The 227,794-nt window shown below is 39.7% G+C and overlaps 3 protein-coding genes and 1 long non-coding RNA gene across 10 annotated transcripts; 2 read left to right on the forward strand and 2 right to left on the reverse strand.

The window, feature by feature from the left end:
• The first annotated feature begins 20,864 nt into the window (after positions 1-20,864).
• On the forward strand, positions 20,865-104,550 carry LOC124118799. 3 transcript variants are annotated; one of them, XM_048386413.1, is made up of 32 exons: positions 20,865-20,985; positions 21,101-21,177; positions 52,137-52,194; positions 57,908-57,979; positions 62,569-62,643; positions 67,096-67,168; positions 67,888-67,963; positions 68,961-69,061; positions 69,858-69,967; positions 71,013-72,808; positions 72,860-73,356; positions 73,539-73,791; positions 74,121-74,531; positions 76,982-77,082; positions 78,187-78,282; positions 78,624-78,748; positions 79,779-79,875; positions 80,284-80,385; positions 81,091-81,225; positions 81,752-81,832; positions 83,082-83,231; positions 83,664-83,771; positions 84,492-84,657; positions 86,350-86,633; positions 87,585-87,693; positions 89,035-89,136; positions 89,748-89,803; positions 91,241-91,831; positions 93,008-93,094; positions 93,733-93,866; positions 95,885-96,033; positions 96,552-104,550. In XM_048386413.1, exons 1-32 carry the CDS (start codon positions 20,900-20,902, stop codon positions 96,674-96,676), a joined length of 6,483 nt encoding a protein of 2,160 aa, XP_048242370.1. In that variant the 5' UTR covers positions 20,865-20,899; the 3' UTR covers positions 96,677-104,550. The 3 variants fall into 3 exon arrangements, with proteins under 3 accessions (XP_048242370.1, XP_046337053.2, XP_046337054.2); XM_046481097.2 differs by having other exon boundaries at positions 71,013-73,356; XM_046481098.2 differs by lacking the exon at positions 74,121-74,531 and having other exon boundaries at positions 71,013-73,356.
• A 545-nt stretch (positions 104,551-105,095) lies between these two features.
• Positions 105,096-111,124, reverse strand: LOC124118803. The gene is made up of 2 exons (XR_006858537.2): positions 106,338-111,124; positions 105,096-106,299 (listed from the first exon to the last, which is right to left on the reverse strand). It is a non-coding gene; the product is annotated as an uncharacterized LOC124118803 (long non-coding RNA).
• Positions 111,125-116,294: 5,170 nt separating this feature from the next.
• Positions 116,295-213,482, reverse strand: LOC124118805 (DENN domain-containing protein 2A-like). Of its 5 annotated transcripts, none has more exons than XM_046481105.2 (19): positions 213,369-213,482; positions 199,865-201,790; positions 198,150-198,158; positions 163,651-163,800; positions 161,443-161,557; positions 152,842-152,915; positions 141,035-141,172; positions 138,820-138,870; positions 131,737-131,816; positions 126,315-126,384; positions 125,640-125,711; positions 124,159-124,278; positions 123,005-123,067; positions 122,518-122,624; positions 121,923-122,106; positions 121,298-121,421; positions 120,857-120,975; positions 119,888-120,014; positions 116,295-117,932 (listed from the first exon to the last, which is right to left on the reverse strand). In XM_046481105.2, the coding sequence occupies exons 2-19, from the start codon at positions 201,653-201,655 to the stop codon at positions 117,811-117,813; spliced, it is 3,516 nt and encodes a 1,171-aa protein (XP_046337061.2). In that variant the 5' UTR covers positions 201,656-201,790; positions 213,369-213,482; the 3' UTR covers positions 116,295-117,810. The 5 variants fall into 5 exon arrangements, with proteins under 5 accessions (XP_046337061.2, XP_046337063.2, XP_046337062.2 ...); XM_046481107.2 differs by lacking the exon at positions 138,820-138,870 and adding an exon at positions 139,326-139,337; XM_046481106.2 differs by lacking the exon at positions 198,150-198,158.
• Positions 213,483-215,859: 2,377 nt separating this feature from the next.
• Positions 215,860-223,491, forward strand: LOC124118802 (60S ribosomal protein L27a-like). Its single transcript, XM_046481102.2, has 5 exons — positions 215,860-215,929; positions 217,434-217,497; positions 218,043-218,118; positions 222,083-222,254; positions 223,318-223,491. The coding sequence occupies exons 1-5, from the start codon at positions 215,927-215,929 to the stop codon at positions 223,444-223,446; spliced, it is 444 nt and encodes a 147-aa protein (XP_046337058.1). The 5' UTR covers positions 215,860-215,926; the 3' UTR covers positions 223,447-223,491.
• Positions 223,492-227,794: the final 4,303 nt, after the last annotated feature.

A 227,794-nucleotide genomic window follows, 5' to 3' on the forward strand; every position in this document is an offset into this window, starting at 1 on the left:
TCACTATCATCACTATGTCACTATTTGTTAGAGATTCATGAACACATGACTTTACTTTCATGATTTCTTATTATTATGGAAAGGATTTTGTCGTTTGAATTACTTGACTTCTGTGAGTTACATTTCAGTTGCTGACTTAAAATATACGTACTGCACCGGGCGTCACGGGTGATGGGGGATCGATTGCATAGATGCCCATGTAGTCTTCACGATGACCTGATAACCAAAGGTTGCACGGTCCATCAACTCGGGGACGCATGAGTGACTGCAGTCGATATACTGCTTTCTGACAGAGATATAATATTAACAGTTGTGTGAAAGGACGTTGGACATGCATGAATACGATGGATGTGACCGCATCAATGATGCACCAGAACAGCCATGATTGTTGCGGGGTGCAGGTGCCCGGACACATCTGTACATCTGTAACCACTATAGCGTGTAGAGATAGACGGAACGTAAATGCTTGGGACAATGGGTGTATGAACGACTGGGACACCCGTGCCACCTAATCGTTAAAGTTTTTCGGTGCTCATCATTTGGTAGTTATTACTTATCATTCCATTGTATTATCCAGACATAATGAAATAGGGACGGTCGGGTAGTCTACAGGTTAAAGCGTTCGCTCCCGACATTGGTAAAATGTGTGAAGCCAATTTCTGCCGTGGTATTGCTGGAATATTGCTAAAAGCGGCGTAAAACCATACTCACTCACTCACATAATGTAATAGTTAATATTAGATAGTCATTATAACAGTAATTAATGTGTTCTTAAACTGTCTAATAATATAGGCAACAAGACCTTTCCATTTCATAAGAAATCTCGGCCAAGAACAGAGTCGATTGTACGATTCCGACTTTATCACGAGCATGTGTTCACAATACAATATATACAAAAAAGAAAAGTATAAGTACGTTTTGTCATTAATATTTCCAGTTCATGCTGGGGGGCACGGGTGGCTCAGTCGTCTAAGGCGCCGCGATTCGCTGTGCAGAGTTGCGTCCCTTGGGCACGCCAGAAACCTATGATTGTGGGTTCGAATCCCGGTTCGCCCCGATTATGTTTCTAGGTTTGTCAGCACCATACCCGTGCTCGTGGGTTTCACCGAAGTGGTAAACGTCTGAGACCTGCATCACTCCGGGCTTTCCTCCCACATTAAGCTGACACGCCGCGATATAACTGGAATATTGTTAAAAGCGGCGTAAAACCCAACTCACTCACTCACTCCAGTTCATGCTGCATGAAAGTTGTGTATACATATTTCTATACATGTGTTCACAAAGAATGAAAAGGGATCAGTCGTTCTGAATTTACACACTGAACTTGTCACACATACATAAAGTTCTAAGACTTTAGGTAAAAACGTCAGAGACGATTCTTCCAGGATAATGTGGTGTCAATGAATCGTTTATGTTTTTGTTGAACATGAACATATGTTCACGTCAAAAGTAAAAGAAACAATACGTGCTTTTTTTTTATGTGTATATATACTCAGCAACAAAAGTTCCTGTGACACGATATAAAACAAGAACCTGATCAAAGTAGACGCACACCTGAAAGAATTATTATTTTCAAACAGATAACGGACCATTAAACAAGTTACACATTATATGACACATGTCTAGCAGAGAAACGACGTTATGACAAGAGAAAGATGCAAGAACGGAAATGTCAATTTACACGTCAGAAGCGTGTGTGTCCCCCTCTTGCTTATATGCATGCAATGCATCTCCTTCGCACTGAACGGGTCAAACGTCCAATACAGTATTGTGGAATGGCATCCCATATTTCCACCAGCCTGTCTCGTAGTTCCTGGACTGTAGTCGGAGCACGTGGTAAACGTCGGTCCATTGCGTCCCAAATGTCTTCCTCCACAACACAGTTCTGAGCGTAACGTTCACCGCTACGTCGGTATACTCGAATTCGGCCATCGCTGTGGGAGAGGTGAAAACGAGACGTGTCGGTGAACAGCACCTATCTCAACTGAACGGCCACCCAACCTTTCGCTGTCTATACCACTACAGACACAATCGGCGGTGACTGTTGATCAGAACTGAGCGTCTGGCTGGTCTCCTCGCAACAATCCCGTAACGTCTAAGACGGTGACGTACAGTCTGTGCCGATATTCGACAAAAGCAAGGTATGGTTCTCGCAGTGACTTTGCAGGCTGGAACCGATTTCGCAGATGGGTGGTTCGAATCCAACGATCCTTGGTCGGTCTCTGACAGTGTTTGTTTGCTGCCACCGCTGCCATAACGTCCAAATGGTGTTTCTCTACACGTCCAATCGCCTAGCAACTTCACGATGCGACGTTTGTGACTGGAGCGTACCAATGGCTCTCAAGCGGTCATTTTCAGATAGGCGTGGCATCTCCAACCTTCAAATAGTGATTGAAATTTGATGTTTTTCCGTGTTGCAGTTGTCAAGACAAGCAGAAACAATGCATACTGAATCCCTGCACCACTTTGATACCCTGGTATACATCATCAGTTGCATGATTGCTGCAGGAAAGACACTTCTTGCCATCAAATCATGCTTTGCGGGGGTTTCGTTTGTGCTACATGTTTTCATATTTTCGTAATCGATTGCTAACCAGAAAGGTTTTTCGTGTATGCAACCGATTGGAAACGAACTTTTGTTGCTGAGTATATGTACATTCTGAAACAGAAAACCTTCGTAAATTGAATTTTGAAACACCAATCTCAATTTTATGTTTTTAAATCACCTGTTACACAAATATTTCCAGTTACCTTATCTTGTATTTCTTCCCTATCATTGCATTTTACTAGATATTATATAATACGTTTATGTTAAAAGCTTCATTATAAAGAAGTTATGTAAATTAGCTTGTGTTAAATGCGAAAACTAAGGAATTATTAATTAGACATAAGAAGAACCTGTCACCATCAATCTCGAGTCTGCGGTAGTTGTTTCGGAATATTATATTCAGATACATTTGCAGCTGACAAGTTAAAATGGAATATCAACCCTGGTCCTGTTTTTAGAAATGTCAACAAAATTCTTTTTGCGTAAATTACGATCTTTTAATGTTAACAAGTGTGTATTGTCTCTTTCCGTTGTTTCGTTGAAAATGTTTCAACGTCTTCGATCCTGTGCTGGAACGGAGATCTTTCTGTTCAAAACAAATCACGCCTTGGTTATTTTCGTAGCTTGTAAGATATCTGGTTTCCAGTTTAACGGTTTATCATGGGTGAATTATTTTAATAACGCTATAAATTAGTTGAATTAAGTTTAAAATGTATTGAACTAGTGTCATGATACTTGTAGAAACATCTTTAAGTTTTTGAGCAAAGGAAAATATTGTCGACCATGGGCCAAACTTTTTCGACCATAGGGCGACATACATTAAATTTTGAGTTTTCGAAACATTTTTTTTTCTTTCTTTCTTAGTATTACCCATGAAAACAGCATGTTCAATTTTGAAAATACATTCGACTGGCCACAGCATGGAGAGTTTCTGGACAAATGGGTTTCCAGAATTAAAATGGGACGTGTTCTGTATATTTTATACGAAAGGCGTTGTTTTTTAAATGATCACTTCATTTTTTTAAAGAGTATGCACTTCTACCTTCTGGCCGGTGATATTATTGTCAGGTCTAAAAACAAATCGAGCTTTAAGATCTTCTATCCCATCATGTATCCGTCTCTTTAATGATCGTTCATTTCTGTACTGTTTTAGTCTCTTTGTATGTTTACAATCTGTTAGCACCTTACTATTTACAAAGAATTGCCTTGCGGGTAATAAAGTGTTATCATTGTCAGAACTAGCGGGAAAATGATCAGTCATTTAAAGGGGCAACTGGGTGCTCCTCGAGGATGACGACCTCCAAGACAATACGCTGCTTATTCAACTGTGTGGCGAGAGAATGTCCAGTCGTTTCAGAGGATATAGGAAGTGGATATTAACTACAATTTATCACATGATGGGTAGGTTTCTCGGCAGGATAAAGTCAACGGATAAAAGCAATATCCGTTGGGGTCATATGCGGATAGAGATGCAAATATCAAAGGTCAAGCAGGGACTACTTTCAGCGTTTAAAGACAAACATGGCGTCACCCTTGTCATTCGGCGATCGGGTCAGAATTTACCATCGGGAATTTCGAGAAACTTCTGGGATAATCATTATCAAAAGAATAGTCTAATATACTGAAAACCAGTGTCTAACTGTGACGTAGCTAAGGCATTTTACAACTTTTATGACATAAATTGCGAAACAATTAAGCGAGGACACTAGCCTAGCGGGATCAGTTTCAATAGCTGTGCTTGTAGACCTCTGGCTCGCGTCGAATAGCTGGAAAATTGCTGGTGTGGCGTAAAACAATATTCATTTACTCATTGTAGACCGCTGCGGTTTGGAACCTTTTCCCCAAATTAAAACAGCTGGATTTGTTCGAAAAATATCGGAATCTGACTGCACTCCGTAACGTTATGAAAGGACAGACTGACTCTAAACAAACGTAACGTCTTATAGAGTAGGGTGAGAGTAGCTTCCCTTTTTGAAAGGGCGGTAAAAATGGATTGCCGCGAAAGGCAAGTAGAAACAATTTGTGTAGGCAATTGTTGTTTTATATGGGTGGAATATTGAAAATAAGCTGAAAAGATAGATAGTACCCTCAACCCAGAAAGCTGAAGGCCAGAACCAATACTAAGAGAGGTTATTCTGGATCCAAAAACTGGATTTTGTAGCTTGAATGGTGAACACCTGTATACATGACAACGAATGATTATGACCATGTAACATTATAATTATATAAAACCAACAAAACCCTTTATATATTCAGGGCGGCGGGGTAGCTTTGTGGTTAAAGCGTTTGCTCGTCACGCCGAAGGCCTGTCTTTGATTCTCCACATGGGCACAATGTGTGAAGCCCATTTCTGGTGCTCCTAGCCGTGATATTGCTGGAATATTGCTAAAAGCGGCGTTAAACCATACTCACTTTAGCGTATCCTGCCCCACAGGCGGCATCCGTCACACACTCCTGCAAAGGCAAGTCAATTAACTGAAAGGACATCAGTTTTCTCCCTGATGCGTCAAATTTGGATATTTGTCTGCAACATGTCTACATTAAAACGAGTCGTATGATCCTCTTTGAAATCTTCGCAGAAAAAGCATGCTCGATTGTATATATAGGCTGGATCTGCTGGAATATTGTTCGACTAGCAATGGAAATTTGACTATTGTAAAGGGCCCCTCTTGTCATACTGTCTTTTGAAGAGCTTTTTTTTAAAAGTACATTTTTCGTACCTAGAATCTTTTTACACGCATAAAGATTAACTATTTCAGTCGATTTAAATTCACATGAAGATAAAAGGGCTTAACACATTGCCTTGTTGTACTCTAGACTCACAACTAATCAATTCTGAATATAGATTCTTGTTTTTCTAACACAGGATTTTACATCTCGATAGATATTATATAGTAATTTACCCATTCTGTTACGTATCCTTTCAGAACGCATAAAAAATCTAGTTTACTTCTACATACTGAATGTAATGTGTAAGTGAAGTCCACAAAAATGCACACAAGTTTTCACGTTTACCCTCTATATCTATCTATTGTAGCACGTATGATAAAGTAGTCGCGTCTAAGGCCCGCCCGTTCTTCGCCAATCTTCTCAAGACCTTCAGATAAAAAATACCATTCTCTTATAATTCAAATAAAGACATTGCCGAATACGCTAGAGAGTGCTATGCCTCTGTAATTATTCACATCATCTGATGGTCTTCTGTGTGTATAGGAATTCTTACCTGAGTATCACATCCATCGACCCAAAGATGAAATATTGATAATAGTTTTCTTCTACCCGCGAGTGATTCTAACTAGTTAAGCAATGAAAACTTTAAAGTAGGAATCAGACCGACAATTTTTGTCAATGAGATCACTTAAAAACATAATTCTTACATTTCATTTCTATTTCTGCCGCATTTGAAAATAGAACTGTGGGCAAAGGTGAGAATTTAAAATCCCTAAATCGTTTTGGGATGACGACTTTCGTTCGATGACACTTTAAGAGTTACTGCAAACAGTGACTGTAATCATAAAGACAAACTGTGCTGTACCATTTGTTTCATCGTTATGATGACAAACAAGTGCAAAAAAGAATTATATCAAATTTTGCCTTAAGCATTATGGTCGATTGAAAGTGCACAGCGATGAAATACCAAGTCTGTGTATAGTTGTAACGTTTTGCGACATAATATCGACTTATACCAAACAAACGGGACTATTTGGGTAATATTCGACATGGCAACCATTCTTCCATTCCCCTTACAGAACCAGTCATCTGTAACATTCCAACGGAATGAGAACAAAATACTTTGACCCGACAGTAGGGACATAATTGGAAAGTGGAAAAACAAGCCTGGTTCTAATTGAAGTATCGCCCGTTCAGGCAGGTAATGTGTCACGGGCCATTAAAACATAGCGAACTATACTTGGGTTTTTTATCCCACATGGACGGGGGATACTTCATTTTCTGAATTCTCTGAAGAATGAATAAGTGAGTGGTTTAACGCCAATTCGAACAATACTACAGTAACATAACGATTTGTCAGCTTAGGCCAACAGGTTTTTAAAACTTGGTTTACGAATCGGCCGACTTAAAACAAATCGAAATGTGAACAAACAAATAACTGAAAAGCAGTGGGGGTTTTCCTCAGACCAGAACTAATTAAAATGTTTTTTAAAAACTAATTTACAGTTGCTATTAATATATATGAATTATTTAAAATTATACACCATTATTAAAACATGTTTAAAGCATGTTGAAAATGTATCTTAAAAACATAATGACTTATGACGAATTTGAAACATTTCGTCCTTCCGACCAGAATTTTTTGGGCCAACATCCGAAACCCCCCAAAATTGTATGGCATTAAATAGGAGGAAAGCCCGACGTGATTGCAATTCCAGTATAAAGGTATGTATTACTAAGCCATTTGTTTGGTATTCATTATAACTCGTCTTCGTTTGATCAATTGATGAGTCATGTTACCTTCGACGAAATACGAAACCAGCCATGATCGGAAAACGCTGAAATCAGTTCAGCTGCAGGTCCTTCCCTAAGGTGCCATAGTGATTTTTTTGTTGTTTTTTTTGTTGTTTTTTTGTTTCATTAATTAGACCCATGGAGATCCGGGTTATAACAGGTCTTCAGCAACCCATGCTTGCTGTAAAAGGCGACTACGGGATCGGGTGGTCAGGCTCGCTGACGTGGTTGATGCATGTTATCTTATCCCATTTGCGTGGATTGGTGCTCACAATATCACTCACTGGATTGTCTGGTCCAGACTCGATTATTTTCAGACCCCTGTCATGTGGCTGTAATTTCACTGAGTGCGGCGTTAAACAACAAACAAACAAACAAACATCAAGCTGAGACAGTGTGATATGACCGAAATACTGTTCAAAGTGGCTTTAAACCCAAACTCACTCACTCACTCTGATAAGATCCAATTCCAGGTGATATTAAGGGCCATTGCCGCCACTGTGGTTGATTCGGACATTATGCATAGCATTCCTATTACTATTTGATTTGGGCTGAAAACAACAGCGCATCCATAAGCATTAATCGATAAACGGTATTTATGTAAATGTTTATTCTTGACAACACTTCCCCCACTCTTTCGATGCCAGGTGTTTACAGATGAGTAGGCAAATAAATAATTGAGGACTGTAAATCCCAAAGGGGATCGCTAGTGTCAAAACACGAGGAGATAGGAAGAACTGCATGAATGGTGTATTCACTGCTGAGTTAATGTGCTTTTCATGATTTTGGCATTTTTTTGTTGGGTAGTCGTGAAATATCACCAAACGAAACGGTTTAAATGTGGTTGAGATGTGGAGATACAGGTAGGCTGGGGGTTGGTTCCCAAGTGATACAAAATGAAGGGGTGGGAGGGGGTAAGGAGGCAGATCATAAAGATTATACAGGTAGGGTGGGGTGGGTAGGGTGTATGGGAGGCACAACGAAGGGCAGGAGGGGGTAAGGAGGCAGATCATGAAGACTATGGAGATACAGGTAGGGTGTATGGGAGGCACAACGAAGGGCAGGAGGGGGTAAGGAGGCAGATCATGAAGACTATGGAGATACAGGTAGGGTGGGGTGGGTAGGGTGTATGGGAGGCACAACGAAGGGCAGGAGGGGGTAAGGAGGCAGATCATGAAGACTATGGAGATACAGGTAGGGTGGGGTGGGTAGGGTGTATGGGAGGCACAACGAAGGGCAGGAGGGGGTAAGGAGGCAGATCATGAAGACTATGGAGATACAGGTAGGGTGGGGTGGGTAGGGTGTATGGGAGGCACAACGAAGGGCGGGAGGGGGTAAGGAGGCAGATCATAAAGACTATGGAGATACAGGTAGGGTGGGATGGGGTGGGTAGGGTGTATGGGAGGCACAACGAAGGGCGGGAGGGGGTAAGGAAGCAGATAATAAGGGCGATGGAGATACAGAAAAAGGGTAAATCAGTGAGGTGACCTTTCATCCGGCCAATTAGAGTGTCGCTTACCGAATCAGGAAAGTGACAGTCGGAACGTGTTTTCTAATTATGCAACCATGAAAAGGTTAACACGAGGTATTCCGAAGGACAGTTACGGCCTGTACGACTGATTCCTCGCTTTAATGGGATAAACATTTGAACGGAAGAGACGTTGCACAGTTCGTGGGAAGCACTACCATAGAACCTCGACCATAAATCAGACATCTCAGAATGTTCTTTTGTTCAGTTTTCAAAATTTTAGTCAAGAACTTTGTCAACGTATTTATCAAGCGTAGTCTGAAATGGAAGTCAGTTTAAAACTAGTGTCGTAAAGCTCTAGAGAGCTGCTTTCTGATTGGCTAAGGTCGATTTCTTGTTAGTCATTTGATTGGTCGGTCAAAATTCGCGAAAGCTCGTTCTGATGTGACCTGTAATGGGAAACTTTGTTCAGCGGTAGGGAGGACTCAGCTCTGATTTTAATGAGATTGGGTGTTGAGTCACCGGTCTGTTGGTTTGGGCCTCGTTCGCCCTTAGTGGAATATTTCGAAAGAAGACATTCTCATTATGCATGATTGTATCATTTTGATGAGCGTGTAAAGAGATTTTAAGTCCGCTTCTACGAATGAAGACACGTTGACACGATAAGAGGTCTTGTGTAGCTGTAACATCTGAATGGAAGATGTCCTCTATATATGAAAGAAATCTTCTCAGTATACAACAGGTTTCATGTAAACGCGGCTTTTTTGAATAAATGGCACGTGCCTTATAATGTGTTATACATGCCCTGGTGTATGGTTTACGTCACAGTTGTAAATAAATAAATGTTATATGTGTGTGTCTGTGTGTGTGTGTGTGTGTGTGTGTGTGTGTGTGTGTGTGTGTGTGTGAGAGAGAGAGAGAGAGGAGAGAGGTTACTGGTACGGCTTCATATTTTTAAGAGAATTGTCATGATGCTCTAAAAAAATATTCTGTCTCAAACACGCGCACGCACGCACATACGCGCACACACGCGCACACGCTTGATCTCAAGACTGCAAAACCGCACAACTCGCTTAACCTAGAGACGCTCTTTATTTAGGTGTTCAAACCTGGCTTGCTTGTCACGTGTCCTGAGATTCCATTTTGGTGTTTTTTTTAAAACATATGAAACTATAGCAATCACACGTTTTGTACGTTTTGTACGGGTCGTTGTCCTTGGGCCATCAACTCTGCACCCAGTGTCTCCAGTGATTCAGTAACACAGTACAGAAGACCGAACGCAACAATGACTCGAGAAGATAGCCGCCATTTTGTATGAACTTCCTAAGGTTTGGGGAATGCCTTTTTACCTTATAAAAATACTAGATGGATATTCAGGCAGAAATGTGGCCATGTCGTCAATTATGGCCGAATAAAATCTCCATTTGCGGAGAACCTTCAAACAGAAGACTATAGTATCATAACAAATGTTCATTTTGGAATTACAACTTTTAAGTGAAGGCCTCGGTGGCTGAGTGGGTTAGATCGCCGACTTTGTGTGCTGGGGATTAGGTGCCTCACGCTATGAGTGTGGGTTCGAATCCCGAAATGTACTAAAGTTTGTACTTTACTAAGAAACTGTAATCCCAAATAAAACAATTGTTACATTTGACAACTTTCCAAAAGGTATTGTCTATTCATGACTATAGTAGTTTTAGGATCGATGAGTGTTTACATAAAACCATGTTACGATCAAACAGAAAAAAAGAAGGCTAGGAATGAGGCCCAGTCGTCGAAAGCGTCGCAATGCGATGAGTTGCGCCCCTTAGGAGTGCCAGACATATATAACTGGGGGTTCGATTCCCGGTTCCCCCAAAACTGTGCTCGTGAGTTTCTGCAAGAGCAGCAAATGTCTAAGACGTCCATCACTTCTAGCTTTCCTCCAACATTAAGAGGAAACGCCGGGATATTGCTGAAATATTGTTCGTTAAAACCAAAGTCACTCACTTACTCATAATTGTGAGAATGGCGGTGGGGTAAAATTACTTAAATAGTTTGCTCGTCGCGCTAAAGGCCCGGGTTCGATTCCCACATAGGTGCAATGTGTGAAGCCTATTTCTGGTGATATTGCTGGAATATTTTTTTATAATGACGGCGAAAGATCATACTCACTCACTCACCCTATAACATACGTCTCGGCTGTACAGTTAAATCACCCACCCTACAGCCCAGACTTCGCCCCCAGTGACTTTTTTCTGTTCCGGCAAATGAAATCTGCCCTACGTGGAAGACGTTTCCAGGATGACGAGGACATAAAGGCTGCCACAGAGGCGTGGTTAGAGGGCCAATCTGCGGATTTCTATAAAAGTGGTATTAAAAGCTTGAAGGACAAATGGAATTAGTGTATTGAGGTGAATGGAGATTATATTGAAAAATAAAAGTGCAAAAGATATTCTGCGACTTGGTCTTATATTGAAGTTGCAAAACTTATTGAAAGCCCCTCGTAAATTCTAAATATTCAATAAGGAAACTACTGAACTATATCATAACTGTTTACTTCTGCGAGTCACCCGTGAAGATCCGGGTTAAAGTAGGTCTTTGGCAACGCAGTGTGTTGTAAGAGGCGACTAACGGGATCGGGTGGTCAGTCTTGGCTGATGCATGTAATCGTATCCCAAATACGTGAATCGATCACTGGATTGTCTGATCAAAACTCGATTTTTTCAGACAGCCATCATCTGACTGGAATATTGCTGCATAAGTGTGGCGTTCAACAACAAACAAACAAAAACATCTGCACTGCAGTCCTTCCTGTCATGCCCGATGATCTTAAATGCCCTTACTGTATTCATTAGTTTGCCCCCTGGTCTGGGTTAGAAGTGATCGGGTGGTCAGGCTCGGTGACTTGGCCGATTGCGTGCTCGCAGTATCAAACACTGGTCCAGACTCGATTATTTACAAGCCACCGCCATACAGCTGGAATCCTGCTGACTGCGACGTTAAACAACAAACACTAACAACCATCTGCAGGATATAAACTGTGACAGTCAGGAATATCTATACTGAACAACAAAAGTTCCTGTGACATTGAATAAGATTTAATGCAAAGTTATGCTGTTTTACCAAATCTGAAACAATTTCGGTTGGCAACAGAATAAAGACTCCTATAAGTGTTCAAATGGTTGATTTTGCCATACTGACTTCAGAAAATGCGTGATATCATAAAAAAAACATGAACATGCCTAAATGTCAATTTACAAATCAATAGCGTGTGTGTCACCTCTGGCTGCGATGCGAGCAACACATCTTCGTCTCATGGAATGGAGTAGGCGTCGCACAAAGTCCTGTGGGATATCTGTCCATATCTGTTCCTGGAGTGTCTGTGGAACACGTGGTTGGCGTCGAAGGCGCCGATCCATCTCATCCCACATTTGCTCGATTGGTGAGAGATCAGGGGGGCGAGCCGGCCAGTTGATGACATTCACGTTGTTTTGTTGAAGGGAATCCTGAACAAGTCGAGCAATATGAGGCCGGGCGTTGTCATGTTGAAAGGTAATGCCTGGGCCATGACGACGCAAAAACGGTAGAACAACAGGGCCGATGATCTCGTCGGGGTAGCGCTGTCCATTGAGAATTCCCTCTACCACTATCAAACGGGTTCATCGGTCTTGCTGTAATCCCATCCCCTACCATAACGCTGCCGCCCCCGAACCGATCTTCTTCCATGACACAATAATTGACGTACTGTGCACCTCGACGTCGGTACACTCGAATACGTCCATCGCTGTGGCTGAGGTGAAAACGAGACTCGTCAGTGAATAGAGCGTGTCTCCACTGCATGGCCGTCCAGCGTAGACGCTGTCTGCACCACTGTAGACGGGCTTGACGGTGGTTTCCTGTCAAAATAGGACGTATGGCGGGTCTTCTGCCGATAATCCCTGCACATCTGAGGCGACGACGTACGGTTTGGGAAGATATTCGTCGAAGGCCAGAGATGCTTCTTGCAGTCACTGTTGCTGGCTGGAATCGATTTCGTAGGTGTGTTGTTCGAATGCAGTTGTCTTGTCGCTTATTGGTTACGCGTGGCCTGCCACTCCGAGGATGGTCTCTGGCTGCATTCGTCTGTTGCCAACGTTGCCATAAACACAGCTGGTGTTTCTGTGGACGTTAAATTGTCTTGCAACATCACGTTGACTCGATCCTGCTTCAAGTATACCCATGGCTCGCAGACGCTCATTTTCGGACAGGCGTGGCATTTCGTAATGTTGATTAATTGCGTAATTTTGTTGTTTTTATGAGTGGTTGATGTCAGCACGATACTAAACAATGCACGTGGAATCCCGTTAACGCACATGTTTTTATACCCATTCTTGGGTAGTGAAATGCATGGGGCTTACATAAAAGTCAACTTTTGCATGGAATGCATGCTTTTCTGTAGCAGTTGCGTTTTTGTGACTTGATTCCATACATGTACTACAATATTGAAAACCAAACTTTACTAATACACTAAAATATTGGTGTCACATGAACTTTTGTTGTTGAGTATACATGCCATGTTATCCACAGCTGGATAGCACAGGTGTCAATTCTCTTTGCAAATATCTTTAAATGGCATTTTCGAAGCTGAAGTGGGTGAATGAGTATGGTTTTACGCGGCTTTTAGCAATATTCCGGCAATATCACGGCGGGGGACACCAGAAATGGGCTTCACACATTGTACCCATGTCGGGAATCGAACCCGGGTCTTCGGCGTGACGAGCGAACGCTTTAACCACTAGGCTACCCGAACGCCCATCGAAGCTAAAGAAACACCGAAGACAGACTTTGACTTATGGCTATACACTTATACACTTATTCTTTCAATGCGGTGGTTCTGTACAGATGCGAGTGCAGATGTGTGATATACAGAGATGAACAAAAACAACAAACAAACAAAAGTATAATTTGTTTGTTGGTACGTTGTTTAACGCTGCACTCAATATTCCAGCGACGGCCAATCCATGCAATCGACACGATCCGTTAGTCATCTCTCCCGACAAGTATAGTCGTCTCTTACGGACAGCATGGGCTGCTGAAGACCGATTCTAACCCGGATCTTCACGAGCACCTTGAAGAGGAATCACACAGATCTGTCAATAACATGCTGTAGCTCGACGCCGATCTGAGGACGCCAGGCGTCTGATGAGGAGCGCTGGAGTACAGCGCCATTTGTCTTGTGAGTAGAGGAACTGATCGTTATCTGATCTGGTGATCAAGAAAGTCCCACAGTTGTTCTAAAGGAGACATGTCGGAAGATCTTGCCGTCAAGGACAAGACGTTGACCTGTTTGGCGTTCAAAAGTTGGTCGCAATCGTTGCCGTGTGCGGTCTGGCACCGTCTTCTTGAAACTGTTTGGGTTCTATGGCAGAAATGGCAGGACAACGAGACCAAGAACCTGGTCGATATAGCGTTGGAGAATCAGATTGACAGAGAAAACGACGTGGGCCCACTTGAACAAAGCGATCTTAGCGCTAAGATGATTGTAACTGCCATATTTTAAAATAGGCTTGAAATAGTCGTAGCGCTAATACTGCTTTGTACAAGTGGACCCAGATCTGATTTGACCGCGTATTCCTTCCAGCCGCGTGGTGCTACTTCCAGCATACGGCTCGACCTCCTGAACCCAAACTCCTTCTGTTTCTGGTCTGGCAGTGACGTACGGCGCGTGCCCAATTTAATCTCTGACGTCAATGTTGGCGTCTTGTGGCTACTCCACGGACCAAGTCACCATCAAGAATCTGTTCCCGAGGTGCGAAACCCGAAGGTAGCGGTCATCGTTGAGTCAGCAAGGGTTGCCCCTAGTACTGCCAGTTTGGCGGAAACGCGTCATCATTCTAGTGATTGCGATGCGCGCGTCGCCTGAGGTCGTTGCCACATGCATCTGTATATTACCAATGGCCCTTTCTCTCTGCTAAGGTGATTTCTTTGTAATTTCCGATGCTAAATGTGGAGGTTACTCGATTATTTACAAGCCGCCGACATACAGCTGGAATATTGCTGAGTGCGGCGGTAAACAACAAACAAAACAAATATTACCACCATGGACAGCAGGGATGATTGGGGGATTTTACGTCCGCATTGTGTGTTCAAATTTTCAAGAACGCGATCCACCCAAAGAATGTTACAATTGGACCAACATTCATCTTATATTTCGCCTTATAAATAATTGTGTTAGGGTCAGGCAATCCAAAAGATGCCAGCAAGAGCAACGACACACTCCATTAAGTCGACGCCTAGTGGGTACTTTATTTTCAGTCTCGGAAGCCCCAAGGATTTAAGTCAATCTTGAGCATATAATGGTTGGTTTGTTTGTTTGTTTGTTTGTTTGTTTGTTTTTATAACGCCGCACTCAGCAATTATCCAGCTATATGACGGCGGTTTGCAAATAATCGATTGACATCATAAGCATCCATCCACGCAATTGGGATACTATGACATGCATCAACCAAGTCAGCGAGCTTGACCACGCGATCCCATTAGTCGCCTCTTACAACAAGCATGGATTGCTGAAGACCTATTCTACCCTAGATCTTCACGGGTTGCATATAATGTAAGTCTACATACCCTGTTATATAACTGGTATAAAAGCAGCGTTAAATCCACCCACATTAGTTAAAGGACGTTATTACGGCAATGCAATTGCGGTGGGTTTCGTTGTGTTGCAATAAGATACAATGCGATGTGAAGTATCCCTTTCGCTTTGGAGTAAACAAATCCGTTTTTGGAAGTAAACAAAACCAAGACAGTGAGCCAGACCACCCGATCCCGTTAGTCGCTCTCACGACAAGAATGGGTTGCTGGGGACCAATTCTAAGTCGGGTCATCACAGGGGTAAGCGAATGCCAATTTAACGGAAGTTTCAAAGAACAATATAGGCTAGATTTAATTGAGAGCCGGATCCTCTCATCCATCCCCTTTTACCTTACATATGAAATAAAATTTGAGAAAAAGTCTAACCCCCGAAATATTATGCAGATGCATACATGTTCCTATTCATCTTCCCGGGGCAAGAGAGTTAACTGACTACAAAAGTCCAGAGTTAACTGACTTCAAAAGTCCAGTTTCCACTGGACTTTTATAGTCAGTTAACCTTCTTGCCTCGGGAAGATATTTCCTATTAGATACCATTGGTGAATAAATGCTTCTCCGGGATATAAAGCACCGGGTTAAACAACCGACTCGGGGCATTTATAACGACCATCATATTCCAATGCCTGGAAGAGGTACATTCAGTTATCAGTAATAGCAAGTATGATCGCAATGATTCGAAACCCCACTTAATGGACAAGATATGTTATGCGCATAGGATGAGAAAAGATGAAAACTTTCACTATAAAAGTTATCAGATGCATTCATGTGAATGAGAATTAGACTGTTCACGCGCGCCAATTTGGGCAAAAAACAACACCAATTTCATCGTTAAAGGCTAAAATGTGTCCAAAATAAATTTGAAGGGTTTTGTTTTTGTTTTGTTTTTAATTTGAATATGAGAAAGTCTTTGACGCAAGCGGGGCGGTCGGGTAGCCTAGTGGTTAAAGCGTTCGCTCGTCACGCCGAAGACCCGGGTTCGATTCCCGACATGGGTACAATGTGTGAAGCCAATTTCCGGTGTCCCCTGCTGTGATATTGCTGGAATATTGCTAAAAGCGGCGTAAAACCATACGTACCCAGGCAAACCTCCTTCAGGGACATAGAGAAAAAGAGTTCAAACATCATAACTTTATCTTGGGTGACGTTAGAAAAAATATCCTTTATCCATACGTTTTAAACCATACTTTTGTATTTGATAATGTCAGAAGTCCAAAACATGCATGTGTAAAAAGGATTTGGGGGAAAAAGTAGTGTGCAGCATTTGAACATGTCTCATAATTTCCATGTCAACCTTTCATCGACTTTATATTTTCTGTAGGCCCAAAAGAGTCGTTATCCTATATCTACCTCTCCTTTTCTGACATCTGTCAAGTCGGTAATGATCTCCCTACACACAGAGAGAACATGTTTCAGTTTCACACAGGTCACTGACTGCAAAGGTCCCTTCTAGCGAGACCAGTGCATTTGATGTCTTGCAAATATTGGCTCATATTGAATGAAGTGTCGTAAAATATTCATAAGCGCTATTCTTTCATTAAATAAATGGTCTCTCATGCACAAACGTTTGTATTTCAATTTTTGTGAAGCTGGAGTGCTGGAGAATTTCACATTTTTTAGATGAATAAGTCAGGCGCGACATTACGATTTAACAAAAACTGTGGGGTTTTATTATTTTTGTGTCCTGGCTTCTGCAGATAGTGTCCTATGTTTCTTACCATAACGCTTCTCTTCAAACATTTTACTTTCGTGTTCAGCCAGAAAAAGTTCAAAATGTAGATGATTATTAATATTAAGACGTGTTTTTCTTTTTCTATGTACTCAAGTTAAATTATCAGTACCAATGAGAAGGTTGTCTCTCAATACAATAGCAAACACACGCTCATAAGTTAAATTATCAGTACCAATGAGAAGGTTGTCTCTCAATGCAATAGCAAACACACGCTCATAAGTTAAATTATCAGTAACAATGAGAAGGTTGTCTCTCAATACAATAGCAAACACACGCTCATAAGTTAAATTATCAGTAACAATGAGAAGGTTGTCCCTCGATACAATAGCAAACACACGCTCATAAGTTAAATTATCAGTAACAATGAGAAGGTTGTCTCTCAATACAATAGCAAACACACGCTCATAAGTTAAATTATCAGTAACAATGAGAAGGTTGTCTCTCAATACAATAGCAAACACACGCTCATAAGTTAAATTATCAGTGAATAAAACTACATGTGGATGCCATGTAACGTACGCTAATATATTACGTGTGGGATACAATATACCCCGTTTTCTCTGAACATGGTACATACTGTTTGTACAAATTTCACAGTTAGATGAATGCATATCTAAGCTTGGCCAGAACAGCTTAAATGAGCCTCTCCATACACTTTTATTTCGGCTGTCATTGTCACACGTCTGTTGCCCAGTGTTAAAATAGTGTACATATACATTATATATTATTAATAAATGTGAAAATAGCATTTCTCTTTATTAAGGAATAGGTAAGCGATGTGTCGTACAATACCCATTTTACAGATTCTGTCACTTGGAGACCTTCCCAAAACACTCTGTCGGGTCTTATTTCAGTCAATATTTATACAGTTGTTCATTTTACAAAATTAATATTTCTATTGCATAGAAAAAAATTATTTCATATTTCAGGAGTGCCCCTGTTGGTAACAAATGCGTGGGTAGCTTACCAGATGTCTGAAGCACCGTACCGTACTGAAATGTAGGTGAGTGAGTGAGTGTCATTTTATGCCGCAGTCATATCAACATTCCAATATTATATGACGTAGGTCTGTGATAAAACGAGTCTGCATCTATTACGACAAATACGGTAAGCATGTGGAGTGTAACTCAGCTTTGTCTTTGGCGAATGGCGCCAATGCGTTTCTTTAATACAAAAAGTTAATGCCACATGTGTGTATATTGTTTGAGTGAGTGAGTATGGTTTTACGCAGCTTTTAGCTATATTCCAGCAATATCACGATGGGGACACCAGAAATGGGCTTCACACATTGTACCCATGTCGGGAATCGAACCCCGGGCTTCGGCGTGACGAGCGAACGCTTTATAACCACTAGGCTACCCGACCGCCCCTCTATATCGTTTAAACATTCGTTCAGGGGTAACAATCAATCGCATTAAAATCAGATCTTAGTTCTTCCTTTTAATTGTTTGGCGAGATCCGATTTCAATGAGATTTGGGTTAGAAAAATAGTGAATGTTGTTCAACACCGCAATCAGCAATATCCAATCTATTTCATGGCGGCCTGTTAAATAGAGTCTGGGCCAGACAACCAGTGGTTAATATTTTAAGCAACGTCGCACGCAGTCGGGGTGGGATTACATGCAGTCCAGCAAGTCACCGAGAATAACCCGATCCAATTCATTCTCAGGAAATGCAATACTGCAGTTTGGGCCATTTTGTCATCACTCGGATGTTTCCGTAACCTGCAACAAGCACGAGTTGGTCACGAATGAACGTAGGCTTTTAATAATTCATTTCCTGTTCCTTGGAGTCCATGACTACCTTTAACAAGAAGAATTATTATTTGGGATTTCATATACAATATTTATCGTCATTTCCCCCCAAGGTCAGTTGAGCACTCAAAATAAATACCTAGCAAACATTAGTCATTTTCTTGTCAAATAAAATATTTATCTCATTGAGCGGCCGGACAATGTTGACATTTTCACGCTCGTCTGTGGCACTTATGACAATATCAACTTTGTCATGCCACTCAATCAGTAAGATCAATGAGAAAAATACATAATAAATAAAATGTTAATGTGTGTTTCTTGCTCTGTAAAACATTGCTTCCTTAAGACAGATTTGAAAGTAGATCCAGCATTAAGTGTTTGTTTTCTTCGTTTAAGTGAAATGACGTATCATTTCAGGGTTATTATATTTTCTAGTTTACAGAACAACCCGTCAGCAGGGTATTTTCCCAGCCCAAAGCATATACCCTTGCAAGTAATTATTTACTTGGACCTTTCGTTCACGTTTTCGCACGGTCTTGACTTAAAAAAAACATAACGTAGTCTGCTTCACGGGTTACACACGTCGTGTGGATACCTTGGTAGAGCTGTTCAGGTTATCCCATTTATTTCCATAACAGAGGTCACGCTGCTCATGCTATCAATCACTGGTTTGTCTGGTTCGTACTGGATTGTCATCCAGCTGATTGCGGCGTTAATCAACAAACAAAACAAAAAAACAAGTGTAGGTTTGACACAAATTGACAATCGGCCAGGTACAGCTATGAGACCGTCGTCTCTTATTACTACCAAGCACAATGCCCCTACTATTAACCCAGGCAGTTTCCCATCCGAGACCCGTTTAATTACCATGCAACAAAGGAGTATACTGTGACACCGTCCTGCCTCCGTATCCCCAGGTTAAACAGGTTAAGTTGTAGGTTGATCTCCGTCTGCACCGTCATATAATGCCGTACACTGAACAAAACTGTCAAATCTTTTCAGGAGTACGATTGATCGGCTTAATTTAAAAATCGATAATCAATAAGAACGTTTCCGTCTCCTTATGAAGCACAGCATGACTGATCATGGTATGGACTGAACTTTAGTCCCTCCACAGCAACTACTATCACAGCGCTGATGGCAACAGCGACTTCTACAAGTAACCTCACGACTTGAACTCCCTTGACTTTCAGTAAGGCGAGCTATGAAACGGGATTACTTAATCGTAACAGTCATTTATTTGATGTTACCAGACAGTCTATTAACTTGCAGTTATTAATTAATTTACTTTTCTGCTATTATATAACCGCTCCTATCACAATACCATACACATCTTCAAAACAAAACAAAACAAAACGGGATTATAAATAATATTAATAAAAAAGTCATTTATTTGATCTGTTGATGTAACCAGACATTCTATTAACGTGCAGTTATTAATTAATTTACTTCTTCTGCTATGATATAACCGCTCTTATCACAATACCATACACATCTTAAAATATATAAAAAACGGGATTATAAATAATATTAATAATAAAGTTATTTATTTGATGTAACCAGACATTCTATTAACTTGCAGTTATTAATTAAATTACTTTTTCTGCTATTATATAACCGCTCCTATCACAATACCATACACATCTTAAATATATAAAAAACGGGATTATAAATAATATTAATAATAAAGTTATTTATTTGATGTAACCAGACATTCTATTAACTTGCGGTTATTAATTAAATTACTGTTTCTGCTATTATATAACCGCTCCTATCACAATACCATACACATCTGATACCATACACAACATATAATAAAAAAGGGATTAACATCTCTGAAAAGTCATTTATTTAATGTAACCAAATATACTATGAACTTTCAGTTATTAATGAATACATTTCCTGCTATTATGTAACGGATCCTATACCATACACATCTTATGATAAAATCATGATGTATGGGATCTATACTCTCTCACACACACACACATACTACAATTTAGCATAAATCAATTGACAATGAGCTGCATTTACAACATAGTAACGAACACAACCATGTCTAACTTGTGTGTATGTTATTCTTCATTGACCTAATTAGGATATAAAGACAACTGGGCTGTTCCGAATCTCATGTCCACATTACATATTTCCTTCAATGACATTCCGATCCGCCCTCTCCATTCGCCGTTATTGAGTACACGGTGGAATGCAAGACTTGACGCACCTGTGCGAGCGTCCCAGGTAAACGCACCTGAAATGTCATCAGCCATTGTCCTCGCCAGGGGAGGGAACTGGAACAGCTAGGTGTGCAGTTTATAAGTTTCAAAATGGCGGCCGATGTCCCAAAAGGGGACAGGCTTCCCCCAGATTGGAATTATTCAGTGACAAGGGATGGTAGAGTGTTTTTTATCAAGTAGGTATTAGTTGACAATCGTCACCTGCCATGCGCGTTAGTTATTGAGCATCAAAGTCGTGTGGCGACAGGTAAATTCATCATGAATTTTTGTCATACTTTCTCTTTTTTGCAGCGAGCGATCACAGACTACGACATGGCTTCACCCATTAAATGGGCGTCCAGTGCAGACCGGCAACAGTCCCGCTCAAGGTAATACACACCTGTAATTAGTCGTGTTGACGCACATGCATACCTGTCTACCCATACAGTGTATTTTACGCGTGTTTCAATGCCGAGTGCAGTGCTGTATGTTGAAGTCGATAAACATAGTATAACAGTCAACTGTCAGAGTGAAATCGCGACCGTGACCCCGTTTTGTTGAACATTAGAAAGGTTAGGTCACATTAACCCGAGGACGGACCACCTGTTTAAACTATAAACCTTATTAGATGTACTGATGGACAAATAGCAAAGTTTGTATAAACAGAAATTCACACGCACTTGTGTGAGATTGACATTAAAAAAAATCGTCAGAAAGTTCACCAAGTTTGTAATCAGCCATTGCCTATCTATGCAGGGGCTGGAGATGTTAATATGATGCTATTTTAAATTAAATATAACTTATAATATGTTTAAAGGTGGTTGTATGTTCCATATTTTACCTTGAGTGAAACTGTTACTTATTTCGTTTAGGTAGGTAAACTTTGATTGTGATTAATGTGATAATCACCAATAATGACAGTGACATTTTTGACAGGGTTTATATTTTTAAGGATTCTACGTGTATTTGACTTCTTCAGGCATATCAACATATACCATATTTGATGTAATAAGCGCCCAGGGTGCTCTCAAAATTAGAAATAGGGGGCTCTTATTAGAATGTTATTTTTGTGATTAATTAAGGGTGCATATAACATGTATAACACACGAACACGTATAATACGGGAATAAACATGTCTTGTGTACATTGATCAATGATGAATCAGAAGGGGTGCTGATTGGGATTGTTCACTAGCCAATATATTAGCAAATATCGCTGTGGGTGCTTATTACGTCGAATATGGCATGCAATTTATTTTATCTTATGAGATCGTCATTCAGATAGAAAATGTGGACATATGAACTGTATAGTACAGGTATTTACTCTACCAGCAGAAAACCTGCAGATTACATGCAATCATCGTAATAGATTTTGCAAATTGCTCAAATCATTTTCCTTTGTGATAAACAAAACAAATAACTTATAAAGATCCTATGATGCATATAAACAAAGAGGACATTTCTTTACACAGTTAATGTATACATGGTAGGTAAGCATATGGACATATATTGATAAAATAAATTATATATTTACCTGGGTATATCATATATATACTAGTATATAGCTTGTACAGTGTAAATGTTTCAGGAAACTTGTAATGTAATATACACGTACAATGGACAGTGGTGAAAGTAATCACTAGGGCTGGGACGGGTAACTCGGGTACTCGGGTCGGGTGGGTCCTGAGAAGGACCCGGGTACCCACAGTACTACCCGGACCCGTGGTTAGTCACGAGACATATTGTTTAATGACAAAAACTCATTGGAGCTCAGTGGTTACACTACAAGTCGCTAATGTTCCCATTTCTTTCTGATGATGCACACATTCCTTTTGACTTGTATATGTTTGAGTAAAGATAAAGCTTCAGTCAACTTCAGTGTACGCATGATTTTATCGTTTCATAAGAGACCATATACCTATTATATGGTCTCTGGTTTCATACATGTATCTAAACAGTTTTTGCAAGGGCAACAGTTAAACTATTCCCAGTTAGACATTGTGTTCACAACGCTTGAGACCTACAGTGGGTACCCGGGTAGGGTCCGGTAATAGGGGGTTGGGTACCAGGGTAGTAAATTTGGACTCGTCCCAGCCCTAGTAATCACTATATTATACTTGCTTAGATCATGTTTATATATAGATATGTTATATCAGTGTTATATGCCTGTTTATTACACATATGGTTAGAAATAACAGAGTCCATAAAAATTGTATGAACACTTGTGCAAATATCACTTCTCGCGCACCAGTGTAGGGTTTCTGTTATCCGGGCGGCATTGTTGATGTCGTCTGAGTCTTAATGTGCCGTTTGGTCGGAATGAAGTCACACACAATGATGTCATTTGACAAATTGTGTTTCTGGACAGTGGTGGTGATCGCTGCATTATTTTAAAGGGGAGCTGGAAAGGATTAGGAAAAATGATTGGTAGTAAAGAAATTACTACGCTCACGTGTGTCGTACTAATTTTACAAAACTGTAAGAATTCCATGTTTACCCTCGCGCTCACTGAGGAAATACAAGAATTCCGACACTTGTTTCATTAAATCAGCATGACACACATGCTTGTATGATAATCTCTATATTTCAAACTTGCAATGATGACAATGCAGACCATTGTTTCCTGACCGTTGTCGAGAACAGTTCCCCGAAAACATCCCTTTCATGATAACTATATTGCTATTTCTGTTTATTTTCTGAGCAAATATGTGGGGCAGTAGGGAAGCCTAGTGTTTAAAGTGTTTGGTCATCTCCCCGAAGGCTGTATTAGATTCCTCACATGGTACAATGTGGGAAGCCTCTTTCTAGTGTCGCCACCATGATATTGCTGAAATATTGGTAAAGGTGGCATAAAACCCTACTCACTCACTCACTAAGCAAATATGTACAGATACTGGAAACATAATGTATATTGAATTATTAGAAACTACAAATATTCAATGTTTTTTCATCTCTTGTGATCTGATGGGAATAGTAGGACATACAATAACTTGAATCAGGGTATTGTGTCAAGTTGTGGACGGGGATGTCTTGACACACAGATCAATCCATATTCATGAGATATTTGATGCGATAGTATTGTGGAACTACAGGACCTTGTGTTAGTACATGTGGTATATTGATTCCACTGACTCACTGAAAGTGTTTACAATAGTAGTGTACACATGTGCACAGTATTTTCAACATCAATTGAAGGCTCCTTCAATGCATGTAAGTATGTCATAATGGTTTGCCATCTGACGTCTCTGACTTTAGGTATAATGGAAAATTATTTTCAGAATCAGACAGGGATCAAACATTTTTTTTTTCTTGTAAAATTCAGGTGTTTATGATACCATGCACAAAGGCCGTGATGCAGTGCACATAAATGAATTGGGACACACTATATTTGTTTCTAGATGACAAACTATCGCAATATAAATATTTGTTTCATCTCATTTGTCTGTCAATTATTACAAAAGCAATAAAAAATATTTTTTTAGTGCATTTTGTGCTTGCCCATCTGCTTCATCGACACAATGCTAAAATGGGTTAGAAATAAGAAATACAAGCAAATAATATATTGTAAATTGAGGCATTATCTCAATTAAAGTTAAATGGCAAACTGTAAAACCTCGTGTTGTATGATACTCTATCTTGTCTAAGTGTTAAGATGCATCACAGATTCCACATTTTGACCAAGAAATGACAGTGGTAGCAGGGTCAGATAACAAGGAAAGCAGTGTATTGTTGTACTCAGTGAGTTAATGGATCCATGAAGATCCGGGGTAGAATAGGTCTTCAGCAACCCATGCTTGCCATAAAAGGCGACTTTGCTTGTCATAAGAGGCAACTAAAGGGATCGGGTGGTCAGGCTCGCTGACTTGGTGGATGCATGTCATCGTGTCCCAAATGCGTGGATCGATGCTTATGATATCAATCACCGGATCGAGTCAGACTCGATTATTTACAGACCACCATCATATAGCTGGAATATTGCTGAGTGCCGCATTAAACAACAAACAAGCAAGCAGTGAGTTAATGATGAGCCTAGGATGACAAGTACAGTTCATGTAACAGATCTTGTTGATTAAACCCATAACCGGATTAGCTGTATCAGGTGGCATGTGGTCCTGTACACGGTGCACAACTCTGAAATCAGGTGCAGTTAAGCAACGTCAGTCGCAAAGAGAAGCTGAAGTTAAGCGACGTCAGTCGCAAAGAGAAGTTGGATGGGTGACCACTGACCATATTCAGCAGCTTGTTTTCTGAGAGTTTCTCCACACATGTAGCACATGTGTCTCCTTAGGCAAGTGACTCAGTTCAAAATGTGCTCTGTCCACCAAGCAGTAAGAATGGTAGCTGGTAGGACGAGATGGTAATGTGACCATTAACTTCCTAGTGCGTGACAAGGCAGCTTGGGTTGTATACTGGGCAGGGAGCTGAGAATGAAATTCAAGTGGACATTGATCCATTGGTTATAATGTTAGCGCTTTGAGCATGCATCGAGTGTATGGATGCTTGCAGATTATAAGTATGCACACTATTTATTATCTGCCTACTAATCTATTAATGATGGTAATGCCAGTGTGTTCTGATTACACGTCTGAAAGATCAACAGTGATGCTCTGGTAGATACTCAGATGATAGAGCCAGTGCTCTGCACACCAGTGTGCAAATATTGATTATTATAATAGTCAGTTAATTAATTTAAAGAAGTGTATATATTAAGGGATCAGCTAATTAACTTAACTGAAATTTCCTCCTGAAGGGTTGAAGGGGCAATGGTTTTGGCAAGTGGCAACTTAGGGTAGCATGGTAAACATGTTAAAGAGGTTGGAGCCACGACCATAACAATGGCTGATGAGCTGGGAGTAGGGTTAGGAAAATATTTCTATTACTTCTATCAATATTTTGCAAGCTATCTCATTAAAATCAGGTCTTTGTTCCGATACCTCTTCATGTGAAGATCTGAGGACATCTCCATTATTATAAGTAGGACACATCTGGTCAGCTTTCTGATCAGTCTTCAGGTCAATCAGCGGCTTTTATAGTGTTTAGTTTGAGTGAGTGAACACAGCTGAATTCTGTATATCCGAAATAGGATTAGTGCATGATATAAAGCCATGCTAATATATCACATGGACATTTTTTACACCCTAGCTTTTCACTGGTAATAGGACTAATAAAGACAAAATGTTTTTTTACATGGTTTATGCTCAGCTTTACAATAAAAAAACATAGGATCTTTTAGAAAAAAATCATGTTTTTAAGCATTTAGTGATTACCGGCTGAACGATTACAAAAAAAGGTAGCCATTACAAAAGTATTTACATGATAAATGCCAAGCTTCTGGTAATCAATCAGCCAAAATAATCATTATAAAGTTCATGCACTAAGACAGAGGAAGTACGGTAATAGTGTTAATTTGAGGTTTCGGATGTTTTATTAAGCTTATTTTGCAATATGAGTACAATGAATTCTATCAACAGCTATTACCATGATTAGTTGTTGACCTAACAGGTGCTTATGCAATAGAAACATGTTATGGATTTTGGTTTTGTATAGGCTATGATGTAAATTATGGACCTATTATCCCAATCACATGTTGAAAATATCATCAATGCCATCTTGGTTTTTGTGCAGCATGTACAACAGTTATATGAAATGATAAATTGAATATTGCCTAGCGCTAATGTGATCTGTGAAATAATGAATCAGCCAGAGATGTTGTATGTCAATATCATGCTACATACTCTCCGTGTCAGCAGGCTTTCAGTCTTGCTTCTGCCTCGAGACATTGAGCGTCTTCGCAGGATGTACACATGGTGTATTGATGTCACAGTGCTGAATGCTGCTTTCAGTCTTCACAAGAATAAACTTTATTGACTGGGGATATTTTCGCGATCTTCTTTGCTTTCTGTTTGTAATAGAGCGTTGTAGAATTCATTAAGAATTGATATAGTAGAGGAATATTGACAGTGCTAATGGTTGAGTAGCAAAGTGAAGACATTGTGGTATTGAACATGTCTTGTCACAACATGATAAAGCTCTTTGCTCAATAAATTAGTTACCATTTTTTTCAATTTACACCAATTCTTGATGAATGAATTTTTTTAAATGTCTTTTGAACATGGTAAAGATCATTTTGGTCGGTAAGCAATCATTCTCTTATATTGATCACATGTTGATGATGGTAGGAATGAAAGCATCTGATTGATAAGAGTGACCGTGTTTGTTGGTTTGGTGTTTAACGCCGCACTCAGCAATATTCCATCTACATGACGGTGGTCTGTAAATAATCGAGTCTGGACCAGATAATCCAGTGATTGACATGAGCATCGATCCATGCAAATCGGGTTGCCATAACATGTATGAACCAAGTCACCGAGTCTGACCACCCGATTCCATTAGTCATCTCTTACGACAAGCATAGTTTGCTGAAGATCTATTCTACCCAGGATCTTCACGAGTGAAAAGTGAACATGAGTATTGTACATGTAATATATATGTTTAGAGTTGGGAATTCATGGGGAAGGGTCACCAAAATAGACTGAAGTCTTTAGTCTTTACATGCTTTAAGCATTGAGGAGTGGCATGGAAAATATTAACAGTTTTGGGGAGATTAAGAAACAAATTCTTATTCATTTTGCTGTTAGAATATGATAATGATGAGCATAATATTTGTTATCAAATAAAGAACAGCTGCCATGGCAATTCAATGTCACTAGGATGGTATCTCCAGGGCTCACATTTCGGTAAATCTACACTAACTGAAACATTATCTAATCTTGATACAAAATACTAGTCCCCCATCCTCCCGAATAAGTCTGTTCCTTACGACGTGTCAAGTAGATCATGAAGATGAGAGACAAGACATCCCCTCTGGCTCACAGTCAGCATATGGATTACCTTTCCAGTTCATGCTCGATTCTGCGATTCCGCAGTCACAGAATATTTTGCAGAAATGCCCACTCGGTGCAGAAATGTACTTATCTTGCAGAAAATCACATTTTGCGCAGAACTTGGGCAGATTTTTGTTAATTTTTCCACAGAATTTGTCAAATACACTGCATAATTTTAACATGTGAGTCAAAAGCTGGATGTAAATGTGTAAGCGGATATTTGTGTCGTTTTGAAGTGAAGTTGACTTTTGCATGCTAGTATATTTTACAGTTGTCCAGATTCACTTCAATAAGCTATTCTAACCATAGATACGTTTATCATAAAAATGCCTACCACAAGTCAAACCGGAGTAAACATATTAAATTTATAAAGACTAAGCTTTAACATTTGCAGAATTGTTTGCAGAATTGTTTGCAGAATTATCATTATTTGCTTGCATAATTTACAAAAACCGACTGCAGAACTTTGATCTTTTTGTCACTGAATACAGCAGGGACTGACTTTCACATGGCCTTGTCAGTGTCAATATCAAGCTTTCATTCAGCCTGCAGCACCTACAATCTCAGTGTTAATTTCTTCTGCTGCTTGTTTGAAATACATCACTATAAGTCTCTATCATAAGGGGGACGATGGGGTAGCCTAGTGGTTAATGCATTTGCTTATCATGCTGAAGACCTGGGTTCGATTCCCCACAAGGGTAATATATGTGAAACTCACTCACTCAAGATAAAGAATTATTACCATGATTACATAAGCTTTTAGTTTGGAAAGATTTGTGTATTATGTGCTCTCAAACTTTGTTCTGTGGTACATCATTTGTCATGTTATGAGTTATTAATGTAGGAATTAATGGAAGATGTGCAATTAAAATGCATTGATCAAATGTAGAACAATTCCAACCTAGCATAATAACTTATTTATAGATAGTGTTGACAGAAATGTGAACTGTTGTATAGTAATTCTGCCCTTGAGATCAATAAATAGCCATTGTGTCTTTGTAGCCAGTCAACCGTTAAAAAGTCCCAAGATGCCAATTAACTCTGAAAAACTCCAGTCATGGTTATCATAGAAATTGCAATGATTACAATCTAGAAAGCCCTATGGTGTGGGTTGTAAAGAGGCAGTTGGTTCCCACGATCACAGCAGCACTGACTGGTGGGAGGAGGATGGAGATGTACTGTGGTGATATTGAACACTCCTGTAGCTATACAATACTGGTTTCAGGCTCAGCAGTTGATGGGACAATCAGTTCAGTACATCTTCAATAGCTGTGTGTTGTACCATGGTGATAGCCCTTCATTAAGATGGTTGATCCACATGAAATGGCAGAGTAAACAGGAAATTGTCGTGAACACCTTGTGTCATTACTGATTTTGAGTGATCCATTCATATAATCTTCACCTCTATTTTTGCCTTTTTACCAAATGGAATCCATTTTGATGGATGATTGAGACTTGTTCTCTGGCGTTGACATTTATATTTATGTTTTATTTTATATAGATGTGCATTTTGTTGAACTGTAAAGATGGCTAGACAATACAGTGGCATTCTGTGTTATCCAGTGTAGATCGCCATTGTATTATGATAAATAACCTTGGCCCTTTCGTCATCATAGTTTCAGAAGTTTGATTTTTTGTTGTTTAATGGCGCATTTTACATTATTCCAGCTATATGATAGTGGCCTGTAAATAATCAAGCTTAGACCAGACAATCCAGTGATTGATATTGTTAGTAATGATCCACACCATCGGGGTACCCTGACACGCCATCAACCAAGTCACTGAATCTGACCACCTGATCCATTAACTTGATTGACAAGCTCCATGAGGCAGCTACTTAGCAGTACTGACTGGACTTCCACATAGGGTCATTTCAGAAGTGCTGTCACAATCTCTAATTCTCCTATCACTAACTTAGCAACGAACTTCTCTCATTCATTTCAGTTGCAGTAAACAACATTTATTATGAACACACTTATAATGAACTGATGGCTATAACCATGATAACGCACAATTTTTTCAGTCCTGGCCATTGACGGTATATTTATCATATGAAATTAATGGATATAACAAACAACGGATATAGCGAACTCACTATGCCGACTTGGTCCCACATGTACTCTGTTAATGACAATGTATATGTTTATCATGTTTATAACAAACTGTTAATCCCTGAGCTGCTCTGGTGTCACCAATCAGACTATCAACAGTCGCAGACATAACGTGTAATATGATCAAAACGGTAATAAACAATTGAAGGCAAGTGATTATCTGGTTTAAGTACTGACATCTTGGCCCCAATTTACACCCTCAATTAACAATCGGAAAACAGTGATTGGGCTACACCTTTAAAGTCGATAAATTCTCTCTTTGATAGACGACTTGGAGAGGAAATTCAGCATGTTCAGTCGAAATGCTTGTGGCGAACTACGGTTATAACGAACTAAAGTTAGTGGTTTCTTTGACTGGATGGTTATTTTTAGCTTTGTGCAATTTGAATCAGGCTCAAATCATCCAGGGTATTTAGCATAAAAGAATGGAGATAAAATACCCTGTTTAATCGAGGATGATACCATGGTTGATCCACATGAAATTGCCGAGTGTGCATGTTACGTTTATTCGAGCAGTGTTCAAGAGTCATTGGTGATAACCAGAGAAAAATGGAAGGTTTTGACAGCACCTTCAACAGTTGGTGAACACAATAAAACTAGAAATACCAGCAAAGAGAACAATATCTGGTTAACTGGTTGCTGCAAATGAAATAGTTAACCAATATTGTAATGTGTTGATATCTCAGAACCTGCTCCAGACATATAGAGAATCTCACCCTCATGTCTTTTGATATCAAATATATCAACACGAGTTGATAAAAGTGGAAAAATTCCAAGGCTTGCCGAGGATTTTTGCCACTTTTATCAACGAGTGTTGATATATTTGATATCAAAAGACATGAGGGTGAGATTTTATTTATCATCCAACATCATTCTTCCAACTTTTTCAATTTGTAGACAGTAATTAGAAGGGTCTTCAGTGTAAAAAGTACTGCTAACAGCTTCAGTAGCAGAGCCATTAGTGATGTCATTTGATTGTGACGTCATGGTAACCAGTGACGTCACAATGGTCTGCAAAGCATTGTGATGTCATTTCATTGCAGCGATATCTACAGTGTAGATATCGCTTGATCTAATCCAAGCCATATCTCCTGTGGGAGCCAGTTTTGGATGATAAATGACTGACTGTGTCCTTTGCCATGTTTGCCGCTTATCATGTTTCCCTGACATAAATATTAGTGTGTAATCATAAAGATTCTCTTGTAGCTATGTTTTTAATGCTTATGACATGTGCAGGACATGTTAAATGAGAAATAGAGATTAATACACAAGTGCCTGTATATGACAAGCACGAGTGCAGTAATCTGTTTCTTACACCTAAAAGTGCACCATTTCAGCATCAAATCGATGCATATTTTGCCTATTCTTGTGATCGCAGTGCAGCAGTAATACATAACACCGTGGTCATGAGAGAAGTCATCCAACATACTGCTTACTACTTACTCATTACTAATGTGACCCTACACAAAAAGATTCCAACATATCTATGGATTATCAAGGCGATGATGATAATGCACACTTGATAAGGTCAAAGAACATGTATTAAAACTCTGAAACCATTATGTTCAACACAGTCGTAGGTGAACTTCATAGAAGCATGAGTAACTTATCAATGACTTGCAATCAAGAAAGGAGTCCGTCATAATCTGACCTTAGGTCATCACCTTGGAATAGCCAATCAGGAGGCAGGGGGGGGCTGAAATTCGATCACACATATGTTTGATACCATACTCCAGTGTAGTGGTGACTTAGCATAACACCTATGCCACAGGCTAACTTGCATATAACTTGACCAGACTTTTCTCTTGTTTGTAAACAAACACGCTTTTTCAGAAATCAGAATAGAATGGACTAATGCAAGTATTTGGAGGCACTTTACATATTGTTTTGCATAATTATATAACTGCTCCTACAATTGCGACAGTGAGTTGCATGACAATACATATTTACACATCAAAGTGACCATATCGATAGCTCTCCGTAGGGCCTATGTAAAACATAGGATAACTACGCAAATGGAAATAGTTTTTCACGATTTAGGATATTTTCTCAATGAAAGTTAACCATTCTATGACATATGTTTATCTAGACATGTAGACTTGTCAAAAATGAAACAGATGAAAACATATGCAATATCTTGCATGGACTGTGTAAGATGTGACAAATCGTCACATGGCGCTGGTCTGTGGCAGAGGTATTATGCTGGTCGCATGGAACTCCGGGTAGGAGAGTGGTTTGATACCAGTTATCTCAAATGGGTTTATAACCTACAGGAGTGTAAGAAATAAATAGAGACTAAAGTGTGATTGGATGCATTATGATGATTTTATGATAAACATGATGGTGGAGTGAAACCACTTGTTCCATTTTATGACTTCAGGATCTCTTTGATGGAAATTTTGGTTTCAAAGTCTAAGGCTGCTTCACAAACTGGAATGAGATATTAAATGGTTATCATGAAGAAAGAAAGAAAAAACAATAACGGCCATCCCGATTGTTGGTCTCATTTTAAAGCTTGGTCTCATTTTACAGTTTATCATTTTTGTCAATTGACATTAGACTTATTTTTTAAATCCTGGCTTGTAAGTTAAAAGATTTAATATCTTTCAGCAGATGTAAGCATTGTCAAAATAGGACATGAATGCATTGCAAATGTTTTTGGTATTAAAGTGATTTTTTGTTTGTTTTTGCTTCACCATGTTGACCATTGTTGACCACAGATATTCATTGGGGTATAATCTCCTTTTTCTCTCTTGCTCTCTTGTCACATATTGGTCAAGAGAGATGTTTTAAACAAGAACCAGAAACTGTTTGTCTACAGAAGACAGTAAACATGGTATTCATGTTGTGTGTACACATGAAATAAGGACCTATTCTATTTGCACACATTTGCTCGACACTACTGGCAAACAGCAGTTCATTATACTGTATCACATGAAAACATCTGTGTACTGTTTGAGTAAAAAATTGTTTAACATAATGTGTTATTCACATTAATTCCCAGGTGTAGGTTTGAAATGATGCTAATTGTCATAAGTACCAAGGTATGACTCAACACGATAGCAAACAGGTGTTGAATCAAATATCCATGATCAAGGGGGATAACTCTGTATTTGCAAGCTGAAGCCTGATGACAAATACTTACCTGTCTGACATTTAGCAACAAGATTCTCATGCTGTCGTCTGAAAAGTCTGCCAAACATTTTTACATCAACCCATGATACTGAAACAATCATTTTATAGCTTTTCATTTGTACGATGGTAACCTTGGTTGTTCATCCAATGTGTCATCATGACCCTTCTCAGTGGTGAGCAATGTTACCATCAATGACTGATGTCTGGTCAAGATTAAATTCCAGTTTTGGGGGCACGGGTGACCCAGTCGTCTAAGGCGCCGCGATTCGCTGGACACGTCAGAAACCTATGATTGTGGGTTCGAATCCACAGGTAAACGTCTGAGACCTGCATCACTTGGGGCTTTCCTCCCACATTAAGCTGACACGCCGTGATATAACTGGAATAATGTTAAAAGCAGCGTTAAACCCAACTCACTCACTCACTCACTCACTCACTCACTCACTCACTCACTCACTCACTCACTCACTCACTCACTCATTTCCAGTTTGCTAAGCAGAGATATAAAAGTAATATTGCTGATTGTAGTGTGCAATGGTGAAAAACAACATTTAATAGCAAGAGGTCTTTCTGGTATCTTTTTAGTTATTCAGGTGTTAATCAGTATTGTTTATATGATGATATATGTAGATAAAATACTTCCTAAGATAATAGTTTTTTGGTTTGATATTTGTTAAATGCCACACTCAGCAATATTCCAGTTATATGTCGGCGTTCTGTAAATAATCGAGTCTGGACCAGACATTTCAGTGATTAATATCATGAGTATCGAACTACGCAATTGGGATTGATGACATGCTTCAACGAAGTCAGCGAGTCTGATCACCTGATCCCGTTAGTCGCCTCTTACAACAAGCATAGTCGCCTTTTACAGTAAGTATGGGTTGCTGAAGACCTTAGTAAATTCTACCCCGGATCTTCACAGGTCTCCTAAGATGATAAATGATTCTTAGATGTGCATTTTAGTCTCATGCAGACCTGAAACAAATATATCCCATACAGTCCGTGCAAGTCTATAATAGTGGGCAAGTCTAGATTACTGCAGTATCAGCCCTCTAAACTGACCACTGCTGGCTGTGGGAGGGGTGTGTTTGGGGAGAAGTGGTGGGGGCAATAAATATTCCTGTCACACGAGCTTTCATTGACATGTCAGTGATGGTACAGTGATGTCAGTACACATGTTGTAAAATTCCTAGCAATTATAGCTCTGCAGATTTGTTTATACTCTGAAAATGAAGAGAGTCTCTGAGCTCCCTTTTATTATATTTTTTGGAGACAATTGAACAACTGCTTTTTTCTGAAAAAATATGTTCATTACAGAGACAGATGTTAGTCTAATATGCATATCTTTGGCTTGTATTCTTCAGAGATCAATTTAACTAAAGGACCTTTGCCCATGGCAAGCAGAAATGGGAGTTCTAGAATCTGCTGTTATTTATAATCAGTTGTATTTGAATTAGGAAAAAAGATCAGATACAAAAGCAATATATAGAATGCAAAGCACAATATTAAATGCAATCGCAATCCAGGCATTGCAGTCTCTAGCCTGTATGCAGTTGAATTACGTGTATGGAGTCAACTGCCACCAGTGTCTCATGCCTTACAGTGCTGGCATAGCTCCCTGTGTCATACATAAACATAATAAAGGCTGTACCCAGAGCTATTCTCACTACGCTCTATGTCTGCTCATCAGTGTGTTGGCTTTTAACACTGTTCAGTCAAGGTAATACTAAACTTCACATAGCCTACGCAGATAGTTAACGGTCGTCAAAGATACTGCAGTGATAACCTATGTGCTTTGCCAAGGTAGCGTGATATGACTTTTTGCTTTGTAATTCAACCTTAATACCTTTGACTGTCAGGCATGTCGTCTCCGTGTGTTTTTCCTTGTGGTTCTGCATGAGGGCTTTGCCCATAGGAATTTGGGAGTAGGTCAAGTGGAAACTTTTTGAATAGCGGCCACTGGCAACATCACCAGAGTCTCGCTCAGTAGTATGCAGGGAGTAAACTTTGATGTCAGTCGGGGATGTAACTTGAGTACAGTCATTATGGAATTGTTTACCACATAATCAATCAAATTTAATGGGACTGACAGCATCTGTCAATATTCCTTGTCATATGTATATGTTTTGTTGCAGGTGTGTAACGCTTTTGAATAGGTTTCTTTTTCTTGCGAGAATACGTTGTTGTTGTTGTTTTTGTTTACAGGTATTTTTGCTTGTTTATCATCATGATCATGTCCAGGAACTTTTCATAAATATTTGAAAACTTTATTTTAGACCTTAAGGGGGATTGGGGTTCCGGTTACAGGTCTGATATTGCCTGTGCAGAGTTTTGTCCCTTAGCCACTCAAGGATCTGGTAATCATGGGTTCAGATTCCAGATTCTCCTCAATTATCACTGATCTGTCTGCACCATATACCAGTGCTCATAGTTCACCATAGTGGTTAACGTCTTATGACCTGCATCACTGTAGCATATTTGGACTTTTCCCCCCACATTCAGGTGACGTGTTGTGATACTACTTGAATCATGCTGAACATGTTGAAAGAGACATTAAACACTCTTACTCACTTGACCTGACATCCTAAATCAGTATTTGTATTATGAAACTAAGCCAACCGAACATGCAGTGATCATAATGATGTTTTGAAGATAATAAACAGTGTTTTGGAATGGTGTGAATGGTAAACGAACATTTACATGTTTACAGACAACCCAAGCAAATTTGAAAAAATCAAATTGTCAAACAAACCATTATATAAAGTCATATGATCAAAACTCTTTATATTTTTTGCCACTTTTCTAGAACAACGTATACAGTGTTTTGTGTAAGTCTTTTAATGACATCTTGACAAAGAATATTCTCACATGCATATATCTAAATACTCCAGATGTTTGCCTTATGTGGATACCATATCTCAGTAATGGCCAGCTAGCTGGGGGATTGGTGGCTAAATCAGCCCTTCTCCCTAAGTGATGCATTCATTCTCACCCCCAGATGTGTTTGTAAGCAGATATTACCACACTTACAAGACTCTGCCCACACTGCACTACACCACACTCCCCCACACTCCCCATGGAGATTCCAGAACAGAACTGGTGCCTGTTCCACAAAGCAATCTTTCAGCTACAACTACCGTAGCCCTATGTTAAAGTATGGGAGTTAAGATGGTCTTAGCACTACTTAGCTGGTCCCTATAACTTAGCAGCCTCTGCTTGTCAAAATTTAGGATGAAAGTCTGCAATGGTCAATCGGTCCTTGTCAGAACAGAACTGGTGCCCGTTCCACAAAGCAATCTTTGGGCTACGACTACCGTAAGCCTATGTTAAAGTATGGGAGTTAAGATCGTCTTAGAACTACTTAGCTGGTCCCTATAACTTAGCAGCCTCTGCTTGTCAAAATTTAGTATAAAAGTCTGCAATGGTCAATGGGTTCTTGTCAGAATACTAATATTGAAAATAAAAAATTAAGTGTCCCTAGATTCAAACCCAGCAACCTCCAAGGACCCTTTCACTTTGGGATACTGCTGTAGTTTTGTACACTCTAGTGTTGACTGCCGTTTAAAACTGTGTTTGCCTATTTCGTCTTGTTAGCATCCAGTGTTGAAGTGTAGGATAAAACTGTGTTTACTTATCTTGTCCTGTTGACATCCTATGTGTCTTACACTTTAATTCTATATCACATTGTCCATGGCCCATTGTTGTTACCCAGGTTATTTGATCAGTACATTTGCTTCACAGATTGTTGGCCAAAATTCACATCAGTAGATCGAGACACACAAATTTGAAAACTCTGATTTGAAATATTTCTATTTTATTTCCTCTCATGATTTATTTTAATTCATTCTGTTTTAAGATACATATTTAACCGGTTTTGATTAGTGTTTTAAATAATTTATATTTATAGTGACTGTAAAGGATTTTTTTAATCATTTTACTTATTTCTGTTCGGTAGAAAAATAACCCCACTGCTTTTCAATTTTAAAAAACAACATAATTCACATATGAATTTTTGGGAGTCGGCAGATTTGTAAATGACGATGATAACATTTAGAAAACAGTCTGGTCTTAGTCATCATAGTGCATGCATAAAATCAGTTGCCTTAACACTGAGACATCAATAAATAACAGGAATGTTTAATGTTTATAAAGCTACAACATGTTAACCATCAAAGGACCCTGAAGATGCAAAGTACACGGCATTATTTGCTTCGTGTACATTCATTTCCTTGTTTCACGCCATACCTCCACATTTCCTCAAAGCTGACCGTGATGTACGCTTCAATTAATGGTTTAGAGATTAAATTTTACCTCTTACATCAAGGAAGATGGGGTTACCATGCATTGGTTGGTGATACCTGTAAAGGAATTATTATCCACTTTCCCCCCAAAATTGCATAAGATTATTTTTATGAAAAGTAAATGTCTGTGAATATATCTATTAGGGGTGTCACGATAAATCGAAATATCGATATAATGCTATTGGTAAGCACTTCAAGAAATCGATTGTTAAATCAGTTTCTGTTCAATAGTATCGATTTCAGTTAGGAATATCGATAGTTTCGATTGTATTTACCATATCAGTAAAATACATGCAATGCTGTTCAAATTTGTTTTTTGTGTTTTTTATCATGAATTGTAGTAACTTACACATTGTAATGTGCAAGTGTCTTTTTCTTAAATTCTTAGGGTAAAGAAAAAGAAAATCAGTCATATCTCAAACTTTACTTTTTATTTGTTGTTATGGTTATCACATTCAAAGGAAACTTCAGTTCCAAGGTTTAATTCAACTCTAAAATCCATCTAAAATGATACACTGAAAACTATCGATATTTATCGCAATAGTTGCTTGCAATATCAATTGTTATGGCAATAATTTCTTTCAATATCAATAGTTATCGTAATAGTGATTTCCAGACCAATAGTCACCCCGAATATCTATCACAGTGTGTAGAAAATTGCACTCTCACATTCTATTCTCACATTTTTTTACACATATGCGATAATTCAATTAAAAAGAAGTTACAAATGTTTGATTATGTAAATTTATATTACTGTGATTTAGAATCCGATCTTCATAATGTGAAATTATCAGGTGAACTGCAGAGCCTTTAAATATGCTATAGCTTGACTTTATATTTTGATATGCACAACCTCCCTTATGCTTTAAACATGTTGAAGTGTATACACCATACCTGAGAAACATGCTAACCTGTAAGAAATGTTTGAAAAACACACAAATATTTGCTTTGTGGGGAAAGTTTTGGAAAGAACACCAGTTGGCCAGTGACACAGTTAGGCCCAGGCAGATACACAAGCCAGGTAGAGGGGGTAATGTTGCTACTTACCTTGTTATCTAGAACAATGAACAACACAGATAAAGCCCAGCTCTGTTTACAATGCAATGTGGCTTGAGGGTCAACATGTTCAAGGGGGGAGGTGAAGTATGGTGAGGGAGGCTTGTGAGGGAGGCTAGGCTGGTGGGGAGGAAAGCTAGGCTGTTTGTAAGGGAGGCTAGGCTGGTGGTGAGGGAGGCTAGGCTGGTGGGGAGGGAGGCTAGGCTGGTGGTGAGGGAGGCTAGGCTGGTGGTGAGGGAGGCTAGGCTGTTTGTGAGGGAGGCTAGGCTGGTGGTGAGGGAGGCTAGGCTGGTGGTGAGGGTGGTGAGGGAGGCTAGGCTGGTGGTGAGGGAGGCTAGGCTGGTGGTGAGGGAGGCTAGGCTGGTGGTGAGGGAGGCTAGGCTGTTTGTGAGGGAGGCTAGGCTGGTGGTGAGGGAGGCTAGGCTGGTGGTGAGGGAGGCTAGGCTGGTGGTGAGGGAGGCTAGGCTGGTGTTGAGGTAAGGCTAGGCTGGTGGTGAGGGAGGCTAGGCTGTTTGTGAGGGAGGCTAGGCTGGTGGTGAGGGAGGCTAGGCTGGTGGTGAGGGAGGCTAGGCTGGTGGTGAGGGAGGCTAGGCTGGTGTTGAGGTAAGGCTAGGCTGGTGGTGAGGGAGGCTAGGCTGGTGTTGAGGTAAGGCTAGGCTGGTGGTGAGGGAGGCTAGGCTGTTTGTGAGGGAGGCTAGGCTGGTGGTGAGGGAGGCTAGGCTGGTGGTGAGGGAGGCTAGGCTGGTGGTGAGGGAGGCTAGGCTGGTGGTGAGGGAGGCTAGGCTAGGCTGGTGGTGAGGGAGGCTAGGCTGGTGGTGAGGGAGGCTAGGCTGTTTGTGAGGGGGAGGTATAAGATGGTATGGTACTAATTTCTTTTTCGCCCCACTCTTATAAACGTCAACGGCGATATTTGCTAATATGTTGGCTAGTGAACAATCCCAATTAGCACCCATTCCGATTGATCAGTGTACACAAGACTTATTTATTCGTGTATAATATGCACCCTTAATTACGGGCAATTAAATTCTGGAAAAATATATCTGTCGTGTATAATACTCACAGACTACTCTTTCAGGCTGTCAGCATAAACCACAATATTTACAATCTTTCAACTCTTTACACCAAGATTGTATTCTTATAAGAGCCACCTATTTCTAATTTTGAGAGCGCCCTGGGCGCTTATTACTTCAAATATGGTATATATTGTATTAATCCAGACGAATTCTGCAAGAAAATTATCAGACTTCTGAGGTAATATTACCAACTTTCTGCAGCTTAAATTACATAACTCTGAGGTAAAAACAACTATCTCCCCCTCAAAAATCAATACAAACTCATATGCATAGCGCCACTGATATTTATTTCATGATTTATGGTTAGATGTAGTCATAAATACCATAATAAGTGAGAATTATGTATTTCAAAGTTTGTTTCATTGTAGAATTCATATTTTGCTTCAGTTCCATGTTAAATGCCTTGGCATCATTCATGCCCAAATTTTATAGAAAAGTTTGAAAATAATGCATTATAGTGTATTGAAGTACACAAATGGCAAATTCCACAATTCTTCTGCAATTCTGCTTTAAGTTACATCATGGAATTGCAGAATTTGTCTTGGACTCATTAATGTGGGTGACTTACTGACTATTGTGGTAGTTTATCCTTTCCGTAGACTGACCAGACTATAAGTATCATGATCATATTCTACAAAATAATTTGCTAAATAACACCCACAATTGGAAGGCTGTGTGTTGCCATACCCACCATGATGACATGTAACTAGAATCATATAGGAAAATCAGGGGGTACTGGTGGCCCAGTCGTCTTAGGCGCTGCGATTCACAGTGCAGAGTTGCGTCCCTTGGGCACACCAGAAACCTATGATTCTTGGTTCGAATCCCGGTTTGCCCAGATTATGTTTCTCAGCACCATACCCGTGCTCGTGGGTTTCACTGAAGTGGTAAACGTCTGAGACCTGCATCACTTTCCTCCCACATTAAGCTGACATGCCATGATGTGACTGGAATACTGTTAAAAATTCACTCACTCACTCACTCGCTCATATGTGAAATCGGGTATTCTTTAACTTCCTTTGAGTAGTACATGTCAACATGTCATATTGATTAATGGTTATCAATTAGACTTACAAAAATGCACTTACTTCTCAAACAAATTCACCTAAAATGCATTTGGTAATCATTCATCCAACGTAGCCTATCCTACTTCATGTGATTCTGAAACTTGATCATGTTGATGTCCAAGAATTTGTACCTCAACTATACGTGATGGAGAGGGTGATTGTAGTCTGAGGTCACAGTGACACTGAATCCTCCCCTTCTAGTAATGCCCTGTGTTTCAAGGAGTGTTAATACTGTAACAGAGTATTTGATCATTCGACACATTCTTCTGAGATGGAGGAAGCCGCACTATCAGCAAGGACCATCATGGTAAAGAAATATAGTAGTTTAATTTAATATAAAGCTGCTGCTGTGACCTTTAGTTCATCATGCTATGTACTGAGGGGTTCACACTGCCTATTATGGCTCCCGTTTGAGAGCAGACAGCGTTACTACACGAAAAGTGAAAAAGTCGTATAACTATGCTCAATGATCTGGAATGTCCTATCATTGTCTGCACGCAGTTGTATACAATCAAGTCCTGTTAATCTGACGTTGGTAACATATGTTTATGTCAGATTAACGAGTATGTCGGATAAACAAAATTAAGTAATATCAACGTTTGTGATTGAAAATCGGGACAACTACACGATAGATAACAATACAACATGTACAAACACGTAATAAAAAAATAAAAATGAAATATTCATATTGTTCTATTACATTGTTAGAGAAATATATTTTCTATTCATGCAACCTCTATTGCTCAGGGTGGTCGGGTAGCCTAGTGGTTAAAGCGTTTGCTCGTCACGCTGAAAACCCGGGTATGATTCCCGACATGGGTACAATGTGTGAAGCCCATTTCTGGTGTCCCCACCGTGAAGTTGCTGGAATATTGCTAAAGGCGGCGTAAAACCATACTCACTCACTCACTCACTCACTCACTCACTCACTCACTCACTCACTCACTCACTCACTCACTCACTCTATAGCTCAACAAAAACAACTGTTATGGAATGTATGACTTATTCAAAATACTTTGAAAAGCATAGTCTGGAATGGAAGTCGCAAGTTTGAAACTGGTACCACAAAGCTTAAGAAAGCTGTTTTCTAAGTGGCTAACGTTGACTTCCTGTTAGTCATTTCATCGGTCAGTCATAGTTCGCGAAAGGTTGTTCTGACGTGACCTGTAATGGGCGATAGCGAGAACTTGTATCTGATTTTAATGAGATTGAGGTAATCTAAGTGGGGAGTAATCCTGTTTTCTTTATTTAAAGCATTAATTGTTTATTGTTAAGCAAGTGTATCTCTGCAGCTGTTGTAATATGCAGCTTCCAGACAACTCGTCTCGCATCAAAACATGGGCTGTGTCCACATGGGCAGTTGACCACGGAGTACGCTGATCACTGTGTCGGGTTAACGAGACTGATTAATGAGTGATTTCGGTACTTCGTTGCAAATTAGGTGTGTCGGAGTCGGAGTGCGAGACTGTCGGATTTACATGTCTAAATAGCATCGATTTTTATCGGTTCCCATCATTAGTGTCGGATACAGGCAATTGTCGGATTAACAAGACTTGACTGTACATTCCTAACAGAGTCTTACAGCTCAGGAAAGGTCCAGAGAGTTCGGCCAAGCACTCCCAAAGGTGCATCCCATAACATTCGGGAAACTCGGCCGATTTTGTCTCGTCGGATTACAGTCGTGACTATGTCGTGACAGATTCTGCTATATCAGATCAAAATCATAACAATGTCCTGTGCTGTCTGGACAGTGTCCTGTTGATCAGGACGCTGTCGTATATATAGATGATATAATTTAAATGGAGACAATCTGCAAATTACTGACGGCGATGTTCCTCGTAGAACTGCTCAGACTGGAGTGAGAATACGCCATTTCGCACGATTCTTTTAGGACCGGACAATCACGTGACTAACGGATGTCTTACATCAGCGTCTGTTCAATGTCCGGTCACTGTCTGATCACATTCGGGAGAATCAGGACGCTGTCGGGACAGATACGGTTGTTTTTTACCATGCGGAAGATACAAATCGGATCAGATTCGGATTTAAAACAAGAGAATCGGGACGAATTCGGCTGGAAATATCTGATTGTTGTCGTGATTAAATAAATGATTTTACAAATTTGTGAATTCCCCACCACGAATCACAGGCACTTGATCAGACTTCTGACATATTTTAATCGGGAATGGTCCTATCAAGGACGGCAGTAAATATCCTGAATGTGTGACTGAGCACTAAATGAGAACATATAGAATTCATTAAAAACATTGTGAATACATGATAAAATTTAAATAATACTGTGCACAAATAAGTCCATTATGAGTTACATGGGATGCAAAACATATGGCTGTTTGCATCATTAAAACCTGTGTAATTGCTATGATGGTAGCATGTTCATTAATTTTACTGTCCATTTAGTCATTTGATTCACTTAATCATGAAGGAAATCCCATCTATAGTAAGCGTAAGGCTTCACAAATGCTTTTTTTTTTGTTTTCATCGTTGTTGTTGTACAGCCATCATAGAGCTCCCATTTACAAATGGAATTTTTAACTGAAAATATGTCCGTTTTGAAAGATGCAAAATGATCATTGATAGACATAATAAGGGTACAGGCAAAGCTTGACCTTGTCTGAGGTCATGAGGTCAGTGGCTTAACTGGTGGTTAAAGTGTTCCCTTCTCACACCCAAAACCAGGGCGTTCTTCCCTCCCTCAATAGGTCCAATGTATGAAGTCTATTAATCCAGTGTCCCTGGCATTATGTTGCTATAATCAATGTAAAACCCCCATTCATTCACTGAAGGTCACGATGACTCACAAGCAGACGTCATAAAGGCAAACATCATGCCCGTGATCACAGTTAATGTGACCTTGAAGAAATAAATAATTTTTTTCATGTTTTGTTAAGGGACACTCCTTTTTCTCATGGTAATCCTCATGAATAATTACCCAGACGCTAATAGATCAAGAATTTGTGAAATATCAGTGTATAAATTCCCAAAAGTTTCAGTCAGACAAACGGACTGGCAGCATTGCAAAGTTACCAGATCAAATGTTTCCAGTCCTGAATTTCCAGACTAACAAACAAAAGGAACAAAAGGATAGACGTAAGAAAAGTACTGTTTAATGTTAGTTTTCAGAAAATAACAATAAACTGGTGGATTGACAACTTTGTAACTTTAACTTCCAACCATCGAGCATGCATGTGATTAAAACTGACCGTCCGCCAGCAAAATAGACCATCTTAGACTGTTGGGCAGGTGGTATTTTAGCACTGGCAAAATCCTTTCCTGAATATTGTGTACTTGATACTGAGGATATGTTTTTACAATTACATGTAAGGGCAGAGCTCAAGATGAGCTGCATATATTTTATAAAATATGCATTAAATACACTGAAATACACAGACAAATCAAATCCTTATGTATCAAATACGCAACAAAAACTACTAATATGCTGTTGAAATAAGACTGATATGTGTATTACAACTATTTAAGCATGTTAATAAGATGATTGTGTATATTACAACTGTTAGATGAAATGATTGTGTATCAGCCGATCGCCAAATTCGCTTACAGACAGTTGCATTTGGAAAAACAAACAACCTCGATTAGTGATTTACTGGGATTCTTACAAACCAGGTTTTCAAGTTAAAATACCCAAATGTTAAGAAACAGGTGGGTAAAAAATATTCAGTACCCTCTAAAAATTGTGGATACCCAATCAAAATCACACTCCTGGTTAAAATACCCAAATAACCAAAAGCTTATCTAGAGCTCTGTAAGAGTGCATGTAACACAACTTGGCCCCATTCCACAAAGGAACCTTACCACTAGGGCGGTTGTAATGCCAATACTTCAGCATTGACTTCACAGTCGAAGTGCTCCATATCCTCACTATGAGGTACATTATGTTCAGATAAAGACTTCTCAAATTCTTAGCGTCTGGGTAATAATTTTTCAGGAATTCATGGTAGAGCATCTGCCCGGAGAGTGGAAGGTTCGGGATTCGATTCCCGGCCGCGTCATACCGAAAGATGTTAAAAGATGGTACTTGTTGGTACCCTGTCTGGCGCTCAGCATTAAGGGGCTAAAACAAGGAGTTGTCGGCTCGGAGTCAGTATACTGTGTCTGAGTGGGGTATTCATGTTAAACTGCCGCTATTTATGTGCAATAATCTTGGACGCGACGTTAAACCCCATTTCACGTCACCTCCCCTACAATAAGATGATGTGAGTCCCTTGGACTACCAATCTAAGCAGCCCAGATAAAATGTGATCATTAATATCACTATGACTTTTTGTACAACTTAGACTTTCAATAGTTAGCTACAGCCACTTTGAACATGTTGCCCCAGGTCTAGAATAGAACATTCTTAATTAAAGCATGAACTATGGCTATACAATGCTGGAGTACCCATTGCTTGAAATAAATACTGCCTTAAAATGGAGATACAGTGGGTGGGTACAGTGACGGCTTACAAAGTGTTTGCAATGTCACAGTTGACTGATTTAGTGTCTCAGGGTATCGTTTATCAGCTGACCCGTGAAGACCCAAGAAGAGAATAGGTTTCAGCAACCCATGCTTGTTGTAAAAGGAGACTTATATAATGCTTTTTGTAAGAGGTGACCAACAGGATTGGATGGTCAGGGTCCCTGACTTGGTTGATGCATATCATTGTATCCCAATTGCATGGATCGATGCTCATGATATCAATCACTGGATTTTGGGAGAGACCGCCATCACATAACTGAAATATTGCTGAGTGCAGTGTTAAACAACAAACAAATGAAAAAAACCATTTATCAGCTCTAGACTTGAACACACTGGTATCCCATTTGGGTGGGTAAATTCCAAGAGTAAGCTGATTGTGATCCTTGCTCTGCCAATGGAATCCACAAAAGACTAACATCTTCTCTCTGAAATGAAAATATCTTTCAGAAAAAAACAGTTGTTAAAAAAAACAGATATCTCAATGAAAAAGGTAAAAAGGAGCCCAGATACGTTCTTCAGTAAAATGTAGACTTGCCAACTGTTATAGACTTGTATGGGCAGTGTTAGATATGTTTGTATGATATCTGCATAACAGACTTATTCCACCAGTGAAATGTGTCACTCTGAACATTCCTCTTTCATTAAGCCGACACTCTGTGACATAACATGATAGAACAGAAATGCTGTTCAACGCTGCATTAAAACTTACATCACTCACTCACTCACTTGTCTCCACTTGACAGTCAGCTGTAATGGCTGAGATATTGATGACAGTGTGTATACAGTCCCTCACTCACCCTCTCCCAGCATAGGCATGAGTGGAATGTGTAAACCCTGCCTCGGAGAGGGGCATTTAACCTGGCATTTATATAGAGACCAAGGAGTCTGTATGCAAGGATAATATAGTGGTAATGATTGTGGTATTTATCTTGTGTCCAGTTGGCCAGGGTAAAGCCTGCAGTGTTGGAGGCTTAGCCAAACCAACAGAGGCAGCAGTATCTTCTGGCAGTTAATACCTGTTGCATGAGATTATAATGGATTGATTGGGATTTATGATGGATACCGGTAGTTGAAAATGAGATTTGCCTTCAGGATTTGTTTTCTTAAAGGTTTCGTTTGTGTCTAATCGGAACATTGTGTTGCACAAATATTGACGTTCAAGAAATATTGATGAATTTGAATGTGAATACTTGAGTATTTCTTTGAAGAAGACATTGTTGTCTCTGAAAATTGATTGGGATCTGTGACACTTCCCCTTCTTGTTTCTCTGAAGTGTTTGGAGATATCGACGGTTGACTTTTTGGTGTAAATGCTAAGTTGCTAACTCCCACCAGCATTCATCGATTCCCTCCTGCAGCCAGTCTCGGACCAGACACAAGATGGTTGACTCTGTCCCAGGTATTTCTGAGTTGTTTGTGGAAGGATGTTCCTGTCTTAGAGATTTAGCATGTTTCTGCATAGAGTTTGCTGCAGGATTATTTAGAATCCACTGCAATGTAAATTGGCCTGACAGGAGGTAAGTCACCTCGGTTGTCGTCTGTTTAGTATAAGTAGATTTGGCTGAAGCAGACGTCAGTTGTTGGAATGTTTCCTCTGAGTGTAAGAATGACTTGCTAAAGATTTGATACAGGTAATGCACAACTGCCTATTTTTGTATGCTTCTGGATTTATAGAAGATTTTTCAAATATTTATATGTTTTTATCTTTGAAGTCAATAACCATGGCAACTGAGGTAGGATCGTAAAGAAATGTCAGCATGGCCAAAGAACTGTTTATTTCTATAACTGTTTTGACATTGTCATTTGTCTTAAGAATCAAAATATAATAGTTGTTGTCTAAGGTTTGTTCATGTTCTTATCTGATGTTTGCAATGTTAAAATTGTCATTTGTTATATTGTATAGGCTTTTACAACAAAGTGTCTATGTGATTTTCAGATGTTATCAATGTCTATAGTTATTTATAATGGTTATGATTATCACCATATCAGTATTTGTTGTCTGTGTGCCTATGAGATATTAGCAATAATGTCAGGAACATGATGAATGTTTGTATTCTAAATATGATTGAATTATTGTACATTTGCCATAATTTGTTTGTAGGGGATTGGGATAGCCCAGGGATTAAAGTGTTTGTGGTCATGCTGAAAAGTTCCGTTCCATGCAAGTGTGTTATGTTTGCAGTTATTTTTTTGTTTAGAGGCTAGCAGGGCTGATAAATTATTATTTGTGACGTACCCTTGGAAGAAAAACCACTAGAAATATAAAAATGATTAAACTGATAAAATGCATACAACTCGAAAGAAGTTAGAGACCACCCGATTATTTCATGTTACTGTACATGCCGTAGTTAAACTGTTAGGCATGGCAGATCAACTATAGTAATTGGATGAAAGATTCATGTAGTCCTTAACTTCTTTTGAGTAGTAAATGTAGCCTGCTTTTGGTATCATTTTTCTTGTAAATTTGTTGAGCACTATTAACTAAATGCAGATGGTTTCTGGCGTCTTTAATCTAAACATCATAATGCTGAATGATAAATATTCCATATGATGATAAACTTCCCACAAAAAGATATTAATCATTCTGATAATATCTGATTAGTTCCCCCGCCCACAGGTGTTTTACTAATCAACAGGTAACTGACCAGGTAAATGTTACAACACCGGAATGTAAATCCCACTCACACAGGATCCCTTAAGACGTTGTGAGGACAAAGTCAGGGTAAATCCCTCGTGGCTGAATCTCATCACATGTCAACCGTAACGTCTTGCACCACACAAGCCAGTGTTTGTACACGCAGTACGCTTAATTAGAAAGTAAACAAGGAAGACACTGGTGAAGGTGACAGTGTCATAGTCGGTGCAGGTACAGGGCTCAAGGGAGAAGGCCTTCACAGTTTTGAGCATTTGGTGGTATGTAAGGGTAGACTGGTCTAGGGTATATCAGGCTGGTCTAGGGTATATCAGTCTGGTCTAGGGTATATCAGGCTTGTCTAGGGTATATCAGGCTTGTCTAGGGTATATCAGACTGGTCTAGGGTATATCAGGCTGGTCTAGGGTATAACAGGCTGGTCTAGGGTATATCAGGCTGATCTAGGGTATATCAGACTGATCTAGGGAATATCAGACTGGTCTAGGGTATATCAGGATGGTCTAGGGTATATCAGGCTGGTCTAGGGTATATCAGGCTGGTCTAGGGTATATCAGGCTGGTCTAGGGTATATCAGGCTTGTCTAGGGTATATCAGGCTTGTCTAGGGTATATCAGACTGATCTAGGGTATATCAGGCTGGTCTAGGGTATAACAGGCTGGTCTAGGGTATATCAGGCTGATCTAGGGTATATCAGACTGATCTAGGGAATATCAGGCTGGTCTAGGGTATATCAGGCTGGTCTAGGGTATATCAGGCTGGTCTAGGGTATATCAGGCTGGTCTAGGGTATATCAGGCTGGTCTAGGGTATATCAGGCTGGTCTAGGGTATAACAGGCTGGTCTAGGGTATATCAGGCTGATCTAGGGTATATCAGACTGATCTAGGGAATATCAGACTGGTCTAGGGTATATCAGGATGGTCTAGGGTATATCAGGCTGGTCTAGGGTATATCAGGCTGGTCTAGGGTATATCAGGCTGGTCTAGGGTATATCAGACTGATCTAGGGAATATCAGACTGGTCTAGGGTATATCAGGCTGGTCTAGGGTATAACAGGCTGGTCTAGGGTATATAAGGCTGATCTAGGGTATATCAGACTGATCTAGGGAATATCAGACTGGTCTAGGGTATATCAGGCTGGTCTAGGGTTTATCAGGCTGGTCTAGGGTATATCAGGCTGATCTAGGGTATATCAGACTGGTCTAGGGTATATCAGGCTGGTCTAGGGTATATCAGGCTGGTCTAGGGTATATCAGGCTGATCTAGGGTATATCAGACTGATCTAGGGTATATCAGACTGGTCTAGGGTATATCAGGATGGTCTAGGGTATATCAGGCTGGTCTAGGGTGTATCAGGCTGGTCTAGGGTATATCAGGCTGGTCTAGGGTATATCAGGCTGGCCTAGGGTATATCAGACTGATCTATGGTATATCAGACTGGTCTAGGGTATATCAGGCTGGTCTAGGGTATATCAGGCTGGTCTAGGGTGTATCAGGCTGGTATAGGGTATATCAGGCTGGTCTAGGGTATATCAGGCTGGCCTAGGATATATCAGGCTGGTCTAGGGTATATAAGGCTGATCTAGGGTATATCAGACTGGTCTAGTGTATATCAGGCTGGTCTAGGGTATATCAGACTGGTCTAGTGTATATCAGGCTGGTCTAGGGTTTATCAGGCTGGTCTAGGATATATCAGGCTGGTCTAGGGTATATCAGACTGGTCTAGGGTATGTCAGGCTGGTCTAGGGTATGTCAGGCTGGTAAAACGGGAAACAGAATGAGTGAAACGAGCAGAATACAGTTACTGTTAGGAGACAACCATTTTATGCTGGGGACCCGTGAAGATCCGGGATTGAATACGTCTTCAGCAACCCATGCTTGTCGTAAAAGGCAACTATGCTTGTCGTAAGAGGCGACTATCAGGATCGGGTGGTCAGTCTCGCTGACTTGGTTGATGCATACCATCATATCCCAAATGCGTGGATCGATGCGCATGATATCAATCACTGGATTGTCTGGTCCAGACTTGATTATTTACAGACCGCCCTCATATAGCTGGAATATTGCTGAGTGTGGCGTGAAACAAAAAAACAAAAATTATTTTGGGGTAGGGGTGAGGGAGGTTCAGGTGGGTGTGGTTCAAAGTAATCTGTTCTTGAAAAAGCTCTAAAAAAAAAAATTGTCCTCAGGTTAAATAAAAGAATGTTCACTTGACATGCATATGTTCCCGAATGTTGCAAGTTTTTTTTGTTTTTTTATATATATATAGTTTGATATTGAAACTTTTGGTCTGTAGGTGAAAAAAAAGAAGAAATAAAATGCATTGTACAGGATTGTTTTAATCATCTTAAAGTTTGATTTAAATTGGTAATGTGATAATGACAATTTATTGTTCGACAAAATTCTGTTTAGGTCATATAAAAGACCCTTGTTTTATTTTTGGGTCAAAACGATCGTTTCAATGTTTTCTGTCAGCAGTATAAATATAGCCTTGTCATTCTGATTATATTTTTTCCTAACTTTTGGATTTGTAGTGTTGGAGAATTCATACACCAAGCAAACAAACATAAGGCCTTTTCCCAGCTTGCCAACCCCCTACCCGCCCACAAGAATATTCTATTAAAGTAGTCATGGAAATGAAAAAAAACTGTTTTGCTGGATTTAATAATCGACACAAAGCATAACGTAGATGTAAATACGAAATAAAAAAACAAATGGAAACGTACTAGTCTGGATTTGCTAGTTTTATCTCAGTGCTCAATACAAAATGTACTTTACAGGAGGTAATTTGTAGGCACTTTCAACATTCAAAAATAAAACTAAGTCCAAATTGACATGGCAGAAACAGGCTATAGGCACTATGCAAATTAGCCTGGAAAAAAGTTATCGAAACAACAATAAAAATAACAGCTATGTTTATGTACATAATAATAATGACATGTAAGTTGTTGTTTGAGAAGGGAATATGTTACTTTTACGTTCTGATATTTTGACGATGATTCACCATCCCACAATGCAACTCACAAATCACTAACCACTGACAAATCCCATGCACGTGGGTTTCAAACACCTGTTTTCACCTGTCGTCAAGGTGTCATAGGTCATGGACATTCACCTTGATCTACTAACACCTGGTTATGCTCAGTTTCACAATAGTCTGTTTTGTTCATATTTTTACACACTTTTACGTGTAAAAAGACCTAAAAACCTTTGATACGCTGTATTTGTGCCAAGGCCCAATTAGTACTAATTGAGTTGTTTGAATATTTATATATTTTGTATATTAACTGCATTCATTTAAAATCTGAGATCGAAAAAAAACCCTGTTTTTTCATTTCCGTGAGTACTTTAATATCCCTGATCACTGATTCTGGTGTGTTAGCATGGTTAGGGTATAAGACTTGGGAGAGTAGTTAGAAACCTCACATAAACTGAAGGCTATAATACCCTGTATGGGAATAACGGTATGGGAATAACAATTTGTTATTGACTACTCCTTTATATTCAGCATGTTCAGTGAAGTAGGGTAAAGTGCTGATCACAAATACTCTTGCTGTAGGTTCTTAGAATCTGTTGTGGGTTCTTAGAATCTGGTGTGATGTTCAGGTTATTAGTTTGAGGGTGAGTGCAAATAACCATAGTGACTGGGATATTATGATCCTGTTAGTTCAAACATTTTACGGGAAACCTTAGTAAGTATTAATTTTGTAAAGGTGTGGACTAATCCTGACTGCCAAATGTGGCTGAAATAATGCTGAAATGGTGTCCAAATTTGAACTCACACACTTGTCTCACTCTCAAGGTGTGCTGCCCCCCCCCCTCCCCCAACACGCACATGCCACCTCATAACAATTGACCGGTTCGTAAGCTAATTTGGTAGTACTTGTACATTGGTAGAAACATGGTAACATTTCATGTGTCATGATATTGAGTATATCCAAGTGAATTATTTTAACAAAATTATGTTTCATGCCTCATTGATTCCATTCTTCAACAATTTCAGTATTTTTAACTTTGTTCAATAAGTATTTGAAAATGAAAATAAAAATGTACATGTCATGTTTTTTAATATTTTTTAGTTGTGACTCTACACAAAATAAATAAAGTATTACCATAATTGCAAATATACAGAGAACATTTAACACTGAAGTACAGTGTGTAATTAATTGTTGCCTGCAAGTAACAGGTGGCTAATATAATGTAATAGCTATGGCAGAGTTTGATGTGAGTGACTACCCAGTACTATAACGAAAACAGGTTAACTGAAAACATTTATAATCAGAACAACAATGTGTACAATGGATAATCATACAAGAGATTAATCATCAAGTTGAAATGTGTGCAGGGCATCTTTCTATCATCATAATTCAGGAATAATTAATTACTTTTTTATTAAAAAAATATTATTGTATTTTCTTGTCAACTCCCTTGTTTATTTTTCTTCACTGTTTATATATGTTATATGTTTTCTTTCATTGATAGCTTGATTATACTTATGATGTTTGTGTTCTGTATCATTACAATGTTATTAATCATTTCAGCACAGAAGTAATTGTCCTTCTCTTCCTTGTTTAGACCTCCCCCCTGGCTGGGAACAAGCTGTCACACTGGATGGATCTTTATATTTTCTTGAGTAAGTAGTTGTATTTCAATATTTTTTATCTGTCTTTGCCGGCGTTGTTGAAGCATGTATTGTATCCCAATTGTGTAGATTGATGCTCATGATAAAACTCACTGGATTGTCTGGTCCAGACTCAATTATTTACAGATCACCATCATATAGCTGACTTTGGTCAGAGCTCCAGATCACCTGCATAATTGCGTAAAATATGCAAAATAAATTGCCATACCAAGTTAATTTTAAGTTGGGTGTGTACAGGTATGCATGAATTCACTCACTCACTCACTCACTCACTCACTCACTCACTCACTCACTCACTCACTCACTCACTCACTCACTCACTCACTCACTCACTCACTCACTCAGCAATCCAGGCAAGTTCCACATGTACATTTCTCAAGCTTCATCTCCAAATTCGGACAGCATGTCTTCATTTCTGTTTGGTAGAAATGTATTGGTCCAGTTTCCTAACAGCCTAAGTATCATTCCTCTATTTTCAGTTTACAATATATCTATTCTGTTGTGACTAAGACAAAATTGTTATGGATGAGCAACTTCTTTATTACAATTGGGACGACGTTTCGGTGTAGATTCTAACACCATTATCAAGCAAATGATGTACAAACTAGGTATGAGCATGATATATATACATAACAATAGATAGATGTTTATATAACAGATAAGGTTGATGTACACTGATTGATAGGTAGTTATGATAAGACAAATTTATACAAGAGATGGAGTTGATGTACAGTAATTGATGGGTATGGGATTAACACAAGGATTACTAAGAAGGAATGTATGGAAAGCCAGTGGGGAGATAATAGTTCAGTGTTGTTTTGGCAAACTGATGAGATCATGATAAGCTGGAGGGATGTGGTATCCTTGATCTCTCCGAAACGTCGCCCAATTGTCATGAAGAAGTTGCTCATCCATAACAATTTTGTCTTAGTTACCATTCCAACTTCTAAATGCCACTCAAAGAAGTTATTCTGTTATGATAAATACATTGTGCCTAAATAACTGCCATAGCTTCATTTTGAGCCTGATTTCAATAGCAATGTGTTACAAATGGCCATCCAATCAAATTACTTGTGTGAGTGTTGATTTCTGGATCATAAATCAATAAAGTGATGTACTTTATGTATCATATACATAATCAACAGATGGCAATTGATTGTTCAAAATTGGCACACATCATTGTCATTGACCCAGGTTCCATATGGCAGACATGGAACAGTAAATTTTCAAGAGGATGGTCATCTCTTCTCCATATCTTGTATGGACACCATTAGACTTAAAGCTTTAGAGATTAAAACTGACTGGCATCATCGTCCCATGGAAGCAGTCAGATCCTGAATTGTGGCCTGGGGAATGTTCACCCACTCTGCCTGCAGTTATTAAGTTAATGCCAATGGTCAGAGGTTCTGTGGTTGTTACTGACATCCTCGCAGCTGTTGATCCAGTGCGTCCCGGAAATGTTTGATTGAGATTAAATCTGGAGACACGGAGGGCCCTGGCAGACCTGGATGTTGTGATTCCTGAAAAAAGGTTTTGCAGTGTGAGGTTGGGCGTTGTCTTGTTAGAAAATGACGTTCACTTGTTGCATAATGGGAAGGACATGTGGCTGTAGAATCTCATCCATGTAAAGTTGTGTCGTTAATTCCACAGAACTTGCACCAAGTGTGTTCTGCAACAGTAGGAGATTTCCGCCCACATCATCACACCACCACCACCAAATCTGTCCATGTCCTGTATGCAGTTTCGTGCAGTGAAAAAACCCTCAGCAGTCTGTCCTAGAGTCTGTTGTTGGCACTGCACTAGGTGTTTCATTATACAGAAAGGAAACAACCATTACAAGTAGCTGATCTTACTTTTAATGTCATGGAGAGCCTCAAAGCAAAATCTTAATGTGTCTCTTTTATCATCTCTACCTTCAAACAATGCTTGTGGCAAAAATATTTTCTGAGGCTGGTGTCAATTTGCTAATGACAACCTATTAAAAATACAATCATTGTTAATGTGTGCTGTAGTACATTTAGCAGTGTTACCCTTTGTGTTCTGTTATTCCATTAGAGTTATGTACCTGTGGGCACGAAAAAGAGTGACAAATGAACTTCATCGAAACAATAGCACATGATTCCTCTGACCTTTAATGGCTTACCCTTATTCAGATATCTGCTAGTGTCACTAAAGCCAAAATGGATGGAAATATTATTAGGCATAGTAACGGACTCCGTCACTGTCATTTTGAGAATTTTTTCTTGCACTATATATCAGCCAGCTTGAGTGGTCAGACAAATGTGAGGTTATGTTTTGGTTAATCTGTGCAAACTTCTCCTTCATGTCAACACTTGTGGTCAAGATTGTCCATCATGCTTGATTTGTGGTGTGTTTTGGCCTTGGTGAAGCTTTCAATAAGATTGATAGTAGACAAGAGTTAAATGACTTCAACTTTTCAAAAGTCAGCATGATGAGCAATATTCCAGCTGCTAATTTTGTTTCTACATTTCACAACTTTTGAGGTACAAGGGAGTATGCTCTTTCTATGACTTATAATTGTACATTGTACACACTTTTTGTGCAAATTTCACATACACTTTATACCCCCATACATTTTTTTGGGATGCCATTGTCACACAGTTGTGGCCTCAGTATTAAAATGTTACAGATGTTTAACTTTGTCAGGAGAGGATCATTGCTCATGCTGTCAGCCTCTAGCTTGACTGACCAAGACTCAATGAATCCTTTACTGAATGTTTGTTTGTTTGTTGTTAATGCTGCACTCAGCAGTATTCCAGCTATATGACAGCGGTCTGCAAATAAACTAGACTGGACCAGACAATCCAGTGACTGACATGCAACTAAGTCAGCGAGCCTGACCACCCGACCCTGTTAGTCGCCTTTTACAACAAGCATAGTCGCCTTTTACAGCAAGCATGGGTTGCTGAAGACCTATTCTACCCCGGATCTTCATGGCTCCCATTTCTGAATGTGGTGTGAAACTATGTGTTCTCACTCACTCTTTATCAAGCAGACCAAAGTGAATTGTTAACAAGGTGTATGGCCACTAATCTACAGAATTCAAAATAACACATTGCTGCCACGTACATTGTTGTAGTTTTGAAAATAAACATGAAGAAAAACATTCCACTGATATCTGGCCTTGCAGCAGTGTTCCTAATAATTGTTGATCCGTAAAGTAATCCACAGGGGTGAAAACAAGCCCTGGGGTCATGCTGATCGTACTGGAAGGGTTGTGATCACAACCTGGCCGCGAGTGGACGACAGGTAATGGTGGCCACACATGACCATTAGCTGGACCCACTTGTGTCCAGGCCACTCCTTATAATAAGTCCAACAGCTGAATATTTTCCTAGTGTTCATCATGGATACAGTAATGGATTCAAATTCTGCACTCATAAGTGGCATTTATTGGGTAAGATAATTTTATTAAGATTTTACGCAAATGATTATTTATGATCTTTTAAAACTTTTAAGATTGTTGTAATTGTTATTAAATTTTGTATTTTATTGACACTCAATTTTGGGGCTCCCACATATTTTGACATGTTTAGGTCAGTATACATGGTCAAAGTTTGTTGATTAATAAAATCTGAAAAAGTATGAAAGAAGTAAACCAAATGCATGTTTGAAATGTATTATGTCTTCCCATGCATGATGTAGGCAATTCCAGATAAAGGTGTGCAAGTGTTTGTCATGGTTAATTGGCCCCGCGAAGATCCAGCTTAGAATTAGTCTTTAGTAACCCATGCTTGTCATAAGAGGCGACTAACAGGGCCAGGTGGTCAGGCTCGCTGACTTGGTTGATGCATATCATCCTATCCCAATCACATGGATTGATGATCATGATGTCAATCACTGGATTGTCTGTTACAGACTAGATTAATTACAGACCTCCGTCATGTATCTGGAATATTTCTGAGTGTGGCGATAAACAACATGGTTAATTGCTACCAGTATATTTGTAAGAAATGTTAACATTCCACACTCATCTGCCTCCATCTCGTTCATGTTTGACTGAGATGACGTGATCATCAGACATTCCTAACATGTTTATAACCAAAATAATTTTGAGGCCTTTGAAAGACATTTAGAAGACCTCTGTGTTTTTAATAGTAGTTTGACATCTGCTTAACATGCTCAAAATAGTATTTCAGGAAATGTCACTATTACTCCATATTTAATGAAATATTACGTAATAAAACAAAAGATGTCACTCTCTCAACAAGGAAGTTAAGATCGTATAATAACTGAGAAAGTTGAGATTTTCCATGTTGAGGGGTACAAGTTGGTCATGTGAGGTCAAGCTAGATTGTTGAGTGACATGCATGGAGCTGTTTCACTGCGGTTTCACTGCTGTATCACCACCGCAGTGTTGAGCTAGCTGTCACATGCCAACACACCCATCTGTGCCATCCTGTCATGCCTTATATACAAGAGGCAATTCAGGGGATTATGCATCGTATGTGTCTGGGTTTTAGTTTGTGGAGAGACTGTTGTATCTCTTAGTGTTGTCTGATATATTGATAGATATGTTGCATGGTTATAAAACAATCTGTATTTTGTTTCCAGAGCATAACCTAAAAACTGAAAGATTTTTCACCCAAACTTGCTACATGTATTAACGAGGGGCTGAAGTGGTGCCTTTTCCTATATAGGGATTTATTAAAGTTACATTTTTCCCTGTTTCCATGGAAGAAAGTTAGCCTTAGCTGAAACGGAGGTATGTGTCGTTTCCAGAGAAGAACTAAAAAACTATTCAAGCTGTTTCATCCAACTTGCTACTGTATTAATAAAGGTCTGAAGTGCCTTTTGCTATTTAGGAATTTTTATTTTTTTTATTATTTCCTGTTTCCATGGCAACAAGTTTGGCTTTGACTCTGTTCATTATGAGTAGTGTGTTTGTCCTGACCCTACATCTAAAACTAATAGGTACTCTTTCTTGATACTGTGCACACACAAAGACCAGGTTGTCAACTGGTGCCTTTTGCTATTTAAGGATTTTTAAAATTTATATATTTTCCATTTCCATGACAACAACTTTGAATTTGACCCTATTCATATTGGTGTGTATGTGACATAGAAATACAAAGTTCTGAATCCCAATTCCATGGTATTGTTTTGATACCACAATAACTACTCTTGCATACGGACAGACAGATAAGATAGAAATTATCTCATCAAGTTGGAATTAAACATGTTAAATTAACAGTCAAATGATTTGTTCTGTCGAATTTGTGGGGCCAGGGGGATTTGTCATCTTTTGATGACTTTTGTTTTTTAAGGATGTACCCATTATGATGTAACATCTTTCGGAAATAATCAATATTTTGCTTGAAAATGTCAAATTACTCATTGCTAATCATGCTAATAACCTTCAATGTTTAATGTACATGTAATCGTTTAGATTATGTTCTTGACAGAGACATTTGCCTGAAATATGCATGCAAATAATTCTAAGAATTTGCAATCTTCTATTGATGTTCTTACCCCAGCACTGGCATTCCTTGATAGCATATTTTAGTACAAAACAATATTTAAAATGTAATTTTCATTAGCTTTTCATATGTCAATTCCACTTACCTTTTGCTTTGATTACCATGGATACCAGAACCAGTTATTGGTAAATCATATACTAGTATGTCATGACAGATGTCAGAACATCTGACAAGCTTTCAAACTGTCTTTATTTCTATTGCAGTCATAACAGTGGCACGACCACATTCGACCATCCACTAAGTGCCCGGCCTTCCCTCTATGACACAACTTCCAGGTAAAGATGATCTTATTGTCCTTGTTAAAAAACATATCCATTTGAGTTGTATATGATGTCTGTTGTTTACAACAAAAGAAATTATTCTGTTTACATGTTGAAATCCTGTATTAAGTGTATGCTGCCAAACAACAAGATGGATCTCAATCGTCACACAACAAATATGTCCTTGTTTCACATGATAATGGGTCCCGTGAAGATCTGAGTTAGAATTGGTCTTCAGCAACCCAAGCTTGTCATAAGAAGCGACTAACGGGATCGGGAGGTTAGGCTTGCTGACTTGGTTGATGCATTTTATCATATCCCAGATGTGTAGACCGATGCTCATGATGGCAATCACTGGATTGTCTGGTCCAGATTTGATTATTTATAGACTGCCATCATATAGCTTGAATTTTGCGGCGTAAAAAAACAAACTAAACAAAACTCATGTCTTAGGTTCTGCAATTCACTGTGAAGAGGTTTTCATTCTAGGTTTGTCAGCACCTTATGCATGCTCATGGGTGTCACCAAAGTGGTAAACTTGTAAGACCTAGAACATGGCAGACCTTCCTCCCACATCAAACTGGCACAATATGATATAAACGAAATACTGTTCGAAGCAGCGATAACCTAGTGTAACTCACTCACTCACCAACAGATGTGCAGGTTTAGTCAAGTGGTTGATGTGTTAACTTGCATATGGTTCAATTCTTTACATGGGTACAGTAGGAAAAGCACTTTTTTGTGTCCCCATTCATACTATGTTTACTTTATCATACACCATTCGATAGATGTAAATGTTTTGGGATATTCTTCATAAATGGGTTCTGACTTCATTTGTTGTATTGTCTCATATACAACCAGTTAATAATCAGAAAGGTTCACAGATTTTGAGGTGTTTGTTTTAAAGATATTTTATAAAAATGATTACTATTGTTTTTGTTTGTTTTAATTAGTAGTGTTAGAGGGGTGGTCGGGTAGTCTAGTGGTTAAAGCGTTCACTTGTCACGCCGAAGACCCGGGTTCGATTCCCGACACGGGTACAATGTGTGAAGCCCATTCCTGGTGTCCCCTGCCGTGATATTGCTGGAATATTGCTAAAATCGTCGTAAAACCTCACTCACTAGTAGATCTAGTGTTAGACACAAATTATCCCAGATATTCCTAACTGCCACACTTTAGGGTTGGCATCTTTAGATTTGATCTCATAAAATATCTTTTTGGTGTAGATTCTAGACATTTGTCATTGGAAGAAACAGATGTTAGTAATAACCATTAATACTGTGTTAATTACTTGAAAATGTAATGTGAAAAATGCCAGATTGAAGAGGGATGTTCCAATCCTATTTCCCCTTAAGTAAAGGATAACTGTCTCTGTTAAACAGAAATCAAGTTAAGCCCTAAAATATGGGACACACTGTTGCATATTCTAGATCATTGATTCCACTATCAAAAAGATGATAAAGAAATTTTGCTGATCCAATCATTTTTTTTATCGTTGGGATATTGACAGAAACAGTTGTTGATTGTCAATAATACGAGCATGATGAGGAAGAATTGTTGACACGGAAACTTCGGTTCCACGATGGCAGCATGTCAATAGCCAAGCCAGACAATAGGTGCCCCCCCAACAACGATCGGTCACAGGTTCTGCCCCCTGAATAAAACAATCAAATATTTGTGTTTTGCTTCAGCAAAAAAGTGTTTGGAATATTTCAGATAAAAAATGCCTCTGGATGAGAATAGCTTCATGTGGTGCAAAGGATATTTTGAAATCCTGTACAACAATGGCGTACAATTATTTAATGATAAACATTTCTTGGTTCTTGTTCAATTCTTTTTCTAAATCATCAATACAGACTTTTCAAATACGTTTAGGGTCAGGATGCAGTCTTGACACTTCCACCTCCAAATGTGACAGCCTGCAAAACAAGGGCTCGTCTGTGCCAGTAGCTTTTTCATGCTTCATTCACTGGTTGTAAAACGCACTCCTACACAAGCAGAGAAAAAGGCATGGCTCTGCTTCACAAAGTGTTCACATATTTAGTGAGGGCACGGATGGCCCAGTCTGAGGCACCACAATTCACTCTGCAGAGTTGCTCCCCTTTGACATACCTGAAACCTATCATTGTGGGATCAATACCAGTTTCAACCTAATTTTGCTTCCAGGTTTGTCAAGACAAGTGTTAAATATTTTATTACAGTTTTGAATACACTACTAAAGGATGGTTAAATACATCCTTAAAGACTTAAAAAAAATTAGAAGGGAAAAATATAAATATTGCAATGAGAAAATGTTGTGAACATGGTGAATATTTTATGCAGAAATCTTTTTTATAATCCAAAACTTTTGACCTTCATCTTTGTAAATAGTAACTTACATTTCAGGCAAAGTGTGACACCCATTTGCTCAGCTTTTTATAAATATTACAAATCTGGAACTCCACATTCTTTTACCATTTGAACCATTGATATAACTTACCATTTGCAATATACTCCTAAACTTGTGCAAACCTTTGATTACACAGTCCTATGGAGGATAGTTACCTGTGAAAGCAATGATCTTTGTGTTTGAAATGACCCTCCAGTGACTTAATGTTAACCATCTGTACACAATATAATAACAAACGTTTGAATAAGAAAAATGTATGTTGGTCCATCATATTAATTTAGACCTTCTCTTTCATGAACCGTGTTCTTCTGTACAAACAACTTTCATTTGTAGGAAATTGTTAACCTGTACAAATATGTTTATTGAATCCACATGCTACACTGTAAGAAAGAGCATGGTCTATTACATGTATTCCAGTCTCATTGGTTGATCAGGTTACTGGATGCTGCTCTCCACTGGGAAGGGAGTTATATAATATAACAAAGATTGCCGTGGGCATGTTGGGCATACACTACTCCGTGGGATCCTGGGTTGGAGTAGGTCCCCATCAACCTGTGCTGAGAAGTCAGGCTCGTTGACTTGCTGGATCGTCTGGTCCAGACTCGATTATTTACAAACCGCCATCATATCACTCAAATATTGTTAAGTGTGGCATTGAGTACCAACCATATAAAAAGAAAGTGGGGCAGACGTTTGAGTTCTTATGTTTTTCTATCATTGAGGTAGATTTTAGAAATCACCTGTATGCTGTTTCCACCTTGTTTGTAATGGAGCACAAGATTGACTGTGTATGTTCATGGTTCAGTAATGTCTCTCACACTGGATACACCAAAAACACATTTGAAAGTTTTATAGGTGACCGTGTATGCCATTGTAAACATGATGCAATACTATTACTCATTGGTGAGACCCGTGAAGATCCGGGGTGGAATAGGTCTTCAGCAACCCATGCTTACCGTAAAAGGTGACTATCCTTGTCGTAAGGGGCGACTAACGGGATCGGATGTTCAGGCTCGCTGACTTGGTTGATGCATGTCATCATATCCCAGTTGCGTGGATCAATGCTCATGATGTCAATCACTGGATTGTCTCGTCCAGACTTGATTATTTACAGACGGCCGTCATATGGCTGAAATATTGCTGAGTGCGGTGTTAAACAACAAACAAACAAAACTCATTGGTGAGATTTATTCAACATAATAACTATGTTTAACATGTTTATGGAATATGCTGTGTGTGTATTATATCTTTGGTCAGCAGATGTAATTCGAATCCAGTAATACTGTTATAAAATTTGCCTGTCTGATATAGTTTAGTTATGTTAACTTTTGATAACAAAATGCATCTCTCCCCTTGGGTAGAATAGGTCCCCATTATCCTATGATTGTCCTAAGATATGATTAAAGAGCATTGTATGTCATCATGACCCGAGGCTGTGGATTGTTGCATGCTTTCAATCATGTGTTTGCCTGTGAGCAGTATTTGAAATAAAAAAAATGCCAGGCCGCCATCTGGGCCCACTTGCACAAAGTGATCTTAGTGCTAAGATGATCATAACTCCCATGCTTTAATATTGCCTGGTCCAAAGCAGGCACAATTTATGGAAAACAACTTCTTTGTTTTACTGTAATGGTCACGATTCAGTATAGATCCTTATGCCGTTGTCAAGCTGGATTTTTACCGAAATGTAGCCATTACAGTTAAATGAAGAAGTTGTTATCCATAAACTGTGTGTACTTTGTCATCTGTCAACTTCTATGAAATGCCTATCAAACACGACATCATATAGCAGGGATAATGCTGACTGGCTTAAAGCAACACTCACTCACTCACTCACTCACTCACTCACTCACTCACTCACTCACTCACTCACTCACTCACTCACTCACTCACTCACTCACTCACTCACTCACTCACTCACTCACTCACTCACTCACTCACTCACTCACTCACTCACTCACTCACTCACTCACTCACTCACTCACTCACTCACTCACTCACTCACTCACTCACTCACTCACTCACTCACTCACTCACTCACTCACTCACTCACTCACTCACTCACTCACCCACCCACCCACCCACCCACCCACCCACCCACCCACCCACCCACCCACCCACCCACCCACCCACCCACCCACCCACCCACCCACCCACCCACTCACTCACCCACTAAGAGTTTTAAAGAACCCCGTGCTATGGTTTGTCTTTGCAGGTCACCACCACATAGTCCACAGGCGCCACTCAGTCCCACAGACAGAAACTCCAAGAAGTTCCTGGCCAAACAAAGGTGGGGAGCACTTACAATCCTCTAATAAATTGTGTTTGTGAGCAGTGTTTGAAATATAAAAAAATGCCAGGCCGCCATATTGGCCCACTTGCACAAAGTGATCTTAGCGCTAAGATGATCGTAACTCCCATGCTTTAATATAGGCTTACAATAGCCGTAGTGCTAAGATCACTTTGTGCAAGTGGGCCCTGGACCCACAGACTTCAGCAGCTGCTGGCCTTGACTAAACACTTCAGGGCCCCATTCCACAAAGGGTCCGGAGCGCTAAGATTATCGTCACTCCCATACTTTAACATAGACTTATGACTGTTGTAGAGCTACGATCCTAATGTGGAATGGAGCTCAGGCCCTCATTTGAAAAACTGCAGCTTATTATGCACCTAAATCGACACACAAATTTACTGGAGGCCGTAAGGACCCATACAAATTTGAAATTGTGGGCCCAACACGAGATCTGCCATGGGCCTGTGGGCAGGCACAGGCGCGATCAGGTCACCCAGACTATGGTTATTTGATCAGATTTTTCGAGAAAACTACTCGTCCTAAAAGTTTTCCATGTTCCCCAGGAGACCAGTGGCTAATGTCTCACCCTTGTGCTGTGCGAATCAGTAGCAGGACCACATCTCAGTAGTACATGCCTGTTTGGTGACCAAAGTGGGGATTTGCTGGTCGCTTTGGGGGCTATGTATGGATGATAGTACTTGGATGGGTGGTGACCAAGACCAACTCTCAGCTGTGATATTGATAATATGTGTTATTGGCTAGTATCTGTGTGTGATAGTGTCTATATGTGATATTGACTATATGTGTTATTGACCATTGACCATTTACTGTTGACTATAGTTGTATTGGCGCCAAAGATGGCTTCTGACACTCTCTGTCTCAATAGTTGGCCTCCTCTTTGCCACATTGTACCTTGTAGATTTTTTTTACACATTTCAATACCTCAATATTTGGTATTGTGTAAGTAGAAAAAATGTAAGTTTTAGAAGAATAAAACACTAAATTTAAGCCTTATTGTTTAATAAATTTATATTTAAAATTAGCAAATTGTATCAGCAGTTTATGAATCTATGTCTGCGTATTTAAATCCTTAATGATTCAAAGCTTTTGATATGCATTGCTAACATTTTGCTGTTATTTACAAAGGATTTAATAATGTTGTTTTTATATATAGTTATACCAAGGTTCCGTCCGTCCATCCGTCTGTCCATCCGAAAACTTTGTCAGCGCGATTTCTCTTAAACTATTCAGTGGATTCATCTCAAACTTAGTACATATAATCTGTGTCATATGGAGGGATGCAGTGAAAAGACAAAAAATGTTTTATTAATTTTCCATTTTTTTATGAATTTTTCAAACCCTAACCCTATCCTAGCTATTTAATTTGAAACTACTGACACACTAGGCGGGTCGGGGGTATTAGTGAGCCACGCTCACTTTTGCTCTTGTTTTCTTTCTTAAATTATGCAAATCTGTTGAGCAAAAAATATCGCCTATCACATCTTCCTTTAGAATTGTCCTTATCCATTGAGCAAGCATATAGCAAACTAGCCATAGTACAAGATTTGATGTATCAAGGTGTGGCCTCTTTTATCAGCAGTAATCAGATCCTTTGAAATTGTTACCGGCATCATTAGTGGATTTAGTTACAAATAACATGATAATTCCTGTTAAATTTCACATGTTAGCTGTCACAGAGAACCCTTTGTTTTCTCTCTCTGAGGTTTATTACAGTAAATTTATTATTCATAACCCATTGTGTTGAGAATAGTATCAGCAGTTTGTTATGGCTTTAAGAGAATTGTTCATGACATGGGGTTAGTTTATGCAATTGAATATCTAAATCCTTAATAATGTTCAAAGGTTATGATATGGCATTGTAATGTCTTTCTAACTGCCGTTTAGAAGCTAGTAAACATGAAACCTTTGAACGATACTATATGCCTTACAACTCTTTGTTAACAATTCATGCCGACAGGTAATTCATTATGTAAGTTACGTGAACATAGTGACAAGGTTAGGCTTATCAGTTCATATCCGGTATATATCTACCAGTATTTCAGGCTGAAACTCCATTTACCCTTTCTATAGCCTTATATTTATTTTTATCCCCCGCCGCGCGAAAGCGATATAGTATTCACGACCGTCCGTACATCCGTCCGTACGTCCGTCCGTACGTACGTCCCACCTGTTTGTTGCCGCGATATCTCAAGAACTAAACACTGGATTGTCTTCATATTTGGAACTATGGTGTATATACAGACTCCGCAGACACCAGTCGGTTTTGGTGACCTTGACCCCATTTTCAAGGTCACAGCAGGCATATCTGCTTTTGGAGTTGGAAAACGGTGTTGCCGCAATATCTCAAGAACTAATCTCTGGAATGTCTTCATATTTGGAACTATGGTGTATATACAGACTCCGCAGACACCAGTCGGTTTTGGTGACCTTGACCCCATTTTCAAGGTCACAGCAGGCATATCTGCTTTTGGAGTTGGAAAACGGTGTTGCCGCAATATCTCAAGAACTAATCTCTGGATTGTCTTCATATTTGGAACTATGGTGTATATACAGACTCCGCAGACACCAGTTGGTTTTAGTGACCTTGACCCCATTTTCAAGGTCACAGCAGGCAAATCTGTTTTTGGAGTTGGAAAACGGTGTTGCCACAATATCTCAAGAACTAATCGCTGGATTGTCCTCATATTTGGTACTATGGTGTACAGGCGGGGGATATTTCGTCACTCTCTGACAAATACTTGTTTGTTTTGTTTTTAGAGTGACCAATTATCACAAAACCTGAAATTTAAAGGGGAAAAAATTTAAAAATTTAAATAAATCAGCCAACTCCATATAATTAGGTGAAATAGAAAGCACATGAGATTTTATCACTTCTGATTGTAAGAAATGGTGAATATTACATATATAAATTGTATAAATTCTGTCATCAACAAAACAATCAAATTGTTTTCGTATCTTGCCATGTTAGAACATGTTTGTTTTTCATTCATTGGCAGCAGTACTTATCTGGAAGTTGAAATTTTATATATATTTTTTTCAACCACCTTGAATTTTAAACTAAAGTTCTTGTAAACCAACTATTAAAAAAGGGTCCTTTTTTCCTTTCCTATAAATATGATATCAGTAACTTGTATTGATGATAAGTCTTATAAGATAAAAATGTATTATACACAAGATCAACAGAAGGGTTATAAAAGAGGTAATAGGTACACATAGATTTACACAGATTAATCAGCCCTCTGTTGTATTCATGTGGTTTGTTTGGATTTAAATAAGTGGTATGTCAGTATTGCATATGCTCTATTCATCATATTAAGTGCCTTGCTCTAGGGAGTGCCCCAACTTCTGGACCAGTTTGTATTTGATGTAATAAGCAGCCCGCTCTAATAAGCGCAAACGGCGATATTTGCTAATATATTGGCAAGTGAACAATCCCAATTAGCCCACCTTCCGATTTATCAATGTACACAAGACAAATTTATTTGTGTATAATACGCACTCGTGTGTTATATGCACCCTTAATTATGGGCAATTAAATTCTGGAAAAATATATCTGTCGTATATAAACAGTTCAGACTGTCAGCATAAACCACGTAATGTATCTTTCAACTCGTTTTTTTCCACTAAAGTAATAATCTAACAAGAGCCCCCTATTTCTAATTTTGAGAGCGCCCCGGGCGCTTATTTCGTCGAATACCGTAATCTTTATAAGCGTCCACTACGTCCAATATGCCTATCAAACAATTCATCCACTATGGAGACTGAAACTGTACATGACCATATTTTTTGTGTATATTACAGATATTTTACATTAGCAGCAGTGTCGGAGTATATTATCTTAAAAGTTTTAGTTTCATGCATGTTTTAAATTTGTTATTTAAGTATTATCTGAGCAATGTAACACATGTATTACTATGAGTTGTCTTGTATGTTTGTTTACATATATCCCCTTGGGGAATCCAGTAGAGTATAGGTCCCAAGCAGCCTATGCTGGTTGTATGAGGTGACTAAAAAGCATTGTGTGCTCAGGCTCGGTGATTGTGTCCCTTGGGCACGCCAGAAACCTATGATTGTGGGTTCGAATCCCGGTTCGCCCCGATTATGTTTCTAGGTTTGTCAGCACCATACCCGTGCTCGTGGGTTTTACCGAAGTGGTAAACGTCTGAGACCTGCATCACTTCGGGCTTTCCGAAGTTGACTCATGGGTAGGGATCAGTTTCGTCACTAATTATTTACACTACCAGTAAATATTTGAACATTTTGGTTGATTGTCATGTCCAAGAAACTTAACTGATTTGAAACCTGGATCTGCAGATAATCATTTAAAACTTAATCTCTGAAAGCCAAATGAATGGTAGACTGTTTAAAGACTAGTATTATTTCAATATATAATCCAAATATTTTCAGCACTGTCTGTTTCTTTTTCAGAAGTATCAAAGCCCCATCTGCCAAGCGAAATCCTGCTTCAACAGTGATGAGGAAGGGCTGGCTGTACAGATTTGTAAGTCAATGTTCACGTTTGCTGGATGAAGAATTTGTTTTGAATTGCATATTCTATATTAATTGTCCCTTTAGCATGTTGTGTTATTTTGTCAAAGATTCTTGGAAATCAGGTATTTTGCAATTGTTTTAGCTCCAATTGAAATGTTTGCTCATAAGCAAGAAAATAACATTAAAGCCTACTCAATATGATGATTGTGTTTAAGACAATGTCATAAGATAACCATTTTATGTACCGTAATCGACGTAATAGGCGCCCTGCACTAATAAGCGCCAATGGCAATATTTGCTAATAATGTGAACAATCCCAATTAGCACCCCCTTCCGATTGATCAATGTACACAAGACTTATTTATTTGTGTATAATACGCACTCGTGTGTTATATGCACCCTTAATTATGGGCAATTAAATTCTGGAAAATATATCTGTCATGTATAATACGCACAGACTTTGTCATTTCAGGCTGTCAGCATAAACCACGAAATTTACGATCTTTCAACTCTGTTTTTATTACTCAAATTTGTATTCTAATAAGAGCCCCCTATTTCTAATTTTGAGAGCGCCCTGGGCGCTTATTACGTCAAATACAGTAAATGTTTTTCACATTTTATTCTATATAGCTTGCTAGCACTATCAATATCCATTTGCCAGGATATTATTACTTGTTGACTGGTTTAAGTATTCTGATTCTTCTTCTGAAATGAGTGTATCTATCATAGGAAAGTGGTGCCATAGGCAAAACATGGAAGAAGAGGTGGTGTGTTATAGCTGACTTTGCACTTTTTGTCTACAAAGGTGAGTAGTGTAAATAACATCTTTTCTTAGAATTTCAGATCATGTTGATGACGAGGAATATGATTTTTTTCTAAACCAAACTCTTTCAAATGCCATGGTAACATGTCTTGTCCAATAAAACTGTGTAAGAGAATATGGCCACGGTGTCCCAGTGGTGTCAGTTGCTCATTAGCTGTACATGTTCAGTATGGGTTTAAATCTCAGATTTGCCATGATACCAGTAACCCTGGCAGCACCATACCCAGGTTCATGAGTTGCACCAAAGTGGTTAACATCTACAGTCTACATTGGGGGCATGGGTTGCCCAGTCGTCAGAGGCCCTGCAATTCGCTGTGAAAAGTTGCGTCCCTTGGACACACCAGAAACTGATGATTGTTGGTTTGAATCTCAGTTCGCCAAAATTATGTTTCTTGGATTATCAGCACCATTAGTGGTAAATGTCTGCAACCTGCATCACTTCAGGGTTTCCTCCCACAACAAGTTGACATGCCGTGATATAACTGGAATATTGTTCAAGGTGGCATTATACCCAACTCACTCATTCAAGCACTTCAGTCTATATCACTTGGGACTCCATAACTGAAATACTGTTAAAAGCAATATTTATCCCATCCCTTTCACAAGGAACAAAGAAAATAATTGCTGCTGTAATATTAACATTATTATTGCTGCCGGCATAAGGCACTAAAGACACTAAACTGTAGTGACTGAATGAGATCAAACAGTGACACTTCCACTGTATTGTGGTGTGGAGAGCAGCATTTGGCATGGAAGAACCCGAAAGGCACATCTTAAGTTTAAAGAGTTATTTATTGAATACATAGTTTAATTTATTTATTAAGTTTTATTGGTTTCCCTAAAAAAATTCTTGTATGAAAATGAAAGTTCTTGTAAATTCTTTAAAAAAAATATTATATAATGATGTATACTTTCCTTAAAATGAGGAAAAAATGACAGAAAGTGGCTAGTTGTCATTCCTATTTATCGTGTTTGACAGATGGGGACGAAACGAGTGTGGTGACGTCGGTGCTGCTGCCCAGCTACAGGATCAACATCATGACAACCGCGGACCAGGTCTACAGGGACTATGGCTTCAAGGTGAGTAGAGACAGCCAGGGCTCTCACGTGTAACTAGTGACAGACTGCAGTGTTTGGCGTCATACCACTCTTGCTCAGAAGTTGTTTGATCAAGGTAACAACATTCAAGGCCCTAGTAAAGCTTTCAAAAGTCTTATGGAAGGCATGTGGAGGTTATTTCCGCATCAGTGACAAAAATGATGTCCAATGCAATTCCCTTTTTTGACTTGTACTGTATGTACCTGTGTCTTTATGGTGAACAATTGACTTGCCTTTGCATGTGTTTTTGATGGGTGTCATGGTGGGGCAGGATACGCTCACCTTCCTCACGAACACCTAGTATCATCACTATTTGATAATGATTCATAAACACATGCTTAATATATACCGGTAGTTGGAATCATACAATCGACTCATTTCTTTACAGAGATTGATGGAAAGATTTTTTCATTTTTATCTATACGCCATTGTCATATATTGTCTATGACCTTGTTCAACTTGGTTCAAGAGGTGTCCTTCCCATCCAGGTTCACATGTAATGGTTTAAGAGTTGTCCCCCTTACCAGCCAGGATCGTGAGTCATGGATTCAACTCCCCTGAAATTCTCCATCATGGATTTCACCAAAATGAAAAGAGTCAGTGTTAATTTAGACAGTACCAAATGAAGGACTTGGTATCATAAGCTTAACTATTGATCTGTTGTGTATACAGTTTTCTTTTGAAAATAGTCTAAGAAAATGTTGAGCAATAAGCCTATACAGGACAAGGGATGTTGGAAATGCTTAAGGAAATTGTCTTTCATTTGTTTCTCTCACAGCTGGAGCATGAAAACACAAAGACCCTGTACTTTGCCACCGATAACCAAGGTGACCTTGACCGGTGGCTAGCTCTGCTGACCCAGGCCGCCATGATGAAGGGCCAGCAGGGGTATGTGTGTCTGTCACTGCTGAATTGTTTGTATAATCCACATTTTGTTTGTTTCTTTGCTTGTTGTTTAACACCACACTCAGCAATATTCCAGCTATTCGATGGTGGTCTATATATAATCGATCTGGACAAGACAACCCAGTGATTGATATCATGAGCATCAATCTATGCAACTCTTGATACTATGATACGCATTAGCCAATTCAGCAAGTCTGACCATCCAGTCCCGTTGATCACTTCTTACTACAAGCATGGATGCTGAAGACAAATTCATGGGGAATAATCCACATCCATCAGTAAACATTTAGAAGGCAGCAGTTACACAATTCTTTTATCAGATATCCTTTATCAGTTCTATAAACCTCAGTGAAGACCCGTGAAGATCTGGGGTAGAATAGGTCCTCAGCAACCCATGCTCACTGTAAAAGGTGACCGCTTGTCGTAAGACGCGACTAACGGGATCGGGTGGTCAGAATCGCTGACTTGGTTGATGCATGTCATTGTATCCCAAATGCATGGATCTATGCTCATGATATCAATCACTGGATTGTCTGGTCCAGACTTGATTATTTACAGACCACCGTCATATAGCTGGAATATTGCTGAGTGCGGCGTTAAACAACAAACCAAACCAGTTTAAGGAAATTTGAATATTTTGATAGATTTGGCATATGAAAGATATTTACCCACATCATTGAGATGGGTTTCTATTGATTTACTTGCCAACACCCAAATGTAAATGTAGAGCAGCTTCAACCTTTATTATAAACCAATGTTGGAGGGACAAAGAAATTCACATTAGATTACTGATATCTTTTTAGATGAGCCCGATTGATTTTATTTTGTCAACATATATTTTAAAATGTAATTGTAAAAGTGTTTCACATTTTAATGATAAACATATATTGGGTATGTTGACAAAGAAATTTCTTATCAGCTGATATTTTCTTAATCATTTTTAGTTTTTTAACATAATTCAAATTTTATTGTACAGCAGCAAATGTTTTCTGCCTTCCTTCATTCCTTGTCATCTGTTTTCCTCAAGGTTTGTTAGAGAGACAAACAACAACCGTGTTGGTGGACCTCGCCATCGGTCCCACTCCCGGGGTGAGGAGGACGAAACCGACTACCCCCCAAACCCAGAGCTACAGAGGTCTTGGAAGGACCCCGGGAGTTACCGCAAGATGCATCGCGAAGAGGACATGGAGCCTCCAGACCCAAGAGACTTCAGCCAAGAGTACCCAGCACCCCATGAGGGAGGCCCTTACGATGACCGCAGGAGAGATGATGGCCACTATCAGGAGCATCACGACCCCAGGGATCCCAGGTCTGGGTACCCCCCAAGTAACCGGAGTAGTCATGCTGGAAGCATGGTGGAAAATCCTTCAAATCGGAACTCAAGAGACTTTAGATCACATCCTGATGACTTTGGCCCAGAAGATGGCCACCATCCAGATAGGTTGGGGGATGCTCATGACAGGAATAGCATGTCAAGGAATAGTGACAGAAACAGTATGTCAAGGCCGTATCAGCAGGATAGCTTATCCAGGCCTCATATGAAGGATAACAATTCGCGGCCATATGAGAGGGATAGTTTTTCAAGGCCTCATGAAAGAGACAGCTTATCACAGCCTCATGAAAGGGATAGCTTGTCAAGGCCTTATGAGAGGGATAGCTTATCTAGACCCTATGAGAGGGATAGCTTGTCAAGACCTCATGAGAGAGATAGTCTTTCAAGGCCTCATGAAAGGGATAGCTTATCTAGGCCCTATGAGAGGGAAAGCTTGTCAAGGCCTCACGAGAGAGATAGCTATGCAAGGCAAAGTGATCGAAATAGTATGTCCCGCATGAATGATAGAAATAGTATGTCCCGCATGAATGATCGAAATAGTATGTCTCGTATGAGTGATCGGAACAGTATGTCTCGTATGAGTGATCGGAACAGTATGTCTCGGATGAGTGATCGGAACAGTTTGTCAAGAGCCAGTGATCCTAACATGATGAGACCTCATGACCGAAACAGTATGTCGACAGTGTCGAGAGCTAGTGTTGATGGCAGATACAATGTCAATGATCCATATAATAGGGAGAACATGGAGAGAAATAGGATGACTGAGGAGAGGGATAGGAGCTTAAGTCAAAATAGAGGCAGTATGAGTGATCCAAGACACAGTTTTACTGATCCCAGGGGAAGTTACTCCAGGGCAGATCTTCAAGAACATCATTTGGAAGGGGAAGACCCATATGCTCGCATACGTGACATGCAAAGGTCAGGGTCACATGGGTTTAATCCTTATGACCAGAGAGACTCACAAGGTCTGCCTGAGTCATATGGGCAAGAAACAGATCCAAGATTTGGGCACCCACAAGAACCTGACCAGCGAAGGTATGGCAGCAGAGACCAAGAAGATCCACACAGTGGGGACCATTATGGCCAAGATTCAAGGGATGTGGATCCTCGGGTTGTGGATCCTCGACTTGTGGATCCACGGGGCAATCCTGCCGAAAGTTGGGGTTACCAAGGTACTCCAAATGAGAGAGATACTCAGAGGGATTCCTATTCCAGAGGTCCTTACAGTCAGGATAGATATCCAGCAGAGGATGAAGATCCTGGCTTCAGAGAACAAAGGATTCCTCAAGATGATGTTGTACTTGGTAGTCATGGTGCTTTGTATCCAGACGAAAATTATCAACCAACAGAGCATCGCCAAATACAATCAGGTAATAATGGGCCCCAAAGGGACAGATTATCCAGAGCATCCGAGTTCTCAGGCATGGGCAGTAACCATGGAGACAGAGCTTCCAGAGCATCAGACTATCCTGAACATGATGGTCACCATGGTGACAGGTCTTCCAGAGCTTCTGATTACCCTAATGCTAACGGCTACCATGGTGACAGGTCTTCCAGAGCTTCTGATTACCCAAATGCTAATGGTTACCAAGGAGAGAGATCATCTAGGGCTATGGACCAACCTCCATCAGATGATAGGGATGGATCCTTCCAACGTTCAGATATGCCAGGTTTGAGGCCGTCATCGTCTGGCAGCAATCTAGCTGGACCACATGACATGAGATACGGTGGCTATCCCACTGAGGGATCCCCGCATGGTTCCGACTCCCCGAGGAGGCACCAATCCCTCACTGTAAACATCCCACCAACCTATGTGAACTTGTCTGCAGACCCTCAAGGTCAGGGAAATGAGGAGTCCCCGGGCAGACCTCCATATCCCACTCAGATACGCAAGGAAATGGCCAGAGAGCTTGCCCAGACAAAGACGCCCCGAACATCGCATGATTTAGTTGTATCTGTTGAGAATGAAGCACGCAGGAGGCAGGAGGCACCCTTCTTCCAGTACCCATCTCCACGGAATGGAGAACCTGCACAACAGGTTAGAGTTTAGTCATGGTCAGAATAATTATTTTATTTTGACCAGATTACTTTTTATCTATATCTTTATGTAGGGAATTGTAAGTTTTGGAAAATATATAGCATATTTTTACAGTCGTAAAGCTTTTATGTCATTGATATGGAAAGTTGAATAATATTTTGATAAGTGAACTTTTTATTCAGCGTGATCCAAGGGAGGTAATTCAAGAAGGCAGGGAAAGAGACAGTGTCGGACAAGGCTCAGATGAACAACAGTTATCAATGTCAAACAGGTATGAGATCCCAGTTGGCTATGGGCGAATTGAACCTCAGAAGCAAACCAGAGACGTCGACAGAGGTGAAGGTCGTCCTCAAAGTGGGGGAGGGGCACAGGAACTGAGAAGTGCATACGAAAGAGTCCAACAGCTGCGACAGAGCCAGCGAGACCTTACAGCAGGTAGGAACCAACTGTCTAAATGTATTTTCATGTTATTATATGTTGTCCATGTATTGTATTTCTTCAATCTGAGGGAGATTCCTTGTGATGACCATTGTAAGGGAATTGTCATCCTGTTGTTTCTGTCAATCTGATAGATGTTGTTTTGAGTTGGTCACAAGTCTCTCTAACTCATCTCTCATGATTATCGTTTAATATCTGTGCATTGTAGATGTTAATACTCATTGTAGCTGTTCCTTATATGCCACGATCTATTATCAGCTCATCTTGTAGAAAACTTTAAAATGTTATCCAATTGAAAATACTTTAAACCATAAATTTTTGATCAGCAAGGAAAAGTTTGGACACAATTCAACCTCCTGTTCAACTCAAGGATACCAAGCGGGAAGACCCCATTTACTCAGACACCGAAACTAGAGTACCCAGCCCTATAGTATATAGTCCTGGGGGCTCGTATGTTAAGAACCTAGATGAACCGGAAGACTTGTATGAACGAGGATCAGCATTCCGTCCTCCATCGTCCTGCACTAGCAGTATCAAGGGAGATAACTCCACCTTGGAACGGAAACCCACCGAGAACTCCCCATTTCAGGCTAGCAATGATTTGAGGTCACACTTTTACCAAAGTCCAGTAGATACAGGACAGAGGGAGGCTGAGGACCATGACGGAAATTACATTCAAATGACAAGAGAAATTGCAAGAGAGATCGGCAAAAGTTATATTCAGGACAAATGGACAGGTACCCTAGTGTTCCCTGCTGCCAACATTTCAGATCTATACCACCACTGACTCTAATGACAAGTTCAACTCTGTTCTAACAGTTCATAGCCCTGATGTTTGCCATTATTCAGTTCAGCTAACCTCATCCCGGGTGTGCATGGCCAGTCAGCTGACTACAACTAATAATGCACCTGATCATGCATGAGGCACCGTTTCCAAACTCACACAAGTTTGTTACACATATTGCAGTAGCAACACTATGATGCTGATATATTGTAGTATTTATGACGACTTTCTTTCAGCTATGATATTGATATTAACTAATTGTTTTCCTTGTTTCACTTATCAAGGGGTGTTGCATTGTCAAAATCTTATCTTTAAACTACTGCAGAACCCTGTAACCTTGTACCATTATGTCGAACATATTCTCCAGGTCTGACCACCTTATGATATAAAAAGGTACAAATGTGCTTGCTTTTCTTGAATTTGAGAAAAATATTCTCAACGCTGTCTCTAACCTAGGACTTGGTCCCAACTTTGACATTACTATAGAATTGTGTACCTTTATATCAATGTTGTCATTTGCAACTTTAACAGTTTTGAGAAGCCAAATAGGCATCTCATATAGCTGTGAGCAATTCTAGATACATGTTTATCTCGTACCATTCCTCACACATCTAACATCACTGTAAAAGTACAGTGGAATTTCAACTGATTGTTCAACCAGTGATTTACTTATCTTTTAATCCAATTGTACTGATAATCTTTATTGATAAATATTACATCATGAGTAGACATGATTAAAAACAAGGCGGCATGTCCTTGTTACATCAAGAAGTGGTAATCAACTTATATGTAAAAACTTATTTACGAACAAATGGTTTTTGATAAAAGGGATTGTGCTGCATGTTTTGGAGGGGAGATGTTTGAAATTTAAGATACCTGTTTGAGAAAGAAATTCTTGAAAGTTTGAATTTTATGTTTTTTGTCTTGATCATTAACAAAATGATATTTTGTTATTTTATTTTACACTTGACAACTGACATTTGGTGATGGATAATAGCAGTTTGCAAATAGCTCTCACCTGTAGCGAGCTTGTCCCTGTATAGTAGCAAGCTTGATGACTGTCTGTGTGGCAGGCCAATCACTAGTGCTTGCTGGTTACTCAATGCTATGGTGGAGAGCATCATCTATACAGGAGGAATGCATCATCCAGGCCTCAAAGTTGCGACTAAAACGGTCACCAATTCGACATAAATTTCAGTTTGTCCACTGTCTAAAACTCAGAGGTAGCCAAATGACTACCTTGAAAATATCTTGTGGCGACTAAACTTTATTGCTTCACATTTGAAGACACAAAAATAAATAACTGCTGATTGTGGAAAACACGTCTGCTAATAATTGTACTTGCATATAAGTCCTCCCAAAGTCAACAATGAACAGAAATACATAAATATTAATGAAATTAGTATTTTATTTCAGTTGACAATGCTCATTAGATTAGTAAGGATATATCTAAATTGCATAAATTGCTTCATTGTTTGAGTCACAAATAACAAAAATCAAGTACAGTTTCCACTAAAATACAATTTCAAGACTAGTGCTATGACTTGTACATATTATGATAGTTATTTGATAAAAGATAATTTCAAATGCTTTTGGCTACCTACAATATTGGCTTGACTGCTTGATTTTACCACCGACTACCTGGAACAAAATGCTTGTAGCATATGGCTACATGGTAATAATTTAAACTTTGAGGCCTGTCATCAACAATGTTTAAGTCTGTCTAAACTTTATCAAGCTTTATCAAACTTTCACCTAATGGTGCTTCCATGGCAGAATAGACCCCTAAGACCTGTTGCAAGAGCAGACTAATGAAGGTCAAGTCACGATTAAGTCATGTGAACCGGTTGATTGCGGTCGGATGGGTTGTGTTGTTGTTCATGCATTCCGTTATTATGCTTCTGTGGGCACGGGTGGCAATGTAGTCTGAGTCACTGCAATTTGCTGCATCCCTTGGTCACACCAGAAACCTAGGATTGTGGGTTCAAGTCCCGGTTAAACCCCAAATATGTTTCTAGATTGTCAGCATGTCTCTGACCTGCTTCACTTTGGGCTTACCTCCCACATTAAACGAACACTGGAATACTGTTTAAAGCAGCATTAAGCCCAACTCACTCATTCACTTATTATGCTTTTATTCAACAAAATTATAAATTAACTCGCTGTTTGGCATATTCAGGCAATATCATTTGAAAAGATTTAGTTTAGATTGTCCTTAGACAGTACTGTATATTTTTTTTTTTTTTTTTTTTTTTTTTGGGGGGGGGGATGTTATACTGCGCTAACCGAAACATCTAAGTTTGTGTACCCTTGCAGTAACCCCCCCCTGGTGTGTGCCTATTCCTCTGGGGAATTGTGTCCACCAACTGCACCTGTGTCTGACTGTAAGGAGTCATGTTTCAGGTCCCAGAGAGGAGACATATGCCAGACCACAGAAGAAGAAACTGCCCAGAGCCATGTCAACAGTGAAGGAGGATCCCAACATGTCCGACGGAGATGTGCTGGTGAGGAGGGTGTGGGGCTGTTGTTGAGGTGGGGTGGGGCTGTTGTGAGGAGAGGGTAGGGCTGGTGCAGAGGGGGTGGGGCTGTTCAGGTGGGGTGGGGTGGGGCTGTTGTGAGGAGAGGGTAGGGCTGGTGCAGAGGGGGTGGGGCTGTTCAGGTGGGGTGGGGCTGGTGCGGAGGGGGTGGGGCTGTTGTTGAGGTGGGGCGGGGCTGGTGAGGAAGGGTGGGGCTGTGAGGATGTGGTGGGGCTGTGAGGAAGGGTGGAGCTGTTGTTGAGGTAGGGTGGGGCTGTTGTGAGGAGAGGGTCGGGCTGGTGCAGAGGGGGTGGGGCTGTTCAGGTGGGGTGGGGCTGGTGCACAGGGGGTGGGGCTGGTAGGAAGGCAGTGGGGCTGTGAGAAGGGGTTGGGGCTGTGAAGAGGGGATGGGGCTGTGAAGAGGGAGTGGGGCTGGTGAGAAGGTGGTGGGGCTGTGAGGAGGGCGTGGGGCTGTTGTTGAGGTTGGCTGGGGCTGGTGCAGAGGGGGTGGGGCTGTGAGGAGAGGGTGGGTGTACGAGGAGTGGGGTGGGTCTGTTGTTGAGGTGAGTTCGGGCTGGTAAGGAACGGGTGGGGCTGTGAAGAGGGATGGGTCTGTTGTTGAGGTGGGGTGGGGCTGGTGAGGAATGGATGGGGCTGTGAGGAAGGGTGGGGCTGTTTGGAAGGGTGGGGCTGATCTAGAGGGTCCTTGGGCTGTGTTTAGATGTTGGTACTGTGAGATGGGTTTTTCATTAGGCTATTGTTTGGTGATGAGGCTGTTGGGTTGGTTGCTGGCGGTTTGTGCCCGTGATGAGGTTGATGCTTTTGTTTAGCAGTTGGGCTGATTTTGGTTAGTGTTTGGGGTGGTGTTTTTAGGTTGGCAGTTGGGTAGATGGTTGTTGTTTGGGCTATGTTGAGCAGTGGGCTGAATAATTGGGGGACTGGGCTGTTGTTGTGAAATGGTGCTGTTATTATTTGGTGGTGGGATTGCATTTAGTTTGTTGGGGATGATGAGATCATGCACCTTTGTATTTAAATAGCATGTAAATCTCAAGAAAGTAGTCATAACAAAAAGGATGATGTCTTTTTTTTCAGACCACAAGAGAAATAAAGAATCTCAACAAGAAATACCCAATCAATGGCAGCCGAGTCAGGATGAGCATATCTGCTGGGGACCTCATTGGCAAAACTGTAAGTACAATGTCTAGTAATGTACCCTTATGATATTTTGTGGGGAGAGTGTGAGACACATGCTGTCCAGGGAGCTGACAATGCAATTGAAACTCTGATGAGTTGACAAGGGTAATAATGTTATGAGATTTGATCATAATCCTCTTGGGTGAAGAGCCTTGCCTTCTATGAGTGACACATAATCATCATGAGGACATCACTATTATTATTATTATTATTATTATTATTATTATTATTATCATCATCATCATAATCATCATTATCATCTCATCAATATAATTTTTATTATTATTATTATTATTATCATCATCATTCTTATTATTATTATTATTATTATTCAGCATGATGAGCTGGTGCTGCTGCTGATCCAACTGCGGAGGAACCAGTCCGCCCTGGAGAAGGCCAAGGACTTCTACCGCCAGAGACTGCAGGAGCGGCGCCTCAGTGAACGCGAGTACAAGAGGCAGTGAGTAGGCCCTGTCAGGGTGATATACAGAGATATGCACTAACACAGTTCCAGACTACAGGTCATACAGTGAAAACAAGGAATGTCTGGTCTGCAGTACATTGTATGGAATGCATCTAGAAGACATGGATACCTTTTAATTTACCAACAACTGGAAGGCCAACAGCCTCATACCAAATGTCTACTTGTTTGAATGCACAGTGATCCATTGACTGAGCAATCCCTCGGAACTAGTTTCAATGGACAGTGATCTGTTTAATAATCTGTAATGGTTTTATATTTGTTTCAAAGCACAGTGTTCCATTGAATAGGCAATAATGTCTGTATTATTGTTTGATTGCACAGTGATCTGTTGAATGAGCAATAATGTCTACTTGGTGACCAAGGTGAGCTTATGCCTTACCATAGCGTCAGTCGTCCGTCCACCGTACGTACGTCAACAATTTATTCAAACGACTTGGGGAATTAACCAAATTTGACTGGAAGCATCCCTAGGTGGTGGGGATTCAAAATTGTACAAATGGTGGGGCTGATCCCCCAAAGGGCTGAGGGGCGGGGCCATATAGGGGTAATCTGGCTTTATTGCTTTAAACGACTTCTTCTCTGGAACTCAGAGATAGATATCAACCATATTTGGTTGGAAGCATTCTCCGGTGGTGAGGATTCAATGATTGCGTAAATATCCAGGTGAGCGATACAGTCGCTATGGGCCTCTTGTATGAATGTACACATACCCCTTGATTGGGCAGTAATGTCGAACTTGTTCGAATGTACACATACCCCTTGATTGGGCAATATTGTCGAACTTGTTTGAATGCACAGTGTTCTGTTGAAGGGGAAATAATGTCTACTTGTTTGAATGTACACATATCCATTGATTGGGCAACAATGTCAAACTTGTTTGATCAGTCGATTGGTCAATATTATCTGTATGCTTTTCTAAATGCACCTTTTGTCTGTTGACTGGTTATGATAAGTACTAATTGCATACGTGTCCGTTGAGGGAGTAATGATGTGTACATGTTTGCAGGCGCTCCAACTCGGAGGGAGAGCTAGACCATGAGGTGGAGCAGGACCACCAGATGTACAAGGACTACAAGACTCAGCTGGAGGAACTGGAGAACAAGGTGGGGCACACCCACCAGGAGAAAACCTGTGCAAATAGGGAAAACTATTAAGGGTTTTGTTTTAGATTATTTTCATATGACCAGCCAGACTTGTTTTTTTCATCCAGTCTAGTCTAAAACAAATTCAGTGATGACAAAACTTCATGACATTTTATCTTAATTTCGTCTGACCAACAATTTCTAAGATTGATTTGAATAAAATGTTTTCAAATTATACCTTTATATACTCTTTTTATGGATAAGAAAAGTAAACAAGTAAGACCTAATTGAAGTTACTCAACATTGCTCATGGACACTGATAATAAAGTAAACAAATATGACAGGGTTTTTTCCTTGTCAGTGTGTAATGTGTTTTATGTAACCCTGTAATGTGATGTGTGACTGACAGTCGTCATGTGTTTTGTTCAGTTGGAGGTGTACAAGCCCCTCATTAACCTGGTGGACAACATGGTGACTATGGGCAGTCTGTACGGGGGAGACAACTACATGCTGGCCACTCAGTACAGGAAGGTGTGTACGATGGTTATACCACTCTGTTAGAATATTCAGATATTAGGAATGTGTTGAATAGCTCTTGATGCTCAGTATAGGAAAGTGTGTACGATGGTTATTCCGCTCTGTTAGAATGTTCAGATATTAGGAATGTGTTGAATAGCTCTTGATGCTCAGTATAGGAAAGTGTGTACGATGGTTACTCCGCCTGTTAGAATGTTCAGATATTTGGAATGTGTTGAATAGCTATTGATGCTCAGTAGAGGAAGGTGTGTATGATTGTTAGACCACTCTGTAAGAATGTTCAGATATTAGGAATGTGTTGAATAGCTCTTGATGCTCAGTATAGGAAGGTGTGTACAATGGTTATACCTGTCTATTAGAATATTCAGTTAATAGGAATGTGGTGAATAGCTCTTGAGGCTCAGTACAAGAAGGTGATACTGCTTTGGGAATATTCAGATATCAGAAATATGTTGATGTTACTTCATGAAGCTCATAGTTGAGGAAGGGGGTGTACACTGCTTTTTATACTGTTCTTGGAGTTACAGGATAATGGTAATATCATATGTTGATGAAGTTTATACAAAAAAAATGTCTGTACAGATTTTCGGCCTTGAACCTTGTTCTTACACTTGTTACATGAATATTTTCCTTGTTTTGTTGAGCAGTATTTTGAACATGCCTCCAGTTGGTCTGACTCTTGTTTGTTCATGTTGCTAGCACCTGCTCCGGCCAGACCAGTACACAGAACCCCGGGACATGCTGCTGTTCTCACGACAACACCAGGAGAAAAAGTTTGTCCAGGAGATTGAGCAGGAGATCAAACAGCTGTCAGCTGAGGAGGTGGATCTTGAGGTTTGTCTCAACAATTTGATACTGCCTTTTTGTAATAAGTAATGTTTCAGTTTGGTACTGAGTACCAGTGATCTTGAGGTGCTGCAATTCACTGTGCAGTTGTTCCCCTTATATATGCCAGGATGTTGTTTGAATGCTAATGGTAAATGTCTACCGCCTGTGTCAGTGCTCCCACATTACGTTGATATCATTCAGATACTTTTTGTAGCAATGTTGAACCTCAGTCACTCAATTTAGCACTCGTGGCCAAGATGTCCGGGTTGAAGAAAAGTAGGAATCAGAAAGGTAGCGTGAATATCATTTACAACCTTGCTGTGTTGGTGTCATGCCATATCTATAGGGTTGATCAGGACCCACAATTCTACTAACAGGCCATCATGAATAGTGTTTTCAATGTGAATTTGAGAACTGTTTTTGCATGGCCAGACATATGTTCCTGACAGATATTTTACTGGTATAGCTGTAATGTTGCTGACTGACATCAAATACCATTCACTTTTTTCTGCTATTTTATGTTTTGTTCCAGGAGAAACTCGAGAGACTCTATGAGCTGGATCGGAATCTGCAAGAGCAGTCCTTCAAGGTTGTCAGTTTCAGGGAGGATAAGGTTTGTACTCCAGGAAATTATACAAATCATTCAGACACATGTATGTATCTTGGACTTTCCACTGTTAGTCGCTGAACATGCAGTGTACCGCTTGGTTTCCTAGACCACTCACTTATTTACACCAACCTGTTCAGAACATGACACAACTTATGTTCTTGTCCAGGACATGACACCTACTGACATTTCTATGACATTTTATTCCAGAACATGACACCTTCTGATGTGTCTGTCCAAGACATGACACCATCTGATGTGTCTGTCCAAGACATGACACCTTCTGACGTGTCTGTCCAAGATATGACACCCTCTGATGTGTCTGTCCAAGACATGACACCTTCTGATGTGTCTGTCCAAGACATGACACCCTCTGATGTGTCTGTCCAAGACATGACACCTTCTGATGTGTCTGTCCAAGACATGACACCCTCTGATGTGTCTGTCCAAGACATGACACCTTCTGATGTGTCTGTCCAAGACATGACACCTTCTGATGTGTCTGTCCAAGACATGACACCTTTTGATGTGTCTGTCCAAGACATGACCCCTATCGATATAGCTGTCTGCAACATGACACCCACTAATGTTCCTGTCCAGGAATGGCACCTACTGACATTTCTGTGACATTTCAGAACATGACGCCTACTGACAGTTTTGTCAAGGACTTATGACATCTGCTGTTTCTGTCCAAGACATGACACCTACTGACAGTTTTGTCAAGGACATATGACACCTGCTGTTTCTGTCTAAAACATGACACCCACTGACATTTTTGTCAAGGACATATGACACCTGCTGTTTCTGTCCAAGACATGACACCTACTGACAGTTTTGTCAAGGACTTATGACACCTGCTGTTTCAGTCCAAGACATGACACCTACTTATGTTTTTGTCCAAGACATGACACTACTGACATTTCTGTCCAAGACATGACACCTACTGACATTTTTGTCAAGGACTTATGACACCTGCTGTTTCTGTCCAAGACATGACACCTACTGACAGTTTTGTCAAGGACTTATGACACCTGCTGTTTCTGTCCAAGACATGACACCTACTGACAGTTTTGTCAAGGACTTATGACACCTGCTGTTTCTGTCCAAGACATGACACCTACTGACAGTTTTGTCAAGGACTTATGACACCTGCTGTTTCAGTCCAATACATCACACCTACTTATGTTTTTGTCCAGGACATGACACTACTGGCATTTCAGTCCAGGACATCACACTACTGATGTCTGTATTTCAGGAGCTTCTAGAGAAAGCCCTGCAGGGGATCATCAGGCAGCAGGACCACTGGCGGAACGACCCGCGTGAGATGAGCAAGCTGGTGCACCAGCAGCTGACCATTGAGAAGGAGTTGTCCCTCATCATGCAACAGCTAGCGGAGGCATCACAGGTCAGTGATCACATGCAATGTTATGACATACAGGCACAATAAACAGTTTCACAGTGTCTTGTTACTTTTACAATAGAGGACCATGATGTTTGGCAGAAAAACAGCTCTGACTTGTAATGAGTCTTAGTTCTTAACGGCTTTGGGATAACCTAATGGTTAAGTGGTCTGTTATCACTTTAGGACCTTGATTTAATAAGGTACAATATGCGAAAAGCATTCTTGTTGTCAAAGCATTGATGTCATTGGGAGGACTCCCATCAGGAAATAATGTCGAAACTTCATATCCGCCCATGTAATTATTCTGCCTAGTGAAATATAGATGCGAGAATTTGAAGACGAGTGTACTTGTTAACCCAAGAACTGTGAAGCAAACACACTGTTGGAGTTACTGAGCTGGAATTGATGTGTACTTGAGAGGATAATGTGTTGCAGGAGCTGGAGGAAACCACGGCGGAGAACAACAAGCTGGAGCATGAGGTGGCACTTCTGAGGACCAAGGTTAATGGGGAACTCTCCAGGAGTAGGAGCGCTGTGTCTCTGGTAGGTCACAGCATAGACAAACTAATATGAGGAATCGGAGTAGAGGGGTAGCCTCAAAGCTAAAGCGTTCACTTGTGACACTGAAGGCCTGGGTCGGTTCCCTACATGGTACAGTGTATAAAGCCCATTTCTGGTGCTCTGATATTGCTGGAATGTTGCTAAAAGCAACATAAAACCCATCTCACTCACGCTACAACTCTATCACTCTTTGAGGATTTACTTATATACTAATTTTATATAATTTAGTTATGGCCCATGGTTTGTAAACATCATACCTGTGTTGGTCTTACCCAAGTGATACAGTTTAAGGATCTTCACCACTTTGGGCCTTTTCCCACATGCTGTGATATGAAATACTGTTCAAAGTGACATCAAACACAACTCACTTTTGTTCAAAGTTTGTGTGGGTATCAGTTTTGAAGTTTATTAATGGACTTGTGTACATCAAGAAACATCAAGTGGTTACCCGATTTAGAAAAGGTCCCCAAGGTTCTATTACTAACTTGGATTTAGTGAACAGACTTGACTTGCTTGAATCTTTGTCATCATACACAGATGATGTGTGACGGTGCTCATAATATCAAGCACAGGTTTGTCTGTCCCTGATTCAGTTACTTACTGGCCACTGTGTTATATTTGGAATATTGCAGACTATTTATTGCTATAGCAACACAAACAAATGTAACCACTGAACACTCTCCCCCCTATGTGGTGCTGCAGGGCGGAGGAGACACTGAGAAGACCAAGCAGCAGATGGAGAAGGAACTCGCCAAGGTGAACAACATCATGGCCGGACTGTCAGCTGAGAGAGGCCGCCTGTCCCAGGCCATGAACACACTCAGACGCTCCTCTTCAGGCACCCAGCTTGCAGCCCTCATGGATAAAGGTACACAGGACGTCAGTAGACGGGGCTTCTTCCTCAATCAGTAGACATGGCTTCTTCCTCAATCAGTAGACATGGCTTCTTCCTCAATCAGTAGACACAGCTTTTTCCTCAATCAGTAGACATGGCTCCTTCCTCAATCAGTAGACATGGCTCCTTCCTCAATCAGTAGACATAGCTTCTTCCTCAATCAGTAGACATGGCTTCTTCCTCAATCAGTAGACACAGCTTTTTCCTCAATCAGTAGACATGGCTCCTTCCTCAATCAGTAGACATGGCTCCTTCCTCAATCAGTAGACATGGCTTCTTCCTCAATCAGTAGACACAGCTTCTTCCTCAATCAGTAGACACAGCTTTTTCCTCAATCAGTAGACATGGCTCCTTCCTCAATCAGTAGACATGGCTTCTTCCTCAATCAGTAGACGTGGCTTCTTCCTCAATCAGTAGACGTGGCTTCTTCCTCAATCAGTAGACATGGCTTCTTCCTCAATCAGTAGACATGGCTTCTTCCTCAATCAGTAGACATGACTTCTTCCTCAATCAGTAGACATGGCTTCTTCCTCAATCAGTAGACATGGCTTCTTCCTCAATCAGTAGACATGACTTCTTCCTCAATCAGTAGACATGGCTTCTTCCTCAATCAGTAGACATGGCTTCTTCCTCAATCAGTAGACACAGCTTCTTCCTCAATCAGTAGACATGGCTTCTTCCTCAATCAGTAGACATGGCTCCTTCCTCAATCAGTAGACATGACTTCTTCCTCAATCAGTAGACATGGCTTCTTCCTCAATCAGTAGACATGGCTTCTTCCTCAATCAGTAGACACAGCTTCTTCCTCAATCAGTAGACATGGCTTCTTCCTCAATCAGTAGACATGGCTTCTTCCTCAATCAGTAGACATGGCTTCTTCCTCAACCAGTAGACATGGCTTCTTCCTCAACCAGTAGATATGGCTTCTTCCTCAATCAGTAGACTTGGCTTCTTCCTCAATCAGTAGACATGGCTTCTTCCTCAATCAGTAGACATGGCTTCTTCCTCAATCAGTAGACATGGCTTCTTCCTCAACCAGTAGACATGGCTTCTTCCTCAACCAGTAGATATGGCTTCTTCCTCAATCAGTAGACACGGCTTCTTCCTCAATCAGTAGACATGGCTTCTTCCGCAATCAGTAGACATTGCTTCAGGTTGATTTTGAACTTTTGGACATGGGCGCCTTACAATAAGTAATTGTTTATAAAACAGTTCTACCTATTTGGGATATTTCAGTGTGTAATGTGTACGCAATGATGCATTGTTCACCCAAAACACATTTCATGCATATATTTCTGTATGATTTGAAAAAAAATGTTAAAATTTTGACCCAAGTGTTAGAACTATTTCTTGCACTTAAGGTACTGACAGTTGGTCATTACTTGAATGATAGCTTTTGTCTGGACTACCATACTCATGGGTATGTAGAAACATTTTTATGTAACCTTGGTAGTCTAAGGCTGTGCAGAGTTGCATCCCTTGAGCATGTTTCTAGATTTGTCAGCACCATACCCGTGCTTGTTGGTTTCAGCAGATTGATGAATGTCTAAGGACTGGACCCCCTTGTTCTGTTCAAAGCCTGTTCAAAGCCATGTTTAACCCAACCCACTTACTTACTCACTGTGGTAACACTTTGTACTTATTCCACTGTTCTTCTGATTTCAGACTCTGAGCCAACAAGGAAGAAGAACACAAGCTATATGATTACAGACCTGGATACAATGGAGAGTATTGACATGTCCGGCTCCAAGTCTCCCCGTAGCCCCCATCAACTGACCCCCAGATCCAAGAGCATGGGTGACCTACGGATGATGTCCCCAGGGACCCCAGGTGCTGACCAGGGGAAGGCAGTGGAGAGTCTAGGTCGACCCATGATGACCATGAGCTATGCAGAGGGCCTCAACCAGCCTGTGTCCAGATTCCCGGTCATCAGCCACCAGAGACAGCAGGTCAGTTGGAGAACCCACTTGAGGGCTCCTGGTTCCCGTTCTACAAAGTGATCTTAGTGCAAGGCCTGTCATAAGCCTATGTTAAAGTATGGGAGTTATGACCAGGCTCTCTATCATCAGAAACCAGAGACAGCAGGTCAGTTGGAGAACCCACTTGAGGGCTCCTGGTTCCCGTTCTTCAAAGTGATCTTAGTGCAAGGCCTGTCATAAGCCTATGTTAAAGTATGGGAGTTATGACCAGGCTCTCTGTCATCAGAAACCAGAGACAGCAGGTCAGTTGGAGAACCCACTTGAGGGCTCCTGGTTCCCGTTCTACAAAGTGATCTTAGTGCAAGGCCTGTCATAAGCCTATGTTAAAGTATGGGAGTTATGACCAGGCTCTCTGTCATCAGAAACCAGAGACAGCAGGTCAGTTGGAGAACCCACTTGAGGGCTCCTGGTTCCTGTTCCACAAAGTGATCTTAGTGCTATGACTATCATAAGCCTATGTTAAAGTATGGGAGTTAACATCTTAGCACTAAGATTTCTTTGTGGAATGGGGACCAGGTCAGATTGGGGAAAACTGAAATGAGGAATACTTAGTCAAAATGTGTGACTTTGTTTATTGTGCGTCATCATGCCAGGGTTAGAAATTGGAACTTGTCCTATAGTCCTTGCCAAACTGCCCAATGGTAAGGTATCATAAGGACTAGTAGAAAATTGCCATTTTTAAGGGTTTTGCTATATGTTATCATTATAAGGACTAGTGGACGAAAACTGTTAGTTGCTAATGCTGCATATAATGATGCCTCTTTGTACAAAGTATGGGAGCTACGATCACCTTGGTACTACAATCGCTTTGCTGAACGGGATCCAGATCATCAGCCTGCAGAGAGGTCAAGGTAGTGAAGTAGATATGTCACAACAGTACAAACGTTGATAGAATACCTTACACTGACTTTCATGTTACAGAGTAGTCTGGCAACTTCAACAGACGCCACAGACAACATGGTCGACCCCGATGACCCCAATGCCACCTGGGACATTAGTGAGGCAGATGACAACACCAAGAGGTTCTTCGGTAAGTGTCTTTTGTTCAGCCAGCGGCATGGGCGGCTTCAGTCATCTCCACCACTGTAGTTCACTGTGAAGAGTTGCATCACTTTGTCATGCCAGAATCCTACAGTCGTGGGTTCAAATCCCAGAATTGCCCTGATCATGATTTTTGTTTGTCAGCACCAGCCTTCATGGGTTTCACGAATTGGTAAATGTCTAAGAGCTGTATCACTTCGGGCTTTCCTCCCTCATACAGTTCACAAGATGTGATAAAACTATAATATCATAAATGACAACTCACTCACTCACTCACTCACTCACTCACTCACTCACTCACTCACTCACTCACTCACTCACTCACTCACTCACTCACTCACTCACTCACTTGCCCGGGATTCACCCACCCACTCCCTCACTCACTCACTCACTCCCTTGCCCGGGATTCCAGGGTACCTAGAGGAGAATATGTACCAATTATACAATGCTTCTCACAAGGACAGACCAATGGAATGTTGTTGCAATGTATGACATTCATGGTGTGACATTGTTATATATTGTCATTGACATTTGATATATGTAGCGCGAAGACATAAACAGATTAGTTATTTTGAGCTGCAGTAATGTTTAACCAGTAACAAGAAACAGGGCTGCCATTACTGGGGACATAAATGTGTTGGCCAAAGTAATCTTAGGCACAGACGCTTAATCGTTGCTCTGGTTATGACAGCACCTGCCTATTTTACCTTAGACAGTGCATACCAGAAATACTATTCATCTGGTTTGCGTTTGGTCTGTTGTTTAGCGCTGCAATATTCGAGCTATATGACGGCGGTCTATAAATAATCAAGCCTGGACCAGACAATCCAGTGATTGACATCATGAGCATCGATCCACGCAATTGGGATCGATGACATGCATCAACTAAGTCAGCGAGCCTGACCACCCGATCCCGTTAGTCGCCTTTTATGACAAGCTTAGTCGCCTTTAACGGCAAGCATGGGTTGCTGAAGACCTATTGTACCCCGGTTCTTCACGGGTCCACTATTCATCTGAAATATGCTGTACCAGAAGATTTTCATTATACGACAAGTACCCAAAGAAACACATTTATATACATATTTTCTCAATATGCTGAACTGTTCGAATTGTATCGCAGTACGTATTGTTGTATCAAGTTTTGTATCACGATTAACAGGTGTACCGGCAATATATCAGATCATCCAATGCTTTAAATCACTAATATGATGGATGCTCCATTTCTATTTGAGGTTTTTGTGCTGTGTTTATACCTGTCTTAAGTTATTGCTTTTCCAAATAAAGGATATCTTGCTCACAAGACCTGCAATGACCTTGGAATTCCTTGCAGGTATTATTCCCAGAGAACGACCAAAGGTGCTGACTGTTCGTGATGTGAAGCGCCAGTCTGAACAGAGGAAGGAGAGGGAGAAGATGCGACGTGAGGATGAAGGTATAGACATCAGTCGGGGGCATCGGGGGGACAGTGTAGTAGGCAGTGTAGTAGGCAATAGGCAGTGTAGTGGGTATGTATAAAAACAGCTCGCATAAATACCCAATGAAGCTTTTTCAGCATACGTACAAAGGAATAAAAAATCTGTCTATTTAGCTATCACTATATATTTCATCAACAACCAGACCTGTTGTGCATATTCGTGATTCCTGTGCACCCTTTTGAGTTGAGTTGATTGGTTCAACTGTGTCATATGGCCCTGTGACGCAGGGGTAGCATTATGCAGATGGCTGTTTCAATAAATGCTCGTTCCACCCGTGACGAACAGGTCTGGTTGTTGTTAAAATATAGTGATAGCTAAATAGACAGATTTTTTATTCATGCACCGATTGTCTTTAAATGTAATATCCAGTTATGTATGACTGTTTAATAATCTCATACCAACTTTGACTGGAGTAGGTCCGATAGTTTTTCAGATATTGTAGTAAACGTCGGTACCTTAAATTACCTTCCAGACTTTATGTAAAATGTCTCAAATTCTAAGTTGATGTTGACCTTTGAGATGACCTAGGCAAATGGAGGATCAGCTTGATGTTATGTTTGTATTGTAGGCAGCACTGGGTGGTATTCCGTGTCCAGCTCCCAACAGCTGCCCACAGACAGTGATGTAAGTGTTGTTCTCTTCTACACTATGGGCCCTCATCCTCATGACGCTATAACTAAAATACTGCTGTCTTCACTATTTGCTGACTGACTGTTCGTTGATTGCAGAAAGGGAGAGAGCTTTGATGTGTTTTTATGTAAAGGTCGTAACCTTCATCTGATAATAGATATGTATCCTCCCCTGGAATATTATGTAAAGGATACAGCAATCTGTACATCTTCCCGAGGCAAGAGAGTTAACTGACTATAAAAGTCCAGTTTCCACCTTTGCCGAACTAGGCTGGTATTATGGAGTTACATTTTGGCTGGACTAACGAGTCTATGCATAGTCCAATCACAATCGCGCAACAAAATCGAAATCCGGTTGGTAAACTGTCGTGCAGATTTCGGTCGATTGCAGGATTTGAAAAGCATATGCACCGCCAACTCGTTGTCAACAGATATTTTCGAAGTCTTTTCATGTTTTTAATCAAGGTGCTCACTTGATTTGATGCACTTCGCGATGTAAGACTCGTTTTATCACAATATAGATCTTGATTATCGATCAGATCATCTTGACTTGGCGCCACAATTTTGTTTGAAGCAAATGCAAGTGATATGAGAGGTGGAATCTGATTGGTCCTTAGGAGAGGCTTAGAAGGGACATAACTCGTAATAACCACTGGTGGCGCTACGATCGAGCCCAAGAATTCCAGCCCAGTTCAGCAAGGGTGGAGACTGGACTTTTAAAGTCAGTTAACTCCCTTGCCTCGGGAAGATGTGATCTGTATGACTTTGCCTGAAATAACTTTCTGGAAAAGAAATCAAAATTAGTTTACTCACACAACTTTGCTCATATGTTGGTTGGTTGGTTGGTTTGTTGTTTAATGCCGCACTCAGCAATATTCCAGCTATATGACGGCGGTCTGTAAATAATCGAGGCTGGACCAGACAATCTAGTGATTAACATCATGAGCATCGATCCTCGCAATAGGGATCGATGACATGCATCAACCAAGTCAGCCTGACCACCCGATCCCGTTAGTCGCCTTTTACGACAAGCATAGTCACCTTTTACGGCAAGCATGGGTTGCTGAAGACCTATTCTACCCCGGAATCTTCACGGGTCTGCTCATATGTAATAGTGGTGAATTAAACAGTCTGTTCACCATTTTAGTGATTTTTAGAGTTTTCTTTTGTGGAAGTTTTCTCTGAATCATGAGCTTTCTTTCTGATCATAATGGCTTAGCAAGAGCTTGGGCATAATAATTGCTGATATCAATTTCATATTTTGAAACTGCTGGACAAGAATCAATTAAGTGGTAATCTGTTTACAGAGATTCACATACTTCTTCATATCTTCAGAGCCTCTTATTAAATCATTGTTTTATTCTTGTTGATGTTTAAAACGCACAGTACAAAAATACATAAGTTACTCTGACAATTATTTGTTTCTCTCCAGTCTGAACTTCCCAACCACGTCCGCTATCCATCCGACATCAGTTCCAGCTATGCATCAGAGATCTCCCACATAGACCGAGCTGCTGACCCAGGTCCCGTGTATGAGAACCTGCCACATGCAGATCACCTGGCTCGCACAGCCTCTGTACCAGTCCTCACCAACTTCAACTCCAACCCAAGTTCACGCCGCTCATCCATCGGACTCTTTGCCCCCAAACCCTTCATCCCCTACCAAGACAAAACCAGCAGTGCAAGCGGCATCTTCACTGCACGGCCCTTCTTCAGTGAAATGGACTTGTCCTCAGAACAAGGCCCTCCTGATGGGAACCGTGACATGGTGCAGACGTCAAACAGTGCCTTCTCCACTCCTGTGGTGTTCAGACCTAATGGTGCGAGGTCGGCACAAGCATCCCGTGTGTATGCTCCTAAGCCATGGGCAAGAGAAGGTAGTGCTGGCATCTTCAATGTGAAGAAGTCCCCTAAAGGTCGTTACATGACAATATCAAGCAGTGAGCCCTACAAGAGGGAGACTTCATCATTATTGGGAAACACGTTGCACAGTTCGGCTGGGGATCTTATCATGAACAGATCGGTAAGTCTTGCTGGTGGTTCGTATGTAAATTATTAGATCCAATCATGGTTAACTATGACAATTATTGAAGTTCAGCAATCTGTAATTGTTGTTAACATGGTTAAGTGACAATGAGATTATTACATGCTGTTGTTGGATTCACCTTGGATGGTTACTGACACTGATTGAATTTGACCTGTTTGTTATGAGTAAGAAAATAATTATCTTTGTGTCTCTGGGGAGAAAAATAAGTTTGCTATAACCATTAATTTGTTATTCAGAATACGCTGCACATGTGATATTTATGTTATAATTACTAAATTAAAGACCCCTGGCCTGTGTTAAAAAACTCAAGCAAGTAGACCTACTTTTAGGCTTTAAAAACTAATCAGCAATCAATAACACTGCGACTGCTATTACTGTACTGCCTGCTATGATGTTTGCTGGAATATTGCCCAAAGTGGCATAAAACCACACTCACTCACTCACTGTACTGGACATTTTCAATGTTTATAGCTGGTAATTATCAGATTGGAGATTATTTGACAAAGTTACTGCAACAAATATGGCCTCATACATGGTTGGCGACTTTTATAACTGCTTGATCAACCTATATAGACAAACCCACACTTGATATGGTGCACATAAGGAAGAGAATTTATTCATCAGGTGATGAAGGAGTAAGCTTATACGCCTAAACGTGGTGTGCCTCATAATATAGAAGTTGACATCCATAAAATCTCTTCCTTATGTGTATCACTTCTAAATGCCTTTCAAAGACAAGGTACTTGTGGAAAATCACTAATTCTAGCGATCAATTACATTGTTTATTAGGAGCTTTGTTATGTATTTCCTTGTTTCCGATATAAGCAGTAAACCCTGATGTGACAATGAACTTGCAGTATGTCCAATGTGTCACTATTTAAACACGAACAAGGGAGAGTAGCATTTTTCGCTACAATTTCATGATTTATGGTCTACACTAGTCTGCACTTTGGAAATAGTTCATCAATAACATCAGAATGTACTAAGTGCATGTCATTTATTTATGTTCTACGGTATACTATTACACCAGAAGTTTCAGACAGGACATATAAATTAATGTATCATAATCTCTGAAAATAATTTTATATTTTAGAGTAGTGAATGTCCACACATAGAGAGATATAACAGCTATACTTAGTGTTCTTCCTTCAGATTGACAATGTGCCTGACATAGTGAAGAGCTCTACCCAGAAGGTGGACACAGAGCCGTTTGATGAATACACCATTGAGCGGGAGATTGTGAGTGAATTTCTGCCTAACTTTTATAACCAGGTGGTTTCTGGGTAGAATAGGTCCGGAGCAGCCTATGTTGGGCGTGCAAGGTACTACATGGATCATGGGCTGAAGTTCTGTGATTTGGTTGATTGTGTGTCATTGTATCCCAACGGTGTTGGACATTGCTCGTGACATCTCATGATATATAATTGTTTATGGATGTGTGACCAGCTGGCAAGAAAAACTTTAAACTGTGTTCTGGGCCCTGTTCCACGAAGCGATCTTAGCGCTAAGATGATCGTAACTCCCATACTTTATCATAGGCCTACGGTAGTCGTGGGGCTGAGATTGCTTTGGGGAATGGGGCCCTGGCTTCTTGTTTTGTCACAGTTTCATAATGACATGGGCGGTGGATTAGCGTTTGCTTGTCACGCTGAAGACCTGGGATCGATTCCCAACATGGGTACAATGTGTAAAGCTCATTTCTGTTGTCCCCGGGTGATATTGCTGGAATATAAAAGCGTTGAAAACAATACTCACAATGACAGATTGTGGCTCATGCTGTGAACCACTGACTCATCGAAGCAGAAGTTCTGCAAGTATGATCAGTGATCAGTTGTTGGTAGTTATTCTGGTGTTACCAACATTAACCTGTGTTTTAGTTGTTCCGGCCTGACAAGGTGGACATCCCGGAGCGTTATGTTCCTGACTCTGATGAAGAGGATCTTACTGATGCACAGAGAATAGAACGCATAGAGAAGGCCGAGAAGATCAAGAGGATCCTAGCCAATCAGAGGTGGGTTGCCCATTCATCCAGGTAGTTGGGGGCTGGAATACAGGGATGTGGTCATTTTGGGATCGGCTTGCAGCAGTGGTTAGAGTAGTAAATAAGCCATAGGGAGATGGTACAGAATGGTCAGGGTACAGGGTGAGATGGTACAGAACGGTCAGGGTACAGGGTGAGATGGTACAGAACAGTCATGGTACAAGGTGAGATGGTACAGAATGGTCAGGGTACATGGGGAGATGGTACAGAACAGTCATGGTACAAGGTGAGATGGTACAGAATGGTCAGGGTACAGGGTGAGATGGTACAGAATGTTAAGGGTACAGGGTGAGATGGTAGAGAACAGTCATGGTACAGGGTGAAATGGTCAGGGTACAGGGTGAAATGGTATAGAATGCTCAGGGTACATAGAATACAGAGAATAGAACGCATAGAGAAGGCCGAGAAGATCAAGAGGATCCTAGCCAATCAGAGGTGGGTTGCCCATTCATCCAGGTAGTTGGGGGCTGGAATACAGGGGTGTGGTCATGTTGAGATCGGCTTGCAGCAATGGTTAGAGTAGTAAATAAGCCATAGGGAGATGGTACAGAATGGTCAGGGTACAGGGTGATATGGTCAGGGTACAGGGTGAGATGGTACAGAATGTTTCGGGTACGGGGTGAGATGGTACAGAAGTCAGGGTACAGGGTGAGATGGTACAGGAATCTCAGGGTACAGGGTGAGATGGTACAGGATGCTCAGGGTACAGGGTGAGATGGTCAGGGTACAGGGTGAGATGGTACAGAATGGTCAGGGTACAGGGTGAGATGGTCAGGGTGAGATGGTACAGAATGTTAAGGGTACAGGGTGAGATGGTAGAGAACAGTCATGGTACAGGGTGAAATGGTCAGGGTACAGGGTGAGATGGTACAGAATCTTTAGGGTACAGGATGAGATGGTAGAGAACAGTCATGATACAGGGTGAAATGGTACAGAATGGTCAGGGTACATGGTGAGATGGTACAGAATGTTTAGGGTACAGGGTGAGATGGTAGAGAACAGTCATGGTACAGGTTGAAATGGTACAGAATGGTTAGGGTACAGGGTGAGATGGTACAGCATGTTTAGGGTATAGGATGAGATGGTAGAGAACAGTCATGGTACAGGGTAAGATGGTCATGGTACAGGGTTAGATGGTACAGATAGTCAGGGTACAGGGTGAGATGGTACAGAATAGTCAGGGTACAGGGTGAGATGGTCAGGGTACAGGGTGAGATGGTACAGAATAGTCAGGGTACAGGTTGAGATGGTACAAAATAGTCATGGTACAGGGTGAGATGGTACAGAATAGTCAGGGTACAGGGTGAGATGGTACAGAATACTCAGGGTACCAATCTCATTAAAATCAAACCTCAGTTCCCGCTACCGCTAAACAAAGATCTGAGGACATCCCATTATGGGTCACGTCAGAACGACCTTTCATCCGACCAGTCAGAGCATCCCTTACCAGATTGTGAAATTGACAATCGGAATGTGATTTCTGATCATGCAGCCTCTACGGGTCTAACGACTGTATCCATACAATCTAGACCATCTATTAGCCATTCCAGAATGTTCTTTTGTTCAGGTTTCAAATTTGTAATTGAGAATTTGTCAAAATATGTTTCGAAGCGCAGTCGCCAATTTGAAATTAGTGCCGTAAAACATGAGAAAGCTGCCTTCTGATTGGTCATTCCATTGGTCGGTCAAAGTTCACAAAGTTTAGCGGTAGCGAGAACTAAGATCTGATTTTAATGAGATTGTCAGGGTACAGGATGAGATTTAAAGAAAGTCAGGGTACAAGGTTGTGTTGGACAGAATGGTCCAGGTACATGGTAGAATGGTGAAGGATGTACAAAATTGTGACTTTACAGGATGATAATGAACAGTTTTGCTAAGTGGTTTGAACAATTGGCTTACCACAAGGCCCTTTGCTTCCCTCTGATCTCATCAAAAGATATTGGTATGAAGTATGTGATCATTGCTGATGCTGCATGTCTTTGTTCCAGTGTACACTCCTTGTCTCAGCCCGACATCAGTCATATTGGTCAAAACATTCACCGCAAAGTGGAGATTGAGAAACAGCGGCGGTCACAACTTCTGGCTCTGGGTCAGGACCTGGCCAAGCAGGTGACACTCAAGACCAAGCAAGATGCAGGTACGTGCACAGCTTCATCAATAGGGTGGAGGCACAGGTGGCCTCGTCTAAAGCTCTGCAGGTCACTGTACAGAGTTGCATTGTTTAAGTGTGCAAGAAACCTCTTATCGTGGGACAATTCCAGTTTGTCCTGATTATGTTACGGTTATGGGTTTCACCATTGGTGAACTTCTGAGACCTGCATCACTTCCATCCCATATCAAGATGATATGACATGATATACAACTGATATGACATGATATACAACTGATATGACATGATATACAACTGATATGACATGATATACAACCAAAATGACATGATATACAACTGATATGACATGATATACAACTGATATGACATGACATGCAACTGATATGACATGATATACAACTGATATGACATGATATACAACCGATATGACATGATATACAACCGATATGACATGATATACAACTGATATGACATGATATACAACCGAAACACTTTTCAATGTGGCATTAAACAAAACTCACTACATAAATATGTGTTGATTTCAGCCCACAGACGGAAGACATGGTCTGGGGGGCAGTTCGCAGAGGCGTTCCCTCATGGTGTGGAGAGTGGTATCCATGACACATTGCCCACCACCTACACACAACAGCGGAGCAATGTCCTTGTGTGATCTTGTCACCTGGCACAACTATCTGGAGTGAACTTGTCACAATCCCGGGACATATCGAGAATCATCTGACATAACTAGGATCATGTGACTTTCCTTGGATCATGTGACTTTCCTTTGATCATATGACATCTAGAATCATGTGACATAACAGTGACATATCGAGAATCATCTGACATAACTAGGATCATGTGACTTTCCTTGGATCATGTGACTTTCCTTGGATCATGTGACATATCTAGAATCATGTGACATAACAGTGACATATCAAGAATCATCTGAATAACTAGGATCTTGTGACATTCCTTGAATCATGTGACTTTCCTTGGATCATGTGACATATCAAGAATCATGTGACATAACAATGATCATGTGACATTTCTAGGACCATTTGGCATAACTAAAATCATGACATTCTTAGGATCATGTGACACAAATGGAATGATGTGACGTACAAAGAATCATGTGACATTCCAAGGATTATGTGAAGTGTGGACAAGTCATGATCATGTGACATTCCTACATGTTCTTGTGACAAAATATATGTTCTGTGGATCTTAAAGTTCATATACAGAATTAACATGCAGAACACTAGGCCATTATATGGTGTTCTCAGAGAATAATCCTTGATGCACCTGACCAGTGAGAGTGCATTCTGTAGTCTAGAGGTTGTACATAAGCAGGAATATATCTTGCAACTGTAGAAAGAGATTCCCAGTTGGATATGTGTGGTATTGGGAACTGAAAAACATCCCCAGATTGTATGTTAAAAATCAAATGTGTCTTACAGTTTTTTATAACCAGATGATTTTAGTCATCATCATTGTAAACAAAATTCAACCATTCTGGACAGACAAGGTCAACTACGAATAGAATTAAGGCCGCAAGATTCATAGAATAGTTACAGATGATTCATGGAAGGCTGCTGCAAACAGACTAAGTGTATATATCGTGTGCCTTCGCAGCATCACGGGACCAGAAGAGGACAAGAAGCTAAGCAGATTCAGCAGATGTACCGGTAATGCCAGATTTCTCATGTAAGCAAGAGCTGTCAAGGATGACTTTGTTGTAACTGGAACCCTACGCGGGATAACTTGACGCTACGCAAGACAACGCCATCATCACCATTGTGTCTTTTTGACAACCCATTGCCCTTGATTTAGTTTACAGGATCACTGGATTTACAACACAGGCAAGTGGGTGTGTAATCCTAATCTTGCCATCCTGTTACATGAAACTGTCAGTTTTGATACCATTTATGTATATTTATGCCGTTTTTATTCTAGAAATTTGAGGAATTTTAATGCCCACAGCATTTGATGGTGTCAGGATGTTGTTGGATCAGTGTTATATTTTCCTAATCAAGAAGCTATTGGAACACACTGTGGATGGAACCTATGTGTTTTGTGTGTCTGCATCTATGCAACTGTTTAATGATGCACAATATGGAAGGGTTCTGTGAATGTTTTGTAAGTTTTATTCATGATCAAATCTGTGTTTAAGGGTACCATGCTGTATTTTATCAGAGCATTAAACCTGGTGTGGCCTCATGTGATAACAATGAGCTCATTATGTGAAGCTGTGTGCCTTATTAGATGTTGAGTTCGTATGATCAAGATGGCGGGCAGCAGATAGTTTGCAAGATGTAGAACTGTTTCTTCATCGAAGCTCCTTGGACATGTGTTGAATGCAATTCAAGAATGTTGTGAAGTTCTTGGTAAATTGTATTTGCCTTCCTGAATTGTTTTTGTTAATTTTATTAATATGGATGTAAATGATCAGAATTTTGATTAAATGTTTTTATAATCTTTTCACGACAAATACTCTTAGAGTAGAATCAGATGGTCAGTATAATTCATTTGTTTTTGAGCGTTATATGTTTGATTCATATTTTAATGACAAGACTCTTAATTAGGGGCGGATATGAAGTGAGCATGCACGGAAACTTCTCTTTTAGGATTGTTTAGGCTTTCTGTTGTGTTGATTTATGTATGTCTTTTAAAGTGACTGATAATGTTTTATCAAGTTGGTCTGTATCATGTTTCACTGTAATCAGTTTGAAGTTTTGTGAAAATTATAGATATGGCAAATGCTTAACTTTGGATATGGATTTTGCTTAACTTTGTGTAATTTCCGTCTTTTTTATTCAGGGTATATTCTAAGCATTTAACAAACAGCTTTATGCCTTGAAATGTTACTATGTGTTACTGGTTACTCATTTCTAGAGTGCAGGAATTAGTGTGGACTTAAACAAGAATGGTTTACGTTTCAGTGTATATCTTGAGGAAGTACTGAAGTCGTTCCAGGGTAGTTTACATCGAGTAGAAATCAGAGATCACTACAATGAATGCAATTCTCATAGTGCTCCATGTTATTTGTAAGAGATAGATGTGATTTTTGTGTATAGGTTTCACATGTGCGTATAATTAACATACAAGACAGAACTGTTTTAGTTTTGAAGAAAAAAAAGAATGATTTATTCTTGATATTTTTTAGATGTAGGTGCAAGTGTGAATGATGACAGTGATAGAATTGGACTTAGTTTCCTAAACAATATGAGCAGTATCATCTTGATTATTTCGAGTAGCATATTTCCCTTTGGTTATGATACACACCCTGAACACGTGGTACTTCTGATAGGCATGACAAGTCGTGTACTGATGACATCACCTCTAGTAATTTGATTGGACTGGTGGCGTGTCATGTGAACATTTGAACAAAGGTATGGAGGCGAATACGTCCAGAGTAGTTATCATAGGAAAATGGATGAATTTTACAGTGGATAATCATGGTAAAGTTCTATACATTTACTGGGAATCAGGTGAGCAGTCTTTATACTAACATTACACGTGAAAATATTAATCAAGTGTTACCTTTAGTATTTAGTAACATTTCAGTGACCTTCTCCTGGGAGCCTGTCTAAGTATTTAGTGATACATCATATGGTTTATATGTTAATCCTATTTGTGACGGAAACCATGGAAGACCAGACATTTTTAAGCTTGGCTTATGGATTCACCAACTCCAGAAAAAAGTGAAATGTGAAAAAATATAATAAATGAAAATCAGTTTTATTTTGCCAACCAGAAATTGGTAAAATGTTTTAAAAAACTCATTAACTGTCACTATCAATATAAACAAATTATTTGAAATACTATGGTTAAAACCTTAGTAAGAACTTATCTGAAAAACTTCAAAATGAATTGTGATGCATCGCGAGGGGACATAAACAAAAATATTGTAAATTGTTATGTTTTTATTATTATTATTTTGATCTGCTGACCTGAATTTTGGGGCCAAAAATCCATACCCCTTCAAAGAAAGTCTTGCTTATAATGAATGGTTCTCTAGATTCTAAACAGATTGATATGTGTAGCTGTGAGGTCCGTGAGTGTACAGTATTTGTGAATAATTTAGTTTACATTCCATTTAAATAGTGATATATTAGTGTAAATTATTTTCAGCTCATATTTGTATAAAGAAACCTTTACATAACCATTCCTTTCATTGTAAACAGTTTTGTAGTTTTGCAGTTCAAGTACAGCATCATTGACTGCATGCTGGGATAGTCAGCGTTGTTATTGTGCAGGTTGTGAGTCCATCCCTCGTGATATCTACAACTGTGATCTGTGTTGCAATCATATGTACAGTGTTACAGGAGATAGTTACCCAGATGGTGCTAATCATGGAAAGCAAGAAATAGTATTCTATACATACCTGTAACGTAAGATTGAAACAAGATAGCCAAGATAGTCTGAGTTGCTTCCCTTGGGCACACCAGCAACCTATGATTGTGGGTTTGAATCCCAGTTCATTCTGATTCTGTTTCTAGGTTTGTCATCACCATAGCTGTGCTTGTGGATTTCACCAAAGTGGTAAACGTCTAAGACCTGCATCACTTCGGGCTGTTCTCCTCATTGTGAGCTGACACAATGATATAACTGGAGTACAGTGAAAAGTGGCGCCAAACCCTACTCATTCAAATGGCACAAGGGCATAATGGCCCATGGATCATAGGTGTCGATATTTGTTCTGCAGTGTTGTGTCCCTTTAGTCAGGTCAGGATCTGCTGATCATTGGTTTCAATTACCAGATTCGCCATGATCATAATTGCTGGCATAAGCACTGTACTTGAGCAGGTGAGTTTCACCGAAGTGGAAAACATCTTTGATCCGTGTCACTTTCTGTGATCTGTGTCACTTTCTATGATCTGTGGGCTTTCCTATCATGTTAAGCTGACACACTGTATTATGTGGCATTAAACACAGCTCACTCACTACATGATTCTGTCCATATGTTCCCCTGAGTCAACAGTCTGCAAGATTCCTTTGTATGGCAAAAATCTATCAATGCCTGCTCACTGAATCCAGTTTATTTAGCATCCTACCCTGTGGGAATCCAGAAGAATAGGTTCTCAGCATCTTATGTTTTTTGTAAGAGATGACGGGGTTGTCAGGTTCAGTGACTTGGCTGACTGCATGTCACTGTGCCCCAATGGTGTGGATTGTTGCTCATGCTTTCAGTGCGACACTGAATATTTACAAGCCGCTATGTGCGCTGGAATATTGCTGGGCACATCATGTATGATTTTGGATTAAGAATATTTGAAAGTACTTAATTTTATTTTTTACCTGTTTCCTGGCTGTTTGGCCTCGGACTGAATAAATCAAAGTTGGCAACTATCTCCTGTCACACTTGCCGAATATCTTATTTTACTTTACCTCACCAGTTGATGAGAGTATTCAGAAGGGGAGATAACCTGTTCGCTATGTAAGAGAACTTGAATGTGTCATGGGTATATATAGTTACACACACACACACACACACACACACACACACACACACACACACACACACACACACACACACATCCCCGCCTTCAAACCCTCTGTGATCCAATGAGATTGCTTAATAGTATAGTTTAGTTGGTAGTAGAAATGTGTAAAGATTAGTTTTGTATTCGACACTACTGACGTCGTTACATTCACAGAATCCAGTATGGCAGGCTCGTATACATTATCAACCTCTCATGATATTTTCAAGAGACACATTTGTGTTGCTGAGAGCAGTTCAGAATGACATTATCCAACAGTTTTCTGTTCCCGTTTCTGAAGATAACTGTCTTTTCTCTACTTTTGAACAAATGATGTACATTGTTTCTGGCAGTGTTTTGCTTGTATATATGTAAATGTGCCAAGTGGCCCCATCCTGGGGGTGCTACACCGCATAGTAATCATAGAGGCTACCATGACCTGACCACATCGCTGCTATCCTCAACATCTTAGTTACAATATAGATGCTATGCCAACATCCATAGGTTAGATGTGAACTTATATCTCATAGGATATGGATGTAATCTTAGGATGGAAGAATCCATTTCTTATTCCAGGAAACCAAAACTAACATTTTGTGTACTTTTCCCGAACTAATTTGCCCTCAGGTTTTTGACCAAAAATAATTGTTTTGCTGGACAGACTGGATGTCATAAAATAAATATACCACTAAAAAAAGTCAAGGATCACCGATTCTTTCATATTACTATGGTAAAAATGTCATAGCAGGACAGATTAACTATAGAAATGTGAAAGAATTACTTTCCCAGTGAAATTGTTTGTTTTTAAGCAGTGACTGAAAAAGGACACTTTCTCTGACAAAAATGACAGCTCCTACTAATATGACATGATGTGTCCCTAGGGGGCTGGGTTAGCCAATTGGTTAAAATATGTCACACAGAAGACCTAGGTTTGATTCCCCAAATGGGTACACTGTGTGAAGTCCATTCTCCATGCTGATATTGCTGGAGATTGCTAAAAGTGGTGAAAGACCCAAGCCACACACTCAACAACTGTCAATAGTTTAGAACCATACATAAATTGAGCAGATCTATGCATCGTTATATTGGGGCCAGAAAGATCAAAGTTACAGGCGGGAAACCATGCTACACACTCATTCACAGAAAACATATTGTGATCATGTTGTAGTTGATGTTAAGATGACTGTGAAGTCAGTCACCTATTCTACTCAACATTTGCTAAGGATCACACATTTGACTAAAGATGACTATTTTGGTCCTTAAGTGTTGTATAATGGATTCAGGAAATGTAGAATACGGGTTTTAATTCACACAGAGCACATGGTATACATGCAGGCAGACATTGGAACTCCCCCCTTTCTTACTCCCTAACTGAAGAGTACATTTTATAACATAAGCTGTCCAGAGTTATCTCCCCTAGACCATACCATGAACACATTAAGCCGTCCGGAGTTATCTCCCATAGACCACTACATTGAGTGTACATAAAGACATAACACTTAGCTAATGTTGAGTAGTTACATATTGCAGCCCCAAGATCAAGCAGCAAGCCAGATTGTGCTGCCCACCGTATCAACTGGCATTATTTTGTAAGTACCGGTAATTATCCTTAGGTTGTTTGTGTGGAGTGATAACAGGTCATGGTTGTTCAACAATAGAAAGCTTTTGCTTGGGTAATATGTCTGCTCAGTCTATAATAGATTTATATCACTGCTCAAATCAAACCTTTATTAGTAAGAATCCATGTTTATGCCATGGAAGCAACTTGTTAGCCTGTGTGTATGGTAGCTTCACTTGGTGTTTGCCTGGGCATGTTATTTCAGGACAGTGTCATCACCCCTGGCAGGCCTGCATCCCATGAAGCCTTGATTACCCCGTTCTGTGTTGAGTGTCTTCAATTTTGTAAATGACCTACTTCCACATAAAGCTGAATACTGAATAAAGCCACATAAATACTGTTCAACTAGGTGTTAAGCAATCTTACTCAGCAGCTATGGAAGCAGTGAAACACTTTATTGAAATTAATTTTGTGTTGACAGGCACTATGAAATTTGAAGGTGTTTATCCCCGAGGAAGTTATCTCCCTTTGTACAGCTATGATGAAGTTGAGGTCACTCTTTTGGTGATGTCTTCGAACAGCTACATCATTGGTTTCACTGAAAAAAGATTAACCCCATCTTGCCTCATGGTCACATTCCTGTAGACATGTTAACAAGGCCCAACACTAATGTTAGGTATGTGTCATGGTCCCATGAGGGGCAGTCGGGTAGCCTAGTGGTTAAATCGTTAGCTCGTCACGCCGAAGACCCAGGTTTGATTCCCGACATTGGTACAAAGTGTGAAGCCCATTTCTGGTGTCCCCTGCCGTGATACTGCTGGAATATTGCTATAAACGGCGTAAAACCATACTCACTCACTCATGGTCCCATGAAAAGTGTGTGAGGGTGAGGCAGTACATCATACACCATAGTCTCAGATCTTTGTGAAAAAGTTCTTTCATGATGATCTTAGAAAATGATTGTAGCCTATTGTGTAAAGGTTATGTAATATGATATTGTATGTAACAGAATTATTTTTAACATTTTTGCATAATGGCGTAAAAAACAAATTTTGGAAATTTTATTATTTTCTTACGTAAAGTGACAGTTGTGCTATAATAATCGTTAGTCAGTTTAGGGTATGAGTTACGACATGTAGTGCTACAATCACTATGTTAAACAGACTCTGCCTTGTACCAGTATGGCAGTGTGACCAATAAAATTCCCTGTACTCCTACAATAAGACAATAGGTCTAGTCTGATGAAGTAACATGTCCCCACAAAACTGAGTGAAGCTACATTAAAATCAAACTTGTACAGACTATTGACACAGACTGCTGACCAGTGAGAAATTATTCTGTTATTTGTTGGTGACTTTTAGCATAATTTTTTACCAGCCAGTGTATATATATTTCTATACCATTATCTAATGCCTCACATCAATATGATATTAGATAGCTAACATATACATCGTGTACTCACTCATACCACTTGTTGAAGTGAATATTAAATATCATGCCATCTGATCCGTCTTGTGTGTTTTATCTAATGTTCAGAATCAATTGTTGTGTGATCTTTGTGGATGTGCCGGTGTTTAAGCCATTTATCTTAGTCTGCTGAATCCATGAACACGGGTATGGTTCTGACAAAGTGGAGGGGGCAGGGGTGGCCCAGTCGTCTAAGGCGCCGCAAATTGCAGTGCAGAGTTGCGTCCCTTGGGCACGCCAGAAACCTATGATTGTGTGTTCAAATCCTGGTTTGCCCCGATTATGTCAGCACAGCACCATACCCGTGCTTGTGGGTTTCACCGAACTGGTAAACGTCTGAGACCTGCATCACTTCAGGCTTTCCTCCCACATTAAGCTGACACGCCGCAATGTCATACTGTTAAAAGCGGCGTTAAACCCAACTCACTCAATGACTCACTCAGCAAAGTGGAAAAACGTCAAAACTGCAATACTGCAGGGCTTTCTCCAACATCAAGCTTATAACATAGAGCAATAATATCAGTGATATAACTGGCATGCTAATCAAAGCATCTTCATATGCCAGCATGTATACAGAACACAACTTACATGTGTATCAAAATTGCTTTATTTTTTTCTTGAAATAAGATTTCACATAATAAAACAATAAAACATAACCAAATCTCAGTCATGCAGACTAACAAGCTCAACTGTCCAGCAATAACAACTCACTAGGCAACATGTATTATGGGGGCAAAAGCATATCAAACACATGTCATTGTACAAATACTAACACAGCTTGCAAATATTGTCAAGAAAAATTAAAAGTGGAACTTTCATCCTACTTCCTGATTCTAATACCACTGACAGATATTCAACTTCAAAAACTTAATGTCAATCCTAATTCAATATATTTCACCATCATCGAAGATAGCATCATGATCTGCAAGAATCCTCTTATGTATACTACTCAAAAGAGGTTAAACAAAAAAACATTCTTTCATATTACTATAGTTAATACTCTGATTAACTACAGTAATATGAAAAAATGAGGTCCTTAACCTCTTTTGAGTAGTATATGTCCAATACATATAAAGCACTAATGTTGCTGTCTAGTTCCAGACTGGAGATGGGCAGTGGAGATAAGACGCCAATGTTAACATATACTACCCAATGTTTGATAAGGGTACATCAATATTTCATACTGTCTACAGATGCATGTCGTATGCATGTTGGTGGATGATGGAATAAAAGGAATATCCCTATCCAAAGTTGAGTGGTATACAACATGTTATGATAAACTCTCTGTCACTCTAGCGCACATGTCCTAGATAAGAGCCACAGTTGTGTAGTATTGTCTTGGAGTAGAAGTTACAAGGGAACTGCAGTTCCGGTAAACATCAGGAATTACTTCACAAGGTTCATACAGTCACTGTCATGTCTCCTATTCTGATCACAACTGTCAACTGTTTTCCTTGAGATAAAACATGATTTGATCGATCAGAATTTGCTGAAATATATTCTATTCATAAAGATATCCTACCTTTTGCTCTACATATTGTATTCATAAAGATATCCTACCTTTTGCTCTACGTATTGTATTCATAAAGATATCCTACCTTTTGCTCTACATATTGTATTCATAAAGATATCCTACCTTTTGCTCTACATATTGTATTCATAAAGATATCCTACCTTTTGCTCTACGTATTGTATTCATAAAGATATCCTACCTTTTGCTCTACATATTGTATTCATAAAGATATCCTACCTTTTGCTCTACATATTGTATTCATAAAGATATCCTACCTTTTGCTCTACATATTGTATTCATAAAGATATCCTACCTTTGCTCTACATATATAAGTTCAGATGATTTTTAGTTTAATACATACAGTATGTTTCTAAGCTGATTTTCCTCAAGATCCATGTTCTCAATGGCTATCAAAGCAAACACTTAGATAATCACATGGTAAAGCAAAGGCATCTATTGAAAAGGCCAAAGCTTCCACCATGTGCGTTTTAAACTCAAAATTCCACTGATCAGCTTTATACGAAGGTGGGTAATCTATTCTATGTAAAGCTATTAATTGTTTAAAGGATTTGCCGAATGAAGCATGTAAATAATTAGTGTTTTACTACAGGTCAATAAATAGTTTCAGTCCGTTTGGAATTCCTTTCAATAAAGGTAAAGGGAATGTTTTGAGACAGTCCCTGATATCTACTCAGAAACAAACACATCTGGATATATTACAATTAGATATATAAGAATAATTACACATGTTTACAATCAACAATGTTACAGCCAACAATAGGTAAACAATTTCTTGACACCATGAAGATATTTGTGAGAATAGAATGAAACTTAATTGTGTCAATACGCTGAATATTGCAAATAAGTAGAGGCCATACACAATCAGTTGTCAGGAATATGTGCAAGGCATTTAAAAAATTAGTCGTTTTTCCTCAGCTACGTCGACAAATATTTATTCCCCATCCATCAAAAAAACAAAACCATATTGTTATTAAAACATTTAAAAACATTAATCGCAAACTGGCTATGAGTCATACCTCACATGAAGCATTTACTGTTGTTATCAGAAGCAGTGGACAATGTCGGAAGCAGAATAATTGCTGTTAGACATAAAACAAGTACACTACTCTATCATCCATAATCACTGTACTGATTGTGTTTGGCCTTTTTAAACAGTTGTCCATACACACAGGGAATGGCTATACGGAACGTTGGTGATGATGGAATGTCATGATAATTACAATGAGGTAAATTTTGATCAAATGTGTACAACCATTTAACAGGAACAGATGCAACATATATACACACATAATGCAAGATGCATTTTAATACAGAAATTAGTGTTGGCGATAGCTGTCAAAACAGTTAAAAAAACCTTCTATGTAAAGTTTTGAATTAAGATGTTTTATTTGAATTATTAATGCTTGATTGTGTATTCTGTATGTCTACACAAAATACACCATCTGCTAGATTTAAACACATCTTGTCTAGAATATCATATTTGTGATGCTTGCGGTAAATTGAATCATGATAAACAAAGTCATAAATACGAGGGTCATATTGTCAAGACTCTCTCATTCGTTTTTAACTGAAGCTAGTATATTGCAGACTGTTGTTATTTATCACTGTGTATTACATGTTTCAAATACAGCTACATTGTGTATTACATGTTTCAAATACAGCTACATATCTACATCAGTGAGACAGGTTGGAGCACCAGCTACTGCTGGGGTGTATATGTATATATAGCATAATAGTGGGATACAAAGTGAATAGTGGTTCAACAAGTCAATACAGGGGTTGTCTTGGAGTGACTATATGGAAAGTCTTGAACAAAGAAAGTTTAGATTGAATACAGGGGGTAGTCTTACAATGAATACACGGGTGGTATTAGAGTGAATAGATGGAAAGTTTTTGAGTACAGGAAGTCTCAGGGTGAATACAGGGGATGGCTTCAAGTGAATATAGGGGAGGGCTTCAAGTGAATACAGGGGAGGGCTTAAAGTGAATATAGGGGAGGGCTTAAAGTGAATATAGTGAATATAGGGTTGTCTTGGAATGAATACAGGGGAGAGCCCATAGAGTATAACTTACACGAGAGGGCTTCTAGTGAATATTGGGGAGGGCTTCTTGTGAATATAGGGCACAGCAGAAACCATGGGGAGTAATGCAGGGTTATAGTAAGTGGGAACACACAGGGTAGTTCGAGGGAATACAGGGGCTGGAGTATAGATGGATACAGGTTGGTAAGGAAATATAAGCACAATATTGGTAAACATGTATGTATATGGCTGTTACACTTCTGATGGTACACCTATCACAGGATGTGACTCAAACACAGACTAGACAGAGAGCAACAACTTTTCTCATGGACAAATATAACTATCTTATGTTGACAGTGAATTTTTATGTCAGTATTATAAATACCCTAATAATACTAATACAGAAAAAGAATGTATTTTCTAATGTAAACTGTTTGATCATGAAGTTTGTTAAAAGTATGAAGAGTGTAGCACCAGTATACATACACAGGTACATTGTCTGGTACTATTGTCATTCCTAAAAATATATTACAAAATGGAAAGACATCTAGACATGTATAGACAATCAATAATTATCAACAAGAATGTGAAAAATGATAAGATTTAACAATGATATTCAAAATATTCATTATCTCCAAAATGACAATTGTATATTAACCTGTTAAACAAAGAGGCCATCAAATGAAAATGTCAAACACATCCTCAATTCAATAATTTGTTAAAATATTTTTTACATAAGCGCCATCATGATTCTGTAGCCCACAATACAGAAAGCTGTGTACCATCTCCAAACACAAACAATATATCAAGCAAAACAAAACATCAATGCTGAGTCCAGTGTCAAGAATGTTTTCTGTCATCATTACCTCAAAATGTAGGTATTATCCAGGGACTATCAATAAACTAGTCTTATCCTAATTAAATGCATTAAAAAAATTGACACGTCCCCTTTTTTGATTGACATGAACTTCCTTCTGAGTAACATTGTACTACTATCACAGTCTAATATCAACAAGCTATTAACAATCAACCATGCAAATAAATTCCTTCATAGCAATGAATAAACACTACAGACAGCGACACTCATTGACACATATTTGTAACAGCAAGACACCTGGGCAGTCTGTATTTTACTAAGCTTCTCATTGCCTTCCCTAAATCATTCCGCTCTGCCAATATAAAATGATTTCATATTTAAACAGAAGGATATTCAAGGTCAATAACTCAGCTCATAGCTATTTTTTTCTAACTCCGCTTTTCAAAACACAGTTGTGCTTTGAATATAGCACAATAATGTTGTGAGTTTATGAACATGTTCAAAATTCATAATCAGTTTGTGGGGACTAGACTCAGTAAAAGTGACAATCTAGCGGTTTATCTTTACCTCAGCTACCTAAAACTAATGTCTATTTCACACTTGGTACTAGTTAATTGACTGTAAATCAGCTCAAGATCATGTCGCACAGCTGGACCCTTTAACACTTCAATCATGAACCATTTCTGCACATATCTTAAATGACAGACAACTTTTAAGTTGACAGGATCTGAAGCGGAGGATGGAGATGAGAGACACATAAAATAATATGGATGGCCTCACCCACTTCACAGGAGCCAGTCCTTTAGCATGGGGCTGGCGTCAGGCACCAAACTTTCTTATGCAAATTGTGCGAGCAACATGTGCTATCGGTATACAGGTCATGCTTATATTTTCGCAAACACCTGGTGTCATTACTAATTTTCAGTTATCCATTTAAATAATTTTCATTTCTATTTTGCCTTTAAATGGAATCTGTTTGGGCACTTAATTAATACTGGTTATTCTCTGGCATTGACGTTATATATTACCTTTCTCTTCTCTCTTCCCCCACCACATTCCAATCGTCAATGTCAATAGAGTAAAATGGTTCAAATTATTCTTTTAAAAACCAGCAAGGAGTGATTGTCATGATCTGGATGACCAGCCAGCCATTGTCATCAATAAACCCTGATAATGAATGACAAGCACTTGCTAATGTTGTAAAGGAAGTGAGTGTAAGCCATCTTGAACTTCTGTGTAGTGAGCAACTACTGAAATTTACAATTAATTTGTGATGGATGCCATACACCTTCACATCATTCATGATAAATGGAATAAAAAATGTGACAAAATATGCATGACTATCAATGACTATTCAATTACCATATTTGGAGCGTTTAGTACTTGGTATAACACAATCAAATTGTGACCACACTTGTTAAATTGCAGTACAGTGAGTGAGTGAGGGAGTGAGTGAGGTTTTACGCCGCTTTTAGCAATATTCCAGCAATATCACAGCAGGGGACACCGGTACACTTGTACCACGAGGCTACCCGACCGCCCCTAAATTCCAGTACAAAACACCACAGCAAATTCTACAAAATGAACGGGTGTGACAAATGAAGTTCTCTGCTCACATCTTGTCTCCTGTCTCCAGGGTTTAGCAGACAGAAAATGTTGCGTACAATGTGCATACAAATAGTGAATGGTATAAACAGTACACACTGCGAGTCCCGGGAATGCGAAATGGTCTGGCTGTTTGAATCCTTAAAACTAATAAAAATTGTAGAGTGTGTGTCACACACAACTGACATTTCTATTCAGGTTTGTTTGTTTGTTGTTTAACGCTGCACTCAGTGATATTCCAACTTTGTGATGGCCGTCTGTAAATAGTCAGGTCTGGACCAGACAATCCAGTGATTGACATCATGAGCATTGATCTACATGGGATATGATGACATGCATCAACCAAGTCAGCAAGCCTGACCAGCTGATCCTTTTAGTCGCCTCTTACAACAAGCTTTTCTATTCTTTTATGCAATATACCCGATGTGTCATTCTTTCATTGAAATTCCCATCTATAACAGGCTAAAGGCTTCTGAGCATGTGCAAAGACATGAGACCCTGGAAGATCCGTGATACAATAGGTCTTCAGCAACCCATGCTTGCTGTAAAAGGCGACTATGCTTGTCATAAGAGGCAACTAACGGGATTGGGTGGTCAGACTCACTGACTTGGTTGATGCATGTTATGGTATCCCAATTGCGTGGATCGATGCTCATGATGACAATCACTGGATTGTCTGGTCCAGACTCGATTATTTACAGACCGCTGTCATATAGCTGGAATATTGCGGCGTTAAACAACAAACAAAACAAGAAAAGACACGTCATTCTTGGAAATCAAGTTGAATATGCTACATGTCACCAGACAGGAACCCCTCATTCATACCACCCCATCCCCTCCCCTACCCACTTACTACTGAGCGTAATGACATGCATTCAACCAAGTCACCAAGCCCCAACACCCAATCTTAGTCATCTTAGTATGGTCGCCTCTTACATCAAGCAACACTTTCATACATTCTATCGCAGGTACACCTGGGGTGTCGGGAGAAGTAGTGATATAGATGGGAGGCTGAAGACACAAGTACTCCGTTGACTCCTGAGACTAGCATTGATGACTAATTGCTGCAGTGTGACACTGTTAACAGCAGTTATCACACTAGCCTACCCAGTGTAAAGGAAACAACACCAGTAGCATCGCTTTCATCTGCCAAAACTCAAACTAAAGTCTCACAGTGGTTTTTACTGCGAAGATGCAAGCTGGTGAAAAAGTAAATGAGGAAATTTAAAATCTCCAAAGGTGACAATTTGACAGGTCATCCCTAATTAAGAAACCCACACCACATCAATTTTCCTGAAATAAGGAATGTAAGAAACTAATGCCTTATGTCGCCTCAACAACAAACAGCAATCCTGACTAAGATGAAACTAAGAAATGAAAAATCTCAGGGTTTCTTCATGCTGAATTCTAAAAATTTGAATTATTAATTTTACCATTTTGTAAATGTTTGCGGATTTGAATTATTTCTAAAAATTCATTTCTTTTGACATCTTGTGGGAAACAAACAGCAATTCCAGTATGTCAATAGGAGATTCTACAAAGTACAAAACACAATGGTTGCACCATTTTACAAAACATACATGAAAAGGTTGGGGAAATATCACAATATAATACTGCACTTGTTGATAGATATCTATGTCCTATATGAAGACTACTTGCAAAATAAGATATAAAATCTACACAAACTTAACATACTACATACATTGGGTGTGTGAAATAGATGACTATTCAATGATATTTACAATGACAGGTGATATAAATATTTCATTAAACATCTAGAATGTATAGGAAACACTCATAGGAAACACTCATAGGAAAAGTTCATCATACTTCAAAGACAAAAAATGGTAAAATTCTTGCAAAGACTGCATTGTGTAGGCTAATTGCGTTGATATTATCAAAATTAGACCCAAATGAGCTCCAGAAGTAATATTTGAATGAATACCAGAAATAACTGGCCAGAAAAAAACTGACAGAACTATACAAAAAACCTTGATTTGATTCTAAATTGGCATGTGGAGGTTTCTACTTTTTGCCTTCGGCCATTTCACATTAATTTCTTGTTTTCAGAATTTCTTGATCAATATGTCAAGAAGCAGGGGGAAATTGATATTTTTATAAAATGTTGTGAGGGTTTGACGTTAATTCCTTAAAATTGTTTTAGTGCATTCTTAATACTGTTTTCCTCACAACTACGTATTGGATAGTTGACAGTGAAGAGGACTAAAATCTAACGATTTATAGTGTGAGGACAGCCAACAGGCAGAATTATGGCTGTGATGTAATGAGGTAAGGAATTATTATAAATGGCGTATTTTAGGTAAACAAAGGATCTTTTACTAGTAAAGATAGTAAGGATGATGACATTCTTAATTATTATAATAGTGATGTTTCAGGATATGATCTCATATCATTGTCAAACAAGTGTTTTTAAATCAGGGTAAATACATCTGCAAAACAAGAAAATAAATTGATCTGGCCTTGAAAAGGAAAGTTTGATGAAATATAGAAAACCATGAGGCATTTGCAATATCTTCACTAAAACCATGACAACACAAGTTATGTGCTCCACAAATATTAGGAATTAGGTTATGCGAATCTAAGAACATAGACAATTATAGAAAAAAGTATCTGTAATGTAAATTGGCCAGTGAAACTTGACAACACAATAACCATGATGAACACTGGGCTTAAAACATCAAATAAACATTTGAAAACAAAATATTGCCATTATCTTTAAACAAACATCCATGGTTCTCTTGTCTTCGTTGACCTGACAACCTTTGAACTGGTACTGCATTTCTACATCACACCTTTGATCATCGTCATCCAAACAATTCAAAGGGGCCATCAAAAAAATAAAACAATGTTTCTCATCAATTCCAGCTTGAAAATAAGAGTAATTATTTAAGTCCAACAAGAAAAGAAAGTATATGCCATGTACTTGGCAACAACCAGTTTGTAATAGTTTTGTACACAGTATGTCATGGCTGGCAGCCTTGAAGATTAAAAAGTGGAAAGTTAGGAATGGCTGAATTAGGAACGGGAAAAATAGCATTGTTTGCTTGGTTTAAACTGACCGGCCTGACAGCGAGAAACATTACTTTTGGTTGTTTTGGCCTAAAGCTGTGTAAATTAAGTTTACTGTTGAGTTTGGCAGACGGTGATTAACATATTTAAAGCTGACACAATTCTACACACAACTACAGCTTGAGGCTTCACATTAGACCTACTGGCTTATTTCATAAGTTGAGATCATATATTCATGCCTATGAAGTTTATACCAGGGTCATACTCCAGCAAAATTTGTAATCATATACAATAGAATCTGTTAAAAACAGACCCTGAATAAACTGCACTGCAGTTATTACTGGTACTTAAATGTTTCGAATTTAATTGGCTACTATAACAAAGGCATGGAACCCACTTATCCGTGCATCAGTCCAAAAACTCTAAAATGTTTGTCCCACACGAAACAGATTCAGGATAACAACTGTACAAACCAAACTACCAAATAAGGATCTGTCTCTGTAATCAATTACAGAAATGCAGTGGTTACAGCAAGTGTATCCATCCACTGTTGACGATTTTACAAGTGCTTTCAGCTATTGCTGATTGTGCACTCATTGTATAAGCCTGGCCTTGTTCAGTTACCAGTATTTTGATTTTAAGTCCACCAATTCCTAGATTAGAATAAGGATTGATTACTTATGAAGCTGTTTGTGGGTACCTCTTGCTAGGGTCCAATACACATCTATAAAGTTTACTGATTGAAACCATGGTGTCTATTCATGCGAGGTGTATTCATGGACAGGAAATGACTGAGCATAATGTCTTAATTTTTAGGTGTATCAATACTATCCTTAGTTCAGTGAGGCATCAATGTAAAATATTGACAATCAATTCTTGATTGACGCATTGCCATCAGGTCATGCACCATCTTCCCGAGGCAAGAGAGTTAACTGACTATAAAAGTCCAGTTTCCACCCTTGCCGAACTAGGCTGGTATTATGGAGTTACATTTTGGTTGGACTAACGAGTCTATGCATAATCCAATCAAAATCGGGCAATGAAATTGAATTCCGGTTCGTCAACTGTCATGCAGATTTCGGTCAATTGCAGGATTTGAAAAGCATGTGCACCACCAACTCGTTATATTATATTTTCTAAATCTTTTCATGTTTCTAATCAAGGTCCTCATGTGATTTGATGCACTTGCGATATAAGACTCGTTTTATCACAATATAGATCTTGATTATCAATCATATCTTCTTGACTGCGCGCCACCATTTTGTTTGAAAAAATGCAAGTGATACGAAAGGTGGAATCTGATTGATCCATAGGAGAGGCTTAGAAGGGACATAATTGATAATAGCAACTGGAGGCGCTACGATCGAACCCAGGAATTCCAGCCTAGTTCGGCAAAGGTGGAAATTGGACTTTTAAAGTCAGTTAACTCCCTTGCCTAGGGAAGATGGTCATGCACAGATGTGATGGATAGATATTTGAATCACAGACTTCTTTAACCGTATTATATAGGTCCGTGGTTGTACCAACATTTAAACCCTTGGTCACATAATATCAAGTGGTAGCACTCACAAGCAAGAAGACTGGAACACTGATTGAACACAACTACCTGCATTTTACAACATTCAATTACTCGGTCATCTGTAATAACACAATGCTATTCTTACAAAGCCAAATACCTGTTACTGAGGGGCGTCACGATTCACTGCTGTATCAATAATTTGCACCTGCCAATAGAACTACCCATGTATCGATTCATGTATTAATTCTTTGTCAATTTTCAAAGTGTAATATGTACCAAATTTTAAAATAACCGTGTATGATAACTACTACTGGGGCCCGTGTTACTGAATATCATGAAACACATGCTTCATCTGTTGCATTATACCATTAGCATGATTAGAATAAGCCTAAACTCAGCTGGACAACTTCCTCCATTTTGGTAAGGATGTGCACAAGCTCCTTCCCAAGTACCGGTAGTCACAGTTTCCAAGTTTCTCAAAAGCCATGTTTAGATGCCTCAGCAGCATGAAGGGATTTGGGGGCTTGTACCCTACACACCAGCTTGAATTAAATGCTTTTGTGAGTAAACTTTAGTTCCCAAAGTTAATGGAAAATATCACATTTGCTGAAATGTGTCCTTAACAGATATCACTCGTGAGGTTATCGCATGCCATTATTTTTCCATTCTCGACTACTTTCGATGTTGACGTCCAATTTTCGATGTTTATGAATTGCCTTGATATTCAATTTCTATTTTTTACATTAAACCATACAAATACAAGCATAATTTTTTAGCTAATTTTGAGTTTTATTGCCCTACTTTTGATATGATAACACTGTCCCATGCGTTTACCGGTACTTTTGTAGCATAAAACAAACATAGTGGATAGGTGTCTAATATAAAATGCATGTTTACAATAGCCTGTCATAAGATCTCAACATAACCTGGTTGATAGGAACCTCTTGTCAGCCATGCAGACAGAGCTTTAAGAATTTCACACACAATCAGCCCAAGTGAAGTATCACGATACATATCACATCCTGGCTGTGTATCATGGTATGTAACAATACATGAGGTAGGCACATTGTGACACCTCTACCGTTAATACAGCATTACCTAACACCAAGTGCTAATATCGCTGCCTTGTCAAGCTGTTAACATCTGGAGATCTCCACGGAAGAACATAGAAGCTGCTGCAGACATCACAAGCATGTAGTAGCAGCTATTAATGTCACAGTCTAATGCCAGGAATCAAACCAAAGACCTGTTAACAGGTGGCACCTTTGCTTCTAAGACCAAGGCCATCCCAGTCAGTAAGCTATAATTGTCATGATGTCATTGGATGAAGGCATCTGTTTTCTAACAAAAATTCAATTTTGCAATTTAACAAATATTCTTTCTTAAATTGAAAATTCAGCAATTTACTGTGTTATAGACAAGTGTCATAGAAGTCATTAATTTTCATACCGTAAAAAGCCTTATAATGTATTTGCAAGAATGCTTCCACAACCTTATTAGTGTTAATATGTGAACGACAAAGAGTCTTATAGTCAGACAAGGTTCTCGTTGTCAAAGGCTCTGTGCAAAAACTATGTTGAACAGCGGAGTGTCGGTAGGCTAGTAGCATTTGACAACAAGAGCCCTATCTATTTTATTGTCATCTCGCCATGCAGGCCCGCTACAGAGCCGTGTATACTACCTCCGTACACAGTGAACACTCTGCAGAGGTTCCAGGTTTCAGGGTCAGTCGTTCCCATGTCTTCGCAGCAAACATTGATTGACTTTTCTGAATCCAGCTGACTGAGAATTTTAAGGTACTATTCTGCCATTAGATCAATGTGTCATGTGAACCAAGGGCGATCACAGTCCAATCAACATTACTCATTTAATATCATGACAATTGAGTGATGGTTCCATTAGAGAATGACAAACAATATTCAAATGATGTATGTTTTTTTCAATCAGCAGTGTTACTGTGGACATGTGGTGATGGCTTCTCACTACAGACATGAAGAAACAGATGATGAATGACGTGAGTATTGCTCATCCCAACTCCACAGCACTAAAGACCTGATATTATTTCTTTGTCAATGTCAATGATTTCTATCACACTTTCACTGAAGAGATTAAAGTTTCCAGTTTCTTTGCATTTTCACTGACTGCATTCTTCCACAAGACATTTATCCATGCTGCTATAGCTGTTGTTGAAGTAACTAACTGAAAGATTGCACATCATTTCTGAATATGGCCATGGTTGTTACATAGACATCAATTGCATCATGCTATTTGCCAGGAAGGAACATGAGGTGGGATCAGTATTAACACTGCAAAAGCTGACATCAGTCCTCTGACCTTGAAATCTAGACTGACCACAAGTCATGACCCTGATCTCTGAAATGTCCTTGACCTCTGATCTGACCTTGTTCTCTAAAATGTTTCTTTACCTCTGGCCTGACCATGATCTCGGAACATCCTTGACCTGTGCCTTGACATTGACCTCTGACCTGACAATGATTTTGGAACTTTCCTTCAGTGCAGAACACACATATTAAAGAGTACATCTTCAAGGTTTCCAATCATGATCCTTAGTAAAGTACCCTATCCATTCCACTACCCGAAAAAACATGGTGAAACATGTAAATATCACAGTGATAAATAAATGTTGAAACTCTTTCTCAAGTCAGATGCATTTCTGCATTTGCTTGAGTCGGTTGTTTATTACACATATGCCTGCCGCCACTGGGGGTGTTGTAACAGTGTGTTAAGAAGAACTGCCACTTCATTCGCCATGTCACGTCTGCCCGAGCTTAGTTTTGATGGCCTTGCCGAAGTTCTTCATCTTCCGACCAAGACCTTTGTGTGAATCACGGGAATCTTCTCTCTCAAAGTCTAACAATCTTGACATGAACAAATCTGAAACAAAAAACACACATGCCGAAGTGATATTTCACAGCATCTGTACGATCACCAATAACATGACTTTGGTCAAACAGCATTGCCAGATAGACGAAAAATAACTAACCTTCTCAAATGAATTGAGCATAACATTGGATTCACACCTCCAGCAATACAATAGGTGAGGTGAGGTGAAACTGGGTTATTGCACTTATATAGTGCATGCACGTGTGTGTGTGTGTGTGTGTGTTAGGCTGCTTGCCAATTTATAGTGTTAGCCCACTGAGATACCATGCCGCAGTTTAACATGAATACCCCACTCAGACACAGTATATTGACTCCGAGCCGACCAGTCCTTGCTTTAACCCCTTAATGCTGAGCGCCAGACAGGGTGAGAACAAGTACCATCTTTTAACGTCTTTTGGTATGGCGCGCCCGGGGATCGAACCCCGGACCTTCCGATCTCCGGGCGGACGCTCTACCACTAGACCATGGAGGCGGTCTTGCAATACAATAAATCTGACCTCCACATCTACAAATTCTGAGAATAATTTCTGTCTTCTGAAGATCTGCATAAATATGTAAAGATAACCTAATTACCCACACAGTTAATCTGTATTCACATACATGTATGTTGATGTGTGCTTGCCCTAATATCGCAAGCTAACCAACTATTCCCCATTCCACCTGCAAATGCTGCTTCTGTCAAAACCCAAAACTGACAACATATCCAGAATCCAAATAATTCCTTCTCTCCTCCTACTGATCATCATGCCAAAGTAAGGCAGCAAATATACTTTTATCTTGTTGTTTGTTGTTTAACGCCGCTCTCAGCAATATTCCAGCTATATGACAGTGGCCTTTAAATTTTCAAATCTGGACCAGACAATTCAGTGATTGATATCATGATCAACATTCCACACGGTCAGGGCACGATGACACACAATCAACCAGGTCAACAAGCCTCACCACCTGACTCACTCAGTTGCCTCCTATGACAAGCATAGGTTGGTGGGCAGCAATTCTAACCTAGTATCACCACAGGGTTATTACCTAATCACTAGTGTTCAAATACTGTTGACATGGTATCCAACCCAGCATTAGAAATTGGCACTAGTCTTGTAGTCCTTGCCAAACTGCCCAATAGTAAAGTATCATGAGGAATAGTAGAAATTTTCCATTTTTAAGGGTCTCGCTATATGTTATCATTATAAGGACTAGTGGACTAAAAATGTTAGCTTCTCTGCTGCAACTCTGTATTTGCTTTTCATACTATGACTAAATATACATATCGTGTCATTTGGTCATTTTAAACAGGGGGTCACGGGTGGTCCAGTCGTCTAAGGCGCCACAGTTCACAGTGCAGGTCACTTGGACATGGCAGAAACTTATGATTCAAATTCAAATTCTGGTTCACCATGATTATATTTGTAGGTTTGTCAGCACCATACCTGTGCTCGTTGGTTTCGCAAAAGTGGTAAACGTGTAAGACCTGCACTTAAAACCAAGTCACTCACTCACTCATTTCAACCACATTGTCAAATTGCCTCTGTGACCAATTCTTTTTTCAACTACTTTTCAATATTAAGCCCATATATGGCCAAACTTGACCAGCTCAATCCATACGATTCCGAGCAGTATGCTTTGTTTGTTTGTTGTTTTACGCCTCACTCAGCAATATTCCAGCTATATGACAGTGGTCTGTAAATAATCGAGTCTGGAACAGACAATCCAGTGATTAACATCAAGAGCATCGATCTACCCAATTGGGATCAATGACATGCATCAACCAAGTCAGTGAGTCTGACCACCCGAGTCGCTTGTTACAGCAAGTGTGGGTTGCTGAAGACCTATTCTACCCCGGATCATCACGGGTCACGAGCAGTATGCCTAAATACGGAAAACTTAACATACAGTGCTCAATTCAACTTTCGTCTGCTTTGTATCATCTTGCCCAAATATTGTCAACTTACCCACAGTCCCCCATTCAGTCTTCTCCCGCTGATTGGTCATGAACACTTCAAACATCTGCGTCTCAGTGAACCACTCCAGGACCTGTCTGATGCCCTTGGCGCTCACACGTGCCAAAAACTTATCTTTCTGTAACATAAGGCAAAAACCAGGTTTCAAGTGTGAGAACTCACATATCAACATGTGATTCTCAACTAATTTGAAGTCCACACTTCATACTCTAAAAAAATATCCTATCTGATGCAAATATTAGAAGCGAATATTCTAAGAAGCGAAGTCTTATACCATAATAAGAGGTTTTCCTAAAAACATTCACCTCAGAATTTGATTCAAATAATCGAGTGCGACCGTGTAAACTGATTTTACACCTCATTCCAGCTATGATGGCGGGCTGTAAGTATTCAAATATGGACCAGACATTCCAGTGATCGATATTGTGAGCAAAGATCCATGCTGTACAATGACACACAATCAAGTCACCTAGCCTGACCACCTGACCTATTCCACCCCGGACTCCACACAGAGTGTTTGAACAAACATTACCAACACAACAACAACGTAACACATCTGATAAACATAACATCAGGGGTCCGGAAACAGTCATATGCGCCGGACATGTCCAATTGGGAATGTCAAATGTCCGATTTAAAATATTGCATACGGGACATTTCAATTTTTCTGTCCGGACATTTTAAAAAACAAACAACGCTATCTTTGGGGTCCAAATAATTGATGAGCGTTATCGTATCCCTTCAGCGAATTCAGGTGATTAAACAGGTAAAACAAATTTGGTCAATAAAAGTATGAAATTTAATATAAAACATCACTAGACATGAAGTGACATCAAAGGAATTGTTTTATATGCAGAGATTAAGATTACCGTGTGTATTTTCTCGTAAACTAAGCCGGAAATAGCAATCAGCTGTGCACACGTTTCCTCCCAATCTACCGATGATTCAGTTACCACTCACCTCAAACACCTTCCTGCCGTCCTGCTGTGTTGTGATATGCTCCCCGAAATGGCCCATAATCTCAATGAACATCCGCATGAAGGCCTCGGACACCATCAGCCATTGTGACGTCTCGGACTCTGGAGGACAGACAGCCAGAATCATCAACACATCGTAGCAAGTAGGGGCTAACGGCTGATCAAGCTGATCAGGACTACTGATATTTTCAACAGACATAATACAGTGAAACATATCCTGATGAACTTGTGTGATGTGAAAGACTGCCAGGAGATCTACTCTGTGGGAGGTAGCATGCTTTATCCGATTTAGCAGTACATGGAAGGCATTGCATCAAGGGCTCACTGCATGTGCTAGATGTCAAACAAAGTTAAACTGTATGTCAACTTCAAGATATTAACAGTCAGAAACAAAAATATCACTCAAAAGTGCGATGTCTCTCACCACTATCTATCTTGCACATGTTTATTGCCGTCTTGAGAGCCTTCTGAAGCTTCTTGGGGAGCAGCGTGGCCTCGTCTCCGACACTCCGCACAAACTGTTTCTTGTCCACGTCTACAATCACAACCTGCACACACAAGGTGTCATACTGACAAGGCTGCTTCTTGCCTGAAAAACTTGGGCAGCTGCATTTTAACATGTGTAAGATATAGACAGTTTTGCGCATCAAGATTTGTGGGTGTGATGTATATTCAACACCAGGGAAATTAAACCTTTGAAGCCTTTTGTATTCACAGAATGTTTATCAACATTGCCAAAACAATGCTTTCATAAATCTCTTTTAATGTGGACAGAAAAAAAATGATATTACTCTGGAATGTTGCATTGTCATCAACATGTGATGTCCTCCAGTAGAATTGAGCATTGTATGACCTCAGATGCAAAGTTGGCATATACAATCTTCCCCTATATTAAAGAGTTTCATGGCAAAGAAACCATTTCTTCCTACAGTTAGAAACGTTTTCATCCAGTTCCAGGGCCACTTGTTATTCGATACAGTTTTAGGGCCATTTGTTATTTGATAGTGTCAAGGCCACATGGTTTTTGATACACTGCTATGGCCACATACCTCCTCCAATAATTCCTCCTGCTCAAGTACTTGAGGTAGATGAGATGTGAGTATACCGATGAGGAAAGGCGTTGGGGAGGCGCACACATCAATCATGTCGGACGGGAGGATGGGGATGTAGATGTGCTGCCAGCTGAATGGATACAGCAGGGCCACTAGGGCATGCACCGTCTGTGTCAGAATGCTGCAACATACAAGGTCATGGTCACAGACAAGGTCATGGTCACAGACAAGGTCACGGTCACACACAAGGTCATGTCACAGACAAGGTCATGGTCACACACAAGGTCACGGTCACACACAAGGTCACGTCACAGAGGTAGGTGACTGTTTGCATTTTCTATGGCTTATGTGTTCTTCTATTTTCTGACATCCTAGATTCCAACATGAACACACTTAATTTTGAAGATTTCTAGACACAAATTTAATTAAAGCCTCCTTTATTGATGCACTATGGGGGTTTAGCCTGGGTAGACTGGGATTTGTTCCAGGGGGTAATACAAAAAAGTATTTTAAATAATAATGATAACAAACCAAAAGAAGATTGAAAAATACAAAAAATACAAAAAGTTGAAGATTACTCAGCACGTCCTACCTGAGGCTGTTTGAACACAGCAAGATACGTCGTTCCATCATAAGCGATGAGAACACCTTGATGAGTTTGTCCGTCCCTAGGTAGCTCAGCAGACACTCATAGTTGACCTGCAACACATACAACAATTGGACATAATTCCTGGGATTTTGATTGACAACTAGATATCTTAACTTTCAGATATCAACCAGATACTTTTTAATTAAAATATAAGCCTAACTTAAAAAATGTCTTGCAACAATGTATTTTTGTGTCATTTTCATTTTTTGCCAACAGTCTGATGAATATTAGTAAAATCTAACAATTTTTTACATTTGTATACTTATCCTGCATTACTACGACTGCATTTTTTAAAAACATTTTCTTGGAATTTTTTTTCAGTGGATGAGTTGTTAATAATTTTTCTAATGTAAAAGACATTTTATTACTTCCTTCTCCGAGTTTATATTTCATCTGACTTCATTAGTGAACTTATCCTATATGACCTCACCTTCTCCCTGCGAACATCTGACGGCCTGTTCAAGAACAGTGTTTCCAGTTCTCCTTTCTTGTCCTGAAAAAAGAAGCATGATAATTTGCATGTGTTCTTTCATAGTTTGCCGCAAACTACTTGAACAAAGTCTGACTCAGTGGCATAGACCAGAGCTTATTGATTACCACACTGAACATGAAATTCAAGGAGCACACCCAGTACGTACTCGTTCTTCAAATTGCTAACAAATAAATTGTAACCTTTGTCACAAGAGAATATTATTATAAGGCTAAGAAAGTTTGTTTGTGATTCCCTGTGAAGATCCGGGTTAGAACTGGTCTTCAGCAATCCTTGCTTGTCGTAAGCGGGATCGGGTGGTCAGACTCGCTGACTTGGTTGATGCATGTCATATCCAAATTGCATAGATCAATGCTCATGATGTCACTCACTGGACTGTCTGGTCCAGGCTCGATTATCTACATATCGCCATCACATAACTGGAATATTGCTGAGTGTGGAGATAAACAACAAACAAACTTTGTGCCAAAATCAGCAATATTCCAGTTATATGATCATGGCCTTCAAATAATTGAGACTGGAGCAGACAAATCATTGACTGACTGTATGGTCATTGATGTTTTAGTACATTGAGCCTAACCCCCCAAATCATTAATCATCTTGTACAACAAGCATAGGTTGCTGGGGATCAGTTCTAACCTGGAATCCCCATGAGTGAGTGAGTGAGTATGGTTTTACGCCACTGTTTGCAATATTCCAGCAATATCAAGGCAGGGAACACTAGAAATCGGGATTCACACATTGTACCCATGAGGGAAATAGAACCTGGGTCTTCGGTGTGACGAGCAAATGCTTTAACCACTTGGCTACCCCACCGTCCCAGAATCCCCTTGAAGGGGATATTTCGTATTTGTTGTGGTTGGAAGCATATCATTCAACACTGATTATGATCTTTTTCATTTAAATGATCAATGATTATTGGGTAATAATACTTTGCATACCTTTTAGGAAATTACAAGTCAAAGTTACCTGTATTTCTTCACTATTAATTATTGACACCTACATCAGCTATTGCATTGGTACAGGGTTATTGATCATAATCAATAGTGGAACATCATTCAAGCCTCCATCCTTGACATACAAATCTCTCTCACCAGTGTTCGGATGTTGACAACCTTGCCAGGCCCCGGTAGAGGGCGACCAAAGGATGCTGCAATCAGTTCTTGTGCAAGGTCAGTGGAGGTCGCTCTGCGCTTCTCAATCTCATCCAACAACTAAACAAAACAAAATGAGAGAAAGTTGGTATTTGTAATTATCAGTATCATGAAAGACTACACATGCAACCAGACCTGGATCAAGCAAACAAGAAGGTATCTATGACACCCTGTTGAACCTAATCCTTAGTTCAGTGAGCCCCTGTGACCACCTAATCTTTAGTTCAGTGAGCCCCTGTGACCACCCAATCTTTAGTTAAGTGCGCCCCTGTGGCCACCCAATCTTTAGTTCAGTGAGCCCCTGTGACCACCTAATCTTTAGTTCAGTGAGCCCCTGTGACCACCCAATCTTTAGTTCAGTGAGCACCTGTGGCCACCCAATCTTTAGTTCAGTGAGCACCTAAGGCCACCCAATCTTTAGTTCTATGAGCCCCTGTGACCACCCAATCTTTAGTTCAGTGAACTCCCATGACAACCTAATCTTTAGTTCAGTGCGCACCTGTGGCCACCCAATCTTTAGTTCAGTGAGCTCCCGTGACAACCTAATCTTTAGTTAAGTGCGCCCCTGTGGCCACCCAATCTTTAGTTCAGTGAGCCCCTGTGACCACCCAATCTTTAGTTCTATGAGCCCCTGTGACCACCCAATCTTTAGTTCAGTAAGCCCTGTGGCCACCCAATCTTTAGTTCAGTGAGCCCCTGTGACCACCTAATCTTTAGTTCAGTGAGCCCCTGTGACCACCCAATCTTTAGTTCAGTGAGCACCTGTGGCCACCCAATCTTTAGTTCAGTGAGCACCTAAGGCCACCCAATCTTTAGTTCTATGAGCCCCTGTGACCACCCAATCTTTAGTTCAGTGAACTCCCATGACAACCTAATCTTTAGTTCAGTGCGCACCTGTGGCCACCCAATCTTTAGTTCAGTGAGCTCCCGTGACAACCTAATCTTTAGTTAAGTGCGCCCCTGTGGCCACCCAATCTTTAGTTCAGTGAGCCCCTGTGACCACCCAATCTTTAGTTCTATGAGCCCCTGTGACCACCCAATCTTTAGTTCAGTAAGCCCTGTGACCACCCAATCTTTAGTTCAGTGAGCTGCTATGACAACCTAATCTTTAGTTCAGTGAGTACCTGTGGCCACCTAATCTTTAATTTAGTGAGCCAAAATGACCACCCAATTCACATTTCAGTTACCTTAAAAAACAAGGATAAGAAGCTGCTTACCTACTTATTTATCCTAGATTGGGGTTATTGTATTCTCAGATTGACAACATTTTGGTAAATAACAAATTTTCTTATATCAGTTGAAGAAATCTTGAGTGACTGCTGATATATGACTTCATTAATGTAATTCATAAATCTATCAAAGAGAACTATTTTTTTCCCCAGCATCCCCAGGGGTCTCCAACTGGTTGTGTCCCCTCCTACCTTATTGTACATGTTGAAGGCATCCACTGGGCTGATGATACAGATCACCTCCTGCAGATTTGAGTCAGGTGGCTGGAACAGGAATACAGTCGACTTAAACAGTATTTCACAGAGTGGCAGCTTAGTGTGGGAGGAGTGACTTGGGTTTAACACCTCTTTGAATAGTGTTCCAGTTTTATCATGGCTTGTCACCTTAAGGTGGGAGGAAAGCCCGAAGTGATGCAGGACTTCGACATTTACCACATTGGGGAAACCCACAAGTACAGGTATGGTGCTGACTAACCTAGAAACAAAATCGGGGCGAACCAGGATACGAACCGATCATAGGTTTCTGGCGTGCCCACGGGACTAATGTTGGAGGAAAGCCCATGGACACAAGCTGTTGATGTTACTTCTCAGGTGAACTCCACCACGTTGGTATGGTCCTGATCAATGATCATTGCTGCTGTGAAACAGGATTCAAACCTATGACCAGCGGATCCGGACAGCTAAGGGACACAACTCTCTTTACAACAAGTCACCAGTGCTACTCGAATGGGACCCTGGCCCAGTACAAGTGATGAATAAGAAGGTCCAAATTGTAAGATGATTTAGGCGTTAGGTAATGGTAGTTCTATAAACCTGTGTGGCTGCACAAATTATTCTGACAATTTGAATGAGCTGTCATTGCCCTACCTGTATCCTGCGACAGTATCCATACACCCTCTCTCCATCGATGTTGGTCAGAACAAACGAGTAGGACTCACTGCAACACAAAATATCTTGGTTAGAATATAAATACATCTGATGATATATTCTGGTGGAAGTAAATGAGAGAACACGTAAATATTGCACATGATTTTCATCAACAAGTTAACAATTAAAATATTTGTATTTGTTTCCATCAGTACACATCAAGATACCATGATGTGGCAAATCATCCAAATCAATCTCATTAAAATCAGATCATAGTTCGCACTTATGCTAAACAAAGATCTGAGGACATCCCATTAAGGGTCACATCAGAACGACCTTTCATCCAACCAATCAGAACGTCGCTTACCAAATCATGAAAGTGACAATCGGAATGTGTTTTCTAATCATGCAACAACAAAATATTTAACAAGGGGTATTCCAACGACAGTAACAGGTTTTATGATTATATCCATACAATCTAGGCCATCTATAAGCCATTCCAGAACGTTCTTCTTATCAGTTTAATTTTTTTAATCGAGAATACGTCAAAATATGTTTCAAAGCGTAGTCGCCAGTTTGAAACTAGTGTCGTAAAGCTCGAGAAAGCTACCTTCTGATTTGCTAATGTCGATTTCTTGTCAGTCATTTCATTGGTCGGTCAAAATTCGTGAAAGGACGTGACCCGTAATGGGATGTCCTCAGATCTTTGTTTAGCGGTAGCGAAAACTAAGATCTGATTTTAATGAGATTGCATACAAATAAACACTGAGAAATAGTCTCTTTTGACCGCCTCCGTGGTCCAGTGGATGGAGCATCTTGCCAGGAGGTCAGTAGTTTGATCCTGTAGCCGTGTCATACCAAAAGACGCTAAACAATGATACTTGTTGTTACCCTGTCTAGCACTCGGCATTTAAAGGGGAAAAAACAAGGACTGGTCAGTCAGTATACTGGGTCTGAGTGTGTTGTCCATGTTAAACTGAAGCATGGAACCTCACTATAAAACCAGCTAGTCCGGACTTGTACAAGTAGCCACACACACACATGCATGCATGCACATCACAATATAAGTGGAACAATCTTGAACAGGACATTGAACCCCATTGCATGTTTACAATTTGTTAATATATAACAGCAGCCTTTTTTACTTATTCCTGTACCAAACGAACCAGAGGTTGAGGTGAGCAAGGTTGAGTTAGGAACTAAGCTGCTCTAACAGTTTCTCGCTTACATTACATTCTGCTTAATGTGGGGGCACGGGTGGCCCAGTCGTCTAAGGCGCCACGATTTGCTGTGCAGAGTTGCGTCCCTTAGGCAGGCCAGAAACCTATGATTGTGGATTCGAATCCCAGTTCGCCCCAATTATGTTTCTAGGTTTGTCAGCACCATACCCGTGCTCGTGAGTTTCACTGAAGTGGTAAACGTCTAAGACCTACATCACTTTGGGCTTCCCCCCCACATTAAGCTGACACGCCGTGATATAACTGGAATAATGTTAAAAGCGTATGTATGTATGGATGTAGCCCATGATCATGCACGGGTATGGTGCTGACAGACAAAGGACCATAACTGGGTAAACATCTGGGATTAAAACCTAGGACCAGCAGATCCATACAGATAAAGGACATAACTCTGTACTGCACATGAAGACCACTGAGCCACCTGTGACACTGCTGGTGTTAGCAATGATAACTGTCTTCACAGATGATCAAATACAGCTTCTACTGAACATGCAATCATCCATCTTTGAAATAAAAAGATTAACAACCACTGTTACTCTGACATTATATGCAGAACACAGCAAACAAACACTTTAAAAAAGTACATCCTGTTCAGTTTGCCTGAAGGACAAGGTGGCCATCAAATGCTGTCTGTAGACTTGCGCAAGTCTCTAAGGAAATAATTATCATTTAAAATCATCACACCAATGAGTGAATGAGTGAGCATGGTGAGTGTGTTTTTAGCAATATTCCAGCAATATCACTTGGGGTACACGAGAAATGAGCTTCACACATTGTACCCATGTGGGGAATCGAATGTGAATGCTTTAACCACTAGGCTACCCCACTGCCCCTCATCACACCAAAGACCCAGGTCATATTGCCCACATGGGTGCAGTGTGTGAAGCCCATTCCTGGTGTCCCCTGCTGTGATATTGCTGGAATATTGCCAAAAGAGGCGTAAAACCATACTCACTCACTCTAATGTTACTTGGTTTTGATTTTTATATTGGAACAGAGATATGTGTCTGATTTTGTGAGGAAAAAGTACTGTTGTGTTGTGACGGAGAGTCTTAGTCAGAAGCCTGTCCTCATAATGGTTGACCCATGGCAACACAGGAGTTAGTGAGTGAGCTGGGTTTTACACCGCTTTAACGATATACAAGCAATATCATGGGTGACGGGTGACACCAGGTATGGACATCATGTATGTGGGGAATCCAACTTGTTTGCACTTATCAGATTGATACCTTCAAGATTGTTCTAAAGTAGCAGGTAACGTTATTCACTGTGATTTATTTTCCTAAAATTTCTCTATTTCGGAGAGAAGAATGTTGTTTTCTGAATAAGTAATATTTTGAGAAGGTGAATATGCATTGTTCATAAAAAAAATATAGAAGTAGAAATATTATTACAATACTTATTGAATTATTTATTTCAGGCTTTGAGTCAAGAGAGTCAAAACAATAAATATCTACACAGTCTACAGAGTCCACTCTGTTGATTTCCGTTCTTCACAGAGAAGATGTATGCTGAAGCTGAAACCCTCTCCCGTGATGGATGTCTGGAGGAGCTTTCTGCTGATAGTAACATACTTGTTACAGTGTGCTTCCTGTCACATATCATCTAAATAAGACAAGGAAGTGAAAAGCCATATTCATTCACTCACCAGACACATGGCCAATATTTATCAGACTCATGATGTTTCAATAAAACTATTCTAAGAAAACACATTGTACCATTTGTTTACAAGCAAGAAAATTATTTTTCCTGGAATTTGAATTAGGTGCTTTTGACTGACAAAGACACCTGGGCCAAGTCGAAGGACATGCCATGTTCATTTTTTAAAAGTCTGAATAACCAAAGCAAACGATCAACAAGCTTATATTGTGAGAAACTAAGAGATGAAAATTTTGGTTTGTTTTCTTTGTTAAATATGACTTCTTCTTTTTTTATAAATTTTTATTCAGTCATTATACACAGGATACATATGCACTCGAAAAGCAGTACAGCTTTATGAATACAGGTACTTCTCAAAAGGATATGGTACAGAGGAGGCCTAAGGCATAATCCACATCATGGTACAGATGAAGGCATATTTATGTATACAATTAAGAAGATGCGGTATTTATGGTACATCAAATTATGTTGCAAACATCAAGTGAATAAGTTATTTTGCAGTTTGAGTAAACAAAGCCCCTTTTTCTATTAAAGGCAGAGAAGTCGTTATTTCTACGTGCAATATAATATTCAACGTTAAATATGACTTGATAATCTACATGTATGATATGGTATATATAATCAGTTTTGGATAATTCATAAACAATGTAACATTTACATATATCCAGCTTTCAAGAGTGTAAATAGACTGTAAATATATATTTGTATATTTATTTTTGAATCTTTATGAAAAGAATACTTTGATATTTATGTTTGGTCATGAGTATTATCAAATCATACATTTATCTGCATGAACTTCATTATTTACACCAGACACACTTACTGACGTAATTTTGTTTAGAGATTTGGTGTATGAATAGTTTGGTAGCCAGGGGTTTCATGTTCAGTGTCAAAGAAAGAATATAGATAAGTTTGAAAGAAGACAAGTTTAATTTATTCTTGTCACTCTGAACTGATGTGTAACAAAATCTATCTAAAGACCCAGGCTGCAACCTTCATTGTTTTTATTACTCTATTGACAGGGTTTTTATTCTAAAATCAAACAAATAATTAACCATTGTCCTGCGATGACTAAAAGGAACAGCAAACTTATATTTGGCTTTCAATTTGATGACATAAATGACACATCACATATTTTATCCTCTTTACAGTGATTGATATACCGGTATGTTTTATTTTGTCTCATTCCATCAACATAACTTGTACCGGTACATATATTTTATCTTGGTTTGATTACCGATTAAGTTGATTCCTTTTCATCTTTTGTTATTTTATCTGTACCTATATCTGATCAAGACATGTTCATACTATTCAGGATAATTGTATCAGTAGCCTCCTTTTGGTACACAATTCCCTATCATCATATAGGATTAGGTCAGGGTGTTCAAGAAGGTGATGTTTGTATCAATTATTATATGTCTTCTATTTCTATTAATTTTAAGTTTCATTTTAACTTATTTGAAACATTTCATACACTATTACTTTTGTCATGCACAGTGAGTGAGCGAGGTTTTACACTGTTTTTAGCAATATTCCAGCAATATCACGGCAGGGGACACCAGAAATGAGCTTCACACATTGTACCCATGTCAGGAATCGAACCCGGGTCTTCGGCGTGACGAGCGAACCCATTAACCACTAGTCTACCTGACCACCCCTGTTGTGCACAGTGCAATCTTAATCGCCAATAAATCTGTGTAAATAAGTGATGTTTGAAGGAAAAGTATCTGTCATTGTACACACTGAATAGAGTTATCGCCCCTTCTGAATATTATTTTGACACACGAGTTATTTTGTAAACTAATTTCATTAATATTGTAATATGTTTGGATAAAAATCATAGCAGAAAAAATGTCTTATGTCAACTTGACTCATGGCAAAACGATAGTGCGTGGTGCAGCAAACACCACTATGAAACGTGAAATAAACATGATCGATGATCTCGAGTTCACCAAGCCACGCGTTGACTGAGCAAATTAGCAAAATACACAGACGTGTTTCATGCAGTTCATTTACGTTACAAAACTTCTGTCATTGAAGATATTATCACAACGCACACATATGCCAACGAGGTTATGATAAAACAATCTATTTCGCAATACGTATCTTGAAATGCACCTTTCGATTCCATTCCGGGATCCTGACAGCAAAAATGCGAATTCCAGTGTATTACATGCATTTCCTAGTTGGACCTCAGGATTAAATGTGCAATATGTTCTGTATTAGATACAGTGGATACCATTTTTTGTTTGACATGTCCATCAGTGAAATGTGGGGACATGGCGTTCCCCTTCACAATATGCTCTCTGTTCCCTATCGAATCACACTGCATGGAGCTATGCTCACCGAGCCTCGTTTTCGATCCAAAATGGCGAAAGTGTGAAAAAGGTCAATAATGTAATGTCGACTACCTTCTGATACTCAAGATATCAAGTGCGCATGATATAACTCGGCGAACTACATCGCACTCAGATCTTGTTTGGTACAACAGGTCTGTACTTCAAAGGAAAAGTAGAATCCGTTACCTAGCAACGATGCCTGTTGGTGGCTTGTACTCTGGGGCATCTGGGAAACAGAACAGTGGCACCGACACATTGCTGTCAATCTGAAAATATACAGGCACTTCATGTTACATCAATCCTAGACACAATCAACTATTATACATCAATCATTGACACAATCAACTATTAGACATCAATCCTCGACCCAATCTGCCATGCAATGTCGATGTTTGATGCAGTCAACCATTTAATGTCAAACTTCACAAAAAATCCACCAATTACATAACATCAATCATTGACACAATGAATCACGTAACATCAATCTTTGACACAAACAAACATCAATCTTTGACACAAACAACCATCAGTCTTTGACACAATTTACCATGTTACATCAAACCTATTACAAATATAAGAGGGCGATGGGGTAGTGTAGTGGTTAAAGCATTCACTCATCACAACCAAGACCCGGGTTCGATTCCCCACATGAGTAAATTGTGTGATGCCCATGTCTGGTGTCCCTGCCGCGATATTGCTGGAATTTTGCTAAAAGCAGTGTAAAACCATACTCACTAACATACAAATATAAGTAAGGCAAGTTTGCAGTTTAATGATGATCAAGTGGGCCTCTTCATAAATCACAACCCCAAAAAGCATAAGTGGAGATAATATGTTGAAATGTTGTGAATTTAACAGCAAGTGTCAACTCTCACTGACAATCATTATTTCTTTTCAACTCAAAACAATATTAAATTCAGTGTTGTTGGTAAAATTCATGAGAAAAGGTTGATTTTTAATAGTGAGTATGGTTTTACTCCGCTTTTAGCAATATTCCATCAATATCATGGCAGGGAACACCAGAAATGGGCTTAACACATTGCACCCATGTCAGGAATTGAAACTCACGGCAAGACAAGTGAACATTTTAACCCGACCACCCCCTGATTTTTAATAGGAATTTTCAGTGAACAAACCTTATCCCAAATAATACCTTGTCCTTTGCATTTTTTGTCTAATTTTTCAGACGAACACTTATATATAACTCAGTACTGATACATACTGATAAAGAGATAACGAGAGACTTCCTAAGTAGGGTACAGCCCTGAGAGAACTTCACATCATTCAGAATCAATACAAATTACATACACAAGGCCCACCATTTATAAGTTCTCCTTCAGGAAGTTCATCCCAGCAAGTGCTTGACAGCTGTGCTATGCTCAACAGTCAGTCAGAGGTCAAATTTTTTTTCATTGAAATAAAAAAGCAAGACAACCAAATGCCACGATACAGGAAAATGCAATGCTGGGTCAATCATCCCCCCTAAGGCTAGTGTTGAAGTAACCAGCTAGTGAGGAGCTGATGCTTGTCACAGTCTTGCTCTGCTAGCATATGCTTGACATTCAGTGACGCAGGCAAACGGACATTGAAGAAACGTGATACAATGTTTCAACTGCTTTTAACATGGCCTTTATCAATATTCTTTAAAGAAACTTACATATTTATGTCTTCTTTATAAATAATTGAAAATACAACAATGATACACCAAATAAAGTATCTGTAAAAAACCCTTTTCCTAAAGCTGGGAAAGAGGAGGACATTATGTTCTTTCATTTTATTTTTAGGGGGGTTGGGGGTTGGGAGTATTGATTTAAGGGGTTTCCCTTATGTTAAACCTTCACAGAGAGTTATTTGGGCAGCAGATCAATTTTGGTCCTCCACTTTAGGAAGATAGGTGAGTAGAACAAAACTTCTGCATTAGAAATAAGCCTCATCACTGCACAAAACTCACAGGACAAAGCCCCACAGAACTTTCAAAACTCTGACCTTGGTGTAACCTTGACCTTACTGAAACATCTTAGATGCAGAAACTGTAAAACCTCAGGATTGTACACTTAGTTTGTTTTGTTTGTTTGTTTGTTGTTTAACGCCACACTCAGCAATATTCCCGGTATATGATGGCGGTCTGTAAATAATCAAATCTGGACCAGACAATCCAGTGAGTTAGGAACTGAGCATAATAAACAGGCATACAACCATCATCACAATATCCTGAACTATAACTGTAGCCCTGAGAGACTGTCAACTTCTTTGAATGACATTTGACATCATAAGGATTAAGATAATGTTAATATCAAGTTTAAGGACAGTAGGGCTAACAATACAAAAAAATAGTAATGATATAACAATGTTTTGCAAAAACCTGAACGATAATCAAACTGCAAGGTCAGAAATTAGCACAAGCCCTCACGACCTGGTCAGTAAATCTCTCAGACATAAAATGATCCTCAGGGTAAGCAGAATTTCAGGCTTTTCAGAGGGTGTCATAATATGTTGTAACTATGTGTGCTTGTAAACGTTTCAGGTTAACTTCAACCACTTAAAAGTCACTGTAAGTATCGCACAAACTATCTACAGATCTCTTTAATGTGTCACTGAAAATTTGTCACACTTTACATTTCCACTGGCCTTCCGCTGCCACAACTGCAAGATTTGTGGCAGAATTCAAAATGCAGTTTGTAGCTTGAGCAGATACGAGTAGCCAAGTTGTCGGGCCAGTCTAGACACATAGCCTCCGAATCCTGTTTATTCCACTATAATGGCATTAACCACCAACCACTAGATTACAATGGTGCCTGACATACAAAAATCAATGCCTGGCAGTATCCAGTGCCATAAACTGTAGTTAGCATGCTGATCCACAGTCATGTAGTTACCTAGCTATTACCAATACATAAAAGCATCAACACTTATCTATTGTTCATCAGGCAATGAAATCAATCACACCAAGTATACACATACAAATGTCCTCCAGTATCATAGGGACAAGAATAAATACTGACTGACTCATTGAAAACTAACACTACATGCGTTACAGGCGATGTTACGAAACCGCGATTACGAAAGGAATGACCGCCGTGTTGTGACAGCAACTACATGTGTGTGACAGTTTAGCCTTAAATTGGATTGCCCACTAATTAAGAATATAAACTTCACTTGTGGTTCTCTTTTATTGCATGCATGCGCTTCTAAGATCAAAGGATGTATAGTGTGAAAAGTTAACTAGTAGAACAATCGTATTTCCGGGACCTGCCGTCGATGTTTTCAAACAGATTATTAGAACTCCATTCAGCGATAAACCGTTGATTATGCAATGAGAAGCGTTATGTGCAAATAAACAACGAACAACAATACAATCATGTCTGTGTAAAACTCTCAGTATTAAAAGTGTACATAAATTTTGGGAGCCATGCGTTACCGCGCGTAATAACCGAAGTAGCGCTTTATCGAAGAGCGCAATAGCGAGCGATCACTGTATAATGAATGCCTCAGCTTTTAACAAGGTGAATGGGTTGTTTTGGGGGGTATTCTTTACACCGCAGTGCGCAATGACATGCATCAACAAAGTCACAGAGTCTGGCAAGCCGATTCCGTCAGTCACCTTTTACGACTGGCTGGAAACTAATTCTGCCTCAGATCTTCATGGTGAATGAGTGGATGATACCATCTTAACTACTAGTCGAGTCTGGGCCAGGCAAACCACTGGTTGACAGCATGAAAAGCAACCCAAGCCATAAGGCAGAATACAGCACAATCAGCCATTGTTTGTTTGTTTTGTTGTTTAACGCCACACTCAGCAATATTCCAGCTATATGACAGCAGCCTGGGCCAGACAATCCAGTGACTGATGAGGGTTCAAATTAACATCAGGGTACAACATGCAGCCTGACCACCCGATCGCGTTCGTCACCTTACGACAAGCATAGTCGCCTTTTACGGCAAGCATGGGTTGCTGAAGACCTATCTTACCCCGGATCTTCATGGGTGGGAGAATGTAGTGGGTCTACAAGACACAATAATGTGAGTATTGCGCTGTAACGACACTGCAATATACCACAATATCCTATCAAGTCAGTTACCTAAACCAACCACACACTAAGTTGGCTGCGACTGCCAGCACGTAGTACTGGGGCTGTTTGCCTGTAATACCAGTATGGGTGTCACTTCATTATTTACAGTGATGCACAGATTCCTGGATTATCTGTCCTGTGGGTCTACTTAAAGGGGAAGTGTACACGCAAAAATCACTTTCTTTCTTTTTCTAAACAAAACGCAATTTTAGAATTAGTTAGTATCTGTGTTTGAAAATATACACTCATTTTTTTTCACAGTGAATGTAGGAAGCTCACAATAGTGTTAAAATGATATGCCGTTATGAAGCCTTCGTTTTACGAGCGAAATAGGCCTGAGTTATCCCCCTTAGATTATGACGTAATTGGTGCCAATTCAACTGGGTCCCTGTCTATTCTCAACGCAAAAGATATCAAGGACCAGTTTGCGGTAAAACAACATGGTCTACGACACACTCCGGCGCAGTGGTGACTCAGCATAACACAATTCTGGCTGGCATCTGAGACGCTAGAATCACAAAACTGTACCTACACCACGTGAAGCGGCTCTAACAAAGCATGATGACGTCATAATGTTTATCAATTGGCACCAATGACGTCATATTGCAAGGGGCATAAGCCATGGTGTTTTGGTAATGGAAATAGAACACTTGGTAAATGTGAAAAATATAAATCGTTTTAATGCAAAAAATATGTTAATTAAATTTGATGTTTTTATATTTTTGTCTATGACACTTCTATGTTAACACTTTTAATGTGGAAAAAGTACAAGAAAAATTGGTTGATTTCCGTGTGAACTTGCCCTTTAAACAGCTTACAGACCTCGACAGTGCCCTGGTGCAACGATGCGAAAGGCCAAGCCCAGGGGCGGTATCGTTTTCTCAAACTCAGGTTTGAGACGGTGTCACCATTTGCCCATCATTCCATCCTCACATCTGAGGCTACCTTCTGAATTTAAGCCTCTCAGTTAGGTGACCCATGGTACAAGTCAGACTTTTAGAAATATATTTATAGTTCTGTAGTAATCCAAGACTCTAGAAATGAGGGCCCACCAAGCCCTGGATTACCAGGTTTCCATTACACTGTCATCAGCAGAAGCCATCCATTATTTAACATTGTCCAATAGGCAAGATTGGTCTAATAATACGCTATGAAGGACTTGAGGGTCAACCAAAGCCAATGTAGTTTATTTGTTTCTTGTTTAATGCCACACTCAACAATATTCCAGCTATATGATGGCGGTCTGTAAATAATCGAGTCTGGACCAGACAATCCAGTGATTGACTTCAGTTACGTAGTAAAGGATGAGGTAGGATGAGGGTACATTTTGGCCCACTTTAAGTTTTGAAAATGTTGAAATATTGATATGTTCCAATAGGTGACATGTAGTCTTCAGGGTTAGAAACTAACAGTTTTTGCCCACTAGTCCTTATAATGATAACATATAGCAAAACCACTTAAAATGGGCCAATTTCTAAAAGTCCTTAGGATACCTTTACTATTGGGCAGTTTGGTAAGGACTACAGGACTAGTGCCAATTTCTAATGCTGGTCTTTGTTTCCATACACTTGCCAATGTTTTAATGAAATCCATAAGTTTGTGACGCAAAAAGAATATATTGCAATACATTTGTACTACAATACATTTGTACTGCTTTCTGTGTAAATAGTAGAAATTCAGCATGGGTAAAAGACTTGCCCATGTTCAAATATTAGAAAAACGCTTCCCGAAAACCTCTAATATCAACCATTTGGTACATTTAGTTTCACCTATTCATTTAGGGTTGCAATAACTCCAGGGATTCATTTAGCATTCTAAACCAAGTGTCCTTGGCAAAAAACATTTTTTTTGCTAAAAACTGAGATTTTTAAAAAGGTTATTTTTTTCTTAAGTTCTGAGGTACTTTAACAATACAATAATGTTAAAAAAAGCATTAAAGCCTTTTCCTCTTTTTGGTGATGTGCCTGTCATCTGTGATACACAAGTCACCGCTACAAAGCCATAACATTAGTTATAACATCATTAACATTAACCAGGAAATTTGTAATTCCAATTTGGGAATTTTCTCAGACATATGCTGCAGGCTTGGGACTGAATATTGGCCCCTGAGCAGGTCTAGATAAATCCCTCAATTCTCATTCATACAAGTTTTAACATGAATCAAGTTTAATTCTCATTTATATGATGTTTTTTGCTTGTTTCTCGTTTAACGCTGCACTCAGCAATATTCCAGCTATATGACAGCGGTCTGTAAAAAATCAAGTCTGGACCAGACAATCCAGTGATTGACATCATGAGCATCGATCCACGTTATTTGGATACACTGACATGCATCAACCAAGTCAGCGAGCATGACGGCCCAAAACCCGTTAGTCGCCTCTTTTAACAAGCACAGTCGCTTTTTATGGCAAGCATGTGTTGCTGAAGACCTATTCTACGCCAGATGTTCACCGGATTCATTCATATGAACACAACTTGTAACTTTCATAATGATATGCAAACATTTCTCACATCTTGTCCTTTACTTGAGAAGTCCTTTACATACATTTTCATTATATAAGTTTTTCACATTTCCTCATTATACGTAATTTGATATCCATACATGACCTCACAATAAGATCCTAATGACGAAACATATTGGGACATAACAAATTTTCAGAGAAACGTCACACCATAATTGTCAAGTATATACTCATATGTTGTCCAATAAATGAATATATTCTTCTTTGTTAAAAAAATATCTCATTCATAAACATGCACAATTTAAAATTAAAAGTCTGTTGAAACTATGGCAACTACCTTCAAGCAAATCCCATTATGTGTGATATATGTAATGAAGCATCCACAATACTACCATACCAACATGCATATTGCTTGTATGTACGCATGCTGTAGAACAAGGTAGCATTCTGTGAAGAGAATATACACAATATCACAAATTACCTGGAAATTGACATAACAGCAAACCAATCCAGCAAATAAAATGAGAAATCACAAACAGAAAGCTACACCAGCAACCATTGAAAAAATAACATACCAAACCACAATCATTTTAAGTGAAAAAATGTCATAAAATAAAAATGAAATGCTCGTAAAACAGGTGCACACATGTACAAACGGAACTAGTGAAATGAACACGCTGCTGTCTATTTCACTGCTTGTCAACAAGACAAACAACAACCCACGATACCAAACTTACCATGTTGGTACAAGCAAGCAAGTTGCCGTCCTGACCTACTTTGTATGCCCGCTGTTGAAGTGAATAATATTTTTTTATAAATTTCATGATAATTTCTTGTATCACACTAAATAATCCTTCACATCCAGTCTGCAATGTGCATCAAAACTTCAGGCATTAGAAAACTGTTTGTTTAGTACAGCATTGTCTTTTAAGAAAGAAAAAAATACCTTCAAAGATTTCCAAAGTTACCTTGTGTAATTATCTGCTATGGTATATGAAACAATTCCGACATGGGACTGCATAAAAACAATAAAATTAATAAGTAGTTTTATGATATTTCCAATGCCTTGTGTTGTTACTTTTGATACACATAGCATCAAGATATATCATCATCTTCATCATGCAAAAGCCATTGTCCCCTTGTAAAAGCACTGCCTAATGCTGATGCCAAAACTCCTTGCTATGAGAGCTGCGCCGAGCTCAAGAAGGTGCAAAACATATGTTAACATAGTAAAAAATCTTACCACATCATCCAACTGAAACAAATTCAAGTGAGGTGTAAGGGGCCATTTATTCTTGCAACTGATTGGTCAATATAGCTAACACAGGAAGCTGATTGGCTGATGGAGTGCTAGAACACAGCAGTGCTGCAAGCTGCAAGAAAGCTACTAAAAAGCTCTTGATCAGATGTTGGCAATTTAATAAAGAAACTATTGTATTTCTTTCATTTTGTCACCATTCATGATCCCAGAAGATGTCTTTTGTCTCAAAAACTGTTTTACAATTCATAATCCAAAAAGAAAGACAGAACTATCTGACATGTGTTCCAGTGAGTGAGTGAGTTGGGTCAACCTCGCTTAGAACATTATTCCAGTTCCAGAGTGCCAGCTTAATATGGGAGGAAAGTGATGCAGGTCTCAAATGTCAAACACTTGGTCAAACCTATGAGCACGGGTATGGAGCTGACAAACCTAGAAACATTATCAGGGCCACCAGGATTTGAACTCATTATCATAGATGTGTGTTCTAGTGAGACCAGACTTACTACCAGCTTTATCTGTCCTCATTTAATGATCATAAAACAATATGAGCAAGTTTGGATGATTTACAAGTGGATAATTTCCTTGATGATTCTCTGGGAACTCTGTGTCATAGCAGTAAAATTTCTGGTGGACTAGTGTTGAAAGAGTTATATCACAGTATGTAACTAAAGTGATGCACGTCTTAGACGTTAAAGTAAAACCCATGACCAGGGGAATGGTGTTCACAAACCTGGAAGAATACTGTAAATCTTGAAATTAACACAAGCTCGAATTAAATGCGAAAAATGCGAGTGGTCTTTGTTTGCATTAATTAATTTTTAATCAACAACAAGATGGCCTCACTGCACACTCTGGATAGCGGAAACACCAATTTGAATATTAACACAAACACGGTTTATTGAGCAACAGTTGTAACAAGTATAAATAACAATGTCGCATTAATTTCCAGATTTACAGTACCTAATCGCAAAACAGGATTCGAACCCATAGCTTTTTAGCACATCCATGGGATGCAACTCTGCACAGTGAATTGTCAGGCTTTACATGACATAGCTGTAAACTTCCTGTCTGTAATGTCATGTTACTGAATATGTTGTGCATCTACTTTTAAGCTTGAAATCATGTGACGGTAACAAGATGGAGCCTGATAGACTCTTCTCGCTCAGTGAGGCATTATCACTATAAAATTAACAAGACATGGTCATTTGACCATCCAAGTGTTAACAGAATTAAATGTTCTCAAAGTTAAGACTTAATTAAGTGTATTGGGATTGTTATTAGACACGTAATCAAAAATACTTCTTAGGGGCTCGAAAACGTGAGTACGCGAGGATATATTTTAAAACATTCCATGATAGTTTTTAAATTATGTTCAAAAGTTGTCTTGTTTCACCAAGTTCTGAAACAGCTCATGGACGATGACTTGAAGATGAAAGACACAATAGGGACGTCATGTTTTAGCATCCATCATACGCTTATTTTTTCCTGCTTCCATCTGGCGATGTAGTCATTTCACACAAACATCGACAGTTTCCACTTCACTATATTAACGCACGACCTGAAATAGCTTGGTGGTGAAAATGAAAACAGCATGTAAGAACTATTAAACTCAAACAACTGAAACATATCTGCAATGTCCAACTCTAATGTACTCCAAGTACTAATGTTCACAAATAGAAGAGTTCACCCACCGTTTCAGGGAACTTGTGTATGACGTATGGCTTGTATCCCACGCCTGACTTGGGTAGTAGGCCCACAACTAGTGCATACTCAAATAATTGTGGATAGATTCTTGACAAAAACTCATTGGTCTTCCTGACGCTCTTTATCTGAAAAAAACAACAGAGAAAGTCGCATATACATAAGGTGAGTGAGTGAGTGAGTGAGTATGGTTATACGCCGCTTTTAGCAATATTCCAGCAATATCACGGTCAGGGACACCAGAAATGGAACGCTTTAACCACTAGGCTACCCGACCGCCCCTACATAAGGTGAGGTATAATGGCATTAAACATTGCATTCAAGATTATTGCAATTACAGTGATGTGCATACATTACGTGTGTGGCTGTTAAATGTCCAGACTGATGCTGGTTTTATAGTGCTAGCCCACTGAGATACTATGCTGCAGTTTTAACATGAATACCCCAATCAGACACGGTATACTGACTCCGAGCCGACCAGTCCTTGTTTTATCCCATGCATGCCAAGCACCAGGCAGGGTAACAACAAGTACCATCTTTTAATGTGTTTTGGTATGACGTGGGATCGAACCCTTACCATCTGCTCTCCAGGCAGGTTCTCTATCCACTACACAACGGAGACGGTCTGCATGTACACAAAGTATGGCAACATTACACTGATGTGAGTATAGTAGTTCCTTGAAGTAGTTTCATCTAGTTTTGTTGTCATGTTCTTTTCATCTTAGTCCTGTTTTTTTGTATTTATAGTGTCTGTTTGTTTACTGTTTTATGCTACACATAGTAATATTCTGGTGATATGAAAGCTGTCTGTAAATATTCAAGTCTGGTCCAGACTTTCCAGAATTGACATCATGAGCATTGATCCACGCATCTAAGATACGATGACATGCATCAACCAAGTCCGCGAGCCTGACCACCTGATCCCAATGATAATAGTTGCCTCCTAGGACAAGCATGGGTTGCTGAAGACAAGAATCTTCATGGGGTAGCATACCAAGGTATAAACATGAATACCAGTACCACTTTAATGCATGTGTTTAATTGTTACACTTATTAGAATTCCCTGAAAAGCAACTTGCTCTTCTTCATCGTGTTAATAGGTACATAAATAATTATTATTTCTGTTTTTTTTAACACCCTGGTAAACATACAGTAGTTTGTGGGGCATTTTCAAAAAGAAAACTATTTTTTTAACGGAATGAATGGTCCAACTTGAATAACCACATCATCATGTTTTTCCATAAATATTTAGAAATAAACTTAAAAGTGTCCATAAACCCTTGCCAGTCTATTATTTTGTCACTTATCTGATGTGTAGAGACCTTTACCCAAGATAGCATAAGCCAATCACAACAACAGACTGTAGTGTAATGGGCACGTCTTAGCCACAAAGCTCCTTACAGTGATAACTGTTCCCTGCGCTCTACCCTGTGGGGTTGCCAAGGTGTCACACAGTGAGATGGAGCTTGCTAACATGTCATATGCCTCACTGCTGATCATTTCTGAGTGAAACACATTGACAACTGTTTAGAGTGAGTGAGTATGGTTTTACACCACTTTTAGCAAATTCCAGCAATATCACGGCGGGGGACACCAGAAATGGGCTTCACACATTGTACCCATGTCGGGAATCGAACCCGGGCCTTCGGCGTGACGTGCGAACGCTTTAACGACTAGGCTACCCGACCGCCCCGACAACTGTTTAGACATGAGGTGCATGTTAAGTTTATGATAGAACATCTTGCTTTACCACATTCATGGAACCACAAACTACCTGCCACACACATGTCACAATAAAAGCAGAGGGAGCTGATTAACGCACTGTACCATTAACTAACTCATGTGTAGCTGACCTAACTCATTTGCCTGGAACTTAAGACTTACCAATTAAAAAGTGAATTTGCCAACCATTCAAAGATTAACATCATTATTTTAGCAGCTACATGGCAACAAGATAGATACCCTTCAATCAACTAGATAGGCAATTTGACTGCTTACCTTCTGGTATTTACCTGACCATCACCTGTGATTAAAGGAAGACATTGAGCGACAATCAACGACTAGACAACCTAAAGTAATATGTGACCTAAGTACTTCACAATGGAATTCCCCTTCTGCACATGACACAAGCATTATAACTACCAGAGAGAAGATCAGTGTAGAAAACAACTGTGCAATAAAGAGAGTAATAATGAAAGCCTTAATCTTGGGTTAAACAGTAACTGGAATGAACTCTTGATGACTTAGTGACCTAAGTTAATGCATTGTAATATGACTGTCAAAACGCCTGCATTCGTATTGATAATATTCAAGCCTATTGATTATATTATTATCTATATTTTTCATTAATCAAGTAGACATGGTCAACAGGACTGAAAAGGTTTGGGAACTCAAAATATGAGGAAATATTTCTTCACTCTGAAGCACATGAAGCGCATGTGGTGTCTCCTTGGGCAAGTGACTTTGTTTAAATTGTGCCTCTGTTCACCCAGCAGTGAATGGGTACCTAGGATGAGGTGGCAACCTTCTAGCGCCTAACAGGCAGCTTGGGTAGTATATTCCCCAGGGAGTTGAGAATGATTGTTGAGTGCACACTGATCCATTGACCAGGGTAATAAAATCTAAGCGTTTAGAGCATGCTTATGCATGGAGCATAAATGGATGATGATGATGATCATCATCATCATCATCATCATTATTATTCTCACAACCACTAGATATGAAGACTGCCAAATAGTCGTTCTGACGTGACCTGTATGTCCTCAGATCTCTGTTTAGCGGTAATGAGAACAAAGATTTTACATTAACGAGATGGGAACCATTCCTGATATGACAATAATATTACTGACTATGTCATCAACCTCATATCTCAAATCAGAAACTTATGAACATTACCATAAGTTTGCCTTTCAAAAAGGGAAACAAAAGTTCAACGAAAACAAAAACTATCAATCCTCAATTATTTAAAAGGAAATGTATGGTAAGCCATGATAAAAGCCATCACCCCTTTCTGACTCTGACAGATGAGTCACACAGGGCCTGTTCACACAGCCATCACAAAATCCACCACAGCATCCAGACAATAGTCAACAGAGGGGACAAAAACAGCCTTCACCCCAAACCAGCAAATTCTCCCGAAGACCAAATATTATCTCTGATCCATTTAGACCCAGAAAGCTCCATCACCGTGCTACCGTTCTCGACACATTCTGGCCGCTGGTTACTCATAGAAACGAGTTCCTGAAAACTATGGACTACCAAAATGAAACATGGAGGAGGGCTGCTAAGTTATTGATGTCATGCCACACACCCAGGCTTCCCTCCCATGACTGCATTCATCACTGGCCTAAAGGGTATTACAACAATTCATCAACCATCAAAAACATAATACAGTACAAAACATTTTGGGGGTGCTTGAGTTTTTATTTTACCATTTTCAGCTAGCGCCACACTAAACCTACAGTGCTAGAGATGTGACCCCTTGACTTTCAGGCTCAGTTTTGAATACTGTAATGCCATACATATTTGGGATCAAAGGTTTCTCCTATGCCAGATTGATAGTAAAATAGCAATGATGAATTTATATAGACATGCTTATATAAAGACATTTAGGTTTTTAGAAATTACTTCAATGAGCCTAAAAAAAATACCTATTCATCTATAAATAAAAAATAAAACTGAAATTAATAATTTTCAAGATATCAAGGATATGCATGGGACTGTGAAACAATGTAACGTATAACTTAACGTAATGTAATGTAATGTAATGTAATGTAATGTAATGTAATGTAATGGCCAATACAATCACCTCAAATCATTTCACTGTGTCGACAAAAAAACACCAGAAAACTACTGCCATTTTTTCCTATCAACAAATAAAAAAAGTACTAACAGGCTGAAACTATCTGTAAAGTCACATGAGAGTAGTATTTAGGAGGCACACTTTGAGATGAACAAGTTCCATATGCAATCCTCTGGATAGTCCCATCAGGACTAGAACGCCCAATGCATCAAATATGGTACATCTTACGTGGTAGAAGTGGAGCCATGTTAAGCTCTATCAGCATGTCTCCCAGCCTGCCCTGGAGCAAGGCAATCTACAGTAACTATGTTAAGTCAAACACTGTGTCAGTCACACAAACACCCTAATGTAATTAGTGGCGGTAATTAGCAGTGAGGGAAGTAGTATCAGTATTGTGTTATCAGCTGGGGCCAGTCTGCGGGCTGCGTTGACAGATCGTGCTGGTATAAATAAAAGAAGAAAGGAATCTACTGGGGGTCTCATGCTGGAGAGAGCTAAATCCAAAGAGACGTTCAGAACTAATTGCATCTTTAATTTTGTACCTCAAGTGGCCCAGTCATCTAAGGTACTGCAATTCAGAGTTGTATTCCAAACCTATGATCGTTGGTTTGATTCCCGGTGTGCCATATTTATGTTTTCCGTTTGTCAACATTGTTTGGTTGGTTGGTTTGTTGTTTTACACCGCACTCAGCAATATTATAGCTATATGACAGCAGTCTGTAAAAAAATCGAGTCTGGACCAGACAATCCAGTGATTGATATCATGAGCATCGATCCACGCAATTGAGATCAATGACCTGCATCAACCAAGTCTGTGAGCCTGACCACCCGATCCCGTTAGTTGCCTTTTACGACAAGCATAGTCATCTTTTATGGCAAGCATTGGCTGCTGAAGACCTGTTCTACCCCGGATCTTCACGGGTCTCATCAAAGTGGTAAACTTCATCCAACATGAAGCTGACACGCTGTGACAAAACTGAAATACTGTTTAAAGCAGTGTTAAACCCAAATCACTTTCTCCATTACCTTGAAAAAAAACCAGTAGGCTTCCCAACCGCCCCACAATGCATTTAAATATTCCTGTACAGGTTATCCATTGTATACATGTTCAGAGATATATCTAAGGTAGGATGCTTGATTATTTTATTTAGACATTTCATTTATTATTTGGCAAGTTCATTATAAAGTGGCACGCAAACATGTTACATATATATTCCTTTTGCATATTGGGTATTTCCAACCAATCATTTAAATAATAGCCTTGGAATATCAAAAGTCATCTTAATGCTTCAATAATGTGTGTATGCGTGCGTGGGTGTTTAACGCCACACACATCAATATAAATGACAGCGGCTTGTAAATAATGATGTCTTGACCAGACAATCCAGTGATTGATATACAAGCAACATCCACACCATCGGGGTACATTGAAACACTATCACCCAAGTCACAGTCTGGCCACCCAATCCATTAGTCACCCCTTACAACCAACATAGGTAACAAGGCACTATTGACAACTTGAAATCCCACAGGTTCCCAAGTTAGTCGACCCTTACAACCAACATAGGTAACAAGGCACTAATGACAACTTGAAATCCCACAGGTTCCCAAGTTAGTCGTCCCTTACAACTGACATAGGTAACAAGGCACTAATGACAACTTGAAATCCCACAGGTTCCCAAGTTAGTCGCCCCTTAAAACCGACATAGGTAACAAGGCACTAATGACAACTTGAAATCCCACAGGTTCCCAAGTTAGTCGACCCTTACAACCGACATAGGTAACAAGGCACTAATGACAACTTGAAATCCCACAGGTTCCCAAGTTAGTCGACCCTTACAACCAACATAGGTAACAAGGCACTAATGACAACTTGAAATCCCACAGGTTCCCAAGTTAGTCGACCCTTACAACCAACATAGGTAACAAGGCACTAATGACAACTTGAAATCCCACAGGTTCCCAAGTTAGTCGACCCTTACAACCGACATAGGTAACAAGGCACTAATGACAACTTGAATCCCACAGGTTCCCAAGTTAGTCGACCCTTACAACCAACATAGGTAACAAGGCACTAATGACAACTTGAAATCCCACAGGTTCCCAAGTTAGTCGACCCTTACAACCGACATAGGTAACAAGGCACTAATGACAACTTGAAATCACACAGGTTCCCAAGTTAGTCGACCCTTACAACCAACATAGGTAACAAGGCACTAATGACAACTTGAAATCCCACAGGTTCCCAAGTTAGTCGACTCTTACAACTAAACATCAGGGGACAGATAAAAATGTTATACCCCGGCTCCCCACAAGGGTTTCAATAAGGTACAATTAGAGGGAAAACATGGAAACAACCTCGAAAACTGGCCTAAATTCATTCACATGAATATGTTACATTACATGAAAGAAGTAGTTCTAAAACACAGAATGACTGAAAGTATTGAGGGCAAAATTGCTTTGTATGAAAGAGAAATGGCCTGGTTTCATGACTGAAATACACCAATTTTACAGGGAAATATTTCATAATGTACATGTCACACAAGGTAATCTAAAAGAATCAAATTGCACAAATAATTCACCTTCATTTCTTGTCTTTAATCATTTTAATAAAGTGACAGTTTGACTGATGATCACTCCACATCGGAATGAGGCCCCATGTTTCTGTACGACCAACTAGTGTGACTAAGACTCATCATTCATATCACTCATGACATTTGCTTTACAACTATTATTGATTAGGACCCTCAAAAACATCTGATGCGCTGTCTGGTATTCCAAAAATCGCCTATTCCATAAACACAGATCGTGTTTGCACTCTGCAGGGACGACTGGGATTTTGGCGACACAGAAAAACAGCAACAATTAACAACATCAAGAGATTATTGATTTTGACCAAAAGCAGCTTTTAGGGAATTAGCAGCAGTGCTCTTGAATGCCAGCACACAAAATCCACTAGAGTCTGTGTACAGATTTAGAATAATGAAACAGTGGTCAGGAAACGGGATGTCATCATCACATATCATCACGCTACAGACGATTGGACACACACAGCAGTGATTGGAAATATTGATAGTCTCATGAATCATACAGACACGATCTGAGACTAATTGAAACCTGTGGAAAACTGAATTTTTAGTATCAGAGTTTTGATGAAACTCTTAAGCTCGAATAATTTTAAAACTTTAGCATATTACGGTTTGGTGCTGCACTGTCTCAGATTAATTCATATTCATTCATTTATTCATACAAAAGGAAGGCTGCGAAGAAAATTTAACTCAATTGATTAAACCTAAAAAGATGATTTTATTGTTAAAAATTTAGAAAAATAATAATGGTGCCATATGCTCTGTAGCTCACCTGGATTTGTAGTTATTTTTCAGAGGTAAATATGACAAAGTTCAAGAACATACTCAAAACAGGGTCAAAACAAGGTAAAAAACCTAAAATATTACAAAAGAAACAAAACATAAATGCTGAGCTCTACTACTGATGACACAAGTATTAAAAATGCATTCAGTTTGAACAAAAAGGACTGAGTAATTGCCACAAGTAGCTTTTTCAATATGGCTGCCGTGGAGGGGAGGAGAAGAGGAGGACAGAGGTAAAGATGTTTGTGACGCACTACACACGAGGGATGACGGACACCAGACAAGCGGGCCTGGACAATATAAAGCCCCTTGACTTTCAAGTCAGGAAATGCTTTTTATCAATTGGGACAAATAAAAATCTATAATTTTCCCTCCTGTTTTCATTTGGCAAGCTTTTGAAGACAATATTTCAAAATCAGCACCACTGAATACTAAAGTAAGCAGTACTAAACACAACATGAATTACAATATCTATCTGTATTAAAAAAATGTTGAAATATGTCAAGTTCAATCAAGGTTAAATTTAAAAACACAGCACAGTGATAAACACAGATTCACTACTTTCATCCCCACTGTAAGTTTGCTCTAAATTCTCTCCATAAATTGATTACTGTCTGCAAATTGAACACATTAATCTGTAAAATGACATTGTTGCATGCACAAGAACTATATTCTTGTCCTCAAAGGTTCTGCTTTCTGAGACTTTGTGTTTTCTGACAAAGAAAGAAAATTGTCATATTTCAGATTTGATAACAGCATGCACGTTTTTACATACTTTGAGTAAATGTTTGACTTTCAGGGTAAACTTGACCTAAAAACCATGCACAGCTTTATTATGTTCATAAATCATAACTGTTTTTAATTACACAAGAGATCATTTTCTAAAATTGTAAAAACTAAAATGGTAAAATGTGATTTAACATTAAATTCAATAAATATTTGTTATTTTCCCTGAAGATGATGTCATCAATAACTGTAATGCAGACTTTAACTCTTCAAAAATAACCATATTAACTCTATCCATTTCCTCAAGAACAAAGAACAATGATATCTTTTGTTATTACCTTTCTTTTTCTAGTTCCTTGATAATTTATTAGACACAAAAAAGTCTGACCACAAAAACAGAAGCTATCGGATTCCAGTTCCCAGGAGGTGCAATGTGTTATCTGTCAAACATACAACTCCTAAAACCAGAATTACACCAGAGGCACCAAACTTTAGTCTGCAAAATTCTTTTCCATGTTAAATCGCAAAAATCAATAACACAAGATGGACATGCATTTCAAGTATGAGCATGGTCAAACACTGAATGGTCTCCTTACCGAACGTTCACTAATCACTCCCGCGGGTTATGTCTGCAGATGCATTCTGGGACTAATTGGTTCCAGGAAGTTTTTTAAGACTGATGCATGTGACAGACTGTCTTCATCTGCATCTTGCAGAACCTCCTTAGTCGTTTTTTATGACACATTAAAAACTGTCTACCATCAGAATATCAAATAAAAAATTTAAATTGTTATATATCTTGTTCAATATCAGTAACATGATAAGACAATTCATTCAATTGTTTCCATCGTTATTAGCTTCATCATTCTTCATCATTCTTAAAGAGGTTCCATGACTCATATGATTTGACGAAATACGATTAATGAAGCCATTTATTCAGAGATTTAAAATGGCCAAGAGTCGAGCTTTGACCATAAGGCCTTTTAATGAGGAATACATCAATGAAACAATGTTTCTAGGTTATTTCTTTGACCTGTCCACAGAGCATAGTTACATTCTACCTTAAAAGCTTTGCGACAGTAACCTCATTTGACCTTGCAATGGCCTCTCTACCTTCAAAAGTGGAGCGTGCTTTAGTTGATTCAAATGACTCACCACTAAAAAAAACATCAGTAAAAGCATAATGACGACGAGATGGTATTTAAAAAAGATGAGGCACTTCTTCCCATCACTGCTGACAGGATGGAATGCTTAAATTGAACCAATACTTAATTTGCAGCTGAGCAAAAATAAAATTAATTTGATCTTATAAACATGATAAAGACACTTTATTAACTTATTTTCTATATTTTATATCTGAATGAAATATTTTGCTAAAGGATTTACATTTAAACATAATTGATCCTAAACAAGACATAATTAGACCACTAATTTAATGATAAATGGGTGGGTAGGGGGAGAAGAGATTTGGTTCTTCATAGCATACCGTATATCGCTGTGTATAAGGCGGGTTTTTCGTACCTAGAATGAGGGGGTTAAGAAGGGGGGGTCGTCTTATACACAGAGTCAAAGATCTCCCGTTTTTTTCCAGGTGTGTCACTTTCAGCTTCCACTGACGATGTCAACCGGCGTCCGATAGCCAGCCCAGCATTTGACAATAAAACTTCGCATTTCATCCTAAATAACTGTTCCAATAACTATTTCCATACATAAACATGATTTGTATCTGTTTTCCTTGAATAAAGTTGAATATTTTTTGCAAATAAAGTCGAAATGACCCTCGCCTCGATCCAGGATGTTAAGCCAGCTGACACGGTAAAACAATCAACATCCGTGAGTAGAGAGCCGGAAGTACCGGTAAGCATTTGCATATTTCACATGTGACCTAACATGTGATAACCGGTGAAGCTGAAATCAATTCCAGTTGTTTTTACAGTTGTATTAACAACTGTTGGAGACGGTGTGTATAAATGAATGTTGAATAGACACGCTGAATGTGACACAAACATAAGCCTAGTTAGATACAACATAGTTAATTGGCGATTAAATTACTCCCATTTTCTCACCAAAGATCAAACCCATTGTTTCTTTTCATAGTCAGAGGGAAGCCGTGTAGTGGATTTAATGGATTATAGAATGGTTGAGTATTTGAGTAGACCATGGATGGGTAATAGATGTGAATTAATTAAATTAAGAAAAATGGGCGTGCGTAAATAAATGGCTCGTAACTTGAAATATGTTCTTATGTTATTACTTCATAAATGAATTTTATTTTACAGGCGTCAATTTGGTGTCGCACCGTGTAAACACAAAATGGCGACATGTGCTGGAGTTACACACGCGACCAGTCATCGTAGAAAAAGACAACGCAAGATAAACATATTTTTATTGCATATAAGGTTTGTGCGCGCACTTGTGATGTGCTTCATTCCAGGTCGCCTTATACACAGAGTATAGGATTTTGGGTTGATTTCGAAGGCCTGTACAGGGGGGTCGTCTTATACGTGGGGTCGCCTTATACACAGCGATATACGGTAGGTGTTTGTTTGTTTATTGTTTAAAGCCACACACATCAATATTCTAGCCATATCACAGCGGCCTGTAAATAATCGAGTCTGGACCAGACAATCAAGTGATTGATATTGTGAGCAATGATCCATGTTGTAGGAGTACAATGACACATAATCAGCTAAGCCACCAAGTCTGACCACCGGCTCCATTTGGTAGCCAGTCCTACTACCACCATGGACTGTTGGGGACCAACTCTTACCCAGACTTCCTACAAGATTTCATAGCAAGAATGTTTGTTTGTTTGTTTGTTTAACACTGCACTCAGCAATATTCCAGCTGTATGACAGCAGTCATAAATAATTGAGTCTGGACCAGACAGTCTAGTGACTGACATCATGAGCATGGGATACAATGACATACATCAACAGAGTCGGCGAGCATGACCACCCGATCCCGTAAGTCACCTCTTACGACAAGCATAGTCGCTTTTTACGGCAAGCATGGGTTGCTGAAGACCTATTCTACCCTGGATCTTCACGGGTGTCCTTCTATGCCAGGAAAGATACCATAAGTTCTGTCCAACTAATCCAGATCTCATTTTGGACTAGAGTTTTATGTAATATAACTAGATCATGGAGACATTAGAAGAAACCAGCCACCACACTTGTGACCATGTTTAACCCTGACAGCTTGCAGTTCTAGGGCAGATTGCATTGTAAGAGGTAGTTTCTTGAGTTTTAATCTTGTAAACTGGCTTAATGCTTTATGAATTAAGCATGTGTTTATGAATCACCATCAAACAATGATAATACGAAGTGTTCATTTGTCATGTCGAGCTTATCAAAAAGAATTACAAAAAATATTACTTTCGGGGGGGGGGGGGGACTAGTGAGTGAATGTTGTTTAATGCAATTGTCAGCGCTATTCTAGACATTCCAGATCTTAAATACCTGTATCTGAACCAGTCCACAAGTGGTTATAATCATGAGCCATGATTCATGCCATCAGTATTGTTTGTTTGTTTGTTTACGCCGCACTCAGCAATATTCCAGCTATATGACGGCGGTCTGTAAATAATCGTGTCTGGACCAGACAATCCAGTGACTGATGTCATGAGCATCAATCTATTCAATTTGAATATAGTGACATGCATCAACCAAGTCAGTGAGCCTAACCATACGATCTCGTTAGTCGTCTCTTACGACAAGCATAGTTACCTTTTGCAGCAAGCATGGGTTGCTGAAGACCTATTCTACCCCGGATCTTTGACCTGATCCATATAGTCGCCTCTTACGGCAAGCATAGGTTGGAGTGGACCTATATTCTTACCCGGAATCCCCGAAGATGTTTAATAATAACAGAGAAAAGTTATAGCTGAAAAACTCACTGTTCTTGCCCTGACACTGCTGACGTACTCCACCCGACGCTGAATCTCAGAAACATCCACACAGTCAGAGTCAACTGTGAAAAGAATCATACAGTTTTTACTTTACATGTACATAAATATAGTTCATTCTCCACCTTGATGTACAGAAGCATCCTAGATCAATGGAAAAAAGAAGTATACACTTTGCAAAAAAATAGACAAAAAGATTTCAAAGCAAGAACACACAAAATCATTTTAGGCACTGAAGCTCACCTTTAAGATGTAGTCAGTGCTGGATGCTATTTATTGACAATTGAAACAGTCTGTCAAACATGTATTGATTGAAAAAGGTCAAGACAGAATGTAAATGGAAAGCTCACAAGTCATATTGTACATGACCTGACAGAATATGAAACAAAGTTCATGTGGGAAAGTCTAGAAAGTGTTCAGATCAATACCAAAAGTAAGCTACTTTCAACATGTCTCTTTATCTGCATCTGAATGCCAATCAGTGTTATAACACCAGAGCTGGGGTCTGCATCTGAATGCCCATCCGTGTTATAACACCAGAGCTGGGGTCTGCATCTGAATGCCCATCAGTGTTATAACACCAGAGCTAGGGTCTGCATCTGAATGCCCATCAGTGTTATAACACCAGAGCTAGGGTCTGCATCTGAATGCCCATCAGTGTTATAACACCAGAGCTAGGGTCTGCATCTGAATGCCCATCAGTGTTATAACACCAAAGCTAGGGTCTGCATCTGAATGCCCATCAGTGTTATAACACCAGAGCTGGGGTCTGCATCTGAATGCCCATCAGTGTTATAGCACCGGAGCTGGGGTCTGCATCTGATTGCCCATCCGTGTTATAACACTGGAGCTGGGGTCTGCATCTGAATGCCCATCTGTGTTATAACACCAGAGCTAGGGCCTGCATCTGAATGCCCATCAGTGTTATAACACCAGAGCTGGGATCTGCATCTGAATGCCCATCAGTGTTATAACACCAGAGCTAGGGCCTGCATCTGAATGCCCATCAGTGTTATAACACCAGAGCTGGGGTCTGCATCTGAATGCCCATCAGTGTTATAGCACCGGAGCTGGAGTCTGCATCTGATTGCCCATCCGTGTTATAACACCGGAGCTGGGGTCTGCATCTGAATGCCCATCTGTGTTATAACACCAGAGCTAGGGTCTGCATCTGAATGCCCATCCGTGTTATAACACCATAGCTGGGGTCTGCATCTGAATGCCCATCAGTGTTATAACACCAGAGCTAGGGTCTGCATCTGAATGCCCATCAGTGTTATAACACCAGAGCTAGGGTCGGCGACTTCAAAAGCATTTAGGCCAGGCTTTTTTCTTTCCAGGTTTACAAAATTGTTGGTGAATATCCTGGGCATTATTGTTTTCAAAGGTTGAATATGTTGCCATGTGAACAGCGGTAGTTAAGTTTATCCTGCAAGCTGCATACAAAACATTTTGGTTGTGAACACATACGTTTGAATTCAACATAATCAAAAATGTGTTTTTCAGGAGTGTCTCTACTTTGTGTCTTTTTAGGGTCAGTGGAAGCTGTAAAACAATCATAAAGAAGTTTTGCCTAACAAACAATACATATTTTACCTATGTCAAGTATTTCCAACAATGAAGATTTCCTGGCTTTGTATAAGTCTGATGTCAAGTTAACCATGTCTGCCATTTCCTTGGCACATTATTTTCTGAGAAGTTGAAGACTTAAGGGAGGTAGCTCGAAAAATATTAATAAATATTGAATTATCTATATTTTCTTATTAGAAATCTTAAAGTAATTTTAAAAAATCTTAAGGTAAATAATGGAGGTCACAAGGTGATCTGTGTTAGAAATATAAGAAGTTTCTATGGACCTTGAAGCTGTGCCATAAAGTATCCAGGGAAAAGTAGGGTTAGAAAGTAAAGCTTCAATTTTTAAGCTAAAAAACTGGTGATAATTTGTACATTTCCTCTATATTATGTCTATCAAACCCATCTATAATATGAATAATGTCAAAAGTCCACTGAAGATATTTCATCACACATGGACAAATATATCAATCACTATATAAATTTTCACCACTATTTTGCTTTTTGCCCCCAATGGACCCTGTTTCAGCAGATAATCAAGACATACCATATCGCTGTGTATAAGACGACCCCCCTGTACAGGCCTTCAAAATCAACCTTGCGTTGTTTTTTCTACGATGATTGGTCGCATGTGTAACTCCAGCACATGTTGCAATTTTGTATTATTCTCTGGTATATTTAAATATGTGCAGATGACTGCATAGTAAAACTAATACATGCTCCTTGTTTACATAATTTAGCCATCAAGCTTTAGGCCCAAATGACGCTTACATTATTGCACTAGTTATAAAGTCACTTTGATTTTCTTCTCCTAGGTGCTTACATTGTAAGATATGTTCAATCAAGATGCTGTAGTGGTATTCACAACACTGGAGTCATGTGCAACAAGTGGATTCCAATGAGACATCTAGATCATGTGAATCTCCGCACTTGTACACGGCAGACATATTTCAAAGTTGACATGTAATTTTTGTTTCAACAAAATCCATAAATGCAAAGTTGTGATACTTGATTTTCTGGCCATCGATTACTTGATTGTCAGGTTTGTCCCTGCTTTGACATACACAAGGTATAGCAACATCTCGGCCAGGTCCCTGCTTTGACATACACAAGGTATAGTGACATCACAGCCAGGTCCCTGCTTTGACATACACAAGGTATAGCGACATCACAGCCAGGTCCCTGCTTTGACATACACAAGGTATAGCAACATCACAGCCAAGTCTCTGCTTTGAGATACACAAGGTATAGCAACATCACAGCCAAGTCCCTGCTTTGACGCACACAAGGTAAAGCAACATCACAGCCAGGTCCCTGCTTTGACATACACAAGGTATAGCAACATCACAGCCAGGTCCCTGCTTTGACGCACACAAGGTAAAGCAACATCACAGCCAGGTCCCTGCTTTGACGCACACAAGGTACACGGTCCCACTTGTACACGGCAGACATATTTCAAAGTTGACATATAATTTTTGTTTCAACAAAATCCATAAATGCAAAGTTGTGATACTTGATTTTCTGGCCATCTATTACTTGATTGTCAGGTTTGTCCCTGCTTTGACATACACAAGGTATAGCAACATCTCGGCCAGGTCCCTGCTTTGACATACACAAGGTATAGTGACATCACAGCCAGGTCCCTACTTTGACGTACACAAGGTATAGCAACATAACGGCCAGGTCCCTGCTTTGACATACACAAGGTAGAGCGACATCACAGCCAGGTCCCTGCTTTGACATACACAAGGTATAGCAACATCACAGCCAAGTCCCTGCTTTGACGCACACAAGGTAAAGCAACATCACAGCCAGGTCCCTGCTTTGACATACACAAGGTATAGCGACATCACAGCCAGAGAAATCCTTGTTAAGTTGACATGCCAGGTTTTGACAGTAATGTAAGTTTGCTCGTCTGATACTGATATAATTCAGGAAGGACTGGTGCTGTTTTTCTTGTGAGTACCATTTTTACCGTTAGGTAGATGGCAACTCTGTAGTAGATCATTTTTGGTAGACCTGTGAAAATATATATTAATTTCTAACCCTGCATACACAAGGTATGGTAACCTGACAGCCATACTGGTGAACTCACCTAAACTATCTTGGCTTCCTATCCCATACTGTTTCCTGTGACTGTCAGTGTTGTGATAAGGAGTTGCATAAATATGGCTAGAAGAATCATTATTTGTCACATGACCATCACTACATAATGACCCCGATCTTTGTTCTCGGCAAGGTATGCTCTCCCTCTGATAGATCCCATCAGTATTGTCAGTACCAGTGTAATTTATATCCAAAAGAATTGATTTTGAGGTCTGTGATATTCCTTCATCAACTTTGTCAAGAATTGGTTCACTCATAGAACGACACAAAGGTGGGCCAACTTCATAATCCAAATCAACATCCTCAGAATCGTCCACAGAAACATAGAACTTACTCCTAGAAGATTTCATTTTTGCTTTCTCCTTCACTATTGTGTCAGATCTAGATGTTCCTGAAAGACCTGATTTGCTACCTTGAGGTGCCCAGGTATGGCTTCGTTGATCCTCAAGCTGATTGCCATGGAAAACACGAGACTTAACTTCTTCAGAACTTGAATGCTTTAATTTTTTGCTTGGTTTCCATTCATCATAGTTCCCAAATGAATTCAATGGTTTGTATAATATCTGACTGCTTCCTGTTGATAAATATGTTTCACTGCCGTCTGAGGTATGTGCAACCTTAGTCCCTTCAAGAGGTCTTCTGTCTCCCTTAGTCAACTCATTAGATCTTCGATCTAATTTAGTTCCTTCATGAGATATTTGTCCTACTTCAGTCCAATCATTAGATCGTTGGTCTACCTTATCCCAATCCTTAAATCTTCGATCTACCTTAGTTCCATCTTGAGATCTTCGATCTACCTCAGTCCAATCATTAGATCGCTGGTCTACCTTATCCCAATCTCTAAATCTTCGATCTACCTCAGTTCCTTCTTGAGATCTTCGATCTACCTTAGTCCAATCATTAGATCGTTGGTCTACCTTATCCCAATCTCTAAATCTTCGATCTAACTTAGTTTTTTCATTCGATCTTTGATCTACTTTAGTTCCTTCATGAGACCTTCGATCTATCTTAGTCCAGTCATTAGATCTTCGATCTACCTTTATTCCTTCATGTGATCTTTGATCTACCACAGTCTGTGACACTTGTTTATCAACTCCATATTCTCCACTGACCCTCTCAAATACATGTGGATGGGCAGGTCTGAGGTTTCCTCCTCCTGTTATCTCATGCTTCTGTTGCTTTGTGATGCATGATGTGTTGACTGAAGTTTCGTTAAACTTCTCCCATTTCTTTATTTTCTCTTTCACACTAATATCACTAAACAGGGACTTACGTCTTGTCCTTGTATTTTGGCCATGGGAATTATTCTCTGAAATATCTATCAAATTTGGAGTGGAAATGCTTTTTATTTGTGACCGCAATTTACCATTTTGCCCTGAGTCCATCTTTGATACAATTTCACTGACCTTTGTCTTCTTCGTAAAACCATTACCGAATTGTCTAGAACCTGACTCTGTACACTGGGTAGACACTGCTTCCGCACCTTGGGAAGATACTGCTCCAGAGCCATTCCTTTTAGCAAAGGATGACATATAACCATCAGCATCCCGAGGAATACCACATCCATTACTGACCTTGCCAAAAACAGGCTTCAAGTAATGTCCATTGTTTTTGGTAGGTGATAGCAATGCTGGAACCTCTTTGTTATGAATGGTACCAGATTTGACATGAAACCCAAGTTGACCAGTCTTCCGGACTTTCTTCTGCTGGTATTCATAAGCCATCACTAACAGCACTCTCTTCCTCTTCAAGCATTAGACTGGACCCGCAGGTAGCTGTTCAGCATCGCTCAAGGGTGTCGCTTAGCGTGATGCGAAGAGTGTCACACAGATGACCCTGTCTGAATTCCCCAAATGGGTAAAATGTGTGAAGCCTGGTCCCTATGTCATCTGGTGTTAGATGCAGCAGGATTGTGACACATGTTGTCAAACACACTTTCCTAATGCAGAGAACGTCACAAGGTCACAGCTCTGTATCCAATCAACTTGTTACATAAGCCTAATATATGGAAGTACTCAAATCTCAAGTATATTAACAGGCTGTTGTTTTTCCTTCAAACAGTTCATTGTTGAATGTCAAGCCTTTGCCTCTGCATAATAAAGGCAACTGTCACTCAATGCTGCCGATCTTTCTACTGATTAAACATGTATACAGACTCCTTAAGTAAACAATCAAATAGACTAACTGTAGGGTCATGATGCTGGTATCTTGTAAAACAAGTGCAGATAACACATAGGACAGAGTCACTAATATTTGACACACAGCACATCAGCTATAGTGTCCCACACAAGGGCCTCGATACAGTACCTCACATGCACACTGCATGAACACGTCCACACAAACACAGAGAAGATCCTCACAGTGCACTAGAACATCAGATCCAAGGCAAATCAGGACAAGGCAATGTCATCGTCAAGTACTATCAAATTTCTCCTCAGCACAAGTCATTACTACAGAATGCACTACGGTCCTAACTACCAGCCTTGGGACAATCATCCATACAGTATCTCAGACATTCATTGTTATAGCCTGCTGAGAAACTTTTTTGATAGTGATACCCAAGAGTGTGAGTTTGACCTGATAAGAACTTAACCCTTGAAAGGCAAGAGCAAACATAACCGATGACAGTTTGCTTTAATTGGAGCTACCTTAAGAATTCACACAAAGATCTTGTCGTGGACCAGCTTCTCAAATGATTGAGGCTATTGAAAATGCAAAGGTCAGAGAGGGCTAAATTTGTCTGACATGGCCCAAGGGGCCGATGTTATTTTTCATGACTAACATAAACAGGGTAAAACAAACGATGTGTAAAGGGTTAGCGTGGTTAATACCGATCTACCTTTGACCTTCAATACCTGATGATATACCCCTTGTTATTGTAATACACTTCTTTGTACTCCTTATACTTAGTGTACATTCAATAAAACAAAATCCAGTCTCATGTTAACATGACAAAACACTTAGTTCTCCAACTTCTAAATGCCTATCAAAGAAGTTATGACAAAACAGGTAAGTGTAACAAATAGTAAACAAGGGCAATTATACAAATAAATCGTGTACTTTGATAATATCCTCTACAAAAATCCCATCATATACATATTACCTATCACAAGATACTAACACCAACACTACAGCTCAATAACCTTACCACAAAATCACTGTCAACCCTATCACAAAACCTCTGTCAACAACATCAAATCCAGCTCCAACATGAGTTAAACTCTCCCTATCTCAGATCGCCAACCCAATACAGAAAAACAGCTCCCAGTACTCTACAAAATATGAAGATACACCATGCAGTGAACACACCACCCTTAGAGGTGGTGATTCATCCATTCAAACATACAGGTGAATCACGTCGTGCTTGACTGGCTGGAGGATTACTTGCGTGCCCATTACAACATACCGGTAATGTAGGTGGTACACAGTTCATGATGTTATGTCATGTCAGCAGAATTAGGTCAGGTGACCCAGATGTAGATAAGGTGACCCAGATGTAGATAAGGCCTATCACTTTTTGTAAGATATATTCATTAATCTTTATTACATACGGTCTGCACATAGCATGTTTTATTGCTTTGTTTTACAAAACATATTTTATCTTCAACATGTTGAACAGGGTGTTTAAAATAACAATTCTTAAATTGTGATTTTTTTTATTCAGTTATCATTATATATTTTTGGTAGGATGTAAAAATAAATAGAAATGGAGGATTTCTGCTACATGTACTTCGACTGTTGCTTTGAATGACAGCTCACAGAGTTACTTCCCTTTCGATATCTAATCATGTTAAGACATGAAGAAAAACCTAAATATTAACTCTGCATTTGTGAAATCTGTTTGGCAGGACCTTAGACATGTCAAGCCATCAAGTAAAACAAAACATGCTTTATGTGGGTTTCCCTGTATCACCTTGAGACAGCAGCTCAGTGTGTCAATTGTTGGAACAACATCACATAAATAGTGTGTGACGTCGTGAAGAATGAATAATGTCATCGTTGATTATTTGCGACAATGTGTTCATACAACCACACAATAATATGGGCCTTTTAATAAAGAATGAAAACAATGGGAAAATTGGAACAGACTAGCTATTAGCAAAATTTATAATGCTTAGTGAAATTTTCTAAATTTTAATTTCACCTTTTTCATGTGTATCCATATTCCTGTAAGTTTCATTTGTTTGTTGTTTAACACCAAACTGAGCAATTCTCCAGCTATATGACGGTGGCCTGTAAACAATTGAATCTGGACCAGACAATCCAGTGATTGATATTGTGAACAATGATCCACGCCATCTGGGAACGATGACACACAAAGTCACGAGGCTGACCACCCGATCCATTTGGTTTCCTCCTATGACCAGCATAGCTTGCGGGGGACCTATTCTAACCCAGACTCCCAAAATGGCCCTATAAGTAACATAATGTGTCCGATAATGCATTAAACTATGGAGGACCCTGGGGACCTTGAGTTACGTTGCTATACGATTTGATTTTATTATACGATTTAAAGATCCACCAAGTCTACAATTTACATTACAATGTTCACAAGGACTCTTTAACTTTCATGCTTAGTCTTAAACACTGGAAATATATCTGAGGCTTACAGTTTGGACTCTCTGTTATTCAACCATAATGATGACGTTGTGTTATTGTTCTTGCAGTTGATTCTGAGCCAGAATTCACTGGCCATTCTAAATGTACATTTTAAACAAGTAAACTGACCCGACTATCATCATTATTTAAAATAATAAAGAAATTACATTTCAACCTTAACATGTTTGAAGTCAGAGACATCCCTTGAATCAGTTCCGGGAAGTAGAATCAACTCCCGGAACAAACAGATGATCATGATTTCTCCATGACGGATGCTAAAGGTTTAATGGAGAGAAAGAGGCAGAAGCAACTCACTAGAGACGGTATCCCAGTCCTTCTGTCTGTCCTCCACCTCCTCCTGAATTGGATCGCTGCGATGGCGGACATACTTCTGAATTGCTGCAAATGCCTGGTTTAGCTTTAATCTGATCTGATAAAAGAAGTGATAACACAAAATACAAAAAATGAACAAGTATAATTTTGACTGATGGTGTTTTCGGGTTACATTCATCGTTGAAACTCAAGACAAAAAGTTCCACATTTCCACAAATAAATCTTCCACAACAAAAGCCAACAACATGGCAGCCTAAAAAAAAACATCAGGAGATGACCCTGTGGACAATTTTATGACAAACACATGCCACCTTCTGCTGTGTTGAAATTATTTACACCAAAAAGTACAGATTTCCGAAATGCCTAATTGTCACCATAATCATCAGACAATGTTGACCAATCTTGATTAGCCAGTGTGTTTTACATCACCATTCTGTTAAGATGTATACCCTTGACCCATTCACCACCATCTCTGTTTCCTTATAACTATAGGTCTTCAGCAACCCATGCTTGCCGTAAGCGGCAACTATACTTGTCGTAAGCGGCAAGTAACAGGCTCGCTGACTTGGTTGATGCATGTCATCATATCCCAATTTGTGTGGATTGATGCTCATTGATGTCAATAACTGGAGTGTCCAGCCCAGACTCAGTTATTTACAGACCGCCGGAATATTGGTGGATATTAATATATATTCTACCATGAATTTGGAATTTACTCGATTCTGATTGGTCAATCAGAGACAATAAACCCCCTCTGATTGAAACAGCTGGTTTGACGGCCGCATCACCACGGAAGCTTATATTAATAGAATAGTACTTTTTTCAGTCATTGTCGGTAAGCATATTTAAATAATTATATTTACAATTACAGGTTACAAAATGAACAGATGCGGTTACTACAATATTCAAAGGATGTGTGGCAATACATTTTGCGCAGAAAACACAACATAAATCTACAAAGGGAATGTATTTACGTTTTGGAGAGCTTGGAATTTTGGCGCTTATGATGAGCAATATTTAACTTTTGAAACCTCTCGCTGCGCGTTCGGTTCCAAATTCAATTTAGCGTGGTTAAATCTACAGATAACCTAGCTCTACATCGAAAAACACAGTATGTTTATCTCCTAAATGAATAGCTAGAATATTGCTGAGTGTGACATTAAACAACAAAGCTACAATCAAACAAATAAATCTTATCACCAACATAGCACAATATTTCTCTCTCTCATGAGTGTTATCTGATTGCTTTCAGATGTGGCCATTTAAGTTCAAAACAGAGCTGAGGTAGTAAATGGGTTAAGGGCATTTATCCTAACAGAATGGAGATGTCATATCGAGGATAATTGTGGATGAACGTTGATCTGTGTCCTGCATACAGACTCTTTATTCAAACGAAGCTGAGGGGATTCCAGGTGCATAACAGTGAAGAAAACTCCCTGACTTTGGCATTGGTTGGTAGGTTGGTTTGTTGTTTAACGCTGCACTCAGCAATATTCCAGCTATATGACAGCGGTCTGTAAATAATCGAGTCTGGACCAGACAATCCAGTGATTAATATCATGAGCATCGATCCACGCAATTGGGATCTATGACAAGCATCAACCAAGTCAGCAAGCCTGACCACCCGATCCCGTTAGTCGCCTTTTACAACAAGCATAGTCGCCTTTTACGGGAAGCATGGGTTGCCGAAGACCTATTCTACCCCGGATCTTCACGGGTCGACTTCTGAATTGACTTCAATGTATATTTGCATTTAGTGAAGTGTAAATATAGTGTTTTTACATTAATAATTCCATAAACGTCCGAAAACATTAGAAATAAATGTCAACAATAATAACTTCCCAGACTGCTCAGTGACATCGTTCAGTGCAATAATGCAACACAAGCCCCTCCCATTCTATTGTCAGCCAATCAGGAAACAGTACTATGTTAGTGGGCTCGGCTAAAGAAATTTGGTTTATGGATAGAAACCAACGGAATGCCACAAAATTACTTGTAAGGTATTCATTTCAAAAGATCATATACATGAGTGAGTGAGTGAGTGAGTGAGTGAGTGAGTGAGTGAGTGAGTGAGTGAGTGAGTGAGTGAGTGAGTGAGTGAGTGAGTGAGTGAGTGAGTGAGTGAGCGAGCAAGTGAAGTTTAACACTGCTTCAAACAGTATTTCAGTTGTTTCATGGAGGTGCTCTCACCTGACTCATTTTTCGCTTGTTTACTTTGAGCGGGTCTTGGTCTTGTATTGGAACAGGCTTCTGTTTAGGGGATGAAGTGGCATCTGCTGCAAAAATCTTCCGAAACCCAAAAAACTTTGCCTTCAAAGCTGCTGCAAGAGGTCCTCGTCCCTGGAAATAAAAATAACGTTAAACTTATTAAACAAATTATCAAATCCCTATCAGCTTGTTCGCTGATACCACTTCTGTTTCACAGATAACACAAAATTGTCTAAAGACGCTAATCCCAACAATTTGCGAATACTATGTATACTATGTATATGATTTTCACAATGCTGAGACAAAAAACATCAGTCACCCTATTTCCTCAAATAGATGCTGGGGCTCAATTAGATTGCCACCAGGTAAGAAATTGTAGAGCCAGGTCTCTTAGAGGGGTCGGGTCCATCATTTGATGAAATTAATTATCACTATCACATTAACTTATGGCAAATGCAATGACTGTTTCCTGCAAATGTACCCCTTGTATGACGGAAGAATTTAGACTTTGGTGAGGTAGTGAGTTGCCACTGTGCCAGCATTAAACAGAAAAGACACCGGGCCTCTAACAGAACTTGAGACACGCCTAATAGAGGAAGTATGGTAATATATTACATTCAAGCTGCAGCAGTTAGCTGTGATTGCTATGTATCGGATTGCCAGTTTAATCTGACCATGCACGTGTATACATCATAAGCATATATTTATTAAACTTTCCTACACTGATAAACGCTCAAACATAGGAGACATTGAGACACACTATCAGAACAAATTTATATATTCAAGTTTGTAAATAATAACAAATTCCATTATTGCTTTATTGCCATCAGCATGCACATGTTCACTGTGTAGCGACATCAGGCATCAAACAGAACATATCAGCTAAAGATGCCAGGGTTTGTAACTTGTAATCATGTGAAAATATTTTTTTTAAATTTAGAAAATAGTGCAGAAGCATTGTAGCTCACCTGGAGATGTGGTCAACAGAATAGTTGCGGCCAGGATTCATATTTAAATAGTTTCTCCATACATACTGAGGACTAGAATGTATATTGAGAGAATCCAAGAACATGCCCACAAATAGGTCAAAATTTTAATTTGGCACAATTTGCAAAATGTGTTACAGAGTTCACCAAACAAATACCAAATTTCATCCCCTTTTGCACACAAATGGCTGAGTAATGGCCATAAATACTTTTCAAAATGGATGCCATATATATTATTATACATCTATGACTAAAACAGATTTTTATCCAATGAAAAATCAGCATTGCACATTGTTGCATGTCATATTATAATTACCCTAATCAACTGTCAGACCAAACAATCCATGACTGAAATGGTCATGATGGTACTGCCAGATTTTAGATTTATGATATTTATACAATATATATAACGACCCCAATCTTGCCAAGTTGTTTCCTTTTCTTTATCCCAAAGGGATCCCAATCGAACTGTGATACAATTAAAAAAAAATCTGTACTTTTTCGACCTTACTGACCACAGTTTTCACTATTAAATATGTGTGGAATTTTTTTTTTTAAATCATTAGACATCTTCTATTGTTTCGGGAAGGTTTCTGATATTTGTATCATGATGTACAATGGAATTCATGATCCTGACAGCCAATTTCAACTGCTTGATGACACAATGAAGTCCTGGTCACCTTTGGAGTTTTTTTCACAATTTAAAAAAACCTGTTGACACACTGCAAAAACTCTTTAAAAATACTCTCATGCTCTATTGTAATGTTCTCCACATACAACACCATGAGTGTATGATGAGGGGTGCAGGTTATTGGTGGTGTATGAGGTCAGGAGTAGCAATGATAAGTGAACATATGAGTGAGCGAAGATTACCGTGAAGTGTCTAGCATTCATCAGACATACTTAGTGCACTTTACATACCAACAATCATATTCTAAAAATATATTGCGTGAAGACAAAACAACATCATAGAAAAAAAAAGATTTGGTTTGTGTGAAATATCATTTCTCAGTGCAAATGATATTTAAGAAATAAAGCTTGCTCTATCCCATATGTAGTGTAATGAAGTATAGTTTTGCCCTGAACTATTATAGTCAAAGCACGAGGACACAAGGACCAAATAGGTTTTGAACATCCTAAAACACCCCTAAAATAGGTGGTTTAGGGTTAAATCAGTCACATCATATTATCCGTTCAGTGTGCGATTAGTATTATCCCATGCAGCAATAAGTAGGATTGAAATGTTTAAGTTCTTATATTAATGTGTCTCAATTTATTCATGTGACTCGGAACATTCCACAAGTGCATTGCGGGTCCGAGCTAATATAACTGAAGTTCTGAGTCGCTGTTTATATTCCTGTGAGTTAAGGTGTTTTCTGTTGTAAAAGTTGCAACCTTGTTTCCACCACCACTAGCAGACAACAACAACCGCAAGCTATGAAATAGTGTTCTTACTGACTTGGTTGCATCGTAACCGAAGTGAATTGACAGCCTTGGGCGTGATAGGTCGTCGCCATGGGATAACATGGTGGAGGATGAGCAACAGTTATTGTTTGGTTTGACTGCAGTATGTTGCTAAATGCCGTACACTGAACGTGGTGTACACGTGGTTATACCACTCTACAAGGTTTGCTCTTGTCTGTGCCCAGAGATGGCAATAATTCCTCCGGCACCAACACCGCCTTGGACAACTTTGTGGCTGCTGTGTTTGTTGTTTAATGCCACACTCAGCAATATTCAAGCAATTTGACGGTGGTCTGTAAATAATCGAGTCTGGACCAGACAATCCAGTGATTGATATCATGATCATCGATCCACGCAATTTGGATCGATGACATGCTCCAAACCAAGTCAGCGAGCCTGACCACCCGAACCCGTTAGTTGCCTCTTCAGACAAGCATAGTCGCCTTTTACAGTAAGCATAGGTTGCTGAAGACCTATTCTACCCCCGATCTTCACGAGTCTGTGTGTGTGCTGCAGTGGCATAGACACTCTCTTACGACAAGCATAGTCGCCTTTTACAGTAAGCATGGGTTGCTGAAGACCTATTCTACCCCGGATCTTCACGAGTCTGTGTGTGTGCTGCTGTGGCGCGGACACAGTGGTTTGAATATGTTTGGGAAAAACCTTCGTCATGAGAGATGGTTGACATCATCTTGCCATATTTCTACCCAGGAAATAATATTCAATCATTTGACAAGTCTAAAGAAACTGTTTCACGTATCGGTAGATGTGGATGTGCCATCTAGCTCGACTGTAACGGAAGATTATGATGGTACCAAGAATATGTTAGATCATGAGAGAGGGAATTTAAACAGTGCCATGACATCAGAACATGACTCAAAATGTGTAACTTATCTCCGGATAAAGTACTTTCAGCGCTTTCGATCTTCAAACGAAAGAGAATATTTTCCTGTTTACAATAATATTAATGTCACATGAGAATGCCTGAGTCAGTGAATGGGATAAACAAAGTTTATAATGTATTCATTTAACATTTTAAAACTCATATCTACTTCCTTACCAAATAGACACAACATGTTGAACAAAGTGTCACTGAAATATTCCTCTTTTGAAAAGAGCATGATGTTGAGGCTGGACCAATTTAATTTCCTCCAAGAGATAAAACACATCATGAAGGCTGGCCCTAGCACATCTTCCACTTGTCAAAGCTAACCACAAAATAAACAACATTAATAAACTATTAATCAGATGAGCACATAGCTGATACAAATTAATTTATAGATTTGGGATATTTAGATAGCTGGGCCCCTTCCACAAAGAGAACAGATGAATGTCATAGCTCAAGTTAAAGCTGAAGTTCTGATAGTCGTTACGCTAAGATCTCCTAATGGAACAAACAGGATCTAGGACTCCGTTCCATAAAGCAATCTTAGCAATGCAAGCATCAGAACACAACTCAAAATTATTGGAGTAATGATACTCTTAGCGCAAAGATGTCTTAATGGAAGGACCATGAACCCCCAATCCACAAAGTGATCTTAGCGGAAGGAGCATCATATGTAAATGTCTAAATATTGGAATGATGCCAAATTATTGCAGTTGATTGTCTCAATCCTAAGATGTCTTTATGGAAGAGGACCCTTGGTCCCTCCAGACTGTTGTAGGCTAATGTTAAAGTATACAGTTTACGGTTCTTATAGCGCTAAAATCGTTTAGTGGAAGGGAACTCTGTTGTTTATAGGGGTACTTGAGTTGAATACAGAGTACAAGGATATGAAATAGGCCTTTCCGTTTAACATAAAATTTCTTCCTCCTGCATATCTGTTCAGGTTTATCCATCAACCAGGAATACTCGTAAGTTGGTTCTGACCTGATGATATCATTGACTTAACTATAACATAATGTATGCCATGAATAAAAAACAGCAGTGCATCATCCATGCAAACAAGTTGGCTGGTTGGTTTGTTGTTTAACGCTGCACTCAGCAGTATTCCAGCTATATGACAGTGGCCTGTAAATAATTGAGTCTGGACCAGACAATCCAGTGATTAATATCATGAGTATCGATCCACGCAATTGGGAACAATGACATGCATCAACCAAGTCAGCGAGCCTGACCACCTGTTTCGTTAGTCGCCTCTTACGACAAGCATAGTCGCCTTTTACGGCAAGCATGGGTTGCTGAAGACCTACTCTGACCTGGATCTTCACGGGTCACATATGCAAACAAGATGCTACATGGGATAGACAGACAACAATGTTCCAGGATTGATAAACTCCAGTTCAAATGAGCAATAAAAGTGAACCACTTTTAGCAAATTCCAGGCATACAAGTATTTGTCACAAAGTGACGAAATGTCCCCCGTCTGTATATACAACATAGTTCCAAATATGAAGACAATCCAGTGTTTAGTTCTTGAGATATCGCGGCAACACCGTTTTCCAACTCCAAAAGCAGATTTGCCTGCTGTGACCTTGAAAATGAGGTCAAGGTCACCAAAACCGACTGATGTCTGCGGAATCTGTATATACACCATAATTCCAAATATGAAGACAACCCAGCGATTAGTTCTTGAGATATCACGGCAACACCGTTTTCCAACTCCAAAAGCAGATTTGCCTGCTGTGACCTTGAAAATGGGGTCAAGGTCACCAAAACCGACTGGTGTCTGCGGAGTCTGTATATACACCATAGTTCCAAATATGAAGACAATCCAGTGTTTAGTTCTTGAGATATCGCGGCAACAAACAGGTGGGACGTACGGACGGACGTACGGACGTACATATGGACGGTCGTGAATACTATATCCCCCGCTTCGCACTTTTGCGCGGCAGGTTACCAGAAATGGGCCTCATAAACTGAACCCAAAATGAGAATTGAACCAAACATGTCAACCACTAAACCCGGTGATAAATTTGAATGAAAACTATTCACAATACCAGCAAGGAATAATTCATGAATCAATAGAATTTCTTTGTCAAAATATTTGCTAGTATCGCTGAGGGATCATTGTCACAGAGCATGCAATATAAGAAGACCACCCCGTACAACAGCTATAGCAGTAACTGAAACTGAAACTGAAATACACAGACATATTGACTCCTAGCATATCAAATATGCAACAACAAAATATAAATATGCTATTGATATAAAACCAATGGGTATATTACAACTATTAGATAAAACGATTGCATATATTACAACTGTTAGTTAAAATTATTGTGTTTCAGCCTATCACAAAATTCACTTACATTCGAAAAAGCTTGTGTGACAAACAAACTAGAATCTGATATACCGGGTATTCGAATTTAAAAGCACATCATGCCTAGTCAAATTGTATCTTAAACGATCGCTGATTGGGGACTACAAAAACAGAGCATTCCTTACAATGCTAGGTTTTGCAAACAAAAATGGATTCCCAGTGATGGAGATGCATGCAGATCCAGATGGGTACACCACTATTCATTTAGTTTTAATGATTTACAGGGACTGTTACGAAACAGGCTAAAATACCCAAATGTCAAGAAACACGTTGGTAAAAATCTATTGAATAACCTTCAAAATTTGTGGATACCCAATCACAATCAAACCCCTGGGTAAAATATCCAAATAACTTATAGGTTATCAAGAGTTCTGTGTATACTGAAACATACCCTAACCATGCTAACCAAAATCATGAAAATCTGAATACACAAATGTACTCTAGAAATAATCAGTGGCATGACTGTAGTGTTCCTTCTTTATTAAACAGTGCTGAGAAAGAATCATGAAGGCCTGTGTTTATGTCATGTCAACAATGATGTACTGGACATGTGAAGCCATTAAGCATTTTGATAACTTGAGAAAAAACAATGGTGATAATGTTTGTTTGTTTATTTTTGTTGTTTAATGCCACACTCAGCAATATTCCAACTATATGACAATGATGATGAGAGCCTGTAAAAAGTCGAGTCTGACAACCCAGTGATCGATATCGTGAGCAGTGATCAGACCACACCGTTGGGTTACAATGACATGTTTTCAACCAAGCCACTGTTTTGCAGGAGACCAATTCTAGCCTGGCATCCTCACGGGGCATGTGGATAATGAACTATGTGAGTGAGTGAGTGAGTGAGTGGGTGGGTGGGTGGGTGGGTGGGTGAGTGAGTGAGTGAGTGAGTGAGTGAGTGAGTGAGTGAGTGAGTGAGTGAGTGAGTGAGTGAGTGAGAGTGAGAGTGAGTGAGTGAGTTGGTTTTAGCAATATTCCAGCAATATCACGGCGGGAGACACCAGAAATGGGCTTCACACATTGTACCAATGTCGGGAATCGAACCCGGATCTCCGGCTTCACGAGGGAGCGCTTTAACCACTAGGCTACCCGACCACCCCTAATGAACTATGTACTATGAGTAATAGAGGGAATATGGATTTACTCTGCTTTTAGCAACACTCCAGCAACATCAGAAATGGGCACACTGTAACAACACACTGCATGTTTCAAGTACTATGATAATGTTCATATAACTTTATGCCAACATAATATCACTGACATGAAGGTTTATGATTTTATTGGGGCGGTCGGGTAGCCTAGTGGTTAAAGCGTTCATTCGTCACAACGAAGATCCGGGTTCGATTCCTGACTTTGGTACAATGTGTGAAGCCCATTTCTGGTGTCCCCCGTCGTGATATAGCTGGAATATTGCTAAAAGTGGGGTAAAACCATACTCACTCACTCACTCATTATGATTTTATTACACAGAAACTCGTCAGACTGTGGAATCTTACGGGCGTCATTCTCCCCAGCATGGAGCTACTTTAGCATGTTCAGCAGATCCAGATAAACATATAATCCTCTCCAACAACCTCTATGACTTCACTAAAAACACATTAACAGAAACATTCCAGATTTGCCACCACAAGCCATCTATCAACAGTCATCAAGGCTATTTCCTCCCATCCACCTACTATGAACTCATTAACCAATAGGTTTTCAAATTTAATTGGGTTTAATCGGGTTCCTGTTTAATTGCCTTCCTCATCATGTGTTCTGTCATTGTTACGTATTGGAGAAAACACGTTCCCCCCCCCCCTTGGTTTTTCCCTCTCCCCAGGGCATGCTCTGTCTACCAAAACCGAGGGAAAGTGTTTTTCCATGCTTATAAACCGAAAAAAGAAACTTAAAACAACATTTATCAACATTTTTATGTTTCGAACATACTTTCCATGAACCTTAGGAAACGCGAGTAAAATATCTGTTGCTGGCGTACGGATCTTGAAAAGGACATTCTAAAAACCAGTGAGGCTTATCAACACCTCTGTAGCCTCGTGGTACACTCACTGGGCTACAGATATCAAACAATAGTTATCATTGTGAATAATTCTAAGAATACCACCTCTATCACATCAGTGCCATAAATTCCTGTTTATGCTGAGAACCACACTATAAATTTTTATAAATTTTCAACAGACGTCCACTACACTGCCAATATATCCATAGTTGTGAGGGAAACCCTATCCCTTGCCAGAGGCGCCACTGCGCATGCGCAAGGCGGGAATCTAGTCACTTCTTTCAACCCATACTCTCATCAACTAGATGCAGATATTTGGGGAGGTGGGAGGGATTAATTCCTGATGTGATAGAGGTGGTATTCTTAGAATTATTCACAATGATAACTATTGTTTGATAATTCTTGTGAATACCTCACCTCTATCACATCAGTGCCAGTATACACCAGAGGGACCGGCGGGTTCTGGTATCTAGCATCCCATAGATATTTGGCTAGTGGAGTGGTAAAACCAAGGATTATATGCCAAAAGGGGTCTTAAACGGATGTGTCTAATAGTCTACTTACAAGACTTAGACGTATATAATTTTCAAGGCGTCATGTGAAGGGTATATGTATATTCCCTTGTGATACTTAGACTTTTTGTGACGTCGCTTCCTGTGATGACGTCATCTGTGACGTCACTTCCGGTGATGACGTCATCTGTGACGTCACTTCCGGTGTCACTATTCTCCCGTATCACTTATGACGTGGTTTACCGTTATGCCCTTTTGGATAGTGATATTTAACGTATCTTAACGTTTCTCCGGTGTGATGACTCCTATGACGTCACTTCCGGTGGTAATACATTAACCTTCCTATCATGTAGATTACCGTATATCACTTAATCCTTCGATCTCTGATTTCAGTGTTGACATTTGCCCTGTTTTACTAACTCAATAGCGCAGTCCAGTAACAAAGTACAACTTACCCTGAGTTCCTGAGGTACTTCTGAAATCTTCACCCCCCCCCCCCCCTCTCTTTTCCCTTTCCTGGAAGAGGGAGGGAACAGGTTACTTTATTTGGTAACTATCACCTGGGCGGCCACCAAAGGCCCCAGAGTGTATAGTCCATTTAGATCGGTCTGTATGTCTCGTAAGTAAAAGTTTGAAAAAGTGTTGTGGGACTTCCACTGGCAGCTGGCCAGGATTTGTTCGATGGATGCAGTATTCCATGTGGCTAGGCTTGTTGCCAGTGCTCTGATTTCGTGGGGTCTGCAGCTACCCCAAATCGGAGTGGAGATTTGTGCCGTTTTATAGCTATCTGTGATAGCTGTTTTTAGCCATCCCGCTACAGTGCCCTTTGCGATGTCCTTTTCTGACGAGGGCTTGCAAGAGATAAATAGGCGTTTTCTCTGCTTTCTGTGGGGTTGAGTCGCTGTGATAAAATATCTCAAGGCTCTTATGGGGCAAAGCAATCTATCCGGGAAGTCCACACTTTTACTTAAGGCTGGAATTGTGTATTGCCGATGTCCGAGTGGGCCGAAGGTTGACGACTGGTTTTTGGCAATAAATTCAGGGAGCGATCTGAACGACACTGATTTCCATTCTTTGGTATGGGTTACAGTGGAGATGTCAATAGCGTGTAGTTCTGACACGCGAGCCGCCGTAGCCATGGCTAAGAGAAAAGCAGTTTTCTTGGAGACTGATAGTAATGTCGCACTACTCATGGGTTCATACGGTGCTTTCATCAATGCCGACAATACTATAGATAGATCCCATTTAGGAAAAGTACGTGGTACTTTTATATCTTCCAGGGCAAAAGACTTCATAAGTCGATTGAGTACTGGATGGGTACCTATAGATAGGTCATCGTGTTGTAATACTGATGACAGGGCTGATCTATATCCTTCGATAGTGCCGTGTCGTAATTTCTTGTCATTTCTGAGATGGAGCAAGAAATCGGCTACTATAGGTATCGTTATATCTCCATGTAACTGTTTTCCTCTTCTCCATTCGACGAACTTGTCCCATCTGTTATTGTATAATGCAGATGAGGTTGGTCTCCATGAGCTAGCCACTCTTCGTGCAGCTGATTCAGAGTAACCGGCTGCTTGCATCTTATGCGAGATAACTTCCAAGCGTGAAGATGGAGGTTGTCGAGGCGGCCGTAAAATATGTCCGTCTTTGGTTGTCTCAATAGGTCGGGACGTACTGGGAGTTTCAGAGGTACTTCTAGCAGCAGTTGTAGGAGTCTCGGAAACCAAGCCCTTTTTGGCCAGGCCGGGGCTATGAGGATTATGACACAGTCCGTTTCCTCTATTTTCCTCAGTACTCTGTCTAGGAGAGCCCATGGGGGAAATGCGTAAGCAAACATTCCCTTCCATTCCATGGAGAGCGCATCGACTTGGAGTGCTAGTGGGTCTGGTACCGGGCTGACATAGACTGGTAGTTTGTTGTTGAGACATGTGGCGAATAGATCTATGTTTGGACTGTCCCATACCTGGGTTATCCACTTGAACACCTCGGGATGTAGTACTATTCTTCCGGGATAGGTAATCTGCTAGTATATTTAGCTTGCCCGGAATGTGTCTTACTTCGATCTTGCAACTCACTGAGTCTACCAAGGCATATAAACGTGTAACCTCCTTCAGTAAAGGCTGAGATCTTGTGCCTCCTTGGTGCTGTATGTAAGCGACCACGGTTGAGTTGTCTGTAGCTATCTTCACTGACGAGTGGTGTAGACGATCTAGCCAAGCTGTTAATGCTAGATATATTGCTCTCATTTCTAGACAATTGATGTGCAGCTCTTTGTCTTGGGAGGACCATTTCCCTTGAATGGTGACATCGTCCATATGGGCACCCCAACCCTCTCCTGATGCATCTGTGTAGAGTTGATGTAGTGGGGTGGGGTAGTTTAGTGGAATACCTGGCATGACATTTTGACGATCTAGCCACCAAAGGAGTTCTGAGATTCGAACTTCTGGGGGTTGGATTAGTGCTTCCAGCTCTAGGTTCTTGGTGGTGTTCATCCAAATCTGCAAGGACCGCAATTGTAGCCTGCCTCTGTAGGTTAGGTCTTGGATAGATGTGAGCGTGCCTAGGCAAGACATCCACCACCTTCTCGACTTGACGGGCTGATCGAGTGCGCTCGTAATCATGTGCTGTACCCTTGCATATCTGTCCTCTGGGGGTGCGACTATGCCTTTGTCGAGAATAAATCTTGCGCCGATGTATTCTTTAACTTCTTTATAGATTCCATCTGAAATGTGGGTGGTTTTTCCAGGTAATCTTTGTTCAGAGTTTTTAGGTCTATTATTAATCTCATCTCTGAAGAATTCTTCTTCGGTACCAGAAAAACTGGGGAGTAGAATCCGAGGGTGGTGTCTGACTCCTCTATGGTGCTGATAGCTCCTTTTGTGAGTAATTCTTGTATGGCCACTTCTGCTGCGATGAGCTTGGGTCCTGATAGCTGGAATCGGGGTCCGGTAGGATGAATGACTAGTTTTGGTCGTTTTAAGAAGTGAAGTTTGTAGCCTCTTCTTATTACTTCGATTAACCATGAGTCGTCTGTGATGGTCTCCCAGTTGTCTGCGTACTGCATAAGACGGCCCCCGACAGGCCCTGGGATAGGATGAGATTTGAACTTGGGTAGTCTTGAGTCGATGTTTGTAAGGTTGGCTAGTTCGACTGGATTTGGAATAGACTTGTCCTTGGTCTTCCGTAATGCTAAATCGTTGTCCGTAGGGCAGGCGAAGTTGGTAGGATCTGGATGGGTCTGTAGATTTATGGTGAAGTCATCTCCGGAGGGGGCCCCTACGGGAACTGCCTCTTCCTCTGCCAAGTCCTTTCTGTGAAGTGGGAAGATCAACTTTGGAGTTCTTGTACCTGGGTTGATACGATCTGTTTCTCTGTGTAGAGGCTCGAAAAGAATCCCGGTTGGGCTGTTCACGTCGGGGTCCAGGACTCCGTCGCTGGGGTCGAGTAGCCGCCGGTTGTCTCTGTAACTTGGATGCTAATGAGATGGTGGATTCCTGAAATCTCTGGTTAGTTGAAGAGATAATGGCTTCCTTCACCGACTTCAGTCTACCGTTGAAAATCTGCGATGACGTAATGGGCTGTGACATCATGGATCTCTTTAAGGGGTCTGGCATCACATGATGAACTTGCTGAAGTAAGTGTCTTCTTTGCATGATCAAAAACTGCGATGACATCCATACTTGAGTTGATAGGAGGTCTTCCTGCATCTTCAGTATGTGGTCTAACGAGCTGTGGATAATCCCGTCTTCTGACTAGTCATCTCCGTGGAAGTGTCTAAGGTAAGATCTTCGCTCTGGTTGCACGGTGGTATGACATGGCGAATACCAGCTGCTAACCAGTTGATGTAAGAACTGGTATTCATCATTTGTCTATTGACCCTATCTAAGCTCTTGATCTTGGACATATCAATGCGCATATTTGGGTTAGGTTTCTTAACCAGATCGAAGTAATCTTCATCAATGCTAGGCTGTAGTGAGAACGGATCATCATGTGTTTTGTAAGCAGATTTTATAAATACAGGCCTCAGTTTCGCACTAGGTCCCGCTGACCAATTCAATTGATTTTCAATTTTCTTGATGACGTCATCCAAATATGACGGAGGGGGAAGCGTATGGTATGGTTCGGTCCCTTTATCGGGTCCCTCATATCCTGCACGTTCAATCAAGGGTTTAACGGGTGTACAGTCCTGATCTGGTTTTAATGTGGGCATTAGTTCATAAAGTTCTGCTAAGATGTCTCTAAGGGAGTAATTGTTTGATCTAAAATCCTCCTCTATAGCAGTGTCCCCATAGCCTGAATGCTCCTGTGTAGATCGGCACCCCCTACTCTGGCTGTGCTGGGGGTGGGTCGTATGGCTGAGGGTATCGTAATCCCGGCCGTCTGATTTACAACAAGCTGTGCGAGAATCACGTGGTCTATAACTGTATGGTGATGTCATATTTCCCTCGCTTTCTTCGCCCGTATAACAGGACTGTGTGGCAGTATGAGAGGGTGCACGCTTAGGATTACTATCCTGATATGCACGAGCTTTGTCAGTGCGTCTATCATTGTGGCTTGACGATGATTGGTGCGTATTTCTATGCATACTTCGGTGTGAAGACCGTGATTCACGGTGATCCCTATGGTATGCGTGGTAGGGAGAAGATCTATGAGATTCTCGGTCTCTTAGTATAATTCTCCTACTGTCCTCATAGTCTGATTCATCGTAACCTTGCTTTACATGTCTGCTGTATGAGGGTGTACTGCCATATTCAGCCTTAGATCTCTGTTTACTCTCGTGATTGATCCCTGATTGGCCAAGCCGAGTTTGATTAACTGATTCTTTTAGATCTGAGATTTCTCGAGACATAGATTGCATGCGTGTGTCAATCATAACAGACATAGAATTTGTTATTCTTTCTGTGAACTCATTTACGTTAAAGGGGGAACGCGGCAGAGGGTGAAAGTCGTTAGTTTCTGTCCAAACTCGACGATCGACCGTACCAGACGTTGCCGGATGCAAGTTAGAGGTACTTTCTGATTGACCGGTAACATGCATCTGCTCCTCAACATTATAGGGAGAGTGGGATGAGCGACGTGATCTCTTCTCCTCATAAGGTGAGATGGCGCCCTCGCGCGACACTCGCTTGTCACCCACGTGATTAATTTTTGCCGCTTCGGGCTTAATCACTTGTTTTCTTGATGTAGATGCTCTAGTGACTTTCTTAAAATCGGGATTTTTGATCCATGCCTTGGAGAGCTTGTCAAATTTTTCTTTTGACAGATGCTCGCAATAACTGCACCTTGACTTCTGTGTACAGCTGCTTTTCTTGCATGTGAGACATCTAGGGTGAGGATCCCCCGGAGCTTGGTGTTGTCCACAGCCCGAACAGACAGGTGTCTGCTTATGAGATGAAGATCTCATCCCACAACACCTTTCTTAACTAATTACTTACTAGAGACTCCGATCTTCTATACCCCCGTTCTGCTTGTAGAACTGCTCTTTGCTTGTAATCTATGAAGCTTGAGATGATCTAATGCTTGTAGTGTGGAACGCAATCACGTGTTCGGATATGCAACAAAAAAAATTTCCTTGTTGTCATCAGGACACACAGGAAAGAAGTGACTAGATTCCCGCCTTGCAGTGGCGCCTCTGGCAAGGGATAGGGTTTCCCTCACAACTATGGATATATTGGCAGTGTAGTGGACGTCTGTTGAAAATTTATAAAAATTTATAGTGTGGTTCTCAGCATAAACAGGAATTTATGGCACTGATGTGATAGAGGTGAGGTATTCACAAGAATTATGAAGGTTGCGAGTTCGATCCTCGGGAATATAAAGACAACATTTGTCATTTGATTTTACATTTCATTACATGTTACAATCTGAACGGAAGTTATATTAATAAAATACCCAGGACATTATATAAAATCCCTGGGATATTATATAAAATCCCAGGGACATTACAACGTCCCTGTTTATGAGATTAAACCAGACTGGAAAGTAAAACCTCACAATAGGTTTTAATGCCTATAGAAAGAAGTCTCTTACTTAATAGCGATCCCAATGAATAGGTTTATAAAGCGTTGGAAATTGGCACTAGTCCTGTAGTCCTTGCCAAACTGCCCAATAGTTAAGATATCGTAATGAGTAGTAGAAATTTGCCGTTTTGAAGGGTTTTGCTATTTCTTATCATTATAGGGACTAGTGCTGATCCACCTGTTAACCAACTCATGTTAATCTCTCATGTATGATAATCATGATCATGATGATAATTGTTGTTACTGTTAATCCTTCACCTATATATAGAGTGAGTGAGTTTGGTTAAAGCAGCTTTTAACAGTATTCCAGTTATATCACGGCGTGTCAGCTTAATGTGGGAGGAAAGCCCGAAGTGATGCAGGTCTCAGACGTTTAACACTTCGGTGAAACCCACGAGCACGGGTATGGTGCTGACAAACCAGGAAACATAATCGGGGCGAACCGGGATTCGAACCCACAATCATAGGTTTCCGGCGTGCCCAAGGGACGCAACTCTGCACAGCGAATCATGGCGCCTTAGACGACTGGGCCACCCGTGCCCCCTTCACCTATAGAAATAAATCTGTAACATAATCATTATTCAGGATCTATACTGAAACGTGGCTATTACAGTAAAGTAAAGAAATTGTTATCCATAATCTTTGGCCTACCTTTAGAATACAGTACCACAAACTTTTCAAACACGTGATCATACCCTATGACGTAATTTGTAGTATTTTGTTGCCAGTCACACCGGCGAAACAATGCCCAGTGACGTCAGGGGTCATCGAGTGCGCATAAGCTCCTCCCAGTGATCTATCATCTCTACACGCAATGTCATTGAATACGCCCTGCGGTGTTGAGAGTTTTGAGTATTTGTTTACTAATTATGGCCTGCTGCAGCGCATTTTAGAGCAAGCGCTAGTTTACGAAAGCTCTTTCATTTTTTATATATTTTTTATTTCGTTTTTCTCGTAATTGAAGTGAATAAAATGGTTATAAATCGGAACTAATATACATACATTATTTTTTCGGTTCATTAATTTTCATCATTATGCACAAGAATGCAGTTTATTAGGGATATTATATTGGCGCTGAACACATCCAAATGTCGCCAGTTTTAGGGTAGGTTACCCCGAACTCTCTATCCTTAGCCCTTGGATCCCCTTTACGATCAATCACCCCCTTTACAATCATTAGGGTTTGGAACTCGTTTAGTGGCTATTAGATTACCCGAAGTCTATCCTTAACCCTTGGATCCCCTTTACGATCAATCACCCCTTTACGATCATTAGGGGCAGGTACTCGTTTAGTGGCTATTATAGATTATATAGCGGCTCCTAATATTCTTCACACAAAAACGTTGAGTACAAAGAATGAAATGGTTTTGTGTTTAATATTTTGGCTACTGGAAACTGTCGTGGAACATTCAGACAAGCCACTTTCACCGGCTACATTTTTTCAGTACTGATTCAAAAGCGAACTCACCGTTGTGTCGTCACTAGTCATGCTTATTTCTCCATTGTTCCTTACTATTATCCACATCATCCTTACAGTGTTCCCTACCACACTTTTCTGTCACAAAAATCACCCTAAGAATTATTAAATACCATATCATTCATGCGTACTCGCGAGTTCGACGTCTGACGCCTGGAGCCGTTTTCAGTTCGCGGCATATCAGCTCATTCCCCACCACTCGGTATCTTGTAGATTACGGAATGGGACGAGTGTGCCAAATGGCATCGGGATCATTCGTAAGTGTCTGTAGACTAAAGTCGCGAGACACCATGCCTACCCGTAACCTTCGTAAGTGTCCGTCACCTATTCGACCCTTTTCGTTCAGTTCCGTAACGTCATAGGCATGACTAGGTAAATTTGCACTAAGTTTAACAGTGTGGACGTAGCTCAGTCGGTTAGCTGTCAGGCTAACAATCCGAAGGTCACGGGTTCGAGTCCGACGGATTCTCACTAAAAACTGGTTGCTTGTCTTGAGACATGTGACCTACAGCAGAGATCGTCCTCACGAGAAGTTGTGGTACTGTATTCTAAAGGTGCTCCTAATCTTTTGTCTACTTTGGACTCCACACTGAGGATAATATTCCCAGAGTTCAACAAAAGTAACACAAACATAATGTATGGACTATGAGGATGCAGATCACCATGACAAACAGATTCTGAATGAGGATAAGTGTCATGAGGATGTCTGTCACTTTGTGATATATTTATAGAGAAGGAACTTTGACATTGTTTCCTTGCTACAGTCAGGGTGGCCTCTCTGGGATGTGGATTTTCAATTCCTACTGCAGGACCCGGTTTTTCGCGTGCGTGGGCAAAGTCACTGAAGCGCGTGTAAAAGGACTTTGAATGTCCTGTGTATTGGTGTCACTTCATCGTTAGCGCTTGGTTGATTCCCGGCCTTCATTACCACCAGGAGGCTCGTTTAGGTGTCTGCGGCCTGTGCGGTCAGCGGGTGAATGTGGATACATGGAAAGACGTGTGTGTACTTGAATGTGTGTGATTTAAAATTAACTTGTTGCACTATCAGGATTGTTTGAAAATTATTACGTGAACTTCACGAGTTTAGTGGTTTATCTATTCATCATAGCACACAATGAATGGTCTACGATTCAATACGACATTCAGTAGATGTTGAGAGTTCACACAAGTGTGTGAGTATTTCCTATATCAATTACCAGTATTTTCTTGAGTATAGTGCGCAACCCCCTCTAGCGGATTCAGTATTTTAGGGGGAAAAATCGAATGTCAAGTGCAGAAATAAATTACACTGTAGATCTACCCCTTCAGCGAATTCCGGTAAACGAACGGGTGATGAGAAACTTGGTCAGTACAAATTCAAAATTTGAGATAAAAAATCACCAGACAAATTTATTTACCGTTTAAATTGTATTTTTTGTTCTGCCAGGCATTGTTTTACATCCAGGGATTAAGATTACCTTGTGTATTTTCTCGTAAACTAAGCCGGACACAGCTATCAGCTGTACACACGTTTTCTTGGAATCTACCGGTGATACGGTCAAGACACACCCAATGATATATAACTTTACAGTATTTTAATGCAAGGATCGGCAAAAATTGTATCTGAAACTATTTTTTATCAGTAATAATATATCCCAATATCTTGTTAATTTAGTTGCAGCTTTTACTAAACATATTTTGAATAATAATAACCCTAAGCGAAGCAGCTGATCGCTATTGCCGGGTAATAATTTTTCACATGGAACCAGTCTGACCAGTCACCGTCAAGGCTCTCGCGCACGTGATCGCGAGAACTACGTGTTGACATAGAATCGTCAAACTATAACAAATATGACTTTTAACGAGTCAAAGTATGGCATTTATGATATATGTATCCATTCTCTGTCAATTAAAGTTCGTTTCAAGGCGTCAATAGCGGTAATCTGACCGTGGTCGCTGTTAATAAAAGGTGAGTTGCGCGATCTTCCGCTCCCTTCGCCGAAATTAATTAAAACAATATTTAAAGGAATTTTGAATAGAATTAATGAAATAAGTTACATACATAAGTCCAGATATAAAAAAAACAACACTTTTTATAGCCAGACAGTGTAATTACATTATTAATTTGCGTACTTTAGTATGGAATTGTTGACATGGTATTTCCGGTGTTACGTGCCCACGGCAATATCTTTCCATGGGGGGAAAAAAATCATCAAAAGTCATTATTTCGTGTATATTGCGCACCCTCTTCTACACAGCTATGTTTTTTGGACAAATATTGCGCACTATACTCAAGAAAATACGGTAGCAGCTGATTAGTTATTTCATCCACGTCATGGAACAGTTAAGGCATATCGTTTTGATCGTTTATTTGAGGATGTTAGAAATAAAAGTCAACGGAAGAAATCCGTACGCCTGGTGTCTTGTTTCTTTGCTTTATGAAATATTTAGTCCCACCAAATATATATGTTCATTCTGAAATCGTGTTCAGATGGCATCAACAGCTCCATTTATTAGTCAACACGAACAATAATAATTATGGGATACATCAGCATCACAAAGAGCACCACGTGTTTCAGGCGGGTGTTTGTTGCAAGTTCAATTGCGCGTGTTATGGCAACAATATGTTGAATAAGCTATAATTTACACTATAGCAATTGCAAGAATAATAACATTAAGTATAAATATAAATGGGGAAGAAAACATGATCTTATTCAATGACAAGACAGATGGTTTACGTACTTGTCCGTTGTCGACAGGTCGGAATTCGCTTTATGCAAATATTTTTACCCGGGCATACATTCCATTGGCTAACTTGGACAGTATGTTTTTCTACACACAATGTTGCCTGTGATATTCAGTGCGCGCGCGTTTACATGTATGTTTCATCGTTTCTACCGTTATTTATTATAAACGAAATTAGGTTGTTTTAACGTTCGTGATCGAAAATCGGACAACTACACGATCGATAACGATTCAAACTCGTAATAAAAAAGGAAATAATCATATTGTTATGTTACAATGTTAGCGGAATACGTTTTCAAAAACTACTGATACGGACTGTATGTCTGACTTAAAATACTTTATAAGGCATAGTTGGGAATGCAAGTCGGCAATTTGAAACTAAAGTACTCATGGAAATGTAAAAAAACTGTTTTGCTGGATTTAATAATCGACACAAAGCATTACGTAGATGTAAATACGAAATAACAAAACAACTGGAAAAGTACTAGTCTTGATTTGCTAGTTTTATCTCAGTGCTCAATACAAAATGTACTTTACAGGAGGTAATTGTAGGCACTTTCAACATTCAAAAATAAAACTACTGACAAATCACTAACCACTGACAAATCACATGCACGTGGGTTTCAAGCACCTGTTTTTACCTGTCGTCAAGGTGTCATAGGTCATGGACATTCACCTTGATCTTCAAACACCTGGTTATGCTCAGTTTCACAACAGTCTACGTGTAAAAAGATATAAAAACCTTTGATACGCTGTATTTGTGCCAAAGCCCAATTAGTACTAATTGAGTTGTTTGAATATTTATATATTTTGTATATTAACTGCATTTATTTAAAATCTGAGATCGAAAAAACCAGGGTTTTTTTTCATTTCCGTGAGTACTTTAGTGCCGCAAATGCTTAGAAAGCTGCTTTCAATTCATAGTGGCGTGTGTCGACTTCCTGTTAGTAATTTGATTGGTCGGTCAAACTTCGCGGAAGGTCGTTCTGACGTGACCTGTGAAGTACACAGCGGTTGCGAGATTTTGTATATGAGTTTAATAAGATTGAGGTAATCGAGGCATGTGATTAATCCTGTTTTGTTTATTGAAAGCAGTAGTTGTTTATTGTTAAGCAAGTTTATCTCTGCAGCCGTTGAAATATGCAGCTACTCGCCGACTCGTCTCGCATCAAAACACGTGTCTGTGTACTCGCGGGCAGATGACCACGGAGTACGTTGTTCACCGTGTCGGATTAACGAGACTAATTAATAAGTGATTTCAGTGGTTCGTTGCAAATTCGGTGTGTCGATGTCGGGAGTGCGAGGCTGTCGGATTAACGGGTCTAAATAGCGATGAAGTATATTGTAGATGTATATTGCTGCACGATCGATTGTCAAACCATTAAAACTATTCCATGGTTCACACTACCATACAGCCAACTCAAGGAATTCGAGACACGCACGTCTGTTAAAAGTTGATATAAGTACCTTAATGCATGTCCAAGATACTAACCCTTACTTGTTGACAAAGAAACTCGTAAGGTGTGTCATTGTCAAGTACAGCCTGACGCGTTATTGTTGTGACTGTTAATTTGACGCATTCATAATTACTGGATGAACGTTTAGGAGTATTTCAGACCTTTATTGATATCTCCCTGTATTTGTACATGTTTATGTACATAAAACATTAAATCAACTGAAACATGTATTATATTAAAATAGCATAATATTTTTAGATCATAATTTGTTTTGAAATATTTTAGCCCGTTATCAATTCCATATGTTATTGGGCAATTATTGGTATATTATTAATGTTAAATGTGTTCATATACAATCATATAGCAAATATTTCGATATTGACATCAATACATTAATTTTCGCTTCGCTTCTATTCTCTTGCATTTTCACAATTCTTCGCCAGTGGCTGGAAGTATGAACGATCGAGCGAATTCCGATTCAAATAATCTTTGTATTCTCGCAAAACGCCGCGCCTGTGATGTCCATACTTAGTACTTTGGCTAATTCGTGGTGTCATCAACTATCATACCACGGGAAAGAAATCGAAGAGGCGACGATATATTTTAACGTGGAGGGGTAAGTTCATTTTGGGAGAAGTCACGTGCTGTATTGCGTCATCCCAGTTGACTGCGGGGTGATCACTGGCTCCCATAAATTTGATGCTGCTTCCCATTTGATTACGCGTATTTGGTACAGGGATTACCGGTACCTAATACAATTAATGTCCAAAAAACAATGAACACCTGTTATTTTTATTTGTTTAAAACACACGACGTAGGTTTTCCGTATCTGGACCCAATTATGATCCGACTTCCATCTTCATCAATTTAACACATCAATCTGTGCTGTGACTAGTTTTAAACATCAAGCGTGTCGCGTGTGTAAGAGTTAAAACTAATCTGAAACAACATTAAAAGTGAGAAGAAGTTAGTGCTGAAATCATACTGGGTATATAAAATTCCAGTTCCCATTTTTTTCTGTACCATTTCATCATGGCATCAGTGAAAAGCAGACGACAAGCATTGCGGAGAAGTTAGCGTTGATCAAGAGAGAAAGAGATTCACAGGCTAAAGACAGAAGACATCAGAAGACAGAGACATGAAGCAGGAAAAGACGGCGTACGTGAGTGAGTGAGTTTGGTTTTACGCCGCTTTTCGCAATATTCCAGCAATATCACGGCGGGGGACACCAGAAATGGGCTTCACACATTGTACCCACGTCGGGATTCGAATCCGGGTCTTCGGCGTGACGATCGAACGCTTTAACCACTAGGCTACCCGACCGCCCCAAGACGGCGTACGACCAGACACTGGACAATGCACTGTTTGCGTGGTTTACGCTATCCCGACATGACGGGACACCCATCTCTGGCGAAGTAATGAAATTTCAAGCCCAAAAGATTATTTCATTCATGTATATCTTACCATATTTGCATTCAAATGGGCCCAACAGTCAAAGTAGTTAACAATAACGGAACATCAAAACAAAAGATCGATCTTACTCGAACAAAAATAAAATCATACATTGTATTTATTCTCACAAACACCGGCAATTCTTCTGTCGAAACCATGCATGCGCATTTACGTACATACGTCATCAAGTGTGCATATACAGTACATGTATTGGACTCCTCTTTAGTTCAACTATCACCTGACCTACATTCCATTGGCCCTGAGACCCGCGTTATCGGGGGGGGGGGGGGGGGGGGGGGGGGGACTGTTTAACTGCTAATCACAGTGGATAATTAAATATACAGAGTTTCCTGTATGTGGCAGATGTGTATGCCGATTGAGGAATTTGCATTATTTCTAGAAGTACTGTATGCATATGAAATATATATTAGAAAATCACCGTGGGCATGTGGACTGTAAATATCAAATGCCCCACAGCATATTAACAACATCAAATAACAATCTTATGTTATCCCATACGCATGTAAGCATTATGAAATCGACGCTAAAACAAGGAAATAATTCTGTTGCACCCAAGGTGATGTGTTTAAGAACATTGGTTTTGTATGAAATAAGACACCCCGCAACATGTAATAATAGGTTAATCATATTTTATTCATCTGAGATTTGTAAACAGGCCAAACTGGCTTATGTAAATAACGCTCCCTCCAACACAACATATATTAAATACCGCATTCAGCAATATTCCAGCTATATGACGGCGGTCTGTAATTAATCTAGTCTGGACCAGACAGTCCTGTGATTGACATATTGAGCATCGATCCACGCAATTGGGATTGATGACATGCATCAACCAAGTCAGGGTCGCTGACTTTGTTGATGCATGTCATCGTTTGTTTGTTCGTTGTTTATCGCCGCACCCAGCAATATTCTAGCTATATGACGGCGGTCTGTAAAATAATCGAGTCTGGACCAGACAACCCAGCGATTAATATCATGAGCATCGATCCACGCAATTGGGATCGATGACATGCATCAACCAAGTCAGCGAGCCTGGACACCCGATCCCGTTGGTCGCCTTTTACAAGCATGGTCACCTTTTACGGCAAGCATGGGCTGCTGGCATGTCATCGTATCTCAATTGCTTGAATCCACATGCACATCAATTCCAACAGATTTCTCCTGGGTTTTTTATATCTTTTTTCGCCACGGAAGTAATCAAGGTAATCGCCGTTTCACTTCGACTTACCCGATTTCATAATGTTTTATGCAGTAACTAAACTGAGCAAAAACTCCGTGAAACTATTTTTACCACAAGTTCGTTAAATTGTCGCTGTCTCGGCGCCTTATAACAGAGGCCCGCAAGCGCTTAGCACCACTGGTAATGCAAATATGATTCGCCAGGCATATGTCTTTTACCCTTTTCAACTGGTGTTCCCTTAAAGAACCACCAGTTGAAAGGGTAATAGACATATGCGCAACACGTTGGTATTTAATGCTTGCTAATCGTATATTTAAGCTTCATTTATCCAATGAGGACAGTCGGGATTTTATTATCGATTTCAATTGTGTGGCGGCAGATTCATATATAATATAACCCCAGATCCAGATCCATATTGGTAATGCTTTACGCATGGTAATCAACCGCGTTATCGTGGTTCTAAATATTTGAATCTGCTGTCACAATTATTTTGATTGCTATTAAAATTCCACATGCCCCCAAATCCCAACACATTTTTCCTGCTTTTGATCTTTTTTCACCACCGCGTTACGCATGGAGATTGGCGAAAATAGTCGAAAACAACCGTGTTCATTTGTGCATAATGCACTGGCGATACGGAACATTGAGGTGAACATCGCCATCACACACACATATATGCTGTCACAATTAAAATCGCTAATACAATACCACATGTCCCCCCATTTCCAACATATTTCTCCTGCTTTTTATCTTTTCTGAAAATGAAAGCCATTTATTCTTGTAATCGCCGTTTTTGACGACTGTTGTCTATTCATATGTATAATAAAACCACACATACATATTTGTCAGGCGATACCCTTGGAAACCATCATGGTTATCATGGTTTAAAATATTGAAATCTGCTGTCACAATTCCAACACATTTCTCCTGCGTTTTAAATATTTTTCGCCACCGCGTTACGCATGGAAGGTGGCGAAAATAGTTAAAAACAACTGCGTTATAGCGTTCCGTAAGCATTTGCGATTCTAATGTTATCAAATTCGTAGATTCAAGGAAATGCCATAAATCCCTGTATAACCATGATAACAACTTCCGATAAGTTTATTATTACATAAACAGAACCACCTGCCCGACATGCTCATTACAGAACATTTCAATACATACACAGCACACAGATCACTTTTACGTTGTCCCATGACCTCATTGTAGACATGATAGAGCTACTGGTTACCGACCAGTTATCGCCAGTTTTTTTTTTAATTTCTGTCACTCCGTGATTTCAGTTCGTGAAAAATGATTTAGTTGATCTCTGTTATAACGTGTATAACTTTCCCGTCGTCTTGACAGCACGTGCCACGTGATCACGCATATACGCTTCAGTTATACAAATGACATTACAAATTTGTCGTCTGCAAACCAATATTCCCCACATTCGATCTCTACATGCTATCATATGTACTATGGATTTCGATATATACACATGCTACGTACAGCTCAAATAGGTTTCAGAATTGTATTTTGAGAAAGAAATGACTGACCGATAGAAAGCAATGCCAGAACGGAAGTGCGTCATTGTGTTTTGTTTTTTATTTTCGAGTGAATAAGTCGCGATGGCCCACATGTCTTTGATAAAGCTGTATTCGGGCTTGGCGATTATTGTGGGTTTTTTAAAAAAAATATTTCCTCACAAGTGTTTTGTCATTTTCGGATAAATCTTTCTCTCTTCCAATGAAAACGAGCAAAATTAAAATGATATCCCGTGCGACAACGGGGAGTTGGCGATAATTTATAGCCAGTAGCAATACAGTCTAAATAGTTTTGGTAAATAATTTGTTTACGAAATGTTGTGTCACATGATATGCAAATTAGGTGTAATGCCACGTCACCACTGCGCCGGAAATTAGCTTTTTGTCCGTCATCCTTTTGCCGGATCATGGTTGGTCAGATTACAACAATGGGTACCGTTTTTCAGATGGAAATCGCGCGGGTGTTAAAAATATTGAACTTCGTGGACATATCGTGCTTGGTTACCACATGTGACAAAGATTTCTCATGTATATATTCTGGCATTAAACAACGTGTCCGTGCCGATAACTCAAGGTGACAAATGCCGACTGACATGACTAACATCCCACGAACGTCTTTCGCATGCTCGAATTATTCCGTACCGTTTCGCCACATAATAAAGTAGCGGAAGGGAACATTGAGGTGAGTATCGACATCACACACACATATATATGCTTTCACCAGTTCACAATTAAAATCGCTAATAAAATAACACATGTTCCCCCAATTTCCAACATATTTCTCCTGCTTTCGATCTTTTCTGAAAATGTATTTTCTTGGGGAATGTAATTTTCGATTCAATTGTGTGGCGGCAGATTTATATATAATAAAATCCCATTTACATGTTTGTCAGGCGATATCCACGGAAACCAACCGCGTTATCTTGTTTTAATATATTGAAATTTGCTGTCTCAATTCCAACACATTTCTCCTTTTTTTTCGCCACTGCGTTACAGTGTTCCGTAAGCATTTGCGATTCTCATGTTATCAAAATTGTCATACATAATTCATGGATTCAAGAAAATGCCATAATTCCCTGTATAAACAACTAAAAATTCTCGTGCAAAATTCGTGGGTTCGAGGAAATGCTGGCTTTGATTTTTTAATGAGGTGCCATAAATCACTGTATAAACAACTTGGTGACACTGACAAGTTTATTACATGAACAGAACACCTGCCCGACATTCTCATTACATAACATTTCCTGTGTGTTACAGCAAAGATCACGATTGTATTTGTAGGAATTACCATAATTAATTCACATGGTGTAACTTGCGTTGACAATACGATGAGACCTGACATTAGGCACATGTAGTCAGCTGATCCGGTCGAAGAACTCTCAAGTGGTCTGCACATCCGGTTAAGGAGCTCTCAAAATGTGACGAAAAGTCTTTTCTTGGATACCTAAGACAGTCAAAGCTCTTGAGAATTTCCTTATTCTCTCTCCAATGTCTTTTTGGTTGAAGGCAACATTGTATTACGCTTAATAATGACGATGTACTTATAGGTGTATATTTTATTGGCGCTTCTTCTTCTTGGCAGCTGATGGTAAATAAGCCGCACTCGGTTATCTCCCTTGAACGCACGCGAACGGCTTGCCCACCAATTCCAACACATTTCTCCTGCTTTTGATATTTTTTCGCCACCGCGTTACGCATGGAAGTTTGGGAAAAACATCGCGTTACGGTGCGTTATAGTATTCCTTGTGCATTTGTGATTCTAATGATATAAGTTTTATTACAAAATTCATCACATGAAGTTTGCAGTTGCCAATTGAAAATACCCTACTGTTTTGCATCGTTTTTTTTAACATTTTCCCTTTCTAAGTCAAGATTACTGTTAATATTTTTTTCAAAAGTACACTAATACAAACATTATGAATGTATGTTACTATTTGTGTCTTTCTTCATGCAAATTAATACTCTTTTGATACGAAAAAGGGGGAAAAAATGTAAAAACAGGCCAAACTGAATTTCTACACAGAGTTATGGGAATTGAATTGCCGCACGGGGAAGAGGCCACCCTAACTGTGCTATGGGAAAGTCTTGATGCACAAAGTGATCAGGTTGAAAGGAGGCCAAGCATTTGTTAATTGAGGGTAAATGGGCATAAAATACTTAATGTAATACTGCTTCTTGTTATATCCCAAGAAAATAATACATCATTCACTAGACCATATAGACATGGTGGACACATGGTAGACACATGGTAGACACACGGTAGACACAAGGTAGACACATGGTAGACACACGGTAGACACACGGTAGACACACGGTAGACACGGTAGACACATGGTAGACACACGGTAGACACATGGTAGACACATGGTAGATGAAACAATTATCACATTTGTCATAATGAGCGCTCCTCACAGGTGCTTACAAATTTGACAAATAGAGAAAAATTATTTTCCGAGATTGAGCGGCAGTGGACAAATTTAGTTTAAATGTCAATAAATTTATTTTTTTGAATAATAGTTACAAGACAATTGTATATCACTTTTTTTATGTCTATGCAGCTGTTTTCTGTAAACAAAATCTGTAATATTCAGAATTTTAGATTTTAAAAAGGGGTGCTCATAAAGATTACTTACAGATTGGTCTTGGAAGTTGGTGGGGAGTGCTTTTTGGGACAGGTGCTTTATTAAATACAGTAAATACGGTAGTTGAACTTTCTGATTGTTCCACATGTGTATCTTAGCATGTTTAGCAATTCTAAAAGATGACTGGCAAGACGATACGACATTGTTACAGTGTATGATGTTATTTTGTATGAAGACACAACTCACTCACTCACTCACTCACTCAGTCACTCAGTCACTCGCCCACCCACCCACCCATCCACAAGATTATATACAAACTAGTTTAGATGAGCTGGTCGTGCTCTACTTTCCTCAGTTTGAACATTCAGGTGACTTTTTGCTGCTGCCACATGACCAGGATAACCTGATAACACAATCTGTGTTTTGCCTATATGTCAGCAATATCTGTTCACATTAAATACAGGATCATGTGATTCGAGCCAATACTGTGTCTACTGACCTGGCTGATAATCACTAACTAGGAGACGGACATAACTCGCTTAAATTTAGAGGTTTTGAAAAAACATTTGATACCTGTAAACATGGAACTTATGAAAAATATCATCAACCAAACTTATATAATACCCCAAAGAAGCTAAAGAAAACCTGATTCTTTCATGATATTACTCTAGTTAATCTGTCATGGCACTATAGTTAATCTGTCATGACACTATAGTTAATCTGTCATGGCACTCATTCTGTAGTGTTACTAACATGGTTAATCTGTCATGCCCTGACACATTAACAATAGCAATATGACAGAATAGGGTGTTCCTTAACTTCTTTTGAGTACATGTAGTACATAAGTACAGTCAGCAGTGTGACGACAATTATTGTTTGGTGCCAAAAACCCATAGGAATGGAAATGTTAAGTATATTACACATGTTTTGTACCAACAGAAAATATTCTACTTGCCTGATATCCAGGAGCTAATTCTTGTAAATGCAAACTACATTGTATATGACACATACACAGAAACTGTGCATCTCCAAATGATGGTATCTCTGCAATCGACAACAACAGTTCCAGACAAGGAAGAAATATAGGTTTTCCTTGAACACACTGGGCATGACTACCATGAAGCACATAAAGAGTGATAAATTTCTGAAGCTGACAACAGGAAAACTGATCTCATTCTCCTCACTTGCCTAACGATTAACAAAGAGAAAGTTTTAACTACCTGATGTATGCCTTTAACATGGTTAACACTGGCACATTGTTTTGGATTAGTATGCAGTATTTCCTTGTTAACGCGGGGGCATCTATTAATTTTGCACAAGACATAGACCTGGCGTCGATTCTGTTTAATGCTGGCACAGTGGCCACTCACTTTCTTACCAAATCCCAATTTCTAGTCAAGAAAGGGGTGCATTTTCAGGAACATGCCATAAGTTTATGTCTAATACAAGCCCAGCTTCTATTTTGTGGACAGAGTGTATGACCCGGTAATTATTAATCACCAACATATCACAGTATAAATGTGATAGGACTCATTTTCTTCAAATAATGGATCTGGCCTTTATTAGTTATAAGAGACCCAGTGTCTAATAGCGACGGCTTCTATTTTGTGGACAGAGCGTATGACCAGGTAGTTATTAATCACCAACATATCACAGTATAAATGCAATAGGACTCATTTTCTTCAAATAATGGATCTGGCCTTTATTAGTTATAAGAGACCCAGTGTCTAATAGCGACGGCTTCTATTTTGTGGACAGAGCGTATGACCAGGTAGTTATTAATCACCAACATATCACAGTATAAATGCGATAGGACTCATTTTCTTCAAATAATGGATCTGGCCTTTATTAGTTATAAGAGACCCAGTGTCTAATAGCGACGGCTTCTATTTTGTGGACAGAGCATATGACCAAGTAATTATTTATCACCAACATATCACAGTATAAATGCGATAGGACTCATTTTCTTCAAATAATGGATCTGGCCTTTATTAGTTATAAGAGACCCAGTGTCTTATAGCGACGGCTTCTATTTTGTGGACAGAGCGTATGACCAGGTAGTTATTAATCACCAACATATCACAGTATAAATGCAATAGGACTCATTTTCTTCAAATAATGGATCTGGCCTTTATTAGTTATAAGAGACCCAGTGTCTAATAGCGACGGCTTCTATTTTGTGGACAGAGCGTATGACCAAGTAATTATTTATCACCTCTATATCACAGTATAAATGCAATAGGGCTCATTTTCTTCAAATAGAGGATCTGGCCTTTATTAGAGACCCAGTGTCTAATAGCGATGGCTTCTATTTTGTGGACAGAGGGTACGACCTGGTAATTATTAATCACCAACATATCACAGTATAAATGCGATAGGGCTCATTTTCTTCAAATAGTGGATCTGGCCTTTATTAGAGACCAAGTGTCTAAAAGTTACGGCTTCTATTTTGTGGACAGAGGGTACGACCTGGTAATTATTAATCACCAACATATCACAGTATAAATGCGATAGGGCTCATTTTCTTCAAATAGTGGATCTGGCCTTTATTAGAGACCCAGTGTCTAATAGTAACAGCTTCTATTTTATGGACAGGGCGTATGACCAGGTAGTTATTAATCACCAACATATCACAGTAAAATTGCAATAGGGCTCATTTTCTTCAAATGATGGATCTGACCTTTATTAGAGACCCAGTGTCTAATAGCGACGGCTTCTATTTTGTGGACAGAGCAAAGACCTCGTAATTATTAATCACCAACATATCACAGTATAAATGCGATAGGGCTCATTTTCTTCAAATAGTGGATCTGGCCTTTATTAGAGACCCAGTGTCTAATAGTAACAGCTTCTATTTTATGGACAGGGCGTATGACCAGGTAGTTATTAATCACCAACATATCACAGTATAAATGCAATAGGACTCATTTTCTTCAAATAATGGATCTGGCCTTTATTAGTTATAAGAGACCCAGTGTCTAATAGCGACGGCTTCTATTTTGTGGACAGAGCGTATGACCAGGTAGTTATTAATCACCAACATATCACAGTATAAATGCGATAGGACTCATTTTCTTCAAATAATGGATCTGGCCTTTATTAGTTATAAGAGACCCAGTGTCTAATAGCGACGGCTTCTATTTTGTGGACAGAGCATATGACCAAGTAATTATTTATCACCAACATATCACAGTATAAATGCGATAGGACTCATTTTCTTCAAATAATGGATCTGGCCTTTATTAGTTATAAGAGACCCAGTGTCTTATAGCGACGGCTTCTATTTTGTGGACAGAGCGTATGACCAGGTAGTTATTAATCACCAACATATCACAGTATAAATGCAATAGGACTCATTTTCTTCAAATAATGGATCTGGCCTTTATTAGTTATAAGAGACCCAGTGTCTAATAGCGACGGCTTCTATTTTGTGGACAGAGCGTATGACCAAGTAATTATTTATCACCTCTATATCACAGTATAAATGCAATAGGGCTCATTTTCTTCAAATAGAGGATCTGGCCTTTATTAGAGACCCAGTGTCTAATAGCGATGGCTTCTATTTTGTGGACAGAGGGTACGACCTGGTAATTATTAATCACCAACATATCACAGTATAAATGCGATAGGGCTCATTTTCTTCAAATAGTGGATCTGGCCTTTATTAGAGACCAAGTGTCTAAAAGTTACGGCTTCTATTTTGTGGACAGAGGGTACGACCTGGTAATTATTAATCACCAACATATCACAGTATAAATGCGATAGGGCTCATTTTCTTCAAATAGTGGATCTGGCCTTTATTAGAGACCCAGTGTCTAATAGTAACAGCTTCTATTTTATGGACAGGGCGTATGACCAGGTAGTTATTAATCACCAACATATCACAGTAAAATTGCAATAGGGCTCATTTTCTTCAAATGATGGATCTGACCTTTATTAGAGACCCAGTGTCTAATAGCGACGGCTTCTATTTTGTGGACAGAGCAAAGACCTCGTAATTATTAATCACCAACATATCACAGTATAAATGAGATAGGGCTTATTTCATCAAATGATGGAACCAGCTTTTATTAGAGACCCGGTGTCGTGTATTGGATTAACTGCGTCTATTATAGCGGAAATATGGTTTTGCATGAATGAACATGTTTTCCTGTGATTACAGTGGCAAGCACCAGTATTTTGTGCGTGTATGTGTGGGCATCATTAGAGGTAAATCAGCTTCCTCAGTTAAACTGACCTGAAGGCACAGGTGGCCCAGTGGTCCAGAATAAGAGTGGCATGTGTTTCAAGGTACCAGAGAGGTAGCCTATTAGTTAAAGTGTTTGTACTCTGTATCGTCTTTGAGTGATCTTTTGACTTTCTTTACCCGTAGGGGGCATGGGTGGCCCAGTCTCATAAGGCTCTGCAATTCTCTGTGCAGAGTTGCATCTCTTGGGCACGCCATAAGCCTATGATTGTGAGATGTTTCTGGGTTTGTCGCATTGTACCCATGCTTGTGCGCTTCAAAAAAGTGGTAAACGTCTGAGACCTGCATCTTCCTCCCACATTAAGCTGACATGCAGTGATATAACTGGAATACAGTTCAATGTGGCGTTAAACCCAACTCACTCACTCTCCTAATTCTCCCACTCACTCACTCACACTCATCTTGTGGATAGACATGTAACTATTACATGGTGATGCATTATGTTAAATCCCTGAAAATTGTGGAAATTATTACTAAACCAAATAGCAAAAACAACTAACATGGAAAAGGACATCAAACAAATAAGAGCCACAAGGCTTTGTAGCTCACCTTCCTTTATTCCTCGAATAATCATGAGGATTGTCCCAAAATTTTAGAAACCTTTACCATGTTTACTAAACCAAATAGTGCAAGCAAATAACATCAATAAGGACATCAAACAAATAGGCTGCAATTTTATAATTTTAAGGCTGCTGGATTTATTATTCGATCAATGTATGACTTTGAAAACAACCTTTTGTGGTCAATGAGTCCAGGGAATTTATCGTAATAGAATAAAGATATCATACACAGGATAATTGCTGACGATAAATATGATAAACATAGTATTTCAGTACTCAACATATAATAATGGGTCAAGTCTTACCATGGTGTACCATGATGTGCACACAGTGAGCCTTGTCATGGCTTACATAATGTGTTTTTCTCCTCTTATCATGCTGATCAACATGAGAACATTCCAGTGTATCCAGAACACTGCTCGTTTGACGATGGAGCATGTTCACCCAATATACAATACTAAGGGTGACTAGGGGCTTTTTTCACCATCACGATAGTAATGCAATAGTAGAATACACTATTGCAATAGTTTAGTTATAGATGTCATAACTATTGAAATAGTACTGCAATAGTACTAAACCAACTTTAGTGAGTGAGTGAGTACGGTTTTACGCCGCTTTTAGCAATATTCCATATTCCATTGTCAAAATGAGATAGATCCAGGACACTTTTTCTGAAAGACTGCTTGTCCAGGTTGAGTCAAGTGTTAACCATGGTTCACAAGCTTCTTCAAGCAGGGTTGCTGGTCAGGGCTGGGGCGATACACCAACTGTGCAACCTGATATGTATCACGATACCTTGCTCACGATCCAATATTATCACGATACTTGCATGTGCTCTTATCAGTGGTGCGTAAGCCATCATTTTTATAGACAGGGTGGCCAAATACCTAGCAGACTACCGATTTACTGTTGGCAGTGTCAAGTATGGCGCAATGAGTGAAAATATGTACCTTTTCACTACTTATTTTCACTTGTAATTAGTGTTTGGTGTAACATTTATAAAAGAATACATTTAAGGTTAGAATCAATACTTTTTTCTTAGTGTGCGATTGTGATCGATACTTGTATCGAAAAATAAAATATCGCAATGCATCGGTGTATCGTCCCACTACTAATTGCTGGGTGACCAGACTGACCAACTTCCAGTGATGAGCTTACCTAACACCTTTGATCTCAGATCAGTGGAGTAGGGCACCAACAATACCAGGGGATTAGTTGCAGCAGTGACCAAGTCTAAGATAAACTGTCACACACTTCTCTATCACTGATGCTTTAGGCCATTAGTATTTCCTGGATATTGGCTCCAATTCTTCGAAACTGTCAGCATGGTTACAATGGGGTTGCAGAGATGGACTATGCCCTCCTGTCTGGCCTGGTCTAGGCGCTTCCTCATAGATACATATATATATAAATATATTATCTTTGTGTGGGCAGTGTAGTCATCACATGTGAGGGGAAATAGACAGTGATAGAGCCATGGGATTCTGTAGCTCACCTTCATATACATGGTCATGAAAGTCTTACAGGGGTCAAAATATCCAGAAATATTACATAAGTGCTGACACAAACCACATAATTAGAATGCCAACTGAATCATACTACGAACTGATCATGTTGATACGAGAATAACTGACCGAAAATTGCATTTTCAACAAGGTCACAAAAGTGGTCATGTTAAACTTCATGCAAATCTTGTAAGGGAGTAGATGTTTGACAAGCATGTCAAAGGGGTCACACAAAACATGACGTGATGTACAAGCCACAGACTGACTGCAACAAGATCAGGTGTCACAAAACATGAACAATATGTGTACTACACATGCACCAACAAGTAATGGCTAACTATACATCATCAATGCGGCCATGAGGGAATGAGTGAGTACGGCTTTACACCGCTTTTAGCAATAATGCAGCAATACAAGGAGCACATTAGAAATGGGCTTCACACATTGTACCTAAGTGGGGAATCGAACCCGCGCCTTCGGTGTGACGAGCAAACGCTTTTACCACTAGGCTACCCCACCGCCCCATGTGGCCATGATGGCTTCTGTGACACAGGGAATGCTAACTTTCATCTGGCACTACACTGCATTCACTGAATCTAACATGCCTTAACAAGATGCACATATGACCCTATGTACCCACACAAGGAAAAGTAATCTAAGTCAACAGAATGATGAACCAGCAAAATATCAGAAGCACAGTATTCAAATTCCATATTTCTTTTGAACATGTTTGCATTAGGATGAACAGGATGAAGACAATGAATACAAAAATACCACAATGTTTCTCATGCACATTTCCAACAAAGTCTTCCCATAGATCCTAGCCTATCAGTGAGTGAGTGAGTGAGTATGTTTTTTTTTACGCCATTTTTAGCCATATTCCAGCAATATCACGACGGGGGACACCAGAAATGGGCTTCACACATTGTACCCATGTCGGGAATTGAACCCGGATCTTCAGCGTGACGAGCAAACACTTTAACCACTAGGCTACCCGACCGCCCCCCTAGCCTATCTGAAAAGTACCAGGTAAATAAAAGCAACACAGTCCTTTTCCATATTCATAAAAAGTCTCTCTCACTCAATGTTCCATTTTCATCATTTCTTGTTTCAAAAGTTTCAACGCCAACAGGATAATTAATTATCATGATCATAACTGTCATTGTAGATCTAAAATGGATCAGATGGACAATTGTTGTACACCACCTTTAGCACTATTTCAGCTATATTTACAGTGATGGACACGGAAATGGACTTCATTCATGGTACCCATGTGGAGAATCGAACCCAGGTCTTCGCCATGATGAACGACCTCTTTAACCACTAGGCTAACCCACCATCCCTAGTTTAACATGAAACCAACAATTAAAATGCTACTTGCATTTTGAACAAACTATCCCTTTTCACATTTTCAATCGTCATAAAGTTTACACTACAAATCATGCAAAACATGCTTTGTGAAAAATACAGAAATAGTGACCATCATCAAAACACTTACATTTCTTTCCTGAAAGGAGAAGATAAACATAAATGAATGAATATCACACTGAACATGCTGAAACAAGATCTCTCCTTCCTCAAAATCAGAAAGTGTAACGTGTAAGATCCTTCTCTCTGTATATTGACATGACAACTGCAGAGATGGCTACAGATTAATTAGGAAGCTGTCACTTATTAGCTGAGAAATATATATATGTTTGCCTGAAGCGTGTTCACTGAAGTCTAGCTAGTTAAGCTGACACACCTGAGGTTATACCTGGCTACTGCTGTCAGAACAGGAAGACAGCATGAACAGAACCTAGAAAATAGGCATATCTGCACAGAGAACAATTCAGTGTTAGACCAGAACCCCAATACAGTAACTGCAGTGTTCCGGCTGGCTTTTGAAACTGCCAGTCCCTGTGGACTGACAACTCTAAAAATTACCAGTCCCCCTTAATTTTTGCCAGTCCCAACTTTCAACAAATAAAAAAAATATTTGGTTTTAATTTTTTCAACATCATTTTCAGTGCAATGATGTCATCTCTGAAGTAACTTAGTTAGAACTATACTTAATTCACACAAACTTCAGTCATAATTTTCTCCTTTTTTTTAAATATTTCAAGACAAAGTCGCTACAAAAGGATGTTTAACCAGGAAATAGACAAGGGGAAATCCTAATGGTAATAGACAAGCTGACTTTGTTCGAAAAATGTACTTTATCTATATCACTTAGAAATGACTGCACAACCTGATATGTTGAGGGGCCATAACTCTTATCAGTCTACATCCCTTCAAACTTTGCTGTACAAACTTCACAACGAATCCTCTTTTCAACACAAAGTAATTTGAGAGATATTTCATCTCAATTTTTTTTTTATTCAGTAGTCGACAGTATTAAAAAAATATATCTGAAAAGTCATTTTAATTATTTTTTTCATTTTGCAATTTTTATTGCAAAATAAATCCAGATTTGAAAACCCCCAAAAAGTTAAATTAGTCCCCTAATCTTACAAGCGCAAGAAAAGAAATCATCAAGTATGAAAATGGTAAGTAATCCAATAATGATCTATTCATGAGATCTGCTGGTAAAACATCTACATCTATTACCAAATGTCCAAGGTTTTTTGCACATTTGTAACAGGACAAAATTTTAATTACCATGATTACATACCAATAGGGCTGGGACGGGTAACTCGGGTACCAGGGTCGGATGGGTACTGAGTAGGACCCGGGTACCCACAGGACTACCCGGCCCCGTGGTTAGTCACGTGTTTATCGGGAAGAAAGATTATCTGGAACTCCATGGTTACACTACAAGTCACTAATGTTCACATTTCTTTCTGACTATGAACGCATTCCTTCTGACTTCTGATGTTTGAGTAAAGATAAAGCTTCTGTCAACTTCAGTGCATGTATGACCAAATCGTTTTATTCTTTTATCTAAATACATTTTTGTCAAGACTACAGTCAAGCTATTCCGAAACGGACATTTTGTATACATCTTTTGAGACATACAGCGAGTACCCGGGTAGGGTAGGGTAATAGTGGGGTGGGTACACAGGAATTAAATTTGGACTCGTCCCAGCCCTACATACCAACATATTTCCTGATGACCCACCTCCGGCCCTGCAATACCATGTACAGCTGCACCCTTGATACTGTCCAAAACACAGCCATGGACAGAGGGGTGAACAGAAAGACAAAATATCAAATTCAAGTATCCACACTCACCATCATGTCTGGGTCCAGAGATGTTTTCTTCCCAAGTCCTCGTCTCACAAATTTATTTGGAACAGCATATCCTTCCTCGTCCATAAGTGGCTCATAAATATCCCCCTGAAAACCTAAAGTCTCCGTCGGATCCATGTAAACTGGATCTCCTGCCATGAGCCCTGCATTGTACAAATCATCTGAGCTGAAACTCTTCCGCAATGGGAACCTTTGAACAGGTCTCTCAGTTAACTCATCCACCATTGACAACACGATGTTCCTGCTCTCTGGTACAGGAGCAAGATCATTCTTATGGATCACTGTAAAGTCAGATTCATAGGCAAGATTGTCCAGCATATCCACAGGGGGTCTCTTCGGAGGTGGTGGACGTCCTCGTCGGGTGAGAGCATTTGTATTGGAGGTGTTGATCATGTGATCACTTGCCACGGAAAAAGGTCGCTGTTTCGGTGGTGGAGGTCTCGATGGAGGATGACGTTGAACAGGATCTTCTTGAGACAGAGGTCGTTGTAGAAGTGATATGCGATCTTTGATCGACTTATATGTGTCCTCCTCCTCCTGTTTGTTCTTGACATTCCCAGTTGTTATTTTATGAATATCTTTGGCAGCGTGTGACTTAGTAGTGTCTTTGGGCACAGGTTTGGTTACATGATGAACGCGTTTATCTTTCTGCTTATCTTGAGCCTTGGTTTTATCGGTATCCTTTCCTGCTTTCACAGCAGCCTTCTTTTCAGTAGCAGTGCTTCCTTCATATAAGTCATTTTCAACCATCACAACCTCTTGAGACTTCTTCACCTTTGCCTTAATGTAATCATCATGAGCATGAGTTCGGGGTGGCTTCTTTGGTGGTGGAGGAACGCCTTCTGTATGATCATTGGAAGGTGGCGGTAGTTCAGGGAGTGGGGGATTAGTTCGGGAAAAATTGAAGGGAGATACACCAGCATGAAGAGGAGAGTGTGTTAACTCCCTTGCTGTCCCTATACTGTTCTGTCTGCGAACTCCATGATGCCTTGGGGACTTCTTAGGAGACTGAGTTTTCACAGGAGAGCCTTCAGTTGGCTTCTTCTGGGGTGACTCAAATCGTTTCATCCTCTGAACCACTGGCAGAGAGTCCTCGTCATCAGCATCGCTACCATTTATTATCCTCTTGGGACTGTTGGGTTCAGATTTCCTCCGAAGTTTCTCCTGCTCAATCTGTTCCCTTGACTTGTTTCGGTTTCTGGTAAGAGTTCCGGACACTGCTGGGTCACTTTTCCGATCTCCCTGGTTCAGAGAGGGCTTACATCCTACTTTCACTGGTGACGGTGGCACTGGTGGTTTCACCTTCTCATTCTCCTTATCACTTCCAACACCCTGCTGCAGAGCACTGATCCTGCGAGACACTGTTGGGCTCAGCTTCTTCTTTGGTACTGCATAAGCTGGAGTTGCAGGCGTGGACTCGGACGATACCTTAAGTTTTGCTAAGTTTGCCTTCCCCTCAACTTCAGTCTTTTTGTTTCCATTTGACTTTAACTGAGAGAATGTCTTGGGATCTGCATAATTCTTTTCTACGGACAGAGGTTTCTGTCCTTTAGGAAAGGCAGGCTTGGCAGAAGTGATGGCTGGTTTTGTGGTGAGGGTTGGCTTCTGTCTTGGTGCAGGTTTTGGGTGCTTTGCGAGATCATCTGATCCTTCGGTTTCTTGAGATTTCTCCAATTCTTCTTTGGTCTCTCCTGTTTCAAACATTTTTTTTAGATTATTCATTTTGCCTGGTGGCAAGTTTCTAACACTACTGCTCTGTGTGTTATGCTCCATTTACTGAGTTAAGTGGCTTAAATGGGATATTGATGCTACTAGTTCTGGAGAAAGCTCATCAGAGCTTTCCCCTGACAACACAAGATCTATTTCCTCTTTCATCTCAGCCATTGACGACATCCTTAACTAGAGCATCTGAAATGAAAAATATTCTGTCAAGCATGATGCAAAATTTACACAAAACAGTGATATAAACATGAAGAATATGTTCTGTTTTTTTAATGAGAGAGTGAGCAATTTTGGTTATGCAGCTGTAGCAATATTCCAGCAAAATGATGGCGGGGGACACCAGAATTGGCTTCACACATTACCCATATCATGAGGGTTTGAACCCAGGGCTTTGTCATGACGAGTGAATATCCACTAGGCTACTCCACTGGCCCTGTTCCACTTTAGATGCTACAAGAGGCAACTCATCTTGTGCTCCAACATCAAATGGACCGGGTTTCTATTCAATATCTTTGAAGTTGGCACAAGTTATGTTTATTGCACTGCAGTTCCTGCTAAGGAATGTTTTGAGGTTGTACAATGTCCCTTTTACCATGAAGAGTGTAACTGTCTCCTTGACTGGGTCAGCAATGGAAGGATGTAGACTTATAACTACAGTGCAGTTGGAGTGAGTGAGTGAGTGAGTGAGTTGGGTTTAACGCCGCTTTTAACAGTATTCCAGTTACATCACGGCGTGTCAGCTTAATGTGGGAGGAAAGCCCGAAGTGATGCAGGTCTCAGACATTTACCACATCGGTGAAACCCATGAGCACGGGTATGGTGCTGACAAACCTAGAAACACAATCGGGGCAAACCGGGATTCGAACCCACAATCATAGGTTTCTGGTGTGCCTAAGGGACGCAACTGCACAGTGAAACGCGGCGCCTTAGACGACTGGGCCACCTGTGCCCCCAAGTGTGGTTAGACAGTAGATTGATGAATGTATCAACAAATCACAATGATTCAGTCAACAGTGCTCTATTCAAACTCAGCCTCTGAATACATTTGCATTCTCATCAAAATGAATTAATGTGGACATTCCCTGTCCCCCTAGGACCAATTAGCAGCTAAAACAAGTCTGTTTGACCGCAGGTGTGTTCTAAAAGCCACCGGCCCAAATGCAGGTTATTGAAGGTCATGATAAGCTTTGCATCAGTTTCAAATGACAATTAGTATGTTTACATGTTACAGAAGAGAATCTCAATTTGGGAACTTTGTGTCCCTGTATAAGCTTCAGTTCTACCTGCAATGACCAATAACATCTTTTACTTGTGAGAGCTCCCTTTTAGGTTTTAGTGAGTGAGTGAATGAGTATGGTTTTATGCTACTTTTAGCAATATTCCAGCAATATCACGGGGGGACACTAGAAATGGTAAATTTCTACTAGTCCTTATAATTCCTTAACTACTGGGATGTTGGGCAAGGACTATAGGACTAGTGCCAGTTTCTAACGCTGAGGCATTTTAAGCCTGAATTATAAAATTGCAAGGGTGTAACTTGCCCAATCCTAAAACATTTACAAACACAAATAGTGATAACACCCTCCAAGACCAAGGAGCCTGAAACTGTACTAGCTTTCAGGATACCTTTCACATAAGACAAACAGACTCGGTGTAGTGAGCATGTGCCAGGTTGCATGAATCCCTGATGTTATTTAGAGATGTGCATGTGTGTTTATGCGATGTGTATGTGTATGTATGGTGTGTGTTTATGTGTGTGTGGTGTGTGTGTCTCCATGACCTCATCCAGACTTGTGCCTCTGTTTTAGTGCTACCCAATTGAGAAACCACACTGCAGTTTTACAGTAGACAGCTTTATTACTCAGCTCAACTCACAAGATTTGTTTTGTAGGAAACTGTCCACATCCAACATACCATCTTCCAAAGACAAGCATGTCCACTAGTCTATATCAAAGCCTAGTTTCTACCCTTGCCACATCAAGGCCACTTTTTTCAGCTTGACCATGGCGCCACCTCGCGTAGATCACAAGTTGTGCCCATTGTAATGAAAACACTATATCCAAAATCAGATAGCTGTTCTTATCATGTATAGCTTCACAAAGATGGCAACTACCATAGGCATGATTGGTAACGACTAAGTCGATCAGACAACGAAAACATTTCTCAGCTGACACAAAAACATAGGCAATCGTTGCGGGTGCTGACAAACCTAGAAACATAATCGAGATTCCAACCCACAATTATATTTTTCTCGCGTGCCCAAGGGATGTTACTCTGTATAGCATCTAAGATGACAGTGCCACACATGCACTCTGGTGTTGGAGGAATGAGGAAAGTGATGAAGGTCTCTAGCGCTTGCCACTTTCTTGAAACCCAAGACAGTGGCATGGTGCTGACAAACCTAGATATCAGGGCGAACCGAGATAATCCACGGCTATACTTTTCTGTCATGTCCAAGGGGGACGGGTGACCCAGTCGTCTAAGGCGCCGCAATTCGCTGTGCAGAGTTGCATCCCTCTGGCACGCCAGAAAGCTATGATTGTGGGTTCGAATCCCGGTTCGCCCCGATTATGTTTCTAGCTTTGTCAGCACTGTACCCGTGCTCGTAGGTTTCACCGAAGTGGTAAACATCTGAGACCTGCATCACTTCGTGCTTTCCTCCCACATTAAGCTGACACACCGCGATATAACTGGAATACTGTTAAAAGCGGCGTTAAACCAAAATCACTCACCCACACTCACTGTCGTGTCAAGGGACGTAACTCTGCACAGTGAATTACGGTGTCCTAGACAACTCATCCGGGGCCACATATGCCCCCAGTACCAGGAAGGGATTTCATTAAGCATGTAATATATGTAATATGGCTGCTATCAGAACAAATGCATCTTCCCCAGGCAAGAGAGTTAAACTGACTAAAAAAGCCCTTCCACCCTTGCAAAACTGGACTGAAATTATGGAGTTATATTTGGCTGGACAAATGAGTCTATACACAGTCCAATCAAAATCAGGGAACGAAATCGACATCTGGATCATAAACAACATGGTGACTGCTGCGTCGATTGCATGATTTGCATCAACATATGTTTTCCAGATCTTTTCATGGTTTTAATCAAGTTGTTCACGTGATTTGATGCACTTCGATAGGTAAGACCCATTTTGTTACAAAAAAAATCTTGATTATTGATCAGATTGTCTTCATTGAGCACCACCATTTTGCTTGAATCAAATGCAAGTGATATAAAGAGGTGGAATCTGATTGGTATATAGGGGGACATAGAAGGGGCATAACCTGTAATCGTCACTGGTGGCGCTATGATCGAACCACGAAACTGCAGCCAAATTCGGCAAGGGTGGAAACTGGACTTTTTCAGTCAATTAACTCCCTTGCCTCTAGAAGATGTAACAAATGTCTTCTATGTTGATATGGTTAATGACAGGACTTAATATTTTCAGGCACACAGAAAGTCCCTGCTATGAAACCTAGCCAGCCAGATCATTTACCATAGAGATAACCATGTTAATGTCAAAGGACATTGCGCTAGACAGCTCACACAAGCAACATGGCACAGAGCATAGTCAAGGACTTAAACATTTCGCATAGTTGTTGTCTTTAAACATTGCTCTTGCTCACAAACTTCAAATAACCTCCAGAACAAATAAGAAAGTTGCCAGTGTGTAGTCAAGAATGACAGAGACAGCTTCCTGGTACACATGCATGTTACATGTCTCACCTAGCTAACACCCAGCTAATGCTCAGGGAATTATCTAGACCTGTTCCGAGGCCGGTATTCAGGCCTAAAGTCTGCAACAAATGCAACAAATGTCCAAAATTGGAATCAAAACAATCCCAATTCATGTCAGGGCTCGATTTAGCTCTACAAAACATGCGCAAGAGCAACTTATTATTGAAAAGGGGGCACGAGTGGCCCAGTCGTCTTAGGCATCACTATTCGCAGTGCAGAGTTGCACCCCTTGGGCAAGTTCCAGTTCGCCCCAATTATGTTTCTAGGTTTGGCAGCACCATACCCGTGCTCGTGGGTTTCACCGAAGTGGTAAACATCTGAGACCTGCATCACTTTGGGCTTTCCTCCCACATTAAGCTGACACGATGAGATATAACTGGAATACTGTTAACAGCAGTGTTAAACCCAACTCACTCACTCACTATTATTGAAAAGTGCAACCTAATATTTATTTCTACATGCACCAAGTGCATTTTTAAACAAATCAAATTAGTGTCTGACAAACCCTTACATGTCCATACAACTATCTTTGAACACAATGCATACCTCTAAGCTTTATGCCCCATAGCACATCATTAGTCACTGGGTTGTATGTAATTTGACATCCTTTCTTGGGCCTGACGTCATCAAACTGTGGGTCCTCCAAGATTCTGTGCACATCCTTTTACGTTGTACAGCAGTATTTATGTAAAATCATCACAGTCATCAGGCATCTGAGATGTCCTTATTCAGTTTATGCTTCTAGGTTTGTCTTTGATAACTTTATGGGACAAGAGTGCAGCCTTATTTTGCCTGGTGCAACTGGGTTTTCATGTCAACATGCACCTGGTGCAAGTTACATGAATTTCCTTCAGTCGAGCACTGCATGTTATTATAGCTAAAATGGATAGAATTATCATTAAACAGCCCGCATGTTATCAGAAATGAGCGGGCCACTGTAACTTGATAATGCCCTCATATTGCTTGACGACGGGCCATTATCACGCCCGTTGTTAGGTGACGTCATAAGAAAGGGATAGGTGACTTCACGTTCAATAGTGACATCATCTTGTTTGTTCTATGACGTTTCCATATTTGTAAAAGTGGGTCAGTGACATTTTTGTTGATTGCAGTAAATGTTTCAAAACCGATATTGTTGTTTCTTTTTATTTGATAACAAATTCCATCCATTTATGCTATAATAACAGTAATGCTACTTTTCAGGGCATTATCATTTGCAGAAGCCCTCGATCTTTTCAACTGCCCTCCTTCGTCGGGCAGTTAATTGAAGACCTCGGGCTTCTGCAAATGATAATGCCCTGAAAAGTAGCGTTACCCTTATAATATAGTTATAACCATATGATGGTTTCGTCATGTCGATATGCAGTTCACTGACATCAGGACCAATAAACAAAGATGAAAAGAAAGGGGCTTTAATGCTTAGTTTTACATCATTGAATGTAATGTAACTGTAGTATGTTAACAGACTAAGGATTTAAGAAATAGGAACTTTAAAAAAATCCACATTTGAACAAAATAAAAGAAATTCATCTAATTTTTAGTTTGGTATCCTACCTACATTCATGATGCCGTAGTGTATAACTCATTGAGAGACTCCAAGAACTTGCTCAGAAACAACAGACTTCAACTTTACATCTTGTGGGCAAATCACCAATCTCATTCAAATCAGATCTAAGTTCTCGCTGCCGCTAAACTAAGATCTGTGGACATCCCATTACGGGTCACGTCAGAACGACCTTTCATGAACTTTGACCGACCACTGAAATGCCTAACAGGAAGTCGACATCAGCCAATTAGAAAGCAACTTTCTCTAGCTTTACGGCACTCGTTTCAACCTGGCGACTTCCATTTCAGACTACGCTTGAAAAATATGTTGACAGTTCTCGATTAAAATTTTGAAAACTGAACAAACAAATATTCCGGAATGACTAATGTATGGTTGAGATTGTATGGCAGTGCTTCCCATGTACTGTGCAACGCCTCCTCCATTCAAATGTTTATCCCACGGAAGCAAGAGATATCCGATAATTTTGACAGAATCAGTCTGACTGTCGTTTGGAATACCCCGTGTTAACGTTTTTGAGGTTGCATGATTAGAAAACACATTCTTCTAAGCGACCCTTTGATTAGTCAGATGAAAGGTCGTTGTGACGTGACCCGTAATGGGATGTCCTCAGATCTTTGTTCAGCGAAAGTGAGAACTAAGATCTGAATTTAATGAGATTGGCAAATCACATATAACAGATTTAGATGTCCTGATTCAAACATTTGAAGCTCTGGGTTAACTTAGAATAGGTCTTCAGCAACCCATGCTTGTCGTAAGCGGCAGATTACAGATCAGATGGTCATGCTCGCTGACTCGGTTAATGCAGGTCATATCATTTGAGTAGATCAATGCTCATGATGTCAATCACTGGATTGTCTAGTCCAGACTCAATTATTTACAGACTGACGCCATACAGCTGGAATATTGCTGAGTGCAGCGAACAACAATCGAACTGATTCAAATTACCCACATGAAACATGTCCATATTTTTATGCTTTTAAAAAGTACATTTGACCAGTCATGTTTGGAAGTGTAAACAAATATTTACACACACAATACATAAAATATATTCATGATAATGAATTTATTTATTATAATATCAATTGTTGAATCTCCAACTAATTGGCTTTTTAGACAATTGTTGTATTTTATGATTACGTGAGGAAAATCGGAAACGGATTAAACATTGGGGGTCAAACTCTAAACAGGAAGTAAATTGTGTTTATATCCTGAAAATTATTACATTCTTAAAAACAATGCCTGCTGTCAGTTATGTGGTATTTCAGAAAATGCAGCATGTGTCACATCTTTGGCATTTCCAGAGAGGAGGTGTTGCTATGAGCCTGAGGGGTCCAGATTGGGTATTGACAGTTTTCCTTTGGTTGTCATTATATATTTACTTTTTACTCCCTTAAATCTAGTTTATTGGAACTATTTATACCAACAGACCAATGAGTAGAGTTTTTTCAAAAATAATTCTGCCAAAAATGTTGTTTCACTTTCTGCATGTTCAGGTGACATCTGTCCATTTCAGAAGTAACAACGTCGTAAGAGTGACCTCAGAACAAAGATCAACGCTAGTCTTTGGGTGATCATAGAACTAACATCGTCATAAGACTTTGTTTGAGTGATCTCAGAACTAACACCATCGTAAGTCTATGTTTGAGTGATATTAGAACTAACACCATCGTAAGTCCATGTTTGAGTGATCTTCGAACTAACACCATCGTAAGTCTATGTCTGAGTGATCTCAGAACTAACACCATCGTAAGTCTATGTCTGAGTGATCTCAGAACTAACACCATCGTAAGTCTATGTCTGAGTGATCTCAGAACTAACACCATCATAAGTCTATGTTTGAGTGATCTTCGAACTAACAACATCGTAAGTCTATGTTTGAGTGATCTCAGAACCAAGGTCTGATGCACCAGATAAGGGCCGGTAAACAGGAAACACACACTTTGGTGAGTATGTCTCATAATAATATATATATATATATATATATATATGTAGGTACTGGCAGCAGTCCTGCAGGCTATGTGGAATCCATAGAAATTCTCAAAAATGGTTTGTTTTCACTTGCTCATTTATGGATTAATAAAAATAATAAATACACCACAATAAAGATTGTCCTTTTCCTTTCATGTGATGTGAAAGAAATGAATATCTTATATTGATTGGCATGATTGGCATTGCACTAATTAACCTTATTAATTAGTGCCACAGGATGGTACCCTTAAGACATTAACACCAAAGGAAAATACACCGTTTTTGTCTCATATATTAAATGCTGTTGAATCTAGGGTATGTGCAAACTTATTAAAATCACTAGTTTCAAGGATTCCAATTCAAGTTCTGTTGGTCTCACTCAAGTCCTTCTTGAACATGTTGAATTGTAGAAATTCCAACAAAGTACATTTTCATGGTCTCTTTAAAACTGTAAGTGATAAGCTCTTCAACACACAAGTACAACCCCTCACTTCCACTGACTGCTGTATACAATATCTGAACTTATCACTGAATACATTGTTGATCATGCTGAGTATCATATGCAGTTATAAGCATCAAGTCTTGTTCATTCCACTACTGCGCATCCCTGCAATCACAGGACGTTGTTTGTGATGAATAGGCTGAAATCAGCCGAGCTGCACACATAGAATTCTTGACAACATTGATAAGCCACTGAACGAAAGCGTTCAGTATTTTCCCCAAGTCCTATTGACATTACAAACAATTTTCCGTTTGTGGTATTTACAGTTACCAGGTTACTAAGATACAGCTTCAGTTTTGTTAAGAAAATGGGCTCAGACCTTGATCAAACATGTTATACTTACACATGATGTTTTCAACTCATATTTTCAGAACAAATATTACAACAATATATGTATAGCCTCTGGCTCATAATTCCCACTGTTGTTACTATTAACTGAACTATTATAACCAAATTCAGTTTATCCCCAAACTGTGATTTTGATTATCATATTCATCAAGATGTTTCACTTTCAGTTTGCAGTTGATCTGATGATGCATGTCATATTCACACAGTGTTTGAAATAATTTTAAAACCCAACAAGACAGTAGGGCAGATGACCCATAAGTGTTGCCTGCTCATCTTCAAAGTTACATGCCCACAGTTAGACATTATGAATATTGAAAAATTGCAAAAATAAGAGACAAATTGCGTCTTGATTCATTTGAAATAATGCAGAGAATTACTTGAAAATCTAAGAGAAGTTATTATTAACATGATTAAACTGAATACGTAAGTTGTCTAAAAATTATCTGCCAGACAAGTGGGCAGGTGGAGAAAATTTCTGACAGCCCCACAGAAAAGTTACCAGCCACGGGCAAACATCTTCCCGAGGCAAAGGAGTTAACTGACTGCAAAATTCCAGTTTCCACCCTTGACGAACTATGCTGGAATTTCTGGTCCCGAATGTAGCGCCACCAGTGGCTATTACGAGTTATGTCCCTCCCATTGACCAATCTGGTTCCACGTCTCATATCACTTCTATTTGTTTCAAACAAAATGGTGTTGCCCAGTGAAGACAATCTGATCAATAATCAAGATCTCTTTTCTAATAAAAACGGCTGGCAAGTGCATCAAATGACGCGAGCATCTTGATTAAAATGTGAAAATATCTGTTGATGCTAAGTTGTCGGTGCACATGCTTTGCAAACCCTGCAATCGACCAAAATCTGCAGAGCGAGCGAGTATGGTTTTACGCCGCTTTTAGAAATATTCCAGCAATATCACGGCGGGGGACACCAGAAATGGGCTTCGAACATTGTACCCATATCAGGAATCGAAACCCGGGTCTTCTGCGTGACAAGCGAACGCTTTAACCACTAGGCTTCATGTCCGCCCCAAATCTGCACAGCAGTTTACGAACCGGATGTAGATTTTGTTACGCAATTTTGATTGGACTATGCATAGACTCGTTAGTACAGCCAAAATATAACTCAATAATTGCAGCCTAGTTTGGCAAGACTGGAAACTGGACTTTTATAGTCAGTTAACTCACTTGCCTTGGGAAGATGCAGGCAGGCAGCTATTTCGAACACTGTATGTGACATCAAACTGGAGGATTATGTACATTTTCATTATACAATGACATGTAATATTTAGTTCTGTTTCCTGTTCTGTGTTCCAGATCTCCACCATTTTTTATGTCAAATAAAAATATCTCAAAACAGCATAACACTTAATATTTACAAGCTACAAGAATGGTCCATTTCGCCACAAGACTTCATAATAACACAAACCTATTATTGTTAGACATGGATACCCTACCAGTGATTTTGCAAGAGACAAATGACTTAAGGACAATTTTGTGATTTTATTCCTCTATCATGTCTATATTATTACCAACATAAAAAATTTGAAAAAAATCTCTTAAAGATATTGTCTGCCTCCATGGTCTAATGGCTAGAGCGTCTGAGCGAAGTGTGGAAGGTCGATGGTTTGATACCTGGCGGCATCATACCAAAATACATTAAAAGACTGTACTTGTTGCTTCAGCATGTTCAGTGTCTGTCGCTAGGCATGAAGAGGATAAAACAAGGATTGGTTGCTTCCAAGTCAGCATAATGGAAAGCGACCAGTGATCTCCATTATTTTCATGATGCTTCTCAAATATTCCATGTATAAAGTTGATTGAACCAATTACATTAAAAAAATTTTAAACTATGAGCAAATATGCTTTTTTTCTGTCTGTGGAAAAGGATTGAGTAGATTTCTGTTATAAAGTGACGAGAGGAAATAGAACAGTGACAGTGAAAATAGAACTTTCCCGTTGACTCACTGTACATTTCCCGCCATTGTTTAAACAGCACGTCACTTGATCACACTCACAGCTTCAGTTATCAAAGGTACATTCTTAATTATCTCTGGTATCACACTCAGTTAGTTTATCCATCAAAATTAAAATGTTTCTTTATCAATTTGTCGTATGCCAACTGATGTGAACCAATATTTACAAAATTCAATCTGCACATGCTTATCCAAAACACTACGTACCATGGATTTTGCACTATAGATATATACAGGTTATCCATTTTTGGAAAAATAGATAAATTAGGTCTTAGATTTGTTTTGGGGGGAAGAAATGAGTGACAGGTAGTATGTGATGACTGAACTATTTGTGCATCATCGTGGTGTAGGATTTCTGTTTACACAAGGATGTCATGTGACAGTCTTTTTTTAAAGTTGGTGCTCTAATATATGATGTAATTTGAATATTTCCTAACTAGTGTCAGTTTTGTTTATCATTTTGTAAACTATTTCTCTCTTCAGAGCTCCAGATAAGCTGCGTATCTGCATAAAATACGCATCAGAAATGCAGAAATACGCAGTAAAATAAAATCCAAGTGTATCAAATAGGCAACGAACATTACAGATACGCTAAAAAAATAAAACTTGTGAAGTAACCCTGCGCATTCGATTAGCAAATCAGGAACTTATTTTGAAATTATAAACAGGCATCCCGTCAACCTTGCCAAACTCCACGATGACAGTTACATCATGATCATTTGCCATCACACTTTCTTGTGGAAGTATCGTGGTATTTTTTAGTCCTATAAAGCTCTCGAACCTACACGACACCAGTTTGCAGGGACTAGATGAATAGTGATTTTAAATATTTAACTTAAATACCCACAAGTGTAAAAACTAGTGGGTAACAGAAATTTGAATACCCAGATAGAATTACTGATACCCAATGATTTTAAAATGCATGGGTAAAATACCCACAACACCAAAAGCTTATCTGGAGCTCTGTCTCTTCTAATGAAAACGGGCAAAAGTGAAACGAGATGCGATCATGTGTGCTCCATAACGGGCCATTGGCGATAATTTGTCCTCGGTGATAACTGGTCACTATAGCACGTACTATCTCTGAGTGGGGTATCCATGTTAAACTGTTGCATGGTATCTCAGTGAGCTAGCAAAACAATACCAGTATTAGTAGAGACTAGTACAAGACATTACATTAAACACTTACATTTCACACCTAATCTTTGGAAATTATGTATGGCATTCAGTCAGTTTCCCAGAAAACACACTGAACTGAAGGCTGAGCCCGGATAATGCAGTCTTACCTTTAAAATACTACCCCCTAAAAGAGTTGTACATACTCTTGTCAATCACCCCTGTCAAGTGCCAGCGTTCATAGCACAAGTTATTGATTATTTGTATTAGAATATATAATTCCCTGCAGGAAATAAAGATTGGTACCAGCACAGTATTTATTTTTCAATCTACCCTGTCTTCATGACCAGAGGTTGACAAATCAAAGCTAATAGCAAATTTTAGTGACATGTTGGTCGTCAACTGTTCAATACAGGGGCCTGATACTGATTAGTCTCATTCGGATTTTTTGGACACCGGGATGAGAAATTGGGTTTTCAGAGCGTAGAATTGTAATGCTAGATATAGGAAGTGACATTGTTTAAGAATATCAAATGACAACCTACACAGACAAGCGATCAGCACATCCCTTCCTCCTTGAGCCATAGCAATCCGAAGTGCAATCTACTTCCTTCATTCACTCGGGTTCCACCACCATACAGACATCTGTCAACATTTCGATAACTTCCGGTCTTAATCGAGTGATTCCGTAAACTTCCGGTAGCTCCATAGATTTTCCTAACAACGATGAACAGTTAATACGGTCGTCTGTTGGAAGAATAAACAAAAAGAATTTACCCACCTAGTTTTTACTTATTCGTCTTAAACTAACAGTGAGTTCTTAGAGATTGCAAATGGTGCGTTCACGAAATAACGACAGTAATTAAGGATTTTATAGAAAAAAATAAGTAAAAATAATAAAAATAATCATGTTTCACATTCATGTCTTTGAAAAGCATTTAGCAGTGATACACATAAGGAAGATGATTTATTGATGTCAGCTTTTTTATTATGAGGAACACAACGTTTCGGTGTATATGCTAACTCCTTCAGCAGGTATGGCATGCGGCAGAGAGCATATATATGTGCATGTAAGAACAACAAAAGTAATGAGATAATAAAAGGTGGAAACTTAACAAGGTAAGCCAACAGATAATTGGCGCTGAAAGGTGATTAGCAATAGACAATGGAAGCCAACACTTTATAGTAATTAGCGGTGGTAGTTATGGACAAGGAAACCAGCACTAAATTATCGCTGATTGGTAATTGGCAAAGGAACAATGGACAAACGGGAGGATGGAGGTAATTAGCACTGATAGATAAAATAATAGAAATAGCAAAGGACAAATGGAAGCCAGCTAGATAATTGGCACCGACAACGAACAAAGCAATAATAACTAGATAGATAGGTTCCCTGGTCACGGTTTTCACATTGTTGAAAAAAGTAGTTTTTCTGCCACACGCACAATGACATTATTTGTTTTGCTCACAGTTCATATTCATATTTTTTTGTGGATAATGAATGTAATGAGTGTAGTATACTAATATACATGAATGTCATAAGTACACACACCGCTCTTTCACACAACGCTTGTTTAATTACAACTTAAGAAGCACAACGTTTGCATTTCACGAACTTCAAAGACATGGATACCAAAACGCAGGTAGTGTCTTTCTCGAGAAAAAGACGCTTTTCAAAAACGTGCCATACTTTCCCAAATGCAATATTTGAGGGAATGTCACCGTCACCAGTAATAACATGGGCAAACGGCTTACAGCGATGCCTTTGTAATAATCACTTGGTAACATTGTTAGAAAAAATGAATATACATTAATCGGCAATAAGGAAACAATGAAAGCGTTGAAAAGAACATCCTCTTTATATACGAAAATAACATTGGATCCATAAGCGTATTAGCAATCATTAGTGTTATGAACGTACTGGCAATCATTGGAGTCATACACGTACTGACAATCATTGGAGTCATACACGTACTGACAATCATTTGAGTCATACACGTACTGACAATCATTGGAACCATACACGTACTGACAATCAATGGAGTCATACACGTACTGACAATCATTGGAGTCATACACGTACTGACAATCATTGGAGTCATAAATGTACTGACAATCATTGGAGTCATAAACGAGTAGCCGTTATTTGAATAATATTTTAGCCATTTTGATTGGACTCTCATCAATTAACAGACTTCCGTTAAGAATGAATACATTGGTTTCAAATTCGTCTTAGTTTAGGTTATAGCACGGGAACCTGGTGTCTAATCATTGAAATGGTTAGTCTTGGTGATTTCTTCCATGGTGTTTACCACTTTGGCCAAACCAACGAGCACGGGTATGGTGCTGACAATCATAGACACATAATCGGGGCGAACCGGTATTCGAACCAACAATCGTAGGTTTCTGGCGTTCCCAGGGTACGTAACTCTGCACAGGTAATTGCTTTGCTCCAGACGACTGGGCCACCCGTGTCCTCAAATAACAAAGAAGGAAGTCGGGGTCCATGAAAATCTTTTAGCACAGAAGTTTACAATTACTGTTTTAAAAAAATACAAATTGTTGATAATGACGTGAATGATATGACTATTACTATTACTTATTTTTAAAAATAACATATGCGGTAGGTAAAAGTAAAAGTATTAACATACTATTATTATATCGACAGTGACTGTTGTGTATTTATCTTTTATGCTATTTGTATACATATGTTAGAACTGAAACATTACGAACCGACCCGTGAAGATCCGGGTTAAAATAGGTCTTCAGCAAACTCATGCTTGTCGTACGAGGAGACTAACGAGATCGGGCGGTCAGGCTCGCTGACTTGGTTGATGCGTGGATCGATGCTCATGACATCAATAACTGGATTGTCTGGTCCAGACTAAATTATTTACAGACCGCCATCATACAGCTGGAATATTGCTGAGTGCGGCGTTAAACAACAAGCACACAGAACAAACAATATTTACGAACCACACTGATACCACCTGAGAGTCACACGACGCTCGTCCGATTATTTAACTATTTTAGCTAGCTGTTTGGAAAATATCACATTAGCATAGCCATTTCCGCTTCCGTCCTCTTTCACTGATCCACCATCATGGTATGTCAGCGTTGGCTTGACTGAAATTAAATCGACCCTAAGCGGTTTAATCTGGCACTTGAAAATATAATCAAGGGCATTGTGCGATAAAATAAAAGTCGTTTATTCATATAGCTGATATATTTTATGCTTATTGTTTACATTTGAACTGTATTTTTGATGTGACTGGTGTGTGTACTCGCTAAAACACACATTTTCGGCATATTAACAGTATAGGTACCTACACAAATCGAGTGTCATAGAATGAAATACGTTTTAGAAATTATGGGTTTCAGTCACATGGCATTTATTGTAGACGGTTGTTAACATTTTGCATTTTCGTGCGAGCGATTATCCCTTGAGGATGGATCAGTATTCTTGCAAGACGGTTTCAGATCTGATAAATTTCTATCACATTGGGTGTATATTAATCTAACTATTAATTAACCGATTCACGGATAGGCACGTTCACCGATCGTTTTCGTCCGTGACTTGTGCAAATGTAAAGGGACTTGTGAAATAGTTTTTTTCAATAGCCATAGTCAGAAATGAACTGCAGATAACTTGGATATTATTACCAAAGGTGTCTACCCCTTTATCATACAGAAACAATGTTTGGAAAGACTTCCGCTCGTATCCCCAGCGTTATAAATTGGCACTAGTCCTGTAGTCCTTACCAAACTGCCCAATAGTAAAGGTATCCCAAGGACTAGTAGAAATTGGCCCATTTTAAGTGTTTTGCTATATGTTATCATTATAAGGACTAGTGGACAAAAACTGTTAGTTTTTTGGTTTGTATGTTTTTTAACACTGCACCGAGCAATATTTCAGCTATATGTCGCTTGTCTGTATATAGTCGTATCTGGACCAGACAATCCAGTGATTGACAACATGAGCATCAATCAAGTCAGCGAGCCTGACCACCCGATCCCTTTAGTCGCCTCTTATGACAAGCATGGTCACTTTTTATGGCAAGCATGGGTTGCTGAAGACCTATTCTACCCCGGATCTGTATCAGACATTGAATATGTTGAAGCATGGTCTCTTGTTAGGTTCATTTGTCAGAAGCTCTGAAATTGAAGTTATGTACCATTTTGTAATGCTCCCCTTTTACTGTCCAACCATTACTGGTCACTAATATGTACACAAATTCATCTCTGTAAAATTCTTGACCCATGAATATCCGGGGTAGAATAGGTCTTCGACAACCAATGCTTGTCGTAAGAGGCGACTAACGGGATCGGGTGGTCAGGCTCGCTGACTTGGTTGAAGCATGTCATCAATCCAAATTGCTTGGATCGATGATCATGATATCAATCACTAGATTGTCTGGTCCAGACCCGATTATTTACAGACCGCCTTCTTATAGCTGGAATATTGCTGAGTGCGGTGTAAAACCAACCAACCAACTGTAACATTCTTAGTCAGATTTGCCCAGACTCGGATGTTTACAGTCCCTCCATCATACAACAGTGAACTGAAATATTCCATGTTAGAAAAGTGAACAACTTAATTTCTATTCTAGACCACCTCGAAGAAGAAGACCAGGAAGCTTAGAGGCCACGTGAGTCATGGACATGGACGTATCGGTGAGTTTCGATTTTTGTCTGCACTTTTGTAACAATTGCACCCATCAAACTGTATCAGCGATGTACCTCCTAAGCATGTTTAGCAGGCAGTCTTTGCACCTACTGACCAGTACTTATGTTTACCTTTCAGCATCTGTTTCACTTCAGTATTGCTCCCAGACCTGGCGGGTAGCCAGGTGTGCGAAAGCTATGCCCGATTTTTTAAAAGTACTGATTAAACTTCGAAATTTTACTGCATCTGCCATCTTGTTTATTTGAATTATTGACTTTTGCCATTGACTTATTACATTTCTTGGTGTGAATCATGTCCAAACTGCACAAAATTGCTTAAAATGCAATCAAATGTTTAAAAAGACCCCCCTAGACTTTTCCTCTTTTTTTTCGGGAAAACCTGCTAACATCCCTGCACTTGACTTTTGTCAGATTTTACTTGATTCAACTTTCAGACTTGTGTCTAAGGTCACAGATGTGAATAATCAGTGAAGTGATTTGAAGTATATGTGCAAATTTCATATTTGCAAATGACTAGATATTTGATGTTACAGGCAAACACAGAAAGCATCCTGGAGGTCGTGGAAACGCAGGTGGACAACATCATCACAGAATTAACTTTGATAAATAGTAAGTAGTAGTGTTGTAGATTCACTGAACTATGAATATGAAAAGCAGATATAACCATGTGGGTCGATGCTGATGACCAGATCGTGTAGATGAACAAGGGGATGCCTCACACGAGTCCCATCTATTCTGAAACATTGCCCAGATTGTAGATTTGTAAATATATACACGGGATGTACATAGTCGAACCTCGTGTTGAACTTGGATGTGTTGAATTCCTGGTTGTCTCGAACTCATTTGGGAATTCGAAGAATCCAAATTGAGCCTAAAAGTCACCTAATGACAGTTAAAAATAAAAAAGTAACGTGTACACACCCACCAAACTATCAACTCATTTCACATACAATTGACTTATTTCACTGCTATTGACACATCAAAGGCTGGATGCTGTCAAACAGATGCCAGTGTCCTAACACGCCTTATTGACAAGCACACCTTACAACAGTGATGCAAGCTGATAACTGTATACTGTACTGAATACTGTATACACACCCATAGCAAATAACCAAGTGTTCTCACTTGAAATTTGAGAAATGAGTAAAACAGATCAACATTGTTAATGAATTTATTTTACAAGGTATGACTAAAACAATGATGCCAATCCAAAGGGGGAGATCGATGATATCCATGAGTTGCCTCCCCCTTTACTACCAGCAACCTGGTCACTGAAATTTATGTAATATGTTCGCTTTCAAAAAATTTTCTTTGGTGATTTTCTTGAACCCTATATAACTGTAAACAAATTTCAAGGTTCCCCCCATGAGTTTGACACAAAGATTTTCAACTGTTTAATTTCACATGCTCCTTCTGGAATTATTTTGGCACATTCGGCTCTCATATAATGCAAACACTTGTCTTATTTCTTGATGTACATGGATCCCAGGTGTGTATTCTGGGTTAGAATTAGTTCCCAGCAAAATGTGCTTGTCTAAAGAGACGACAAATGTATTATGGATATTCCAACCATTACGCTTTTGAGCCCAAACTATGCTTATTGCCCTTGTCCTCTCCAACATTACAAGTCTTTACGGTTACTTTTCACAAAATATTTTCATGTATAACATCAAGTGGGAGCATATTGTTAATGCACCTGTCGCCTGAACTTCTACAGGGGATGTAGCCACGTCAAAATAGTATATATTTTTATGATACCTGTCAAATTCATTTATAAATCTATCACTTTTCACAATGTCTGACACACGTTTGTCATTTCAATAAATCATATTCTATCGATAGATTAAAAATTTATGAACTATTTCCCACAATGTTATTGAAGAAATATATTCTCGGACTCATGCTTCGACAACAGGTCCATGTTGACATTTCGAAAGTGCAAAATATAGATGTTTCAACCAAAACTTTTATAAATTATATTAAGTCAAATGCTATCAACAAAAATATATCTAAAAGTTGTTGGATAATTTATTATTTCCATCTTTTTGTGTGACAGTGTGTAATGTAAGTCAAATGACGTATCAGCTTTCGTTTTCCTTGACTTTAAGGTTCGGACACTGTTTAATGCAAAATATATGCATGAGAAATCTTTGTCAGCTTGTAACCTATCAGGATACGTCCACAAATTTGCATATTTTTAATATAGATCACTATTTCCTGCATAAAACATTCACAATAACACATTTTAACCAAAACCATTCGTCTGAATCTGAAATGTATCATACGTGGTATCCATTGCTGTAATTTGATTGACTGCCTACGGTCACATGCTTGAATTTGACCAATCATGATCATTGTAGCAGATTTAAACAAGAAAGCATAATTGGAAACACATTTCTATCCTATAATATCATGTTACAGCTTCGAAAATACACCAGGGAGGTTACTGTCATATTATTGAAGTAATTAGCTTTCTAATGATACTGAAGATCAGGTATACATGGTATAGTCGCACGTGTTGTTCATACAAAGCTTAAAAATGGAGGTGTTTATCAGTATTATCTCATGTTACTGAACAGAAAGCCACTGTTATTAGGAAATGGGTGATGCCAGATAAAATTGAAAATTCTTTTTATAAATAATTTTTATATTACGTAAACATTGAAAATAAAATTGACATAGGTAAGTGGATATTATACAAATGTTACGTCTGCTAAAAATCCTTGTGAAATGTTTGTGTGCCCTTTAGCATGTAAGTGTGCCAACTAGATGAATAGTTTTGATCAGTCTCAGCAGTCAAAGCTTAGATTTTTTCCTGTGAGCCACTTTGCTCTTGGTAATATTTTTCCTGGGTGCCATTTTGAACTTGAAGGAGCCACATTTAAATTTTTGGAACCACATTGATTTAGGCATACAAAGAATTTACCTTAGAAATGAAATACGACAAGACAAGATGGAAAAAATTCCAACTGTTCTAATGTGTCTGAACAACAAAGTTTGGAAACTTGCTGGAATAAAAACAAGTCTTTGAACAATTACCCTTGTCCAAGGACAGTCACTGGAAATCATTCAGCCAATTACCTGAAACAATACTGTTGCTGCCTTTTCACTTTATCATGTTTATTCCAATGTTTTATGCATTCGCTTGGAAGTCCAATTCATTTATTACTATCCGATACATTCATAGCAGATAAGTAATCTCGGTCGCTTCACATCCCAATGCTGAATTCTCTGATTCCACTAAGCCCACTAAGATCTGCATCAAATAAATGCCTTTTAGGAGGACTGCTGGCAGTATTAGCCATAGTTATGTCATTCATGTTAACATTCTGTGTGGTACGGTTCTGTATGGGACAGTTGGACTTAGTTATGGCTCTTGAAAAAAATAGCAAATATGACACCATTGTGAAAGTAAACTGAGAAATGTGCACATGACCAGAAATACATAAACTTGTAGCATTACAGATGATAGCATCAGTAGAATGGCTTCAGTAGCAATGTGAGGCGTTAAGCTACTCCCTAAACAGGGAAGTCATGTTGATACCGACAAGCGATCTTCTACTCCAGTTTTTTTTTACAACATGTGAAATATTTTATTGTCCAAGCTAATTTTGTTTATGGGAGACAAGTGGCAACTAAACAATACATACAGGTCACTACTTGGAGGGTTGCATCGTCTAACTTCTTGAATGTCTTTTCACTAAGGCTAGATAATAAGCAGTCATAGTTTAGAAAGATTGCTCGCTTCCTATTGATCGAGATTGATAATGCCCTTACTTTAATTTTTGCATCATACTGTGCATTAAGCATGGTCACATATTCATAATTTTCCATGCGTTTGTCCCTAAGTACATTTATCACTGGATTCATTTAACAACCATTGTCACAAGGTACTTTTGTATTATTTAAAAAATGTAACCATCAGGCACTGGGAACATATTTTAACTGGCCATTGCCATTTTAACCATAAGTGGTGTAATGATACAGTATTGTATCGCTAAAAGAGACCTGCGATACATCATATATCTATTTTTATCGCTGTATCGCGATAAAGCGGCACAAAACCATACTCACTCTCTGTATCACGAAATGCACGATACATTCATTACAAGTTCTATTGGTGTGAAAACGTGAATAATAACAAATTGTTCAACCACCAGCTTATGCAGATTCTCTAGTATTTCATGGTTGAACATTAAAAGAATAACATTCACAGTGCCCTCTAGCTAATATATTTCTTCCCTGCAATATCCAGTCTTTTATCTCTGGAATTTATCAACAAATGTTTGGGGCTTGTTATTCACCTGCAAAATGAAAGACTATTATTAACTTGTGAAATAATAGTATTGTATCAGGTTACAAATCATATCTCACCCATGGTATTGAGATACATATTGCATCGAAACCCCACTGGATTACTCTTTTAGTACAGGCCACCATCAAATATGTGGAATATTCCTCAGTTCAGCATTACATGGAAATTGATGTGAACATGATGAATGCTGTTACATGGTCATGCAATTATTGAAAGTTCTTGTATGTACACAACTATATTTGAGGATATATTTTCCAGCCATCCAGGTTACTTTGGAAAGGTTGGTATGAGGTACTTCCACAAGACCAACCAGAAGTTCTACTGCCCAACCATAAACCTGGACAAGCTGTGGTCCCTGGTGTCAGAACAGACACGAGAGCGCTACCAGACCAAGAAAGATGTGGCTCCTGTCATCGATGTTGTTCGTGCTGTAAGTTTATTATTTCTAATGGAATTTCAAATATATAGTTGATATGTTGCTCGGAGAGCGGAAATTCGGTTCGATACCAGAAGACATGAAAATATTGTACTTGTTGCTACCCTGCCTGGTAATGGATATTTAGGGGTTTGAACAAGGAGTAGTCAACTCAGTCGGCATACTGTGTCTGAGTTGGGTATGCATTAGAAACTGAAGCATGGTAACTTGGTGGCATAGATACCAACTGTCCCAAACGTTTGGTATTTGCAACTAAAATATGTTTTCTTCCTTTATTCATATGAATAATATGTCAATCTATGGTAGGGGGAGGGGGGGATATTTTCCAGGACATATCAACTGGTATGAAGTGCATTTATTGTGTTGCATCTGATAAATGGAGAAACTCATATTATCAGAGTTAGTATGGTATAACGACACTTTTAGCAATATTCCAGCAATATCACGTCAGGGAACACCAGAAATGGGCTTCACACATTGTTCCCATGCCGGGAATCGAACCCAGGTCTTCGGTGTGACGAGCCACTGGGCTACCCGAGCTCCCCTTATATTATCAGAACTTATTGTAGTAAAAATAGGAAAAAACAATAGTTTTGGTTCTCAGGCACTGTCCACATCATAAAGTTCATTGCACGTTTCGTTTGTTTCTATTTTCAATTTTTTTTGTGCATTGTGTAACTGTTTAAGTATTAGGATCTTTATGTTGGCAGACTTTATGATGATGCAGGTGGTGTCCAAGAACCAAGACTATTATTTTTTTAGCCTAAACGATAAAATTATCAACTGAGTTTTGTAATCATAAGGCTTTATTGTACTGTAGATGGTTCATATTGTCCACATAAAATCATAACAAGATACTAATTGTAATAAGGTAAAGTTGGCAGTATGGATCCAGTATATTGGATGGCTATTTATATAGTTGTTCGAACTAATTGCCAAATGATGAGATTTAATACAATGGGTACTCAAGGATGTAATAATTGCGTGGAGTTGGAATGCTGTTGACTTTGTATGTTACTCTCTTACTTACTGATTTACTTACCGATTCTGTTGACAGGGTTACTTCAAAGTTCTAGGAAAAGGAGTACTGCCTAAGCAGCCTGTTATTGTCAAGGCCAAGTTCTTCAGCAAGTCTGCAGAGACCAAGATCAAGAAGGTCGGAGGAGCTTGTGTGCTTATGGCATAACGTGGTTGTACAAAAAAAAATAATAAAAAAGTGAAGAAATTCAAATTCTTGTCTGTTGATTATACCAGTATATAGAATTACCAATGGAATTTACATTCAGGTGTACACAAAGGTGTTGGGACCTGTACGCTGAAGTGTTTTTGCCACAGATTCTTGAAAAAAGAGACTCTTTTCTATTTTTATTTTCAAAATATTTCTTCAGGATTCACCTTTAATATGTGCTGTCAGCTGAATTTGGAGGAAAGTTCAAAGTGATGCATGTCTTGGGTGTTTACCACTTTGGTTGCACCGAGTAGCACAAGTCAGTTTGCTGACAAACCTAGAAAAAATCAGGGCAAATCTGGGATTCAAACTCTTTGATCATAGGTTTCTGGCACAAGTAGGAACGGTGACTCTAAGCAGTGGTTTGAGGAATGTTGCCCAGAATGAAATTCTAATAATTTGTCTAATCTGAGAAATATGTTCCTCATCGTGCCATGCTGCAGTGTGCTGATATTACTTCAGCAATTTCATTTTCCAATCCGCAACATCAAACACATTAGACCGGCAGCCCAGAGCACTTTGGTCAAACGAACAAGGTACCAATATCCGAACACCGGAACATTTACTGTGTAACCCAACATATTCATATATGGATGTCTGCCGGGGATCCCCTGCTGCGTGTGGCCCCTGCCCCCCCCAAAAGAAAGGACCATTCAAGCGCTGGATCAAACATTGGAGGTACCATATGAAAGTAAGTGTAAATGAACTGGTTCATCTCAGAGTTCAGAATGGGCCACGCCAGACAAATCTTCCTCTGCATAAGGCCTGCCAGACACCCCCAGAGAGGGTCCCCAAAATTTGGGCTGGGTTAAACAATGGAGGTACCACATGAAATCAACATAAAATGAACTATTACACTATACTAAGTATAAAATACCCATTGCCAGACAAATCGTCTTTGGCCCTCCGAGATTCAAATGTCTTCAAAGAATATACCTGATACCATTTTGATTCATCTCCATTAATTAACTTTCAAACACCAGTATTTACACAAAAGCATTTTCAGCTTTGTAGATCCCTCTCCCACTTTGAAAGTGCAACCACATCTTAAACCCGTTCACAGAAATATTCTCGTATTCTGTCAGACAAAAAAGAATTTTCAGTTTTGTAGATCCCTCTTACTCAGTGATTACTGTGCAAACATATTTTGAAGCCGTTTCTTCGTATTCTGTCAGAAACAAAGGCATTTTCAGCTTTGTAGGTCCCTCTTACTCAGTGATTACTGTGCAAACATAATATCTTGAAGCCGTTTCTTCGTATTCTGTCAGAAATAAAGGCATTTTCAGTTTTGTAGATCCCTCTTACTCAGTGATTACTGTGCAAACATAATATCTTGAAGCCGTTTCTTCGTATTCTGTCAGACCGGACCTGTAAAACACAAAAGATCGATTTGAGTAATACGACACAGGCAAAACTACTTTTTCTCAAGTTTCGATTAAAATCCAGAAATCTATACCTCAATAAACGCAAAACATAATGAAGTCATTATTTAATAACATCGCTAGGATTTAACATTTTGTTCCGGGAATTTTTAAGAGGTATAGAGAGAACAGGCTCACTGGAGGTTTAAGGACATATAGACAAAACTTTAGTTGAACGGTAGGAATTAAGGCTTTTCAAAAGGCTTTTCTTTTTTAATAGAATTTGTTCTATGCATCCTAGATGTATGCCTTGTTTGTTTTGTTTGTTTGTTGTTTAACGCTGCACTCAGCAATGTTCCAGCTATAAGACGGCGGTCTGTAAATAATCGAGTCTGGATAAGACAATCCAGTGATTGATATCATGTGCATCGATCCACGCAATTGGGATACGATGACATGGATCAACCAAGTCAGCGAGCCTGCTCTGTATGCATACAATAAGTCACAATAACGTAGCCACATGAGTGTACGACAAGCCTGAACACAATTTTTACAAAAGTCAACTTTCCCTTTGTGTCGAACAGTACCAGCCGCTGAAAAAATGTGTTGTGACACCCCTACCCACACTACACACACGCACCCTGTTCTTCTCTAACCTATAACTCGTTAACCAAAAATAACGTCTCCAACAAAATTCGCTACTATTAATGTCTTCCTAAGCTTTACCGGGGTTTAGCCTGGTTGTTTAAGCGTTCGCTCGTCACGCCGAAGACCTGGTTCGATTCCCCACATGGGTACAATGTGTGAAGCCCATTTCTAGTGTCCCCCGCCGTGATATTGCTGCAATATTGCTAAAAGCGGCGTAAAACAATACTCACTCATTCACTCCCCCTAAGCTTTACCTATTTACCGAGGAGGCAATCATCACAGTAGGTTGTGCAGTCCCGGGTTCGTTCCTCGCTCAGCTCGCCCAGACAGCTATCTAGGAGACAAGTCCTTGTCCTTGTGTCATTGAAACGCCGTTGATAGGTATAACAGTCGCGGTAACACACCCTGCTCTCCCACGAAGTCCAGTCAGAAAGACCTGTGTCTGCCGTCCAAATACACGTAATAAACTCTTCATTTACACACACACAGAATTTGTCAGTTTTGTGATTTAAACACCGTAGAAAGTGAATACCCTTTATTACTAATATGCCCGAAAACATTTCAGTGATAAATATCATATTTACCGAAATTTGTTCCGTTAATGTCAAGTTACAATGCAGAAATAACGGAAAAAATCCATGTACTTATTGCATGCTATGAAGCTGAGAGGGGAGGGGAGGTGAGGTGAGGTGAAATTGGGTTTAACGTCGCGTCCAAGATCATTGCACTTATATAGCGACGTGCATGTACGTATATGTGTTTGTGTGGCTGCTTGTACTAGTCTTGACTGATGCCAATTTATAGTGCTAGCTCACTGAGATACCATGCCGCAGTTTAACATAAATACCCCACTCAGACACAGTATACCGACCAGTCCTTGTTTTAGCCCCTTAATGCCGAGCGCCATACAGGGTAACAACAAGTACCATCTTTTAACGTCTTTTTGTATGACGCGGCCGGGGATCGAACTCCGGACCTTCCGGACTCCGGAAGTTCCACATGTGTTACCTTGTAAATGTATATACACGCATTACTATATAACATCTACTGTGGGCCTGTGGTCTGTCCTAAGTATGAATAAACACATATTGATTCACATAAAGATAGTGCGGCGTAAAGCCACGAACAATGAGTGAGTCAGTCAGTTGGGTTTAACGCCGCTTTTATACTCATTACTCCCCCGTGTGTCCTCCACAGCCCCAAGAGGAGTGACATTCCTCCCCCGTATGTCCTCCACAGCCCCAAGAGGAGTGACATTCCTCCCCGGTATGTCTTCCACAGCCCCATGAGGCGTGACATTCCTCCCCGTGTGTCCTCTACAGCCCCAAGAGGAGTGACATTCCTCCCCCGTATGTCCTCCACAACCCCATGAGGCGTGACATTCCTCCCCGTGTGTCCTCTACAGCACCATGAGGAGTGACATTCCTCCCCCGTATGTCCTCCACAACCCCATGAGGAGAGACATTCCTCCCCCATGTGTCCTCCACAGCCCCATGAGGAGTGACATACCTCCCCCGTGTGTCCTCCACAGCCCCAAGAGCCGTGACATACCTCCCCCGTGTGTCTACACCAGCTCCATGAGGCGTGACATTCCTCCACCGTGTGTCCTCCACACAGCCCCATGAGGCGTGACATTCCCCCCCCCCCCCCCCCCCCCCCCCCCCCCCCCCGTGTGTCTACCACAGCCCCATCAGGCGTTCTACATTGACTCGCAAAATAATTATTTTAAGAGCCGTCGCATGCAATATGTGAGTCCAGTAAAGTAGTGAAATGGTGTAGTCTTTTTTACAGTTAGATAATTGTCAAATGGCATCACCCCTCAACAATCTATGCCTCGTACGAGGTGATTTTGTGGGTCAGTGGACGTTGCTCATATTGTCAATCTCGGGTTTTGCTTCTCCAAATGTCTTTATTTACATGCCATGAAAACGCATCACGACTGTGGCGTTGAACATTAATCGCTCACTCATAATTATGTAATAATGGAGTTTGAAATACTTCTCGTGGGATTTCTAGTTTCTAGTTATTACAGCGATAACGTTTATCGTATCTAAATGGCGTGGGAGGTTGCTCATAATATCAATCACTGGATTGTCTGGTTCCCATTCGATTATTAACAGGCCGACGTGACATATCTGGAATATTGGTGATGGTGACAGATACAAATAGGTCATTCCGTACAGTTTGTTTCATATACATCAGTTAGTCACGTGGTTTTGTGAAACAGTTTCAGCTTATAGAAGATAAATGTTTTAAGAAAATAGCATTATATTTTATCACATCAGTCTTATCTGAAT

This window comes from Haliotis rufescens, unplaced genomic scaffold (genome assembly GCF_023055435.1).
Source record: "Haliotis rufescens isolate VD_foot unplaced genomic scaffold, xgHalRufe1.0.p SCAF_6, whole genome shotgun sequence".
Lineage (NCBI taxonomy): Eukaryota > Metazoa > Mollusca > Gastropoda > Lepetellida > Haliotidae > Haliotis > Haliotis rufescens.

Bases quoted from the DNA above. Each gene is read 5' to 3' on its own strand.
- LOC124118802 (XM_046481102.2), top strand. The intron at 217,498-218,042 runs GTGAGTTTCGAT...TTGATGTTACAG, and splicing joins TCATGGACATGGACGTATCG to GCAAACACAGAAAGCATCCT. The intron at 218,119-222,082 runs GTAAGTAGTAGT...TATATTTTCCAG, and splicing joins AGAATTAACTTTGATAAATA to CCATCCAGGTTACTTTGGAA.
- LOC124118805 (XM_046481105.2), bottom strand. From the start codon at position 201,655: ATGGAGCATAACACACAGAGCAGTAGTGTTAGAAACTTGCCACCAGGC. The intron at 123,068-124,158 runs GTGAGAGAGATT...TTCTTTTTTCAG, and splicing joins TTGTCAACATCCGAACACTG to GACAAGAAAGGAGAACTGGA. The intron at 117,933-119,887 runs GTAAGTTGACAA...TTTTTGTTTCAG, and splicing joins GACTGAATGGGGGACTGTGG to ATTTGTTCATGTCAAGATTG.
- LOC124118799 (XM_046481097.2), top strand. From the start codon at position 20,900: ATGGCGGCCGATGTCCCAAAAGGGGACAGGCTTCCCCCAGATTGGAAT. The intron at 20,986-21,100 runs GTAGGTATTAGT...TCTTTTTTGCAG, and splicing joins GGTAGAGTGTTTTTTATCAA to CGAGCGATCACAGACTACGA. The intron at 69,062-69,857 runs GTGAGTAGAGAC...TTTCTCTCACAG, and splicing joins ACAGGGACTATGGCTTCAAG to CTGGAGCATGAAAACACAAA.